At 42.4% G+C, this 288,358-nt stretch overlaps 1 protein-coding gene across 2 annotated transcripts; it reads left to right on the top strand.

The window, feature by feature from the left end:
- Positions 1–45,445: 45,445 nt before the first annotated feature.
- On the top strand, positions 45,446–267,340 carry NKD1 (NKD inhibitor of WNT signaling pathway 1). Of its 2 annotated transcripts, XM_030204346.1 has the most exons (10): positions 45,448–45,802; positions 45,927–45,959; positions 46,146–46,282; positions 181,859–181,916; positions 232,274–232,380; positions 248,219–248,314; positions 257,086–257,233; positions 261,163–261,247; positions 264,677–264,807; positions 266,316–267,340. In XM_030204346.1, exons 1-10 carry the CDS (start codon positions 45,778–45,780, stop codon positions 266,882–266,884), a joined length of 1,389 nt encoding a protein of 462 aa, XP_030060206.1. In that variant the 5' UTR covers positions 45,448–45,777; the 3' UTR covers positions 266,885–267,340. The 2 variants fall into 2 exon arrangements, with proteins under 2 accessions (XP_030060207.1, XP_030060206.1); XM_030204347.1 differs by lacking the exon at positions 248,219–248,314 and having other exon boundaries at positions 45,446–45,802.
- The last annotated feature ends 21,018 nt before the right edge of the window (positions 267,341–288,358 follow it).

The following is a 288,358-nucleotide window of genomic DNA, read 5'->3' as shown; positions in this document are numbered from 1 at the left end:
TTAAAAATAGCCAGAACATTGATCTAATCCACAATACACTTCATCCAAAGTTGCCACCACTAGTACCTCAGTGCTGTGGGCCTTGCGAAAGCTGTTCTGAAATAGATCCAAAACCTCAGCATGAAGCAAATAATCATCCAACTGAAAGTACATAGATCTCTTAATGATCTTTGCCAGGACAAGCAAGGCATATATAGACAGGTAATTACAAAACATTTTAGGACTCAAATTAGGATATGTTTTTACTACTACTACTTAACATTTCTAAAGCGCTACTAGGGTTACGCAGCGCTGTACAATTTTACTTATGTAAACCGTTCTGTTTTGCAACTGCAATAAGATACGGTATATAAATTGAAATAAATAAATAAAAATACTTCAAAATTGGATGAACCATCACCTTCTTCAGATCATCAGGAAAGTCAACACTCACCAAGGAGTCATTTACAATAGATGTTAAGGGCTTCTTTTACAAAGCCGCGCTAGTAATTCCCGCATGGCAAATGAGAGGAAGCCCATAGGAACTGAATGGGCTTCCTCTCATTTACTGTGCAGGAACTGTTAGCATGACTTTGTAAAAAAAAGCCCTAAAGTAGATATAACCAAATCATCCATTTCGCCTCGTATGCATGGGGAATATTGATCACATGAACAAATAGTGGGTCTACACAAGTTAATACCAGAACTCACCTCAGTCTCAGTAACATCTGTAAATTCAGCCCACTTTTCTGACCCAATTACAGTAGACTCATCTTCAGGAGAACCAGCAAGAAACACATTCATTATTTGCAAAGATTAGATTAAAAAAGATTTAGATTAAAAAAAAAAAGAACAAAAATCTTCAGGGGTAAAGGAGACACTTAAATCCAATGACTTCTTCCCTTGTGTCAGTGAACGCACTACAGCCTAAAACTCCCCAGACCTATTTAATGACTCAAGTACCCTCTGATGATAATGTGACCCCCCCCCCCTGGCAGTGGCAACTGCCACTTTGTACTCCTGTATTTTCAAAAGATATATGTCACAAGTCTGAAAATCCCTAGTCCTTCTCCTTTCCTTCTCTTTTCGGTGGAGCTCATGGCACAACTGCTTGAATCCCAACATGAGCTATGGCAAAGCTGTGCCCTGATACCACGGTTCACAGATGAGCTATCAAATGTAAAGCTTCTCCCAAGATAGTGTTCTAGTGTTTTACAAAAGAATCCATCTCCAGGGAGGAAAAATCGCCCAACAAAGGGGACCAGTTAGCCAATAACACTGCTTAATCTGCTTAATCCACCCATGATCTAAGCAGCCTACTTGTCTTGGATCCCCCCCCCCCCCCCCCATGACAATCCACCCACCTCCTTCTGTGGCAAATTAAATGATAACAAAAAAATGATCAGACCAAGCCATTGGAAAGCCATATATATATATATATATATATATATATATATATATATATATATATATATATATATATATATATATATCAATCAACAAATGGGCTGTTTTACTACCTGGGACAATCCCAGCATGGAAAAAGCATGAAACAAGACATGGGAATGCTTGTTTATTAAAGTTTTGATATCCTACCATTTCAGTATACAAGTCATAGTGGCTAAAAATAAATTCTAATACATAAAAACATAAAAATTTAAAGGAACACCAAAAAAAGGCAGGAAAGACAAAAATCATTCTTACCAAAGATCAATCATACCAATATATAGCAGTTAAGGGCTTCAGGTAACTCATGCAAACTGTCGGAGACAAGCAGATCATCCTAAAATGAAAGAGCCTTAGTAGAAGACCCAAGAGCCTGTTAAAAAAATGTGATTTCAACAATGTCGTAAAATTTTGGAAATGATAACTCTGACCTTATATGGGAGGGAAGGCCATTCCAGAGAGAAGGAGAAAGGCAATAGAAGACTGAAGAGCGAGTAGATTTATAGTGAACAATAGAATCCGTGGGAAGATTGAAGTCTCCCATAACTACTAGAGAAGATAGATGTACAGGCAAACATTCAAAAATAAAGAGCCGTCATAATGAAACATATTAGGAGGACAGTAAAGTATGCACAGAGTTATTGTAGCATTCCCCCAAAACAAAATATTAGCTGTTAGGAGAGTTTCCTCAAAAATCATACTCAATTTGAGAACTTCCCAGTGAAATAAAACAACCCCTCCTCCCTGCCTAAAATCCCTACAGACCCAATCCCACATATATCCTGCAGGACAGAACTGTTTAACCAAATCAACATTTAGCCAAGATTCGGTGACTCCTAGAACATCAAAGTCATGCTGAAGAATGAAGTCATTAAGCAATGCATGCTTATTACAAACAGAACACAGTTCAACAAGCCTAAATGATTAAAGAAAAAAGTTCAAAGGGCCCTATTCACACACTGATTGCAGTGTGAATCACCAAGGAAGCACAAATACATAAGTGGGGCAGGGCTGAGTTCCCCTCAGTCCAGAAGAGGTTCTATGAGAAGATTTCCAGAGAGGAGAGACCTTCATTGGTAAGAATTTGCTGGGAAATTGTTTTTAAATTCAGGGGAAGGTAGACTTAGAATTAAAAAGGTAACCTCAGGGACAGTTATTCTGCTCACTTGCTAAAGGAGTTTAAGAAAAACATTTTCTTAGCATATAAAGTCTCTGTTACAGTTTCATAGGCTATTCTGGAAACATGGGCTTCACCTTAATTAGGGTGGAACTAGACTGCTGGCATCAACATTTAAAACGGAGATAAAGCAGCTTTTCAACTAGAAACTGGGGGAAGGCTGACAGTTGCTCAAAAGTGCATGGTTCGGAACAAGGTATCTTTAAAAGATATCACAAAAACAGGGAAGATAGGGCATCCCAATAGCAAGATTGCAATAGAGACTATAGTAGACTAGCAAGCTTATTTTCAAAAGAGAAGAACGCCCATCTTTCGACACAAATTGGAAGATGGGCGTCCTTCTCACAGGGTCGTCCAAATCGGTATAATCAAAAGCCAATTTTGGACGTCCCCAACTGCTTTATGTCGCAGGGACGGACAAAGTTCACGGGGGCGTGTCGGAGGCATAGCGAAGGTGAGACTTGAGCGTGCCTAACACATGGACTTCCTCGACTCATAATGGAAAAAAAAGGGCGTCCCTGACGAGCACTTGGATGACTTTACCTGGTACTGTTTTTCTTACGACAAAGGCACAAAAAGGTGCCCAAACTGCCAGATGACCACCGGAGAGAATTGGGGATGACCTCCATTACTCCCCCAGTGGTCACTAACCCCCTCCCACCCTCAAAACAAATCTTTAAAAATATTTTGTGCCAGCCTCAAATGTCATACTTAGGTCCATCATAGCAGTATGCAGGTCCCTGGAGCAGTTTTAGTGGGTGCAGTGCACTTCATGCAGGCGAACCTAGGCCCATTCCCCCCTACCTATTACAATTGTGGTGGTAAATGTGAGCCCTCCAAAACCCATCACAAACCCACTGTATCCACATCTAGGTGCCCCCCTTCACCCGTAAGGGCTATAGTAGTGGTGTACAGTTGTGGGTAGTGGGTTTTGGGGGGGTCAGCACACAAGGTAAGGGAGCTATGTACCTGGGAGCAATTTATGAAGACCACTGCAGTGCCCCCTAGGGTGCCTGGCTGGTGTCCTGGCATGTCAGGGGGGCCAGTGCACTATGAATGCTGGCCTCTCCCACGACCAAAGGGCTTACATTTGGTCATTTCTGAGATGGGCGTCCTTGGTTTCCATTATCGCCGAAAATCAGAAATGACCAAGTCTAGGGATGACCATCTCTAAGGATGACCTAAATTTCAAGATTTGGGCATCCCCAACCGTATTATCAAATCAAAAGATGGACGTCCATCATTTCGATAATATGGGTTTCCCTGCCCCTCCATGGGGACATTTTGCAAGGACGTCCTCAGCAAAACTTGGGCGTCCCTTTCGATTATGCCCCTCTAGGTGACTTTAAACTAGCAGATAGATTTTCAGTATTAGAAGTTATCACTGTCTGCTGCTGAGCAAGTTGTAAATAGGAACAACAAACATTGTTTGAAATGTCTGTATGCAAATGCCAGAAGCCTAAGAAATAAGATAGAAGAATTAGAATATATTGCACTAAATGAAAAGATAGATATAATAGACATCTCTAAGACCTGGTGGAAGGAAGGTAACTAATTGGACACTGTCATACCAGGGTACAAATTATATCACGGTAATGAGGTGGATCGAATTGGTGGAGGGATAGTAATATATGTTAAGAAAGGGCCTTGAATCAAATAGACTAATAATTCTGCAGGACACAAAACACATCTTGAAATCCCTATGAATAGAATTTCCATGTATAAAGGGGAAAATTATATTGATTGGACTGTACTACCGTTCACCTGGCCAGGATGAACAGACAGATGCAGAAATGTTATCAAAAATTAGCAGTGCATTTTGTCTAGCAAAAAAGGTGCCGGTACTCAAATGCCAGGCCACCCTTCAGGGGTGGAGTGATCATTGAGAGACCCACCCTATAATTGCCAGGACCTCTGCAACCAGTCATAGAATCTATGACAGGGCAGAATTTGTATGTAGAACCTGAGCTCTTTCATTAAAATATGAGAACCATGGGTCAAGTTTAGCAGACAGTGGAAAAGGTGCCGGTACTCAGTACCCCCAAGTACCCCCTCAAAAAAAGCCCTGGAAATTAGGGAGGCTAACAAACTGGGGAATACAATAATAATGGGTGATTTCAATTACCCCAGTCTTGGCTGGGTAAATGTAACATTTCTTGATAAAATCAAGGACTGCTTTATGGAGCAGCTGGTCCAGGAACCAACAAGAGGGGGAACAATTCTAGACCTAGTCCTTAGCGGAGCGCAAGACCCAGGTGCTGGACCACTTGATAAACAGAGGCAGCGGAATGCCTTTTTGTTTGGGGGTGCAAAGCTCCGCCCCCCAGCCCGGCTTATGCTCTACCCTCAGCTCCACTCATGATCCGACCCCAGCTCCAGCATCTCCCCTTACCTAATATCCCATAGTTACTCCCCTCCCACAGCATCCGGCATCCTTCCCTACCTTTGAACCCCTCACCATAGTATAAAAATATGTAGGCAAATATTAAGCAGAACTCCGAAAAAGCCACAGTGCAACTCCAGAGAAAGAGAAAAAGTGATGCATGTCTCCTTCTCTCCCCTTTCTTTCCATCCAGCGTCTGCCACTTCTCTCCCCCCTTCCATCTGACATCTGTACCTGCTCTCCCCCTCATTCAGTGTCTGTCCCTCCTCTCCTCAGTACATCCAGCATCTGCCCCTCCCCCTCCATCCAGTGTCTGTCCTTTTTTCAGCTCCACCCCCCACAACAACTAGCATCTAACCCCTCTCCCCCCCTCAATGGACACCCCCCACTACCACTGCCACACCAGGCTCTTCCCACTTCTATCCAATACCCCCCTGCCGTAGCCACCACCACTGCTGCTGCTGCTGTTGTTTCAGAAGTGGTGGCAAAATAAAGCAAAAGATTGTGGGGCTGCATTGTTCCTGCTTGCGACTGACCGGCTGTGCCCCGGAACTGGAAATTATGTCATAGGAAGGTGGGACTGGCAGCCGTGAGCAGGAACAGTGCGGCCCGTGATCTCTTTGTCTGTTTTTGCCGCCACTCAGGGAAGACAAGGTCATAGTAGAGAGGTTAAATGAATTCTTTGCTTCGGGGTAGAAGTTGTAGCAGTGCTGTGTACTGTATACTGCCTGATAAGTATGTTTGGAACCATCTGTGTACTATTTCTGTGATATCTATGCTATGGAGGCGTTAGAATAGAAGTGTGTGGTCTATGAGATCGAAAGCGGCTGTAAGGTCTAAAGATAGGAGAAGGACGCTTTTATAGTGGTCTAGATGGTGGCAAATGAAAGTGATGATGCAAAGCAGACCGTTTTCAGTGCTGTAGTGTTGGCAAAAGTCTGTTTGGTGCAGGTGTGGAACATTTGTTTTGGTGATGAATTCTGTTAGCTGCAAATGGACAACACTTTTGGCTATTTTAGCTATGAATGGCAGATTTGTTATCGGTCTGTAATCTGTGACATCAGACAGAGGCATAGAGGGTTTTCTGAGTTTAGTGTGTACAGCAGCAGCTTTCCATAATGGAGGGATTGTTCCGGTTGTGAGACCAATGTGTATCATTGTGTGGATGAAGGGAAGAAATGTTGTCAGGAATTTCTTGATGAATATGGATGGGAGTGGATCATGCGAAGCTGTGGTAATGTGAAGAGCTTTTACTGTCCCATCTAAGTCTGTGAGAGATGGAAGACGAAAATTAACAAAAGTGCTACGTGGAAGGTCAATGATGGGGTCTTGCTGGCTTGGATAATTGGCAGTTGATGTTGTAGAATTATGTAGTTTCAATCTTGTTGTGGAAATAGTCTGCTAAGGGCTGAGGGGCGGGAGGTGGGTGTGTTGCAGTAGGGGGGTTGGAATAAGTAGTGAGGGATTTCAAGGTGCTGTACAGTATGGCAGTATTTAGGGCCTTAGGGGTCTTTTACTAAAGCTTAACTCGAGTTATCTGCAGCAGGGCCCATAGGAATAAAATGGGACCTGCTGTAGATAACTCGAGCTAAACTTTAGTAAAGGACCCCCTTAGTGATTTTTTCAGTGTAGTACTTCTTCTTAGCTATGAGTAAAGCATTTTTATAGGAGTGGGCTGTGTGTTTATAAACCACTAATGTATGAGAAGATGGGTGGTGATGCCATTTGCACTCTGCCTGTCAAAGTTGTCTTTTATGTAGATAGAGAACCAGGGTATACCAAGGATTTGTTTGGTGCCATGTGATGGGAATAGTACGAGTCCCTAATAGGGCAATGGAGTTGTATGCTGTATTCAACAATGTGTTCCATTGGGTAGTTTGCAGGCATATTTTCAAAGCACTTAGACTTACAAAGTTGCATAATAACCAATGGAACTTTGTAAGTCCAAGTGCTTTGAAAATTAGCCCCTTGGTCTTCTAGCAACAGTTAAGAAAAAGAGTCCAGGTACAATGAGGACTGTTAGAGAAGAGCAATAGTGGTGGCTTGTTTAAGGTTGTGAGAAGTGATAGTTTTGTCAGGAGATTTGAGGTGAATTTGGGAAAAATGATAGTGAAAAAGGATGAGTGAGTGGTCTGTCCATGGTAGTGTATAAAGAGCCATGATCTGGAAGGTAAAAGAGATCTCGGGCATGAATAGAATAAGGTCAAGAATATGGGAGAGGATATATACTGAATAAGATTAAGATCAGAAAGAAGAACATTAAGATCCTGCGTTTAAGTTGAGGCAGGGTCGTCAAAGTGAATATTAAAATCCCCGAGTATGAGAGGGTGTGGAGAAACTAGGCAGTGGTCACTTAAGAGGAGCTGAACTTGTTGAAAGGAAGTTTGCCGAAAGTGGTGCAAGGCAGTAGAATAGTAAAACGTCTAAGGGTGGAGATATTTCTAAATGGAAATATAGGTGTTCAACAGACGCTATTGTTGCATCAGAAAAATTAGATAGTTTCAATTTCTGAGAGTAAATTAGAGCTATTCCCCCGCCTTGGCAGCTGGCCCGGATGTAGTAACTATAGTGATAGCTGGGTGGAGTTGCTTGATTGAGGTAAGACATGTCTGTGTCCTGAAGCCAGGTCTCAGTCAAAAAGAGGGTATCCAAGTTGTGCTGAATAAAAAGATCACAGATAAGAAAATGCTTTCTGCCGAGAGAGCAACAATTAATGAGTGCAAAGGATAAAGGAGGTACGGTCGCCTTGCAATGCACAAAATGGGCTGGGTAAAGACGTGAGAAATCTTTCCAAACTTCAGGAGCTATGGTAGTTTTGGATTGAGGTCGGTGACCCCAGTACACTGGAATTGGCTGATGGAAGCACATGGTGGGTGTGAGAAGTAAGAGAAAGATAGCTGAGAAACGAATAAAAGAAAGTGACACTCTTGGAAGCAGCAGAGTTTGGTGCGCACTCAGGGTGTGCACAAAGGAGCATACAAAGGAGCACATCATGCTCCTTGTGCGCACTCCTTCAGCGCATGCACGTGGCATGCACCTACGTACTACTGGGCTTGGTAATGAGGGCTGTTACCAGATAGGTCACATCCAGTGAGGGTGGGTCTTCAGTGCAGAGAGGGTGCTGTGTTCATGGCAGCTTAGGCAGCAAAAAGGGGCCAGTAGTCCCGGAGCAATCCTGTAAAACACAAGGGCAGGGTACAAAAATTGGATAGATACAGAGCAGATTAAGAAAAAGCAAGTTGTGTGCCACTACTGTGCTCGGTAATAAGGGCTGCAACCAGTTAGGTCACTTCTGGTGGAGGCGGGTCTTCAGCGTGAAGAGGCTTAGGCAGCAAAAAGGGGCCTATAGTCCTGGAGCAATCCTGGAAAGCACAAGGGCAGGGAACAACAATCAGGTTCTTGCCAGGTATTTTTGACCAGGATTAGCCACTGTTGGAAACAGAATACTGGGCTTGATGGACCTTCGGTCTGTCCCAGTATGGCAAAGCTTATGTTCTTATGTAACTGTAGTAGGTGAAAGGCAAATCCCACACCCTTCTCCTGTAACAGAACCATAGTTAATGTTCTATTGCTCTTGGGCCAAGGATTACCTCCAAGAGATGAAAGGGGACAATAGTGGCCATAGCCAGTGATCACCGAAAAACGAAAAACAAAAGAAAAAAAATCAAAGTTCCAGCCACCCAAAGGAACACCCTTTGTTGGTTTGCTCCCTGTGGCATACGGTGCCTCCAGTATGAGGCCTTCACCTTCAGGGGTGGCCCAAGGCAATCTGTTGCCTGAGGCAAGGATGAGAAGATACCCTCGAGCCCCCCCATCCAACATCTTTCCTTTAACTCTCTCCCAACCCCAACTCTTCCCCAGGTCTGGCATCTCCCCCTTCCTCAACCCCCTTCCCCTTCTTTTTGTGCTTTCTAAAAGTCAATGGTGTCAGTGATTCCCATATGCTGCCTTGCCGCCAGCACTGTTGCCGCCAGCACTGGCTTCTTCTTTCTACTGTGGCCCGCCTCTTTGACATAACATCCTGTTTCCTGAGAGGCAGGCAGCAGTACAGAGAAGAAGCCAATGCCAGCAGCAGAGCAACATATGGGAATTGCCGCTGCTGCCAACAACTTGTAGAAAACAAAATAAGAAGGTGCACTCAGGGAAGGGATTTGAGAAAAGAAGGGGGGAGAAGCCAGACCACGGCCGATGTGGGGAGAGGAACGGAGCGAGATGCTGCTACATGAAGAGTGCTGCCTGAGGTCCCCACTTCAGTTGGCTTAATGGTAGGGTTGCTGCTCATCACTATGCACTGCAGATGATATTGCTGGTGGGCAGGGCTAGCGCTGTCCTTGAGGAGGCACTATACACTGAGAAAAACAGAAAGCAGACACTGAGAGTCCAAATAGGTTCTTTGTTAGTACAGACCCGACGTGGCCACATTTTTCCAATAAGGCTGCATCATGGGTAGTGACATAAAACAGCTAACAAAGTAAAAGATATATCACAAAATAATAAAACGGCATTTACATATAAAACCAATTTAAGATATACAAGAAACATATTTTAAAAAAGCACATCAATATAAATCTTTAATTCATAAATTCTTACAAACCACATATAAATCAAACGCAAAAACAAAGAAGGCTAAAACATTGGGCTCATTGAGCAAATAATAAAAATTAATGACAAACATACCTAACCAGGGACAATGAAAGGCTTAGCCTGGATAGCACAACTGATCATCCAAGATGACCTAGAGGAATAATGTAAAAGCATACTGGTAAAAGTGAAAGGCATCTAGCTTAGGCAGAAAGAAAATGCTTTTAATCTTATCTGTGACAAAGCTGAAGTGGTAAATTAAAACCATTCACTCAGTGCAAGAGCATTGCTGGAGTAAATACTGAAATTAAGACTCCAACCATTAAAACACCAAAAGGTGTAAAAGAACCGAACTCTATATAAGACCAATTGCACAAAAAAATTATTTTAAAATAGTAAAAGGGGTAGAGCTTACTTCAGCGGTGATTCCTTCACAGAAGTGGAGCAGCAACTTCAATCCACTGTGGAAAGGAGATCCAAGAACACTCAAACATAAATATACAATAATATTCGTGCATAACTTTGCTGTCAAAGTTCTAATAAATATTGTCACCACATAATGGGGTCTTTTACTAAGGCGCATTAATTAATTTAGTGCGTGCTAAATGATAAGACGCCCATAGGAATATAACGGGCATCTTAGCATTTAGTGCATGCTAATTGTTAGGGTGCACTAAATCTGGTAGAGTGCCTTAGTAAAATGACCCTAATATCATGTACCTGTGTTATTTTAGTTTTGGGGTATCCTATGAACTGGGGTTTTTAAATTGTGCAATCATAAGATCTTCGAGACCTTGTTATGAGTTGGCTCCATGGATGAGGTACAAATTCCTAATTCCCCAGTGTATTATAACTCTCAAATCTCTTTGCTTTTCTGGGACTTGGCTGATGTTGCCTTCAGCATTTTATCCCTTTACCATCTGAGGTTATTCTTATAGGAGCTAGCATTTTTTTGTGTGTGTTTATGGGGGGGGGGGGGGGGGGGGGGGGGGGGGGATGCTCAGATCCAGAAGGGAGTGATTTCCTAAAACAGTGAAAGACTTTTATTAGTAAAAGGAAAGCCTTAGGCCAGAATCAGTGAGTAACACATGGATGGCTCCTCTATTGTCACCAGCACAGTCAGAAGATCCTGTACATGATCAAAGGTACACTCATTCTCAACAGTTTCCCTCTCTTTGCCATGTGAAACATCTAGGGAACATACTTAGAAAACATTTTCAGACTTTATTAATGTCATGCAAATATACCTTCCTCCGGATAGATGCACAGGGATAGAAGTTTGGAAATGTTGAAATAAGAATCTAAAATTCAGTCTAATACATAAAGGATTGACATGCTGGTTTGATTAAAGTATTTCTTCCATTGGGATAGAACATGTTAATATTAGCTGATCACATTATTAGCTCAATGTGCATCACAAGGTTAGAGTCATGGATTTGATATACTGCCTTTCTGTGGTACAACCAAAGCAGTTTAACATATATTATTGCAGGTAAAATACAGCATATGTTATATATTATAGTATATTTTATTATACATTATGTTATATATTATATGCATATATTATATGCAGGTAAAATATAACATTAAAATACCATATAATATATGCTTACGAAAGAAAGAGACACAATAACACAAAATACTGTTTAATGTCTGTAGGATGGAGAACACATAATAGATGCCATGTCAATGCATTGTCATTTTTCCATTGTGATGCCTGTGTACATTTGTTTATTTTTGAAAATAAGCAGACCTTTCATGCGTATAGTGCAAAATGCATAGAAGACTTTGGGGCTCATTTTTAAAAGAGAAAAATATATAAAGAGTAGCATAAAGCAGCATTTGGATGTTTTTCTCACAAAAACGTCCAAATCAGTATTTTCAAAACCCATTTTCCAGACGTCTTTCTATGCTGTTCGCCTGCAGTGTGTCCAAATCTCAAGGGGGAGTGTCAGAGGCATGTTAAGGGCACAATTTGGGTGTTCCTAAGACCTGGACATTTTTCAGTCATGGAACAAAACAAAAACGTCCAGGACTAAAACTGAGGGGGTCTTTTACAAAGCTGCACTAGCATTTTTAGTATTCGTTAAGTTTTAGCGTACACTAAATGCTAGAGACACCCATACATTCTTATGGGTGTCTCTAGCACGCCTTTGTAAAAGGATCCCTAAGACATTTTGAACTAGACCTGTTTTTAGAACAAATATGCCACAAAAAGTGCCCTATATAACCAGATAACCACTGGAGGAATAAGGGAATTACCCCCCCTTCTCCCCCAGTGATCATTGGCCCCTTCCCACCTCCCAGACTGCCTCAGATGTTATAGCTAGTCCTAACAGAGCAGCAATCAGATCCCTGGAGTAGCCTAGTGGTTGGTGCAGTGCACTGTGGAGAAGAAGACCCTAACTGTTATACTTGTGGTAGAAAGTGCTACCCCCCCCCCCAAATCCCCCCCAAGAACCTACTGTACTCACATATAAGTGACACCTGCAGTCATAAGGGCTATTATAGTGCTGTATAGTTGGGTACAGTGGGTTTTGGAGGGCTCACTATACAATATAAGGGAGCAATAATGATGTGTACCTGGTACCTTTTATGTGGAGTCCACTGCAGTGCCCATAGGGTGCCCCACTGCTTTTCTTGGATGTTTGTGTGGCCAGTCTACTAAGAATGCTGGCTCCTCCTACATCCCAATGGCTTGATTTTGTGCGTTTTTCACTTGGACTTTTTTTTTTTAATGGACCAAAAAGATAAACTCACAGAGCACAAAAACATCTAGCAAATAGCCATTTAAAAAAAATAGACATCCCCTCCGAAGGGACACCACCTTGCAAGTGGTGGAGGGGCTTCCGTGTTTCAATGACTCAGAGGGCTATGCTGTAGGGTTACCCATATCAGACAGGCCTCTGAGGAGAAACCAGACAAAGAGTGTCCCAACCTGGAGGATCCAAGATGGCATTGAGGGAGGACGTACGCTAGTTGAGTTCCCGTTTTACACCAGAATGCCTGAAGAAGAAGGTGCGCTCCCCAGAGAATGGGGAAGAGAAAAGGCAAAGCCGTGGTGTTGTCCTCCTCGAACACGGCTGGGGTTCCCACCACTTCTCAGTCTATTTTGGAGAGATTCGGGGTCATAACGTTGGGGATATCTGTTCTTGCTTCGGGGAACAGCAAGGCTTTATTGCTGAATCTCAGTGGAGGGAGTGACTTTGAGTCCCCCTGTTGGCACGACCCCTCCAAGACCCGGAAATAGTAATGCTTCACTATGGAGGTCAATAATGGAAACGCCCGAAGTGGGTTAGGATTTTCATGTGACCCGAGGAGGTCCTGGCGCAGCATCGACTCCGGATAATAAACCAACTGGGGGATTGGAGAGTGAGCTCTTCCCCCCAAAGATATCTGGAGCGGTTTCTGTGGAGAAATTGGACTTGGTGAAGCCAATAATGTCATAAAGGACATACTATAGGAACTGCAGCAGAATGTGAATAACTGTCTTCTTCAGATGTTTAAAATTTTTCACTATGTGAGTTAAAGAATTTATATTAATACTTATCTAACAAAGTGGAAGTCCAAGATATAAAAAGAGACTTTGATTACGGAAATGGCTTCTCTATGAAAATTAGATAATTTAGTAATGAAGAATACTTATTTTTCTTGTATAAACTGGAATTTCTGGAGAACCAATTAAGGGAAAATAACTTGAGAATGATAAATTTACCTATAATATCCTATATATTTTTTTTTGTTCAATCATTTTTATTAATTTGGATATAACAATAAAAAAGGAAATTAAGTACCATTGACTTAATAACAGTTTAACAAGTTAGAACATGTACACTGACTTATAGAAAAATTATGGACAGTGTTTACATCATCTCTAGAATCCCTGATGCTGTTACATTACAGGTAATTATAACTATAGGAGTAAACATATTATTAAATGTTAGAGGTGAAGAAAAGAAATTATTCTTCACACATAGCCAAATTACTTCGTATATTGATTCAAGTTGCTTTAAAACTGATATATCAAAACTGGAAGGACTTTACGAAGTTATCTTATGATATGTGGTGGAATACAGTATGTCTATACGCTAAATATGAAAAAGCTGCTGCTGAGAAATGCGGTTCCCTTGTAGCATTTAATAAAACCTGGTCTCCCATACTCAATTACTCATCCAATCAACATTAATTATTATAATTCAAGCATCTATAAATGGGTACTAATTATAAATAATATCCTATATATTAGCTACTGAATTCTTGAAGAAATATTTCTCTGATACTTTGCTAATACCTTCTGATAGCTACCATTTGGTGACTAAAATTATATTTCCTTTAAAATCTTCTTTCAGAGAAAAGAGATGTGTTTAACTGACATTTTGGAAAATTCAGAAGTTATAGATAGAGTTTTATTATTAGTGACTTTCGTCTTTGATTAGATAGGAACAACGTTTTGAAATTGTATTTCCGATATATGGTTGATAGTTTTTTGGGTTCAAAGATGAATATATTTCCTGACACATCAAGGGAATCACAGACTGGGAGGTGTGAAGTCTTGGCTTTTCAGCCAGGAATCATTGCCCCAGGTGGGACCTTCCTAGCACGATTCCCTTGTAAGTGTTTTATTTTCCTTATTACTTATTTGTTTGAACCTAAGAAATTATAGAGTTTGTGGAAACAGATGAAGAATCATCTGCAGCAACTTCCTTCAGTTACCACTGTACCGGCTGCAATAACCGATTAACCTTCCTCCCTCAGAAAATGTGAAGTGTAAGATTAACCATTTTGAGTTTTTCTTATTTTCTTTAAGATTGTTTTCCTGATCTTGGATCTTCCAATTGTGGACAATTATGTAAATATATATTGTTGAGAGAAAATGTTTTCCTTTTTATATTAATTTCTGTATTTCCTTACATTTATGTGATAAATGTGAATGTAATTAAGTAAAATGATAAATAAAATTAAAAAAAAAAATAGACATTTTTCTGTTTCGAAAATGTTTGTATTCCGCACTTGAATTAACTAGAGAAAGTTTTAGTGGAAATATGTGTCTATTATCTGTGAGCAGTAGCTTCTGGGAAATTTATCTAACGATAAACATACTATGTGGTAAATATGACACTGAAAATACTGCCAAAGGTCTTCTAGCTAAAGTCCTGTTACAGAGAAGTAAATCATGGACTTGGTTGTATATTGTAAAACTTTATAAATTTTAAACAAAACAATAATTATTAATAATAATTATTAAAGAGCCTGTCCTCTGGAAACTTTTCCAACCTTTGTTTCAAATCCAGCTGTAATCCCCTGGAGAAGTAGGAAGGGGATTGCTAAGAACTGGGAGGCCCATGCCATTAGGACTGGGGGAATGGTTATTGGCTGGTAGGGGTGGTTAACCTCACCAGGGGGAGGAATGTTTGATAAAAGCTACTACTAATGTGTGTGTGTGTGTGTGTGGGGGGGGGGGGGGTATAGGAATATTATGACTGACAAGAGGATGTCATTGGGGGGAGGAGTATTGGGTGAAATAAAAAGGGATGCCAGTTTGAGGACATGGTTTTTGGTTGTCCTCACCCCCACCAAGACCCATGAGTATAGTGGGTATCCTGTTGGGCATTACAACCAGGGGCTGAGGCTAGAGGGGAGTCTCTGCTATAAGGAGAGCTCTGGGAGAGGGAAAGGAAAGGAAAGGAACCTTCCCGGGAACAGAACAGGGCAGGACCTGTTTGGAGTCAGAAGTGGGAGGGTGAACCCGCACCTCTGAGCGAAGTAAGGACAGACAGGGAGGTCTGGCCCAGAACTTCGGATGGAGTGGGATATAAATTTGTTAAATAAAATAAATAATAGTAATAAGTGGTCTGGCGACCGAGGAAATGCTTGAGAGTGTGCAGAAAAGTTGCAACCCCGGATTGTTCTGCTGAATGAGATGGGTAAGATGGGTAGTAAAGGACTGGCTGAACTGTTGTAACTAGTTAAATAATGAGGATTCCTTAGGACATCAAATCTGGGAATATATTTCCCCAAGGGAAGGGGTGGTCTGGGCCCCCAGGCACTGAGGTGGTCTGAGCCCCCTGCTCGGCCACTGCCTGACACTCTCCCACTGCTGTGCTGCTGCTCCCCCTACTGCTGCAGCCGACACCCCTACTTCCCCGGTCCTACTTGAAGAGCCCTAGTGGTCTAGTGGTCTCTATGGGGGGGGGGGGGGAGGAGCATGTTTTTTCCTGCCCGCTGTGTTGTAACTATTCCCCTGCCTGCTGGCACCACCATGCTTTTAAAATGGCAGCCGAGACTTCCCGTAGTAGTTTTGCGGGTCTCAACAGTCTCGCAAGACTTCTGCAGGGAGTCTCGGCCACCATTTTTAAGGTATGGCAATGCCAGGCAGGGGGAATAGCGGCAGCACAACGGGCCCCCCGCATAGGCCACTACATCACCAGTGGCATGCTTTTAAAGGTAGGACTGGGGAGGGCTGTAGTGTACGGCGGGCATCCGGGCAGAGCCTCTGGGCTCCCTAGAGCCTCTGGGCCCTCAGGCACTGCCCGGTTGCCCGAATGGTCAGTCCGCCCCTGCCCAAAGGACATATCATTTGCTGCTACTAGACTTGTTTGGCTGTTGCAAATTGTTAGTAAAGTTTATTAAAGTTTAAACCTTAACCAGAGAATGTGTTTTGTGGACAATGATGCAGAGATGAAAATGGTGACTTATTTTAAAAAAACACGTCCTACCGGGATGTAGCCCAGCCCCGGCTTGTACCCAGCTCATCTGAAGTACAAAACTGTTTTGTGTACCCTAGTCTCGGATACCCAACGCAGGGAGCTTAGCCGGCATCCCTGACCGAAAAGCAAGCCAGGGTTACACAGCTATACTATTACCCTTGACTACATCTTCAGGCAACAAATTTCACAGCTTAATTGCACATTGACTGATAAAATGCTTTCTTTCATTTTTTTTTTAAAGCTGCTACCAGTGAGTACCATGCAGTGCCCCCAACTGTTCCCTATTAACTTGTTCCATCCATATCCCTTTTCAAGGCTGAACCCTCAGCTGTTCCCAGGGCCGGTCTTAGCAATTGCGGGGCCCTGTGCAGACCAGTTCAGTGGCCCCTTGTCCCACCTAGCTCTGCCCCACCTAGTCCCACCCCTTGTAGACAAGATGTGTTTTAAAACATTTTTATTTCAAATAAAAACAGATCAAGCAAAACTAGTACAGAAAAAAATAATTCAAATATGCACAATGCTATCATAGGAAACCTTTGTGTTTAAAAAGCAAAACCATGCTGACCTGAACACGTATACCTTGGAGGAAAGGAGAAACAGGGGTGACATGATACAGATGTTCAAATATTTGAACGGTATTAATCCACAAATGAATCTTTTTCGGAGACAGGAAGGCGGTAGAACTAGAGGACATGAATTGAGGTTGAAGGGGGGGCAGATTCAGGACTAATGTCAGGAAGCATTTTTTTCATGGAGAGGGTGGTGGATATGTGGAATGCCCTCCCGCGGGATGTGGTGGAGATGAAAACAGTAATGGAATTCAAACATGAGTGGGATAAACACAAAGGAATCCGGTTTAAAAGGAATGGTTCCATGGAATATTAGCGGAGATTGGGTGGCAACGCTGGTAATTGGGGAAACAAAACGGGAGCTGGGCAGACTTCTACGGTCTATGCCCTGATCATGACTGAATAGATAGGGATGGGCTGGAGTGTAAATTTTAAGGGGCTTCGACATTAGCTTCAGAACTTAGTACAAGAACAGTACTAGGCAGACTTGTATGGTCTGTGCCCTGAGAAAGGCAAGGACAAATCAAACTCAGGTATACATACATATAAAGTAACACATACCATGTAAAATGAGATAGGATGGACCATACAGGTCTTTATCTTCCATCATTTACTATGTTACTATGTATGTGCATGTAAGGACTAGACAAATGAATGAAAAGAAATCCTCTTAATATGTAATACTTGGTAGCAATAATGAAACAGTGATTGAATATTCACATAGCAAGCAGCCTGAGCCAACAGATTTACTTTCCAGTGAACATAATTAACTTTGTATGAACTTGGCTGCTAATAGTGTGCTGAACTGGATAATGTTGCACATTTAGACTGACTCTGGACAGTTCTGCACAAAGGAAACCCTTTCCTCATTAATCAATACCTTCTCTGTGAAATAGTAGTAATAAAAAAGGCAAGTTCATTTTTATAATATATCACTGCATTCCACAAAGCAAAAGGAGCAAGTTCCCATATGCCACCTTTTTTTTTCTTTTGATGTAGGCACAGGAAAAAAAAGGTTTTAAAGGCTCTCAGGTTTCAACCTATTTTATGTTTAATGTGGAATAAAATACCATAAAAAATCTTTCTATATAAAAGGCAACACCAACGTTCTATGAAGCCTCCAGACGGAAGTGTGAAGGGGGAGAGATATCCGGTTTCCCCATGAGTGTCTGCCCCGCCCTCTCTGTAACACAAACAGTCAGTGAAGGAAAACAGCAGAGCAGGAAATCAAATCCCTGGCTCTGTAACAGTGAAGGACTCAGAGGGGGGAGGGGAGAGAGGCCAGAGGGCAGGGACACACACACTCCCACATGCACACAGAAGAAAACCTTGCTAGCCCCCCCCCCCTTTCATTTGCATCAGAAACAGGGCTTTTTTACTGAAGGACTCAGAGGGGGGAGGGGAGAGAGGGCAGAGGGCAGGGACACACACACTCCCACATGCACACAGAAGAAAACATTGCTAGCCCCCGTTTCATTTGCATCAGAAACGGGGCTTTTTTACTAGTAAGTAAATAAATAGAAAATCTGAATGTTGAGCACCTGATTTTCATAACATGATGTCTGTTTAGTGGGCCTTTACCAGGAGAAAAAAAAATCTGTGCATGAATATAACAGTACTAGGGTGTCCCTTTAGCCAGCCCATCCAAATGCCACACTGATTACGATTTACTCTACTTACTATACTTCCTCTGTGTACAATCCGTATACACAAACTGGCATATTTGACAATCTAAGTGAGATTAAATAGAAATTCCACCAACAATAAAGAAAGACAATGTGGATGAAGCAGCTTGTTTGAGTGCACAGGGATCTGGCTGCATGAGGAAGGGGAAACAGATATTAACTTGTTGTTTTTTTTTTTTTTACTGTATCCTCCCCTCCCCTCCTACCTACCCACATACATATTCCAGACCACCTCCCCGGTCCCCCCAGCAGCAGGGTGCACTCCCAGAAAGATCTCCAGATTTTCCTGTCCGCCCGTTACCGCTGACCCTCTTGCTGCCGCATCTTCTTTAAAATGGCTGCCGAGACTTCCAATGGCGGCCTCGCAAGACTTCAGCAGAAGTCTCGCGAGGCAGCCGCTGGGAGTTTCTGCAGCCATTTTTAAAAAGCGATGTGGCAGCAAGAGGATCACCGGTAGCAGGCAGGAAAGACTGGGGATCTTTTCTGCCCCGAATAATCCACTACACCACCAGGGTGGCTTCAGGTATGTGCAAGGAGGGCACGCTGCAGCTCAGGGGAGGAGAGGCAAAGCAGTCAGATCGCCATGCATAAAGGAGATGGCAATAGCAGGGAGCGGGAGGGAGATACCAAAGCCACTGTGGGGCCCCTGGAAGCATGAGGCCCTGTGCGACCGCCCCTGTCGCCCCTGCCTAAGACCGGCCCTGGCTGTTCCCCCTTTCTTTATAAAGCAGTTGTTCTATCCCTTTCATTTATTGTGGGGTCCTTTTATACTAAGCCACCTAATGTGGGAGTGGGCTGGGACTGGGCATGACAGGGGTAGGAGAAGGTGTGACTGGTTGTGACAACTAGCGATAGGTCATTACTATGTGCTAGCTGTCTTGACTGCCAATAGAACAGCCGAACTTACCACCACCTCAAGAGAAGTTGATATGTGCAGCTGCGCTACTGGCAGTCTGGTAGCATTGCTATGAGTGCTGGTTAGGCAGACATCGTCCAATCCTCCTGACAATCCTGACCCTACAACAAGAATCCGAAACCCCCCCAACACCATTGTGACTCCCCCCCTATTTATTTATTTATTTTATTTATTTATTTTATTGCATTTGTATACCACATTTTCCCACCTATTTGACTGACCCAACCCACTAACAAGAACCCGAAGCCCTGTTGACATCATCCTGTCCCCCAACAAGAACCCTAAGCCCCTGATACCATACCAACTTCCTCTCCCACAACAAGAATCTGACCTCTCCTGACCAGGGCTGTGGATTCAGAACACCAATCCTTTGCCTCTGCCTCCAATTCCTGTATATTTCTACTGTTTGACTCCGACTGACTGGTTATTGTTCATTCAAGATGTTTGATGCACTCTTATATTGCAATTAAAATAAACAACAGAAAGAAAGAAAAGAAACTTGAGCAGCAAAGGGTCTACATTGCCCAGACAGGGCCTTACCCAAACCATTTACTGCCAATGATATTAACTCCAATGAGAACATTTTCGGCTTCTCCAAATGAAATTCTGCCAAACCCAAAGTCACATATTAGTTGATCTTGTTGGCAAATCAGTACTCAACTGCAGGCAAGGTACTCCCTCAGTGTATGAGAACAGGACATTGATTACTGCTGACTCACTGCCCCCCAACAGATTATCTGGTATCCACAGCTCCAGTTGGCACACAAAGGTTTGCATCATCATCATCTGATGCTAATTGCTGCTTCACCCCTGCACATACCGCCTAAGCAGGTTCCAGAGGCTACCTCTAGTTTTTGAGGTTCAAGTTGACATCCACAGCCTGGGAAGGCGACAGTTCTACTTCCGTCAGCAGGACATTCAACAACTCGGTTCCCTCTGTCTCACTTCAAACAATTCTGATACTCCAGAACTTAATTTCTTATAGAGGGATTCCCATTTATGGAAGTGACTATAGTGCCTTATCTGTTGTGAAAGATCCATCCCTCCTCCAGGGGTTCTCAGGATCTCGCCGCCTCCTTTGCGACTTTGGCTATGTGCCAAGCTTCATGCCCAGCCCCATAGCCCACTGTAATCCACAGGGTACGCCCTGGGGTGATCAATAAATCCAAAAGCAAATCAGTAAGTTTTTATTTTCTTGGTGCTCACAGTCCAGCAGTTCAAAAAAAGACAGGAACCAAAAACACAACCCCACGGTTTCCCTTTTCCAGGGAATCAGCACAGCAGGGAAAAAAAGAAAGATAAACCCCACTGCTTTCAGAACTCAGTTTATTCCTCCTTAAGCAGTCCTACAGTCCAGCGCTTCCCCCACTCTCTGGAGAGCGGCTGCAGGCGGCAGCAAACAAAACACAAAAACCACTGCTACATGTCTTCTCCACGTGCAGTGGCAAACAGATAAAAAAAAACAGCTTCCTTTCACTCTGAGTGGTTCACACAGGAGAAAACAATAATCCCTCCCAAAACAGCACACTTTTCACTCTGAGTAGTTCAGCAGCACACAGTTCAACATAGCCTAAACTCTATGGGGAGATACAAGGGTCCCACCCTTTCTGGGTCACACTTTCACTATCACTGACTCTTCTCCTGCATGACCTTTTTTCTTTCCCCTTTCAGTCCAGCTGCCATACCAAGAAGTCACCTGCTTTCTCAGCTTTTTTCCCAGTGACTGAGCCCATGCTGCTATTTATTTGTTACATTTGTATCCCACATTTTCCCACCTATTTGTAGGCTATGTCCATCGGCTCCTCCAGGCTCTCCCCTCTCTCTCTCTCTCTCTCTCTCTCCAGCCTCTTGCCACTCCATGGGTTCCTCGTCCCACCCTTTCCTCAGCTGTTCCTCCTCCTCCTGATTAACCTCCGGGGACACCTCCCTTGCCTTGTCAGAGTTCTCCCATGGAGGCTGCTGGGGAGGATAGTTTCTGTACCAGGGTTTTCCCCGGGCTGATTGATATTGTAGTCTTTCTCCGTCCTCCATTTTCCAGTGGGCAAGAACCCTTTTCTCCCTCAGCGGAAGTAGCAAAGGCAAGGCTCTGTTCTGCCACCCTTTTCTCTTGACCCCCCTCTTTCACTTCCATTTTATCCACCCCCTCATTCTCCTCTTCACACTGTACATACATAAAAAAGTCCCTCAGACTCAACCCCAATGTTGTTGCAGTTCCTGGGAGGAGCAAGCAACTCATCATTCTGTACAAGCATGAATAAGGAAGGGACATGCAGTGTGGTTCAAAGTATAGGTCAAAGTACTTAAGTAAAAGTAAAAATAAATGTATATTTTAATACTTAAAAGTGCAGTGAAGAACACATTAAAAAATGTATTTAAGTGAAAGTAAAAAGGTTATTGCCTAATATAATACTTTTTGAGTAAAAGTAAAAGTACCGCAACTACAATGAATGCAGCTATTGTTAATGTTTTTCTCCCATCAACTTTATTGCACTTACAAGTCAATCCACTTTGGTTTTAGAAAAAAACAAAATTTAAAAAATGACTGTCACTCATAAGAGTACACTTATGAGTCATTAATCCAGCACAGCTAACAAGGTGTTCAACAACTGCACTAGCAGGAAGTGGATTATTCAGTCTGATAAGATGTTCTTTCAAATCAGGTCAGGCTGCAATATTACTGATGAAGGGAATCTCTGTCTGAAACACTTGACTTCCTTATTTATTTACTTATTTATTTTATTTGTTACATTTGTATCCCACCTTTTCCCACTTATTAGTAGGCTCAAAGTGGCTTACATAGTTCCGGAGAGGTGGTTACAGACTCCGATGTGAACAAATAGGTAGGTGTAGGTGAATCACCCCAACCTAGCAAAGAATGCTTCATCATCATCATTAAGAGATCAGTCCAAACAACAGAGTAAGATGCTCCGAAATAAAACTTTATTTGGACCCTACATGGTCCGTGTTTCGGCTTTTAGAAAAGTCTTCATCAGGGGTCAAATTTGAACTTGTTGGTGTGAGATAGTATACCTCCCTGGTTTAAGAGACATCAGTTCATGTGCTCCACTGTCAATCTGCATACAATTGTGCAATCACAGATTGACCCCTGATGAAGGCTTTTCTAAATGCCGAAACATAGACCATGTAGGGTCCAAATAAAGTTTGATTTTGGAGCATCTTACCCTGGTGTTTGGACTGATCTCTTGAAGTTGGTTTCTTTTCCACTTTTTTTTGTGTTGTTGTTTTTTTGTGGAAATTGTGAACCCCATTTGTTTTTGCGGTCATCATCATCATTGTCATTATCTGCTGTCTAATTGATCACTTGCATTTTCATCTTCATTATCATTTTCATGCTGTCTAATTATAGAGAAGGCTTTCTCAAAGTTGTAATCATTGTCTGTTGTCATTCATTCTTAGAACATTTTACCTGATAGCAAAATCTGAATTTCTTCGAGAACTGATGCAAGAATGTCAAATGAGTGGGAACCCTTCAATCTTCTTAAGGTCCAACAAGGAGACTTCTTCTCTAAAGACTCTATCAATCCAGTGGACAGTCACCACAATGTAATATTTTTCATAGGATGACCAGCAGCCTGCTGTGGTAGAATATATATGTCTGTTCACCAAGAACTGCAACCAGCTTCATCTTCATCGCCGCTTCAAAGTGACCCAACTCATCACTATTTAGGCTATTTGGCTGGAGAATAGTAACCATAAGTACATAAGTACATAAGCACTGCCACGCTGGGAAAACACCAAAGGTCCATCAAGCCCAGCACTCTGTCTCTGACAGCGGCCAATCCAGGCCCCAAGAACCTGGCAAAAACCCAAAATTTAATAACGATCAATGGACTTTTCCTTCAGAAATCTGTCCAGACCCCCTTTAAACTCAGCAAGGCCAGCTGCCGTCACTACCTTCTCCGGCAATGAGTCTAACCACACGCTGAGTAAAGAAAAACTTTCTCCAATTTGTTTTAAACCTACCACATTCTAATTTCATCTTGTGTCCCCTAGTTCTATTATTGTTAGAAAGCATAAACAAATGCTTCACATCTGTCCGCTCTACCCCACTCATTATTTTGTAGACCTCTATCATATCACCCCTCAGCCGCCTTTTCTCCAGGCTAAAGAGTCCTAGCCGTCTTAACCTCTCCTCATAAGGTAGTCGTCCCATCCCTTTTATCATTTTCATCGCCCTTCTCTGCACCTTCTCCAATTCCTTTATATCTTTTATGAGATGAGGCGACCAGAACTGAACACAATACTCCAGGTGCGGTCGCACCATGGAGCGATATAATGGCATTATAACATCCTCATGCTTGTTTTCCATCCCTTTTCTAATAATACTCAACATTCTGTTCGCCTTCTTAGCCGCCACAGCACATTGAGCGGAAGATTTTCAACGTTCTATCCACGATGACTCCCATATCCCTCTCTTGGTCCGTAACTCCTAAAGCGGAACCTTGCATGACATAGCCGTAATTCGGGTTCCTCCTTCCCACATGCATCACTTTGCACTTGTCAATGTTGAACTTCATCTGCCATTTGGACGCCCAATCCCCCAGTCTCACGAGGTCCTCTTGTAATCTTTTACACTCCTCCCGTGACGAGATGACCCTGGATAACTTTATGTCATCTGCGAATTTAATTACCTCACTAGTTACTCCCATCTCAAGGTCATTTATACATATGTTAAAAAGCAGCGGTCCCAGCACAGACCCCTGAGGGACCCCACTAACTACCCTTCTCCATCGAGAATACTGACCATTCAACCCTACTCTCTGCTTCCTGTCTTTTAACCAGCTCTTAATCCATAATAGTACACTGCCTCCGATCCCATGACTCTTCAGTTTCAATGTGCATAGACAACTCCACTGTTCTCATAGGCTATGTTCACTGAACAGCAGAATTTGAGATGAGTTGATCCTCCATTTGTGTGATGAGGTTTGCAGTAGTAGATTTTGCTGTTTCATTTGGTTTACTGAGGAATCATCACTTTCATCTTGCTTCCACTTGTACTTTTTACTTTTAACTGCAAGAATCCAATGTAACTGAGTAAAAGTAGTAAAAAAATTGATAAAATTATTACTTTGGTAAAAGTAAAAGTAACAAATGTTTCCTGTACTTCTTTTACTTAAGTATAATAATTTGTTACATTTACTTGGTTACTATTCAATATTAGGGATAGATGCAGTGCTTTTTTTGTGCCGGTACGCACCAGTACGGTGTACCGGCATCTTTTTTCCCCCGGCGAGTCCTGCACCCTTCCTCTCACTCCCCTACTTACTACTACGTCAGACTCGGCAGCACGAATGGTGCTGGTGGCGTCAGAGCTTCCCTCTGCGAGTCCTGCCTACATTGTTTCAACATCCTGTTTCTGCATAGGCAGGACTCGCAGAGGGAAGTTCCGACACTGCCAGCCTCTCTCAATCGCTGCACCGTTCGTGCTGCTGAGTTCGATGCTGGCAGGCAGTGGAGAAGGAGGACGGGCTGGGAGGAGGATGGGCTGGGGGAAGAAGAATCACTGGACATGGGAGAGGGGAGGGCAGGGGAGAGAGGAGAATCACTGGACATCATGGGAGGGGAGGGCAGGGGAGAGAGGAGAATCACTGGACATCATGGGAGGGGAGGGCAGGGAAGAGAGAATTGCTGGACATCGATGGGAGGGGAGGGCAGGGATGAGAGAATTGCTGGACATGGGTGGGAGGGAAGGGGAGAGAGGAGAATTGCTGGACATAGATGGGAGGGGAAGACAGGGGACAGAGGAGAATCACTGAACATGGGAGGGGAGGGCAGGGGAGAGAGGAGCCATGCTGGACATGGATGGAGGGGAGGGAAAAGAGGAAGGAGATGCACATGGATGGGAGGGCAGAAAAGAGAGGAGAAATGCTGGAAATGGATGGAGAGGAGAGCAGGAGATAGAGGAGAATTGCTGCATGTATGGATGGAGGGGTTGGCGGGGAGAGAGGAGAAATGCTGGACTTGGATGGAGTAGAGGGGAGAGAGAATTATTGCTTTATATGGATACAGGGGAGGGAAGAGAGGAGAAATGCTGGACATGGATGGAGGGGAGGAGAGAGGAGAAGTGCTGGCTGGATGGAGGGGAGGAAAGAAAAAAGAAGAAGATGCACATGGATGGAGATGAGGGAAAGGAAAGAGAGGAGAAAAACTGCACATGCATGGAGAAAATAGGCAAAAGCTGGATCCACGTTATATCTCCTCCAGTCAATTCCATAGAGGAGGACCCAGATTTTACTTATGGATGTATGGCAAGAAATGGAGAAGAAAGGAGGAAAGTAAAGAAATAAATGGAAAGGAAGCCCTGGAAACGGAGTTAAGGGAACAGATAGAGAGCAGCAGAATCAGAGACTGGGACCAATATGGATAGAAAAACAAAGTCACCAGACAACAAAGGTAGAAAAAAAATCATTTTATTTTCATTTTAGTGTTTGGAATATGTCCAATTTGAGAATTTACATCTCCTGTCTTATTTTGCACTGGGTATACTGGAGCTGTAACAGCTTATAGAAATTATTTGTAATGAAAAAAAAACTCATGTTATTTTTTTCTCCTATACTAGTATAATATTTTCAATGATGTCTGTTTATATGCGCCATGGCTGGTATAAGGGGTGTGGCTAATGTGGGTGTGGCTATCATAGGGGTGGAGCCATATATGGTGACCCCACCCATAATGAGTACCAGCACCTTTTTTTCTGCAAAAAAAGCACTGGATAGGTATATTTATTAAAGAGTGGCATTTTAGAAAGGACATCCAAATCAGAATTTAGACGTCCAAGGCAGGACATCTGAACTTCCACAAGTATCTTAGAACAGGATCAGCCAAACTAGAACCTGGTCTAATATATGGTGAAATGGGTGTTCTAGTGCCAGTGATGTGTTGCATGAACATCCATTTTTTGAAAAATAGATGTCTAAAATATCAACAGGGCAACACAGGAACATAAATATCTCTGTGGTCGCATATGAACATCTATGCAGTTAAATGGCAACATAGATACTTATGTGCTGGAACATAAACAGTTAGGTCAGTCATTTTTGAAACATAGGGGCCCTTTTATTAAGCCGTGGTAGGGCTACCGTACAGGTAGCACATGCACTACCACTGGGGTAGTGTGGGCGCTCAGTGGTAATTCCGAAGTTTGCGAGCTCTATTTCCCACAATAGAAAATATTTGTCTATTTTCTACCACTGGGGGCATTCCAAGTGGTAATCGGCAGCACGGCCACATTGCTGCTTGATTACCACATAAGTAGCGCGTGAGCCCTTACTGCCAAGTAAATAGCTGGCGTTAAGGGCTCAGGGAGTAAATAGCCATGTGCTACTTTTCATATTGGCACACGGCCATCTACTGCCCCATTAAGAAAGGTCTTTTTCCCAGCCATGGTAAAAAGTGGCCCAGTGCACACCAATTTCATGCATCCACTTTTTATCACAGCTTAGTAAAAGGGCCCCCTAGACATCTATTTTTCCTGAAGCTGTCACAGATCCCAGTATCCCTTGCTAGTTTCACTTTTGGGGAGGGGGGTACACCAACCACTGGGGGATGAAGGAGGAGACCTCACCTAATCCCTTTAGTAGAGTTCTGCTTAATAGGAGCACCTTTCTGAAATCTGGACATCCCGGGTAGCTGGTCTAATTCTCGATGTCCATCTTTTTGGAAATAAACATTCTGAAATGGGGAATAAAAAATCCAAGTTTTGGGACCACCCTATTCATGCCCCAAAACACACGCAGACCACACTCCCTTGACATTCGGATGTTCTTCAGTTTTAGACGTCCATGACCCAGCTTTGTAAAATCGGAACTTGCATGATAGATATCTAAGTGCAGGTTTATGGACGTCTAAAATGCGAATGGCGCTTCTCTCACCTAAGTCAAGTATGGCCTATTTTTCCAGGCAAGTGATTTCCAAGCTTTCCTTTTAAAAGTACTAGAAAAAAAATTCTTGACTTACCAACAACCCCAAATGCCTCTTCTTTGAAAGCCATCAATGCTTTGCAGTCTGTTGAGGGGCTATTTTTGGTCAATCTAAGCATTTGGCAGGGCTTACAGTCTCCTCTTTACTATACTTTCTGGTTCTGAATGCAGTTTAACTATTATTTTTCTACTGCAGTGAGCATTCTTTTTGTTCAACTGTGGCAGACACTCAACAGAAAAGCCTAGGAGCATTGTTTTTTTGGACGCAAACATACACAAGTTATTAGAAACACAAGATCAAAGGAACTGTCCCACTGTCAGTCTTTCAATGCTCTCATTGTGTGTGTGTGCTGAAGGCTGCAGGGGAGCTATAACTGAGACAAAGGTGCTTGTCACTGAGGAGAAGCCACAAAATGCGATGTGAGAAAAGATACTAACTAGTATAAAACGCCTTATTGTTTTTAAAATAAATGCAAATAAACATTCTACCTTATTTCAAAACCTCACAGCTTGTCAAGAATCTGATGCCAAAAGGAAAAGCTGATTACTAAAGCTACCAGAATACTTTTTTTGTTTGTTTTTTCTTTGCCGATTTGAACCTTTGTCAATTTGAATCTTAAAACTGATTTTTCTCTACTCAGCACATTACAGGATTAGTTTAAATCAGCTACAAAGAAGTCAGAACTCAAGGAAACAGAAGCCCAAAGCAACTGAATAAGAATGTTTTCATGTCAAGGAAATGTGAGGCATGAGCTTGCCAGACAAACCTGTTGAACTCGATGGATCGATATATATTATCTTAGGGGGTCCTTTTCTTAAGCTGCAGGACATGCTAGCACATGCTTACCACAGCTTAAAATGGCTTACCGCAGGACACGCTCAGATGTCCTGTGGTAATTTCCTGATTTGTGTACCCAATCCATGCACTAAAAATGTAGTTTTATTTTATCATGGAGGGAGTTGTCTGGCATGGAGAGTGGGTGCCTCTGCGCTAATTAGCACAGCTACATTACTGCGCGCTAACTGTTTAGCTCAGGATTAGCGTATGAGCCCTTACACCTACAAAATTCTTTTTGTTCAACTAAGGCAGACACTCAACAGAAAAGCCTAGGAGCATTGTTTTTTTGGACGCAAACATACACAAGTTATTAGAAACACAAGATCAAAGGAACTGTCCATTTGGTGTTGGTAACATAACATAACATAACATAATGTAACATAACAGAACTTTATAAGTAAAACGATAAAATTAGGGGCCCTTGTACTAAGCCGTGTAGGTGCCTACACACCCCCAATGCACGCCAAATTGGAGTTACCGCCCAGTTACCCCATGGCCCTTGCGGTAATTTCAATTTTGGTGCAAGTTCGCTACGTGCATCTGAAAAATATTTTTTATTTTCTGGTGCACGGCAGCTACGAGCGTCGAGTGGCATTTGTCGCACATAGACCATTGCTGCCCGGTTACCATGTGAGACCTTACTGCTAGGTCAATGGCTTGCAGTAAGGTCTCAGACCCAAAATGGACGTGGCAATTTTCATTTTGCCATACATCCATTTTCGGCAAAAAAAAGCAATTTTTGTAGGTGCACTTAAAAATAATTCTGCACATGACAAAAACACACGTCAACATTACCGTGAGCAATTTTCCAGTGCACCTTAGTAAAAGGACATCTTAAATTGTACTCTTGCAAAGACCGGTAACCAGTGACTCTTAATAAAGAATTGAGATACTCTGTCAGATTTTTTTCAAAGACTAAATCAAACAAAGTGCCATATTTGGAATAGTCTGCAAACACTTCATTAATTGCTTAGAAACACCCAGATAAACAATATTGCAATAATCTAACATACTCAGTAACAAAGTCTGCACTAATAAATGATAATGATCCTGTTCAAAGTATTTACGTACCCACCTAAGGTTACGCATTGTAAAAAAGAAAGCTTACATCCTAATATTTTTAATGCAACATTAGCACATGTTCTTAGCACGAGGGAAAAAACGTGTGCAAGGGTGTGCTAAGGCCACTTTATACCACAGCTTAGTCAAAGGACTCTTTAGAGCCTTGGGATGATGGAGCAGGGTGAACTCTGTATTGCAGTGCTTCTCAATCCAGTCCTCTGGACACACTCAGCCAGTCAGGTTTTCAGGATACCCACAATGAATATAAATGAAATAAATTTGCAAGCCTTGCCACCTTGGTCTGCATATCTATCTCATACATAATCATTGTTATTGTTGATGTCCTGACAATCCGACTGGCTGGTTGTGCCCAGAGGACTGGGTTGAGAAGCACTGCTCTGTTGGTCTACCATTACAGGATGATTGAATTTTTGTTGCTTTCACTTTTCTAAGTGTTTTAAAGGAATACTAATTTGAATGCATTTGGCATAAATTAATTTCAAGATCAATATTGATGTCTCTGTGCCTGTAGGATGGAGGTTGAGTGGGAAAATGGGAGCTGGGATGCAGTGACGTTCCTGGGGGGGGGGGCTGGCACCTGGGGCGGATCGCCGATGCACCCCGCCCCCCGGGTGCAGCGTGCCCCCCCCCGGCGAAAGGACACCCCCGCGAAGGAACCCCCCGCCGGGTGCACGCCGCTGGGGGGGGGGGTGCCACGCGCACCTGCCCTCCGTTGTTCCATGCTTCTTCTCTGCCCTGGAACAGGAAGTAGCCTGTTCCGGGGCAGAGAAGAAGCATGGACCAACGGAGGACAGGCGCACGTGGCACCCCCTCAGCGGCGTGCACCTGGGGCGGACCGCCCCCACCGCCACCCCCCCTAGGAACGCCACTGCTGGGATGCAATGTGCTTACATGAGTTGAACTAGGAGGAAGCAGATGGGCAATTTTCTAGTAACTAGATTGTAGCAGTCAGTATCATAATATTATTCAGTCCAGTAGTGTAGCAACAGGTGGGCCTGGGTGGGCCAGGGCCACCCAACAGTAGCACACGTTTAGCGGTAGTTGGTGGGGAGACTTCCCCCTGAAAATAACGAAAACGCTACTCTCCACAATACCGGCACCTGTGCATGCTCAGTTTTCAGCGCATGCCTGCTGTAGACTGCCAAGGTGTAAAGAAGCGTTTTCCCACCAACTGAGATATTATTTTGGTGGTGGTTGGGTGGGGGGAGAACACTTGGTGCCCACCCACTTCTTGACTAGGCTCACCCAAAATCTGTTGTCTGGCTAAACCCCTGATACTGTCCTTTTGCTCTCCTCTTACCTTCTCTTTAATATCCTCTCATTCTCCTGTCTGGATTACTACAATCTCTCTTCTTTAGCAGAAAGAATTATTAAACATTCCCTCCAACTTTAACAGAATTCCGTATGTTATTCTCGTTCATCTAACGTTATCCATGGTTTTTCCTCTTCAGTGCACCCTCCCATTGGTTACCCATCTGCTATCGCTCTGAATACAAGCTATTAACCTTTAACCTCTGAGCACAGAAATATTACATGGCTCTGCCGCCGCTTATTTAACCTCTATTATGATTCCATAGATCTTCCTGGTACTCTCTGCTCAGCTCTCACTCTTCACTTGCTCCATCCACCATTGCCCTAAGCAAAATCCCAGCTCTGTATCTTTCCAAATTGTGCTCAGTTGCTATGGAATGAGCTCTTTTCATTACACGCTCAATTTTTCCCAATATTGAAATCTATGCAGTCCTTTTACTAAGCTGCAGTAAGCACTAACGCGAGCTTTCCACAGGGTAAAAAGCACTACCGCAGGGAATTACATGAGCAATGAGTGGAGTGGAACAGGTGGATGTGAAGCGTCTGTTCACGCTTTCCAAAAATACTAGGACTAGGGGGCATGCAATGAAACTTCAGTGTAGTAAATTTAAAACAAATCAGAGAAAATGTTTCTTCACCCAACGTATAATTAAACTCTGGAATTCGTTGCCGGAGAAAGTGGTGAAGGCGGTTAGCTTAGCAGAGTTTAAAAAAGGGGTTGGACGGTTTCCTAAAGGACAAGTCATAAACTGCTACTAAATGGACTTGGGAAAAATCCACAATTCCAGGAATAACATGTATACAATGTTTGTACGTTTGGGAAGCTTGCCAGGTGCCCTTGGCCTGGATTGACCGCTGTCGTGGACAGGATGCTGGGCTCGATGGACCCTTGGTCTTTTCCCAGTATGGCATTACTTATGTACTTATGAATATGGTCAGCATCAAAATGAACACAGAGGACAAGATCCTGAGGGGATCTTTCACCAAAGCTTAGCTTGAGTTATCTGCAGCAGAGCCCATAGGATAACTCAAGCTAAGCTTTAGTAAAAGACCCCCCTGAATTAGTAAGGCCAAGGGAGATTTAAAAAAAAAAAGTGCCAAAACTGACCCTTGTGGAACACCAAATGAAAGTGGATAGCTTGTGGAGACTTGGATGCTCATTTTCAAAGCAGATGGACATCTTAAAATGCTTTTAAAAAAGGTCCATCTGCTAAAAATGTTCAAATCCTGATTTTGGAAAGTCAGAATTTGGATGTTTCACACTGCAGTTCATCCAAATAGCAAGGGGGGGGGGGTGTTGTGGAAGAGACTAGGGAGGACCCAAAAGTAGGATGTCCAACAGGGATTTTTGAATGGGAAGAAACCTCCATGTCTCAAAAGAAAGACATTTTTATCGAGACCTGGTTCAGTCATGTCCAAGTTACAAAAAGGCAGTGGCGTAGCCACAGGTGGACTTGGGTGGGCCAGGGCACACCCATTTATGGCTCAGGCCCACCCAACAGTAGCACATGTTTAGTGGTAACTGGTGGGAATCCCAAGCTCCGCCAGCTGAAGATTTCCCCTGATGGTAACAAAAACGCTACTCTCCACGACACCGGCACCTGCTCAGTTTTCAGTGCATGCCTGCTGCCAAGGTGGAAAGAAGCGTTTTCCCACCAGCTGAGATCATTTTTTTTTGGGGGGGGGGGGGGGGGGGGGGAGAGAGAACACTTGGTGCCCATCCAATTCTTGCCTAGGCCCACCCAAAATCTGTTGTCTGGCTACGCCCCTGCAAAAAGGTGCTCTGATTGAGCAGTTTACCACTGAAGGGATTAAGGCATGACCCCTCATTTATCCCCCAGTGGTTGCTGTCCCCTTTCCTCTCCCCTAAAAGTGAAACTGAAAAGGAAAACCAGACTCTATGTGAGCTGCAGGTATTATGGCCATTCTGAAGAAAGCAGTAAGCAAGTCAGAGGAGTAGCCTAGTGGTTAGTACAGTGGACTGTGAACCAGGGACCAAGGTTCAAATGCCATCTCGACTCTTTTTTAAATTATAATTCTGACTTTCCAGAAACAGAAAAAATACCTACTGTACCTAAATATATAGGACACCTGCAAGTCTGAAGGCTATTGTACATTCAGGTACAATAGGCATTTTTCAGATCCTTGAGGGATCACATGTACAAAAACAAAAAAGTCCATTGCACTAACCACTATGCTACTCCTCTGCTTTGCAGTGATGTCTGTGTGGCCCTATTTTTGAAAATGATGCCAGACAGAAATTCACACAGTGGCGTTCCTAGGGTGGCTGACACCCGGGGCGGTTCGCCGATGCGCACCCCCCCGGGTACAGCGACCCCCCCCAGTGAAAGGACACCCCCCCTGGGTGCAGCGTGATCCCCCCTGGCAAAAGGACCCCTCCCCGGGTGCGTTTTTACCTGCTGGGGGGGGGGTGCCGCGCGCCTGTTGGCTTCGTTCGTTCCATGCTCCCTCTGCCCCGGAACAGGAAGTAACCTGTTCTGGGGCAGAGGGAGCACAGAACGAGTGAAGCCGGCAGGCGCGCGGCACCCCCTCCCCAGCGGCGTGCACCCGGGGCGGACCGCCCCCCCCCCCCCCCCCTTGGTATGCCACTGCATTCATATCCATATTTTTTTATTGTTCAAAAGTTGGATGTTTCACTTTGGAAAACGGCTACTCATTTTGGACATTTTCAGTGCAAAAATGTCCATCTCACAGCCATATTCGAACAGGAAATGATGTTTTTCCTGTTTGATTATGGCTGTGAGATGACTGGTTTTTTTGGACGTTATGAGAAGGACGGGTTTTTTGGACATAGAAGATTTTTTTGTTTTAATGCCCCTTTTGGTCATTCATAACAACTTTACATGAACAATTTGAGAAATAGGAAGGAAATCAATTAAGCATAATGCCTGACAGTCCTGTCCTCTCTAATCTTGCAAGGAGGAGCAAATGATCTATAACATCAAATGCAGCCCTTAGATCTAATTGAACAATCAGAACATCTTTACAGCTCTCTTTGTGCACTAGAATTTCATCAAGCATCTTAGGAGCCCTTTTACTAAGCCATGGAAGTATCTACGCACGCTCAATGCGCGCCAAAATGGAGTTACCGCCTGGCTACCTTGTGGGTCTTGCTGTAATTTCATTTTTGGTGTGCATCCGACATGAACAGCTGAAAAATAATTTTTTATTTTCAGACGGACGTATCGGAGGCGTGCCAAGTGGCAGTTGAAGCGCGTAGGTCATTACTGCCCGGTTACCGCATGAGACTTTACCGCTAGGTCAATGGCTGGTGGTAAGGTCTCAGACCCAAAATGGACGTGCAGCAATTTTCATTTTGCTACACATCCATTTTCGGCAAAAATTTTAAAAAGGCAGTTTTGCAGGCACGCTAAAAAATGATTCTGCGCATGCCCAAAACACGCGCCTACACTACCACAGGCCATTTTTCAGCATACCTTAGTAAAAGGATCCCTTAACTAGTAGCGTCTTTGTGCTATGACCAGTCCAAAAACCAGACTGTCTTATATGAAATATATTTGAAGCTTTGTATTTTGAAAACATTTTAATTTTATTTGTTACATTTGTATCCCACATTTTCCCACCTATTTGCAGGCTCAATGTGGCTTACATAATACCGTAGAGGCGTTCGCCATCTCCGGCAGAGAAAACATGTACAAAGAGTGGTCGAAGAAGGTTCACATGTTATAGACACACTGGGATTCGTAGAGAAGAAGAGTTATGCAATGTCTGTTTCAGGCTTTGGTTTCGTTGTGTTGCAAGGTTTAGGCATCTAAGTTGGGTCGACAGGATATGCCTTTTTGAATAGGTTCGTTTTTAGTGATTTCTTGAAGTTTAGGTGGCCGTACGTACGTTGCTTTCATGGCTTTTGGTAGTGCGTTCCACAGTTGTGTGCTGATGTAGGAGAAGCTGGATGCATATGTTAATTTGTACTTGAGTCCTTTGCAGCTTGGGTAGTGGAGGTTAAGGTATGTTCGTGCTGATCTGATTGTGTTTCTTGATCGTAGGTCTATGAGGTCTGTCATGTAGCCCGGGGGTTCACCTTAGATGATTTTGTGGACCATGGTACAGATTTTGAAAGCAATACGTTCTTTGATTGGTAGGCAGTGTAATTTTTCTCAGAGGGGTTTTCCCATATATTAGCCTGGCTGCTGTGTTTTGGGTGTTTTGAAGTTTCTTTGAGTTGTTCTTTGCATCCCGCATAAAGTCCATTGCAGTAGTCTACATGGCTTAGTACCATTGTTTGTATCAAATTGCGGAATATTTCCCTCGGGAAGAATGGTTTCACGCGTTTCAGTTTCCACATTGAGTGGAACATTTTCTTTGTTATAGAGTTAACTTGGCCCTCGAGTGTGAGGTTGCGGTCAATAGTAACACCAAGGATTTTCAGGCTGCCTGAGATAACCAACAAGTTCTTCTTTAGAAAATTATTTAAACCAATATTTTCAAATGTTCATGGAAAATAACAGAAAAAAAAATATATATATATATATATTTTTTTTTTAATTAATTAATTTATTTTTTTGTTATTTTCCATGAACATTTGAAAATATTGTTTTAATAATTTTCTAAAGAAGAACTTGTTGGTTATTTTTACTGGTAATAAAGAAGTGTTAGAATCTAGCCCAGATTCAATGCGTCAGTATTTAGGGCTTTTACATTTTTTTTTTTTTTTACTTTGTAGGTCTCACACTAATTTTTCCATGAGCACATGGGACTTGCAAAAAATTACTGTACACCGCCAGTGAATTCCTTCAAAAAGGTGGTAAATAAATAATGGAGGAATACTTACCACCTTTTATGCTCCCATGTTAACTGAGTATTAGCCAAGTATCAAACATATAAACGGCGAGTGACCGTACTCACTGCAAATGCGCAGTAGAGACTTCCCTCTCTGTCCCGCCCCCGCGTCAATACGTGATGACGGGGGGGGGGGCGGGACAGAGAGGGAAACTGCGCCGCCGACGTTGCTACCGCTCCCCCCCCCACTCGGAGTCGCCGCCGCCACCCCTCCACCCGGCCCGGGCCCTCTCTTCCCTTCTGAACTTACAGATCCATTCGCCGAACGCAGCAACGCACATCAGCTGAGCTGCAGTGAGCCCTTCCTTCTTTGCCTGTGGCCCCGCCCTCCTGTGACATAACGTCAGCGAGGGCGGGACACACACTTCCGGTCCCAGAGTCTCACGCTGGAGAAGGCGTCCTTCAGGTTGGGGCGGCGGTTCGAGTTCTGGGGGAGACAAGGTGACATTGAGTCCCAAGCCCCGAGGGTCTCCTTCCAACGAGGCAGCAGGACTATTCCCGGATTTTGGGGTAGATGTGATTGTGGCGTATCTCTCCATCGTCTGTTGCCCTCCGTGGGGTCTAGGCATCGAGGTCTCGCCTCTGACTGATCCCTTCCACTTGGTATGGGGCATTTTTGGAAAAAGAGGTAACGTTTTGGGAAACAATTTTCAGGAGCTCACAAGCCACAAACTAACGTGCCACCATCTTATCACGTGACCAGGATGGAGGTAAATTTAAAAAGACTTAAACCACGCAGGGTGGCAGGAAGAAAAAGGGGGATGTTGGGAGGAGAAGAGGGCAGAGATGCTAGACGGGGTGGGGCGGGGCACCAGAGACCCTAGGACCGGCCCTGCCTGTAAGGTACTAGTAGCCAGTGCAGTTTTTACCGAAAGGGTGTGATGTGGTCATGGAGCTTGCAGCCCCTCTATCAGTTATGGTACGGCATTCTGAATTAGTTGTAACTGGTGCAAACTCTTTTTGGTTTGACCAATGTATAGGGCATTACAGCAGGCAGTCAAGTCATGGTTTTATCATGGTATAGATCACTGTGGTCAGACTTCATCTTTTCAATATATGGAAAGAGATTTTATAGTTGCCAGAGGGGATAGAAACAGCTTTTAAAAGTTGTTTGAATTTGCAGGATCAAAGTAAGTGATTAGCCTAGCAGTAGCCCAAGTTTCCTGATTTAGGAGAACCTCGTAATAGTCACCTCAAAGCAAGAGTCAAATGTGCAATTTTTGCATGAAATTAGATAAATATATATTTCAGTACATTGCTGTAAGATCTTCTTGAATACCAAACTGTTGCTTTGATATGTTACTACATTACTGTTGAAAATTTAAAATTTGATATGTTATTCATGATTTATAAAAAACACATTAAACTTTACTTCTCAGTTTCTCTGTTTCACATCAAGTGCACATACAACACTTTTGCTTTCAGGTGACAAAATAGTATTTTGGTCAGGTACCTGTGTTAAGAACCGGGTTTATTGAGAGATTTTGTTGTTGTTGTTGGTGGTGGTGGTGGTGGTTTGTTTTTAGCTTGTATTTGTTATTGGGTTGGTTTTTTTTTGCCCATTCCTGAGTTGCTTTTAGACAGGCAGTCAATTTACTTAAAGCTGTGGTAAATCTGGTTCTGTTTTATTATATTAGGTTGTTTCTGTTCCACCTTTAGCCATATAGGGCTATATTCTATATATGGCACCTGAAAAATCCATGCAGAATAAATTTCTGCCTAAGCATATTCTATAAGTGTTGCCTAGATTTAGGTGTGTTATATAGCAGGGCCACCAAGAGACTGGGCTGGACCCGGGGCAAGGCTGCCCCTGGGGCCCCGCCGAGGTCGCCGCCGCTCCCCCCGCCCCCCATCCGCCACTGGGTGTGGCCACCTGCATTGAAATCACAGCGCCTCTCACCTCCGTGTGAAAGCGCTGCAGGCAGCAGCAGATCGCCTCCCTTCAGGCCTCTTTTCCTCCTTGTGGAAGTTATGTCAGATGAGAGCGGGACACAGGGAGGGAAGGAGGCCCGAAGGGAGGTGATCTGCTGCCTACAGTGCTTTCACACGGAGGTGAGAGGCGCTGTGATTTCAATGCAGGGGGCCTGGTGGCAGACGGTCGACGATGGAGGGTGGGTGGGACTGCGGTGCCGGGCCCCCCTTGGAGGCCAGGGGAATTTTGTCCCCCCTGCCCCCCCCTCTCGGCAGCCCTGGTGTTTAGAATATGCTTAGTTGATATCCCAGTGCCTAGAACTACGCACATCCATTTACACCAAGGAAAATGTGGCATAAATACCAGTGCATAGATTTAGGCGCATAGGGGCATATTCTATAACAGTGCACATAAATTTTGGAACATCCATGAAATGCCCATTTTCCCACCCATAACAATGCCCCTTTTTGACTTGGTGCATTAGAATTTAGGCGCTGTGCGTTATAGAATATGTTTAGCAAGTTATGCACGTAAATTCTAATTATTGCCAATTAGTGTTCATTATTGCTTATTAAGTGCTGTTAAAAATGCTAATTGGAAATTACATGTGTTGTTATAGAATACACTTGGATTTCATCGCAGAATGCTAGGCGCAATATACAGAATCCTGCAGATAGTGCAAAGCGTATTGCACTGATAAGAGATTTCTAATCGGAAAGAATTGACAAAAATCAATCATACAATACTACAGTAGAAATTAAAAAAAAATTTAAACCTAGCAGATCAGATTATTGATTTAAGAACAAGTAAGTTTTCAGTGGTTCAGTGGTTATGAGGAGTTGCCCATCAACAGCATAGAAATTTATGTCCATCAACTGGGGCAGCTCAGCTAAAGGCTTGAAGTCGAAATTAAATAAAACAGGGGACAGTATGGAGTCTTGTGGTACCCCCACAGTCCAAGGTGATTATGTACTGTGGCTGAACAGAACTGATTGTTAACTGTCTGACAAGTAGGATTTGAAACACATAAATACTGTGCCAAATTATGCATGCCTTTGCCCTAAATGAAAAGCACACCAATACTGGGTTACACTAGTATCCTATAATGGAATCTGGGTGCCCAGATGGTATTACAGAATAAGCACATCCTATGTTGCATTGGTGTACCTAAAAAGGGGTTTCCACTAATAAAATTGCCACCAGAGAGATTATTGTAATTTTCTATACCTAGGATTGCCAAAGAAATCTATTGCAAAATTACAGTTAATACAAAATTCAGCTGCTAAACAGATCCTCGGGGCAAGTGGTGAGATGGGGCTACACCATTGTTGATGGGTTACATTGAACAAAATTTAAACTTGTTAGAATTTTTGGAAAGATCGGTAGAATCAGAAAGAGCAACGCTACTTGTAACTTTCGCTCTGGAAATGGACAGGAATATAATATTACGTACTTATTTCCGCCATATTAATGTTTTATTCTTAGGTGCAAAAGTCCAGATTTTCCCTGATTTAGCCAAGGAAACTCAAATTAGGAGGAAAGAATTAATGGTTTTCAAGTCAAGAGTTCTTTCATTGGGAGGAACTTTTGTTGTTAAATTTCCTTGCAGATGTTTTATTGCCTTAAATGCTATAAATTATCTTTTCTTTTGCCCTAAGAAGTTACAGGATTTTATAGTCGCTAAGGAGAGTGCGAGAAAACCCCTGGGGATTGTACCCCCTTCGCTAGAAGTGCTGTCTAGGCTAGCATGAACCAATGTTCCTTCCGAATCTAGATATATATTATTTACTATCTCTATAGAGGTATTAAAGGTATTTTTCTTTATTTCCTAATTCTTGGACCCCGCAATTGTGGACAAATTAATAAGATTTGATTTTCTTGTAAGTGGATTTATTGCTTTATAATAATTGTGTGATTTCTGAACATTTTGATGTTTTTCATCTTGATGTAAATTGTATTGAAATTTATAAATAAACATTTAAAAAAAAGATAAGGTTACATTGGCTTTCAATTTATTGGAAGTCTGTATTGAAGTTGCATAATACAGTGCATAAGATACAGCGATTTTGCTCACCTGTAACTGATGTTTTCCATAGTCTACAGAATCAATAAGGTAAACAAGTGAGGTGAAGTCATCTGACAATTCCAGGACAAAACTGCTCTCCCAGAGCTCAGAACTGCAGTGTAATTTTCTGAGCATGCGTGGACCTTCCCGCACATAGTGATCTCCTCGGGTCCTCAGTTAGTTCCAAAGCTCAAAACAGTGAAACAGTCATAAGGAGGTGTGAGGGATTCTGTGCCTTACCAATCCTGCTATCTGTGGAAAACACTCTTTCCAGGTGATCAACATCACTTTTTCTGTTCAGTGGCATACCAAGGGGGGGCGGTGGGGGCGGTCCGCCCCGGGAGCACGCCGTTGGGGGGTGCCGCGGCGTGCGCTTGTTGCCCTGTCTCCGAGTTCACAATTCGCATGTGTTCACTGCTCCCTCTGAGTCTGCCCCGGAACTGTTCCTGTTCCGGGGCAGACTCAGAGGGAGCAGCACTGATTGATAGAAAGTGGAAGCCCTATGTCCTCATTCAGATGGAAAGGGATGACCATTTTAGATAAAAACCTAGAATATGTCCAAAGAACATCATTATGATGATGAAATTGCCTGTATCAGCCATTCCTAACCCAGTCCTTGGGGCACACCTAGTCCCATTGGGTTTTCAGTGTATCCACAATGAATATTCATGAGTTAAATTGGTATATAATTGAGGCAGTGCATTCAAATCTATCTCATGCACATTCATTGTGGATATCCTGAAACCCGAAAGGGACTAGGTATGCCCGAGGACTGGGTTGTGAATGGTTGGCCTATGTGGTTCACCTTTTACCAGTGCTTGAAGTTTACTAACCCTCTAGCCAAAGTGATTGCTGTTAGGAAGAGCACGCTCCAAGTGAGGAAGTTCAGAGACACTGTTTGGAGAAGTGAAAGACTAGCTTTAGGTCCAAAGGCACCAGGGGTTTCTGCAATGGAGGCTTTACAAGAAGTAGGTCATTTATGATGTGAACAACTAGGTGTGCCTTCAGTGTACTGAGATGCACTTTAGAAAAGGAGGACTGAAGGCCAAGACAATATAGGTAGTAAAGGTACTGTAGAATTGCCATAGAAGGTCATGGCCATGAGTAGAGCGATAGACTGAAAATCTTTTCTACTTGAATGAAAGGCTAGAGAAAAACTTCTGAGCAGCTATCAAGATGTCCTGGATGTATTAGGGAATGCCAAAAGTACAGAAGAAGCGAGAGACTGCTGAATTTCCAGGCTGGGCTAGACACTATGAAAGAGATGACCCTCCTGATGAGTGATCAGTGTTGGGAATTAGAGCAGCCTGTAAAGATGTAGAATTATAAGATTCAGAAGGAGAGGGAGTCAGTTCTGTTTAGGCTAATAGGGCAACCAGAGAATCACTGTGCAACAACTTTGCTGGAAATGGTGCAGCGCTCTAGGTATAAATGGAATAGGAGAGTAAGCATAAATGAATAACAAAAACCACTGAATTGTCAATTCATCTGGTGCAAGACATTGGGGGGGGGGGGGAGGGGAGGGAGTAGAATAGTACATAGGGAAGCTTTGCCTTCTCTTCATACGTTCTGTACCTCTCAGGATTATATAGACCTCAATCATGTCTCCCCACAGCCTTTCCAAGCTGAAGAACCCTAACCTCTTTAGTCGTTCCTTATATGAGTGGAGTTCCTTCCCCTTTATCATTTTGGTTGCTCTTCTTTTAACTTTTTTCTAATTCCACTATTTATTTTTTGAGATACGGTGACTAGAACTGAACACAATACTCAAGGTGAAGTCGCACCATGGAGCAATACAGAGGGATTATAGTATTCTTGGTCTTATCTACCATCCCTTTCATAATAATTCATAGCATCCTGTTTGCTTTTTTGGCTGCACACTGGGCAGAAGGTATCAGTGTATTGTCTACAATAACACCTAAATTGTTTTCTTGAGTGCTGACCCCCGAGGTGGATCCAATAAACTATGGTTCCATTTTTTTTTATTGGGGATATTTTAGTGGTGTTTATTGGTTAAACCTAAAAACAGAAGCTATAAATATAACACAGAAAGATTTATTTTAAGTCCAGTTTTCCTTAACTATGGATGCTTACCTGAATGAATTTAGAATAATACATTCACATTTAATTGGACTTTCCCATGCGCTAAGCCCAGATTTACCACAGTAAGGATTTTTCCCATTTGTTTGTTGCAGGTCCCATACTAATTTTTCCATTAGCATGCACGATCTGCAAAAAAATAATGTAGGAACACTTACCATCTCCTATTTAGGAGGTGCTATGCACTCCCACATTGAGTCCACATTATTCAGTTAGCATGCTTCCACAGCCATTCCCTGTCCATCGCATGCCCCTCCTGAAAAAATTGTTTAAAAATTAAAGGGCATGTGATTAGCACACTTGACAGACAAATTCCTGCTTTAATGCATTTCACAATGTCTTTTTTTTCCCCATATTAAATGCATATTGGCGCTTACCATGGATTAGTGAAAACCCCCTTAGTCTTTGCAGCTAAGAATAACTTTGTTTAACAAAACTATGTCTCAATAAAGATCTCACTTAGAGAAGGATGAGAGAGCATAAGTGTGGTTGAGTTTATAATGTGTCCATCCATATGTACAACGTTATGGGTGTGGAGGACAGGAGAGTAAGGAAGCGCAATATATAGAAAAGACAATACCCCAGTACCAGTCCCTATAAGAGCTACAACAGGTATTAGAAAGAACCACCCAGGAAAAAGTCATATCCTTCAGAAACGAGAAAAGATTAAGGAGCCTGTATATGAATGCCCAAATTTATTTATTTCATTTATTTATTTGCAAAAGCTTGATATACCGAACGCGGTCCAACATGGCTACTGTGTGGTTTACAATACTAAAAACAAGGTCATGGGGGAGAGAGACAAGATGAAAGGAGAGACAGAGTGCAAGTTAACCAAAGGCTTCAGAGAATAGGTGAGTTTTGAGCAAAGACTTAAATCTTTGGATGTTTCCAGGTGGAGATGATAGGGGAGTACATTCCAGAGAGATGGGCCTAAGATGCTAAAGGAAGATTCACGAGAAATGGACAAACGAAAAGCTGGGAGGAAGGGTACTACCAAGAGATTAGCAGTGGAAGAACAAAGAGAGCATGTTGGGGTGTAGGGGAGCAGGACCAAATGAAGGTAAGCAGGGGCGGAAGGGAGATATGATTTGAAAACAAGGCAGAGGATTTTAAACTTTATCCAAGCTGAAACAGGGAGCCAGTGTTCAAGGCAGAGAAGGGGAAGAACATGATCAAAACGATGGGAAGAATGAATGCGTTTGACTGCAGTTGACTGAATGATCGGAAAGCATTTAATGGAATATAGAGGAAAATCGACATACAGACTGTTACAGTAGTCAAGGTGAGAGATAACAACAGAGAGGAGGATAATACGAATGAAAGAATGATCAAGGTAGGGACGAAGAGTGCAAATATGGTGGAATGCAAAGAATGCAGAGCAGATAGATAACAGAATTGATTTGGGGGTTAAAGGTTAGTTTGGAGTAAAAAATGACACCGCAAATTTTGACTGTATCAGAGAAAGGAAGGGGATGGTTATTAATGGAGGGTGTTGGAGGGAGCGATGTGCCTGGATTAGGAAAGACTATTGCCTCACTTTTGGAGGTGTTGAGAAAAGCCAGGAGGAGACAAGAAGAAGACAGTTGCTATGACTGGAGAGAGAGGCAGAAGGATCAGTAACCCTACAGAGAATCTCGTCTGTCTAGCCGAGAATTGAAGGCTGCAGTCACTCTAGAACAGGGGTAGGCAACCACGGTTCTCGAGGGCCATAACCCAGTTGGGTTTTCAAGATTTCCACAATGAATATGCATGAGATATTCCACAAAGAGTATCTCCATGCACATTTTTTGTGGAAATCTTGAAAACCCAATTTGAGGACTGTGTTTGCCCACCCCTGCTCTAGAACCTGGTATGTGTGCATTTTAGTTCCAGCCAATAGGGATCACCATTGTTCAATGTCTGGTCCCAGTGCACTCTACAACAGGAACTTTAAATGCTACTTCTGCCAGCCAATCAGGGAACAAAAGCTGAGTTTGGGAGTCAGATTTCCTGGTTTTTTTGCACAAATGTGTACACACTGCCTTTCAGCTATCAGGCTGGTCCATCATTTACTGGGTTTAAGTTTGTTTTTCCCTTTCTTTAAAAGTCTGGTTTTTGCCCTTTGTGTTTCTGATTTTATAGAACATTTTGCTTGCTTGCTCTGTCAAACTCAAAACGTATGCTTGTGATTAAAACCAGTGTTGGCTAAGGCTATTGAGCTTTCAACCAGATGTGTATTCTGCTAGTTTGCTCATAAGAAAAGTCCCTTAGGCTTATTAAAAAACAAAACAAAAAAACCCTGGGTCCTTTTGCATGTTAAAATCTCTGGAGGAAAATGCAAGGGAAAAAAAGAAAGTAGATAGCCAGGGACTATCACCTTACTTGTCTCTGTTGCTCTTAGTTTTTCTTTTCTCCATAGGCATATGATTTCCTCCATTTTTTGTTTACTTTCTACATCTGTGCTATATAAAAACTAAATACAAGGATTTCTAAGTATGTCCTGATGACCCCCCAGTTAGTTCGGTTTCAGGATATCCACAATAAATATGTACAGGGGCAGCCTGTGAGGGATACAGAAGAATTCAAGGGCCACCTTCATTGTGAGATTTCATTTACATAAATCAATAGGGGCTGAAAATCTGGGTCCAGTGCAAAAACCAGTCACTCATTGGTAGGGCCATGTATATAGCCATAAGATAAATTTACATATACTGAATCATCAGGGCAGGCTTTAGGAAGCCCTCAACTGAAGGGTGGATTTTGAGAGAATTCTTCCTTTTTGAGTCTACCCTCCAGTTATTTAATATAGAATTTTAATTTCTGACCTAGATTGGCAGTATTAGCACATTTCTGAGGATGATCATCAGAACATCAGCCCTCATATACCTACTTAAATCTGCAATTGAATGCAGCTTAGAAAGAGGAACTTCCACAAAAACTTCCAACATCACACTTGCCAGGTATGAAACAGCAATCATTCCTTTTCCGGGCTGCCTGGATTATTTATAAACTGTCTTTTGAAGATACCGTCATGCCACTGAAATGTATTTTTAAGAGGAAGGTCATGGAAAATAAAATATAGGTTTTCTTAACTCAGGCAGGGACAAGCTACTTTCTAAAGCTGGGAAAAGTAGTAACTGTGCATGTACAGGGTTCAGATTGTTCTGGAATAATAGGTAATTCCAGAGGTTCACAATGAAAATTTTTTTTGAAAGGTGAATAGAAATAAAATAATGTGACTAGACAGCTCCATGGTATAAAGAAGAAACAGTCCTGATACACCCCATCGCACTTCTTCCTTTTTTTTTTTTTTTTTTAGTTCAAAGCGTTTTTATTCATTGTTTTTTAAAGTAACAAAACCTATATACAAAATCATGTTTCATCAGAGAAATTACATTACGCCTCAAATGGATAGACGCATCGCTGCACTTCTAGCTATTTTCCTGACAAGCGCAGGAGCCACAACAACTTGGTAGATGCCAGGGGTAAAACCAGAGCTGGCTCAATTTTGTCCTCAAGCCATCTGGCTACCTTATCGCAAGACCCCAAAGTGTTAAGTAAAAAAAAAAAAACCCCAAAGAAGTATGTTATTTATATTTGAAAATTCAATAAAAATGGTTTGAACTAGAAGAAGAAGTATTTATTTCTGCTTTTAAAAGTTAAACCTCCTGCTTCCTCCCCTCCCCCTCTCTACAAAAAAAATGCCTAACCAAACTGTGTTTTGACAGCCATCCTGCTGTGGGTAAATTCTTGCTTTGGTAGTTTGTAGGATCTCTGTCCCTGCATGGGAGTTTTTGAAGGGTGCCCCTAGCTTGCTTTCTTTAGCTTTGGAATGCATCCTCCTCCTCCTCCGTAGCTCTGGGCTCTTCTGCCTGCGTCTGGCTCGAGCTAAAACACTGAGCTGCTCCTTTTTTTTTTTTTAGGAGACTCCAAAAGGATCTTTGTTCTCTTTCATGTGCCGCCTCAGTCCAATAGAAAACCAAGCAGAGACTGTCTGCAAGTGGTCTAATCTCAATGAGGTGTCAATCATGTTCCCTGGTGGGTGAAGTACGGTCTTTTGTAACCGCCTCTAGCTTTGGGAAAAGAGGAGAGGAAAATACTTGCTCAGAGGCTCCTAAGGCTGCTGCAGAAGACGCCGAGGGTTTCTGTACGTGTGCATGTGTTTTTAAAAAGATTCGGTTTGGGGGAAAAGCAAAAGCACATGGATTTGTAAAAACTGGATTACATACGGAATCGCCAGCAGTGGTAGTCCAATGATTCTTAAGCAAACCAATGCAGAGAAATGGGGAAACTTCATTCGAAACATGGTTAGTGCTTTCTCGTTTTCACTCGCTAGCTCCATCGTAGCCTCTCACACTTGATTTTGGTATCTAATGATCCTTCTTGTTCTTATTTTTTCATACACTTTCCCCCACGGATCTGACCCGACAGCTGCCGTGTGTAAAGCCAGAGAAAGCCCCGAAGGTAGGAAAAGCTCCACTTTTTCTATTTTATCACCAGAAACTTTCTTTCCCTTCCCCAAACTTTCTCCCCCCCCCCCCCCGTGCACTGCTGGTGTTTTATTGTGTTGAATGATTTCACTTATTGGTGGGACTGTTTAAAGCGATCTGTCACCGGTAGGCTGAAGTGCAGCGTTTGTGCTTTTTGCAGGCGACAGCTTCGCAGTGAGCGCTTGCCTGGCTCGGAAGGGGATCGAAGACTGGATCGCCAAGCAGAAGTACTCCGGCTCCTCTCCGGGACTCCAGCAGAGCTGTCAGCACGGGGCCGCCTGCAGGCTCAGCCACAGGGTATTACCACCTTGCGTTTCATTTCTTTTAAAGCGATCGGTGCATGTTATTATAAGCTTGGTAGTCGGTGTGAACTGGGGAGTGGGGTTGAGTGATTTGGAGTCTCTGGGTCAAGTGTCTAGGTCCTCATTTTTTTTTGTTTCTCTATGAAGTTGCAGCCCGCATTAGGAGGCACTTAACTGCCCATCTACAGTCTCTATTAGGTTGATGAGAATGAAAATTAAAAAAAAAAAAAGGAAGTGTAGTTAAAAAAAAAAAAAAAAAAACCCTGCCGGCTAGCAATGGAGGGTTCTTGTAGTTTGCTCACTTGGAAGCTTCCAAAGTTGGCTAGTGACAGTTTTGTACAGAGGCAGAGAGGAGTGATGAGAACTGGCGTTAGAAGTTAGTTATATGAAGTTTTCTGGTAAGGTGGTCTCGTGCCATAATTGTTTTCTGGTGTGCTGATGTGGGATTGTGATGTGAGGAGGGAAAGGAGAGAGAATTGATTCTGTACTACAAAATGGATTGTCTTTGGGAGTCTGTTTGAAGTGTCTCAGGTACCAGGGAAAACTGCGTTTCACCTTCCTCCTTCATGCTTTGTGACTGTCCTTAATGGGACAATTTAGACAAAGAAGGGCAAAACGTAAGTATTTAAAAGTGCATCTGCTCTCTAAGTTGAACCAAAGGATTTCTGTTTTGATTTTTAAATTTCAAAACAAACCTTTTTGTACTTTGTTATGCCTTGAGTATTACACGGTGTGGATTCATTTTTGTAGTGGGGGGGGGGGGGGGTGGGGGGGGGGGGAAGAGAGGAAATGCAGAATCTTCAGATCCCAATGAACTTAAATTCTGGGTGAGTAACAACAGCTAGCAGGAAAATATAATTCTGTGTTCGAGGTTGTTTGAAGTTTTACCACAGGAAAAACACACCATAAAACAAAGGAGCATTTTTCTCTAAGGGGTTTTCTCTTGCTTTGATGGTAATTTTCTAACCGCCCATATTGATAAAAAGCCGTTGTAGGATTTTCAAAGTAAAAGTATGCCTGCACTTCCATTTGAATTATCCCTGGAGAGGTATCCACCCACACATCTGCTGCTTTGTGGAGATACATTTTGAGGGTAATTTTAAAAACCACTTAACCAATTGAGAGGTGTTTTACATGCTCAAGTAGGTGCTTATAAAATTGTTCAATAGGCAATAGTATATATACACAAAGGTGGATATTCATGGGCAGATGATCAGAAGCAAATGCGGGCGCTAAAGGCTATTAGTGCCATACTAGCTCCTGTGTTTGCTACTACCCCATGATCAGAGCCCCTGAGCGCGGACTCTGAATGCAACTAGCATGCAAGTGCATGTTAAACAGGGCTCTTAGCCCAATTAGCGTGTAAATGCATGCTAAACATATTCCTCCCCAATGATCAGTGAGCAGCACGCCAAACATTGGCTTGCTATCTGCGGCAAACCCTACGCCAGCTCGTAGCTGGCATTAGGGTTTACAGACCCCATTGGGGAGGAATGGTGAGCCCTGCCCAGCATGCATTTGCATTCTAGCAAGCCCTCCATTCTCCCCCAATACAAACCTTCCCGCAGAAGCAGAAACCTGACCCCCTGCCAGCGATAGTCCCCCTAACCCCCCTTCCATCCCCCCCCCCCAAGTCTTATATGGTGTGAAGCCTCACCCAGCGCATCCCAGGATGCACTGGACAGGGCTCTGCCATTTTCAAGGTGGCTCTGCTGAAAGAGGGAATGTACCTCCCTTCTCCAACAAAAGTATGGAGGGGCAGGAAAGAGGGCCACTAGACCACCAGGCTTTGGGGGGGGGGGGGGGGGGAGTTGATTTGCAGCCCACCAGGGCTTTTTTTGTTGAGGGGGTTAGGGGGCTGGAGGTCTGCTAGACCTCCAGCCCCTGTGTCTCTGGCTGGGGGTGTGGTGGGGGCACAGTGCCATTTATATTTATATTTTGCTCACACCTTTTTAAGTAATAGCTCAAGGTGAGTTACATTCAGGTACTTTGGATATGTCTCTGTCCCTGGAGGGCTCACGATCTAAGTTTGTACCTGAGGCAATGGAGAGTTAAGTGACTTGCCCAAGGTCACAAGGAGCAGGGAGCAGCAGTGGGATATGAACTGGCCACCTCTGGATTGCAAGACTGGTGCTCTAACCACTAGGCCTCTCCTCCACCTCCGTGCTGTTTGGGGTCTGGTGGTCCCGCAGACCTCCAGTCCCTGTGTTTGACAGGTCTGGGCTTTTGACAGCCCAGACCTGTCAAACAAGGGCGGGAAGATTTTGCTTGAGCGCATGCTCAGGCACAATCGTCCCGCACTTTACCCTATGATCAGAAATAATAGTTCACATAAATTTGCATGCTGTTATCGCTGATCATAGGGGCAGTAAAGCCCCACACTGGTCCAGCACTATTTTTAGAGTGCTGTTTGGAACAGCGTGGGACTTTTGATCATCTGGGCATCAGAAATGTTTTATATGATGTCTGCTCCTAGGTGTAGAGAATTGGTTGAATGAGTGGCATTGGCTCTAAGGCACATACTTACAGATGCATATGTGCCAGTTCTTATACCTTGTTATTCTGTGCAGGAACCTTCAGGGCAGCTATTAGAAAAACATATTGGCACAGAGCAACATATACACCTATATGGAACTCCACTACAAATGACAAAGAGATTGGACTCAAGATGTCCAGGTCAAGATATGTCAAGTTCCACTACTATTTTAGAACAGGGTCTGCCTAGAAAGAGTCTGTTCAATGTTTGCCAGCCGGGTGGCAGGAAGGAATAGCAGGGCGGGGGCAGGGGAGTACTGCACAGTATTATAAAATTTTCTAGTAAGTTAGGTGGGCACTGGGTAAAATCAGCCAGGTGGTGCACCCATTCAAAAGGTCCTGAGGAGAACGCTGCTGTTCTAAAATACATTGAGGAATGGGAGCATCCATTTTATAATCATACATATCATCTAGAATATCAGTGGGGTCAACACGGCCACATGTTGGTATTTCCAAAGCTGTCACGGAGCTTGATATTCTTTGCCAGCATTGCTTTGGGGGAGGGGGGGAGCAAAAAAACACTGGGAAATTAAGGGACTCCAATAGTCCACTGCATAAAACAAGCAAGTTTCTAAAACCTATATGTCCCCAGGAGCAGGTGTAAATCCTGATGTTCCTGTTGGTGGATATAAAGTATTCCCCTTCTGAAATGAGGAATAAATGTGTATCTTTTTGCCACACCCAAAATGTGCCCAGACCACGCCCCCATGTGAGGATGTTATAATGCCGTTATATCGCTCCATGGTGCGACCGCACCTTAGGTATTGTGTTTAATTCTGGTTGCCGCATCTCAAGAAAGATATAGTAGAATTGGAAAAGGTGCAGCTAAGGGTGATTAAAATGATAGCGGGGATGGGACAACTTCCCTATGAAGAAAGACTAAGGAGGCTAGGTCTTTTCAGCTTGGAGAAGAGACGGCTGAGGGGAGACATGATAGAGGTATATAAAATAATGAGTGGAATGGAACAGGTGGATGTGAAGCGTCTGTTCACGCTTTCCAAAAATACTAGGACTAGGGGGCATGCGATGAAACTACAGTGTAGTAAATTTAAAACAAATTGGAGAAAAGTTTTCTTCACCCAACGCGTAATTAAACTCTGGAATTCGTTGCCGGAGAACATGGTGAAGGCAGTTAGCTTGGCAGAGTTTAAAAAAGGGTTAGACAGTTTCCTAAAGGACAAATCCATAAACCGCTACTAAATGGACTTGGGAAAAATCCACAATTCCAGGAATAACATATATAGAATGTTTGTACATTTGGGAAGCTTGCCAGGTGCCCTTGGCCTGGATTGGCCGCTGTCGTGGACAGGATGCTGGGCTCGATGGACCCTTGGTCTTTTCTCAGTGTGGCATTACTTATGTACTTATCCTATATAATAAAACTCACCCTCAGCGTTCTGAGGACACTGACGTCAATGCAGCCAAGCCACTGACGTCACTTCCGTCATGAAGGGTTCGTGGTGGTGAAGCCACCGAAAGCACCAAGTCTCTGGGCCCCGCCCTCACGTCAAACGTGATGACGTCGAGGGCGGAGCAATGGCGTCACGCATCGAGGGTGGAGCAGTGGCATCAGTGGCTTCAGAACCAAGAAGCTCATGAAGGTGCGTTCACGAGGTCCGGAGCAATGGTGTCAGTGGGTTCAGAACGACGAACGGGTGGGTAGGGAGGGAGGGGGGGTGTTGGGGAGGAAAACCTTGCTAGCGCCCGTTTCATTTGCTCCAGAAATAGGCCTTTTTTACTAGTGTTTACATAGCTAAATGCTGGTTTATTCATGTCTAAAACACAAATAGCACTTCTAAAATAACCACCATAGGTTGAGCAACTTTATAAAAGCCCATTTCTGGAGGTAATGCACTGTGTTACCTGCAGATATGGATTTAAGGATAACCTTCCCTGTGCCCATAAGAAATAGTGAATAGAGCCCATCAAATCTTAAAGGCATTCTGGTTCATTTTATCCATTATTGGGCAAATAGAACAAGTTATTGAAAAGGTGATTATCTGTTTCTAGTACTGGGGAAGCTTTTGAGTGCCAATCTATTCAATAATCTGCACCTCTGTAGCTCCCTCTGACCCATCCCACTCTCCTCTGATGCAAGGGAGGGTCAGAGGGAGCCTCTGGAGCAGGCAGCATATAGACATTTGTTGCACTGCGGCTGCTGTCTAAGCAACTTTGAAGGTACAGGGGAGTGGGAGGGGGTGGGGTGGGTAGTACAGATAACACATTAATTGCAACATATACTGCGATTAATATGGAGCCCTAATAATTTCATGAGTTCAGACCCCTGGTGGTATTGCAGCCGATATTGAAGTTTTCGAGGAGTAAAATCCAGTGTAGTTGGACTGTCTATTGCAAATATTCATTAAAGTGCAAATTCAGTTCTTTTGATAAAGGGAAAGAGACTTTGCACTCCTTTGATGGCTTGATGAGACAGACTTGGGTGCACTCTTGCACCGCTTAAGACGTGAACGTAGTTAATATAACCTCTCACCATACAGTGTTGAAAGTTAACAGATGTTCTGCTACTTTAGGGCACGTGCATTATATCATTCTTTAAATACTTTGAAGTAGTCCTGTTATGTAAGGGAAAAAAAACCCTTTTTAATTGGCAACATTTTAAGGCTGTATATTGTATGTGCTTCAGAAACGTATCCCTTTGTATAAATTATAAGTATTCATGAATTCAAAGGGAAAAATAACAAGAAGAACAAAAAAAAAAGGAGAGGCGCCAGGGCCCCCAAATGAGAGACTTTTTCATTTTTAGTGTCTCAAAAATAAGTGAATGTAACGAACAATTTTACTGAACAGTGAACAAAAATGAAAATACAAATTAAAAAATATGGTGATTGTATACAACCTAACATGGCAATGTTTTGGTTACACCTCCATCAGGGTGAAGTAACAAATTAAAAAAATATATATATCAAGCAGATTCCTCTATTGTTTTTTTTGGCTAAAAAGTAACATTAAGGGGCTCTTTTACTAAAGCTTACTGTGCTCTAAATGCTAAGAAGCCCATAGGTATAAAAGGGGCTTCTTAGCATTTAGGATCCCTCGTACAAAGGCGCTTTTTAGCTCGTTCTAAAAATAAGTGTGTGCTAAATGCTAGAGAAGCCCATATGTTCCTATGGGTGTCTCTAGCGTTTAGTGCGCATTAATCGTTAGCACGTGCTAAAAATGCTAGCGTGCCTTTCTTTTTTTTTTTTTGAAAATATTTTATTAAAGGAAATGTTCCATCACATGCCATATTTGGTTATCAATTTTGTTACTCATTCCTTGTGTGAATCGACAGTAGAGCGGTGATCTTGTAGTTGTTGGAAAGGTACGAGTCAGTTGGCGTGCCTTTCTAAAAGACCCCCTTAGAATGCACTAAACTTTAGTAAAAGGTGCCTAAGAGTTTGTAACAGCCCTGTCGAGTTTTACGCTCACTTATTTTCTTTATGGTATGCTGCCTACTCTGTCTCTTCCTGTGAGTAAAAGCAGTCTACAGTTCCATTTTAAGAAGTAAGCTAATTCTTTGGACAGCTACTGCAGAATTCTGTGAAAGAAATATAATGTGGTGTTCCTAGCATCCTTTGGATATGTTTTTTGTCTTCTAAAACCTGCACTGAACTACTTTTGACAGATAGTGGAGACATCAACAGTTTACCACTTTCTGTTCCGATTCCCCACTCAGAAATGACTGTTTAAAAATTTTAATCCATTTATTTTCCGTAGAACTGGTAAATACCATCTAATGTGTTTTACAATCAAATGCTCATAATAATAAACTCAAGGAGAACTAAGCACAACCAAAATCAATAATTATGGAACCATCCTACAATCTCATGGTTATTTAATAATAACACCACCCCTCCCCCAATTTGTATGGCATGGACACAGTCCATCCACAGCGTTATTAGACCTTATGGTCTAGTAATGAGAGACAGCTTTATTAGCCCTTATGGTCTAGTAATCAGCCAGTCTATGAACAGAAGTTACAAATTGCAAAAAAAATCATTGCAATTTTCTTAGGTGTCTCTCACCTTTAATCCTCCTACTCTTGAGAAGTTAGGCTCATTATGTCCCTTGGCTCTGCAGTGTTTGCTCCAGTGTTACTTCCTACTCTTCTAGATTAATGGGAGAGAAACAGGGGAGGAGCTGGAGCATCCCTTGGAGGGGGTAGTGTGAGAATGTGTGGATTAGCTTGCGGTGGGGAATAGTTAGAAAATTCATATGGATGTTCCCCATCCCAGCAATTTTAGGCTGATCATGACATTCCCAAGTCATTCTACAGCTGGAATACCTCAACTCTTGGCTTAGCAAAATGATGTCCATCTCAGTTGTAGCAGTGCTCTTGATGATCCATCGGCCAATCCACCACATTTCCCATTGTGACAACACTCATAAGGTTCCCTGGGTGTACCAATAGACACATCATGGGGTAAAAGCCTTTAGTAAGTTTGGCTTCATGTTTGGATAGTTCTTTTCTATTGGCTCGGTATCACTACCTGCAGTTTTCTCCATAACTAATGCACTTACTAGAGTTTTGACATTTTTAGTGGAGTCTGGCTGAGTTTCTTAGACTCAACAAGAAGTTTGAATGCTACTATTGTTGTCAATCTCTTTTCTTGATGTATTCTGGATTTTCATTAAGGTTGAGAATATGCCCTGAATGAGAAATCTTGCTCTACATATAAAGCGTGATTTATGTGAAGAAAGACTCTTACAACATAGTGCATTCAGACATGTGCATTGCTTGTAGGTGATTGGGGGGGGGGGGGGGGGCGTTCTAAAACACACAAGTGCATTGTAAAATGCATGAGTACATGCACAATTTTACACCTTCAGAGCATTTGTAAATTTGTACTACAGAATTTGTACACTACTGGTGGAATTTGTGCATTACTGATGGTCATTGTATGAATCTATTTTATGAAGGAACATTGGTGCCCTTTTTGGGCTTTCCACATAGATGCCCTGTTAAAAACAATTAGCTGTCATAGGAAAGGCGCAAGGAGCTTGTAAAGTGAGATGTGCAAAGGAGCATTACTGTTGTTCAGCTTTGTCTTCTGAAGAAAATGACAATTCCTAATCATTATAGCAGTATACCAAACACACAAACTATCTTTGTGGTGCTTTTTGCTAAATATAGTAAGTAAAGAATGTAAAAAGTGGTTAGTAAATTACTGATAAATCACAATAATTGGGTCATAACTAAAATAGTGGGGGCAATGCAATAACATGGCAGAAAGTACCCAGTGCTGTATATTCTGGGGGAATGCCGACAGTCGTTCGGAACAAAGATATCACCAAAACAGGGTGGTTAGGGTGGTGGACTTTGGTCCTGGGGAACTGAGGAACTGAGTTTGATTCCCACTTCAGGCACAGGCAGCTCCTTGTGACTCTGGGCAAGTCACTTAACCCTCCATTGCCCCATGTAAGCCGCATTGAGCCTGCCATGAGTGGGAAAGCGCGGGGTACAAATGTAACAAAAAAAAAAAGATAGGGTATCCCGATAGCTAGGTTGCAAAAGAGACCATAGTAAATCAGGTGTCCTTAAATAAAAATCAGACAAAAGATTGCAAATTAACATTGTCAACTACTGAGCAAGATGTAAATAGGAACAACAAACATAGTTTGAAATGTCTGTGTGTGAATGCCAGATGCCTAAGAAATAAGATGGGAGAGTTAGAATATATTGTACTAAATGAAAAATTAGATATAATAGGCATCTCTGAGACCTGGTGGAAGGAGGATAACCAGTGGGACACTGGCATACCAGGGTACAAATTATATCAAAGTGATAGGGTGGATCGAATTGGTGGAGGGGTAGTTTGTACGTTAAGGAGGTCCTTGAATCAAATAGATTGAAAATTCTGCAGGAATCAAAATATATCTTGGAATCCCTGTGGATTGAAATTCCATGTGTAAAGGGGAAAAGGATAGTGGTGGGAGTGTACTACCATCCACCTGGCCAGGATGAACAGACAGATGTAGAAATGTTATCAGAAATTAGGGAGGCTAACAAACTGGGCAAAACAATAATAATGGGTGATTTCAATTACCCCGATATTGACTGGATAAATGTAGCATCAGGGCATGCCAGGGAGGTAAAATTCATTGACGAAATCAAGGATTGCGTTATGGAGTAACTGGTACAGGAGCCAACATGAGAAGGAAAAATTCTAGACCTAGTCCTTAGTGGAGCGTATGATTTGGCGCAGGAGGTAATGGTGCTGGGACTGCTTGATAACAGTGATCATTATATGATCAGGTTTGATACCGGCTTTGACGTAAGTACACACAGGAAATCCAATACGTTTAACTTTCAAAAAGGAGACTATGATAAAATGAGAAGAATGGTGGAAACAAAAACTTAAGAGGAGCAGCTGCGAAGGTCAAAAATTTACATAAGGCGTGGATGATTGAAAAAATACCATCCTGGAATCCCAGGCCAAATATATTCCATGTATTAAAAAAGGAGGGAGGAAGACCAAACGACAGCCGTAATGGTTAAGAAGAGAGGTGAAGGAAGGTATTAGAGCTAAAAGAAAATCCTCTAGAAAATGGAAGAAGGAACTGACTGAAAATAATACGAAACATCATAAAGAATGGCAAGTCAAATGGAAAGCGCTGATAAGGAAGGCAAAGAGGGACATTGAAAAAAAGATTGCGTTGCGTTGGAGGCAAAACCACATAGTAAAAATTTTTTTTAGGTATATTAAAAGCAAGAAGCCGACAAAAGAATCACCAAGGGAGAAAAGGGGCACTTAGGGAATACAAAGCCATAGCGGAGAGATTAAATGAATTCTTTGCTTCGGTCTTCACTGAGGAAGATTTGGGAGAGATTCCAGTGCCAGAAATGGTATTCAAAGCTGACTAGTCGGAGAAACTGAATGAAATTCGTGTAAACCTGGTGGATATAATTGCGCAATTTGACAAATTAAAGAGTAGCAAATCTCCTGGACCGGTTAGTACATAAGAACATAAGAGTAGCCATACTGGGTCAGACCAGTGGTCCATCTAGCTCAGTATCCTCAGGACACATGAGGTAGATTTGTATACAATGGAAGAAGTGCATGCATATTTATCTCATGCATATTCATTGTGAGTATCCTGAAAACCTGATTGCCATGTGTGTCCCTGGTTTAGAACTAGGAGAAAATCAGTGGTTATAAAAATAGCATAACATAATGGAGCAGCGCACTGGTTCTCAAGGACTGTGGAACTGTTGTCTTTATTTCTGATGTAGACTTTCAATGAAAAGAGAAATTTTCAAACCATCACTCTCTATTTGATGCCTGTCTACATTTTCTTGACATTGATGTGGTGTTGAAGGGTCTGCTGTACAATAGGGGTGTTTGTTGCTATGGCCCAAACTGACAGGAGAAAATGAGCACTCATTTTCCAACATTGCTCCTGAAACGAAGGGGGAAAAACTGAAACAAAATGAAAATTCTCACAATGGATACGGGAAATTAAACAAAATGAAATGATTTGGTCTGCAAACCCCTGATCTATAGCAGCCAGGTTACCATCTAAAAGCTGTATGTAGAAACTGAATGGAGTACCACTTTCCTGGCAATCCTAAAGGTTTTTTTTTTTTTTGCTGTTTTTTTCAAAGCTGAGTATGCAGCTGAAGCAGTGCAGCAAGGTATTACCAGTGAAAGACCTTTTCTTGGTTTATCATCAGTAAATTTGATCTACTGAGAAAGGTGAAGAGGCAGAGAGGGCTGGAGCAGGAGCTCATAGAATCAGTGACTCTCTCTCTCTCTTGGGTCAGCAGGTCATTAATGCCTCCTAACAACTCTAGAATAAAAGAACATCCTTTCACCAGACAACAGATATGAACCTATTAAGCAAGACTGATCCTCCTCACAGCAAAATCCATTTTCACTGGGAGGAGCAGGCGATATTTGTGGTAGAGGCACTTTGGAGACTTGGTTGAGTTGTAACTAGCATCTGGACCAGGTGGTTCATCTTATAAGTTTAAAAGTAATGCTTATAAAGGTCATATCTGATGAACAATCAAATGTACAAACTGAAAATGAGAGCTGATTTCCAATTTGGTTTTACAGTACTACTTAAAATATGAAGGTTTACAGTCTCGTATGCTAGATTGAAACAGCTTGTGCTTTGACCTTGATGTATGGTAGAAATGATCTGAAAGCATGTTAATTGATAATGCCATGAAATAATTGCCACTTGCTGCTTCTAAGATCTCTCCTTCCAGTTGAACGTAAGAATTGCCATACTGGGAAAGACTGAAGGCCCATCAAGCCCAGTATTCTGTTTCCAACAGCGGTCAATCCAGGTCACAAGTACCTGGCAAAATCCCAGAAGAGTACAACAGATTTTATTCTGCTTATTCTAGAAATAAGCAGTAGATTTTTTTCCAAGTCCATCTTAATGGCTTATGGACTTTTCTTTTAGGAAATTATCCAAACCTTTTTTAAACCCTGGTAAGCAAACTGCTTTTACCACATTTTCTGGCAGTGAATTCCAGAGTTTAATTACACAATAACTGAAGAGATATTTCTCTGGGTTATATTAAATTTACTACTTAGTAGCTTCTTATTGTGCCTCCTACTCCTAGTATTTTTGGAAAGAGTAAAGAAGCGATTCAATCTACCCACTCCACTCCACTCCACTCCGTATTTGATATACAGTGGGGGAAATAAGTATTTGATCCCTTGCTGATTTTGTAAGTTTGCCCACTGACAAAGACATGAGCAGCCCATAATTGAAGGGTAGGTTATTGGTAACAGTGAGAGATAGCACATCACAAATTAAATCCGGAAAATCACATTGTGGAAAGTATATGAATTTATTTGCATTCTGCAGAGGGAAATAAGTATTTAATCCCTCTGGCAAACAAGACCTAATACTTGGTGGCAAAACCCTTGTTGGCAAGCATAGCGGTCAGACGTCTTCTGTAGTTGATGATGAGGTTTGCACACATGTCAGGAGGAATTTTGGTCCACTCCTCTTTGCAGATCATCTCTAAATCATTAAGAGTTCTGGGCTGTCGCTTGGCAACTCGCAGCTTCAGCTCCCTCCATAAGTTTTCAATGGGATTAAGGTCTGGTGACTGGCTAGGCCACTCCATGACCCTAATGTGCTTCTTCCTGAGCCACTCCTTTGTTGCCTTGGCTGTATGTTTTGGGTCATTGTCGTGCTGGAAGACCCAGCCACGACCCATTTTTAAGGCCCTGGCGGAGGGAAGGAGGTTGTCACTCAGAATTGTACGGTACATGGCCCCATCCATTCTCCCATTGATGCGGTGAAGTAGTCCTGTGCCCTTAGCAGAGAAACACCCCCAAAACATAACATTTCCACCTCCATGCTTGACAGTGGGGACGGTGTTCTTTGGGTCATAGGCAGCATTTCTCTTCCTCCAAACACGGCGAGTTGAGTTCATGCCAAAGAGCTCAATTTTTGTCTCATCTGACCACAGCACCTTCTCCCAATCACTCTCGCGGCATCATCCAGGTGTTCACTGGCAAACTTCAGACGGGCCGTCACATGTGCCTTCCGGAGCAGGGGGACCTTGCGGGCACTGCAGGATTGCAATCCGTTATGTCGTAATGTGTTACCAATGGTTTTCGTGGTGACAGTGGTCCCAGCTGCCTTGAGATCATTGACAAGTTCCCCCCTTGTAGTTGTAGGCTGATTTCTAACCTTCCTCATGATCAAGGATACCCCACGAGGTGAGATTTTGCGTGGAGCCCCAGATCTTTGTCGATTGACAGTCATTTTGTACTTCTTCCATTTTCTTACTATGGCACCAACAGTTGTCTCCTTCTCGCCCAGCGTCTTACTGATGGTTTTGTAGCCCATTCCAGCCTTGTGCAGGTGTATGATCTTGTCCCTGACATCCTTAGACAGCTCCTTGCTCTTGGCCATTTTGTAGAGGTTAGAGTCTGACTGATTCACTGAGTCTGTGGACAGGTGTCTTTCATACAGGTCACCATTGCCGACAGCTGTCTGTCATGCAGGTAACGAGTTGATTTGGAGCATCTACCTGGTCTGTAGGGGCCAGATCTCTTACTGGTTGGTGGGGGATCAAATACTTATTTCCCTCTGCAGAATGCAAATAAATTCATATACTTTCCACAATGTGATTTTCCGGATTTAATTTGTGATGTGCTATCTCTCACTGTTACCAATAACCTACCCTTCAATTATGGGCTGCTCATGTCTTTGTCAGTGGGCAAACTTACAAAATCAGCAAGGGATCAAATACTTATTTCCCCCACTGTACTTCTATCATATCTCCCCTCAACTGTCTCTTCTCCAAGCTGAAGAGCCCTAGTCACTTTAGCCTTTCCTCATAGGGAAGTTTGTTCCACCCTCATTATCATTTTCGTCGCCCTTCTCTGTACTTTTTCTAATTCTGCTATATGTTTTTTGAGATGCAGTCACCAGAATTGCACACAGTATTCAAGGTGCGGTCACACCATGGTGTGATACAGAGACGTTATAACACTCTCACTTTTGTTTTCCATTCCTTTACTAATAATTCCTAACATTCTATTGGCTTTCTTAGCTGCCACTACACACTGAGAAGAGGGTTTCAAAGTATCATCAACAATGACACCTAGATCCTGTTCCTGGTTGGTAACTCCTAATGTGGAACCTTGCGTCATAACTATAGTTCGGGTTCTTCTTTCCCACATGCATCACTTTGCACTTTCTCACATTAAAATCATCTGCCATTTGGATGCCCAGTCTCCCAGTCTTGTAATGTCCTCTTGCAATTTTTCACAATCCTGTTGTGATTTAACAACTTTGAATAACTTTGTGTCATCAACAAATTTAATTGCCTTGTTAGTTATTCCCATCTTTAGATCATATATAAATATGTTAAAAGCAGTTGTCCCAGCACAGACTATTGAGGAGCACCACTATCTAACTTTTTCCATTGAGAATGCTGACCATTTAACTCTACGTTTTGTTTTCTATCTTTTAACCAGTTTTTAATTCACAGTAGGACATTGCCTCATATCTCATGACTTTGCTTTGACCCCTTCTAGCTGTGCTATCCAGTTTTAATCTACTGTCAATCAGCGCTCACTGGACATTGAATTGGAATCTCATTGGCTGATCCAAAAACTAAATCCTGGTCTACTTCCTTGGAATGATCTAACTCGATAATATTCTCTCTCTCTCTCTCTATTGTTTTTGTTTTGAATGCGATACCTAGTGGCAATCCCATCTTTTTTTTTTTTTTTTTTAAATATTTGGCTTGTGCCTTTCCAGTGGTAGTTCAAGGGAAGTTACATTCAGGTACAGTAGATATTTCCCTGTCCTCAGACGGCTCACAATCTAAATTTGTACCTGAGGCAGTGGTGGGTTAGGTAGCTTGCCCTAGGTCACAATGAGTGCCAGTGGGATTCGCACCCAGGTCTCTCCGATTCACAGCCTTCTGCTCTAACCACTCCTTATTCTCATTTTGTGCAAAACATTTTTTAGACAACTGCATATTTAAATCAGCTAGTTGGATTTGATCTTTAGCATGTGGGCATTGAAAGAAGCCTGCCAGAGCCCTGCAACTTGAAGAGTAGAGGGGGGAGGAAAAGCATGAATGGGATTAGGACAAGCCTTTTCATTTTATGGATTTGGATTTTGGATTGATTTGCTCACAGCTTTTCCAGTAGTAGCTCATGTTGAGTTACATTCAGGTACACTGGGTATGTCACTGTCTCTGGAGGACTCACAATCTAATAATATCAGGCTAGTCCCCACTACTGGCTGGCACAGTTGTTCAGATGATGCTTTTTCATAAAATTATGGGTCCTGTTTACTAACAGGCTCATTTTCGAAAGAGAAGGACGTCCATCATTCGACATAAAACGGAAGATGGACGTCCTCACAGAGACGTCCAAATCGGTATAATCGAAGCCCGATTTTGGACGTCTCCATCTGCAGTCCGTCACAAGGACGTCCAAATTTCAAGGTGCTGTGTCAGAGTTGTAGCGAAGGCGGGACTTGGGCGTGCCTAACACTTGGATGTCTTTGACAAATAATCAAAAAAAGCAAGGATGTCCCTGACGAACACTTGGACATTTTCACCCGGAAGTGTTTTTTTTACGAATAAGACACAAAAAGGTGCCCGAAATGAACAGATGACCACCGGAGGGAATCGGGGATGACCTCCCGTTACTACTGCCCCACTGGTCACTAACCCCCCTCCCACCATCAAAAAACATTTTTAAAAATATTTCGTGCCAGCCTCTATGCCAGCCTCAGATGTCATACTCAGGTCCATGACAGCGTATGAAGGTCCCAGGAGCAGTTTTAGTGGGTACTGCAGTGCACTTCAGACAGGCGGACCCAGGCCCATACCCCCCTACCTGTTATATTTGTGGAGGAAACAGTGAGCTCTCCAAAACCCACCACAAACCCACTGTACCCATATATAGGTGCCCCCCTTCACCCGTAAGGGCTATGGTAGTGGTGTACAGTTGTGGGTAGTGGGTTTTGGGGGGCTCAGCACACAAGGTAAGGGAGCTATGTTCCTGGGAGCAATTTATGAAGTCCACTGCAGTGCCTCCTAGGGTGCCCGGTTGGTGTCCTGGCATGTCAGGGGGACCAGTGCACTACAAATGCTGTGTTCTTCCACGTCCAAATGGCTTGCATTTTGACATTTTTGACATGGACGTCTTTAGTTTCGAAAATCACTGAAAGTCAGAAACGTCCAGGTGCAAGGACGTCCAAATTTAAGGATTTGGATGTCTCTGATGGTATTTTCGAAACAAAAGATGGACGTCCATCTTTTTTTTTTTTTTTTTTTTTAATATGGGTTTACCCGCCCCTGGATTTCAACGTTTTGCAAAGACGTCCAAATCGCAACTTGGACGTTTCTTTCTAAAATGCCCCTCTAAGCCACACTGTAGACACGCTAGCGTTTTTAGTGCTCGCTGACGATAGAGACAGCCATATATACCTAAGGGTGTCTCTAGCATTAGTGTGCGCTAATTTTTAGGGCATGCCAAAAAAGCTAGCATACCTTAGTAAACAGGATCCTATATTTGGAGCCATTTACATAAAACATTGATTTAAAAGCAAACTTGTTTTTTTTTTAACCTTAGCATTCAAAGGGGGTGAAGGAGATCAAATATTGGTATAAACAATGCAAGATAATTCAATTTCTGGCGTATTTTGTATGTCTGGTCAGCTGCAATTTGTAAAAGCTTTTAATGCAAACAGTAACAATTCAAAGTGCCTCTAAAAATGTTAGTGCCATAATGATGGGATTAGTGAGTTGGCCAATACTGTAGCAGAAAGCTGCATTCCAAGGGAGTTGGCCCTGAATGATAGCAGTTGGTAAATTTAAAACCCACAGTGCAGTTAGCATATGGAACGTGTTAAGACATTCTTGCATGGTTTCAAAGCTGTGCTCTGGAGGATTTCATTGAAATACAAGGAAAGAGCATAAATTAAAATTATTCTGTTGTGAAATAAAAAAACAAAGTTGGCGTACTTCAGATATCTGAAGGAAGCATATGGGAGGAGATCTGTGTTTCATCTTCATAACAAGATATCATGTGATCCGTACTTAATTTGATGCAACATACTACTATTTTGATCAGGTCCTGCTTCTATTACAAATAGCCAGCTACAATTACTTATTTGATCATTTTTTGGCAGACAGAAAAAAAGATTCAAAGAAAGCAGAAGTGTTGAAATTTGGGCGAGTTGACTTGTAGCATGTTGGAGAAAACATGATAGGGAACCTTAGTTTTGAGTGAAGTGGAAAGGTTATGTCTTATGAACTTTCCAAGCAGAATATCTTAGCTAGTATTTATAGTAGAAGATTAAATCTCTTTAGAGGGAATGGAAGTAACATGAAATCAACACTTTCTTCCTTTTTTGTATGGGGATGAAACATGAGCCTTGCTGATGTGCGGCCCTGAATATGCCGTAGTGGCTTCCTTTCTAGTGAAATGACTTTTTCCTGGTAAAACGTGCAGATTTATGCTAAAGCTGTTCTTGCAACAGGATGAGCTGCTCTTTTTTCCCCCTCCCCCCACCTTGAAATAATTTTTTTTAAGTGTATGGAGAGTCTCCAGGCACTGATGCTACTTAACAAAGATCTCTCTGTAATTTCTTTGCAAAAGCTAGCATTAAATTTTTCAAAGCTACAGTAGGACGATAGATATTGTTGAACACTGACCTTCCAATTAGAACGGGGCTTGGTGGCCTTTTTGCATTTATTTATTTATTTAAAGCTGTAGCAGAAATAAAATACATAGAGTACACAGGAGTTTGTTTTGTGTGCTTAGGAAAAAGAAACATTTTAAGGGATTTAAAATAGTGTGCATTGTCTGGTACTTGACTGTAGATTTTGTGATATGTATCATTTGCTAAATAAATGTTGGAATGCAAAAAAAAAATTAAGAGAAGATATTTTTTGGTTCACTGTTAATTAAACCACCCCATAAATGAGAAATATGTATTTGAAGACCTTTTTTAACAATTTAATTTGATAATTTTAAGATTTTTAATAACACAGTTCAAAGTTAGTGAGGAGGGGATAGAGATCAGACGGACCCACAGACATGATTTTCTAAGGACGGTTTCCGTGTAGAAAAATTAAAATGAAACTGTCAACAAGCTGCTAATGAAAACTAGTGGAAGTGCGATTTTTAATGTTTTTGTCTATCTTGAAATGTCGGGTACCAGGAAAGCACTAACATGTACATGCATTGGTATCAATATGGAGAACAGAAAACAGCTTTATCAAAATGTCATGGGATCTATAAGGAAGATGGTTTCCTGCCTCTTTGGCTGTATTGTAGATGGCTCATGGCATGTTGGCCAGTATGATCTCTAAGGGGTCTTTTTACTAAGGTGCGCTGAAAATGGCCCGCAGTAGTGTAGGCGCGGGTTTTGGGCGCGCACAGAATCATTTTCAGCGCACCTGTAAAAAAGGACTTTTAAAAAAAATTTTGCCGAAAATGGATGTGCGGCAAAATGAAAATTGCTGCACGTCCATTTTGGGGCTGAGACTTTACCGCCAGCCATTGACCTAGCGGTAAAGTCTTACGCGGTAACTGGGCGGTAATGACCTATGCACGCCAAATGCTACTTGACGCTCGTCCGATACGCGCAGCAGAAAATAAAAATGACCCCAGAAAATGGCCAAGAAATATATAGCAAACCTCTCCTTTTTCCTTCCCCACCCCTGCCCCTACTCACCCAAAACAATGAAGCAGCAGCCAGAACAAGAGGTGGTCATAGCTGCAGGGGTCGAGCAGGGACTGTGTGAGCTGGTTTTTGTTCATAACATGTGTCCGCCTGGTTTCAGGTTTAACAGAAATCCCACTTAAGAGGAGAGCCCAGGGCCTGGGAGCATAGGCGCAGGCTCTGTGGGTGCTGTGGGTGCTTGAGCACCCCCAACATTGGGAACATTAATTGTATGTGTCCAGGAAGAGGTTTTTCCATTGGGCTTAGCACCCCCAATAATTCTGAAAAGTTGGCTCCTATGCCTGGGAGTATGCAAGGGCACACAGACCCCAGTCTGACTGCAGGATGGAGTAAAAGTCTGGGGAAATGGATTTGTTTATTGTGGCCACATTTTCTGATTTTTGTAAACACCTTCTCCAAATTTGAAATTATGACCCACATTTTTAACTAAGGAATAACAGCTTGCTGGTACTGTGCTAAGGATGCACATTGGTTAGTGCATGTGAAGTCAATTAACATGCGTTAAAAAGTTCTAATGTGTATTCATTTCTCTCTCCCCCCCCCCCCCCCCCCAGCAGTAATAGGTTTTAAGCTACGTTAGGACTTAAGTCGTGTTATTTGCCTCTTAATGTGATATATAGGGCCCTAATGGAATTGGACTTGTCTTACCATGGCATTATTTAGGCCATTGCAGGCTACATTATAGTAATGAGATGCAAAACATGCAAATGCATGCAAAGCGGCTCATTACTGTGTAGAATCCAAAATGTGAAGGGTGGTTACTGCAAGTCACATTATAGGCAGAAATGCATTGTAAAATAACTCCAGCCAATGTTCTCAGGCTGGAGCCTGCAGGACCTATAACCATTCCCTCCTCCCCAGTCCTCCCGGTCACATCCTCCACCCCCCCGAAAGAGCCTACCATTAGGTTAATTGGTGGTCCAGAGGTCATCGGGCAGGAGTGATTCCCAGTCGCTCCTGCTCTGGCCAGTGCCATTTCCAAAATGGTGCTACTATCTCTAGGGGGCCATGTTTCTGGAAGGGCATGAGACTACCACTAGGGTTGCCATTTTGGAGATGGCACTGGCTAGAGCGGAAGCAGCTGGGATTGCTTTTGCCTGAAGACCTCTGTCAACATCTTTAATACTTTGTTGCTGGTATTCACCTTGTGTGCTCAGCCCCCCAAAATCCCCACAAAACCCACTACCCACAACTGTACACCACTACCATAGCCCTTACGGGTGAAGGGGAGCACCTAGATGTGGGTACAGTGGGTTTCTGGTGGGTTTTGGAGGGCTCGCTGTCTCTTCCACAAATGTAACAGGTAGGGAGGGTATGGGCCTGGGTCCGCCTGTCTGAAGTGCACTGCAGTACCCACTAAAACTGCTCCTGGGACCTGCATGCGCTGTCATGGACCTGAGTATGACATCTGAGGCTGGCACAACATATTTTTAAAGATGTTTTTTGACGGTGGGAGGGGGTTAGTGACCACTGGGAGAGTAACAGGAGGTCATCCCCGATTCTCTCCGGTGGTCATCTGGTCATTTCGGGCAGATAAAGACCTGAACAGTCCATCCAGTCTGCCCAACAAGATAAACTCATTTTACATCGTATGTGATACTTTATATATATACCCGAGTGATACATATTTTATATTTCTATGGCTTATTTATGTGGTTTATGCTTTCCTTTACTTTCTTCACAGTTATGTATAGTTTAATATACACAAGATATTTATGACTGCACTATTTTTTGTCACTATTCACTATCATTTTGTATTAATATTGAGTGAATTTTTTCACTTCACTGGGACTATACATTGGATCTACTCATTTCTTTCATTACTGTTATCATTTTTATTTATATTCCTATTTTTAGTCCTAATATATCATTATATTACTATTTTCTATGCTGTTTTTTAATTATGCTAGTATATCATTATATTTATTCTGCTGTGTTTTTATTTGTAAAATGTTTTATGTTTTTAGACCCCTGAGGAAGGCATTTAGATGAAACACAGCCCCGTGTAGGGTGTTTTCGGTCAGCTTACTTTGGCAAATAAACCTTTGGATGCTCACTTCTTGTTTGACAACTTGGACAGCCATTTTAACAAGGACTTCACAACAAGTCTGGCATGTTTAGGCTCCCAAGTCAATGCAGTTGTTGTTAAATATTCTCTGAGATAGGACATTTGTGAGAACATGAAAAAAAATTATGATTACCAGCTTTTTATGCTTTACCCAAACTGTGCACAAATAAGAGAAAGTGGCATTGAGATATTTCCTGTTTTGGATTCAGTTATAAAACTGATTAAGGACAAGCATGATACAGATTCTTACAACAATACGGTAAAAGAGTCCAGACACTGGTCTACGCTGCAGATATTATACCAAATTGATGCACAATCCAGAATTTAAAAAAAACAAACTGATGTTACTGAATGCAAGGACTATCTGAAAAGTTTCAAACCAAGAGCAATCCATTTCTCGATTTATTTTCTAATATATAAACTTTATTTCATGGTAATTTAATTTCCCTACTAACACTATAAGCTGACCAGTACTTGTGTATGAAAACAATCACAGGTTTCTCTCTCATAGAATCTAACTTCTGCACGTCACAGGTTTGATTAATACACTACCTTTATTACAACCAACAGAGCCTGGGAATTCTTTAGAATCACCCAAATAGCATTCAAGCCAGAACATATATAATTTAAATAATGAAAAGCCATATTTTACCTCCAAGCAAAATAGCCTCCACCCACATGGACCTCAGCTAATAAAAACTGAAACTAAAAGCCATAGTGCTTTTACAATGGCTGACTTTGCACCACATTTGAAGTGACAGCTGATGTCATGTCTCCACAGAGAGGCTAATTCCGAAGGAGCTTATCATCCCAAATTTACAGACTTAGGACTCATTTTACTAAGCAGTGGTAAGCCCAATGCGGGCTTACCGCTCGCTATACAGGAAGTACCACTGGGTTACCCCAGCAGCTCGGCGGTACTTTCCACCACTAGCACGTCGTCATTTCCAGCACTACAAATATTTACTTATTTTTGTAGCACCAGAGTGTACCTGGCAGTAATCGGGCAGTGCCGCACGCTGCCCAGTTACCACCAAGTTAACGTGGGAGCCTTACTGCCACCTCAATGGGTAGCGGTAAGGGTTCCCCATCGAATGACTGTGTACTTGCCACCCGGCCATTTCCTGTAGGAAAGCGAGACTTCGCTTTTTTCCAGTTGCAGTAAAAGGGGGCCTCAGCGCGTGTGTACAACACGCACCGACACCAACGCCGGCCCCCTTTTGCTGCAGCTTGATAAAAGGGGCCCCCAAATTCCTGCAAAACTTTTGTATCAAAAGCATTTATTTGGAGCACTCTATTTACCATATAAACTACTATGCAAGATCATAGCTGCGTTACTTGCAATCACACAAAAGAAAAATAAATGAACAGAGTCAGGGCAGGAGTGATTCCCAGTCTCATCAGATTGCCACTAGCGGTCATGGTAGTCATTTTGACAGCGGAGCCAGCGTGACTTAACTACACCCCTACTCTACTAGAAACTTTAGGATAAGCTCAAGGGAGTCACCTACAGGTGGGCAGGGAGGAAAAGAAACTGTTTGGAGAGGAAGGGAAGGGAGACAAACAGGAAAAAGCATGCATTTTTGGCTTCCACCAAAAACATAGTTTCGGCTGAAACTGAAACCAGGCAGAAAAAGGATTATGGGCCAGTTTCAGCACCATAACTGAAACAGAAACTCAGTCAGCCTCTATGCCAACTATCACTGATCATTGCACTTATGCAGGCAAGTCACGTGTAACTGCTGTCACCCAGTTATAGAACTGCCCTGATAAAGTGCTCTTATAGCAACTCCTGAACTTCCTTTAGATACATGATCAAATTTACAAACATAAACAATGAAGCATTTTACAGTGAAACAGTTTGTGGCATTTACTTCAGCATGAAAACAAATCATTCATCATAAAAACCAGACAGGGTACAGTTTCCATAGGAGGGAAAAAAAGATCAAAGCTAGAATTTATTTTTCTTTCAGGGGGTTCTTATGAAGGCTCTACGACTCCACCTGGTCTCTCACCCACAGCCACAGCTCGTAAACACTGCATGGTTGTAGAAACTATCACACATTTGAGTAGGATCACATGGTGTTATTTTATCCACTTCTCATGTACATAGTTGAAAACCGACCATAAAAAAAAAAAAGACCAGGCAACTGTCCAGTATAAATTTCACCAAATTCCATCAAAGCCTTTCCTCTAGGATTACTCGACTGATTTCCTCAATGCTCTTTAGAATTGCTTCCAGAATATTTTGGGTTATTGCATTAACTCTCCTTCTAAGAGATATTTGTTTATTCAGAAATTTCATTTTTAGAAACAGTCCTGAAAACATACAGAAGTTGTTGCAAAGAAATGACTTCGAACCTCCATAACTCATGCATGTATTATTTATAGAAAATATTAGCTAGTTTAGGCTCCACATACATACTGTATGGATCTCAGAACGGTTTCACAGTATATCTTTATACTGTTATAAACAAAGTAAATCCAGAGGTGATGCATAAATCGAGTCTACAAGGACATTACTGGTGACACAACCTATCTTCTCCCTTGAGTGAGTTCATTACACTGTCCTGCCTCTCCATTCAAGGTGACCTCTAAATGCAGTATAGACAATTATATAGACATTATACACTATGGGCCAGATTTACTAAATGGTGTCCAAAAAGTTAGTTGCAGTTTAGATCCACACTAAGCGCCAATTCTATAAAGGTCGTTTAGCACTAAACAAGCTTTATAGAATAGAGTTTAGCATGGATTCCCACACCCAACTTTGGGCACGAGGACTTACGCCTGCTGAAATCTGGTATAAATCCTCGCACCCAGTTGGGCGCACACATCCAAGTACTCTATAACATCACGCCTAATTTCTAGGAATGCCTCTGCCCCGCCCATGCCCCTTCTATGGCCACACCCCCTTTTGGGTTGCACACTATGAAATTTAGGCACACACTTTATAGAATAGGGCATAGGGCAGATGTGCGCATAACTCCTAATTACTGCCAATAAGCTCCAATAACTGATTGTTAACATCTAATTGACTAATTAGTTTATGTGTGCATCTAAGATCTGTGCCCAAATTTAGGTGCCCAACTTTTGGTGACCTATGTAGAATCTGGGGGTAGATGCTTACATATACACAAGCATAGCTATCTTTAATCAGGGTAAAAAGTGGTCATTTGTTTCCACAGATTCCACTATTATTCACTGGAACACACAAGGTAAAAAGAAAGTGCCACGATTTTCTCCATAATTTATAGTGTGGAATCAATGAAACATTAAAACAACTCTGGGAGCTACCAAATTATGCCAGCATGACTTAGGCACGATAGAGGCCTATAAGTTACTCTGCTTAAGATCAAATATAGCACTTGTTCATGTTTTTGTGTGGGAAAAACTTGTAAAACAAATAGGAAGAAATATGTTTTCATTCAAAGAATAGTTAGTTAATCTCTGGAACTAGTTTATTAAAATTTGCTGTACTGCTGAAACTGGAAAAACAGACCAAAGTGGGTGGTTTACAATCTAAAACATAGCAAGAAAGGAACTCCATAAAATGACAGGAAAGTAATACAGACACTACCAAAAGAAAGTAAAGGAAAAAGAGGAGAGAAGAGATAAAAGAAAAGCACTGAAGACCCATCTCTTCAAGACAGCCTACCCTAACGATCCAACCTAACCAAAACTTGCCCATATGATTCTTATTGACAATAGTTATTTTCTGACCATGTTCCCCATTATCCTTTTTGCTACCCCACATCCATTCCTTTCCATCTTTCTACGCCTACCTCCCAACGCTCATTTCCTTCTGAACCTAATTCCTTCTATGTTTAACTTACTTTCCGTTAACCCCATTAGTTTTGCGTTTACCACAAACTGCATATTCTTCTTACGACTTTGTAATTATTTATATTGTTGCTATGTAAGCCGCATTGAGCCTGCCATGTGTGGGAAAGCGCGGGGTACAAATGTAACAAATAAAAGAATAGAAAGGATCCAATGAGACGAGTCCTAAAAGGTCAGTCAGAAATACCATTTGCTTCTTTAAATAACTAGGATTTAAGATCAGCTTTAAAACTTTTAATAGATAGGTTTGCACGGAGAGAAAGTGGTAAGTTGTTCCAAAGGAATGGGGCCAGGAAATAAAAAGCTGTACATCGGGTGGTTTCATAGTGGGCAGCTTTAGAGTTTGGCACTACAAGCAGTTGATCATTAAGGGATTTTAGAACTCTATTAGGATAGTATGGAACTGTAAGTTTAGACAAATAGTTGGGAATCCTTATACGGAAGGCTTAGAAAGTGAGTAGTGCAACTTTATAAATAATCCTTTGTTCCACAGGTAACCGGTGATGATTTTTATGTAGGTGTGTTACATGATCTGAAAGACAGGACAACAAAGGTTTTACAGTAATAGAGGGTTGTGGCAAAGTAGCACTGAACCAGTAGGCAGTAGTTTTTTTCTTTATTAAGGATTAAATTATGTTCTTTTAACCGTCTACTTTGTCAAGACTGTAGGAGGGATAAGTTGGAGGCAAACGGATTAGTTAGGTAAGCAAGGAGTATGTCGTCTGCATAAAAGTATGCTGATATACCAAAAGATTGGATAAGTGTTGCCAATGGGCTTAGGAATAGGTTAAGAGCAGAGGGGGGGATGACTGAACCCTGGGGAACCCCACATGACAATTGATATTGGTTTGAAATGGAATCTTGGATGACAACCTAAATGAATGACAGGAAAGAAATGAGGTAAACCATGAGAGAACTGTACTAGTGAGTCCAAGACCTGAGAGGTGTGAAAGAAATAAAGCATGGTCCACAAGGTCAAATGCACTATATTATGTGAATCAAGGTGTAAGTGTACTTCACTGAGAAGGGCTTTGGTGAGGTCTAAAACCAGATTGCCTGGGATGCAAGGCAAAGACTTTTTCACAGAACTGAGTAAGTGGAGAAAAAACAGTTTTTTCCAAGATTTTTGATGCATAACACAAAGATTGGATATTGGGCAATAATGTTCAGGTAGTGAGGGATCAAGGTTAAGTTTTTTTTAAACTGGTAGTACCAAGGCTAATTTCTAGGAGTCTGGAAAGATACCACTTTCGAGACTGTGATTAACAATAGTAAGAAGATTTGGAAGTAAATCCAAGTTAGGTAACTTGTACCAGGATGAAGGCAATGGATCATTGCAACTAAATGAGAGTTTCAGGTTGGATATAGTTTTGGATAAGGAAACTAGAGTTTGTCGTTAGAAGCAAGACCAAGTAGATGCTCCTGCAAAGTTAGCGTAGGGAGCTATATTCGGGATAACAGGGCTAGAGGGAGAAATTGAAATTATATTTTGGGGGCCAGGAGGAATAACTTTTCTTAAATCTTGGACTTTACACTGAAAAAAATTGGAGAGGATCGCTGCAGAGGGCATGTTACCCTAGGAAATATGCTGTTGTGTAGGTAAATTGCAAAAAATGGAATACAGATCTTTGCTATGGTCAGTAGATTGTTTTAGTCTCCTAACAAAACAAGACTGTTTGGCTTTTTAAAAAATCGATAATTACGGTATATTCCCAGTGCAATTGTCTACACACTTGTGTGTTGAAGACCGTGTTCTCTTCCAGATTCTTTCAGGTCTGCGACGTTGCCTTTTTAGTAATTGGAGGTCAGCATGATACCAAGGTTTCTATTGGGAAAACCGAGAACATACATAATATTTTGGAGCTATGAGGTCAATTGCCTTAGATAGGGTAGAATGCTAGAGATCAGTCTGTTCATTTATTGATTTTAATGAAAAAAGGCATGGAGATAGGGATTCAGTGTCAACTGCAGAAAGATTTTGAACCCAGAAACCTTGGGATGGAGAAGGGGAATGAGGTTTAATAGCTAATATTATAGCAAAGGTAATAAGACACAATATATAGCTGTACAAGGTGGTATCCAGGGCAAAGAAAACAGCTTATTATTAGCTAGCAGCCATTAAGACCTTCTATAATGGTGTAGATTTAAAGTGTTCAATTGCATCCCTCATATTTAATATGTTTCTAGTGCCACTCCAGGTTTTAACCACCCTGGCCAAGAGTTTACCTGCTTTGCTACTATGTTTATGCAACTTGCATTTAAAGTAAATTAACATTTTAACTGTGAGCTATTGAAGCAATGCATTTAAAGCTGTGAGCACAGACTGCCAGGTTTCAAAAACAGCCAGGGTGGAGAAGGGTGCATATGCTTGTCTCACTTTTCGCAGGGATTTCGCCAACTGTACAAGTTCTTGGGATATTTGCCTATTTCGGGCACTAACATAGGCGAATATGTTGCCCCAAAGAACAGCTTTTGCAGTGGCCCAGAAGAAGATGTGATCACTTTCTTGCTGCTGCTGATTATTATGTGCAAACTGATCCCATTTACTCAGAATAAATTTCTGAAAGTCCTGTTGCAGGAATAAATAAGAGGAGAACCTCCAACTTCAACAGGATCTATTATAGCTGAGTGGACACTCGGAAAATAAAAATTGCTAAGTAGGATATATATTCTACAGCAAGAGTCAGGTGCCCTCGAGGTATGGGTATAGTCCTACTCCTCCAGGTGTAGGATACCAAAAAATATATAAAATATATAAGTAGTTAAGAAAAATGAACTGTCAGATACTCCACCATTGCTCCATCCTCCAATGATTACAATCTACATAAAATCCCCTAAGGACTTAAAACATACATAAAGGTGAACCACTATTTTTTATACCTATAATCAAACATAATGAAAAGAGCCCTGCTTTAGCTAAAGAATAGTAAATTGTTTGAACCAAATGGTATATACCCCAGAGTTCTGAAAGAACTCAGAATGAAATTGCAGATCTATTATTTAGTAATCTGTAACGTATCATTAAAAGTCTATGAAACCTGAACATTGAAGGCTGGCCAACATAATGCCAGTTTTCAAAATGAGTTCCGGGGTGATCTGGAAAACTGCAGACTAGTGAGCTTGATATCAGTGCCAGGAAAAATTACAGAAATTATTATAAAGAACAAAATTGTTGAATACATATACAGATATGATTTAATGGGGCAGCGTCAATATGGATTTAGCCAAGGGAAATCTTGCCTTACAAATCTGTTACATTTTATGGAATATGGGCTAGATTCTAGACAGCACGCCTGAAAAATCAGCGCCGGAAAAAATATGCTTAGGCGCATTCTATAAAGCATACCTAAATTTAGAAATGGTTTATAGAATACGCCTAGCACCCGCCTAAATTAGGCACAGACTGGGTGTATTCTATAACAATGCACATACCCCCATTTACTAAGTCATGCTAGCGGCTGCCATATGCTAATGCCAGCACAGCCCATTCACTTTGAATGGGCTGTGTCGGCACTGCTGCACAGCTTAGTAAACAGGGGGAATAGTTTTTAGAAATGACACTGACCCGTCCATTCCACACCCATGGCCATGCCCCTTTTTCACCTATGTGCCTTAGAATTTACATGCATTATTTTACAGAATATGCTTAGACTGTTGTATGTGTGAATTCTAATTAATGCCAGTCAGTAATTGCTTGTTAATTGGCAATCAGCGCTGATTGGCTTGTTAATTAGGCTGCATATGGAAATCCAGAATACTAACGGATTTGTGTACGCAGCTTAAGTCACACTATATAGAATCTGGGGTATATGACTAAATATATGGATAAAGGTGAGGCAGTTGATGTGGAGGCTCATTTTCAAAGCATATACCCCCTCCCTGCTATTCAAAACCAGCCAGGAATGGCTCCTGGCCTGTTAAATAGTGTTAGCATGTAACCATGGATATTCAGCAGAAGATAACCATTATCTCCTATCCCGGTTAGTGGCTAGCCGCTAACTGACTATATGGCGTGACATATCCAGTTAGGCACGGATATTCAATTCCAAACTGGCTATGTTGAACGGTTAAAACAGGTCACATAAATAGCAGGCTTATCTTTAACCACTAAAAAGTTAACCAGTTAGGGCTGAATATCGCCAGTTCGGCGTTGAATATACAGGTTTACTGCTGGCGGCAGACAGTAAAAGCGCTGCCTGCTGAATATTAGGCCCACAGACTTACAAAGTTGCACAGGTTACATTGCGGCTCATTTTCAAAGCACTTAGACTTACAAAGTTCCATAGTAACTTATGGAACATTATAAGTTTAAGCGCTTTGAAAATACACCTCTACGTAACTTTGTAAGTCTATGTCCTTTGAAAATGAGCACCACAGTGTACCTCGATTAAAAAAAAAAAAATCTTTTGATAAAGTCTCTATGAAAGACTCCTGAGGAAATTAAAAAGCAACGTTCTGCTGTGGATTGGAAACTAGTTAAAAGACAGAAAACAGAGAGTAAGGTTAAATGGTCAGTTCTTTCAATGAAGAAGGTGGAGTACCATGGGGATCAGTACTGGGACCAGTATGTTATAACATATTTATTAATAATTTGGATATAGGAACAATGAATAAAGTGATCAAATTTTCAGATGATACAAAATTATTCAAAAATTGTTAACTCACATGCAGATTGTGTGGAATTGCAAGAGCACTTTGGGAGGCTACAGACTTGAGCTCCAAACGGCAGATGAAATTTAATGTGGACAAGGGCAAAGTGACGCACGTAAGGAAGAATAACCCAAATTATAGTTACATGATGCTAGGTTCCACATTAGGAGTCACCACCCGGGAAAAGTATCTAGATTTCATCATGGATATATGTTGAAAGCTTCTGCTTAGTGTGTGGCAGCAGCCAAAAAAGCAATATTAAAAATTATTAGGAAAGGAATAGAGAATAAAATAAAGAACATAATGCCTCTGTATGCCCCCATGATGCAATCACACTTTGAGTATTGCGTGCAATTCTGGCTGCCACACCTCAGAAAAGATACAGTGGAATTAGAAGAGGTACAAAGAAGGGCATGACTCTCATATGAGGAAAGGTTAAAGTAGTTAGGGCCCTTCAGCTTTGAGAAAATACTGCTGAAGGGAAATAACAATAGGGATCTATAAAATTGAGTGGAGCAGAACAGGTAAACATAAATCAATTGTTTCATCTTTCAAAATAAGTACAGAGTCTAGGAGAAACACCATCAAGTTACTAAGTAATACATTTAAACCAAATCAGAGAAAACATGTTTAAAATATTTTTTACACTCATTGCAAGAGGATGTAGTACAATCATTCAGCATAGCTAGGTTTAAAAAGTCTTGGATAAATTCCTGGCAGAAAATTATTTAAATCATTATTAAGGAAGACCTTGGGAAAGCTACTACTTAGGCATGCAGATAGCACAGAATTTTGCTATTTTTTGGGATCCTACCATGTACTTGTGACCTGGATTGGCCACTGTTGGAAACAGAATTACTTGTCTAGATGGACCTTCAGTCTGACTCAGTAGGGCAACACTTATGTTCTTAGGTAGCTAATTCCTAAAGTCTAAAATATTCAAGGGGGGGGTCACAATTTGGGCAAAGCAGCATATTCCAGACCAAAATATGCAACTGGTCTCTTTCTAAGTTTGTTGTAATTGTATATAAGAAAGGACACTCAGCAACAATTATTTTGAAGAACCTAGCATCCTACCAGACTCATAAGGGGTACATATACTGGCCAAACAGAGGTTTGTTTGAATGTATCACCTCTATAACAGAGTATCTGAATTTGACCCTGTTCTGCACTGATGGCCAGTACAAAGGGTACCAAAAAGAAAAAAGCAACACTGGGCCTTCAAGATTGGGACAACAGGAGTACTTTATTTAACCAAAAACCCGACACGGGCCGTGTTTCGGCGCCAAAAAGGCGCCTGCCTCAGGGGTCAAATTTGTAAATATAGCAATTGTTCGGAATTGAGGTTGTCAGTGCCTTTAAAAAAAGCCTGAGTAACTTGCATTGATTTCGCTATAGCGCGAAGAAAGTGGGCTCCGACGAGGGAACCTTCTCCTGCTTAGTACAAAGGGTACAGCATGGGAGTAATATGATCAAAGATTTCTTTCCAATCAATAGTCTGGCTGCCTTATTTTGAATCATTTGTAAATGGTGTCATTGCAATAATCTAATCTGTTTGCAATATAAGCATGAGCTATTGTTACAAAATTAAAATCAAGAAAAAACTAGTGGAACCCAGCCCGTTTCCTCAACAATGAAACGGGTCCTAGAAAGGCTCTCTTGTAAGCGATTTTTGTCTCTCCCCTGCCTTCCCCTCCATGTCCAGCGATTCTTCCCTTCCCTCCATGTCCCTCCTCTTCCCTGCCCTCTCATCCATATCCCGCGATTCTCTTCTCTCCTGTTCTCTCCTCCCATCCCATCCATGTCCATCAATTCTGCTCTGCTCTCGATGTGCCGCGATTCTCTCTTTCTTTGTACCTCGTTTTCTGGCTGGCCTGGCTGGCTTCCCTTCCGTTGGTAACATCCTTACATCAGGTCGCCTCCAGCGTTCCCTTCCCTCTCACTGTTCCGCCCTCTGACGTCATTATGTTTTGACGCGAGGGCGGAGCAGTGAGGGGGAATGGAACGCTGGAGGCTGGGTGACGTCATGAGATGTTACGAACCCAGGCAGCCAGACAGCGATGGAACATTGGAGGTGCAAACTATTATATAGGATGATTTAACATCCCTAAGCAGCAGATATAAACTGGAGAAACACACTCGAATAATTTTAAATATGTTATTCAAAACCCATCTTACAATCTAGATATATTTTCAATCATGTCTCACAAACACAGATCTGGAAAAATCCATACCCTATATCCCAGAAAGAGAACCACATGGTTCCAAAAATCAGTCTGAGAACAGACTCAAGGTCTTGAGGAAAAATAAACTGGACCAGTAATGCAACTCTGTTCACTTCTTCATCCTTTGATCTTCCTAAACAATCAGTTAAGTCCAAACAGTCCTCTGAAACATTCACAGATGTTCCCCAGGGACCCTCAGGCCTGTGACCCACAGATGTCTTCTTAGCAAAAGGTGGCATAATCTTAGCTAGCACCTTCAAGATGTTTCACATCAGACTAAGAAATACAATGTCTATTCATAAGAATAAGTTTGTATACATGTGATCCAAGAACTGGGTTTATTTCCACAGTTTGGCTAGCCTAGAAACCAGAGCTGTTTGCAATTCAAAGACAGGGGTTTGGCACAATCCTTCACAACAGAAGTGCCTAGTTCCATAAACCCACCCACACCAGAAATTTAAAAATGCCCCTTTATCAGATAACTTTCAGAAAAGAAGGTCTATATGACAGCAGAGACAATTTGTAAAGCATCTCTACACTTATTCCTTCTATGTACCTGGGAGCAATTTATGGAGTCCACTGCAGTGCCCTATTGCTGTCCTGGCATGTCAAGGGGACCAGTGCACTACAAATGCTGGCTCCTCCCATGCCCAAAGGGCTTGCATTAGGACGTTTTTGACATGAACGTCTTTGGTTTTGAAAATTGCCGAAAGTCAGAAATGTGCATGTCTAGGGACGTCCAAATTTAAGGATTTGGACGCCTCTGACGGTATTTTTGAAACGAAAGATGGACATCCATCTTGTTTTGAAAATACGGGTTTCCCTGCCCCTTGATTTCGCCGTTTTGCAAAGATGTCCAAATCGCAACTTGGACGTCCCTTTCAAAAATGCCCCTCTGTGTATGTTACATACCGTAGTTGTTTAGATCAATCAGCTCCACAGAGTGTGTAAATGGAAAAACCATTACAATTCTGGAGCTATATACGGTGGAATAAAACCATAAATATATGACACCTTATAAATATATGATTACCAGAAATATTCAAAAATTTCGGTTGTATGTGCAGAAGGTGATGAGCAAGTGAACAATGAATGAATAAAAACCATTTTGAAAATGTGTATAACCTAAAATAGCCATCAGAAAACACAAAGCACTGGGTCCTGGATCTAAAGTACTGGTAAGTTATGTTTGCCAGTACTTTAGACCCAGGACAAAAAATTGAAAGACTAATATCAGTAGGAGTCAGTTGCACATTAGAAAAACAGAGGAGTAGGAGTCAAAGGTTTGGTGTACTGACTCTACAGCCTTGCACAGTTGCCATCTAAAGATACCCAAATATCTTTATGCAGATTTTCAGCCAATGCAGTATCATAATTTGGGCCGCTGAATATGAGTTTGTAAACTCAAATTGATAAGTCATCTGTATAAGTTAGAACTTCTATTTATGCGGTCCACGTATATAGATAAAGGTTTTCATTATCGTTGCTGTTCACATAATTTTTGGCCCCACTACCAAGATATCCATAACTTCTCATTTAACTTATGAAGCCAAAATGTATCCATATATTGACTTACATGCACAAAATATATCTGTTCACTGGCAGAAAAAATTTTAAATAAGGTACTGATGTTGGCAGCTGATGGTGATGCATTAAAGAAGGAAGTTCAGAAACAGTATCCATCTGGTGTCACATTAGATATATATAATTTGAAGTTAGGATCGTATAATTCTGCAACCTTAAGAGTAAAAAGGGAATTTTTTAATAGGACTATAGAGTCATCTCCTTCACAATCAAGGGAACTCTGCTACTGTGAAGAAATTGGCAACTCCCAAATCAGATAGAGGGTTATTGGATGTATTGATTTCCAGTCAAGTCTTTGCTGATGCTTTTATGGGTAAAGTGGCCACTATAATGAAGTCCTTTGATGTTGATGTTATAGGGAGTCTATGTGACCCTGTTTCGAATAACGAAGTGCGTTGAAGTGAATTTTCCAGTGTGAATAGTGAGCATCTAAAAACTATAGTACATAAGGTGAGAATGGGTTCTGTTTTTGATCTTTGTAATGCTTCTGTTGCTAAAGCTTTAGATACTGTGACAACTGAATTTATGACTTACCTAGTTACTAAATCTTTAACAGAAGGTATGTTACCTGTATCCTTAAAAATTGCATCAGTGAAGCCATTGTTAAAGAACGTTAAACTGGATGTTAAGGCTGTGAATTGTAGGCCTATCTCATTTCTTCCTTTTTTAGCTAAAGTGATTGAAACAGTTGTGTTATTCCAATATGTGGATTTCTTTTTAATGAACAGATTCTTGATCAATATCAATTTGGCTTCAGATGTGAGCATGACACTGAGCCTTTGTTGCTCTCTATATCAGATGTTTTACGAGCAGGCTTGGTAAACGGACTTCTTTTATTTTAGTCTCTTTAGATTAGTCATATGCTATTGTTATAATGCCTGCGTTCCATTGTGATCGCTGGTGTTATTGGAGAATGGTTTGCTTCTTTTTTGAGTAAGTGGAGTTTTTGTGTAGTTCAAGGGTCAGATATATCTGAGACTTTTGAGTTAACAACTGGAGTGCCTCAAGGGTCTGTCCTTTCAGAAATTTTGTTCAATATTTTTCATCTTCCATTATGCTCTTTGTTGAAGGGCTTGGGTTTATTTTTTATAGGATCTATGCAGATGATATACAATTCTTTTTTAAAACTGAGAACTCTGTGACACAGCATTCAGTATCTCTGTCTTTTTTTAAAGACCATTAAGCTATGGTTGAGTGCAAATTTTCTTAGTCTACAAATGTCTAAGACTCAAGTGGTTCTGATGTCTAGTTTTCCAGTGGACAATTATCTGAGGTCTTTTATGATAGGTGGAGTAGAAATTGCTTAGTAAAACAATACAATCTTTGGGTGTAATTCTAGATCGAGCATTGAGTAGGTGATCCCAAGTTGCCAAGGTGATTACTACAGTGTTTTTTTTTAAACTGAAGCTTTTTAGACGGCCAAAAGATTCTTTCTCAAGAAAATTGCTGAATGGTTGTCCAAAAGATTCTTTCTCAAGAAAATTTCTGAATGGTTGTCCAAAGTACAGTGATGCCGCTCTTCAATTATTGTAATGCCCTGTATTTAGAATTACCAAAAAATGTTTTATGCTTTTTGCAGGTTGTTCAGAATGCTGCTGCTCACGTTCTGTTAGGGTTGAGGAGATTTGAGCATATCCCTCCTGCTTTGGTTTCTTTGCCCTGGATATCTGTGAATTTTAGGATTCAGTACAAGATTTTATTGTTAGTTTTTAAAGGGATGATTAATAAGATTTCAACAGTTATTGCTTCTAGCACTTACATCAACCTGCCAGAATGTTGAGATCTACCTCCAGTAATATTTTGGATGTTCCTTCTTTTAAATTTATTTAGACGAGTATAGAAATTCAATTTTCTATATTGCTGGGCTGAAGCTTTGGAACTCCCTGCCCTCTTAAGATAAGGGCTTTGAGAAGTATGCCTGAATGTAAGAAAGCTTTAAAAACTGTGCTGTTCCAGAGAGCATTTTCTTATTAGGATGTGAGTTACGGACTGGAACTGTTGCTTCTGATTATTTTTTGTTTTAATAAGAGTTTGTCTTGTATTTGTGGTTTATGTTGAAAATTATGATTTTATTTTGTCATCCACTCAGAATTGTAGATGATGTGGGCTAAAAATTCTATAAACAAACAAATAAAATAAATGTGTTTGGATATTGACCTTGGTTGTGCTTTTAGATTTATAGTTCTAAAATTCTTCTAGGGTTGATCAAACAAAGCTATATTCATCAGTCATTACCTTATTCCCATGGAAGTAGTTCCAGTGGAAAAGAATTTCACCAAGCCCGGCTTATTGCAGTAGTGTAGTTGATAATACAGTAAAGCTTTAGGAATCCATATCCAAGGGGTTCATGTTGATGCCAGTGGGTGTCTCCAGTGATCTCTGAAGAGCTGGAGCTTGCACTGAATCCAGATGCCAGTGAGCCTTTTAAAGCAGTGACCCTTAGTCCATCACCATTGGAATCTCTCCAGTATCCCCAGCTCTGGCGAACACGGAGAGCAGAATGTGCGGCTTGGGAACTGAAGCAGGGACCTTCTGCACTGTGCTGGCCTGGGTGCATAGGATATGTTCGAATTTCCCAGAAAAAGAGGAAACATTTTTAAAAATGTGACTGCTGTATCTGTTTACTTGTGCTGATTTTGCCTGAAAATATAAATTTTGTAGTTATTACATAATTTCCATGCCTGTAGAGTTCCAAAACAATTTTAGGGGAATTGTCCAGGTTAAATTCAGATATACCCCCTGGGGAAGCACTGTGTGATGCTCCACCTCCTCCCATCACACTCGCAGAAAAATGTACTGATCATGGGACCAGGATATTGTGTCAGAGGGAAGGCTCAGGGTTGGTGCGAGCAGCCGGTATGAGTCGTCGGCCCAGTACTGAATAATTTAAAAGGTACCCGGGGTGGGGTGTTGGGGGGGGGGGGTGTGGTTGAGGAAATGAAGTTGTGAGATGCCGGATTGCCTGGGGGGGCAGGGAGACTCAAGCCCACCCCAAATTGGGTGTCTAGCAACACCCTGGCGCATTCTGCCAAGTCCACCTCTGCGGATGGTGCTCTTCACTCCTCAAGAACTGAGACAGATTTATAGACTTCAGAACCACCAGTTGAGTGCTGGGGCTTGCATAAATCTCTGCAAAATTGTGGGCAGCCCTGCTTCTTGCTAGTTCTTTAAAATAAATATTTCTTAAGTGGTACAATTCGCTTCAAAGATGACTGAGTTGTCTCCTATCCAAGAGGAAAAATCAGAGTTGGAAATGCGAGAGATTTTCCTATTCTATTTGTTGTAGATTTTACTTCAGAAACTAGGCAGCAGAGAAGCAGAGCAGGCACACTAATTATCTGAAAACACTGGTGCTCTAAGTAGTTTATCGTTTGGAGATAGTGGTTGCAGACATTGCTACATACTTCAGAGACAAGAGTGATTCATCAGTTTCTGTCACTGATAGGCCTTTCACCTTCTGGGATCACCAAATCCTTGAGTGAACCTCACAAATACTTTTCATTTCCTCACAAACTGTTCTTTTAAACCTGTTCTAAATAAATACAGTATAGTTAATACTTTGAAAAGCTGTTGGTTCCATGTTGAATATTTTTAATGGCCTAGTGGAAACAATACATTTTTTTTCCTCTTAGCCAGAAAATAAAAAAGCAGTTTGATTTTTTTGGTGATCAGTATGAAATTCTGAAGAAAGATTATTCTTAGGGAGTCTAAAGAGTTTGTGCTGAAGTTGAAACAGGCGCCAATCTGTTGGCGCACCGCAGGTGATCTCCCAGTGAATGTTGTTTGAAGCGCCTGTCCCATAGTTTCACAAATGTACTCTGACCAGAGGATGTTTTTCTAACTTCAAAGAGCTTTTTCAGTCTGGCTTGGTGCCTCGGAGACGGAGCGCACAATTCCTTTCGGCTCATGATGTGCTCTAACCATGTGTAATTCTTGGTATGCGATATTTTCTTAAAGCTGCATTGACCTGTGTTCAAATGAAACGTGCTGTTAAGCTTGTAAACATAAACTCATCACACAGGCAGTTTTCAGCTAGCGCTGGGGTGCATTCAATTAGAAAAATATACTGAGATCAAAGGGTTGAAAAATCCCACATTTCTTTAAAATGAAAAAAAAAAGTAGAATCAAGTGACCCTCTATTTGTATTATTTGTATTTTATTTCTTTTTTTGGAATTTCAGCGTTGGGAAGAGTGTTCATAATCACTTTGCTGATAAGCAGCTGAATGCTAGTCTTTCTCAGTAACGCAACCATTGTACAGCAAACTACTCCTCACATTTCAGCAGAAACTAAAGCTTCTACTGCTTCAAAGCTGGTTAAGATGCTTTCCAATGCTGACTTCTGTGCAGGTAGCAGGTAGTTTAGCTTACTTTGTGAAGGCAGAAAAATGTCTGTGAGATTTGCTGATGGTGTCCACATGTGTGTTCTAGTCTTATCCACACTAAGGGGGTCTTTTAGTAAGTCGCGGTAGAGTTTTTAACTCACGGTAGAAATCAGCTGGTGGTAAACGCCGAGACACCCATTATATTCCTATGGGCGTCTCAGCATTTCCTGCCAGTTGATTTCTACCGCGAGCTAAAAATGCCACCGCAGCTTAGTATAAAGACCCTTAAATTTTCAGAGCATGAGGACCTTGGTGGGTTTCATTTTTCAATTTTTTTTCCAGATCCGAACAGGCCATGGGTGCATGCATGTATGTGTCCTGGAAAGCAAGCTCCTTTTTCGGCCTCTTTTACTAAACCACGCTAGCGATTCCCAGCGTGGTAATACCGACAAAGCCCAAAGGAACGGGCTTCATTGGCCTTGCTGCGCGGGAATCGCTAGGGTGCTTTGGTAAAAGAAGTCCAAAATTTATTTCTTGTTAGGACTTATTGTTCTCACTGCCACACTATTATGGAATAACTATGTCTTATTGATGTTTTTTAATTATGGCGTTATTGTGTTTTTAAGGGTTAATGTTCGTTAATGCAGCATCACCTTTTAGTAAATCTGGCCCTATGATTGTAAACTGTGCTTGGCGATTCAATGTTGAACTGGGTGGGTTGGTTAGAAATATGATACATACATGAAAGCATGTTGCAAATATCATGGTATGGGTTAATGTTTTAACTAGGGATGTACATCAGACAACATAACATCTGGTATATATTATAAACTCCTACAGCAAGGGACAAGAATATAAGGGCACTGTTTACTAAGGTGTATTAGTGTGCACTCAGTGCAGTTTAGTAAACAGGGCCCTAAAATTTTAATGGTTGGGAGCAGCAAATTTGAGGGATGTGGAAAACATTTTTGGTTTGTTTTCAGAATTTTTGTTTTGGGGGGGTGACTGATTTTTGTTCAGAAATTAATAGTCCCCCTGATATTCAGTGCTGTTTAACCAGCCAGAATGGCTGCTGACCGGTTAATAGTGCTTAACCGGCTATCTGCTGATTATTCAGAGAGGGATAACCGGCTATCACTCGCTGAATATCCCCAGTTAGCGGCTTGCAGATAGCCTGTTATTTTGCCCGATACAACCAGCTATCCACCTATTTTTAAAGCTGGTTTAGCAGTCTTATTTGGCCGTGTGAAAACATGTGAAGACAATTGGCTAGGTCTAAATATCAACTTAGCTGGTTATCTTTAAACTGGCTAAAAATAAACTGGCTATTCAATGCCGATAGTAAACAAGCTTTAATGTGTATAAATCAACTATATACACATAAATCTGAAGGATTTATGTGCTTAAAGTTTATTTAATGCACACACTTTCAGGCTCATTTTTGAAAGAGATGGACGTCCAAAAAGTGACCTAAATCGGCACTTGGACGTCCTTCACACAGAGACGTCCAAATCGGTATAATCGAAACCCGATTTTGGACGTCTTTGTCAGAAGTCCGTCGCAAGGCCGTCCAAATCTCAAGGGGGCGTATCTGAGGTGGGACTTGGGCGTTCCTAAGACTTGGACGTCTTTGAGCAATAATGGAAAAAAGCAAAGACGTCCATGGGTGAACGTTTTCAACCAGACCTCTTTTTATTACCAATAAGGCATCTGTTACATTTGTGGAGGAAACATTGAGCCTCCAAAACCCACCAGAAACCCTCTGTACCCACATATAGGTGCCCCCCTTCCCTCCTTAGGGGCTATGGTAGTGGTGTACAGTTGGGGAGTAGTGGGTTTTGGAGAACTCAGCACACAAGGTAAGGGAGCTTTGTACCTGGGAGCATTTTATGAAGTCCGCTGCAGTGCCCCCTAGGGTGCCCGATTGCTGTCCTGGCATGTCAGGGAGACCAGTGTACTACAAATGCTGGCTCCTCCACGTCTAAATGGCTTGACTTTGGACATTTTAGACTTGGACGTCTTTGCATTTGAAAATTTTGAAATGAAGATATTAAAGTTTTCTGAGTGGAATAAAGAGTTAATATGCGAGAAAGGTAAACGTGCTCACCATAAACATGAATTTTATATACTAGGAGTATGGTTTTATAGATAATACGGTGGGGTAGTGGTAGCCAGTGCTGCTTTCAGAAGAGGTGTAAATTGTCTTGCCCCTGCGATCAGTTTTATGGCAGTACCATCTAAATGCAAAGCTCCCAAGCTTGCCCTGGGGACCCACAGCATTTTCGAGGAATACACATGAAGTAAATTTTACTTATACTGGGTTCCAAGTGTAAGAAATTTTTTTTCTCATACATACGAGGTTGTGAATATCCAGAAACCCTTACTGTCTGTAGGGGTCTGCAGGACAATGTTTTGCAAGCCCCGCCTTTTGCTTTATCGGCTTCAATACCCAATCTTTGTTTTTAGGCTGAGATCCAAGAGCGGGCCTAAGCTGTGAGGTGATTGTTCTTTCTTGGCATTCTGGTGGCTTGAACAGTGCCTGGGGCTTAATACCCTGCCACTCAACCTTTTTGGGCTTTTCAAATAAGTGCCCTGTTATAAAATTACCCCTTAATCATCTCCCCTACAAGCTATAAGGAATAAAATATATGTAATATTTTCTAGGGATGAACTACTTTGCCTTCTATACTATAGTACAGTTTTCTGGGGATTTATCTTGTTTTCTTTACTAAGGGCCCTGTTTACTAAGTCGCGCTGTAGGTGCGCAAACATTTTAGCACGCACTAATGATAGAGACACCCATAGGAATATAATGGATGTCTCTATCGTTAGCGCTCTAAAAAGTTAACGTGCCTACAGTGCGGCTTGGTAAACAGGGCCTTAAAGTTTTAAGCTATCCTTTGGAACATTTTTGCAGTCCTAGGGTTGTAATTGGCTCTTGTATAGCGATGGCTCAAATCACATCATAACGTTGTCATTTTGATCATCCTAACACACTGGATGCCCCCAAAATACCTCTATTTTTATGCTTATTTTGAGCTAGATATGTTGGAATAGTTTTTAATATATTTGGGCCTCTGGCTGGAGACTCGCAGCTGAGCCTCAGAGACATGACAACAAATGGCAAAAAAAAAAAAAAAAGAAGCCTGTCCCTGATGGAGCCCAGCAAAAGGTGTGTCTTATCAGTGACCACCCTGACATACCCTTACAGGTTCAACAGTTTTTCATGGACTTGTCCTGCATCTGCTGCCATCCCAGCTCCTTGCACTGTTTCAGTGCAAGTTTATTTTCACCTGCTCCACAATTTGGTTGCTTCTTTCCTGCTCAATGTTTAGTTCCATCCACACCCGATTCCTGCTCCATGTTTGGTTCCTGCTTAATTGTTTGGTTCTTGTTCCATGCTTGACTGGTGTTCTATGCCTGGTTCCTGAGCCTGCCTACTTTCTGATCTGCTTTACTCATTCCTTGGGTCTAGCCTGTTCATCTAGATTTGCCCAGGGCAGGCCCTTGCATATGTCTACCTTGAGTATATGCTTAGTTTAGGTAATTTTCCAAAAGCATTTTTCACGTTTGTGTAGAAACAGGCTATTATAACATTGCTTCCGCTATATCGTAAACTTGTGTCTACTGACTGAGCAGAAGCATTCCTGTGGGAAAGGTTGGGAATGGATTAACATTTATTATGCACATACTTATAAAATATGGGTTCAATATTCAAAAACAACCGAGCACCTAATTTTAGGTTCCTAAGTTAGGCTCCTAAATTTGTGCCCTACTTTCAATCAAATTTAAGAGCCTAGGGGCTCATTTTCAAAGCACTTAGACTTACAAAGTTCCATAGGTTTCTATAGTAACTTAGTAAGTCTAAGTGCTTTGAAACTATGCCTCTAAGGGTCCATTGTACTAAACTGCGACAGAATTTTCAGTTTCCACGGTTTAACGCAAGACTTTACTGCATGGTTAGCTGCAAATTTAATTTGGCATTTGCAGTTACATTCCCAGTATTTTCTATTGGAGCTTGTGTGTTAACATTCACCTTAATGCATGGTACCTGCTCCTGGTTACGCTGAAACACTTAACACCTCCTATTTAGGAGGTGGTAAGTGGTTCAGCGTTAATTCCACATTAGTTAGTTAGGGCTAGATTCTATATATGGCACCTGAAAAATCTGCACTGAAAAAAAAATAATTTATAGAATAATCCTAAATTAACACGCAGATGATAGAATATGTTGAGCAACCGCCTGCGTCAGGGATCAAGTGTGCCTTAATAGGAAATGAATGCTGAATGTGATATCCAAATTTTTCCTCATGAAATAGGAAGGTATACCGTCTATGATATGAAGTGGTACCTCGATGCATAGGATTCCTAAAGTAGCTCAGTCCCTTGAGGAAAATTTTGGCTGCCACATTCAGCATTCATTCCATATTAAGGCACACGACCCCTGACACAGTCGCTGTGTGTTGAAACACAGCCCGTGTCGGGTCTATATTGGAATATTGATTTTTTTGAATAAAAGAACTGTGTCCCGTTTCTGAAGACTCTTGGTGCTTTTTATTGTACTTTGGAAGAATAATCCAAATCATAGTTACCTGATGCTAAGGTTCACCTTGGGAGTCAGCACCCAAGAAAAAGGTCTAGGTGTCATTGCAGACAATACGCTGAAATCTTCTGCTCAGTGTGCGGTGACAGCCAAAAATTCAAACAGGATGCTAGGAATTATTAGGAAAGGGATGAAAAATAAGACCAAGAATATTATGCCTCTATCGCTCCATGGAGTGACCTCACCTTGAGTATTGCTTTCAATTCTGGTTGCCATATCTAAAAAAAGATATAGTGTAATTAGAAAACGTTCAAAGAAAAGTGACCAAAATGATAAAGGGGATGGAACTCCTCCCATATGAGGAAAGGCTAAAGAGGTTAGGGCTCTAATAAACTCCCTAATAACCTTGAAGACTTATTTATTTAACTTGGAAAAGAGATAGCTGAGGTGGGATATGATTGAGGTCTACAAAATCCTAAGTGTGTAGAACAGGTGAAAGTGAATCGATTTTTTTCATTCTTTCAGAAAGTACAAAGACAGGGGACCCTCAATGAAATTACATGGAAATACTTTTAAAATAAATAGGAGGAAATATTTTTTTCACGCAAAGAATAGTTAAAGCTCTGGAACTCGTTGCCGGAGGATGTGGTAATAGTGGTTAGCGTATCTGGGTTTAAAAAAGGTTTGGACAAGTTCCTGGAGGAAAAGTCCATAGTCTGTTATTGAGAAGGACATGGGGAAAGCTACTGCTTACCCTGGGATTGGTAGCATGGGATGTTGCTACTAATTGGGTTTCTGCCAGGTACCTGTGACCTAGATTGACCACTGCTGGAAGTAGGATTCTGGGCTAGATGGACCATTGGTCTGACCCTGTTTGGCTATTCTTATGTGTTATTGCTTAAGGTGGTTTAGTAAAAGGGCTCCAAACTAAATCCTTTGAATATCCTGCCCTATATGCATAAATTAAGATGGAAAATTTTTACATGTCATAGAACAGATACAAATATATATACACCTGAATTCCCGGGGTAATTTTTAAAGTGGCAGTACATGCATACTTTTATGCAGAGTTTATAAAATTACCTACTGTTATCCCTGGTTTTATATGTAGAATCTTAACCCTTAATAATTTCTAGAACTCCCATTAGGGCAAACATATTTAAACACTTTTTAGAAATCCACAACATAGAAAGCCATCTCAAGGATGGGGACCGGTCCTTGAAATTTTATTAGATAGAACAAGTGCCCTCAGATACTTTGCATCCCCAGTTTCAAAATATCTGTTTGATTTAAGGACTTAGGGGCCAATGCCAGTGATTAAAAAGTGGTTAGTGCCAGATTTGCACAGAATGCTCAAAGGGCTCGAGTGCGAGTGGTAACGTGTGTACTAAATATTGCCACAAATTGTATAGAAATGCATTTAAATGGATGCTAACGAGGTCCATTAGTATTCTGTCCCAATGTACAGCGAAAGTACTGTAATGCACAGAAGGAAATGATGGCCCATAACGCCAAAAATTTACTGCCAGCTCAGGGGCAGCATAGAAAGTTTTCAGGAGAAGATTTCTTGTCAGTTTTTCACATTGCACTGCAGTTTTTTGTTTTCTGTTGCAAGCGGAAGGAAACTTGTGCAAGTTTGAGTGCTGCTAATGATATATCCAAGCATGTGCGTGAGCCTGAGGAAAACCGAAAGTGAAACTAAATGTTGGCGCTTGGTTTTTCTTCACTTAAATATAAGCATTTCAAAAAATAAAGAGCAAACAGTTTTTGAAAGGTCCGTATTTAAAAGTGCAGAAGTGGGGTGGGTGGGTAGGGTCAGGTGTGTGGTAACGCTTACCCTAATGCAAGGCCTGGAGTCATATGAGTCTAGACACAGGCCGTCAGTGTCATGTCTTTAAAGTTAAGGATTACATGGGTGAGTGGTAGTGGTATGATAACGAACTTTGGGTCGTATGTTCCCTTTGTTTTCTGCTTAACGGCGCTTTTGGTTATTGTTCTCTTATTCTTCTTTTAGGGGACCTTTTACTAAGGTGCGCTGAAAAAATGGCTTGCGGTAGTGTAGACGTGTGTTTTGGGCACGCGCAAAATTATTTATCGGCGCACCTACAAAAAATGCCCTTTTAAAATTTTTGGCCGAAAATGGTCGTGCAGCAAAATGAAAATTGCCCGCGTCCATTTTGGGTCTGAGACCTTACCGCCAGCCATCGACCTAGCCGTAAAGTCTCATGCGGTAACCGGGCGGTATTGACCTACGCGCATCAAATGCCATGTGGTGCGCATCCAATACACGTGTCCGAAAATAAAAATTATTTTTTCGGATGCGTGTATCGGATGTGCGCAAAAAATGAAATTACCACAAGAGCCACGCGGTAGTCAAGTAATAACTCCATTTTGGCATGCATTGGGCATGCGTAGGTGCTTATGGGGCTTAATAAAAGGGCCTCTTACTGCGTTGTATCTAATTATTTCTTACATAATTTTATTGTTTAGGCCGAATACCAAACCATTTAAACTTAAAAGTGCAGAAGAACAGCACCAATGTATGCTTTCACTTCCAGTTTTATCTGGGATGCACACAAAAGCCACTCTTACCGCAAACCCTTTGTGTGCACGTGCCAGACACAGTCCTCCTCTTGCTTTCGGTTTGTTACCACAAATTAACCGCACATATTATTTGCATATCATTTCCTTTGAACATCGCTTAGCTGTTTTACTGCATTGTTGTTGCGCTATGGGGTTTTGCACTGAGGACTTTAGCCCCCAGATTTGAGCACTGCTCTCTTAGTGAGAGAAGCTCCTTTGAAAATGGCATTTTTAATTTGTACAGCTGTCATACAATAATACAGTTGCACATAGCGCTTACAGTGATATTGAAAGCTAGGTGTTTAGTTTTTCAAGATTTCAGATGGCTTGCACATGTGTATCGGTATGCCAGCAGATTCTCTTTCTTTACACTGCGCTGTGGTACGAGATGCAGTGAACATATCGCAAACAGAACTGTTTTCATGGCTTTCAAATGGATTCCACAGGTGGTGGACTTATGGTATGTATTGAGGTCTCTTTCCAGTTACATATACACATTGGACACATTTATTATTACAAATCACATCTTCAAGAAAAACAAAACAAAACAGCCATCCAGACAATTTATTGAAGGCTTTTGAAGATATTATAGGAAAGATTTACAAGTTAGGAAATCTTTCCAGCTTGACAATTAGGACAGCAGATAATTAGTTACTCTCTGTCTTTGTGCTGGCTCTTGTAGCTGTGGTGAGCCAAAAGTACTAGCTGTCTTTTTTAACAAATAATTCACTGTGAGGTTTTTGGACTTGTAAGGACTTTTATTCTGGGGAGGTCCTGAGGACTATCGTCTTCCTGCAGTGTTTGGAAAAGTTGGTCATGAAATAGTGCAGCTTGATGCACTACGGAGAGAGTAAAAGTCTAACTGAACAGCAGTATATTTTAGTTAAAGAATGATTTTCTGAAAATATTTCCTGGCCTGTTAATTCAGGGCCAGATGTACAAAGGACCCTGTTAAATACGGCAGCTGTACAAGAAGTTAACAAGTCGCAAAGAGCAACCGATGCACAAAGGAGATAGCATGCAAATGAGATGCACTGATCCCCTTTCTGCATCGGTTGCTGTTTGCAACTTGAAGCTGTCAAATGCATTTTACACTAGATCACCATTGAGTTTTTTTAGTTGCATGGGGTGGAGGTGCTTGCGAGGGGGTCCACCGGAGTTTAGCGGACCCCCTCTCGAGCCCTCCCATGCAACTTAAAAAAACTCTGTGTTGGTCTAGTGACCCCACCTCCCCTTCCACAAAATCTCTGGTGGATAAGTGGACCCCCTCCCGATACCCCAGGTTCAGAAGAGCCCCTGGTGGTTTAGTGGATCCCTTTTCAAACCCCTATCACTCAAAACAAGTTCATGGTGGTATAGTAACCCCCCTCCCCTCCTATCCATATACCTCAACAGTTGGAGGCAGGAAGGCAGGGGGCAACACCTCTTCCCTCCTGCCTCTGTGCCCGCCTTCTCAGAATGGTGGTACCTAGCTCCTGCACAGTGCATCCTGGGTTTCACTAGGAGGGGCATTTCACCATATAAGGAGTTTTTTTCTTTATATGGTGCTTAGTTCCTCCCAATGCATCCCAGAATGCACCGGGCAGGGGCTGGGCACTGCTATTATAAGAAGGTGGGCAAAGAGGGAGGAGGTGTTGCCCCTGCCTTTCTGTCTCCAACTGTTGAGGTATTTGGATCATGGACTTGATTTGAGGGGGGGGGGGGGCTCGAGAAGGGGTCCACTGGACTACCAGGGATTTTTTGCTTGAGGGCAGGGATTAGGATGTGGAGTCCACTGGACTACCAGGGAAGTTTTTAAAGGTCTTAGTGGGGGTCGGTTGGTTTGGGTGTCTGTGAGTGCCTACGATGGAGAGCAGCCTGGCTTGCACTTTGCAGTGCAAGCAGACTGTTCCCCATAAACACAGGTCCAGGCCTGCCGTAGGCGCTCAGGTCTGTGCATTGCTCTGAATGCTCATTTTAATACTAAGCTTGTTGCAATGCATTTGCATAGTGTAGTCGGTAGCTGCTATGGGGAATGGTAAAAGGGACGCAGAACCCCTTTGTGCATTACATGCTAAATAACATTTGATTTAGACAGGCTACATATATAAAGCAAACGTTCCAAGCACGGAAAGCTTTGTGCATCAGGTCCTCAGTGCACTCCTTCAGAGCAGTGTATCTGTTGCTTAAAACAGCTGTACTAGAGAGAATGTTTATAGGATAAGCCAGATGGCAGCTGCATAAACCAACACTATTAAGAGCCTTCTCTTCATTTAGAATTTTATTTCAATCCAAAGGGGATATGTGCACTGTTCAGTTTTTTTTTAAGCGTTTTCTACTTAGCATTCCTTGCTATTATTGTGGGGAAACTGCTGCACCTATTCTGATAAATGGAAAGGAAAAACACATGGATCGCTGAAGAGTGAACTCAGTGTGCAGATATAATTCTATAGTAAGCGTCATTCCCTCAAAATGTGTACAGCCATAAGCTCATATCATTGGACAAGAGAAAATTGGACCAAAAGATGAAGCAATCAAAGACATAGGGAAGTTAATATTTTGAAGAATCTAGTTGGTATTGTTGTTGTTTATGTTGACTTGCCGTGTAACCAAAATACTTCTAGGCTCAAAAAGGGGCACTCATTTGTCTAAATTATGTAATAACCTACGTGTACTCTTGATGCATTTAATTTGCAAAGTGAAACCGAAATGGTGTTTGTGGAATCAAGTTTGAGCTAGTAAGACACAAGTAAAATGTTTGGTCCATAGGGAGGTTTATCGATGCCTTTTTGTTAAATAAACTTTGTAGAACTTGCCTGGTTCGAGCAGCAGTAAAATTTAGTTTGGCAACCAGTGTTCTTTGAACTTGGAGATGGTTAGCTGCCATATTTGCCAAGTACTTTAGCTGGCTTTTAGTGGGAACCTTTTGTTTCAGCGCAAGTGTGAATCAGTAACTTTGAAGTTTGATGGTGTGGATTGAACTTGGAAAGTAAATTGATCATACCATTCGGGAGAGGAATCCTAAACACTAGGTCTGAGGATGCATAGAAACATTAGCTTGCTCTTCTGCAGCAGTGCTTTGGGGCATAAAAGCTAGCAGCCCCTGCCCTCCAGGCCACCCAGATCCATGATCCTCCATCTCCCTCCCCCAATATGACCTGCCTCCCTTTCCCCAACAATTTAAAAATAAATCCCTGGTATCCAGTGCCCCCCCCCTCCACACAAAGAAACAGGAGTGATGCCAACTCACTCTTGCCTTAGCGTCTCCGTCTTGGAAAATGGCGGCACTTGATCTCGTGCAGTGCATCCTAGGATGCACCGAGTGGGGTCAGCCTACCAAATAAGAGAATTCTATCCTTATTTGGTAGTCTGGACCCATGCCCTGCCCACATACACACCCGCTTTGCAATTACACACTAAAGCACTTAAGTGCTAACTTAATAAAATAGCGCCTAAATACAGTTAGGTGCCTGACTGTTGTTTACCCTCGTAAGCACCTATTTGGTACACTATATAGCTCATTTTCAAAAGTGATCGCTGGCCATTTTCTGACATAAATCGGGAGATGGCCGGCGATCTCGGAAAAGTGGCCAAATCGGTATAATCGAAAGCCGCTTTTTTGGCAACATTGCCGCTTTCCTGTCGCATCGCCGGCCAAAGTTCAAAGGGGCGTGTCGGCGGTGAAGCGAAGGCGGGGCATGGGTGTGGCTACCAGATGGCCGGCTGTAATACATGGGATTGAGGGTCAGCTGGGGATGGAATGAGTGGAATGTTTTGGCTGTAATTATGTGTTGATATTCTCTGTTATGGGAAACAGGCTAGTTGTTTAAGGGATGCCAGCACCTTTGGGAAAGGCACCTTCAACCTGTGCAGGTCTGGGGGAGTTATTCTCTGTTATGGGAAATAGGCTGGTTGTTTAAGGGATGCCAGCTTGTGCAAGTCTGGGAAAGGCACCTTTGTTTCACACTATAAAAGAGGGGGGAGCACGGATATTTTTTAGAAGCTTGCCTGAACGTAGGGACGCCTTGTTCAGTGAAGGGTATTTCCCTGCAATCTCTGAGGAAGAGCTAGTGCTTCCCTGGTGGTCTTCCCAGATGCTGACTGAATTGCGGGTGCTGTAAGTATCTTGGTGTATGTGTTCACATATGTATCACCAATAAAAGCGATATACCGCATATTGTGTCTGGTGGCTTTTGTGTTGTCATAAGCACAGCGCCCCCTAGTGTTACACCGGCTTTCGGTGATAATGGAAAAAAAAACGGCGATAAGCAGTATATCGCCGGGTTTACTTGGTCCTTTTATGTTCACGGCCAAGCCTCAAAAACGTGTCCCAAATGACCAGATGACCACTGGAGGGAATAGGGGATGACCTCCCCATACTCCCCCAGTGGTCACCAACCTACTAAACCATACTAAACAAATAAAACTAAAAACCTTTTTTGCCAGCCTGTATGCCAGTCTCAAATGCCGTACCCACCTCCATGACAGCAGAATGTGTTGTATCCTCCGACAGCCTTTCCCTGGTTGCGATTTGGCTCTCGGGTGAGTGTGACACCTTTTCTGTTAGGTACCCTGCAGAGTCACATCAGCAATGCATTGTGGTGGGTGTAGGGTACTGGGCTCTACTCCCATGGTGCTTTCCCCCCCTGCTAACTGGGTTCAGAGTGTGCCCTGTTTTGTTTCCGGTAGTCCATGAGGTAGTGGCTATTTTTGTAAGCCAGTTTTAGATCCATTTCATGTGTCACCCACGTTAGAGAACGTTATTACCTTGAATGTGGCATTGTACACCATTCTGCCAGCTCTGACCTACTGCTAATCTCAGTACCAGGGAGACTCGTTGCCAGTGGGGCACAGCCTCTGATCTGCAGTTAACTGTGAGTAAACATGCTTATTCAAATAAAGGACTTTTTCAAAGAGATTAGTCTTCAGGTGTCAACTGGTTTTCCAAGGTTATACAACAGCAACAAGTCCTAGAGGCCTGCGTGTATGCAGGTCCCTGGAGCACTTTTAGTGGGTACCGCCGTGCACTCAAGGCAGGCGGACCCAGGCCCATCCCCCCCTACCTGTAACACTTGTGCTGGTAATGGAAGCCCTCCAAAACCCACTGTACCCACATGTAGTTGTCCCCTTCACCCCTAAGAGCTTTGGTAGTGTTGTACATTTGTGGGTAGTGGGTTTTGGGGGGGGGGTTGGGGGGCTCAGCACCCAAAGTAAGGGAGCTATGCATGTGGGAGGTTTTTCTGAAGTCCACCGCACTGACCCCTAGGGTGCCCAGCTGGTGTCCTGGCATGTCAGGGGGACCAGTGCGCTACAAATGCTGGCTCTTCCCATGACCAAATGCCTTGGATTTCGCCGGGTTGGAGATGGCCGGCATTTTTTTCCATTATCGCTGAAAAACAAACCCGGCCATCTCAAACCTGCCGAACTCCAAGGCATTTGGCCGGGCTAAACCGTATTATTGAAAAAAAATATGTCCGGCCATCTTTTTCGATAATACGGTTCTGGCCAGCTGTAGCGCCGCCGCCAACATAGATCACCGGCGATCTATTTGGCCGGCGACGTTCGATTATGCCCCTCCACATAGAATTAGGGGGAAAGAACACACAAAAATTAGCAATACAATAAGGGGGGAAAAGATAGATAAAAGCAGCCAATATGATTCAAAAATAAAACTACAAAATTATTTGTAGAGCATTGGAAGCTTTATCTTTTCTCAACTGAAATTCTTTCACTGTTTGGGGTGACTCCTTATGTATTTCTCCTCAAGTGTATAGCTCAAGGAGTCTTAATAGTACTGGAAAAAACAGGATTCTTTGGCAGTACTACTGTACTTTATATTGGCTCAGCATGAAAATGATTCAGAGGGGATGTTGTGATGAAGCGTAGAGGTCACACTACCTGCAGAGAATCCATGCACTTCCTCTTTAACGAGCGCTTGATCTTGAATACACAAATACAGGCAATATGCATTCATTATTTCTATATCCACTTACCTGTATGAACATTTGAGAGTTCTAGGGATTTAGATTCAGAATGGGAGTGAGCAAAGATATCTCAGCTGGGATTAGAATAAGCATGCCAGTGCCCTTCTGCCTCCCCCAAGATGACGTCTCTTTGAGTGACTGGTAAAATTGCTATTTCTATTGACCAAGCTATTTCTACAGACCAGTGCTTCCCAGACCTGTCCCCACAGATAGAATATCTACAATGAGAGAAATTTGCATGCATCAGAGATGACTATATGCAAATTTATTTCATGGATATTCATTATGGATATTCTGAAAAACTGACTGGCTGGGGGGGGGGGGGGGGGGGGTCACCAGGACAGGGTTGGGAAGCCCTTCTAAAGTCACTTAGTAATCATTTATTTTTCCTGATATCTAAGCTACTCTTGGAATGCTTAACGTAGTCATTTTGTAAAGTAATATATGCTCTGGAAGATCTTGGCAGGCTGTATAAGCCTGAGGGTCAGAGGAAAATACCTTGCAATACTAAAACATCTGGCAGAGTGGAATCTATCAAAATGCAGATATATACCGTGGAATTCAGCCTTCTTGCTAGGCATGATGTCACTTTTTTCCCCTTATCTGTCTCACTCAAACTGGTTGCTGCTTTGTGATTATCCATGAGCTGTTTACTATTAGAGAGGAAGGATGGAGAACAGGACAGCTGCATTCTGCCTAAGAATTTCATTTTTATCCTAAGGGATGAAAAATTCCACATCTGTGGATCTCTTTATTCTTCAGCTGTAGCAAGGTGAGCTGAGAAAGTGGTGCTTTGCAAGTGTATTGTTGGTTTCATTTGTGAACAGATGTGCAAGATGTTCCTGTGAAAGGCAATAGGTTGCAGAAGTTGACCAGAGAAAATATCATTGTGCGGGAAAACACAACAGTTAATTCAGGTTTGTATGTTTTGTCCACAACTTTTGCCTTCAATAGCAGATGGGATAAATAGCTCTTGGCCACCTAGTGGCTCTGGGTTTGTACACGCCTCTCCATCTTTTGCTCTCATTTCCCTCCTTTACCCCGGAGTGGGAAATTTGATTCTGTTCTGTACATGCTAGGATGCTAAATTTCCACAATAACTCCACATATAGCACACAGGTCATGGCATCTTTGTTTTCCAAGGCTTTTCTTAATGCTTGAAAACCTTTCACATTGAAGAAGTGATTATCATCTTGTCTTTGCTGGTGTTTCTAGCCTGTAGGTTGCTTAGATTTTGCCAGATCTTTGTTTGCCAAGTGGAAATATGTTCTCATTGCTTTCTTCTTCTTGTACTGACTGCAAAAAATTAAGTGTTTGGATGAAAAGGATCGTTTGTTGCTTAAAAATATAACAAAGTGAAAGTTCATCCAATATGTGATTGTTTATGCATTAACTTCAAAATCCAGTCCAAGTTTAACAAATGAGGTTAGGCATCCTTTTTTTTTTTTTTCCAACCGTAAATTTTCCTTCAACTCTTTTTTTTTTTTTTTTTTATTATTTTTTTTGAGGGGGGGAGGGGGGGATCTAGTTAAAGCAGAACTGAACTCTACTGAGCTATGGTACCATGAGCCTTCAGTTGTGGCTATCCGAAGATTTGTTCGCCCTATTTTTATATGTGCTTCCCTACTCAGCCCAGCCATCTCAGCAATGGCTCTTTCAAAACCCTGCATAAATGGACTGTAAATCCTGATCACTAGTTATTGCTGGAGAATCTTTCCCTCCACCCCTGCCCTCCTCATTCCACACTACCCTGTGAAATCTGCTTCTCCAGCGTCCCTAGCTCTGGTCATCCAAGGGAATGCTTCATAATCGAAGTCGAGTCCTCTGTATAGCAATACACAGCGCTGAGGTTTATATCTCAAAGAAGAGGCGTGAAACTGCAGTTTTGCAGGGGTACAGACTGACCAGGTTTTCAGGCTAATGAATATTCATGAAAGATATATTTGCATATACTGCTTCCATTGTATGCGGATATCTCTCATTAGGGATATTCTAAAAACTGGACTGATGTGCAGTTCTCCAGCATTGCAGTTTGTACCCCAGGGGTGTGCTAGTAAATGGGCTCTCTCTGGGCATAGCTAGCCCTGTAAGTTGGAGGGGAGGGGGGCCAGGGGTGGACTGTGGGGGGCAACGTATGCCTCTCTCTCCTCCCCCCTCATGCAGGCACGCTAGGCATACCTTTGCTGGCAGGGATGCCTATCCCCCACCAGCCAATAAATGGACTGCCACCACACCCTGCTGCTTGTTTCCGGCTCTGAACAGCATGCTGGGACTTCTCTTGCATGCACGAGAAGTCCCAGCCTGCTGCTCAGAGCTGGAAACAAGCAGCAGCAGCCTATTTACTTGGCTGGTGGGGCTCAGTATCCCCACCAACAAAGTAAAAGAGAATTGAGGAGGGGGCCCAAGCCCACATTTTGGGAGCCAGTTGTTAAAGTAGACATGGGGGGGCGCCTACTTTAACAACCAGTTCCCCAAATTCTTAAAAACTTAACAAACGGCTCTCGCGAGCCCATGAGAACCCGCTTCAGCACACCACAGGAAACCCCTGTCCTATGGACTTTATTAGGAAACAGTTTACAAAGTTGATTGGGTTTTTGCAGTGGTTGGGAACTTTTGGCGCTAGGTAGCTTAATGATGTGGTTGAGTGAAAGGGAGGAGGGAGGCCCCAAACTTTGTTTTAGATCTAGTGTCTGGTGCCTTTTTATTTTTATTTATTTATTACATTCTTTTCCAACTTTGAAAGGTAATGTAGTGCACTTAAGAACTAAGGGTTGGAAAATTGTCATTCAGCATGCTAGATCTAAAGCCATTTCCTCTCATTTAACTACATCCCTCTCCTCCCCCCTCCCCACGCACTCCCAGTGAAATTTGAGATAAATAAGTGGTACCATCCAAAGAGACTAGGCCTCTTTTAGCATCATCCGTGGTACTTCATATCATTGTGTCTGCCAAAGTTTGCCAAATTTGCATTGGTGTTTTTAGTTCCCTTAAATCTTCCTATCCATTTAGAAACTTTTCTGCTTCATAGGGGTTGTTTCTTTCTTTAAAGGATGTGTGGATTTTGTATTTCACTTGTAATGCTGCCTGCATTGTCACAAGCTTAGCATCAACATGAATCATTTTTACCTCCGTTATTTCATTGTTTTAATGGCAAGGCTCCAAAGCTGTAAAGTTATTTCTTTGTTTATAGTTTTGTGTGCAATAAAAAGCTGAGGCTTAATAAAATTCCAAGTGCTTTCCCAAGGTTGGTGAAGTACAATAGGTCTTCATATTTGTAACCTTGCATGAATGATGTTTAGGATCATTTTACTTTGAACTGTAAGTAAAATTGGGCTTCAGTAGAGTTGACTTTCATTGCTAAACTGGCGCCTACATAGGTTTTTTTTCCATTCCAAAACGTTTCCTTACTAACCTGCCATTCTGTATAAGTAAATGCAAAAATGTTGTTGGTTTTTCCTTATCCATATGGTTTTCCTTTTTTGAAGCAGCTGTGAACCCTTGAACTGAGCTGAGGAGTTCCATAGATCTGCTAAGAGAGTTTAAAGTAGTTATGTTCAATGTTTTTGAAGCATCTCTGACACTTTTCTTGGCTGTTTTAATCATATTTTTTTTTCTGTTCTTTCTTATATTTTCAGACTCTTTTTACCTCCAATTTTTTAAAACCCTGTCCTTTGAGTCCATTCTTCATGTGTTGTTGCTACGTTACATGTGTAGGTGTTTCCTTAATTTGATTGTTTCTTTCTAAAAGCTATAAAAGTGCTTTAACTCCAAACACTGTTCCACCCATATATTGATGCAATGGATGTTACCATCAGTGTTCTCCCCAGGACTTTCTTTTTCTCTTTTCATTTATTCCATAGCATGCACTAACGGGCAACAGCATCACAGAACTTTCATTCTGAGTCACAAATAATTAACAATCAACGATATCCAGGACTTAGTCATTCTATTACCTCGGCCCTTAAATCCAATATTCCAACTGTAACCATGATATTTCTTTTGAATGGGTGCACCCCTGGATGATTTTACTGCCCACCCGGCTAAAACAGAAAATTTTGTAATACTGTGCAGTACTCCCCTGCCCCCACCCGGCTGGCAAAAACTTCTAGGAAAAACACTGATCATTAGTAGGATATTGGAGAACTGTTTTGGTTGGAAACAGCTTTGTCTTTTCAAATCTTTATTATCAATAGAAATCAAACAAAATAAAACATGGAAAAGAAAATAAATTCTGCCTTGAATCCAGATTTGAGCAGGAACTTGTTAGCTGGCAAAGGGAGACAATCTTTCTGAAAGGAGCACTCTTGAGAACTCTGGGAGCTGGTGACAACCATCTGATTGCATTTGAATTTTAGACCTGATTACTCCCCCTTTCCAAATCAAGCTCAAGGCAAGTTACGTACCGGTACGGCAGTATTTCCCTGCCCCAGAGGACTTGCAGTTGAAGTTTTGTTCTTGAGTTAATAGAGGATAAAATGGTTTGCTCAAGGTCACCAAGACCATCAGTAGGCAAATTGGGATTTGAACCCTGATTTCCTTGATTTTCATCATGTTGCTATGACTGCTGTCTACAGTGATGTGCTCATTAAATAGAATGCTTTTATGGGATGAGACTAAACCTTTAACCATGCTTAATGTATGATGGAGGCAAAAGTGGTAGAATTGGTGGGATTGGCCCAGTGGTGTGAACTGTTAAGAGTTGGAGTGGACACTGCTGGAGATCGTTCATTATGCCAGGGGTAAAATATGTTTATGATGCAGAGATAGTCAGATGCCTCAGCTGCTGTTTTGTTGAATCTAAGGGTGAAAGCACTGGGTTTGGTGAAAAGCCTGAACTGTCAGCCATCAAACAATGGAACAATCTTTCTCAAAGTAAAGCAATCTCCTGGGAATCACCCAGCCTCTGGTGTGGACATCAAGCTGCTTCATTTTTTATTGAGCTTTACTGTTCCCCCCTCCCCCCCCCCACCACACACACACACACACACACACACACACACACACACACACTGGAAGTCTTAATTGTTACAGCCTCTTGGATAAAGCAGAAATGTGTATGATTGTGCTATGTGTGGAATTAGCTTATGGAAATCATGGCTCTGCATGCATATGTGTGACGCCTGCATGAGGTTTATGATAATTATGTACACAGCGCTTTTGGCTTAGATTAGAACAGTGGTAGTGGGTAAACAGGATGAGTTTTCAAGAACTTAAATATCTGTTCCAGAGCAAGATAAAAATTGTGAGTCAAAAGAAGGGAATTTAGTAAGGACAGTGGCAGCAGGGAGGAAACAGGGACTCATCCTGAGGGTCTGAGCCTTTGTGGGTAAACGAGAGGTAAGAAAGTGAATTGGGAAAAGGGAGAGAAAAAAGTCTGCAGAATAATTCAAGGAGAAGAAGTGGGGAAGGGCTGGAAGAAGGAAAAATGTTGGGGAAAGGATTAGTAAGGATTTTGTGAAGGTCATATTAAAAAGGAAGCTGTTAGGATGGCATGGAAGATTGTGGTAAGAAGCAAGGTAAATAGATTAGTTGTGGGCTGGATAGAAGCAAGAGAAATTAGCAAGAATAAAGCATTCAGGAAATATAGGGGAAGAAGGAGAGAGCGCAATATGGAATGATCAAATAAGAAGTGAATGTGTAAAGACAAAATGGAGAAGAGAAATGCTCAGACAGAACTAGAAAGGAAGACATTTAAAATATAAGCATGGAGGATCCCTGTAGACTATTTCCATTGAAGTAAGATATCATTAACACACACACAAAAAGAGCATAAGGGAGGGGAGGGGGTAACCTGTACAGAGCAGCAGGTACCACCTAAACAACAAGGGGGGAGGGTAGCCTGCATGAAGTGGCATGTTCAACCCTGGCTACCTTTCTGGGCAGACTGGAAGGACCGTGTTCGACTTTATCTGCCATCATTTACTATGTTACTATGATATCTTCTATTCAGTCTTAATGGCAAGAAGATGGAAACCAAGCAGTTGGTGCTTTAGGTCAGAATAGCCGTGAAATAATCTTTTCTACTTCAAAGAAGAGAGGAGGAAGGGGATATCCTGCATGGAACAGCGATTATAATCCTAACCTCACTGGGCAGCCATTTGAGTTTTCATCTGCCATTATCTACTATGTTACCATTTAGATTTAAAAAAAAAAGAAAGAGAGAAAATCTGTTTGATGATCAGAAAACTCAAAAGTAGATTTTTTTTATTTGCTTCAGTTCTGCTTTAGTTCTTTGTTTTGGGGAGTTTTGAGTGTTTGGTTGTATTTTTTTTTTCCCATTCAACTTTCAATGGAAGAAAGCAAAGGGGATCAGGTCCAACTGGAAGACTGCTAATGAATATCATTTTCCCTCCTCCTCCTTTCATATGTTTAATACTTAGTAACAGAACATATTGGGGTCCTTTTACTAAGGCACGCTAATGGATTTAGGGCTCGCTAAATGATGACACCCATAGGAATACAATGGGCATCTTAGCATTTAGCATACACTAAATCCGTTAGCGCACCTTGGTAAAAGGACCCCAGATTCAAAGTAGAGAGAGTGTCATTTTTAAGAATGGGTGACCAGACTTTCCCCCTCAAGAGTTTTATTACCTTATAATCCTCCATCTTTCAGTGGAGCAAATATACATAAATTACTGTATTGCATCATAATTTCAAGGGTTATGGCTAATAAAACTGTGTGAAAAAGTTGCCATACCTTCTTGTGTACATTATTCCATTTCATTTTCAAAAAGTGCAATATTTCATGTCTACATAGGGAAGAATGTGAGTATGTGGGCGTTCAGTTTATTCAGAGTGAGCTAGGACAACCATCACCACCCTTTCCAATGAAAACACTAACTGGTCAGAAGAAAAATGCTGCCATAATGTAATTTCTGAAATTAGATACACGTTATTTTAAATCTTATTTAAATGTAATACTTTTGTAGTCCACTAATCCAAAACTTTTTGTCCAAAGTGGGTGAAAAATATAAACATAATTGTAACACATAGAAAACACAAAATTGAGAAAATAAGCATGGAGGGAGGAATTCTGTATAGGCCATTCAAAGTTGGACACGTAATTTTGGGCATGGATCACAGACACGTAGGTAAAGTAATTGGCTAAATTGATGATCATAATTATCCTTAACAAGTGCTAATTGGCATTTCTCTTCAACATAGCATACAAAAACAATCCTTGATGAATCATACTACTCAGTACATCACCCAAACGCTCTAAAACACTTCGACACGACCTTACCCATTACCTTCTAATTAATTCCTCTCTTACTTCCAATTTATTACCGACTGTATATAATACTATGTAATGATCATACCAAATTAACACCCTGTAAGCCACATTGAGCCTGCAAAAAGGTGGGATAATATGGGGTACAAATGCAATAAATAAATAAATAAATAAATAAAATTAATTACTGGTTGTGCGCTTATCTGCTTTGCATCCCTATTCTATAACCTGTGCGCATAATTCATCTCGAGCTCAACTCCAAAGGGGCATAGCCAAGGAAGGGGCATAAGTGGGTCATGTGCGTTCCCAGGATTTAGGCGTGGCATTATAGAATAGTTGTTTTTCTGCGTCTAATTGATAGTAGTTAGGCGCAAGCATTTCGATCAGTAAAAATGGTGTAAGCTAGTATTCTATAAAGACAGTTCTGCATGGAGCTGCCTTTATAGAATCCTTGCTTAGTGTGCATCATCCTGGCATCTAACTTTGGGCGACCTGTACAGAATTCCTCCTGGAATGCCTAATCTAATGAAAGCAAATACATAACATAGTAACATAGTAGATGACGGCAGAAAAAGACCTGCACGGTCCATCCAGTCTGCCCAACAAGATAAACTCATATGTTGAAGCTTAACCTTTTACAATACATCAATGAATCCTCTTAACAAGCAGATATCTACTTGTAAAGAGTTCTATAAATAGGGGCCAGCAACAGAAGAAGTTTGATTGTACTTAGCTGTTCAGTGAGTCTGGTATCCTGCGAATATTATTTATTTATTTATTGCACTTGTATCCCACATTTTCCCACCTATTTGCAGGCTCAATGTCGCTTACAAAGTCTTGTTATGGCATCGCTATTCCAGGGTAAAAGATACAATTGGTGTAACAAAAACATCAAGGATGACAGGAAAGATCTATGCAAACAGTTATAGAAGTATGACTTTCAGAGTAAGGGTGGAGCGGTGAAGTGTTATCATTAAGCTATGGGTTCTCGTGGTAGGCCTTGTTGAAGAGAGAGATTTTTAGAGATTTGCGGAAATTGGTTATTTCTTTGATTGTTTTCACATTAGTTGGTAGTGCATTCCACAGCTGCGTGCTAATGTAGAAAAAGCTGGTGTCGTGTGTTAGTTTGTATTTTAGTCCTTTACAGCTGGGGAAGTGCAAATTAAGAAATATGCGAGCTGATCTTTTAGCATTTCTGGGAGGTAAGTCCACGAGGTTTAGCATGTAAGTCGGGGCATCTCCGTGAATGATTTTATGAACAATCGTGCAGATCTTGAACGCGATGCGTTCTTTAAGTGGGAGCCAGTGAAGTTTCTCTTTTAGGGGTTTTGTACTTTCATATTTTGTTTTTCCAAATATGAGTCTGGCTGCGGTACTCTGGGCTGTTTGAAGTTTCTTGATAATCTGTTCTTTGCAGCCAGCATAGAGTGCGTTGCAATAGTCCAAGTGACTTAGCACCATTGACTGTACCAGGTTACGAAAGATGGATCTCGGGAAGAAGGGTTTTGTTGTATTTGCAGAAAATAAGGCTCAACAAGGGACCACAAGCGATTGCATATAAGAAGGAGCATCACTGTGCCAAACATGGAAAAACAGTGTTGACTATGTTAAACTTGACACCCCAAGGACGTGCAGTCAGTGCAGTTGTAGTGACTTCAAATTGGTACGTACTAATAGTTTTCCAAGTTTATTTAAAATTTGATATACCACCCATATAGCAATCTGGGCTGTTAACAATAAAACAGTAATCGGGAATGTATTTCATAAAAGGGGCAGAAAGGAAAAGCAGACACACATGGTAAAAATAAAAAAAAAATTATTCAACACAGATATATAAAATCAGCATCTAACTTTCATCTAACTGCCCAACATGGCATGTTTCGCCCTCTCAAGGGCTGCATCAGGGGCTTAACTTAAAACCAGTAGAACCAGTCCAATGATTTCTCTGTCTGGTTTCAGAATAAGCTTCATCAGGAGACAAACCGGTAACCTATCTTGCTTAGAGAGATATATCGAAAGTTACATGGAATTAAAACTGCATGGTGTTATGTGTCAACGGCCTACCTGGATTCTCTTTCTGTGGTTTGTTAATTGAAAGGAATGAAATCAAAATGGTGCTTGACTTTTAAAGAGACGCCTACAGGATCTACCATTCAAAATCGTATAACCAAGAGTCAGCATTAAAGGGACTATTTGACTCATAGGGCCAGTTATATAGATGCCCAACCTGTTTATCTAAAGTACTCATAGAAAAACTTTCCATTTGATTTTGTTATTTAAACCATTAGGAATGGCTTCCCTTAATCTATAAATCCATCTTTGTTCTGACTGGATCAATGTCCGGTTTCTGTCTCCCCCCTCTGGGGGATCGTGTAACCTGGTCTATGACTATACATTGATAATCTTCAAATTTGTGTTGAATCACCATACTGTGTGCTACTATTGGTGCTTTTAATTTATTGTGTATAATGTTGTGTTTATTCTCACTGAGGCGTTGTATTAGTGCCGGAGTGGTTTTGCCCACGTACATTTTCTTGCGCTTACAAATCAAAAAATGTTTGTTATCTATGGGATTAGTAAAGATATCTGTAGTTAGCATTGAAGGACAGTATACGCAGGACCCACATCTTTTATGCCCTGTAGTTTCAACCTGCTGCATAGAAGAACATTGGTTATGGAACATTTCTCTAAAGTTTTTCCCTTGAGTGTAGGCAATTCTTAAATGGTGATCTTGAAAGACGGGTTGCACTTGTATAATTCTCCAGTGATGTTTGATGATAGGAATAGCTTGTGATATCCCTTGGGTGCATTTCATCACACGGGTTTGAATTTGGGGGTCCTCTAATCTGGTTTTTGTATGATGGAGAAGAGTGTCTCGATGATTGTATTTCGCTTGGGCATAAGCTGGTTTCAATGTATTTTCAGGACACACCATGGAGCGATACAAAGGCATTATAGTATTTTTGGTCTTATTCACTATCACTTTCCTAATATTCCTAGCATCCTGTTTGCTTTTTTGGCCGCCGCCGCCACCACACACTGAGCAGAAGATTTCAGCGTATTATCTACAACATGACCCAGATATTTTTCTTCAGTGCTGACCCCCAAGGTGGACCCTTGCATCAGGTAACTATGGCTCTGCTGTTCAACCCCTACTGACAACGCTATTGCTGGTCACTTGAGCAACTGTCATTTTAGCCTGTGACAAGTGTGCGTCACTTGAGCAACCATGTCATTTAAGCGTACATCATTTGAGCATGGCATGCATGGCATCCTCTGCTCTTGCCCTGGTTGAATCCAGGTGGAGTGACAGCTCTGACCTCTAGTGAACGGAGGATCAGGGTGCGGTTTCTGGTAGTGCCCTAGGGGTTGGTGGGGAGGCTTGGCTTCAAGGGGGGTGGGGTCTTGAGTCAGGGTGAAATTGGCGGGGGGAGCCTGATAAGCAGAGGTCGGGGGCTTGTTATGTCAGGGCTATGGCCACAGTAAGTGCAGCCATGCTATCAGTAGTTGTGGCAGCTAGCGTGTAGCGCTATCCTGTGTGCTAGTTGCCAGTGTCGGCCACACCCTATCACGATCCATGTCCTGCCTGGATCCTACCCCCACCCATGGTAAACAGCTCAGGATTTTTACCACGCTGGCTGGTTTTAATGTGCTGTAGCATTTAGTGCAGGTCTGTGTGAACGGATACCACACTCTAACACCCATGCTAACTACTTAGCGTGTGTCAGTAAACGTTCGCTTTAGTGAGAAGTAGTACTCGGTGTTGAAGAATACTTCTCCCCGAGAGATGTGCATATCTAGCAAACAGAATCTTTTATTAAGGTTTGCTTTTGTGAGACATAGCACCATATTTTTCTGTATAGGAAGATTGCATAGTTCCTCTCTCACTCTCATGGACTCCTGGTGCAGTCGTTAGTGACGAAACAGGCCCGTGTTGAATCTATATGCACTGTACCATCCAAGATTTATGCGATTTATCATCATAAAGGTTGTCTCTATGCTGGATCACCCTTGTTTGTTCAATTTGGTCATTCCCACTCTGTTTTGATTTTTTTGAAGATAGCTTGTACTATCGAGTACACTTAAACAATACATTTTTTTTTTTAAACAAACATCAAAATCTGGAAACACAATGGAAATGTTTTGCCTCCTCTGAATTGTTGTGTGAACATTGTCACCTTGTCTATTTTCCTAGTTTTTGAGTCATGCATATGCGGGATCTAAGTATCCCTTGTCAAAAGGTGTGATTTAGGAATATTAAAAACATTAAATGGTTCCTTGTGTTTAATGTGGTAGGGGCTGTATGTCTTCTGCTAGCAGCATTTATAAAACTTATTATTATCTTTTTAGCTAATAAATAGGAGACGTTGCAATCTTTACATTTATATATAGCAGCAATTAAGCTTTTAAATTTATAAAACACCAATTAGAGTAATCTGGCATTCTAGAATAAAGTCGTTTCTCTAAAAGCATTCACAAACTATGAATGCTGTTGTCCAGATGTCAAGAAAAATATTTTCCACTGACTTTTAATAAAGACTTTAATTATGAAGGATTGTATCTTTAATTTTCTTCTCCTAAACTGCTTGTGGCAGGAAGCCCAGACACATTCTTGAAGCCTTTGACAACAGTGCACATTAGCGCTAGCCTGTAGAGCTAGTAGTATTTGATGTTGTCTGAGTTAATTAACTTGTATATCTATGGGCATATGTTTTGAAAAGGAAGAAGTAGGATGGCTAATAGTGTTATATACTGTAGCTTGACGCTTGAGGACTTTTGCCAAAGAGAGGGGTAGGGCTAAGCATTTTCCTAGCGTCTTTCCTCATTTTGAATAGCTGTACAATATTTTTGTACTGTTTTTTTTTTTTCCATTTTAAATTGTTTTATTTTCTTTGTCGAGGTTCCTAGAGTGAAAGCATAGACTTTAAACAAACCTCTTGATGCTTTGTGGAATGCAAAGTTTAAACAGAACATCCAAGTTTTGACTTCCTCTCTGCAAAATTTATAGAAAACAAAAACTTTTTATTTCCTCTCTCTCTCTTTTTGTGTGTGTGCATTTTGTGATCACGTTCCACTTTTTATAAAGTCAATGTTCAGATTTATTGCCTCGTTGCTTTTCATAGCCTGATTTAATACAACTTCCCTGTATCTAGACTACAATAGCAAATTCTGAAACAAGTATACCTTGAGAGAGCTGTAATGTTTCTTTGTGACACTGGTTAGCAGTTTTCTTGCCAAGAAGTATTTAGTAAGATTTATTAGGCAGTCCACTGTCCTCCTCATGTAACCAGGAGTTTGACCTTAAGTAAAACAAGCATTAAAAAAGCTCTACACACATAAGTAGGGGCAATGTGGTGATCCTCCAGGCTACATAATGAATTATACATACTCTTTCACTGATTGGGTTCTAGTTTTATTTAATAGGTGAATGATATGGGTTGGTTTTGTAATGCAGAAAGAAGCTTAAAGGACAATCTGATAGGTGCATCAATAAAAGCGCAAATAGTACTTGTGTGGTGATTGGCACCAGTAATTGGCAGTTAAGCACATAATCTCTAGGCACTCTTATATAACCTGTGCACTTAATCCCTTATCCTCGATTATATAAACAGAGACTAAAGTTGTGCATGCAAATCAGCTCATGTAACCGATTGCGCACACATCTTTTATTGCTTAACAAGCCAGTCAGTGCCAGTAATTATAATGACCCACACATAAATCCGTAGAAGAATTGACGCTACCTAGCTGGCTAGGCACCCGATTGGCGGCTGGCAAAACACCCGGGCAAGGCTAGACTGAAGACAGGGCTGGAGCTTGGAGATAGAACAGAGTTGGAGGACAGGGCTGGAGCAAGGCAGGAAGCAGGGCAGAAACAAGGCTGGAACACAGAGCAGGAGTGGGGCTAGTACAAGACACAGGCAGGAACAGGAGACAAACCAGGACAAGGCTGCAACACACACTACACAAATCAAGGAGGCACTGGCAGGAGAGTCAGGAACTTCCTTAATGCTATCAGCCAAGCAGTGATGACATCAGCCCGTGCCCTCTTTCAGGAGCTATAAAGTAAGTGCTGGGGTTCTAGGAATTAAACAGATCCTTCTTGGCATGGAATGCTGCTGGAGACCACGGGGAACAGGTGAGGGACGCGATAGCCCTAAGTTCTGTTCTATGAAGTTTGAATACCCTTTATAGAATATCGCTCAGTGTGTAAAATTTTCAGTGCTGATTTTAGGTGCCACTTATAGAATTAACCCCTTAGCGTGCAACTCAATGGGGAGTGTTAAGGTGGGTGGAGCATGGGCCATGGCATGGGTGTTTCACCTAACAACGCATACAAACTTATGTGGCATATGGTTTATTAAAATTTTGCTAGACTGCCTCATTTGCCAAGACAAGTTGAGGCAGTTACTAAGATAATGGAGGAAAAGGGAGAAAAGGAAGGACAATTTAATAGGAGACAGCTCCAGGCACTCAAAGAGGAAAGCAAAAAAGGGGCACAAGCATATAAAATAAAAAACTTTGAGTCCAATTGCAGGATCCAAGGCCTAAGATAATCAGATGAAAGCTTTATCTTAAAAAAAAAGGTTTTCAAAATTGGCTTTGAAAACCTTCAATGAGGATTTGGTATGCAAAGAAAGGGGTTAATTGTTCCAAAGGAAGGGGGCCTGAAAAAGAAAGCATTGTTTGTGGTCCATTAGCTAGGGAGGGGCCTGGAAGTATGGGGGAATTTCCAGGCCCCTGGGTAGAAACACATTATGCTAGTATTGTACAAAGCAGGGGATCTTATCCCAGTCCTCGGACACACCATTCAGTCTGGTTTTAGGGTACCCACCATGAATATGCATGAGATAATTTGTATGCATTGCCTCCATTGTATGCAGATGTATCTTATACATACTCAATGTGGGTATCCTGAAAACCTGACTGGCTAGGGTGTAGTGAGGACTATAAAGAAATCTGTGCACCAAGGTTCCTTTGTAGACTAGGCTCTTAACAAGCGCCCTGTTACAGAAATGTCCTCTGTGGGGGCAATTCTATAACTGGGTGGCTATAGATAGATGTCTATAGATGCCTACTTTACTTTGTAGAATACTAGTGTAACAGGGAAAATATGCATCTAGAATTTAGTCACAAGCATTTAGCTCAGCCTTAGGGCTGCTGTGAGTTCACATGGCTGCCATTGATGCACCCATTAAAAGCAATTCTATAAGCTGGCACCTAAATTTAGACACCAGCAGTCTGCCTAGCACTTATATGTATGGTTGGTGCCAATCATTGGCAGTTACATGTGGAAATGCCAGGCACTATTCTATAAACAGTGCCCTGGATTATGTATATGGCAACTTAATTGTTTAACAAGCCAATCAGCTCTGATATTGGCCACTAATAAGCAATTATAGGCACTAATTGGAACTAATTAAAATGTATGTGTGCAATTTCTAAGTGTATTCTGTAAAGTGGTGCACATAAATTCCAATGTGCACATCTGAAGAGGGGGTGTGGCCATGGGATGGGCATGGGTGGGTCATGGGCATTCGTAAAAATTACGTGCACTGTTTATAGAATATGCCTGATCTGCTCCTAAGTTAGGCTCGGGCATTTACACCAGGTTTTAGTTGGCGTAAATGGTCGCGCTTAAATTATAGTTGTGGGAACGGGCTCTACATATATTCTATAAACTGTGCCTAACTTTAGTGAGCTTTATAGAGTAATGCTGAGCACTTGGTTTTGAAGAGAAGCATTGGTTTGTAGCCTTGGCGGAGGATTGTTATCATAAGAACTAGGGTAGAAACGTGGGTGATAAAATAAAGAGAAAATCTGTGTATGTCTGTGATAAAGGTCTCATGGCAAAAAGTAACTCCTCCTTAAAGTTTACAGTTCTTTTTTCTCATCCACCTTGAAATCTATGAGTACTTCATGTCATATTGATTCCATACAGAAAAAGAGGTATTGGCCTCCATTTTGAATATTCACCTTTAGTGTTTCTTACCGCTAAGATTTCAAGATGAAAAATAACTTAGGTGCCTTTTACAAAGATGTGGTAGAAAGTGGCCTTAGCATGCCCATATTTGTGTCTATCCTCCACGCTAAGGCCATCTGATTTTTCTATTCTTTGTATTGATGACCATGTGTTAATGTTGCTGTTAGTGTGCAGCCATTTTTAAAAGTTGCTACTTGAGCGCTTACCATCACCCATTTTGTAGGCAGTAAGAGATCATGCTGTATTCCTACGCTAACCAGTTAGTGTGTGGTAATGTAGCTGCACTAATTGGTTAGTGCAAAAACACCTTTCTGCCCCTTAAAAAAAAAAGTTAAATATTTTTAGAACATTGTTAGCGTGTACATCTTTCAGAGTTACTGCAGAATGCCTGGGTAGGTCCCATGGTATTCCATTTTAAGCTGTGTTAGGCGAGTGTTAGTGCCTAATGATGTTTCATAAAAGGGCCCTTAAGCCTTATAAGTTTTGTTAGCTAGGGGTGTGTAATTATTTGAAATGACATGGTAAATGCCAGCGACATTTCTCTCAAGTCATTTCATGAAAATTTATTTGTGTTGTCGGTAATGTGCTCTGTTTGAGCAATAGGGCACGCTACTGATGCTGCTGCCTTAAAACAGAAAAAAAAAGAAAAGCCATAAATAAAACAAAAAAAAACCATTCTGTAAAACGCAGCACAATGAACATTTTAGCTATGTTGGAGTACACCGTGTAATTTGAACTCGGTGTGTTGTTTTCTGTAGGTTTTAGACGTTTCTGATAAGGGACATGAGGTGACTTAACAACATGAAAGCGCACGGAGTGAGGTCTTAAAATTCACATATTGGTTGTTTGCATCTGGTCCATTATGTTTTGTTTTAAAGTTGCGTCACTCTTCAAGGATCATCAGTATAAAGAGAATGTTTTCCTCTGATGTCCTAGGGGGTGGTCAGTTGTACAATAGGGGGCATTGTTATATGTTTTGAATATTTAGATCCCCATGTACAGTAACAAGCACAGCCTTACCAGGAAGAGCATAAGAGTTCTGCTCTCGCTGATGAGAAAAGACACCACAAGAATTTTACAGTAATGTACTGTATCTCCTGCTCCATTGTGTGCGTATTCCAGTTTAAAATCAGATTGATGGATAACCTTAAGCAAAGGCACATTGTTTATACAGTACCTCTTACTGGATGAGAAAGTACAGATCATTTGCATGGAATTCGGCTGCAAGCTAAGCCAGAATTAACTGACCTCTGACTGTTGTAACTGCTATGGATTGAGAGTCCTAATGATATTCAAGCCATTGTTGCAAATTGGTATAATGATAAGCACTTGTGATCACTTTGTATTTTTATGTGTGATACAGTGTCTGTCTGAGAAGTGGGTCTTGTTTCTTGTGTAAGTGTTTTCGTAGGCTGAATAAAGAAATTGAGTAACTTCAGGATAACATATAAGGTCCTTAACCCCAGATTCTATATAGTGTGACTAAAGTTGTGCATGCAAATACAGTTGTAATTAGTTAACACACCAGTCAGGTGCTGATAATTGCCACTTCAGCGATTAGTGTCACTAATGCCCTAAATTCTAAGTCGCATAGTTGAAAATGGGGTGTGGCCCTGGGCATGTCATGGGCATTTCCTAATGTCCTGTGCACATTGTTAGAATATACCTGATCCGCATGTAATTTAGGTGTCTGCATTTACACTAAGTTTTACTTGGCGTAACTAGCACCGACTAAATTTAGTCGTGTGGATGGACGTTGGTCGTGTTCTATAAAACTGCGCAGAACTTTAGGCATATTATATAAAATTTAGGCTTAACTTTACAGAATATGCCTAGGCGTTTTTTTGCATGCGGAATTTTCAGGGCGCCATATATAGAATCTAGCTCTAAATGTCTAACATAGGCACTCGGGAGTTTCTTCCCCCCTCCCCCCAAACTTCCAGTAGTGCAGAATGCCTATGAGGATCATATAATCTCGTACATAGGTCTCTTTTGTTTCTGCTCTGAGCCAAAGAAGTACGAGCAAGTGGCTCAATGGTGCTGCTGTGGGACTTGGGCTCAGTCTTTGTTGTTATATGAGCAACTTAAGTATAGCAATAATGACCAGAACCAGACTACACTTGGCGTACAAGCACTGCTACTTCTGATAGAATTTGCTGCTAGAGGCCTTCTCAACAGATCTATTTGATTCAGGATACATTTTATGTTCACAGACACTTGAGATGAGCAGGAACAACACCTCATAGACATTCCCAAACAAGTGAAAGCTAAAGCTGCAGGAGTTGCCCCTCCAGTATTAGAGATCACTATGGAGTACACCCTGCAAAACTTACATGGGCCAGGGAGTCTGATGACAAAAGTACTTCCCCAGGCCCATCTTGGCCATGTCAGCATAACCAGGGGACATACAGAAGAAAATATGTGGGGTGTGGTGCTTGCTGAGATTAGATCCGCAAAGCAGAAATAGTAGAGTCAGTGGTTACTAGACTGGAGGAACATTTCCATTCGTGTTGACACTGTTGAAAGAAAACTACTGTGAAGAGGGTATACAGAAAATGTAATGCCAGAAGCAGAATGCAAAGCCAGATAGAAGAGCTTCAAGATAAACTAGAAGATCAAGAGAACAGAAGTAGATGAGCAAACTTGAAGATCATTGGAGTACGTAGGGGAGGGGTTTGATCCACTTACTTCCAGTATGTTCTTAAACTGTTAGTGTCCTGTTTTTCCTGAATCAACTGCCAATTCTCCTTTTGAAATAAATAAGGCACACCGGAACTGATCCGAATCTCTCTCCCAGGGCACCGTGGTGAAGCTGCTTAGATATCAAGAGACAGATAAGGTGTGTTGAGGAAGATGGTACAAATTAAATCATGCAACTATGAGGTGTGGACATAAGAATCTTCCCTGATCTAAGTAATGAAACTCCGGAGATGGAAGGAACATGTGCCATACAGAAAAGAATTACAAGGTTAAGGGTCTGAAAGTACGAATATGTTTCCTGCTAAGCTGGTGCTGTGAATGGCTGGCATAAATTTTGTCTGCACCAAAGGAAGATAAAGCCTTTAATCAGAAAGCTTTCACAAAAGAAAACATTGTAAAGTTCTACCAGACTGCCCCTCTAGTGGGTGATATAAAACAGTTTTAAGACATTGGACTGTTACAGAGCTCCCGCAGCCAAGAGGAGCCCACACTGTCTCTGATGACTCCATTTTCACAGAACTACTTCCTCCTTTAGGCAGAACACCCCATGGTTGGTCAAAGCAGCTCTGCTTCAGAATCTGGTGAGGAGGCAGAACAAGGAGGCCAGGAAGAGCTTGTGGGTCGGGGTCCTTAGACTGAAATAAGAGATCAAAGGGACAAACAGAAGAGGCGAAAAGTTTGCATTCAGTTCTGGACAAATGGGGATTGGTTGACATTTGGAGTGGCCATGATCCAGGTTACAAAGACTATACATTTTACTCTGGCTTCTCTAAATCCCTGCGGACGTTTCCGTCATAATTATATTTCCCTAGTAGATTCCGTATGGAAACAATTGGATGGTTGGCGTAATTTGATGCTGACTTGGTGGGGCAGAGTTGCGGTGGTGAAGATGATGATCCTATGCAGATTTCTTTTTCTTGTTATCCAATTACCTATTAAGATATCTCAGAACTATTTTAAAACAATGCATAAGATCTTAAAAGAATTTATATGGCAAGGGAAAAGACAAAAAATCTCCCTGCAACGACTTAGGCTCTCTTGTGAACAAGGAGGTGGTGAGAGGAAGGTAGGATTCCAAAATTTAAAAAGCTGAAGTTATTAATGCTATTATAAAGCTGAAGTTCTTAATGCTATAAAGGATCATCATGAGCAAATGAAAGAAAAAAAAAACATTGGGTCCATTTAGAACTGGCACTGCTGGCCCCTTTCTCCATTTTTTTAATGTTTAAAAATGAAGCTAGAAGACTGGAAGGGTCAATGGGACAACATAAGGCATCAACCTTTTTTAGACACCCTATATAAAGTTTGGGGCAATATAAGGGCCCAGTATGGGCTCTCTGGCACTCTTTTTCCAGGCAGTGCACTAAGAGATCATGATCCCGTCTCCATGCAATATATGAAACCACTGGTGAAGAGATTGAGAGAGTAGGTCTTCCATAGGTGCACATTTAAATATAGAAGGGGTGGCTTTATCCTACTACTTGTTACAAGATCTTACAGATCACAAGATTCCCCTCTTTCAGGGGTCCTTTTACTAAGTTGCGCTGAAAAAATGGCCTGCAGTAGTGTAGACACGTGTCTTGGGCGCGCGCAGAATCATTTTTCAACGCACCTGCAAAAAATGTGTTTTTTTTAAATTTTGGTCGAAAATGGACGTACGGCAAAATAAAAATTTGCCGTGCATCCATTTTGGATCTGAGACCTTACCACCAGCCATTGACCTAGCGGTGAAGTCTCACATGGTAACCGGCGGTAATGACCTACGCGCGCCAAATGCCACATGGCGTGCGTAGCTAAGGTGCACCAGAAAATAAAAAATATTTTGGGGGCGCGCATAGTGGCTGTGTGCCAAAAATGAAATTACCGCAAGGGCCACACGGTAGCCTGTGGTAACTCCATTTTGGCACGCATTGGGCGCACGTAGACGCTTACGCGGCATAGTAAAAGAGCCCCTCAATATTTTCAAATAATAGATTTCCTACATCAACCTGATGCTAAAGTGAACTTATTTAGAAAATCCACACAACTAGAACAGACTCTATTCGAAGTACCATTGGATAAAAAGTTTATAAAATGATCCCTTTACTGCACAGAAAAATACTTTACCACGCAGAAAGCACAATTGCAAATAGCGCAGATGCACTTCCTCCTATTTAGGGTGTGTAAATGACCACCAGGTAACTGCAATGTGCAGTCCATGCCCATTCTCTGTCTATTATGCATTTCCCCCCGGATTCTGTATAGCGCGCCTAGAGATCTGCGCCAGAATCCAAGCATAGCCTGTATCAACATGCGTAACTTAAGTGGCTTAACAAGCCAATTAGCATTGATAACAGCAGTCAACAAGCAATAATGAGCACTAATTGGCAATAATTTAAATCCTGTAATGCAGTGCACCTAGCTTCTAACATGCGCAGCCAAAAAGGGACATGGTTATGGGCAGGGAAATGAGTATTTCGTGAGCATTCCAAAATTTACGCACGTATTTATAGAATATGGCCCAGTGCGCCTAAATCTACGTGCCAGGATTTATGCCATGTTTTCACTGGTATAAATGGATGTGCACAGTTTTAGGCGCTGGGATATCATCTAAGCGAATTCTATATACTGCGCCTAAATCTAAGCGCCACTTATAGAATACGCTTAGAAGAAAATGTTTTCAGCAGGGATTTTTTTTAGGTGCCATATATGGAATCCCTCCCCCTTTATTCCTCATAATAGGCAATGCAGTGAACGTGTGAATTAGCGCCGGTCCCTTTGTGGTGCATATTTTTGAAACTCTGCCAATTCAGATATTCCTGATACAGAGTCGTCATTTTAACGTATGTATAACATTAGTAGTCTCTGTTGGTTTTTTTTTGTTTGTTTTCCCGTCTGTTTTTATATGTTTAGCCTTTCCACATTAGGAACATGTGGAAACAGCACCTGTGGTTTCAGCACTTTGCCAGTACTCATCTGTTTCCACATTGTGTTCTTATGTAAATAGCATGTACTGGGTCAGATTGCGGTGTGTTCTTCACCAACCCTGGTTTTCCTTTCGCCAAGCATAAACCACTCCGACCCCCAAATGGCTTGGCATGTGAATGCAGAGGACTCAGCATGCCTTCATTTCAGAGCTTTTCAGCTTTTCTGCAATTTACTGTAGCCAGCAGCCCTTCAGTTCTCCTTACATTGTATTTGCCTCTGCGATACCTCTGCCTGAACTTCTGTTTTTGGATTTTTAAGATTGAGTAAGTTAATGTTAAGTAAAAGGTCTTGAAGTCTTCCTGCTGTAATTGTTTACACTTTTTTAAAAAATATTGGCTTAAATATTTGTAGATTGCCTTGTTGTTCGGCATTTGAAGAAGAGAGGCTGGAAGCAGAAGGAAGGAATATCCTGCCAGCCATGGGACAGGGAAGCTTTGTGTGATTATTGAGAAGTTGAAGGCCTTTCTTGGGACTTTGAATAGAGCATTTCAAAGCATTGCCTTGTGCCCTGACAATGACAATGTTATGCAACCAGAATCTTCAGCTTTTACGTCATGTGAAAGATTTTGACAAAGTGCTTTTCTGATGGGGAAACTCTGCATCTAAACAAAACTGTTTAAACTGATCCTGGTCTCCGGCCATTTCCTTCAAACTTGTCTGTGGGGTTAATATCCCCATGTTTATAGACTGTTGGAGCCACTAATCTAAATAGTTACAGAGGGATCTGTGTTTATAGTGACATTAGCTAGTGTCCCAAAGAAACAAATATTAAAATTCTTAATGAAATAGCAAAAGTGCAGACAAGTCAGATTGGATTCCCCTCAAAGCACCAAACCTTCCTTTTTGCTGCTTCCTTTCCATCTTACTTCACACAGTTCGACCACACTAAAGCTCTGTTTAATAGATTGTACTTTCCAGCTTGGTAGAGCTTCTCCACATTCCATTCTTTGATGGTGATTTCTCCTGTTTCCTTTCTTCCTATCATTTTCAACTTTGTGACTTTTTCACTCTGGGGACTCATTAGAACACTTGTCACTACAGCCCTTAGTCCCCAAGGCTGTAGCATGGTCCTTGTAGACCTGGCTGACAACGGAGCCAGTATGTCTTTCCTTGATCTCCCCCGTCATTATCTTGTTTTCGTGTTTTTGTAGCAGTTGAGTGACCTCCTGCCAGCCTCCTCACTTTATCCAAGCTTGGGACCAGCAACTAACCTCACTCAAGGAGTTTGGCTAGCAAGTGGATTTCTCAATATTCTAGAAGCTTAAAATCTTAACATGGTGTGAAGCTGTAGCAAACCAGCTACTTTGTAAACTATAGCCAAACAGAAGTATTTTATGCATACTTAACCATTTCTTTATTCTCTTGCTAAGTACGCTTTGTCTTCCCGTTTAATTACATTACCCTCATTCTGCATGTATTGGGTTTGTAGTGTTAGAAAGACAAATGTAGACATAAGCACCAACCCAGCAGCAAGAAATGCTGCAACTGTAAAGTGCAATACATACATAGTGTGAAGGATTAGCCTAATGGTTAGAAAAAGGCAAGGTTCAAATCTCACTGCAGCTCCTTGAGACCTTGGGCAAGTCGCTCAACCCTCCATTACCCCGGGTGCAGACATAGATTGTGAGTCCTCCAGGAACAGGAAGTACCTAGTGCACCTGAATGTACCTCACTGGAAAGATGCAAGCCGAGTCCAAATATATTAAAAAAAAAACAAAAAACTGTTCTAGTTAGTTTATGTTTATTAAAGATTTTCTATGCCACTCTTTCTGATGAGCAGGTCAGAGCGATTTACAATGTTAAAAATGTAAAGAATAGTAAGGAACACCAACTTCCAATGGGATAGAACCAATCTTATAAATGTAAAGAAAAGGAAATCAGTGAAAGTAATTACTATAGAGACAATCACAGAACTCAGAATCACATCTAGTCCCTGGCTACTGGATTCCAGATGCCTGTTGAAAAGTAATGTTTTTAGTCCACTCTTGAATTTAGTAAAGGATTGTTCAGTATGCAAATGTAAGGTTAAATTGTTCCATAATTTAGGAACTAGGAAAAAAGAATTCAGGATGCCTAATTGACTCAAAGGTTGCATGACAAGGAGGAGGGTGGACGAAATGATGGTCAATAACAAATTGTAAGGTTCACCCAGGATCATAGGAAATAGTTACTGCTGAAAGATAGGAAGGTAGACCTGTATAAAGTGCCTTGTAAGTCAGAGAAAGAATCTTAAATTGAATCCTAAATGATACAGGAAGCCAATGGATCTCAATGAGTGAATACTGTTGTAATACAGTCATATCTTCATGCAGAACAGAGAAATTGAGCTTGCTATATTATTTATTTATACTTGTATCCCACAATTATCCAAAAATGAGTTTCGGTTCAATGTGGCTTACATTTAACAGTTGCTAGAGATTACATTGATTCAATTACATTTACAAGATACTGAGCAAATGTTTATAGATACTCAAAAAAAAATTAATGGTGCATGGTTTTAAAAGTCAGGGTTGCTCAGGTTGACAAGCCTCTCCATTGGTGTAGGCTTCTGAAATACAGTTCTGCACTTTCAAGGAGAAAATAAAAATTGAATAAAGTATTTCTCTGTAGCTGAGTGTCTTTTCCCATGCAGCATGACACACCAGAGTATTTTCTGAATTCCTACATTTACTACTACTAAACAGAGCTATAATTAGTGTGAGGTAAGCAGGGCAGCAGCCCAGGTTGCAAAGCTACTTGGGGAGGGGGGGGGGAGGGACTTGAGGTCACAGTTGGAGGATGTGATTGTGTCCCATCTGCTTAAGGCTTATTAAAGTCCTGTTCTTAAGCATTTATTTTATGCTGTCCATAAACACAGAAGAGAAAGCTCCTGGACAGTAGCGCTTGCAATCTAGTTGAGGATAATGAGGAACAAACATGGCTCGTGTAGTGCAGTCAGAGTTTTAGGCCAGCATTTCTCGCTCTCTCTCTTTTTAGGGTCAGAATCTCTGACGCTATCTTGAAAGCTGCCTGATGATGAGAAAGAGTTCCTTTGCTGTCACAAAATCCTGATGTATAATAAAAACAAAAGTTAATTTCCCAGTACATTTCTTTTTCTTTTCACGTACAATATTTAGTTTCATACATTTGGGTCAGGGGAGCAGCTTATCAATCAGGTTGAAGTCAGAGTAACTTCATAAATCAAGTGTCTCCAGTAAGGTCCAGGAGCAGTGGTGAAGCCTGTGCTGCCAAAGCACTTTATTTAAAAGAATGTGTTCCCATTCGTTGCATATGGGAAATGTTCATTGTACAGGGGTCCATGTTGCATCTATTGGTAAAACCAGTTTGACCCTGCCAGGGCTGGCCTTGAACTGGGGTGTTCTGGGGTTAGACAGTTGCAGTGGAGTAGCTATGGATAGGCCTGGGTGGGCACAGGCCCACCCATTCTTAATTCAGGCCCACCTTGAATGGCCCACCAAAAAAAGTTCAGTGGCAACTACCTGCAGTCCTCTCCTCCAAAACCCCTAGATCCGGCATTCCCCTCCTGTGACCCAGCAGCTCCCCCTCTCTCTCTGAGGTACCTCATCATCTTTGCCGGTGCCACCATCAGCTCTGCAGGCTTCCTTCACTGATGTCACTTCCTATTTCTTGGACATGGCAGAGGGAAGTCTGTGAGGCCAGCGCAGGCAACAGTAGTGCTTCGCTCCTAGGCTGGCAAAGATACTGAGGTAGCTTGGGAGAGGGGGCTCATCCTGGATCCGGGGTTGGAGAAGAGGGAGAGAGATGCAGGACTAAAGGGGGAGGAAGTTTTGGAAAGGCCCACCCATCCTAAATCTGGGCTCACCCAAGATGATAGGTGTGGTTACGCCACTGGACAGTCGTCCTCAAAAGGGGAATTTCAGGGCTCTTTTTGTTCTCAGCAGCTCAGTGACTGTTAAGAATCACTGAACTTACCCGGCATCTGCAGGTCTGCCTAGCCCTGTGCTGTTGCAGCAGAAGGTATATTTTAGGTACCCAAAAGACTGCTTAGGCCCAAGCTACCACACTTTAGAATCTCTTTCTGGTATTTGACTGTAAGCTTATCTGCTTGTTCCTGCATGAGAATGCTTGGACTTGCTAATTGTTTGTTTAGCCCTGTTATCTCCAGACAAGCTCTTGGGCCAGAGCTGAGCTAAGGCAATTCAGAACTGTCCTGGCTCCATGCCCTGAGGGAGTCTTTATTACTGTATGTTTACAATCCCTGTGGTGAATGAACCCTTATGCCTGTTATATGTGAATTCTGAGCTTCAATAAATTCTGGCTTCAATCTGAAAGTAACTATGATTTAAACTAAATCCTGCTTGGAGCCTGGCAAACACTGACAAACCAATCACAATACAGTTGTAGGGTATCAGTCTTCTATTTGGGGGTGGTAGTTTCAGGTGTGTCTGTCACATAACAGCGCTGTGTAGTCTAGTAGCACTATAGAAATGATAAGTGATAGTAGTAGTAGGTACATAACACGTTTTCTGTTCCGGGAAAAATTAAAAAGCCCTGGAACTGTGTGCAGCAAAATTAGGACAAGTTTTAACATTTTTTAAATTCTTGTCATTTGTCCTTTAACTTTCCTCTCACAAGTCTTCCACTTTCAGGTTACAAAGGCGATTCTGAAAATGCTGGGTTATGTGCATTCATTAGCACATGTTTGGCTCATTAGTGAGGCTTAAAAAATAAACTAGCTTGCGCCAAATCAATTTAACGTGCATTAACTTACGAATAAATGCACAGAGGGTATATTTTTTAAATCCATTTTGCACCCATATCATGTTCAATGGGTCGGCTGCTGATATTCAGTGGCATTTAACCAGGCAGTACTGCTGGATATTGGCACTAACTGGCCATTTTGAAATTGAGCAGGAAAGGGTTGCTCTGAAGGCAGAGTCAGGAAGAAGCTGGCAGCTATGCGGGTGCTGGCATTATTCAGTGTCAGCACCCGCATAGCTAAGCAACCAAATAAGACCACACAAAAAGTTGTCCTAACTTTTGGTGCTTAACTATGTGGGTGCTGGCATTGAATGTCGTCTGGCACCCATATAACTTGAAGGTTGCCGATTGGGTGACCCACCTAATTCATTCCAATCCCCCTTCCCACCCACCCCCCCCCCCCCCCTCCAAACAGCAGGAAAGCCCCAACTAGAACTCCCTATCAGCCTCCCCGGGCCTACCCTTAGCAGTCATATAGGGGCATTTTTGGAAGACCATTTTATAATGTCCATCTCACAGCACATTTCGAACAGGAAAGACATCTAGATTACCTGTTCGAAAATATGAGAGAGAGATGTCCTTACGCTAGAGACGTCCATCCTCAACAATCATTTTACAAACTGAAACATTTAAATTAGAAATTTTGGGGGGGGGGGGGGGATTGAGAGGAACAGGGCACAGGGATGTCTGTCTGGCAGCACTCTTATTAAAATGGCCACACAGACAGACATCCTTGCAGAACAGAGGAGTAGCCTAGTGGTTATTGCTGTAGACTGTAAACCAAGGGACACAGGTTGAAATCCCACTGTAACACTCTGTGGATTTTTTTTTTTTTTTTTATGTGATCCCTCCAGGAACAGATCTAGATTGAAAATGTCCTTCTTTTTAGACATGGATGTTTCTTCCCTTTTGAAAATCAGTTGGATGTCCTACTTTTGGGCCCGCCCTAGTTCCACCCAAACATGCCCACAACACATCCCCTTGCTATTTGGAAGAACTGCAGTGAGAAATGTCCAAATTCTGACTTTCCAAAATTGGGACGTGGACATTTTTTAAGGCATGTCGAGGTGTACATCTGCTTTGAAATGAGCACTATCGGGGTACCATGTGCAGGAGCTGCCATGAACACTGTTCCCTCTAAGCTGAGTGGGAGTCCTCCAGCTGCATTGCTGCCAGAGTGGGAGTGCTCCTTCAATATTGTGTTTTCAAATACTAGGCACAGGCAGGTTCCATGGACTCCTGCAGAGCTTTCCAAAAATACTAGGACTAGGGGGCATGCGATGAAGCTACAAAGTAGTAAATTTAAAACGAAAAGGAGAACATTTTTCTTCACTCAACGTGTAATTAAACTCTGGAATTTGTTGCCAGAGAATGTGGTAAAGGCAGTTAGCTTAGCAGAGCTTAAAAAAGGTTTGGACGGCTTCCTAAAGGAAAAGTCCATAGACCGTTATTAAATTGGACTTTGGGAAAATCCATTATTTCTGGGATAAGCAGTATAAAATATTTTGTACTTTTTTGGTATCTTGCCAGGTATTTGTGACCTGGATTGGCCACTGTTGGAAACAGGATGCTGGGCTTGATGGACCTTTGGTCTATCTTAGTATGGCAATACTTATGTACCTGTTCCTCACTATTGAAAATGTGATAGTGAAACAGCGCCCCCCACTGTCAGGACTGTAGGTGGAGAACTCCAGCTTAGAGGGAACATTGGCCTCGACCTCTAGCAGTAGCCCTCTTTTACTTTGGGACCCCTTGGGATTCTATGGATACTAAAAGTAGACCCAGGGAAGTACTCAGGGAGTGGTGGGGTCCCTGTTTGGGGGTCAGGAGGGGGGATGATTGATCCTCATGCAGGTCCCAGTCAGTATTCAGCTGAGACCTGCATAAGTATGTTATGCAAGTCCTGGCTGAATAGCGACCTGGATCCTATAATTTCTGACAGGAATTTCTTGGCTTGTGAGACCTGGATATTCAATGCTGGTGCCCAGATACAGCTCGGTATTGAATATTGGGGCCTAATTCTGCCTGCAGTGTTCAGCGCTGCCAGCTGAATATTGATTGGTTAGTCTGTTCAGAAATATTGCTGATGGTTGTCAAGAAGTACATTTACTACTACTACTATTTAGGCATTTCTATAGCACTACAAGGCGTACGCAGCACTGCACAAACATAGAAGAAAGACAGTCCCTGCTCAAAGAGCTTACAATCTAATACATTTACCTGTATATAAGCAGTGCGTGCAGTGGGTTGACGAGACCACACGAATCTTTTTAAACAGTCTTTCTCAAGACTACCACGTCATAGTTTGAAGAATCATCCTCATCACCATCGAGACATAATCTGTGCAAGAGACTGCTTGTGACATCTTCAAGGCGTTTTAAACATCACTCTTCTGCAGTACCTTGCACAGCAGACTCCTGATGCAGGCCTGACGGCCCGAAACACAACGTTGTGTCGAGTCTTCAAACCTCCAATAAATCTTTGTTCTGAAGAACATCTTCCAGTTTCTGGTATCCTTGGTCGCTCTCCCACTTTTTTGTGTACGATAGTAGTAGTTCTGCAGGATTGGAGAAGTATACTTATGATCCTTCTGTACAAAAGTGGTAATAGAGAAGTGGTTGGAAAGTACAGGCCTGTTAACTTTACCTGATTACAGATGTGCCTCTTCCTGGGTCCATTTGAAGAAACACATCTGTCATCAGCGTTGGTGAAGTTTGTAGTTTTACCCCAGCTGGTTTCATTGCCTCTGACGCAGCCTGTACTTCTGGCAAAACATAGCCGTGTCAGGCACTTGTTTGTAAGTCCTGGGAGCTTTGGACAACCAATAAAAGACTGCTTTTCTTCACGAGAGCCAGAAGGATACAGGCTGCATAGAAAGAGGCATACCCAACAGGAAAAAACAGGAAGTAATGCTTTGTATAGATTATTGGTGAGGTCTCACTTCAAGTAGCGTGTTTCAGTTCTGGAGGCTGTTATCTCAAAAGGAGATAAGCAATCAAAATAGGGTGAGTTTACACAAGACAAATGAGATTTGAGGACCTGAATTTGAATACCCTAGAGGAGAGGAGAGCCAGGGCAGAATAGGTGCTCACATTTACACACGTTACAAGTTAAGTATATTGACATATACTTGAATGTGCACAAGCTTATATTTGAAAAGGGGGTGGGGCATATACAGGGATGGAGTATGGGCAGGACTTAGGCAGGGCTCCCACTTATAAACATGACTTACAGTATTCTGTAAGTTATGCACGTCTGTGCGGCATTTAGGTGCCCACACTTATGCCAGCTCTATAACTGTTGTAAATGTGGGCCCCTAGATGTTAGGCATGCTGATACCGGGTTAAGCTAGTATTCTATAACAGAGCCCTAGGTTCTGATATAGAAGGTATGCCTAAATGGAGGCACCCACTTATAGAACTGCTCCCATAATGTACAAATTAGCACGTGCTGTTAAACAGGGGCGGACTGAGAGTGGTCTGGGCCCCTGGGCAATGAGGACTATTAGACCCCCCCAGCCCTGCTGCTGCCCCCAGTACTGCTGCCTTCCTCTCCCTCTCCCCGTGCCACTGACCTTGAATCGGCAATCTGCCGCTGACACTGGAACTTCCTTCTGCCGTGGTCTGTGCTTGTAGAAGAAGGAAGTGACATCAGAAGGGGTGGGATGCGGCAGAGGAAAGTTCCGGCATCAGCAGCGAAGGGGGGTTTTGGGGACAGGAGTGCAGGGGGGGGGGGAGAAGAAGGGGGCGTCCACCTCTGTATTCCAGAGGAGAGAGAAATACGTTGCACATTGGATGCATGGGAGGGAAGCACTGCCCCCCCCCCCCCCACAGCACTGGGCCCTCAGGCACTGCCTAGTTGCCCGTATGGTCAGTCTCAAGGCCATAGTAACACTTACTGTGGTGGCTTGACGCTGCATATAATTCATATGTTAAATGCAGAGTGTGGAAAGGAATTGTGCCTGGCAGATAAGACTAAATTCTAGAAATGACACCCAAATTTGGACGCTTAAAAATGAGCGCTAAGTGCTGTTTTATAAATGGCACTCAAAGTTGTTGCCATTTATAGAATAGTGCTTAGCGCCGGGATCTGTGCCCAGTTTTAGGCGTGAGGATTTCTACCAACTGAAATCTGGTATAAATCCTTGTGCCTAAATTAGGCGCAGAGCTACGTTATTCTGTAACACTGCGTGCAGATTCTAGGAACACCTCTGACCTGCTTGTGCCCCTCCCATGACCACATCCCCTTTTTGGATCCGTGCATAAAAATCTGCACATGCATCTTTACACAATACCAACTACAAAGATGCATGCATAAATTCAAATTGGTCTCAATGAGTGCCAATAATTGATTGTTACTGCCCAACTATTGGTGCTAATTGGCTTGTTCAATTAAATTGCGTGTGCAAATTGGGCACACACCCAAATGTGCACATGCAATTTTGAGTGCCATATGTAGAATTAGGGGGATAATTCAAAGTAACTTAACCACATATTAGGTGTTACCACAGCAAATAATACAGATACACTTAGCACCACCTCATTGGGTGGCATTAACTGTACCCACATTATCCGCAATGCACTTAACATTTGGTAAATGTTTTCTCCTCTGCATTACCTGCATGGGCAGATGCTGGCCACACCCCCATCAGTTATGAAAACAGGCTTTGCGTTTACCATACATTAGTTTTTGCAAGTATTGCATGGTATATGCACGTTTTTACTGCACTTTGGTAAAAGGGCCCTAGATTTTTAAACACCTGAAATATATTAAAGTGTACAATAAACAAAAGTTTTTCCAGTGGAAAAGAAGCCGTAGGATTAAGGGCACTCATACAAAGTTTCAGAAGGGATAAACTCAAGGGACAACACTTGGAAACATTTTTTTATGGAAAGAGTTGTGGATATCTGAAAAGCCTTCCCAGAGCAAATGATGGAGACACAAATGATAAAAGAATTGGAAAGATATAGAGTAAACACAGCCTGCGGAAATGAAGCACTGGAATAATCTGTGGTACCTTTTCTTCATGGGTGCAACCTGCATAGATTGGCTGAAACAGAAGGTATAGGATAACCTGCATTGACCCACAGCAGCAACCCTATACTGAAGGTAGGGGATAACCACATGGAGAAGCAGCTGAAGTTTTAAACACCCTGCTGGCAGACTGGGTAGGCCATTTTTTGTCTTTTCTTTGCTGTCATTGACTGTTACTGTGTGTTCTGAGAGCAACTAAGCCCAAAAAAAAAGTAGTCTTGGTGATTTTAAGGTGGGTAATTATCTAACTGCCTCCATTGGTGCAGTCTGTTGGTACTTGTTACAAACAGATTTTGACTTAAACAGCATTCTGCACAGTTCCACGTCTTCCTGATTAAACACTAGTTTACTTAATCTCTCCCTGCTAATTTTGGTACATAGATCGTAGAAGCCTGCCCAACACATTTCCCAACTGCTGCTGCCATTAAAGCCCACTCCAGCCTCGATCCTGCTGTGTTGTTGCCATTTATGGGACCCAGACTGAGGAAGTTTGCCCAGCATTGGTTTTATGTCCCAATCTCTGGAGCTGCAGTCAAAGCTCACTCCAGCTATGAGGTCTCTTAAATTTATTTTAATTGGATTCCCATCCTTTTTTCTTTATAGGGATCCTCTGTGTTTATTCCACACATTCTTGAATTCCATCCCATTTTTATCTTCACACCCTCCCCCAGGAGGGCATTCCAGGCATCCACCACCCTTTCATAAGTATTTCCTGATGTTGCTCTGAATTCTACCACCTACAATCCCAAACATTAGTTAGCATATTAATATATTGTAAGAATTTAACCATCTGTATCATACCCCCCCCCCCCCCCCCCCACAATCCCTCCTTTCCTCTAAGGTATACATATTCAGGTCTTCAAGTTTCTTAAACCCTTTTGGCAAAAGCCCCATATCATTTTTCTCGCAAACCTCCTCAAGTCTTTTGATGTCCTTAGCAAGATGCAACCTCCAAAACTGAACACAATACTCCAATGGGTGCCTCACCAACAACTTGTACAGGGGTATCGCCACCTCGTTTCTCCTTTCTGTGCAGCCTAGCATCCTTCTGGCCATGGCCACTGCATTTTCACATTGTTTTGTTGCCTTAGATCCTTCAACACTACGTTCAAATTCAAATTTATTTGATATACTTCCCTTTAGTCAAGCTTTCAAGGCAGTTTACATAGTAAATAAAAAAAATGTAGTTGTGTAGTAAATGGCAAAATTCATAGTAATAGCAGGAATAAGAAGTAATGTAAATATTACAATTCAATAGATAAAAAGAAGCAGGAAGAATAGGAGCTGTGTTTTGCTGGTCCAAAGCACCAGCAGCTGCTCAATATGTAACAGCTAAGGGAGGAGGAAACCCTTTGTGTCAAAAGCTTTTTGAAAGAGATACGTTTTGAGAGAGATTTTGAATTGTTGATGGGAGGATTATCATACAGAGATAGGATGGAAGAGTGCTTCCGTAAGGTAGGACCAGTAATATTAAACATAGTTTCTGTAAGTATCCAAGAAAACGTGGCGAAAGGAGGAAATCACCAAGAAGTTCTTTTGTAAAGAACAAAGGCTTTGGGTACTGGAGTAAGGCATTAGATAACGGGAAAGAAAATGTGTTGGTCAAAATGATGGATTTTATGTATTAATGTTAGGATCTTATGAATGATATGGAATTCAATTGGCAACCAGTGGTCTGCCTTCAACAATGGGGTAAAATAGTCAAATTTACTTTCTCCAGTGATGATAGTATCAACCCAAAGTCCCTCTCCTAGTCTGCACTTATCAGGCTAGTGTTCAAAGTGAAATTATGTTTGTATTTAATCGAATCTTGGATCATGCAGCATCGGATCAAGCTCAGTAAGGATAAGACACAGTTTCTATGGCTGGGTCCTTTGGACCACCCATTTTGGTTTAAAATTGTAACTATGGGGTCTGATTGTCCAGACTATTAGGAGTAGTACTTGACAGTACACTAAGGGCCCTGTTTACTAAGCTGCGGTGTGTGTGCACTAGCGATTTTAGCGTGCACTAACATTAGAGACTTCCATATATTCTTATGGGTGTCTCTAGTGTTGGCATATGCGAATTTTTAGCGCGTGCTGAAAACCTGCACCTTAGTAAACAGTTCTTTTAGTATGAAGCAGCAAACTAACTTAGTGGTTAAGAAACCTTTTTATCAGCTTAAAAAACTTTGTTGTATTAAAAATTGTTTTTAGACTTATTGTTCAGACATTAGTCTTGTCTATTTTTGATTATTGCAACTTAATGTATATTGGCTGTACTAAATCTTTAAGAGACCTGCAGGAAGTCCAGAATATGGCCATTTTTTCTTTGAATAAATTTGAACCTCTGTCTTCCTGTTTTTGGAATTACACTGGCTTCCGATGGAGGCCTGAATTTATTTTAAGTTGGAAACTACAGTTTTTAGGATGCTGCAAGGTGAGGTTCCGTTTTATTTAACTGCTTTGATGAATTAATTCTTAGGGTGAAATCGGATTAGTTGCAAGGTCAATGTTTGTTGTCCTTTCTGGCAGTCAGGAAGGTCAGATATACTAAATTTTTGTCATCCTCACTTTCTTATCAGGCTCCAACATTCTGGAACTCATTGCTGTTGGAGCTTCGGATAAGAACTGATTTTATTATTTTTCTGAGGTTGCTTAAGACATTTTTGTTTAGAAAATATGTAGTAGGATCTATTAATTGAGTTATTGTGCTAGTTATTTTATGTTAAGTGGTCGGTTTATTGAATTATATTTCTGAACGTTGTGTTCACTTCCTTACTCTGTAACCTGCAGTGAACTGTATTGGTATTTGTAGGCTGTAAGTTCTGTATAAAATAAATACTTTCACATTGGGTTCCAACAAAAAAAAGGAAAACCAAACAACCCCACAAGAAATCAGGTAAGCCAAAATGAGGAGTGGGAATGACCAGTGTGATAGTCCAGGTAGGTTAAAAGCACAAGTCTTTAATAAGCGTATATGTAGTCATTTGCTTAAAAACATTGCATCAGTTCAATAAAAGTTGACTTTGTATCGACGGCATTCATTTTTATTGATATGCAGATTTTTTACTTTTTGGGTCTCATCTGTATTTGTCTGGGATGTCCTACATACGTCTCAGGATATGTAGACATTGTACTTATTTTTATTGTTATTGATACATACTGATTTTTATCCATATGTAGATTCCCCCTCTCTCTTTGCGTCCCATCTATACTTCTCTGTGATGTCATACACACTTTTCAGAATATGTTTTCTCACTCATTGCTGAAGTTCTTGTAGTTACATCTATTCTGTTTTTCAGAGCATGCTTTATTGTTCTTTTAATCTAATCTAATCTAGTCTAGCATTTATTAACTGCTAATTCCTCTATGGGTCCAAAGCAGTGTACAAATACACATCATAATACATTCAAAATACAAGTTACCAAGATGATCTTTCTGTATTCAAACAAAAAATAACATCAAAAGGTACTTTACCTTGTTCTCTCTTTTTAATATTTTTTATGTAGTACATGGTTTTATATTATTCAGATTGGGGTCCTTTTACCAAGCTGTGGGAAAAAGGGCCCTGCGATAGTGATAGGGGCCATTTTTCCCGCATGCTAGGGCCCTTTTTTACCGCAGTGGGTAAAAAAGCCCCAGCACACATGGCCGTTCCGGAGGTTTTCTTTTTCCCCTGGAAAATGCATGTGCTTGGGGCTGGACTACCACCGGCGACCATGTTTGGCCGGTGATAGCCCCAGAAGAGCGAGTGGTAAGCTCACGTTGGGCTTACTGCTGCTCTGTAAAAGGGCCCCTTTGTACATTATTTATTATGTATTTGATTATTTATGTTCAGAAGGACTCCTGATGAAGGCATAGGCCAAAACATGGACTGTGTTGAGTCTGTCTTCAAGCAAATGTCAGCTTTTATTGTGCTGATGTAATGATTTTAAGGAAGTGACTACTTATACTCTTATTAAAGACTTTTTTTTTGTTACATTTGTACCCCGCGCTTTCCCACTCATGGCAGGCTCAATGCGGCTTACATATACAGGTACTTATTTGTACCTGGGGCAATGGAGGATTAAGTGACTTGCCCAGAGGAGCTGCCTGTGCCTGAAGTGGGAATCGAACTCAGTTCCCCAGGACCAGCGTCCACCACCCTAACCACTAGGCCACTCCTCCACTTGTGCTTTTAACCTACCTGGACTATCACGCTGCTCATTACCACTCCTCACGTTGGCATACTTTCAGATTGAAAATTACCAAAGTATTAAGTGGTGGAATTCCTTTCTGAAATACATTAGATCCCAGCATGATTACTTAAGTGTTTGCAAGTTTTTGAAATCTTTACTTTAAAAAAAAAATTCTTTTCAGTTCACAAAATTGTTATTTATCCAGTCGTATAAAACAGTATCTGTCAACAAGACAGAAAATAATGAATACAGAAATGTATATAACAGCAAACAGTGGTCCGGGGAGTGGTATTACAAGCAATGAAAATGTTCACAGCAAATGAAAGATTATACTCAAATAAAACAATGAAAATGATATAATGCCAGTGATAACACAATGGTGTGAAAATAAAATAGGGTAACTGGGCACTGAAAAACACCAGACAAATTCTTCTTCTACATTTCTTCAGCAACAATGGTGTCTGATTCAAATCTATTCACTCAACAGGTTTTTCTTATTAGGCTACGAAGATATGGAACTCAATACCTAGAGACGTCAGACAGATAACTGAATACCTAAGATTCCACAAAATGTTAAAAGCCCACTTAACTAAGATTTTCCTACTAGATAAAGGGTAACTACAGACCTTATGCATAAAACCAGATAGTGAATAGGACACATATATTCCCGATGTAAATTTACCCTCAAGAGAACAAGACTCCTACCAATAAGACAGTTTTACCTATGTAAATGTCCCACAGCAAACTTCTTATTGCCCCTTGCAAATCTGTTAACATCAATTCTGCTGCTAGCCTATCATTCCTTCACAAGCCTGTTACTGTTCAATAGTTTCACTATAAACTTGTTATTGTTTAATATATTCATGCTATCATTCCACTGTAAGCCACATAGAACCAAAGTTCGTTTGGATAATGTGGAATATAAGCATCAATAACTGAAAATGAAGTTGTACTATTGACTGTATATAGTTAATGCTGAGAAGTTGTCCCATATGTTTCTGCATCATCCAAGCTCAAGTAAACCCTCTGGTACAGAACTGCAACTTCTAGCCCGTACTGACTATTGGATGAAAGGAGAGTACTGAGTAAGTGGATTACTGTGCCAACCGGCTTCCTAGCTCCTGCTGGTCCCAACCCTGACCTCTGTAACATCTGTAAAATTTACTTCAAGTAACCTGCCCTGTTACTCGCCAAGCAAAGGTTAGATTGTTTTGTGAAGAGTACATGCTGCCTTTTGTGACATCGTAACCAGTGGGCCAAGGTAATATGTGACTAGCTTACTGACCATGAGTGCTTCTCTTGGCTCAAGAAAACAGGAGGAGGAAGGGCTTGAAAGATTAAAATAATAAGCTACATAAGTCACTTTTGTAATTGAAAGGATGAGTATGACTTCTTTTGATACATAAACTGCATTTTTGTTTTCAGCTGGTGGTTCCCATACTCTTCTATCTAGAAATTGTTCTAGTAATGGAGATAGGTATTGGGGAGCTGGAAAGGAATATTTTAAAACTTTTATTGTTATTGTAGATGGTTCACTTTGTTTTTGTGAAGCTGTGGAAGTATAACTGTTTGTGTGGGACCAACTTTCATCATGGTATCCTCAAGTTTTGGCTTTAGAGGGATAGGGCATTCTCTGACTCATTGGCTTTGCTTTGACTATTCAGACATCACAGATTCCTTTATATCCTTTTCATTTTCTTTTTTATGCTAATTATTAATGGAAAGGCTTAACTTGACCTTCCTTCCTGGGAGAGGCTGGTTGTTTCTACAGGTTTGGCAGAACAGAACAAGGGGTTGTCTTTAGTGTCTGAAATGAGTACTTAAAGCACAATTTCAGTGCAACTAATCAAGAAAATTGGCTAGCCTGAGCTGCTCAGCAGCAGGTGTCTAACTGTATCTTACAAAGCTTGGGATGGGATACACGAACCACATGAAAGGACAGCATTTACAGTACATACACCTTACTAGATTAAAGAGAGGAGCAGTAAAGATACGGGCAGTGAATTTTAGTGACTTGCTCGAGGTCACTGTCAATGCTGGGTTTAAACTAAACCTTCAGGTAGCAAGGAAAGTCCATCTTTGAGATACAGTATCATGTGATGGAAGGTAAAATAGCTGGTCATTAGGACACACTGCAAATGTAAATGTGAGGGGATGGAAAGAAATGCATAAGGAGCCATTTTCATACTACCCACAGAACTGCAGGTAATTTTTACCCAAATTTTGCACTGATTTTCAAAACAAAAGCACACATATACTTTTTCCTTTGGCAATTTTCAAAGGAGACACTTTTATCCCCTTTTCTGTGGACGCTTTTCAGACCAAAATAATGCATGTACTGAAAATACAAAGGTAGGCATGTTTCAATTTTTTCCCCAGAAACCCTTTTATTTAGCGTGGGTAAAAGTACACATGATAACACCTGGGCTTTTTTACCTGCCAACAGGGAGATTAATTTTCAAATGCCCCATTTCCTTGGGGGAAAAAAGTCTTTTGCTCATGCAGGAACAACAATCTTATGATGAATGGAACAGACATGTAAAAACTTTGCCAGAAGTTAGAAGAATTCAAGGAATAAGATTATGAGCTAAACAACTGACACCCAGATGCTCAAAACTCCGGCGCTGTTCCGAGTTACTGAATATGGAGCCAAAGTAATATCTTCCTGAAACTCTAAACAGTGGTGGGAAGGAAGATCAAAGAAAAAGCTACAAAAGTTGCATCATGTCTTTACTTTCAGGATTCTGTCAGGTACTAAGCCAGTTACTTCCTCCCTGAAGTAAAAAGGAAGGAGGTGTTGAAATAATGAGAGGAAATGGGCCATCAATAAAGATGTTGAAAGCTTGAATATGAGACCCAAGGAAGGGAGGTGGGTAGTGCTGATGTTTTGTGGTAGGCCATTGTGCTAAAGACAGTAGAATGCCTGTAACAATGTCGTAATCAACAAAATATTAGGAACCTCCTGCAGGGAAGATTTGATTTCATTCTGTGTCTTGGGTTCTAATGGAGCAAATGGACAGGTGTAATGTGGGTTCAGAAGCAGTGCATAATGCCCATTTTCAAATTAAAGTAAAATTTATTTTATTTATGTATATGCACATGTGTTCCACTTCCCTGCATATAAATAACCACCTGTTCAAAATTGCATTAAAATGGAAGCATTAAATTACAACCATATATGAGCATATAAATAAATCAAATAACAAAACAACCTGGGAAAATGAAATGATATGTAGGCTAAAAATATGCCAGAGGATTGAACCCAGAGTATTGTTCTACTCCTTGTAGTGCTAGAACTATGCTTTAAGAAAATTTATGGTTGTCATTCTTTTCATTTCCAGCTTTTGTTACACAGGCTTTGATAGTTGCCATCCAATAGAAATCGTCTTAACATGAACTAGAAATAGCAAATGGGAAAACAATCCCAGGATGGTTAATCTGATATAAGTAACTTTAATCCTTCAAACCTTTTTTTTTTCCTGCAGGATAAACAAAAAATGCAGTTTTGCTTCATTGGTTGCCTATGTAAATAGATGAAAAAGGTTGATTGCAACTTTGTATTTATTATAAAATACTTAATATGATGTTCGTTTTGTTTTTTTGGGGGTTTTTTTTTAAAGGAGGATCATATGATATGTAGTCACAATCTTGGCCATGAGGTTAAACAATTCAAGTTCCTATGCAGATTTTTTGTTCTGACAAAATTCATTGAAAAAGCATGTCCCTCCTCCCCCCCCCCCCCCCCCCCACCACACACCCTTCCAGGAACCAAAACACTTGATCTATTTAAGAAAACATTACTGTGTTGTGTGATTACTTAGAATGAAAAAACAAAACAAAAAAACGACTGGCTGGTAGATCATTGGCATATTGAAGATAGGGGTGTTATGGGGGGGAGGGAAGATGACTGGACTTGAAAGCCTCTCTTTGAATAGTTGTTTGAAGCAGGAGGAGCCCCTGCCCCTGTGATCTTCAGCTGCCTTTCTGCTATCCTTGTCCTCCGGCCTTTGATGTTTTTGCAGACCTGTGGTTAATTAGCTCAGTCCATTGAATGCAGAATGCACAAATTCATGGGTCACCACACTTGGGAAGTTTAGATCTGCTTAAAAATAGTCATTGGCACCCAGTCTGCCCTTTGAAGACAGCAGAGGTTTCTGTATGAACTGACAAAACAGATTTATTTATTTTTATTTAAAATCAGTTTTATATCGCTTTAGTGGGCAGTTACTGTTCAAAGTGGGGAACAATACAGGCAAGCAAAGTTGGTACAAAACATTAACATAAAAACAAAGAATTCAAGACCACCAAACAAATTACATCTAAAGCTTTCCTTGTTTTGGGTTTGGCACAGCAAAACTTACTGTAGATTGCCATCTTTTTGCATTTCTGTCACAAAACAAGACAATATAGAATACTTCAGTTGTATAGTATAACCTGTTTCAAAATAAATGTTAGAGAAATTAAAGACTCTGCATGGATAACTTTATTCAAAAATAGGTTCTCTAGCAAGCAAGGAGAAACAGCGGCCAACAAATTGGAATACCTTGTGACAACATCACAGAGAGAGAGAGCAGAAAGGAATAGGCAAAGAAGCCAGGATAGTTATAGCAGCACACAGGGTCCCAGGGACAAAGAGAAAAACATGCATCTGTGGAAAAGGAAAGGACATCCTTGGAGCTCCAGCTAGGCTGGTCTCACATAAGTTATAAAAGGAGTAAAGTGGCCCCCATTTATCACACTCTTGGCAGGAATCCTGCTCAGCCAGATTATAGTAGACCTTATAGTGTCTCCTAGAAAAATAATCCATCTTCTCATCAGGGTGGACAATACTGCTCATCAGCTGTACTGTTGTAGCCTATTTCAACAAAAGCTGTAGCAGCCTAGCTTGTCAAAATGCTCTCCTGTGTATGGGCTCCCAAAGAGATACTAGCAGATCAGGGGACAAATTTCATGCCTCATCTGTTCTGTGAGCTGTCTCAGATGTTAGGGATCCAGCCTCACTCTGGACTTCCATTTATCATTAATAGACCGATGGATTAATTTAGAAATTCAATCAACTTTTGCAGTTGTTACACAGATATTTCAAAAGTTAAGAGAAAGTTAAGAGAAGCAGACATATCATATGAATCTCTTGAAATCTTGAAATGATAGGAAGCGCATGCTAATTAATCTGAAGGCCAACACAATGGGGCTTGCCTTACTGTCCTCCAGAACTAGGGCAGAAACCCCACTGGATATGGGGGAGAAGCTCAAGAAAACCTAAAAGCTATAGGTTCCCAAGCTTGTCCAAAGATTCCCAGATGTCTTCACTCTATGATCAAGTTGAACCTAATTAATAGGATGCCACATAAAGACAATGTTGGAATTGAAAGTTCAGCAATCGAATGATCAAAAGCTTGAGGGAGGCCATCAGATTTTAGTCAACATTCCTGAAGAGTATGGTCAAATTCACTAATATCCATCTTCGAGTAAGCTAGGTTTATGTGTTTACTCCATTGATGTTTGAAAAGCCAATGCCATCAAATGTGCTGCATTAATTTTGAATTGTTTGGGGCAACCCAGTGTATCCATGCCTAGGACCTTAAAGTATATAGGTCTTGCTATAAAAGACTGTCTTCATTACAGCCTTGGGGTTGTATCAGTTTAAGGTTTGTCTTTTGGCTTTCATGGAGATACGGCTGACATTAGATAAATGAATGAAAGACATAAAATATATTTACTTAGCCTTGAGACCTTGCATGGCTGCATATTTGGACAATGTGCTTATCCATAGCACTGGTTGGCTGTCTCACTTGGAGAACCTGATAGACCTACCTTCCTTAGGGGTCCTTTTACAAAGGCATGCTGAAAAATGGCTTGTGGTAGTGTAGGCACGGGTTTTGGGCACGTGATGATTCATTTTGTAGCGCACCTGTGAAAAAGGCCTTTTTAAAATTTTTGCCGAAAATGGACGTGCGGCAAAATGAAAATTGATGCGCATCCATTTTGGGTCTGAGACCTTACCACCAGCCATTGACCTAGCGGTAAAGACTCATGCAGTAACTGGGCGGTAATGACCTTTGTGCGCCAAATGCCACTTGGCGCGCGTCTGTTACGTGGGTCTGAAAAAAATATATTGTCAGACATGCGTATCGGACACACACCAAAAATGAAATTACCGCAAAAGCCACGTGGTAGGCGTTAACTCCATTTTGGTACACGTTGGGCGCTCGTAGACACACAGCTTAGTAAAAGGACCCCCTAGTGAAGACAGCACAACTATCAGCAATCCTCTAAATGTGAATTAGCAGGCACAGAGTTCAAACATCTCGATTGTACAGTAGACAGTGGCAAAAGAAATCAATTATAATAAAGGTGAAACAATAATAAGCTGGTCCAGAGGTTTTCAACCCAGTCCTCAGGGCACACCCAGCTAGTCAGGGTTTTCAGGATATCCCCATTGAATTTAATGAGGATACCTGAGCATCTACTTTCCTGAAAGAACATTTATCTATAGTAGAAAAGGAGTCTTTAATGCCCTCTTCAAGCTCTTTGAGCTGAACTTTCACCCCTATGTCCTATGAGATGGGAGGATTGACTATCACCAGATGTGGAAGAGTGTGAGGAGATGTGCATACTTAACAGAGAGAACAAATGGAACAAGAAGGCTATCCAGGTTAGGTACAATGACAAGAAAGGCCTTGGAGACAAGAGTCAAACAGAAGAATAAAGCTGCAGCAAGAAAAAAAAAACCCATCTTAGGTAGAGTAGAGGACAGCCCTATAGAGGAATTCAGAGGAGGTAGAGGGTTGGAATTTCACCCAGGTTGGTGTCACTCAGTCTTGGGTAGAATAGGGGTGGAGAGAAGTGTAAGTAGTTGACTAAGCAGAAGCTACTGAGGAATGTAATGTCTGGAATGAATCCAGAGTGAAAACCCTACAATATGATCTGGGAGAAACAACACGTTCAGGAGGGAGCAGTGCATGGTGGTTAGAGTAATGTGCTAAGAGGAAAGTTGGGATTTAAATTCTTCCTCTCTCACTGGAAATTCCTTTATGACCTTGAACAAGTTACTATGCCATTGCCACAGGTTTTACTAAGATGGCAAGCCCTCTCTGGGTTAGGGGTTTACCTGAGTTGCCTTAAGTACCAGTTTGAAAAAAATAAGTGAATCCAAATCCAAGATGAATGACTGGCCATAAAGGACATTCATGAAGGCTATCAAACCTTACCTTTCGCATATGATTTAAATTATTATTACAGTAAGATTTTTGAGGGGGGGGGGCTAGAAGGCAACATATTTTGTTGTTCTTCCTCTGGTATAATAACACAGCTAGTATGAAGGTTTGTCAATAACTGGAGACCTGGATAGAGTCTACACTCAGTCTCCTGGTGCCTTGCTTCTGATACTGTCGGGACCTTGGACTCACGTTACCGGTGGCGTATTTGCTTGGGTCGGCCGAGCCCCAGTCTTTCCACTAGCTGTGTTGTTCACCACCATGGTGTCTGTCTTATTTGGCACCTCTGCTGTCCCCTTATCTGTTGACAGTGAAGTCTGATCTCTCCATTGCTTGCACTGTTCATCACCATTGCTGATATTCCTTTCAGTTGGTGGGGCCTGGTCTCCCTACTGGTAGCACTATTGAATGCCACCAGGTCATGGGTTACTGGGGCTTGAGTCCCCGACAGTCATGTCCTTTGATGCTGGGCAGCAGATAACACATACAGTAGCACTGCACTCTATGAAGATACTTTTATAAGAAGGTGCCCATTTTTAGAGCCTATTCTATTAAAAATAGACACCTACATTTCTTTGTAGAATGTTAGCATAACCAGTCCAATTTATGTTTTTACACCATCATTCAGCTGGATTATTGTCATTTACATATGTAACTTGGGTCTCATGGCCCACTAGCTCAGTTCAGTTCCACTCAGTCCTACCACAAGCTAAATTTTACCAGCTGTATCAGGGGACCACACACAGCACATTCACAGTTCCAGTTCACCTTCAGTCAAACTTGGGAGTGGGTCAGCAGTCCAGAATAGAGATCTGGGTATTGGGAGCTTGTGACATTCTATGTTATCACCTTGTTCAGTCCAGAGAGCAAGCGTCCCCGCGCTCACCTCCAAGAACCACATAGCACTCAGTTTAAAAATGCAACTCACCTTTTACTGTAACTCCTGTGACAGGCAATCAATAACATATCCTTCAGAAGTCAGCCAATTTGTAATAGCTTCAACTCCAAACCACTTTCCAATTATTCAGTTATCCCTTCAAGAGGAATCCCTGCACCTTTCTCCCTTTGTGATATATTTACAGCAGTATCTTCTGTCTCTTCTTGCTTACATTTGTATACCGCCTCCTTTTATTATTCATCCTGTTGGGCCAGTGTTAATCCAAGTCTGCGCTTGTTACTCCGGATATCAATCCCACTCTTTCAGGCACAGACCCTTTAGGCTGTCCTTCTTCCAGTGATGCACCTCACAAGGCTGCACCCTGGCCTTGAACAGGCTTCCCCTGCTCTGACTCCAGCTTACAGGCTGGATTCCCCCCCCTCCCCCCCCCGTATCCACCTGAAGTGCCAAATTCCCTTCCAGCTGCCACTTACAGGGACAGCAAGGACTCTTTTTTTTCTCAACCTGAGTTTAAACTGCATTCCAGTTTCCCCCTCTGCTCCCAAGGGTCCTGGTGGGAGGGGGGGGGGGGGGTACAGGCAACCAAAGACCTGGTACTCCCCTCAGTAGTCCTTTTTATCAACTATCACTCCTCCCATAATGTCACTCAAACCCAAAGAACATATTTTCTCTGCATCTTATTCCAATACCACTCCCCTCAGGCTGGTCTTCGTCTCACCCAGGGACCTCCCAGCTCTCCCCCCAGTGACTCCAGAGAGCTGACACCAAACACTAGTAATCCCCATATAATGGAGGTTTACACACACACATATGTGTTTACCAGTGCCATAGCCATGGGGGACCTGGGCACCTCATAATTTGGGTTGAGACTGAGACAATATTCACTACCTGCCCTGCTTCCCCCTCCCTTGTGCGCATTCTCAGTTTTAATTAAATTGAGCTTGCACAAGCTTCTCGCATTCTCAGTTTCACTAAAACTGAACATGCATGCCGGGGCGGGATAGCAGGGCAGGCAGCGCAGCACTGAATATCGTCTCAGGAAGGTTTCGGCTGGTGGAGCTTGGGGACCCCCAGCAACCCAGTTTTGTGAGGTTGTGGTGGGGCCAGAAAGTGGCAGGGAGCTCAGCCCCCCCCCCCCCCCCCCCCCAAATCAAGGTCTGGCTATTCCTCTGATGGTCACATACAATGGCTAGAAAATATTATTTGCTATACCTTTAATAATTGCATCAAAGCAGTTTGCAATAAAAATATAAAATTCTAAAGAGAAAAGGAGCAACTGCCAGGAAATAGAACTCCTTTGTCAACAAGGTCATCTGCACAGTCTAAGAATTAGAATTGAAAGCCAGTTCAAATAAGCTTTGAGGGCTTTCTTAAATTTGCTATGGTTCGGTTCAGTATGCAGAGGATATGGAAGGGAGTTCCAGAGACAGGGAACGAGATAAAAGAAGGCAGATGGGTGAGTAGAATCAAGCCAAGCATGAGAAAGTTGTTTTGTTTTTTAAATATATAAGAGGATAAAGTGGGCTTGAAGAAACACCAGCAAACAGATGTGAATCCTTCCATCATTCAGAATAAAGTGAAATAGTGTATAACATCATATAGGAATATATAGGTGTCTCTAGCGTTTAGCACGTGCTCAAAATGCTAGGGCGCCTTAGTAAACAGGGCCCTTAAGATTGCTTAAATGTTGAGCAATCTGAAATTTTATTTTTCTTCTGGTTTGCCCAACATACCACACAGATCACATGGCCCCCTCCCACCGTGAGGTTTGGCTACGCCCCAGCATCATACTAAAGCTTAACGTGCTAAATGCGTCATGTCCTCTTTTATATCTGTGGGCCACATGGCACTTAGCGCACAGTAATGTCCCTTAGTGCGGGCTAAGTTTTTGTAAAGGAGCCCCTATGTGAATGGTGCTGGGACAGAACATGAACAGAGCTAAGACAGTCCCAGACCTTAAATCCATATCCAGATGACGTGTGTGGCTAACTCGGGACAGATAAAATGCTAAGTTATTCAGATAAGTTATTTGGGTAGCGGACTGAATGTTGTCACTATGGGGGTAATTGTGTAGAGGTCACCTAAAGACAGGTACCTAAAGTGTGTGCCCTAAGCAGCAGCAATTACACACATACCTTTAAGAACATAGGAATAGCCATACTGGGTCAGACCAATGGTCCATCCAGCCTAGAATCCTGCTTCCAAAAGTGGCCAATTGAGGTCACAAGTACCTTTCAGAAACCCAATTAATCTGAGAAAAATCAAGGGAAAAGAATATCACTCCTAAATGAAGTTAGAAGCAGTGGCGTAGGAAGGGGGGGATGCGGTCCGCCCCAGGTGCACGCCGCTGGGGGGTGTCGGCTCCGCGCTGGTGCACTGCCCTCTCTGCCCTGGAACAGGTTACTTCCTGTTCCGGGACAGAGAGAGAGCAGTGAATCAGCGCGGAGCCGACACACCCCAGCAACGTGCAGTCGGGGTGGATCGGCCCTCCCGCCCGTCCCTCGCCGCAGGTATGCGCTCCGGGGGGGGGGAGGTCCAGCGGGAGTAGGGTGTGCCGTGCTGCACCCGGGGGGGGGGGGGGGGTGCGCAGCGGCGACTCGCCCCGGGTGTCAGCTCCCCTCGCTACGGCTCTGGTTAGAAGGATAAAGAGGAGTATCCAAAGCAAGCTTATCTTCAGCGCTGTGCCTGTCCGGTGTCAGTTAAGTACTGGAATTGCTGATTTTTTGATTAAAAAAAAATTTACAAGATCTATCTCAGCATAGGAGTCAGATGATTAGTATGTATAAAGTGCTGTAGATCTGGAATAACTTTGTGTTATAGGAGATAGCATAGCCGACTCAATTGCTCTGTGATGCCTCCAAGTTGTATTTATTCTAGGAAGTTTTGTTGGGTAGCTTTGTTTGCACAGTTCTATATGCTTTTGACCACTTTTGCTTGGTTTGCACACTCCTCTTTATCTTTCTAAGAAAGCCAATTAGTAGCAGTGTTCCATGCTACCAATTCCAAGGCAAGCAGTGGCTTCCCCCAGGTCCATCTCATAAATACATAAGTATTGCCATACTGGGACAGACCAAAGGTCCATCAAGCCCAGTATCCTGTTTCCAACAGTGGCCAATCTAGGTCACAACTACCTGGCAAGATCCCAAAAAAGTACAAAACATTTTATGCTGCTTATTCCAGAATTAAGCAGTGGATTTTCCCCAAGTCCATTTTAATAATGGTCTATGAACTTTTCCTTTAAGAAGCTGGCCAAACCTTTTTTAAACCCCGCTAAGCTAACGGCCTTTACCATATTCTCTGGCAGTGAATTCCAGAGTTTAATTACACGTCGAGCGAAGACAAATTTTCTCTGATTACGCTGACTGCTTTTACTACATCCTCCAGCAACGAGTTCCAAACTATTCTTTGAGTGAAAAAAATATTTCCTCCTATTTGTTTTAAAAGTATTTCCATGTAATTTCATTGAGGGTCCGCTAGTCTTTGTACTTATTGAATAAGTGAAAATCGGAAAATCGATTCACCTCTACGTCGATCATATCCCCTCTCACTCTTTAGTTGCGAATACGTATGCTAGCTCCATGGCAAGCATAAATGTTTACACTTAAATGTGGCATTTACGTGCGTAGCTGACAGTATTCCTAAAGCCTAGCACATAAGTGTGTGGCATGCCCCTGCCTTCCATATCCATGTCCCCCTTGCAGTTACATGCTAAAGAATTTAGGCGCTAACTTTTGTATAATAGTGCCAAAGTGCTGTTATTTGTGTAACTGAAAATTTGCCAGTTTTTAACTCCAATAATTGCTGATCATTGGTTGTTAGTGTCAATTTGTACCAAATTAGGCAATTAACTTGCGCTTGTAACTAGCATTTTTCTATAAATTGTGTGCACAATTTTGCACACTGAGGGGTCCTTTTACAAAGCTATGGCAGAAATTAGTCTGCTCTTATACAGGTCTTTCCCACATGCTAAGGCCATTTCTACAGCAGCTGAAAAAGGGCTTATTTTCTCATTTGTAGACAAAAAGGAAGTGGAACTGTGGAGCTGAGAGAGGGGCAGGTGGGACAAGGGCAGGACCAACAGGAGAGCAGGGGCTGGATTAAGGGGGCTGTTCCCTGTTCTGTTCCCTGGAGATGAGGAGTTAAAGCACAAAACCTCTGTTGCTCTGCAGTTTGATACAAAGTGGTGGAATTGCATTCCGGGCCTTTCCCCCAGAAAAGAAATTAAGTACTGGATATACCTATAATATGGGCCCCATGTTATAGCTTTGCTTTAAAGAAAAAATCGAGTATAGCCTAAAGGCCGTGCACTAGTATTTCTATTAGTGCATGGCTATTAACTAAAATTAACACATCGGCCCTTACCACCACCTATTTTGTTAGCGGTAAGGGCTCATGTGCTAATCCATTAGCACATGGCAGTGGTGATGCGCTGATTAGTGCAGAAACGCCCACTCTCCGCCCCCAGAAATGCCTCTTCGGCCAAATAAAAACATGTTTTATAGCACGTGAGTAAGACGCTCACATTTGAAACTTATTGCGGGATTCCCAGTGGTAAGCCCTTTTAAGCTGCGGTAAGCACACATTAGTTCTTACCGCAGCTTCTTTGAATATCATTTTTAGAGGATGGTGAAAGTAAGACACTTGGGTTCAGGTCTACCTCTTCTTTTGTAGCGTGGAGGGGCATTTTCAATATGACATCTAAGTTTGACTTTGGACGTTTTGCACAAAACATCCAAAATCCAAATAAGAAAGAAGGTCATTTTCGAAAAAGAAAAACATAACTTTTTTTTCAAAAATACTATTTCGAACAAGGTTTTGAACGTTTTTATTTTTTGGTCCATTTTCAAAAAAAAAAAAAATCTCACATAAGTCAAAACATAGAGATTCATACCATTGGGATGTAGGAAGAGCCAGCATCTTTTAGTAGACTGGCTCCCTAGACATCCCAGGAGAGCAATGGGCACCCTAGAGGACACGTCTGTGCATTTCATAAAAATTCTCCCAGGTGCCCATCTCACCTTTCCTTCCTTATCTTGTCCCCTGAGCCCTCCAAAATTTACCCAAAGCACACTGTCCCCCACTGTCCCCCACTATAAAAGCCCTTATGGATGAAGGGGGCACCTCTATGTGGATACAGTAGTGTTTAGGTGACTTGAGGAAGTGTCACAGTTTCCACCACAAGTGTGATAGGTAGAGGGAGATAGGGACCTGAGGCCACCTACTCCATAGTGCACTGCACTGACCACTACACTACTCTAGTGGTCTGCATGCTGCTGTAATACTACTACTACTACTACTATTTAGCATTTCTATAGCGCTACAAAGCATACGCAGCGCTTTAACATCTGAGGCTCTCATAGAGGCTGGTAAGTCATATTTTTATTCACATTTTTGGGGAGTGGGAGGGGGGTCGGTGGCCACTGAGAGAGGTATTGAGGGGTCACCCCTGATTCCCTCCAGGGGTCATCTGGTCATTTAAGGTACCTTTTTCTGCCTTATTCATTCTGAAAACAGTTCTAGACCAAAACATCTTAGTTTTAATCCTGGTCGTTTGTTCCATTATAGCTGTAAAACATCCAAGTGTTAGGCGATTTCGGTCTGAACAAATACATGGTATGAATGAATACAAAGTGATATTGTAGTAGAACGAAGTAGATTTAAGGTGGTTACATGTCTAGTTGTTCAAGTCTTGATTGGTGAGAGTAAGGGGGAAAGAAGTGCAATATAAATTTTCTTGAGTACTTTTTATTTGATAATGTAGTTGAATTTTGCTTCTGTAACAAATGCTATACTAGTTTATTTTTTTAAAGCGAAGCATTAACATGGGGCTCTTATAAGTATATCGAGTGTTATTAGGAAGGGTATGGAGTCCAGGTGTGCGGATGTTATAATGCCGTTGTATCGCTCCATGGTGCGACCGCACCTGGAATATTGTGTTCAGTACTGGTCTCCGTATCTCAAAAAAGATATAGTAGAATTGGAAAAGGTACAGCGAAGGGCGACGAAAATGATAGTGGGGATGGGACGACTTTCCTATGAAGAGAGGCTGAGAAGGCTAGGGCTTTTCAGCTTGGAGAAGAGACGGCTGAGGGGAGATATGATAGAAGTGTATAAAATAATGAGTGGAATGGATCGGGTGGATGTGAAGCGACTGTTCACGCTATCCAAAATACTAGGACTAGAGGGCATGAGTTGAAGCTACAGTGTGGTAAATTTAAAACGAATCGGAGAAAATTTTTCTTCACCCAACGTGTAATTAGACTCTGGAATTCATTGCCGGAGAACGTGGTACGGGCGGTTAGCTTGACGGAGTTTAAAAAGGGGTTAGATAGATTCCTAAAGGACAAGTCCATAGACCGCTATTAAATGGACTGGAAAAATTCCTCATTTTTAAGTATAACTTGTCTGGAATGTTTTTACGTTTGGGGAGCGTGCCAGGTGCCCTTGACCTGGATTGGCCACTGTCGGTGACAGGATGCTGGGCTAGATGGACCTTTGGTCTTTCCCAGTATGGCACTACTTATGTACTTATGTACTTATGTACTTAATTTCAGGGGGAAAGGCCTGGAATGCAGTTCCACCGCTTCATATCAAACTGCAGAGCAGCAGAGGTTTTGTGCAGAACAGGGAACAGCCCCCTTAATCCAGCCCTTGCTCTCCTGTTGGTTCTGCCCATGTCCCACCTGCCCCGTCTCTGAGCTCCACAGTTCCACTTCCTTTTTGTCTACAATAGAACATACAGATACACTGTTGAGCAGCAACGCTTGACCTGATCATTGGGACTCACCTAGCCAGTCTGTTTTTCAGGATATCCATCATGAATTTGTTTGAGAGATATTTGTATATTCACGATGATTATCCTGAAAACCAAACTGACCTAGGAAACGGGTACTCATGTTACTGGACTGTGAAGTACAGTCATTTTAGATTTTAAATTGATTTAGATGAAACGTTTTCCCGCATAGTTCCCTGAGATGGCAGAAAAAAATGCAACCATAACTGTCTATCTCACTCATTGTATCTGGGAAACTGGAGCTGCAGAGCATAAAACAGTCGAGAACATCAGAAGAGGCGCCTTGAGAATGGACACTAGACAATAACATTTCTAGCATTTCTCCAGACTGTACTTAAGAGTGGTCAGGTACTGTGCCTAGTTAAATATTTGCTTAGATATACTTTTTTTTTCCAGTGCATTGCAGACATTCCTGATGAAAACTGTTAACTGTTGCATTTTACAGGCGTTTAGTTGGTGCCTGCCACTTTATTCATTCTGAGTGTAACTGGTTTAGTCCCCACTTGGAAATACTTTAGAGAAACTCGAGTGCGATCCTACAAAGAGGGTCCTTGTTTACACAGAAATAGTTCAGCTTTCATGTTTCTAGCTGAGAGGCCTGCTCTTTTCCCCCATTCGGAACTTGTTTCCTGTATGCTATGCAGAAACTGTGATCTTGCCACAGAGTGGAACTCTTTAGCTTGTCTTCATTTTCTCTTTTTCTTTAGTTTTTTTTTTTTCCTTTTTACGTATTCTCCTGGAAAGCAACGGTATACCTCAAACACCTGCCAGATTTGCATGGCAGTCTTAGTTGACCCGTAGACCCAGTTCACAGTTGACATATGAACTACGGAGAAGCGATCCTAGCATTTTGATAGTAAGCCAGAGTCTGATACAGAAATAGGCAGTGGGATGGGATCCAATAATTTTTGGCCCTGGATCAATGAAAGCTGTCATGGGGCCAGTAGATCGTCGGTATGTGGACTTAGTTCTATAGATCATTTTCAGGCTGCTGTCACCCCAGCTCCACGACCAGAACATTATTATCAATGTGTCATCAAGTCTGCCAGGAAACTTTATTACTTTTCCCCGCTTTGATTTATATTTATTCTCTTCTGAAATTTCATACAGAGTCCTTTTGAATAATAAATTGCAGAATTGTTTCTTTTATGTTAAAATAGGCTTAACTGTTTTTTCCTCACCATTCTAGGGCAAGTTCCCCCTTCCCCATTTTTGCTTGATACAGTATTTCCATGACTAAGTATCGTAAATATGAAAACATTTTCCCTTACCTTTACTCCCCCTCATCCCTCCCAGAACCACCTTTGGCCTACAGAACTATTTTTCCAGCTGATCTAGTTTTCCTATCTGTATCTAAATCCAGCCCATGAAAGAAATTTTCCTATTTTTTTAAATACATTACAGTGGCAAATGCAGTAAGGGCTGGTGCAGTTTCCTGGCCTCACCAGCCACAGAAGACAGTGGTAGTGTGACTTGTTAATAACCTCATTAATCTCCAGTGGGGCCATCCCTCTATTACCAGCTTCTCAGTAATTTGAAATGACCTATGTGGCCCTTCACTTAGATGTAGGGGCATCTGGGTAATTTCCAAAGCCACTTCCACAAGAAAAAGAGTGTTTTATCAGGGGAAAAACGCTTTTAGAAAATTTTGTTGCCCTCTATTTAGGTACAAGCATACACATATTTCCATGTCACAATTATTTAATTCATTGCAAAGGGTGAGGAGCATTCAAAGTGAATGTAGGTGTATACTGTGGAAACCCTGCAAAGTCTGTAGAGTGTTAAATATGTGTGTATGTGCTTTTAATTAAAGCACACAGTTCCTACTGTACCTTAATTTAAGATTGATTTGAAGGCTCCACCGATTTCATGGCTTAAAATCCTTTCAGACAGCAACGCGTTCTATTAAGATATTGGATAACTGCCTTCCTGAGTGGTTCACGGTTACCTATAAGCAGTCTAAAATGCCACAACCAGAGTGGAGCTTTGCAATGTTGTGGTTAGAAATAAGGGTCAACAGGTAAGTCATAGGTGATTCTTTTTTATTGGATTAGCTCGATATATCTGGACTAGGTTTTGAGATCTGTATGGGGCAGCAGGGAGCTTTAGATCAGTTGTCACCATTTTGAATTTTGATGTTGGCAGGGGAGTACTGATTGAATTTGGCTCCTGCCTGATAGAGCTGAGGCTGCACGGAGGAGAGAATGAAGAAGTTGGAGGCCTGGGGGACTTTTTTGGAGGGGAAGGCAGTTAGAGGTGCAACTTGTGTTTGGAGTTAGAGCTATGATGATATTTTCTATGGGGATATAATGGGTTATTCCAAGGTTGGAGCTTTAACTAGGAGCTGAGGAACGTATGCATGTTAGCACCATGACCACAGAAATTAAATTGTGGTATTCACTAGAGTTTAGTGAATGCCATGGTAATTAACACATGCAAAACCAATTTTAACGTGGTTTAATAAATAGACCTATGTATTTATTAGAATTTCAGACACAAACAGGTCATGTTTCTATGTTTCCAATTCTCATATAAGCTGGGGCCTAGAAGTACGTGCTACTTAGGTGTGTCAGGTGCCATTGATTGTCAATTAGGTGTCTTTGTGCACTAGTGCCTAAGTGCCATAGTGCATACCTGTGGGGGGGGGGGGGGGGGGAGAGGGGAACTGCATGTGGGCAGGCCATGGGCATGTGTTCCATTACATGCATAGTTTATAGAACACTGTAAATTATGTGCATCACTTGATTCACTTTGGCATGCCAGTTTACACCTGTCATTGCTGTGGCACAAGAGGGCATGCCTAAATATGGGCACACCAATGCCAACATATGCTAGTATTTTATAATGGAATCTTGGTGCCAAGATCTATTATAGAATTGGTGTTAATTGCCTGGCATTGGAGTGTCTAAACTGAGGCACCGATTTATAGAATTGCCTCAAAAATGTTACTGTTCAGAAAAGGAAATCTTGAACCCAGGGGTGGGCTGACAGTGATCTGGGCCCTTGGGCAATAAGGGTCATAGGCCCCTAATCACCTATCAAAAGTGATTAAATTAGATGGAAACTAGGGAAGAGTGGTCCCCCAGGGACTGCCCTATTGTTCTAATGGTCAGTCCGCCCCTACTTGAAGCCAAGCGAGAGTTTCCTTTTGAGCCCAGTACATTTATAAGAGCTTTCCCATATTAAACATCCTCCCTCCCCCAAAGGGATCCAATCAAAACTCCCTTAATATCTGCTGGGGGTCTTCCTGGTGGCTAGGGAGTAGGTTGGAACAATTCCTAGTCACTTTTACCCTAGTGGTAGCCAGGTTTAAAGGGGGTAGAAATGGAATGGGACTTGATATATTGCCTTTCTGTGTTTTTTGCAACTGCATTCAAAGTAGTTTACATACAGGGGCATTTTCGAAAGAGAAGGACGCCCATCTTTCGACAGAAATCGGAAGATGGGTGTCCTCTCAGGGTCGTCCAAATTGGCATAATCAAAAGCCGATTTTGGGCGTCCTCAACTGCAGTCCGGTTCACCGGGGCGTGTCGGAGGCAGGACTCAGACGTGCTTAAGAGATGGGCGTCCTCGGCCAATAATGGAAAAAAGAAGGGTGTCCCTGATGAGCTTTTGGTCGACTTTACTTGATCCATTTTTTTTCACTACCAAGCCTCAAAAAGGTGCCCAAACTGACCAGATGACCACAGGAGGGAATCGGGGATGACCACCAGATGGAATCGGGGATGACCTCCCCTTACTCCCCTAGTGGTCACCAACCCCCTCCCACCCTAAAAAACTGAACATTTTTTTTTCCAGCCTCAAATGTCGTACCCATCTCCATGACAGCAGTATGCAGGTCCCTGGAGCAGTTTTAGTGGGTGCAGTGCACTTCAGGCAGGTGGACCCAGGCCTATCCCCCCCCCCCCCCACCTGTTAAACTTGTGCTGGTAAATGTGAGCCCTTCAAAACCCACCCGAAACCCACTGTACCCACATGTAGGTGCCCCCTTCACCCCTTAGGGCTATGGTAGTGGTGTACAGTTGTGGGGAGTGGGTTTTGGGGGGGGGGTTGGGGGCTCAGCACCGAAGGTAAGGGAGCTTTATACCTGTGAGCAATTTGTGAAGTCCACTGCAGTGCCCCCTAGGGTGCCCGGTTGGTGTCCTGGCATGTGTCCAGTGCACTACGAATGCTGGCTCCTCCCACGACCAAATGCCTTGGATTTGATCGTTTTTGAGATAGGCGTCCTCGGTTTCCATTATGGCCGAAAACTGGGGACAACCATCTCTAAGGTCGACCATCTCTACACTTAGGTCGACCATCTCTCTAAGGTCGACCTAAATGTTGAGATTTGGGTGTCCCTGACCGTATTATCAAAATGAAAGATGGACGCCTATCTTGTTTCGATAATAGCGGTTTCCCCACCCCTTTCCTGGGACGTCGTTAGAGATGGGCGCCCTTAGAGATGGTCATCCCTGTTCGATTATGCCCCTCATAGTATATACAGGTACTTATTTGTACCTGGGGCAATGGAGGGTTAAGTGACTTGCCCAGAGTCACAAGGAGCTACAGTGGGACTCAAACTCAGTTCTCCAGGATCAAAGGCCGCTGCACTAACCTCTAGGTTCCACCCAAAGTCCTTAGTTGTAGTCTCATGGTACTACCACTAGGGGTCAAGCTGCCAAATAAGATACATTTTGCTTGTTCTATGCTACTGATGGTGATGCTGACTTTTGAATCAAGATTCAACTCCATGGCAGTCACTGCAAAGAAATCATAAAGAGGGACTTCTTCATGGAAGTTGGGAAAGGTTCGAGATGTCTTAACTGAAATGGAAATGATTGAATATAAGATACAGAGAGAGACTGCAATCTGTTGCATCCAGCATTCTTTGCTACCTTTGAACTTTTCAGAAAAATGCATTTTATAGGTATTGTTCCTAGAACCCTTAGAACTAAATGTTGCCTCCAATGTAATTGTGTTTTCCTAATGTTTTAATTTGTTTATCATTTTCCTTCAGTCTTTTTACATTATATTTGGTTCACTGTATTTCATTGCTGCAGCTTTTAACTGTGGTGAACTGTCAGCACCTTGACTTGCTCACAGGAAGTACTCATTTACGGAGTACTGTGGCATCTCTCTGGTTCATTAATGCAGTTGAATTTTCCAGAACCGGAGTAGTAGCAGTAGAATAATAGTGAGTCAGCTGGGATATATTTCAAGAGCATCCCCTTCCTGTCCTGTGATCAAAGGCCAAAAAATCATTTTTTTTGAAGCGTGATATTCTGTTTTTGTCAGTGGCTCTGGCCCCCCAAGCAAAAACAAAATCAAAGCAAAAGGTAAATAGAAGGGAAGCTCTGCTTTTCAGGGAATGGGCAGACAACTGTTTATGAAATCTGCTGCGCCCTTAGTGGGGTTCTTTGAGGTAATACAGTGCAAACAGTGCGTCTTTGATCAGTCAAGTGGCCCTTGTGCTAGGGTTCCAAGCCAAGCCCTTTCAATTTCATCATCTGCACTTTGTCACTGCTCCTGTGCTGATTAGAAACACAGATGCCAACGTCTAAAAAAAAACAGGAAAACAAGGTAGAATATGTAGAGGGCTGGGAAGGAACGAAAGGGGTAGGTGGGTGTCCAAACACAGAACAGGGAAAATATATAAACTGCAGCAGTATGCACTTTGTACGGTGAACTAATGAGGAGGATCAGAAATTCACTGGCCCATCCACTGTTTGGGATCAACCTTTTCCTGTGTTCAGCTGTCAAAATGTTTCATAAGGGATTCTTCCTTGGTGTTTCAGTATATGTGCCCTTGTGTATTCTCTTAGGTTGCTTTCTTCCTGTGAAATGTATAGTGTGCACCAGCTCCTTGAAAGAATGATCATAAACGGTACTGTTGGGGAAGCAGGGTGTGGAAGGGTATAACTCCAAATTTGGATCAGTAAAAATAGCCCAGTATTTTACAGAGGGAGAGGGTAGCATCATGCTAGCGCAAAGAGTAGTAGACGGCTAAATCCACCCATTGTGATTTTTATAGTGACAATATTTGTCTGGAACGTATTGGATTGAAATAGAGTCCAGGATACGTAGAGGAAGATTCCAGTTAGTGTCAGATAAATCTGAAATTTCGGTAGTAATAAAATGTTACGAATACAGATGTGGAAGCATTCTCATACCTTCTGGAAGGCAAAATAATAACATATCCCAGATTTGACTTCATAGCATTACTTTTTGGGCACTAATTTTTGGAAGTCTATTTATTTTGGAAGAAGAAAATCAACCAAATGGAGGTTCTCTGTCTCTATTTTATCTGGTGATTGTTTACTACTACTACTACTACTATTTAGCATTTCTATAGCGCTACAAGGCATACGCAGCGCTGCACAAACATAGAAGAAAGACAGTCCCTGCTCAAAGAGCTTACAATCTAATAGACAAAAAATAAATAAAGTAAGCAAATCAAATCAATTAATGTGAACGGGAAGGAAGAGAGGAAGGTAGGTGGAGGCGAGTGGTTACAAGTGGTTATGAGTCAAAAGCAATGTTAAAGAGGTGGGCTTTCAGTCTAGATTTAAAGGTGGCCAAGGATGGGGCAAGACGTAGGGGCTCAGGAAGTTTATTCCAGGCGTAGGGTGCAGCGAGACAGAAGGCGCGAAGTCTGGAGTTGGCAGTAGTGGAGAAGGGAACAGATAAGAAGGATTTATCCATGGAGCGGAGTGCACGGGCAGGGGTTCTTGTGCTTCCAGCTTGTATAGTACCATCTTAACCTCAAGAAAGCACTTAGGCCGACATATGCTAATTATTCAGCAATTTGTTTTGGAGAGTGACGTACAGGTTTGATATATGTGATCTGTATTTTGTAATTTCTGTGACAGATCTGATGAGAACACTGTTTTATTCCTTTTTATTTCTGTTGAATTTATGTCTTTTTGACAAATCCTTTATTGTTTTTTTTTTAATTATTGTATCGTAAGTTGAGTTTCTTTTTTTTTAATTTTTTAATCCACAGTGCCTGCCTCACGAAGAATACCCGCTTAGCTATCTACAGCAGGGTTATCAATAGAAATAAAATAAAACATAGAAAAGAAAATAAGATGATACCTTTTTTATTGGACTAACTTAATATATTTTTTGATTAGCTTTCGAAGGTAACCAGCAGGGTTAAAACTAGCTGCACACAATTTGCCCTCTGATAGTTCCTGCAAGAATACATATTTCCAAAGAGCTGAAAGTCCCAGCAATTCAATCAGTAGAAAATATGTTTTGCTGAACAACTTTGCTAGTGCTGTGGCTTCCCTCCTGGGCAGGAAAGCAATCCAGTTACCATAAATCCTTAAGAGGGGAGTCATTTGGGTATAAATGAAAACAAAAGCTGGTTTATGCAGACCCACTTTAGTCACAGGATCTGGCTTCATTTTTGAAAAAGGGAGTTGGAGCTCCGGCCTGCCTGCTGGTTTAAATGGGATGCCAGGGCCCTTTCATCTTTTGCCTGGTCTTATCACGCTTATGGAGGAATGCAATCTGTTTTAAAATTTTTGTCTGCAACTAAATTGTAGCAAGCCCAGGTCATTAGGTTATCTTCCTTTGAACCAGCTTTCTTTGGCTTGCTATAACGTAAATTGTAAGTGAATCTGTTGTGTGGGTTCAATGGCACCGAGCCCTGTGTTTGGTCACGACGTTTGAGGTCATCACAGGATAATTTTCTGGCAATTCCTGCGCTTAAACTCATTTGGCTAGGTTAAAGAACAAAGCTTTTTTGGCTGTGGCTGAACACATTACCCAAGGACCTGTTAGACTTTAAGAAATGTGTAAGACCTGTTTATTCAGTGGCTTGATACTGTAATATTTTAATTCACGTGGAGGTGACTTTTCAAAGCACAAGAAGTTTATTTGTTTGTTGTTTTATGTATTTATGGCATTTATATCCCACATTACCCCAAGTAACCTGTGGAGCTTTGTAAGTCTATGTGCTTTGAAAATGAGCTCCTGTATCTGGTTTATCACGATTAATAATTTTATTGTATTTTAGATTTGGTCTACATTTTATAAACTAAGGGCCAGATTCTATATAAGGCGCCTAAAATATCTGCATGGTAAACATTTCCGCCTAAGCGTTTTGTATAAGCAGCGCCTAGATTTAGTCGTGGTTTTATAGAATATGCTTAGTTGAAACTCCAGAGCCTAAAAGTACGTGCCTCCATTTACACCAACGAAAACGTGGCATAAATCCTGGCACGCACATTTACAGGCACTGGGCCATATTCTATAACTACGCACGTAAACTTTGAAACACCAATTTCTCCACCCATAGCCATGCCCGTTTTGAACTGCATGCATTAGAATTTAGGCGCAGTTCATTACAGAATATGCATAGTAAGTTGTGCAGGTAAATTCTAATTTACCAATTAGTGTTTATTATTGCTTGTTAAGTGCTGTTATCAATGCTGATTAGCCTGTTAAGCCAATTAAGTTATACACGTTGTTATAGAATACACCTGGATTTTGGCAGGGATCTCTAAGCATGCTATATAGAATCTTGTACATAAATAGCTCTTGTAAAATTAGATTAAACCAGCTGGTAAAGCCAGTGCATACTTGTACAGTAGGTATGCTCCGGAGAGGAGGTAGTGCAGAGCGTGGGTGGAGTTGCCTTCAGTCTAGTTATGATTTCTGCATGATTATTGTTAGTATTTTATAAAGACTCTTGGAGGGGTATTTTCAAAAGAACGTCTGAATCAGAATTGGGACAATGCTGCTCATAGTGTCCAAAAAAAATCATCCATCTCACAGTCATTTTTCAACAGGAAAAACGTCAGGTGTAAATCCTGGAGCGTAGATTAGGTGCAGGTCCTCCAAATTTCATAATACTGAATGCATCTCTAGTGAATATCACTGACCCTCCCTCACACCGCATGCCCCTCTCATAGCCACGTGGCCTCTTTAGTTGCGTGCTATAGGGTTTATGTGCGCATTTTTATAGAATAGCACTTTGCAAGATGTGCGCCTAAATCAAAATGTTTGCCAATTAACGCCAATAATTGATTGCTAGCACCCAGTTATTAGCACTAATTGTCTTGTCAACTAATTAAATTGGGCATGCATCCAAATTTGCATGTGCGGTTTTGAGTGCCAAATATAGAAACTGGCCTAAACATCTATCGTGGTGCAGGCTCACCCATCCCGCAGTTATTTCAGCAGTTTCATAAAAAATATAACTGCCATACTTGGTCAGACCAAAAATTCATCAAACCTATTATCTTTTTTCCATTAGTGGACAATCCAGGTCACACATGGCAGGATCTCAAAAAGGAGCAAGATTCCAATCTACTTACCCCCGAGGGATAAGCAGTGGCTTTCCCAAGTCTACTTTAATAAGAGGTTTCCTCCAGTAACCTGTCTAAACCTTCTTTAAAAATTACATTAACTATATTTTACCACTTTCTTTAGCAACACATTCCAGAGCTCATACATTGAGTGAAAAGCATTGTCTCCAATTTGTTTGAATGTACGACTTATAGTAGTAACTTGATGGTATGTTTCCTAGTCTTTGTGCTTTTTGAAAGAGTAAGCAACGAATCTGCATTTACCTTTCCACTTCACTTATGATTTTGTAGGCCTCCTGTCATATCTTTTTTCAGCCTTTTCCTCTCCAAGCTGAACAGCTCTAATCTCTTTAGCCTTTCTTCATAGGGGAATTGTTCCATTATTACTACTACTACTTATCATTTCTGTAGCATTGCTAAACATTCCATCTCATTTATCATTTTGGTCTCCCTTCTCTGTACCTTTTTTGTTTTTGTTATATCACTTTTTTTGAGACCAGAATTGCACATTAAGTTTTATCTGCCATCTAGACGCCCAGTTTTGTTGTCTTGCAAAGTCCTCCTGCAAATGTTTTACAGTTACACAACTTGGGGGCTATTTTACTATGTCGCATAGGCGCATCCACGCATCCTATGCATGTCGGTTTTGAACTACCACCCGGCTATCGCGTGGCCCGGGCAGTAATTTCATTTTTTAATGTGCATTTGCTATGAGTGCTGGAAATTTTCCGGCGTGCGGCGCTAACCAGGTGGTAATCGGCATTGTATGCGTGCTGATGATTACTAGTCGGTTAACATGTGAGACCTTATCGCTAGGTCAATGGGTGGCAGTAAGGTCTTAGGCCCAAAATGGATTCGTATCAATTTTCATTTAGCTGCACGTCCATTTTTGACCCCCCCCCCACAAAGGCCTTTTTTGCAGGTGCGCTGAAAAATGGACCTGCGCGTGTCCCATACGTATGTCTACACCAGCGTAGGCCATGTTTTGACGCACCTTAGTAAAAGGACCCCCTGGTATTTAAAGTGGTCTAAAATAATCAAAATAGCACAAATGAAATTAATAATAAAAACAAATCATGATAGTATATGTGGCCGTCTTTGAGAAAAGGTGAGTAAAGTAGTGGATCCAAAATGTTGGGAATGGCTGTTTTTTTTTTTTTAATGTCATAGGTTGAAGTTCTGTAACTTTTTTTTTTCCCCCCATAAAGGGATGGGATTTACATGGTTGTGTTACAAATTGTTTGCTCTAGCAAATTCATTAAAACCTCATTTTGTGTTTCTGGTGACTTAGTCGATTTTTTTCCAGAGATGGTCACATATTTGACTGGGGTACATCATATGAGTAGAGTAACAGTTAACAATTTTACTTTGGATGATTGCTTAGTGATGAAATTTAGAGCTAATTTTTGAGATGTAGTTTTTATTGGCTGTGTAGAATTCTGGGAAGGTCATTCACTTGGGTCTGAAACTGGTATAGCAAGAAGGTATCAGTAGAACTTATTGGGCATATTTATTGTTTCAACATGCAGTTTGGACTTGCTAGCTGCTCTTTAGCTGTGTGCATTTCCTGGTAGGAGAAACCTGCCCCACAACATACCAGTTTCTTTATGGTTCTAAAAAAACTTGCTTCTAAATAAAACATTGCCTTACATCAACAGTTCCAGTAGACATTCTGTTTTGAGGGGGCAGGCACTGTTCTAAAGTGGCTTGTGTCCAGCTGTTTCACATTGTCGTCTTCTTTCCTCCCACCCTACTGCAGAAATTAACAGATTTGTTGGGAGCCAGAAACTGAGATACAACTGAAGCCTTTAAGACTTTAAGGGCTGAAAAAAGTTGAAGAGATGTTCACTGATTATATATCTAGTAGATAAAAATAAAAAGAAATTTGAGGAATGTTAATTGCTGATAGACTGTCTTTTGACGTCGGAAAGGAGTTGTGAGCTATGGATTGAAGGCCTCTCATTTACAAGTCTATTGGCTATTTATTTTTCCACGTTGACTTTATCTTTATTTATCTTTTAAATAATGTTTTTTATTTTCTAGTATCTCACAATACTCTGCCAATCAACTGCAGCTAGTTTGGAATGGGCTTTGCCAACATGTCATACATTTTGCCCAGTGAACATACTTCAATATGATAGTAAATAATAGCTAAATTACTAATGTGTGCTTCCAAATTAGCATGCACTATAACACTGTTGGGGTAGGTTGAAGAAAGAGTGCCCAAATGTAGGAGCCAGGATGATGTGTGCTATTTGTGAATTTTTTAATGGCAGTTCAGCATGGAATTGCCGTTATAGAATACTAGAGTAGGGCCACAATTTTGTGCCTAACTTTAGGCGTGATCACTTACGTCATGGCAAAGGCTGGTGTAAATGCTTGTACCTAACTACTACTAGTATTCTATAACCTGCACACCTAACTCCTAGGCATGACTATGACCCATCCATGCCCCTCCCATATCCGCCCCTCCCCCAGAAATTGCTCGTGATGGAATTGGCTTGTACAACTTCTAGAATAGCAATTAAGGGCAGTTACGTATGGAAATGCTAATTGATGCCAATTAGTGCCAAGTTAATCTGATAATTGGCTGGTGACTCCAATTAACAGCCAATTATTAAGCTGCACATACAGGTTGGTGTGCTTCATGGTTTGGGTTGAGAAGCACTGCTTGAGACTTCCACTGTTGATCTATGCCCAGTAGTGGCAGGTGTCAGCATTCGTTGTCTAGGTATGGTCTCAGGTCCAGTTCACAGAGGCAGTGGGTTCGTAGAGGCAGTGGGTTCCCAAAGAATACACAATCCACAAGGGTTTGGATATATATATATAGAAAGTATATTGTATTTACATATATAGGCTCACAGCACTTAGTACAAGTAAATATTACAATGCTGTATCTGTGTGTGTGGATTTAGATGGGAATCAATGAGAGAAAGGTAAGAATTGGGGGGTGCAGAGAAAGAGAGAAGCCTTGAGGTAGGGCTGAAGGTGTGTATGTGCAGAGAAAGAGAAAGAGCCTAAGAAAGCAGAGCCATGTGCTCTGAGTAGAGCTGAAGGAGAAAGGGGGGACCAGTGCCAGGGGCTCTGGTGGCTGAAGATGTGTGTGTGTAGAGAAAGAAAGAAAGAAGAGCTGCCCACCCAGAGAGCCATGTGCTCTGCTCTCTCTATATATCTAACAGGAACAGAGAGGGATCAAACAACTTCCTTTCTTCCCAGCCTTTGTTTGTCAGCTCTTTCTTTTACAAACTCCAATTTACTTTCCTGATGCAAGGACGTTGACCATTTTCACAGGTTCTACTCTTTGAAGTCCCCAGCTTTGGAGCCTATCTGCTTGGCTTTCTTTGTTCTTAGAGAGCCCTGCTCCCAGATAGGACATAGGTATGCTAATCAGGGGTAATTTGAGAAACAAAAGGGCTACCAGGCAGCTGGGCAGCATTTGGTCCATTTGCCATCCTCAGAGCTTCCTGAGGGAGAGGGGAGTTATCAGGAGTTGGTTTCATCAATCCTGACATCCAGCAATCCTGACAGCAGTCAGCATGAGTCCTTTGAGTCAGTGAACATTCACAGGCCCCCATCCCCTCATAAGTAGCCTTCATGTTAAGACTGGAATTGCATGCAGAATATTGGGATCTGTGGGTGCACACTGCTGCCTTCCTGCTTTAGATGAATGGGTAGTGGAGGAAGTGGAGTGGAGATCTAACTTTTCATCATCTTGAATCACTGAATCACCTGAATTTTCAGTTATTAAAATGGGGTCATAGTGGTTAAAAGTTTGAGAAGCACTGATAAAAAAAAATTTGTCAGTCTTATCTGTTCAGCTTTCCAACATTACCATAGACCAGGAAACAATACTGTAACTTTTAAACAACAAACTTGGTACCATCCCTACAGTCCTGCAATTTTTTGAACTCCATTGATTAAACAAACACAAGATGTAAGAGTAAGGTTGTAATTGGTCTGTTCTGTAGACAGCAACAAATACAACTATTTAATGCCTACCAAAAATATGGAAAAAGCCATTAATTGAGAAAGGAAGACAAGTTGCAAAACACACTACTTCCAAACTTGATTGCACTATGCAGAATGTTGTAAGGCAAACCGTGCACATTTCCCCCCCTATGCCCATCAGAAAAACTCTGAGGCTGGCATTGTTCAAATGCTGAAACAGCAGCAGTGTTGGAACCGTGCTGACCTTCCCTTTTTTATTTCTAAGGACATGAGCATTGCATGTCAGTGTACACATTAAGGCCCTCTTATGTATGCTAGAAGTAGCATGGTATGCAGTAAAGCCTTGTTCTGTGTGTTAAAGACATTAAGATTAATGGGGTCGATATTCAGACCGTGGGAGTTAGCTTGCAATATAACTGGCTAACCGCTAACTGCGAATTTTCAGCAGGTCATGGCCGGACATGTCCCGCTGAGAATTCACAGATAGCCGGTTAAGCACTATTTAACCGTCCAGATGTCATTCCTGACCAGTTAAATGGTTTTGCATATCGGGGGGGGGGGGGGGGGTGCATGTGTCCGACACACTTTCATTGGAGAAATGCCATCCATGGTTTAATGTCTTTGGGGCTTGGAATGCAATATTAACCCAAAATGTAAAAAAAAAAAAAAATTCTGGTCCTTGTCACCTAAAACATGTAGAGCAATCCTCACTTGTGACTTTAAGTTTCTTCTCCTGATATTTTTGTTTTTAAATATAGTATGACTTGACCATTGTTAGGCTTTTTTTTTTTTTTGGGGGGGGGGGTGTAGCTATTAAGGAACAGGAGGGTGTAGGGATGGGGGGGGAAGGGTTTAAGTATTTTGGGAGGCTATAAGAGTTTGTTACTCTATGTGGGGAAGTTGGAATAGGTTGGGGAGGGGGGAAAGTAAGGGTTTCTTTTGCTTTTGTTAAAAATGAAATCTAATGATGTACAGGATCACTACTTGTTAACTAGACATATGCATCTTTAATGGGTTTTGCTGTTTTCTGTTTCATTCAATAAAAATATTTAAACATAAAATTCATATGTCCATACATGTGACTGAAGGAACCTCATTGTGTCCTTTTGTGTCTCCAGTTTATGACAGTTTTTTGGCGCTTTTATTTATTTATTTATTTTGTTGTGGAAGCCATCTCCCCTCCCTTTTGTGGCTTTACTGAAATGGTCTGTCTGTATTTTGTTGGTTCCTTTTTGTAGTGTATCCGCTGCTTATTAAAAATTATATTTTAAACCGGTTTGATATCCAAAATTGAAAGGTGGTTTACCAAATTTCAATAAATAAAATCAATAAGGGTTTGGCATATGAAAAGTTATTCTTCAAACATAGAGTTTAGATTTTTTTTTAAAATTTTGGATACTTTATTTATAACATCAGAACAGAACGCACCAATGCAGAATAGAAGAATACATAAAACAGCTTTTTTTTAAAGTGTGTCCTGCTTTGTCTCTTCTATAATTATGAGGGTTACTTTACAAAGGTGTGCTTTATGTGTAAAACTTAATTTTATAAAATTGTGCAGCTGTATACACATGTAAAAAGTTCATGCACTCAAGAATTGTGGAGACCATGTATGTAGGCTTTCCAGAGGGCATAGCTTGGGTGTAAACATTAACATTATCATTGCATGATTGATTAAATGGTAAGAAGCATGGGCTGTGGAAGTGCCTGTGTTTGTTGCCCAGTCACAGTATCTATTTGGAGCTGCAAGTGACCTGACAGTCATATCTAGACCATCTTGTGTTTCAGCTGGACAGTGACTTGGTTTTTGGGAGTGGTGAGCTCATCAAAAGGGCTCATACTGGTCTTGGAGTCCAGTGTCATCAACCTTTATGCCCTAACCCCTGAATTCTATATATGGTGCTCAAAATTGCACATGGAAAATTGAGCATGTGCCCGATTTGCACATGCAATTAATTGAATAATGAGCCAATTAGTGCTGATAATTGGGTGCTAATAATTATCAAAGCCAGTTGACAACAATTAGAATTTACGTGTGCATATTGCTAGGTGTATTCTACAAAGATGCGCATGTAAATTCTAGTGTGCGCATCTGAAAGGGGGACGTAGCCATGGAAGGGGCATAGGCGGGTCATGGAATTTGTGTGCACTGTTACAGAATGTGCCTGATCCATGCCTAATTTAGGTGCAGGAATTTACACCACTTTTCAGTTGGTGTAAATTCTTGCACCTAACTTTTAGGCGTGGATCTCGGCGCTATTCTATAAATGGCGCTCAACTTGGAGTGCTGTTTACAGAATAGCGCTTACCTTGGATTCTATATAGCATGTCTAGAGTTCCACATGTAAATCTAGGCCTATTCTATAACTATGCTCATAGATTAATTGTTTTAACAAGCTGTTAAGCATTGTTAACAGCTCTTAACAAGCAAAAATGAGCACTAATTGGCAAAAATAAGAATTTACGCTCGTACATTGCTAAGAGCATTCTGTAATGTACTACGCCTGAATTCTAACATGCACGGGCAAAAAGGGGTGTGCTTACGGGCATGGAAATGCGTGTTTCATGGGCATTCTGAATTCTATGTGCGTTGTTATAAAATATGAGCCAGTGCGCAGGAATTTACATCAGCTTTTCGTTGGTATAAATGGATGTGCAAAGATTTAGTCCCGTAAACTATGCCTAAGAATATTCTAAATACTGCATGTAGATTTATGCATGATATTTAGAATACGTTTAGGCGTTAATTTTAGGCGCTACATATAGAATTCGGCCCTTAGTGCTTACATTTTTTGGCACCAGTTTTTTGCCGCCATATATAGAATTTGTCCTTGTCTTAAGGTGTGTTATACGTCCTTATGATAAAAGATCGAACGTGCCGCTGATGCAAGCAGTTTGTTGCCGGAACATGTTGGGCTCTTTCGAACACATGATAGGACCATACAGAAACTTTTTTTCTTTTTTTTTACCGAAGGCTGCTTTTAATAAACTTCAATTGACTTTTCAGTCACTGGCTGTTTCTTTTGGCTGTTTTTTTGCCTAATTTGGGCACCTAAATTTACGCTTGATCCTGAGATGCATTAGCATCTTAATTGGCTATCTAACCATTAATGAGCAATAATTGGACACTAGCAACCAGTTATTGATGTTAATTGGCATGAATTTGGATTTATTCTGTAATGCATGACACCCAAATCCCATTGCATGCAGCTCAAAAAGAGGTGAGACCATAGGAGGGGCATGGGCATGTCTGGGGTGTTCCAAAATTTGCGCATCTTGTTACAGCTTACTGGGTCTCCACGCACCAATTGGAAGCCAGAAATTACCCCAGGTTTCAGCAAGCATAAGTCTGCCACCCAAAGCTGAGGCACGAGAATCGCGTTAAGCATGATTCTATAAAGAATGCACACCCTTTATAGAATTAGAGCTGATTACTTCTAGTGTCTATTTTTAAGTTCCATCTATAGAATCGCCCCAAGTGTGCAGCAGGGGCATATCTGCGTGGGGCCACGGGGGCCTGGGCCCCTGTAGATTTGGCCCTGGACCCCCCTACTGACGACCCTCTCCACCCCCCTCCCACCGCCAACCCGCCGTCGCCTATCTTTGCTGGCGGGGGACCCCAACCCCCGTCAGCCGAGGTCCTCTCTTCCGTTGCAGCAAAGCTTCCTGTTCTGAGTCTGACGTCCTGCACATATAACATGCAGGACGTCAGACTCAGAATTTGAAACTGAAGGAAGCTTTACTGCAACGGAAGAGAGGACCTCGGCTGGCGGGGGTTGGGGTCACCTGCCAGCTTTGCAATGGAAGGACCTCGGCTGGTGGGGGTTGGGGTCCCCCGCCAGCTTTGCAACGGATGGACCTCGGCTGGTGGGGGTTGGGGTCCCCCGCCAGCAAAGGTAGGCGGCGGCGGGAGGGGGGTGGAGAGGGTCGTCAGCGGGGGGGGGGGGGGGGTTCAGCAATGGCAGGGGGACTTGGAGGCGCCAGGTGGGGGGCTAAAATGTGCCCCCTCACTCTGGCTCTGGCCCCCCTCTCCCGCCGAAGTCCAGATACGCCTCTGGTGTGCACTTAACGTTATTGAATAGTAGTGGCAGTTGGTGCATAAGTGCTGGGTTCTGTTCTAGAACATTCACACCAAAGTCACTTAGGGGCCCTATTACTAAAGCATAGAGGGGTCCTTTTACTAAGCTGCAGTTTAAAAGGCCCTGTCTTAGTGGCAGGGGCCATTTTTGCTGCGCGCTATGGCCCTTTTACCACAGTTGGTAAAAAAGGCTGAAAATAGCCATGGCCACGCAGTAAGATTGCGCTTACCGTGTGGCCATGTGAGGGAAAGCACTTACGCCACCCATTGAGGTAGCGGTAAGGGCTCCCACACTAACCCGGTGGTAACTGCCACGCAAAAAAATCAAGCCCTGTGTTCCCCAGCATGGGAAATGGTGAACACTGGGGCTGAAACTATCACCGGCGCCCGTGTTGGGCCGGTGGTAGCACCGCTGCTTTGTAAAAGGGCCCCAGAATGCGCTAAGTGTTGGGCATCCTATTTTTTTATACCTATGAGCCATGTGGCACTGGCAGACGCTAATATCCTCGAAGGATAGATGGTCTTCAGTGTTTTTGGGAGGGGTGAGAGCTTTTTGGAAGGGGGAACACTCGTAGGAGAGGGGAGGGTATCTGTAGGAAGAGGGTTCTTACAAGGAAGAAGGGGCTATCTGCCTTTCCCAAAATCTGTTGCTCCAGTGTCCGTTGCTGTGAGGACGTACTGTAATCCTGTATTTGTACTCAGAAATCATGCCCGTGCAAATTGGCAGGTGTATATATGCACAGTTGCTTTTCCTGGAATAATTTTCAAAGTGAGGGTGTGTGCATACTTTTACTTACAAATTCTGCAAAGTTTGCAGTGTTAAATTCCATGCATTCTGTTCACCAGTGCAATGAATTATAAAACTACCCTGAATCTGTACAGTAGTGATCTTTAGTGGCAGAGTTCCTCTGTATTTGAAATTTGATCTTTGTACACAGGTCTCCTATTACAGCAGCTGCAAAGCAACAGTAACCAGGAGAAAGGAGTGAAAAGATTAGGCCGATCAGGAGGAAGTTCTCAGTTTCCGAACAGTTCTAATTGTAATAGTTATAACTGTTCTGTGTATTAAGGCACAGGAAACAAGTACCAGGAAAGGGGAGAGGGAAGGGGTTTGGGATTAAGTTCATACCTTTTTCAGTTGTAGCTCAAGGTGAGTTACTTTCAGGCACAGTTGATATTTTCCTGTCCCTGGAGAGTTTACAATCTTTCTTTACTTTACATTAGCCTCCTTATTTTCTAACTGCTGTTACTCTACCTTATCTATGTGTTCCTTCTTTGCTGACACCCTTTGCTGTCTATTAAAATATTTTATTGTGTACTGTGTTGATATTGTAATGTGGGTTACTGCAATCAAGCACCTTTGGTTTCTGTGAACCAATATGAGAGAATGCAAGCACAGTTTTCTAAGATAAGTGGAGAGGTGTGGTAGCCGTGTTAGTCCACTCTTAAGGTTATCAATAGAAATCAAACATAGAAAAGAAAATAAGATGATACCTTTTTATTGGACATAATAAAACATAGAAAAGAAAATAAGATGATACCTTTTTATTGGACATAACTTAATACATTTCTTGATTAGCTTTCGAAGGTTGCCCTTCTTCGTCAGATCGGAAATAAGCAAATGTGGTAGCAGATAGTATATATAAGTGAAGCATCCAAGCATTACTTTGACAGTCTGACAGGGTGGGAGGGTGGGGTGGGTAGGAGGTATGCATGGCGACATCAAAGCATTTCATTGATATTCTAACAGGATGGGTGTGGGTAGGTGAGAGGAGGGTGATCAACAGAGAAAGTGGAAGCCGGTAGAACGAGAGGGCATGAAATGAGATTGAAGGGGGCAGACTCAAGAAGAATGTCAGGAAGTATTTTTTCACGGAGAGGGTGGTGGATGCTTGGAATGCCCTCCCGGGGGAGGTGGTGGAGATGAAAACGGTAACGGAATTCAAACATGTGTGGGATAAACATAAAGGAATCCTGTGCAGAAGAAAGGGATCCTCAGGAGCTTAGCCTAGAATGGGTGGCAGAGCTGGTGGTTGGGAAGCGGGGATAGTGCTGGGCAGACTTATACGGTCTGTGCCAGAGCCGGTGGTGGGTGGCAGGGATAGTGCTGGGCAGACTTATACGGTCTGTGCCAGAGCTGGTGGTTGGGAGGCGGGGTTGATGGTTGGGAGGCGGGGATAGTGCTGGGCAGACTTATACGGTCTGTGCCAGAGCCGGTGGTGGGTGGCAGGGATAGTGCTGGGCAGACTTATAAGGTTTGTGCCAGAGCTGGTGGTTGGGAGGCGGGGTTGGTGGTTGGGAGGCGGGGATAGGGCTGGCCAGACTTATACGGTCTGTGCACTGAAGAGGACAGTACAAATAAAAAAAAGTAGCACATATGAATTTATCTTCTTGGGCAGACTGGATGGACCGTGCAGGTCTTTTTCTGCCGTCATCTACTATGTTACTATATTTAAGCTATTTATGCAACTGAAGATATGAAGTTTTTTAAAATATATAAATTGAATAAAACTGGCCTGATGACTATAAGAGCAATGGCGTAGCCAGACCCAGCATTTTGGATGGACCCAGAGCTAACTTAGATGGACCCTTCCATGGCACGCCCCCACCCCCTGAGATATTAAAAAAAATTATAGAGGTTTTCAGCTACCCCACATCAACATCTCTCCTCCTCCGTGGCATCCCGGCATCTGCCTGCACGTCACTGAACCCCATCCCTCCCTGGTGTACCTTACGAGACCTGGCCAATGGAAGCCTGCAAGTCTGGTGCAGGCAACAATAATTGAAGCACTGGAGGAACCAGGGACACCTGTAAGGTACACCAGGGAGGGACAGAGTTCAGCGACGGGCAGGCAGATGCTGGGATGCCGTGGAGGAGGAGAGATGTTGATGTAGGGTGCCGCCGCTGGATGGGCCTGAGCCAAGAATGGGTGGGCCTGTGCCCACCCGTAGATACACCGCTGGATAAGAGGCATGAAAAAAGAGAGTCGGGATACAACCAAGAGTTGGACTCCTTTCACCTTCTGATGGTCTTTTAAAAATATTACTGTTATAGTGATTCTGAGAGGACTTTTTGAGTAGATATTGGAATATAACATACTATGCTATACCTTGTATTGTTATTTGAATATTTTTACTGTTACTGTCTATTGCCTATGTTTGACTTATTCGTGCTGTACACCGCCTTGAGTTAATTTCTTCAAAATAAGCAGTAAATAAATCCAAATAAGTAAATAAACCTGTTTGTATCCAACACAATTCCTTGTCCAAGATTGTTAGGATTACAGTATATAGATAAAAATCAAACAAAAAAAAAAGAACACAAGGTGATACCTTGAACTAACTTAATATATTTTTGACTGGCTTTCACAGGTTAACACCTGCTTCCTCAGGCCGGGACAGTATCCGCAGCTACGTTAGAATTACAGTACAACTTTATTCATGATGGTCAATCAGAATTAGAGATGTGTTATGCTGAATTAGTGCACATGTGTGCATATAGTAGGTTTGAAAATATCTTTTTCTAAGAATAAAAGTTTGTGCTTTATGAAAGTGAAGATCCGGGATAGGGCATCTATCCTGACGTGCTCGCTTTGACATAGGTCGGTGTACACATGCTCAATTGCTGTTTATTACCACATAAAAAATGGTAAAGGTGTGCATGGGAACGTTTTCTGTTCAGTAGGTGGTCCCTGTACGTGAGAAAATGGAGTTTCCCTTTCTCCTACAAAGGCATCATGCTGTGAGGGGGAGTTCTCTGTGTGTAGAATACATATTATTCTTGAATCATCTGAGCCAACAAATGACTTAGATTTTCGGTGGGGGGGGTGGGGGGGTCCCTGGAGTCTTTTCGTATCCAGCTTTTTCTTCCTGAAGCTCTTTCGTGCTGTAGTGTGTGCCTTTTATCCATTTGTTTGCTCTCTCTGGATTCTACGCCGCTTGCTTTCCGGGCTGCGAGAATTTTTAGAAGATGTTCGCTTTGAGAGTTATGTGGGCATTAAAAGTTCCCTTTGATACTTTGTGGCATCAACATCTGTTAGCTTTTAGAGAACAGAGAGCCAGACAAAGGATTGATGGGGGGAGGAGGAGGAAAGGAAAAAAAAAGATATTAAATCCTGGAGTACAGAGTCTCAGTCTCAGAATGAACCAAAAAAAAAAAAGTCTGCTTTGGTTTTTCACTTTGATGTGGTAGCACAGCCCTGCCTGGCATTCCTTTTAAGGAAATGTGCATGACAGACTGACTGGTCCTTGTGTTCCAGTGCGCTCTGCTTTCGTGCTGATTTAGAACAGAATTCTCTTTCTTTAGCAGAAACAGTTACATTGTACCCTGCACTGTTATGATTGTTGCTACAGCAACATTTACAGGCAGCTTTCCCTAACCCCCCCCCCCCCCCTTTTTTTTTTCAATCTTGGTGGTTGTCAGATCTGAGAAATTAATTCTGATTCTTAAGAGACTAGAGGCAGTGGGAGGAGGAGAGCGGGAGATTGGTTAACTATTCTTATTTAGCGCCTCATATTTGTTTTTGAAGGGGACTTGCTCAGCCACTCTAGTGTAATCTGTGGATGTGCAGTATATAGAAGCAGGCACAGTTGATAGATGATAAAGAAACTTTATTATAAAATCAAAGTTAAACTGCCCGACATGGCTGTGTTTCATCACCAAGATGGGGTTGCTTCAGGGGCACACGTTTACCTTGCAGAGTTAGTCATTCTTCTCACCCAAGGCATTATAGGTCCTCCAGACACAGGGAGGTCTTATAACCTTATGCACTGCCTGCTAACTGATTAGCATACGATTAACGCTTGAGTCTGCAGAGTCATATCTGGAGGTCTTCAGATCCCTGTCTCTGGTGTCCCACAAATTTCTTTCTTTCCTTCCTTCACTTCTCCCCTGTGGAACTGTCCTTTTTACAAAGCTCTGACTTTTTCACTTTGTCATAAATACCGGACCGGGTGACGTGGATCAGCGTCTACCCACTCACGAGAATATGAAGCCTGCTATCCTCGGATAATACCTGCCACAGGTAAGTATCTTCGCTTTTCCAGCACAACAACCTTTAAAAAACAAGGAGCTGCAGAAGAAATCGAACCCGGCTCCCCAGCTTGTAATTTCCAGGTATGCCTGTCTGCTCTTATTGGTATACTGCACCCAGGCGCAAAATAAAATATGTGTGGTGTATAAGAAATTGCATGTAATGTAATATCCCCCAACTACCCTGAAGCCCTGATGTATTAATGCAGTTTCCCCAGTGCTACCCTTTACCCATCTGCTCAGTCTAAAGCAGAAAGGAGCCCACCCGTCAGACTGCCATGAAAACTCCCATGCACAGACTTGCCTCGTGTTGTCCTGGTAGTAGGTTTTGCAATAGCAACTCTTAATGCCAGACTGGAGGGAACTAGATCTATGTTCTCCTGCCTGCTTGGAGCTTTTATGGTGATCTCATGGGTATGAAGAGGATTTAGGGGGTGGGGGGTGGGGTCTGTTTTATTGGATATGAGGTAGGAGGGAAAGTGCGAAGCAACTTTCATTAAGACATCAAGTGGGCAGAAAGGGGAGGGGTCAAGTCACTGTCAAGTGGGACTTTATTATATGGATATCAAGGGGGAAAGTTTCAGCAACATGGCCGCCATAAAAAGATATGCAGATAAGATATCTTTATATGTATTTTCAGGCAGCCTGAATCTATAAGTTGGACTGCTGAATATGCAGTCCTAAATTTAAATGGGTGAATTATCGATAAAAGCTTAGGACTGGTGTTTATGTAATCCACTTATACAGATGTTATCCAGTTAACAGCTGACTATTACTGCTATCTGCATAATTTAGGCCTCAGAAACACCCCTGACCCCTCCTCAACTTACAAAGATGAAGCAGCCATATATGAATTTGTACAATCAAAACTTGAGTGCAAGAAATGTTTAAACAGACCTGATGTTGGCTGCACAACTGCTGTTAAATATTGATCAGCAAGAAGCTGCATTGTTGATTGCTGGTTTTCTGAGTTAGCCAGATAAATTTCGGCACCTAAATCTCACAGCTTAAGTCTAGGCTAGATTATGCCATCCTTCATTTAGGCTAGTTTTCAGATGGAAACCTTGACTTGAAATGGACTTACTGTGGCAGCTCAGAATCTGAGCAGCTAATGCCCATTGATCATTGGGGAGGAATATGTTTATGTAAGCGCATTGTTTCATGTGCTCGGGGGCGCTGATCATGGGGTGGTAGCAAACGCAGGCAGTAGTATGGCGCTAATAGCTTCTAGCACTCACGTTTGCTTCTGATCATCGGCCCATAAGTGAGGTATTCAGCTAAGGGCTGAAAATCAGCCCTCAAGATTGAAGACTTGAAAACCAGAGCTCAGTGGTGGCGTCTGGTACTGCAAAGGAAAGGAAATTGGACAGATAGTCAAAAATGAAGCCACATGGTTTGAGTCTCCAACCATAGTACCTAGTTATCACTGATCACCAAGACAGTACTGCAAGTGCCTGATTGTGAAAGACCTCTGCTTGTCAATTATGGGGCGGAATGAGTACACAATATCTGATTCAGCAGCCAGATCTCCTGTCTCACTGCTTTTTTATCTTGACAACAGATCAGTTTTAAATGTGGAGCACAGTGCCAGAACCTTTGTATTGCAGTCAATACCCTGTTGTATTTGATGTAACCTTTTGGTCCATGGAAGAGCCACCCATGTTGCCTCAAATTCATTGGAAGGTTCTTCTGTCTTTTCTTGTGCTTGAAAAATAAGTTCAGAAGGAACCTGGAACAGTGACTTTCACCCCATCTCTAAATGCAGAGAACATGCACAACAAATAGCCATCATTTTGCATGCTTGTTAAAAGAAAAGATGTTCCTCCTTTGTCTACTCAAAGGTTAATTTCTTAAAGATCTGCTGGGGGTGTGTCTGCTAAAATATGAGACCTCATCTCTGCCACTAAAATGGAGGTTGAATTAGAAATGTTGTGACTTCAAACGGCATTTGGACTTCAGTACCATTGAAAATACATTTTTGGCTATCTTTCCCAGCTTGCTGGTACCTCTGTAATTTGATATGTTAGTTCTTATTAGTGGTGTATCAAGGGGGGCTGCCACCCAGGGCGGTTCACCGTTGCACCCCCCCCCCAACCCAGTGCCTACCCTCCTCAACTCCGTCCAACCAGCTCCCGCACCCTACCTTTAAAGAAATCTCAGAAGCCGAGGCGCAGCGCCTCACGCCTGCATGTAAAAGAAGTGTGGATCGTCTCATTGGGCCTTCCCTCACTCTGTCTGTCCCGCCCTTGCAGAAATAGGAAGTTGCGTCAGCGGAGGGCGGGACAGACAGAGTGAGGGAAGTCCCGATGAGACAATCCACACTTCTTTTACATGCAGGCGCGAGGCGCTGCACCTCGCCTTGCCACGGCTTCTGAGATTTCTTTAAAGGTAGGGTGCGGGAGCTGGTTGGACTGAGCTGAGGGTAGGCACTAGGTCTGGGGGTGTTGATGCACCGAGGGGGGGTGTCATTGTGCTGCACCCGGGGGGGAGCTGGCAGGGAGCACCCCCCCTGAACTGACACCCGGGGCGGACCGCCCCCCCCCCCCCCCTTGCTATGCCACTGCTTGTCAGGTCTTCCTTCATGGTGTTCTATTGCAAACTAGGAATGGGCAGCCAGAAACTTTTTGTTTTCTGTATAATTTCCAGGAATGTTCATTTCATTTTCTTTGCCCATTTTTTCGTAATGGGAACAAAGTCATTGAATGCGCATTATCCCCTGGATTATCTATACGGCACCCAGATTTGTGCACCCAAGATGCGTACACAAATTAAATGAATAATGAGCTCTGAACATCAATAAATCGCTGCTAACAACCAAATATTGAGGTTCATGAACACCCGTTAGAATTTGCACGCACATCTGGCTGTGTGCTATTCTATAAGGCAGAGTGCCTAACTCTCAAAAGGAAGGGGCATGAGTGCATCAGGGATGTTTCAAAAAGTTGTCACCCAAACTGGGCGCCAGCATGTATAAGTCTGGCACCGAACGTTTGGCATAGCTCTTCATAGAATTGCACTTAGCATCAAACTTTTCCAAACACCCATTTTTGAGTATGATTTATAGAATTTTCCCCAAGTGTAAAGAGGGCAGACCGCGCACTATGTATACTGAGTGGTTCGTGTATGTGCACTCTCTCGTGAAAAAAATGCACACCATTATCAGCAAACGATAAAACCGTTTTTGTGGGGTCTTTTGGTTCATTTTTCATTTGTTAATATCCTATGACATTTTCCATATAGTTGCAAACAAATGCCCTTCCCTATTACAGGCTACAAATGTATTTAAAAACATAACTTTGCATCTATCTATCTATCTATCTATCTATCTATCTATCTATCTATCTATCTATCTATCTATCTATCTATCTATCTATCTATCTATCTATCTATCTATCTATCTATCTATCTATCTATCTATCTATCTATCTATGTCTCCTGCTGTTCAGGAGTTTTTATTGCTGTTCTTGTTGCTTCTAGGTGGTTTTTTAGCCTGATTTCCGAACAGCAGTCTTATGTAGTCACTATGTCTGTGCTTATGTTCCCCTAGTAGCATATTTGTGTGGTGTCCAGTCCACATCAAATTTTCTGACCATCTCAGGGGGGAGACATGAGGACCCTGACAAGGATATTTTTTTTTGGATCCTCATATATTGACAGGCGCTCATGTTCATGTTTCTGGAAAGTAGGTTCCTTTAGGTCTGGGTAGAATTTGTTTTAAACTGCACTGTCTCTCTCCCCCTCCTCCATTCATGTTGTGTATTTTTGTAAGTTGATAATGTCTCACCATCAGCAGGCCTGACATGACTCATTGGCTGTCTGTGTGTAAATGAAAGATCAGTAAATCATAATAAGAGGGTTCAGCAAGCCCTGAAAGTGAGGGTGAAAGGCTTGACCCCAGGAAGCACTTATAATTCTGTACTGCGGGTATCAGTTTTCCACAAGCTAATGATGCTGAAGAATGTGACAAACCCTTGACTGGTTTACAGAATAAGAGATGGCTAGGGTGGGGAGGAAGGGGTAACAAATTTATTCTTAACCCTACTGATTATTTCAAAACAGTGAATGGAACTGCAAAACAGTCTTAGTCTGATGATCCCGCCTCCTTCCTCAATGCACTCGGGATTGAAATTGTAAATTGAAACTTTTTATTAAATTTGCAGTTTAAACATTTGATGACCTGGTATATGTACAATTAGTTTAATCATGCCTTTCTGCAGGCAATGCCTGCACCCAGGGCATATTGCAATAGAGTTTGAGATGCACATACACCAATAAATAAATAAATATGCACTATATCAGTATAAAAATTACTTCTACTATCTGGACCTCCTCCACTCTCACTAGAGTACTGGAACCGATTGTCTTAAGAAAACTGTAACAGTAGCATGAAATTATGTGCCTTCCTAAACACATACAGTAATAATTAGATATCAGAATGGGAGCTGTATGATTTATATTTGATATCTCAAATGACCATCCCTAACCCCTCCCTTATGGTAAATCCAAAGAAGAAGACTAAAACTCGAACAAACTACCAGTAACCTAGCCAAAACGATAAATATCTCCCAGTTGCTCTCTAAGGTGCGACCCCCTTTACAGTGTCCCATTGGCAGCATCTCTCTACCAGTGGTGAAGCTTATCTTATAGTTCATGCAGATGTTGCTTGGGGTGGGGGGGGGGGGAGCTCAGATCCCACACCTGGTTAGCAAAGTAGCCAACATGGCTTTAGGGCATCAGTGTTACGAGGGGGAACCAGACAGAGAAATATCTCAGCCATCTTGCAGTTATATCAGACGCAACGGAAGCAGTAGCTATATCAAGTCCAACTATATATTTTTTTAAAACCCTGTACATCCTATTTTCTACCTTTTCCTTTACCAAGAAATAGTTAAACAATTAGTGCAGTCTCTGTTGTGATTTCCACCTTTAAGGAACAAATTATCAGAGTATGCAAAAGGAGAACTGTAGATCACAAGGAAGCCCTAGTGAAAATCGAGCTAAAAAATTAGCTATTGGCGAAACATTGTTGACTTAAAAAGTATTAAAATGGCTAAACATGACAGCATAGAGTAAGTTTGAAGGAGTTAGATGGCGAAACATGAAAAACGTGTTAGTGCTTGTCTCCTATTTGAGAAATAAAGATTTGGCAGCTGTTTGAGCAATGCTTCCTTGGAGCTTTCAGCAAAACGATAAGTGAAAAGATAAATATATACAAATACAAGTATAATTTGAGGATATAAAATTCAAAGTTTTTTTTCTAAAAAGAATATTAAAAAATAAAGCGAAGGACCAATGATGATGCATTGTAACAGTTACCCTTCAGAATGTAAGGATTGCGTTACTTCAGATCGTCCAATACCTTCAGATTTATAGGTAGAGTTTTACATTTAATTAATTGTTTTCTAAAAGCCATTCACTGACAAATGTAAACCTAGATGCTTGTTTTAGCCATGTTAGCAGTGTACAAGCAAATGCACTGTGAAATGAAAAAGCACATAAGAGTATAAAGTTGTTTTAAGTCTAGTACATCGTTTCTCATAAGAAGATGAGCCAAAACTGTCCCTCAGTTTGGTATAGTAGAAAATCCAATACAAAAAATTGCCAGTACTACAACACTTAAATCATACCTCAATGTATGGGAGAAAGCATTTTAAAAGTTGTGGTTTATTTCATGTTTGTTTCCCACATATGGACATCTACTTATAGGTTGTTGTTTTTTTTTGGGGGGGGGGTTAGTTATTGACCGATATCACAGTATATGACATTAGCGAGATAGTTTAGCACATATGAATATATGTAACAGTAATACAGACCATACATTTTAATATTTTTACCCTGCTCACATCACCTCCTACTCCCAGAACTGAAACATAATATAGAAAGGAGACAAGCAGTAGCATGTCAATCCCGGTTCGCAGAGGACTTCAGCACTAATACCACTTCCTGAGATGCCTTCCATATAATCTTATTTTTTTTTTCAATGTATCTTTACTCTGCGAGTCAGTTTTTCCATATTTATCTTTATTCTCCATCTCCTTTTTCTAATCCAGGAGGGACTTAATTTTCTGTTGTGTAACTGTTCTGGATTGGAAAGTTGTGAAGTAGGATTCTACTACCAAACCACAGCTCCATCCAGTTGCCTCCTCTTTATCCTTGCTTATGTATCATCTGATGTTTTCATTGTGGGACACTTTTACTAAGCCATGGTAGGGCTATCGTGAGCCAAATCAACCCTACCACTGGGGTAGAGCAGGTGCCTGGTGTATGGCTGTGTTTGGACCTATGCTGTTCTTAGAACTAGAAAAAGTCAGATTAAGGCCCAGATGCACTAAACTTTAATGACCCTTTAACAACCCTTTAACGAAGAATTTTTGAACCGTGGAATGCATTAAAGGCCATTTTCCGACCACGGTAGCAGAAAACAAAAACGGAATGCCGATGAGCAAATTGTGTAGAAACCCCATTGAAACAAGATGCATCAAAGTTTTCCAACTACCCTAATGTAGGAAAACTGCCGGAAAGCTAACGACAGGTCTGTACCTGTCATTAGGGCTATCCAACTAAAAACTTTAATGTAAAAAAACCAAAAAAAAAGCGAGGGGGCGAAAACGCGCGTCTTTTATTGACGCCCAAGGTCGCTGCTGCTCCCCGCTCCCCCTGCATCACTATAAAAGTGAAAAAAAAAAGGTTCGGGAGGGGGCAAAGGCGCTCATCAGGAGCGTCCTTTATGGATGGCCTTGCCCCCCCCGCCCGTGGTCGCCGCTGCTGCTCCCCGCTTCCTCCCCCAGCATTAAATAAAAACACAAAACAAAACTCAAAGCTTTAGGAGCCCTGGCCCCCTCCCTTCCTGTCTCTAAACTCTTTCTCCACACAGCTCCGCCTCCCTCCACCCCCGTGCCCCGCCCCCCTGAGATCGTCGCCGTTGCTCCCCCCCTCCACCTGGCCCTCCCCCCCTCCACCTGGCCCTCCCATTACCGGCCCATGCAGCGCCTCTCACCTCTGTATGAAAGCGCTGCATGGGCAAGAAGACCATCAGATCGCTGCAGTCTTCAGGACGTCTCTCTCCTTCGTCTTCCCTGACCTGGGCCCACCCCCGTCTGACGTAGGTTTCTTACATCAGACGGGGGCGAGCCAGGTCAGAGAAGGAGAGAGACGTCCTGAAGACTGCAGCGATCTGATGGTCTTCTTGCCCGTGCAGCGCCTTCATACAGAGGTGAGAGGCACTGCACGGGCCCGGTAATGCGGGGGGGGGGGGGGGCCGGTGGAGGGGGCGCAGCGGCGGCGACGACCTCGGTAGGGACGGGGCACAGGGGCAGAGGGAGGCGGAGCTGTGTGGAGAAAGAGTTTAGAGACAGGAAGGGAGGGGGGCCAGGGCTCCTAAAGCTTTGAGTTTTGTTTTGTGTTTTTATTTAATGCTGGGGGAGGAAGCGGGGAGCAGCAGCGGCGACCACGGGCGGGGGGAGGGCAAGGCCGTCCATACAGGATGCTCCTGACGAATGCCTTTGCCCCCTCCCGATCCACGTGTTTGTTTGTTTTTTTGTTTTTTTGTTTTTTTGACGTTTGTGGCATGCGCAGAGCAGCCAAGAAGACAGGAGGAGCCTCCACGGAAAGTCAAAGCAAAACAGCAAAAGTAGAGGCTGACAAATGCGCAAACCAATAGGGAGATAATATCAAAAACCAGTTTATTCAGAATATTCATATCAGTGTCAAGGACCCGACACGGTCCGTGTTTCGGTGCCAAAGCGCCTGCCTCAGGGGTCACAATCAACTTTCTCTGAGAAGAAGCTGATAGGCTTGAATAATTCTTTTATGTATGCAAGTTAATCCACAGAGAGACCAAAAAATCTTGTCGCATGGTGTTTGCTGATCGGTTGGCTGTTCTTTTGTCAGGTCCTTGACATTGATATGAATATTCTGAATAAACTGGTTTTTGATATTATCTCCCTATTGGTTTGCGCATTTGTCAGCCTCTACTTTTGCTGTTTTGTTTGCGCAGAGCAGCCAGCATAACGCTTGGCTGCTCTGCGCAAGCTTTAGGGGCCGATTACCGACGGGGATTCCACCAGATTGATGCATTGTACTTTACAATACCGCACTGAACATGTGCGACTTGTTTTTTTGCTGCATTGTTCGTTTTTTAAAATTCGGTAACAGCCTTTACGTTTTTGCTTTTTTTTATGTTTGGTTGATGCATCTGGGCCTAAGTTAGAAAGAAAGGAATCTTTATTACTCACTGCAACAGAACAAGAAATAGTATTTTCTCTTGGCATTAGTAGTTTTATAGAACAGAGCCTAACAACAGTAGCTTTGGTATTTGTAAAAGAATCAGTCTGAACTTAGAGAAAAAGAAGGAAGGAAAGGTTATTTCTCACTGACATACAAAGGTCACAGAGCTGAGAGAAAGAAGAGAAAGAATGTGTGAAAGATTCTTAGCTGCAAAGAATTAGTACTTACAGTGTGTGTGTGTGGGGGGGGGGGGGAGTACACCCCCTTGGAAAATAGGCTCTGGTAAGGATATGAAACTCTCCTGCCAGCCGGACTATTTCAGAGTCTCTTTGTCTGCTTAGTACCTTTATAGAACTGTAGTTCCCACCCACCTCTCTCTTGTCCTGCACCAATCAGAAGTCCCGCAGTTCACCTAAGAATTGTGATAGGTGTATTGGGGTCCTTGCCATACCTCTGCTCAGTATATTATATTTGTAACAATCCTTGCCACACCTCTGCTCATTTGTAACAAGACAGTTGGTTAGGATGTCATGACAGCGGGGGGTCTTGTCAGTTTGTTTGTAACAAGACAGTTGGTTGGGATGTCATGGCAATGGTCTTGTCAGTTTGTGGTCAGCCAGAAATTCCTGTCTTGCAACTATCAGTGGAAACTCACAGAAACACACAGAAATAAGCAGACCCAAAAGAAAAGATCAGAAAATTCCAGGACACTGGTGGTAGTTCCGAAGTTGGCGTGCACAGTTTCCTGTGGTAGAAAATAATTTTCTAATGTGGAGGTCATTTCTGGCGGTAATCGGCAGCACGGCCACATTGCCGCGTGCTGCTTGATTACTGCACGAGTAGTGCATGAGCCCTTACTGCCAAGTAAATAGAAGCAGTAAGGGCTCAGTCAGTAAATAGCCGTGCGCTACTTTTAATATTAGTGCACGGCCATTTAATGTCCCATTTTAAAAAAAAAGGCCTTTTTACACACTGCAGTACAAACTGACCTAGAGTGTGCCGCTTTCAGGCGCCCATGTTAGCGCAGGACACTTTTTAACGCAGCTTAGTAAAAGGGCCCCTATATTTGTATTTCCCTGCTCTGGTGCATTAATGCAGTTCTCTTTTCGTCCTAATTTGAATTTAGTTTTGATTCATATCTCTGCATTAGAATCCGGGAAGAGGTGGGATCTGTTGGTTTGTAATCCTGAAAAATTCTGGACTGCTTTCCTTATCTGTATATGAACAACAGCATGAGAAGATAATTACTTTACTATCTGGCAGCCACTTCTGAACTGTTCAGCTAAGTGTTTTGGTGTTTATAGTCATTTATACTTTGTGTGGAATGTGTAATTCTAAGCAGTGCAGAAAAATACAAATAAACATAAGTTGACAGCATGTATAAAACTCCAAGTTAAAACATACATGGATCAATCACAAAATTTATACAAAATGAGTTCATACATACATGCATGCGCGCGCACACACACACATCAAAGCCATGCCAACATATCGCTCATTGATCAGTCAAACAAATTGAGATTGAGTGAAAACTGTATATCCTCTCTTGTTGGACAGTAAAAAGCCTGAATAAATGCCTAAATCTCAACAAGCTGTTCTTCAATCAAAGTTAATCTATCAGAATATTCCAAATTAATGGCTCAGCGATTGAAAAGGCTTGCTTACTTAGCATACCCAAACTGGCAGTTGGAATGTCTAATAACCCTTTATTTTCAGATCACTTTTTTCTGTGATTGTTAAATAGCGGTCCAAGTACGTTTCATGATCAGGTGCATCATTGCAAGGCCTTAAACACCAAGGTTAAAGGCACATTGTTGCCTAACTGGCAGCTAACAGTGTTGGGAAGGAATCGAGCGCACATGTTTATGGCGCCTGATACCTGAAATCAAATGTGCAATTACATTTTGCACAACCTAAAGGGCCTTTGTGGATAAAATGGAAAATCCATGGTATAAAAAAGTACAGTAATTCATCATTAAAATTCCAACTTTATGGGAAGAATCAAGATGGCTGCTAAGCAGTAAAAGAGCATTAACCTTTGAAGGAGTCCCTGGTTCATCTTCTTGAAGATTGTTGTTTTTCTTCTCTCTGGGACTGTACCCAAACTCAAGAAGATTCTGATGGTTTCTTCCTCTGAAGATTTCATAGAGAAAATGGATGATTTAGTAGCAGTAGCTTCAGCAGCCAGGGGACCCAAAAATGTGTGTGTGTTTCCACCTCTGAAGCTATGGTGATTGTGAGAAATGCCAGGGTATATGGGGAAGAGAGTTCTCAGTGTTACCTTCCAACCAAAACCTTGCAAGCTGTGGAAATGGAGAGAGTGTGTGAGTCAAATGAGCTGGAGGAGAGAGGTCAGAATTGGAGCAAGAGGGGGTCACTGCTCTGCAAAAAGGAGTTCATGCAGGAGGACATTTGGAAGATGGTATGAAGCCATCTACAAATACTAAATTTGAGACTGGAAGCTTTAAAAAACCTTAAACACAGATTTAGTCATTGAAACATCAAGTTGGAATCCTCGAAGTCAAAACTGAATCTCAGATTTTGGTTAGTAAGACTGTCTGACAATGTTAAACAACTTCAAGAGAAAACTAATGAATAGCAGGAACAAGGTAGCTAAATAACAGGCCTAAACTAGGTGTTTAGTGCCAGCACAGTCACTACATTATACATATTCAGTAAGCATAGCATGGTCACTGGATTAAGTTAAATGCTTAACCTGTATATTTAGCACCACTATCCATAAAGATAATGGCACTGAATATACGTAACATAGTAGTTGACGGCAGATAAAGACCTGTATGGTCCATCCAGTCTGCTCAACAAGATAAATCCATAGCATAAGGAATGATGTGATACTACATTTGATCTTGATTGGCTTTGCCATTTTCAGGGCATGAACCATAGCAGTCTGCCCGGCTCTGTCCTTGTTCTCCAATTTCTGAAGTTGTCATCGAAGCCCCACTCCAGCCTATCAATACCTGTCCAGCCACGATCAGGGCACAGACAGTAGAAGTCTTCCTGGCACTGGCCTTGTTCTTCAGCTACTGAAGCTGAATCTGTCCAGCCCCAATCAGGGCACAGACCACAGAAGTCTGCTCACCACTGGCTTTGCTTCCCAATTACTGGTTTTGCCATCTAATCACCACTACTAAGCTTCTTTGGATCCTTGCCTTCTAAACAAAGGAAGCCTTGTTACAAAAAAGGTCAGGCATCCTATGAGTACTTAGCAGCTTGCTTTGACTGCTATTTGCATCCATTGATGTGACCCTCAGCTAAGACCACAGGTGATGCAGGTGAAACCTGTAGGTGATGATGATGATACAGAATTAGCCTTTCTCTCATTCATTTTGTTTGTGCTCATATTTGCATGGTTTCCAAGTCAAATGACAGCTGTCTCCATCTGCCCCTCTCCAAGGTCATGACCTTCTAACTCAATGAAGTCCAGCTTGCAAATTTTAAGGCTATACTTGAGGATGTCATTGAATCTAAAATGTGTCTTGTCTACCTGCCTGAGTAACCAGTCTTGTTGTTCTACTGTTATTATATGTTTATGAAGTGCTGCAAACTGAACACAGCACTGTACAGATACACATAAGATACTCTGTGGAGCTTACAAGCTAGTGGACATATCGAGATTGAAGTTCTAATGATAGAAGTACCTTTACCCTCTAAGAGCTAAAAGGCAAGTAATCATAGAAGGAATGTAGTTTGATGGAGGAAGGGAAGTAGATAGGACCATTTGCTTCTGCTAGTTCAGGAGAGCTGTATGCAAACACAGCTGCAATAGAAAAAGTGTAATCAAGATGTGTGGCTGTCAGCATTCTTTGTTCCCTTCTTGTTAACAAGATGGACAAGATGCAGTGGAATCTGTAGCAGATAACTAAACTTACTGGGACTGGACTTGCTGTAATTAACTGAGGCATCATTTAATGTATTATTTATTTATTTATTGCATTTGTATCCCACATTTTCCCACCTCTTTGCGGGTTCAGTGTGGCTTACAATAAGATATGAATAATGGAAATACATTTGTTACAACTTGGTTATAGGTTACATTGTGCAAGTTTTGTGAGACCATCAAAGTATCATTAAGAATATGACAATGGGAGATCAACATTGAAACGTTGGAAAGAGACAATGGGAAGCTTAGAGGGCAGTGTTAAGACACAGAGATATATGGTGTACATATTCCTGTGAGCAGATGTATGAGTGATGTGGAATTACGGGGATGAAGGTTAGAAGTGGATGTATGGAGCATTGATGATCAGTGAGTGTGGACTCTATGTGTTTTGGCTCTTGCCATAAATTGTTTCAAACAGATGAGTCTTCAGTAATTTGCGGAAGGAGGCTTGTTCATGAGTCATTCTTAGGTTGCGCGGCAGTGTATTCCAAAGTTGTGTGCTCGTGTGAGAAAAGGTTGACGCGTGTAGCGTCTTGTATTTCACGCCCTTGCAATATAAGTTAGACTTCTGTTTTTAGATTTTAATTGATAAATACCAATAAAACACCTAAAGCAAAAAAAGGTAATAAATACCAAAATACATCACTGTGCCTAGACCTCTCTCATCCCTTCCTTTATTTGCCCTAAACTCCTCCACCTGATTTTTGGGCCTTTTCTACACTGCGTCATAAGCTTTACATGAGCCTTTCTTCTCCTCTTCCCACTGACTCTACTGAAGAGCTTTTCCAACAGTGAGCATTGGAGCTGGTGGTAAGGAGATATAATTAGCAAGGATGGGGAGTTGAGAATGGTAATGACAGGGGTGGGAAGAAAGCTGAGGGTTACGTTGGGGGGGGGGGGGGGAGAGTGTTAAATGGGGCATGTATGTGCTGATGGTGAGGAATGTAAGCTTTCAGGACATGTAGTCATTTATTTGTATTTTTGCTCACACCTTTTTCAGTAGTAGCTCAAGGTGAGTTACATTCAGGTACACTGGGTATTTTCTCTGTCCCTGGAGGGTTCACAATCTAAGGTGTCTGTTTATGAAACAGCGCTAGCAGCTGTCTATGCGCTTTTGCCGACATGGCTCATTCAAAGTGATATTTGGAAGTCCTGACCCTTGAACTGACTTGGGTTTGTAGAGAATGTTGGGTTTTAAATAATTTCCGTGCAGTGAAATTGGGAACATTATATGTTTTTGTTGTTGTTTTTTTTTTTTATTATTTGTACCCCGCGCTTTCCCACTCATGGCAGGCTCAATGCTGCTTAGGTACTTATTTGTACCTGGGGCAATGGAGGGTTAAGTGACATGCCCAGAGTCACAAGGAGCTGCCTGTGCCTGAAGTGGGAATTGAACTCAGTTCCTCAGTTCCCCAGGACCAAAGTCTACCACCACCATTTATATGTATTTTAGTGAGGTATATAGATGAGATCTAACGACAATTAGTATGACAGTGAATATCCATGAGATCTGTTTGCATGCACTGCCTCCATTGTATGCAAATAGATCTCATGCATATTCATTGGGGAAATCCTGAAAACCCAACTGAGTAGTAGCCCAGTCGAGAACTGAGGTTGCCCCCGCCCCCCCCCCCCTCTTGGGTAGAGGGTTGAGTATCATTGCTATTCTGATAGCGGGCGCTCTACCTGGATAGTTGGTGCTGCTTGCTATTTGGATAGTGGTGTTGGATATTAGTGAATAATTTGAACACCTTAGCTGGTATTTAAAACAAGCACCAATCATGGAGTTTAAATACTGACCTGCCTAATTAATTATAAATACTTGAATTGTTGTAAAGATGTTTTGCATTTTTTATTTTTACTACAGGATCCATCTGATGGTGTTTGCAGAGCAACAATAGGCGATGAGCATTTTCATCTCGAAGGTATTGTGGCAATAGTTTCTTTCAGTTCTGTTATTAATATGTGTGTCTAGAGATGCTTGTCACCATGGGGGTAATTCTATATCCAGGCACCTATTCTAGAAAGGAAAATGGACGCTTACTTTCTCTTATAGAATGCTAGAGTAACTGGATATCTACTAGAGCCTATTTTCTCTTATAGAATACTAGATTAACTGGGTATATACTAGAGCCTATTTTCTTTTATAGAATACTAGAGTAACTGGGCACTGGGCTTGATGGACCTTTTGTCTCTCTAAGTATGGAAATGCTTATGTTTTTATGTTCTAATACTAGAGTAACTGGGTACCATATATACTAGAGCCTATTCTATAAGAGTACTAATCTATAAGAGTTACTAGAGTAACTGGGTATATACTAGAGCTGATGTAAGTGCTCATGCTTAAATGCCAGAGGTATATGCATACCCTTGGATTTTATATATAGCACCCAAATGTGGGTGCGCTGCCCAAGATGTGCGCAGATATTAATTGGTTAACAAGCTCTTAACCATCAATAATTGGGTGCCAACAACCAATTATTGATGTTAATTGGCACTTATTACAATTAGCACACAGCCAGATGCAAGTACAGTTCTATAAGAGAGGGCACTTAATTCTCATAGCATGTAACCCAAAGGGGGGGGGGGGGGGCATGGCATGTCAGGCACATTCCAAAAAGTTATGTGCATAGTTACAGCAAACTGGGTAATCTCGCATAACTTGGGCACCAGCATTTACAACATTAGTGCATGACAAGGTGATGAATATCCTCACTATAACACCAGGACAATCCAAAAACCAACTGTATGAGAAATCTATACTTAACAAATTAACAAATTGCACTGCAATTATATATTTAAACCCACTTGATATTCAAACCCAGGTCAAAGGAAAAAAAAAAGACCTCAATAGTGGTATAAGCCCTGTACAACCATCTTACATCATTCCCATCATTAGTCTAAAAAAACACCCTACCTATACCTCATTTATTCAAAGCAACACTTTTATAATATGCAACACAATTTTTATGTACTTTTTCAAATTTTCTAAAATTAAACAAACCTCTTAAGGGGCAGAGACAAAAGCTGGGAACTTATCTTTTAAAGCTATAAGGAGCTGCCCGTTTCACATATTCAGCTTCGTCAGGAGCAAGTTCCCAAGCCTGATCAGAGCTGTACTAAACTGTTCTGCTCACTTAACATGTGCACTCATTCAGCCAGATTATTTTGCCCAGATCATTAGTACATGGCTATTGATACAAAAAAAAATAGGAAAAGCCATTTTTATGGCTGCAGTAAAAATGGCCTTAGCATGTGAGAAAAACCTGTGTAAGGGTGCACTAAGGCCACTTTTTACCACAGCTTAGTAAATGAGCCCTGTAGTAGGGTACAAAAGAGGTTTGAATAAGTTGCTGGAGGAAAAGTCCTTAAAAATTATTAGCCAGGGAGACTTGAGAAAGCCGTCACATATCTCTGGAACTGAGCTAGGAGAAATGAGTCTACTTTTTTGGAAACTGAACATGAGTAGCCATACTGGGTCAGACAGTGGTCCATACTGGGCCAGACCAGTGGTCCATCTAGCCCAGTATTCTGCTTCCAAACAGTGGCCAAGACAGGTCACAAGTACCTGGCAGAAACCCAAACTGTGGCAACATTCCATGCTACAAATCCCAGGCTACGTAATTGCTTCCCCATGTCTGTCTCAATAGCAGACTATGGACTTTTCCTTTTTTTAAACCCAGATACGCTAACTGCTGTTACCACGTCCTTGGGCAAAGGATGTGGTAACAGCGGTTAGCGTATCTGGGTACTTGTTGAGTACTTGTGTCCTATACTAGTCACTGTCCAGGACAAGATACTGGGCTCTGTGGGCCTTGGTCTGACTCAACATGGCTTTTCTTGTGATATTATGTTTATGATTTTGTATAATGGGGAATCACAGATCATACTTTTTGTTGTTTACCGTTATACAGTGGCCGCAAATAATAATGAGATCTAAATAGTGTCATTTACTTTCTGTACTTGTGTTTTTGTGCTCAAAACTTTAAACTGATTCTTTGGTTTGCTCTCAGTTGTGGCTGAGCACTCTGCATTTATCATAAAAGTTCCATTGTTAACTATCATTTTCTGTATTTCTTGCCAAAAGAATGGTGTTGATCTATCTAGGCTCATGTACATGATATTTGACAGTTCATTTATGCTCAACATTAAGACAGGATGAAAGAGGCATTCAACAGCTCCTTCACCCTCTAACCATTACCTTAGTCAAAATTGCACACCTCTTGTGCATTTTCCCCCGGATTCTATATATGGCACCTAACGTTGTGCATGCCAATCAGGTTGTATTCTGGATTTGCACACATAGCTAGATTAGCTTAACAAGCCAGTCAGTGCTAATTGGTACTTTACAAGCAATTATTGACACTAATTGGCATTAATTAGAATTTACTCGCAGAACTGTCTAAGCATATTCTGTAACATGATGCATGTAAATTCTAAGTCGCATAGTTGAAAAGGGGGCATGGAATGGGCAGGTCGTGGGCGTTTTTAAAATCTATGCACATTGGTTTGGAATACACCTGGTCTGTGCCTAATTTAGATGGCATTTATACCAAGTTTTACTTGGCGTAACTACTCACGACTAAATTTAGTCACATGGATGGGCACTTGGCATACTTTATAAACTGCACAGAAATTTAGGCTTATTGTATAAAGTATGCCTAAATTTAGGTGTACTTTATAGAATATGCCTAGGTATATTTTGTTTCGGTGCCCATTTTTTAGCCTTGATATGTAGAATCTATTCCTTTGTGTATTTTTGAGTTTATTAAACTTTTTTTTTAATCATATTCCCTATTTTTTTTACTGCCCTCTAGAGTATAGACATATCCAGGTCTTTAAATCACACCTCATGGATTGTGGTGCCAGTGCCCCACCATTTTGGTAGATGCCTTTCAGACTGGGGGGGGGGGGGGAGGGGAATTCAATAACTGGCCCAAAGTAAGTTTTCAGAATATTGTGTTCTGTAAAGGGCACTCTGTTAGCTTAGCGAGCATTTGCACCTGCCAAAGGCTGGTGTAAATACTGAAGCCTAATGAATGGCAGTTAGGTGCGCAAATGCAAGTATTCTGTAACACTGCATCTAAGTTCTGGGAATGTCCCCTTTGGAGTTATGCACCATGGGGGTCTTTTACTAAGGTGCGCTAGTGTTTTTAGCACATGCTAAAAATAGGCGCACTCTAAATGCTAGAGACGCCCATGGGAATACATGGTCATCTCTAGCGTTTAGCGTTCACTACAAATGCTAGCGCGCCTTAGTAAAAGACCCCCTATGAAATTTAGGGGATGGAAAGGGAAAATGGATGGAATTTGATATTCCACATTTCTGTGGTTACAATCTTAGGCGTTTACATATTTTATACAGCTACTTATTTTGTATCTGGGACAGTGGAGGGTTAAAATAATTTGACTAGAGTCACAAGGAGCTACAGTGGGAATCAAACCCAGTTCTCAGACCACTGCACTGACCATTAGGCTACTCCTCCAGTCAAGGTGTGCATGTTATAGACAGTGGCGTACCAAGGGGGGGGGGCGGTGGGGGCGATCCGCTCTGGGTGCACGCTGCTGGGGGGGTGCCGCGGCGTGCGCCTGCTCAGAGTTCCCTGACTTTGCGCGTTCGCTGCAGCTCCCTCTGCCCTGAAACAGGTTACTTCCTGTTCCGAGTCAGAGGGAGCTGCAGCGAACGCGCGAAGTCAGGGAACTCTGAGCAGGCGCGTGCTGCGGCACCCCCCCCCCAGCGGTGTGCACCCGGGGGGGGGTCTGCACTGCATCAGGGGGGGGGGGGTGCTGCACCGGGGGGGCGGGGTGCCGCCCCGGGTGTCCGCCCCCCTAGGAACGCCATTGGTTATAGAATAGGGCATAGGGCAGATCTGCACGTAACTGCTAATTGCAGCTAATTAACTGCTTGTTAAAATGCCAATAATTATCTCCTAATTAACTTACACATGAATCTGCGATCTGTGCCCAAACTTGTGCACCCAACTTAGGGTTGACCCATGCAGTATATGGTCACTCTATCTCATTTTGGAAATGTGGCTTCCAAAACTGGACAAAGTATTTCACATGTGGTGCTACCAAATATTCGTATAGTGGTAGTAACATTATTTGCCTTTCTCTAGGCCCTCTAGCATTGGCCCTCTAGCATTTCACTGGCCTTGCTCAGTACTAGTTGTCAAATATTTCCCATGTTTCTTACGGTATCTCAAGATCACTTTTGCTGTTCTTCTTCCAAGTCTTCATATTGGACTGCTGGTGTACAGTAGCAGACTTCGCATGCTGCAGACTTCTGTTCTGCACATCAGTGAGCAGGGTGACTCCATAATGAGATTGAGATCTGTCTGAGCAGTCACTGTGATTGTGCAGAGAGTTTGATAGATGAGACTTTACTGGAGTTTGAAAAGGGCCATAGCCCTGAGTATGGTGTATAACTGCAGCCACTCATCCTCAGACTAAGTAGGAACACCAGAGGACGGTTGTTTAAACGCTGGGTCTAAAAAAGCAGTGATTATCTCTAATCCTAGAACAGAGAAGACTAGAGAGGATCTTCAGAACTGCAGAGCAGGTCACACAGAAAGAAGCAGATGTCCATGACAGGTTCCTTCACCAAAACAATCCTTTATTAAGAAATTACACCCAACATAGTCCACATTTTGCCCTAAAAAGGCTGCTTCAAGGGTACAATCATGTTAACAATTCCAGAGTCTGTGTTTCCAACTTCTAAGGGGCAGTATAAGCTAATACCAGAGATACAAAGGTGCCTGAGAAGAACAAGATGGATCACATTCCAGGGATGCTTGCCAGATACAATATTTGGCTTACTATTCATTCTACTCTAAGGACGATTATAAGGAAGGAATGGACTGCAGCTCAGAAAAACTGCAATTGTATTACTCCAAAGTCTCTATCTAAGTTGATTAGACTATCAGAAGAAGTGATGAACCAATGGGGTTTGATCCCAAAAGTGAATAGCACAATATCAAGTTTATCAAATCAGATAACTATTTTGACAGAGAAAATATATCCATGAAGATTAGCATCAACATGGAGATGGCTCTAAAACTGATTTAATAGCTTAAAGAGGATATATTACAAGTTGTAGTATGTCATCCATATATAAGTAACGAATAAAAGGGCACTCAGGGAGGACAAGACCACAACAGAAAAACTGAATGAATTATTTGCTTTAAACTTTATTAAAGAAGACATTGTGGAGCTAACCAGACTGGTAACATTTTTTGAAAGTGATGGTTTAGATGAATTGCAGCAAACCACTGTAAAACTGGAAGATGTAATAGAGGAAATTGAAAAAAATAACAAATCACCAGGACCTTGTGATAATTACCTCAAAGTTCTGAAAGAGCAGAAATGTAAATTTGCAGACCTGGTTCTTGAAGACTGAAATGTGACTAGTGAACACAATCTTTAAAAGGGCTCCAGAGCTCATCTTGGAAACTATCATCTTGGAGCCCTTTTACTAAGCCACGTGAGGATCTACATGTGCCCAACACGTGCCAAAATGGAGTTACTGCACAGCTACTGCGTCGCTCTTGCAGTAATTTCATTTTTGATGCGTGTCCAATACACACGGCCAAAAAAAATCATTTTTATTTTCTGCCGTGCATATCGGACACGTGCCAAGTGGTATTTGGCACGTGTAGGTCATTACCACCCAGTTACTGCGTGAGACTTTACCACTAGGTCAATGGCTGGCGGTAAGGTCTCAGACCCAAAATGGACACTTGGCAGTTTTGATTTTGCTGCACGTCCGTTTTCGGCTTAATTTGCCACAAGTCTTTTGGCTTTATTTCCTTGTATTTTGTTGTTGATAATTTCAGGCCTTTATTGATTTATTGGTAACTACTGAGATTCACCCCATTTTGTGGACTTGTTTTTTGTTGGGGAATAGCTCTACCAGTTTGCCCAGAACCAACAGAGGCTCATTAGGGGGTCGTTTTACTAAGGTGCACTGAAAAATGATTCTGCGCACATCCAAAACCTGCGCCTACACTACCGCAGGCCATTTTTCAACACACCTTAGTAAAATGACCCCCTAATGAGCCTGTTGTTGGTTCTGGGCAAAATGGTAGAGCTATTCCCCAACAAAAAACAAGTCCACAAAATGGGGTGACTCTCAGCAGTTACTAATAAATCAATAAAGGCCTGAAATTATCAACAACAAAATACAAGGAAATAAATTCAAAAGAGCTATTTTCTTAGCTCTCGTTTTATAGGACTAGAGTCTTAATACTAGTCAAGAAGATCTAAAATATTCAAAAGGTTAATCTCTTAGCAGCTTAAAGGGCTGACAGCTGGGAAGGTGCAAAGGACACATACAGTGGTGGAAATAAGTATTTGATCCCTTGCTGATTTTGTAAGTTTGCCCACTGACAAAGACATGAGCAGCCCATAATTGAAGGGTAGGTTATTGGTAACAGTGAGAGATAGCACATCACAAATTAAATCCGGAAAATCACATTGTGGAAAGTATATGAATTTATTTGCATTCTGCAGAGGGAAATAAGTATTTGATCCCCCACCAACCAGTAAGAGATCTGGCCCCTACAGACCAGGTAGATGCTCCAAATCAACTCGTTACCTGCATGACAGACAGCTGTCGGCAATGGTCACCTGTATGAAAGACACCTGTCCACAGACTCAGTGAATCAGTCAGACTCTAACCTCTACAAAATGGCCAAGAGCAAGGAGCTGTCTAAGGATGTCAGGGACAAGATCATACACCTGCACAAGGCTGGAATGGGCTACAAAACCATCAGTAAGACGCTGGGCGAGAAGGAGACAACTGTTGGTGCCATAGTAAGAAAATGGAAGAAGTACAAAATGACTGTCAATCGACAAAGATCTGGGGCTCCACGCAAAATCTCACCTCGTGGGGTATCCTTGATCATGAGGAAGGTTAGAAATCAGCCTACAACTACAAGGGGGGAACTTGTCAATGATCTCAAGGCAGCTGGGACCGCTGTCACCACGAAAACCATTGGTAACACATTACGACATAACGGATTGCAATCCTGCAGTGCCCGCAAGGTCCCCCTGCTCCGGAAGGCACATGTGACGGCCCGTCTGAAGTTTGCCAGTGAACACCTGGATGATGCCGAGAGTGATTGGGAGAAGGTGCTGTGGTCAGATGAGACAAAAATTGAACTCTTTGGCATGAACTCAACTCGCCGTGTTTGGAGGAAGAGAAATGCTGCCTATGACCCAAAGAACACCGTCCCCACTGTCAAGCATGGAGGTGGAAATGTTATGTTTTGGGGGTGTTTCTCTGCTAAGGGCACAGGACTACTTCACCGCATCAATGGGAGAATGGATGGGGCCATGTACCGTACAGTTCTGAGTGACAACCTCCTTCCCTCCGCCAGGGCCTTAAAAATGGGTCGTGGCTGGGTCTTCCAGCACGACAATGACCCAAAACATACAGCCAAGGCAACAAAGGAGTGGCTCAGGAAGAAGCACATTAGGGTCATGGAGTGGCCTAGCCAGTCACCAGACCTTAATCCCATTGAAAACTTATGGAGGGAGCTGAAGCTGCGAGTTGCCAAGCGACAGCCCAGAACTCTTAATGATTTAGAGATGATCTGCAAAGAGGAGTGGACCAAAATTCCTCCTGACATGTGTGCAAACCTCATCATCAACTACGGAAGACGTCTGACCGCTGTGCTTGCCAACAAGGGTTTTGCCACCAAGTATTAGGTCTTGTTTGCCAGAGGGATTAAATACTTATTTCCCTCTGCAGAATGCAAATAAATTCATATACTTTCCACAATGTGATTTTCCGGATTTAATTTGTGATGTGCTATCTCTCACTGTTACCAATAACCTACCCTTCAATTATGGGCTGCTCATGTCTTTGTCAGTGGGCAAACTTACAAAATCAGCAAGGGATCAAATACTTATTTCCACCACTGTACTTTTGAGCATTAATTTTAAAACAATACATTTGAAAGGAAGCTTTGAAAAAGAATACCCCCCCCCCACCACCACACCTTAGTTGCAAAATGCTGGTTCAGTGCAAGCGAATTTGCTGCCAGTTCTTCTGAGTCTCTCAATACATCTGGGTATTTCCAAATGTTTTGATTGCAAAATAGCTTATGGTGATTCGTAAAATATAAATTCAGCAACTGATTCAGAGACCGATGCCGATGTCACTACTAGAGTTAAAGTCTTTGGCATTTGTGAAAAAGAGAGCCATATAGAATGAATGACTGCCATATATTGGTGTCACATATTACTGTCTCCAGAGCAGTTCTGTCACAAGGCATATGAAACTGCCAAGCAATCAAAATATTATAATGAACTTACTTATGGCAGTTCACATTTCAAAGAGGTAATTTGCAATGCTCTAATAGCGGATTAAAAAACAAACCTGTTAAAAAAAAACCCAAACAGAATAACATCGCAATGGTAAAATGAAAACCTTCCGCTATTTAAACTATGACTTACTGTCTAATTATGTTGAAATGATTTTAATGAACAAGCCAATAAATATACAGTCAACCTTCAAACACTCAAGCTGTTCAGTTTTTCACATTGTCTTCTCTGTTCTATATTTTCTCTCCTCCCCCCATCCCATCCCCACAGCATTAAAGGCTTATACATATATTGAACAAAACAAGAGAGAGAGAGAGACCATCAGATAGGAATATAATTGGTGCCTGTATCGATAGCGCACGCTCATTTTTAGCAAGCGCTAAAAGGTTTGCGCACCTATAGCGCGGGTTAGTAAACAGGCCCCAAAGTAAACTACATAGCCTCAAATTCTGCACTGTACCACACCAGACACCTGCTCCCCAAAGAAAAGCATCCTTGTTCCCTACCTGTCCCAGCATAACCTCCTATTCCTTTACTTCCCCCAGCAGTACTAGCAATAGACCCAGACTCCCCCCTTATCCAAGAGCTCCATGAGGCCATCGAAAAAACTGACTTGTGGCCCTATTTTTGCTCCATGCATGAGACCCAGAGTTAACAAATGAGAGAAATTTAAAATACACAGAATTTGTACAGTAATCAGGAAACGTCTGCTGGACATATGCACACACAAGTTCTGCAGTAATGGGTACCCAGTTTGCACATATCCAAAGAAGATGAAAGTGCCTGCTCACGTCTATGCGTGTTATTCTGTATGTAAATATTAGCCGTGCAAAACTTTCTTGCACATAAAAGTTTTGTGAGTCTACCCTGCAAGATAACTTCGTCACTGAATCCCTTTGTGTATTGTGCACTCAGTAATATATGCATGCACCTCTAGGTAGGTAACCCTGTTCTTCTGGTCACAGTAGCTTTCTGCATGGTCCTCTGCTCTGATGGCTTAAACATGGAATCTGAAGAACTTGATATTCCATGAGGACATTGGAGTGCCATCAACTGCTTTGCTCACCCAATTTTGCAAGGAAAGAAGAGGACAAAAATGTGGAACTTTTGCTATCTTTTAATGTGGCAGGATTAGATAAGAATGTTTGTCAAGCCATATGGATCTCAGCTAATTATAGGGACTTTAGGAGAAGGATCAAAACATTTTTATTTTATAAATATGTGATTCATTCAGAATAAGGATAGACTAGGTGTTTTTTTTTTTTTTAATTAGGGCTAATCATGTTCACCTATCTTGCTTCTGGTTCTGTGTATGAGATTGTTTTATTATGTAATTGTTAGACATGTTATTGTTATTTATGTAGTTCCCAGATATGTTCTGTCTTCTTTGTTGTTGTATCCCGCTTAGAACTGAATAGGCACAAGCAGATGATAAATTCTGTTTTTCTTATTATTAGTTGAACAGATCTCCAGAAATTGAAGAATATGCCACACGCTTATTTTCGAAAGAAAAGGATGCCTATTTTTCGACACAAATCGCAAGATGGGCGTCCTCACAGGGTCACCCAAATCAGCATAATCAAAAGCCGATTTTGGGCATCCCCAACTGCTTTCCGTTGCGGGGACGACCAAAGTTCACAGGGGCGTAGCGAAGGCGGGAACTTGGGTGTGCCTAACACATGGGCGTCTTCGACCCATAATCGAAAAAAGAAGGACATCCCTGATGAGCACTTGGACGACTTTACCTGGTCCTTTTTTGTTATGACCAAGCCACGAAAAGGTGTCCGAACCGACCAGATGACCACTGGAGGGAATCGGAGATGACCTCCCCTTACTCCCCCAGTGGTCACTAACCCCCTCCCACCCTCAAAAAAATTATTTAAAAATATTTTTTGCCAGCCTCAGGTCCATTGCAGCAGTATGCAGGTCCCTGGAGCAGTTTTAGTGGGTGCAGTGCACTTCAGACAGGCGGACCCAGGCCCACCCCCACACACCTGTTACACTTGTGGTGGTAAATGTGAGCCCTCCAAAACCCACCAGAAACCCACTGTACCCACATCTAGGTGCTCCCCTTCACCCATAAGGGCTATGGTAGTGGTGTACAGTTGTGGGTAGTGGGTTTTGGGGGGCTCAGCACACACGGTAAGGGAGCTATGTACCTGGGAGCTTTTTCTGAAGTCCACTGCAGTGCCCCCTATGGTGCCCGGTTGGTGTCCTGGCATGTGAGGGGGACCAGTGCACTACGAATGCTGGCTCCTCCCACGACCAAAGGGCTTGTATTTGGTCGTTTCTGAGATGGGCGCCCTTAGTTTCCATTATTGCCGAAAATCAGAAACGACCAAGTCTAAGGACGACCATCTCTAAGGTCGACCTAAATTTCCAGATTTGGGCGTCCCCGACCATATTATCGAAACGAAAGATGGACGTCCATTTTGTTCCTGCGAGGACGTCCTCAGAAAAACTAGGGCGTCCCCTTCGATTATACCCCTCCACGTCATTCAACTTTCCCCGGGGTCTGAGATAGCACAAGACCCAGTAGTACTTAACATTAATAATATATATCCTTGTGATAATTTATTTTACCTTAAGTTCTTTTAATTTAATTTTTCAGAAGACCTCAGTCATCAGAGTTATGGGGCACTACATTAGTTTTAGCCGCCACTCCTCCAGTCCTCATTGGTCTGCTTGATTTTGTATTTTGTTCATTTTTTAATTTTTGTTAGTTTCCTATTTCTTTTATTTGAGGCATTCTCCATATATTTAATTGGCACTCTTAATTTTTCTTAAAGTTTGTTGCTAGAAAAGCATTTAACTTCAACTTCAATGAGTGTGATCTTTAGGGGATCTGTCATCCGACACGATTTCGTGTTTCGCAATTCAGGCTGTCTCAAGGATATCTGCCCTGTAGAAAAAAACTTCAATCAATAACCATGTACTTCAAAAAAAGCGTGATAGAGTTCTCAGCCACCAACCGTCTCGGTATCACGTCCTGTTCTCACCGATGCAAGATGGCGGCGGCATTTTTTGGCAACAGTTTTATTTACAACTTATTGAATCTTCCACCAATCACAGACCACTTTAAATTAGCGTCAGCCATTTGATCTCGACGTTAAGTCCCAGTGCACAGTGTAACTATGTGCATGGAACTGAAGTAGGGGCCAGGGCGGCTGCTGTATTATATAGCAAAGATGCATGAGACTGTTTCTTGCTTCTACTGCTTCCTCCAAACCCTCCCTGCCTCCTCCGATATAACTTCCTCTTTGGAGGAGGTGGGGGCCGGTCTGGGGGAAGCACCTGCAGCATGCATACAGCGGAGGGAGGGAAAAAGTGCTACAGCTCGAGAAGTGGCTTAGAGCGGAGAGAGAGACACACCTATCCACAGGGAATGTAGTAACGGCTCTGATGCTGCTAGTGCCCCTAGGCAAATGAGGCCTGTGTGGCCACCCCTGTCGCCCCTGTCTAAGTTCAGCCCTAAGCGGAGGTCCCCTGTAGCTATGCCACTGGTCTATAGCTTACTGAACTGTGGTAAAAAGTGGCCTTCGCACTAAGAGCTAAATTCTATATATGGCACCTGAAAAAATCAGCACCAATAAACCAGGCAACTAGCACTATTCTATAAACTTCGCCTAAAGTTAGGTGCACTTTATAGAATATGCACATATGCCGTTCTTGCGCCTAATTTAGGCCACCTAAACCCAGACCTAAATACCTGCACCTAACTTAGGTGCAAATCGGGTGTAGTCCATAACAATGCGCATAGTTTTATGGAACGCCCAAACCCGCCCATGGCCACGCCCCTTTTCAACTGTGCACACTAGAATTTACATGCCCCACGTTATAAAATATGCCTATAAGGTTAGTGCATGTAAATTCTAATTAAAGCCAATTAGTGCCACTAATTGGTTGTCAAGTATCAATTATTGGTGCTGATTGGTTTGTTAATCAATTAAGTTGTGGTTAAATTAGTGCACATAACTCAAGACGCCATATATAGAATTTGGGGGTAAGGTCATTTTTTCGCCAGAGTAAAATGGCTGATTTTTCAATTTTGCCTTTTAATGGCCATGTGCTAATTTTCCCATTAGCTTATGAGCCCCTATTGCCACCCATTATATAGATGGTAAGGGCTCTCATGCTAATCACATGCTAATTGGTTAGCATGCAGCAATTTAGCTGCACTAACCAATTAGCACAGAACACACCCACTGTCCACCCCCAGACCCGTCTCCAGGTGGGTAGCGTGCTCACCTGCAAATATAACCACAGGACACCCTATGGTAAGCCCTTTTTTGCTGCAGTACGCACATGTTAGCGCTTACCGTAGCTTCATAAAAGGACCCCATAGTGGTAGCCGTAATCTGCATTCATTCAAAGGAGGAAAAGCAATTCTTCTTTCAATGTACTACTACTATTACTATTTAGCATTTCTATAGCGCTACAAGGCGTACGCAGCGCTGCACAAACATAGAAGAAAGACAGTCCCTGTTCAAAGAGCTTACAATCTAATAGACAAAAAATAAATAAAGTAAGCAAATCAAATCAATTAATGTGAACGGGAAGGAAGAGAGGAGGGTAGGTGGAGGCGAGTGGTTACAAGTGGTTACGAGTCAAAAGCAATGTTAAAGAGGTGGGCTTTCAGTCTAGATTTAAAGGTGGCCAAGGTTGGGGCAAGACGTAGGGGCTCAGGACGTTTATTCCAGGCGTAGGGTGCACCGAGACAGAAGGCGCGAAGTCTGGAGTTGGCAGTAGTGGAGAAGGGAACAGATAAGAAGGATTTATCCATGGAGCGGAGTGCACGGGAAGGGGTGTAGGGAAGGACGAGTGTGGAGAGTTACTGGGGAGCAGCAGAGTGAGTACATTTATAGGTTAGTAGAAGAAGTTTGAACAGGATGCGAAAACAGATAGGGAGCCAGTGAAGGGTCTTGAGGAGAGGGGTAGTATGAGTAAAGCAACCCTGGCGGAAGATGAGACGGGCAGCAGAGTTTTGAACCGACTGGAGAGGTGACTAAGTGGGAGGCCAGCAAGAAGCAGATTGCAGTAGTCTAAACGAGAGGTGACAAGGGTGTGGATGAGGGTTTTGGTAGAGTGCTCGGAAAGAAAGGGGCGGATTTTACGGATGTTGTAAAGAAAGAAACGACAGGTCTTGGCAATCTGCTGGATATGAGCAGAGAAGGAGAGAGAAGAGTCAAAGATGACCCCAAGGGTACCCCCACATGAATACAGGGGTATGACTTAATATGCCTCTTTAGTGGATTTTCTCTTAAAAATAGAACCACATGTCCATTAAAGATAGTTGTTTTATTTTAGATTGTCAGTTTTGTTTCCTTTAAAAAATAACATATTAAAAAAAAATTTTAAGGTAATAAAGTTAATAATCTTTCTTACACAAAATCTGCCAAGCAGAGGAGATAAAATACTCTCAACAAATCAAGAAAGAAGTCGGGTTTAACTTCTATGTTTATGTAAAGTTTGATTAAATCCTTTAGTCTTTACTGACTTAACTGGTAAACAACAAAAGGCTTGAGGCTGTGGGATTAAGATTGTATTCAGTAAGAGGGCTGATGCATTAGTGGTTTCTTTTGAACTGTAGAAAGACCAAAGTAAACCTCAGAAGCATTACACCATGAGAGCGAATTGTTGACTCAGCCTTGCTTCAGGAGCAGAAGCTAGAACTCAATAAGAGCCACTTTTGTTTACTTCAGCCTTGTACAGGGAAGGAGCAGTTTGACTGGTATTGTTTCTCCCACTTTCCACCTGCTTCTGATTTTACTGCAGTTTATGTCACTGGAATTGGTGACAGCCAATTGTAAGTTGGTCTTTATAATATACCCCAGTGTTTCGTGACTCTCTTCTGGACAGTTTCGTGATATCTCCGTGGATATCATTGGAACAGGTTTGCATACATTGTCTATATGGCGTGCGGATCTGTCTCATGCATATTCATTGTGACAAGGGCTGGGAAACACTGGTGTAGCCAGTCATGACTTTTTCTGCGCTTCTGAGAAGACAGGGCGGTAGCCTTCAAGGAACAACTGCTACAGCCCCAAATAAAGGCAAGTGGGGTAACCTGCCTGGAGCAGCCATTAAAACCCTAAATGAAAGCAAATTGGGGTAACCTGTGTAAGTAGGTATAATAAAGCCAAGGTTGCCAGTGAAGAGTTGCCCTTTCCTCTCTGTTAATATAACTTTTATATGCAATTGTGTTATTTTTGTGTTGGGATTTTTTATTTTTCTCTCACATTCCAATCATTGTAACATGAGTGGAGTGTATAATGTGTTTTACTCTTGTGTGCCTTCATTGGTGATCTTCATCACAATAATTGCTGTTTCCACGAATGCAAGAAGCTGTGCCTATTCCAATTTTTGGGTGTGTTGATATAGACATGAATCTATGTATAAATATATATGTTTATATAGATTTAGCATCTCTGCCTTTCTTGCTCGTTAATAGCTGAGAGGAAGGATGACAAGGAAATCAAGCAGAAACACAAAACTAACTTGTTTCATTTATTAGGCTGAAGAAAGTCTTGTGGAAAGAGTAATGCATAGGTTTTTTTTTTTTAAGTGTATGTGCAAACCTGGTAATGCAATTTAAGGTTGATTTTGAAAGCATGTTCTATGTTGAGCCTGTGCCAACTTTGCCTGGATACCTTGTTAGCCGTGTGTCAAGACATTGCCACACCCATGCCAGCTGTTCGTTGAGATGCGTGTCTGAAATAAGGCACTTAAGGCTCCCCACTCCCACCCTAGAATACAAAGTGTTTTGTGGTAAGGTGCTTTTGCGGACTTCTGCAGCTGTTAAACATGATGTTTTACCTTCATAGGGCAGAACAAGACCCCTTTGTTACCTAGAAACATTACGGATTTTCTGAAATCTGCTCTTCATAAAAATCTCAGCCTGGAGAATGGAAATTCTGACTTCCTTCATACACTAAGGAGACTTTTATAGTTTTAACTAGCCCCAGGGTTATATTTTTAAAAGTTAAATTTCATCACCTGTTTTAGGTTTGCTTGGAGGTGATGTGAGTGAGCCATGATTTTTATAAAGCCAAAAAAACAGTTTTACTTTCTCCTTTCTCCTCAACAGATGTTTCATCTCCATTATTTCTAAAAACCTCAAACTTCAAGTCACTTTCCTGCAAAGGGAAAGAGACAAAACAGAATTGTGTGTGGAGAGTTTTCATGCCACCGCCACTGCTAGAATGTCAGTTCTATTAAATAATATATTTAATAAATGTTCTCCCCTCAGGGTTACTGGAAGAATATGAGGAGACATTTGCATTCTCTGACCAGGCTTTCAGCTGCTCTGCTTAGATAGACACACTTGACTGCAGACTCTGAAATCTAATTTCTTCTGCAGATGAGATCTAGTGAATCTAGTTTTCAAGGTGAATAGTTTTGAGCCAGCAACAATGGACTTTTAGGTGAAATAGACGTTTCCAGGGCTAAATTATTTCTGTGTTTTAATGGTATTAGTATTTTTAACGATGTATATGATAGTATATGTATTGATGTACCTATGTAGTTATTATATTTGAGTCAGAATCGCAAATCAGAATAAATAAAGATGACAATTCCCCAAAGAATTCTTAGTGTGAGGGCAATTCGTTTTCTTTTCTTTTGTAATTGTCTTCCATACAGACTGGTTGGCAGTCTAGTCTTCCAGTTATACTCCTGCAGAAACATTTAGGTACTTATGAATTAGGCATTGTATTAATCTTTCCAAGAGCTGGAAGTTCTGTATTAAGCAAATGAACCAAAAGGGATTGTTGGCTCTGCAGTATGATGACCCCAAGAAGTTGGGGTGCAGTAGGAGAATGAGGTATCTGACTTTGCTCTGCAGGAAGTATCACTTATCCTAAGAAGTATACCATGATCCGTCTAATTTGTCTGCCACAATCTATGTTCATTGGATATAGCATTGTTACATGGGTGTCTGGTCTGTACTGCAGGCAAGAAAAAGATTGATTCTAATGTGTTGCTTTGGTACTTTAGCTGTGTAGACCTTTCCTGTGGTCTTGGAACTTAAAGAAGGTTCCAAAAAAAGCTGGGTGCTCAGTGACATTTGCTTGATGTATAATACCATAGTACTTTTTGTTCTGTATAAGGAAATGGTCCCCCTCTGGCAGTTTCACTATCTTGACAGTGTCATACTGGTGATTGTTAAGAGGCTTTAAAAATATTAAGTATACACAATTCGGCACACATTCACCTACAAATCAATACACATAAAGTCAATCTTTGTGCCAGTGGCGTAGCCAAGGGTGGGCCCGGGTGGGCCCAGGCCCACCCACTTTGGGCTCAGGCCCATCCAGTAGCAACACACCTATGCTGTGGCTGGCAGGGATTCCCAAGCCCCACCAGCTGAAAACTCCCAATAACTGTCCCTGCCACATACCTTGTAAATAGCAGATCTTTGCTTGCAGCAAGCAGCAGCTAATACATACTGCTCGATCTGGCCCTACAGCCTTCCCTCTGACGTGTTCCCAGCTATGCAGAAAACAGGAAGTTGCATCAGTGGGAAGGCTGGGTGGCCAACACGAGCAGTGCGTATTAGTTGCTGCTCGCTGCCAGTGGAAAATATTATTTAACAGGTATGCAGGAGAGGGGGGATGTTTGAGAGACCATATGGCATGCAGGTGAAAATCCCCTGTGGGATGGAGCAGGGTTCTTCTGCCCACCTATCTTGGGCCCAGGCCCACCCAAAATTATGTGTCTGGCTACGCCCCTGCTTTGTGCATGATATTATTCCACCTCGGAGGGGATGGAAGAGGACTGGAGGCCCTCTCAGGCTCCAAGTTTCCCGTGGACTTGGATTTTGAAGAGCTTCCCTCTCAGGGATTGAGGAAGAGCTGTCCCATGTGATCTGGCACTTTCACCAAGGAGCTGTCTCGTCTCATTGACAATGTCATTGCCTCTTGCCATGGACCTGCTTTTAAAGGGGTCAGCTGCTGGAGGGCCTCGCTGGACACCCAAACCATTTTCAGCTCCATAAAGCCCTCATCCATATGATGGTGGGGGGAGTGGGACCCCAGATGGGCCAGGACTCTGGATCTCCTTTATACTAAGTATTGGACGTTCCCCAAGGTGGATGTCCTGGTCATGGTAGTCACGAAAGCAACCACTGTACCAATCCAGGGAGACATGGTCCTTAAAGAGCTCCATGAGAAGAAGGTGGAGCAACAGCTCCACCTGGCATTTTTGGTGGGTATGTCCAGTATTTAGGCTGCTATTTGTGGAGGTTATATGACTATGGCCATGCTGTGTTGGTTGCAGTAGTTCCCGGAGTCCCTTGAGGTTGCTCGCCTGGAGTCGGGGTAGCCTTTCTGTGCATGTTTTCTATGATCTGGTCTGTTTGGCTTCCCACTCATTGGCAGCTTCAGTGGTGGGGCGATGGTAGTTGTGAATCTGCCACTGGGTCACTGATGCAGCCTCTAAGAATCTTCTGAATCAGCTGCCATTTAGGTGGTGCTTGCTCTTTGGTGACACCTTGGAGAAGTTGGTGAAGGATATGGGGAGGCGTGACCTCTCTGCTCAGCCATCCTCTGCTTTCAGGGGGCAATCCAAGGGAGCGGGCCACTTTAGGTCTGGTTGGTGCTCTCCAGTCCAGACAAGGGGGTCAGGGTAGGTCCTTCAAGCAGGCTTCCTTTTGTGGACCCAAAAGAGCTGGGCCCTCAGGTGGGACTGCAACTGCCATTCCTGATATATGAGGGTGTGTCGGATCCCTCATTGTTTCCGGTGAGAGGCTGGCTGTCTCCCATGATGAATGGATTCGCATCACCTCAGATCAGTGGGTTCTGGGGCTAATCGAGAGAGGGTACTCCCTGGAATTTGCCTGTCTGGTTCCCAGCACCTACATGGCCTCAAGAGGTGAATGCTTGTCTGTTCAGTCATTGCATCAGTATGGCCGAGGGAGTTCTTGACGTCCCTGGACCTCACAGAAACCTACCCCACATTCCTATCACAGCTCATCACAAGAGATATCTGTGCTTCTGTTTTTTGGGGCAGAATCTTCCTGCTGCTGAGTGTATTTTAGGATGGTGGACCTTGATCACCCCACTGCTTCATCCCTCCTCCTGCATATATATGCATGTAGATGGACAGAGAAGACAGATGGACAAACCCTTACCATTAAGTGCCTTCGCTATAGTGAAACACACCTAAAAAGGAAATTTTCAAAAGACTTTCAAACTTTTATCCTGTTTTTTTAAGTCTTTTCGTACGGGTTTACTACAATATATTTCTGAAAAATTGGCTACTCAGGAACGTTCAAGATCTTTATGATCTTTATAGTGTTGTTGTTGCAGCTTCCGTCTTTAAAGACAATCAAATTGTCATTGACTAGGAACCGGGCCTTTAGTTATGTGGGCCCATCCTTATGGAATTCTCTGTCTGATGTGGTTTTATTTATTTATTTGTTGCATTTGTATCCCACCTTATCCCACCTCTTTGCAGGCTCAAAGTGGCTTACAATACATCATGAATAGTGGAAGAATGTTAGTTAATAAACATTTAGTATTGCAGGGTTTTGGTCAGCATGATGATAATAAGACAGAATCATAGTGTACAAGCAAATATTAAGAGACAGTTTAAGTGGCTACTTTAGTTTTCAAAAAGCCTTGAAAACTAGAATGTTTCAAAATACCTTTGTTGATTTTTAATTGCAACCTCTTCTGAGGTTTTATCTTGAATATTGATGGGTGGGATTTAATTTCAGTTGTCTTATCTGCTTATTGTATTATGTTTTTTTAAAACTCTGTTGTTTTAAACCGCTTTAAAACTTGTATGTCAGATGGGATATCAAATTATTAAATCAAATGTATTAATGTAAATGACTACCTACCCTGATAAAAGGCCTAGTTAAACATTGCACATCCTGCATCTTGTCTGCGAGTAAAAGTACATTCATCAGGTCTACTCAAATGTTTTTGAGTGGCGGTCCAGAAACTTCAGCTGTCTGAAATTTGGGGTCCACAAACTACCACAGAACTGAGTTTTCTTAAGTTTTAAGTTTATTTTATTTTAAATCATTTATTACATACATATTAGTGTAACAATATAGGAAAGAATATCAGGTCTGTATCAATAGAAAGAGGAGAAGTGAAAAAACAATAATCACTAATAAAGAAATTCAGTAACATTTCCTATAACAAAAAGTACCCAAAACTCTTGACCTTTACCCTCCCCGATGACAAATCTTTAAGTACATAAATATTGCCATACTTGGACAGATCAAAAGTCCATCAAGCCCAGCATACTGTTTCCAACAGTGGCCAATCCAGGCTACCTGGCAAGGTTCCATAACAGTACTATACATTTTATACTGCTTATCCTAGAAATAAGAAGTGGATTTCCCCCAAGTCCATTTTAATAATGGCTTATGGACCTTTCTTTAAAGAAGCTATCCAAATCTTTTTTAAACTCCACTAGGCTAACTGCTTTTACTACATTCTCTGGCAACGAATTCCGGAGTTTAATTACACGTTGAGTGAAGAAATATTTTCTCCAATTCATTTTAAATGTATTACTTTGTAGCTTCATTGCGTGCCCCCTAGTCCTAGAATTTTTGGAAAGAGTAAACAAGCGATTCACGTCTACCCGGTCCACTCCACTCATTATTTTATAGACTGCTATCATATCTCCCCTGTGCCATCTTTTCTCCAAGCTGAAGAGCCTTAGTCGCTTTAGCCTTTCCTCATGGGGAAGTTGTCCCATCTCCTTTATCATTTTTGTTGCCCTTTTCTGTACCTTTTCTAATTCCATTTTATCTTTTTTGAGATGCAGTGACCAGAATTGCACACAATATTCGAGGTTCAGTTGCACCATGGAGCAATACAAAGGCATTATAACGTCCTCATTTTTGTTTTTTGAATAGCAAGTTTTAAGCTTTTTTTTTTTTTTTTTTTTCAAAAATTGTGTGTCCATATCATGTATCATTTTTTTTTTAAATACTTAGGGCCCTGTTGACTAAGGTACACTAGCGTTTTTAGCATGCGCTAAAAATTAACACACGCTAAGTTCTAGAGACCTTCATATATTCCTATGGGCATCTCTAACGTTTAGCTTGTGCTAAAAATGTTAGCGTGGCTTAATAAACAGGGCCCTTATCATGTAACTTCAACATGCCCCCATTTTACAAAGCCGCGTGGTAATGCCAACACAGCCCGTTCACTTTAAATGGGCTGTGTCGGCATTACCGCACCGGCAGCCACTATTGCGGCTTTGTAAAAAGGGAGGGGTAGTCATAATCATAATACAAACATATCAAACATAATCTTTAGTGCAAAGCCGCATTGAGCCTGCCATGAGTGGGAAAGCGCGGGGTACAAATGTAACAAAAAAAAAAAAAAAGAAGAAGAAAATTTTTCACAAAATTCTAAAATCTAAATATCTGTAAAAGAAGCAATTTGAAGCAACATTTTTTGGGGATGTGCCATTTCAATGGAAAAGACTGGATATCAGTTTGGTCCAGAAATACCTGCATCCATAAATAGTTCAAAGATCTTTATAGCACAAGCACTACTTTTGTAAAAGTTTACAGTCACCTTGTTCTGCCCCCCTCCCCCATGTCACACAGTCGCCTAGCTCTGTCCCTTTCATCTCCATCACTCTCTCATGTTCCTTTGCACCTTCTCATCTTTCACTTTCTCTCCTCCACTCCCCCTAAAATTACCTTGACAAATAATCAGCAGCACAGTGATTCAAGCAGGTGGCTTCTGGCTAGATCTGGGGCCTTCCCTCAGTTGTGTCCTGCTTTCATGGAAACAGGAAGTTGTATCAGAGGAGGCAAGATGCAGCTAAGGAAAGGCTCCAGATCTAACCAGGAGCCACCTGCTTGAATTGCTGCATATGGGGCAAAAGGAGAAGGTGACATGCCACTGTAGCCAGTAAAAATTGGATTTCCTGGAGCTTTGCGTGGCCCACATGGGACAGCTCAGCAATCCGGATTGCAGACTGCGGCCTTCCATTTGAGTAGCCCTGACGTACCTTGTACTTTTTTTGTCACATATTTGCTGTGTACATCTGTATACTGTTTCTGCATATCCGAGGTTGTTCAGTTTTTTATTTGGTTCACCATACACAGATGTTTCAACACTTTAAGAAATTTCAACATTTGTAAACCACAGGGACTCCTGAGGCAGGCCTCTGCGGCCGAAACACGATTCGTGTCGAGTTCAGTACTTATTGTGGAATAAACGTCTGATGTCAACTCTTAGAGTCCATTGGTTGGTTTTCATCATCTTTTGTGTCTCCTTCACTGTTTTGCCTGCTTGTTGTGACCTGCGTGACGGGTTTGGTTTCTTCTGTTCTTGTCTATTCGTAACTTGTAACAAAGCATGTATATTTTTTCGTGCATTTTTGTGGAAGAGTTCCCAGGGTGAGGTTAAGCTGGGAGAGGCAGCAACAAGTGTAGTTTTATGTTTTCCAAGCCTTCATGTTATTTTTCATTGAAAAAGTATTTGAACAAAAAGCAAGTGCAAATATTTTGTAGTACATTTTACGGTGGAAACTTTCCTTTTGGGTTAAACATGTTGTTGTTACATTTGTACCCCGCACTTTCCCACTCATGGCAGTCTCAATGCGGCTTACATGGGGCAATGGAGGGTTAAGTGACTTGCCCAGAGTCACAAGGAACTGCCTGTGCCTGAAGTGGGAATTGAACTCAGTTCCTCAGGACCAAAGTCCACCACCCTAACCACTAGGCCACTCCTCCACTCATGGTAGTCTTAAACCATGGCCTGAGAGATAGAATGGGTATGGGGGGCTCTGAGTGTTGGATATAAGCATGGGAACATATATGCTCCTCTACTCAGAATGATTGAAACCCAAAGAAGCACAATAGAGACCTTCTTGAATAAGAAGCAATCTCTTAAAAGCCGTATAACTGACAGCTACAGTATATCATTAGCCATGGATATAGCATACTGGTTGAGTCGATCCTTCTCTGCCATCACCTACCATGTTATATATTCAGGCTATATAAGAGGCAGATGATGAAAACTCTGGCGCTGTTCTGAATAGCACCGTAAAAATGTTGCCAAAACAGCGTAGAAGAACAGCGCCCTGATGCTCAAATATAATGAGATGCAAATATAGGCGTGCTCATAGCATTGAGCATTAAGGAGTTCAGCAGGAGGATGTGCTTAACGCATGCGCAGAAGAGTTTTGCGTTAAGCTCGGCTCCTGTTCGAATGCGTCTGGTAAAACCCGAATGTGAAGAAAAACATTGGCATCTGTTTTCTGCAGCTTAAATACAAGTGTTTTTAATTTTTTTTAAAGCTGGGATGCTTACATTTAGATGCAAGAAACAGACATCAATGTGTGTTTTCACTTCGGGCATTTTAAATTTTTTTTAGCATGGACACTTTAAATATAGATGCAGGAATCAGATGCCAATGCGTGCGTTCGCTTGAGTGTGCTGTTTCTCATGATCAACGTTTAAGGCTTGCACGGAGTTCCTTCTGCTTCCAAAAACAGTCAAAACTGGCAGATTTTGCAGAAAGAACCACGAGAGAAGCATGAGAATCATGGGAAATCCTCTTCCAGCACCCTAATGGCTTCTCTGAACTGGCAGCGGTAAAACAGTTTTGTTTCGGGTGCTCTTCTCTGAGCATTGAGGAGGAATACAAAATGACATCAAGCTGGACTACATTTGCATGCTATCTGCGCTAAGACCTGGTGTGCTTGTTGTTTGCCGCGCTAGACCCCTCTGATAATTTTGCGGGCGCTAGTACGGGTCTACTGACATTTAGCGCCCGCGTTTGCCTTTGATATTCGGTCAGTGCCACATACTGTAAATAACATTCACAGGCATTATTATGTCTCCCAGAAGTCATATTATTAACTAGAACAGGTTAGCTGCCTTGGTGGGCCAGAGGGTGGTAAGCCACTTTTCAAATTATATTTTGTGATACTGTTCATCACAATGAACGTTTGCCAGCTGGCACTGCTTGAATTCAACAACCTGGCTGTGGGCTGCAGCACTCCAGGTGGAAATAATGTCATTAGAAAGGTGTAAATGGGTCATATGAAAGTGACAGTTTTCACTGAAGCTGTGCTTTCTGTGATTAAATGATAAAATTTGAGGATAGCAGATTGCATCCTTATAAATGTGGCTTTTGATATGCTCAGTGATCAAACACAAGCTTGGCTTGCTCTTTGCTTGAACTGTCCTAGCCAAAGCACAGAAAGATTTATTTATCCCACCCCCTTTTTAAAACTTGGGGGTGGGGGAAAAGAGAGGGGAGATAGTCTTTGATCTCTGAGGAGCAGTAACAAAAAAAAAAACAAGCTGTTCTGTTCAGGCTTTTGGCTAACACAACAAACAGTGTTTAAAATTTAACTTTGCTTAATTAATTAGTAATTCTGTTTAATGCTGTCTGATCTGCATCCAAAAGGTATTTTGAAGCTTGAGAACCGAACATCAAAGTGTGCTGAGTGAAGATGGTGAAGTGAGGCATTTAATCTGGCACTTGCTACCCATGGAAGACAGCCAGTTGGGGAAGTAATTGGAAAGAGAAGTCGTAACCTAGTCAGTCAGTCGCCTGAATAGAGAAAACTGCGTGAAATGCTCCATTTGGTGAAGAAATCCTATATAGATGTGAGATTCTTTTTTTTTCCCCTACAAAAGCAGCTGGTTTAAAGTAAAGCATATATCTGCTTTACTGAGACTGAGATGCAGGGGCTTCAGTTCTTGGGGGGCTGCAGGCAGTATAGTAGAGCACAGAATACATGATTAAAGATGACTTTAAGATTAGAATAAGATTTACTTTAAGGTGACAGTGAGCTTTGACTTGCTGATACAGATTATCCATACATATACAAGAGGAAATTGGTCCTGTGAATGCACAAACATGAATGTTTAGGGCCTGATTAAAAAAAACAAAAAAAGCTTAGCTCTTAAGTTTAGTCTCCTAAATTTTGTCCTATTTTCATCCAACTTTAAGAACCTAACCCCCCCCCCCCCCTCCCTTTTGTGCCTGCTGGTGCGGTAATGCTGTCACAGCCCATTCAAAGTGAATGAGCTGTCAGCATTGCGGTGCAGCTTTGCAAAAGGAGGAGGGGGGGTACGTTTGTTTGTTTGGTTTTTTTTTTTAGTTGAAAATTCATCTTAATTTACAAGCTTAAAATTCTCCTGGCAATATTCAAAATGACTAAAGTGGGCAAGAGAGGTTCCTGCCTGCTTATATCACTTGGCTGTGGCTAACCACTGATTTTCAGCGGCTCTTAACCAGTTAGCGCTGCTGAATATTTGTGGTTAGCGCTTGCACTGAAGCCGGCTAACTTATGGGCATTTCAGGGGGGGGGGGGCGGAGTTGGCACTTATGTGCTTAAGTGCCGATAACTGTTTAAATTGGGCCGCATAAATATCAGTCCTATTATTAAGCAGTTCAGCGAGCCTGCCATGAGTGGGAAAGTGCGGGGTACAAATGTAACTAAAATAAAAATAAATAAATTCAGCAAAGCTGAATATTGCAAATAATGACATAAGCTTTAGTGGCCAACCTAAAATTGGATATTCAATGCCGGTGCCTGGACATGGCCCAGCATTGAATATCTGGGAATACATCTGGCAGTGGACATAAAAATACTGAATATTGGCCAGTATGCTTATAAATTTAGACCCGCTATTCATTTGCCTAAATTTATGATCCCAATTTGAGCCAACTGCTGAAAATCAGTGCTAAACCTCTAACTTTTTAGGAGCTTTTTCCCCACCCTAAATCCGCCCCTGTTGCCACCTACTTGTTATGCTTTAAATTTAGGAGTTTATTGAAATGTTGTGTATTAGGGAGCCCTTTTACTAAAGGGTGTTGAGCCCTAACGTGCTTAGTGCATAGGAAAGCATTGCAGTAATTTGCCATTTCCCATGTGTCAAGTGTTCATTCTTTATTCTTCAAAAATATTTGTTCACAGAGTGTATGCCGTGGGCGGGGAATAGGCGTGGAAGCATTATTCAGGTAGCATGTTAGCCCTTGCTTCCTGAATAACACAGACTTAGGGGCCCTTTTACAAAGGCGTGTTAGACGCTGCATGTGTGCAGTGTGTGGCAAAACAAGACCGCTGCCAGGCTACCACCCAATCACAAGGAGCTGCAATGGGAATCGAACCCAGTTCCCTAGCACTAACCACTAGGCTACTCCTCCACTCCACTCCACTCAACCCCTGGTAACGGAGGGAGACACAGGGGGAACTCGGGGTTGGCCGACAGCTCGGTGGGAATTCTTCCTCCATCGGACACAAGGGCTCACATCTCCACTTGGCGTGCCTGACAATGTGTTATTTATTGACTTACCTTAATTTACCTATTATTCTTCGCATCTTACTTGTAACAATATACTGAGCTTCTTAGTCTGTTAATGATAATTGACATTACGATATATTGTAAGCCACATTGAGCCTGCAAATGGGTGGGAAAATGTGGGATACAAATACGGCAAAATAAATAAATAAATTTATCTGTGGCTTCATAGATAGTCTGTTATCTAGTGTGATGCCTAAGAGTTTAATGGATTGATTCAATGTAAAACTTTTCCCCATGTATAATCAGACCTGATGCAGTTTCCTGATTTTGTTTTGTTTTCTTATCTGGTGGCTCTGCTGCTGAAAATTGACTTCGGGATTTTTATGGGTCCCTGTAGTTTCCTTCTCTTCCCTTGGGCTTTGGCTCATTTGGAACCGGGGTTGGGATTTGCCGCCCTGAGTCTTCATTCACAGCTAGCTGGGGATTTTTCACCTGTTTTATATGCCTTCTTAGCTCACTTAGACCAGACAGTGCAGTGACAGTGCTTAGGTGTGAGCCAAGCATGATTAGAACTCCTTCTGGATTCCTGCAATCATGGGCACCAAATCTGGTAAATCGATGTCCCTCCTGGACAATGAGTGACTCCCTCCTCTTCCCCCAAAACTACAAACGCTACCTCCACAGCATCCATAGCCCTGGGAAACCAGAGAAGCAGAATATCTGAATTGGGAATAGAGTCCTGATCCTCCATATGGAAGTACAGAGCACTGGGCCATCCCCATTCCAGCAGATAAAAGGTTGAGTGCCAGGAAAGTAGATATAGTGGTGAAAGAGAAAAACAACAGAACACCATTGATTTATAGAGGTGTCAGTCCCAAGTGACTACGCAGTGAATTGTGTAGAGAGAGGAAAGATCTTAAAGTATCAAGAAATGTAGTCCAAGACCAAGAAAATGTGGCAGAAGGATAGGGAAATATTTCTCATTGTTTTGGTTGCCACAGGCATCATCATTAAAAAGAATTTCCAAGCACACCTTGATAAATTGCATATACAAGTAACATCATCTGAACTCCAGAAGGAAGGTCTGTTTGGCACAATTCAAGTATTTCGGTGAGCATTAGTAGTAAATTTGAGAGACTGAGATCATACGCCACATGCTCAGGCTTATGAGTGAGCTTCATTCCTGTCATAATACATGCGAAACTAACCCATTTGGAGAAATTGAACTCCCCTCCCCCAAGAACAGAGCTTTGGGCCAGCACTGGAATTTTGTTAAGGCCTTTGATTTATCAGCTATTCATGTACTAGTATATTCCTTCATACATGCCATCTTTATTAGATTAAAAGACTGCCCAAAATATAAGATGGCCCTCTTATACTCAGGCCAATACAGAAAAAAATAAGAGTTGCCCGGTTTCAGGAGGGAGACCCTTAGGGCAGTCCTGGTTTTGAACTTGATCTCCAAAGCAGTATGGTATTTGTAATATCTAATTCTCCCCATTGAGATATTTACTACAAGCCCCATAATGCGTCAGGAAAGGGTTGTCAGAAAACCAGGACTGGCCCAAAATCTCCCTCCTAGAATTGGTAGTTCTGGGAAACTAATGTGCTGCTGCTGTTTCTTACTCTGCAGGTCTCTAGTGGATAAGACAAGATAGTTTTGAAGGAAATACAGTATGTATATTTGGACCAATAGATTGATATCCAAAAATTATATCCATTAAGTAGTAAATGCCTAAAGTATTTCAGTTTTGTTATTTTAATTCCCATAAAGTTTGGATCTGGTCTCTTACTTTTTGTAACCCGCCTTGAACTGACAAGGTATATGGCGGACTATAAGACATATAACATAACATAACTGTCTAATTGAATGTATTCTCATTTTTAGTAGAGAACTACATAAGAACATTAGAAAAGCCATGCCTGGTCAGATCAATGTGGCATTGAGCCCAGTATCCTGTCTATGAGAGTGGCCATTGGAGGGGGGGGGGGGAGAGCGGTCCTCTTAATTCTCTGTTGCAATTCTTGATGTCCAGTTGGCTAACTATTGCTATTGAACATGCTCTTCAGAAGCTTGTTCAACCTTTTTATTTATTTATTTATTTTTAATTCTGTTCTTTTAGACGACCACATTGTCTGGTCACTAATTCCACAGTATTCTTGTACATTTACTGAAAAACTACTTCTTAAATATGTTGTAGATCTACAGCCAGTTAGGATCAGTGGACCCTTGATGAATCTAGTACTACATAAAAGAGTAAATAATTGTTCCCTTTTTACAAATTCCACAGCACTCATGATTATATAAACTTCTACTATATCCCCTTTTAGTCTTCTCATGTAGACATATCCTGTTTAGTCTTTCTTCGTGGGTACGCTATTAAATCCTCATCCTCATCTTTGTTCCATTCTGTGTACCTTTTCTAGTTCTAGTTTGAGATGTGAGAACCAGAACTCAAGGTGAGGTTTCATCGGGGACTGATAGGCATCATTATTGTATTCCCAATTTGTTTCTGGCTACTGCTGCACACTGATTTAATAACAGTGTATTATCTATAGTGACACTAAAGAAAGGTTACCAAATGCCTCTGATTTTTGGGGACTACCCATGAATTTGGAAGCTTACTCCAAAAGTCTTTTCTAACTGCCAGATCCCTACCTATTAGAAATGATGTGGTCAATAGATGCTGCAGGGGGTGGGAACTCTTGGCCTCTCCCATTCTCCCAGGAACAATGTAGCCAATTCATGCCAAAGAGGATGAGGATCTTCTCCACAGAAAGTATGTAGCTGTCTATTCTATGTCACCATGGGAGAAGACCTCCTCCCTCCCACCGACCCACCCACCCACTTCTAGAGGAGTTGACGTTCAGTGGCTCCTGCAGGAGGCCATCAGAGAATCCCTGTCTTTACAGCAGTGACTGAGACAAATTGCCTCAGAAGCTGTGAAGAAGCCTTTGACTTACGGCAGCTTTTTTGCCTCCCATGGCTGATTGGTTCTGGTAACCAAAATGAGCCAATCACCTGCTGGAGATGGGAAAGCAGTAATTGGAACTTTCATCCCAGTTCCTACTATTGTAACAGAGGTGAGAACAATGGTCACAGACAAGTTAGGAAAAGGAAGAGGTGTTCAGGTCAGAGAGCCGAGGAAGGGGACCGGGGTGAGAGAGCAAGAAAAGAGCAGAAGAATGGAGAGGAGGTGAGAAGCAGTGGCGTAGCAAGGAGGGCTGCCACCCGGGGCGGTTCGCCGTTGCACCTCCCCCGGGTGCAGCACGAAGACACCCCCCTCAGCGCATCAACACCCCCCCCCCCCGCCGACCCAGTGCCTACCCTCCTCAGCTCCCTCCAACCAGCTGAGCACCCTACCTTTAAAGAAATTTCGGAAGCCGTAGAGAGGCGAGGCGCAGCGCCTCGCGCCTGCAAGTAAAAGAAGTGTGTATTGTCATCAGGCCTTCCCTCACGCAGTCTGTCCCGCCCTTGCGGAAATAGGAAGTTGCGTCAGCGGAGGGTGGGACAGACAGCGTGAGGGAAGGCCCAATGACGATCCACGCTTCTTTTACTTGCAGGCGCGAGGCGCTGCGCCTCGCCTCTCCACTGCTTCCGAAATTTCTTTAAAGGTAGGGTGCTCGGCTGGTTGGAGGGAGCTGAGGAGGGTAGGCTCTGGGTCAGGGGGGGATGTCATCGTGCTGCACCCGGGGGGGGAGCTGGTAGGGAGCAGCACCCCCCCCCCCAATGAGTTGACACCCGGGGCAGACTGCCCCCCCCCCTTGCTACGCCACTGGTGAGAAGGTTAGAACTAGGAGGAGAAAGCAAGGGGAGAGGAGATCAGTGATAGAGGAAGAGAAGGGGAAATGAGAAAGGGTTAGAGAAAGGAAAAGCAAGAGGAAGATACAGGTATAAGAAGGTGAGATTGAGAGCAAGGGGAAGGGAAAGAGTTGATAGCAAGGGTTGAGAGAGCAAGGGGAAGGGTAAGTAGGGGATAAGACAATAAAGGGGAAGAGCTATAAGAGCCGGGACTGAGAGAGGTTTAAGCAAGGAAAGTAGGGAGAGTGGTGTAAGACAAAGTAGAGTGATGACAGATTAAGGGGTGGGGTAGGAAGAGAGAGAGAGAAAGGAGTGAAATGGGGTGAAGCAGCAAAGAGGAAGGAGTGAAAAAGGGAAAGTGAAACAAAGGAAGAGGGTGAGGAAAATTGGAACAGGAGAGAGAGTAAGGGAAACGGGAGGGGTGACAGAAGTAAAAGAAGTGGAGGTGGGTAAGAAATCTATCTGGTACAGGTCCCCATATTTCTTTACTACACCAGACCTCGCTCCAGCCTAAATATGGCTCCAGTGCCACTGCTGTCTCCACCCTACCCTATGCTTGTTTCCCATAGAAAGAAAAGAAAATGGACATCAAAGAGAGAGAGAGAGGGAGATGAGTCAGGAAGAGAAATGTGGAACAGAGAATTTAAGAGAGAGAGAGAGAGAAGCAGAGCTGAAAAAAAGCCAGAGACACCAAAGGTTAAGAAACCTTTTCTTTTTCTATTTTCTGAAAAAGAATGTTGATGAACTAATCAAGTACAAAGAATCTTGGGATCCAGTTCAAAGCAATATGGCAGAGAGGATTTATTTTTTGGAAATGCTGAATTTGATTTGTTGATATGGCTTTTTCTACCATCTGTTTCCCTGCTTTGCAGGATATATCCTAGATAATTAAGATTGTGTAGCACTATTATTTTGGCAAGAAAAGGCAAAGTAAGTTTCATGGTGTTAGATAGTTTCATAATTTGATTAAAAAAAAAAACCTTTTCCTAGAGAAGTCTTTTCTGCATTTACATTATACTGCTTAATCTCCTTTTCCCCCTCTCATCAGTTACAGAGGTGGGTGTCTCAAACTTGCTTAGCACAAGTCTGGTAAACATACTTGTAAAGTCCAATTCCTGAATGATAACTCTAAAATGGAACCCTGCTTTGTGTACATCTAAAGGTAATATTATAAAGGATTTTTCACATATAAACCTTGTGTGACAGCATGGCTATTGGCTGGCTGCAGGACCTGACATATATGTGGCAGACTTGCACACAAGTTGCAGGTAAAAGTCAAAAGTACTTTATGTACACAAAACAGGCTGTAGCCAGCTCTGTTACCTTGCAGGTTTAGTCCTTTTGAGTAGAGTCTCTCTCTCTCTCTCTCTCTCTCTCTCTCTCTCTCTCTCTCTCTCTCTCAATACTCTTCATGGGGCTGGTTCTTAGCCAGGCCAAAACACTCTGGCAACTAATGTCACTTTAGGTTCCTTCTGGACACACATCAAATTCTTTTACTTTAGGAATACACTGCAAGGTTCTCTCCTACCTCTGCAGTCTTCTGTCCATGTATCTAACTCTTGGAGGCAAACTTGACTGTTTACAGGAAACACTTATCTCTGGCTAATTCTCTTTCCTGGCATTCCCCTCAGGTATTGTAGCCTCAGTTGCCACTCCCTTAGAGACCTCTTTACTGGGGGGGGGGGGGGGGGGGGCTCCCTGATCTGTTCTACCTCAGGACATTTAACCACCTCTCTGCCTGAGCGCTGCCTCTCTTTCTCAGCAGGTATAACTTCACCTACCCTAAAGTAGTTCAGTCTCAGTGAGGGAGTGATCCTATGGAAACCCAGCCTCCTATCACCCACTCCCTCACACCCTGTTTTATGCACTAAAAGGCCTCCTATAAAACTGTCCCAAGGGTTAGACATATACAAGTGTACATGATGACAAGAAGGCGTGGACTTGTACACATCTTTTGTGTAGGCATCTTTGGGATGTAGTGTGAGTAGAGTGCAGTAGAGTCATGAGGCATGTAGGTTATAAAATATACACCATGACCTACACACATACTTCAGCAATGTGCATTTATACCAGTTCATGAGCAGGTGTAAGGGTGCCACAGCCGGAGAACTCCTTAGTAGGGAGAACACCAGGGGGAACCCTTGGTCCAAGCTGTGTTCAATCTTTTGTAATAACACCTTTCCCTTAGAGGTGAGCCCTTCAGTACTCAGAAACTGCCAGGACTTAAGGAATGAGTCCAAAGGTGTTGATATGGAGAAGCATTGGTTACCAGTTGCCAGATAATAGGAGGCTGGATAAGTAAAAGGACAAATGCCAGGAATGTGGTCTCCAATCCATGCAGCAGCTGGGCCTGATCCTGCTTAGCTTCTGAGATAAGATGGGCTCTGGGTGGAATAGCTATAGGCTAAGGCACATCAGTAACAGAAGACAAAAAGAAGTGGCAGTACTTAGGGGCCATTTTACTAAGCCTCATAGGTGCATACGCGCGTCCTACATGCGTCAATTTGGAGTTACCACCCGGCTACCGCATGGCCTGGACAGTAGTTTCTTTTTATATGTGCATCTCCTGTGTGCATGGCGGAAACCAGGTGTAATCGTCATTCTATGTGCATAGACGATTACCGCGTGAGACCTTACCACTAAGTCAATGGGTGCCAGTAAGGTCTCAGACCCAAAATGGACGCTCGCCAATTTTTATTTTGCCTTTTTTACAGATGCGCTGAAAAATGAAGCTGTGCGTGCCCAAAACACGCGCTTACACTAGCGCAGCCCATTTTTCAGTGCACCTTAGTAAAAGGACCCTTTAGAAATAGACCTATTAAGGGGCAAACAGAATGACAGTTTGGGGATTTAAATAGTTTCATGGAGACAATCAGAATAAATCTCATTATCAGGAAGTGACTTGCATTGGCTTAAAAGGGCAGGTTGGACATAGTCCCCTTCTTAAGTAAGGAGAGCAACTTGGGGGGGGGGTAAGTACGTGATAGTATCCTTCCCTCTATGGTGTACCACAGGACCCTTTGAACCAGGTTTGGAATGCTACTGGTCATGAAATTGATGCAGAAGGTAGTTCACAATGATATCAGAGACAGACCCACATGACCCTTCCTCAGGATCTAACTCAGGGCCACAGACTTTCCAGGGAACAAAATATTGTACCTTCTCTATAAGTACCAGGAAGCACTGACCACTAGGATACTCCAAGGACCTGTTTGCTGCTCTAATAGGACTGGCCATAACATCTGAAGCTGTCATATAGGCTGGTTTGTACTGTTTCTCTCACATCTTTGGGGGGGGGAGGGAGTCAGTGACCACTGGGGGCATAAGGGGGGGTCATGCCTTAATCCCTCCAGTGGTCACCTCGTCATTTAGAGCAATTTGTTTGTGACTTGAGCATGATTGAACCAGGTCTAGACCAAAACATCTAACTTTTAGCCCTGGACGTTTTTACTTTGTTCCATTATGGCAGTAAAACTTTCAAGTTTTAAGATCACCCAAATCCTGCTCCCAACACGCCCCCTTGTGATTTGGATGCACTGCAGAGGAAAACATCTGAAATTTGAGTTTTGATAATTGTGTTATGGACGTTTTTTAGATGAAACCTAGAAATGCTACTTTATGCTATTTTTCAGTTTATTTATTGCCATTATACCACTGTTATCCCAGACTGGAGCAGAGGTATATACACATAATAAAACCACATCAATCACAAACATACACATAACAAAAATCAGACTCATCACAGCACTGTGTCCCCATTATACTAAAAACGTTTTCTCTTTTGAAAATGAGCCCCAATGTTTGCTGGTATCCTATGTAGGTAGAAGATATGTTCCACAGGGTGTAGCTAATGTGGTGATTAGGGAAGTTTTGGCAAAGGTACAAAGTGAACTATTTTACTAAATCTATCCACCTTGACAGGTTATGCCACCCTACCAGCAGAAGGAGGCAGTGAGGCTGAATGTTCCAGTGACATCACTGGTAAAAGGAGTGGTACAGCCTTGAAGTTGTCAGTATTTCTCTGCTTCAGCAAATATGCAGATTGGACTGGTGCAATAGGATTCTTCAGGAGGCCCAACTCCCTGGGACACAGTCTACAGCCTGTGGCCCACTGTTTGTCTCTTGGCTAGGTATCAACTATCAGGGATTGGTTTATGGACCCTTGCCCTAATTGAGCTTGAAGGGGTTTTGTGCCCTCACAGACCTGAGCCTTAGCCCATGGGCTTGGCACAGCTAACCCAAGACAGCTCCTGTGTGGGGCCTCTGGTAGCAGAAGTGAGAGATTTTGTACCCCCTCCCCCATCTGTGGGCCTTTGCACCACAAAAATCTAAATCCATCAGTGCTCTACTATTAGGTTTTCAATTTAATATTCAAATTATTTTTAGAACTGAGTAAGGGACCGTGTGCTATTTTCCTACAATTCGACCTCTCTAGTGCATTCAGTCTGGTGGGTTGGCAGATTTTGACCAGCATATGTCATCAATTTGGAATCCAAATCTTGGATTATCTTGGCTGCAAGATATTCTAATTAATAGATGTTATATGGTTAAGAAAGGCGGTGTCTTGTCTGATAAATGGAAGGCATTAAGCGGTGTCCTTCACGGATCTCCGGGTATGTCACTAGATAATTCTAAATGTATGCATTTAATTTATGTGGATGGTATTACCATTTTCATACCATGAGGATAGAAACTCTAACTCGTATACAGCTGTATATATCATTAATAGATTCTTGGATTTAAACCTGAAACTAAATAAAGAGAAAACAAAAGTTTCTTTGGATAGGTTCCAGTGAAGAAAAGAAATATCTGCCTTATTTTTCAAGTGATGGAAATAGGTTTTCATTAGATCTACAGTCAAAAATACTAGGGGTTAAATTGGATAGCCTATTAACAATGCAACAACATGCAGCAACAATTTTGAATAAAATCTATATTGTCATTAGAAAGCTCAGAGCCATCAAAAAATATTTTTCTGCTGAAACATTTAGAGTGTTTGCTCAGTTGCTTGTATTAACCAGATTTTTCTATTGCAATTTGGTCTTAATTGGATGCTATAAAAAAAATAATTATAGTGATTGCTATCTAAAATTACATTGGCTGCCAATTAAGAAGCATATCCAATTCAAGGTGTGTATAATGGTACACAAAATTTTATCTGGTGATGCTCCTTATATGATGGATTTAGTTGCCTTGTTACACAGATCCAATATACGTAATCAATTTTTCCTGCAATTTCCAACTGCTACTATCCTAAAATCAGTTGAACACTTTTCCTTATCACTTTGTTACCAAATGGCTTCAATATGGAATTTGTTGCCTTGGTTTTTGCGTTGCTGTCAACATTATGCATCATTTAAGAAAAATTTGAAAACTTTGTTATTTTTACAGAGGAAGCTTCACGGTTTTTTGGATCTGGAATATAAGGGTTTTGGGGAGGTTGTTTTGTTTTGTTATTGTTATTCCCTGATTTTTTTGGATCTGGTCTGTTTGTTATTTGTAATCCTCCTCAAACTGAACAGGTGTTTGGCGAACTATAAGACATATCTCAATAAGAACAAGAATTCTCATATATCAAACTGTTTTTATTCTAACTATAATTCACTTTAGCATTGAAGGAAAAAAAAAAGACTTCAGAAGCTCCATGGCTTATTGGCTCTAAATGCAGCTGGAACTTAGTCCTGATGCTGAGCTGCCTCACCATTAGTCAGAAAAACCTCCATGCTATTTAAATATTTTCAAACTTGAAAATCTTTAAACTCTATAAATATCAAGGAATGCAACTTAACTGTCCACTGCTGACTGCTCAATTGAGCACGACTGTTTCACGACCTGCGTCTTTGGGAACTGGGCAGTTTCCTCCTTTTTATTTCATTGCTGAACCCTGAACATAGAAAAGTTTTAGTTAACTTCACAGTTTGTAGTTAATATGGTTCCCCCAAAAAACAATCACATCCTTGGAATATCCAAAAGGAAAAATTCTTTACCTTTTTAAGCTTCATATTGATTCGACCAAAGCACTCCTAAAAACTAAACAAAATGGTGCCCACTATTTGTAAAAGATGCTGTCATTCACAACCGCCAATCAAAACTGTGGTAGAATCTTATTAGATACTGCTTGTAATCTGAAAAAAAAAATTAAAGGAAAACTTTCCATTCTACTCCTATATATTTCATCCCTTAGGACCCTGTTTACTAAGGTGTGTTAGTGTTTTTAGTGTGCCTACACTTAGCACACGCACTAACCATATAGGCGCCTATAGGGATATTGTAGGCACGTACATGGTTAACACGCATACATTGTTAATGCACGTTAAAAACGTTATCATGCCTATAATGCTGCTTAGTAAACAGGACCCTTAGGAACTAAACATAGCGGGAGAAAACCATCAGGTCTCTGTGATTTCTCTTGTTTAGTTGGAGGATAGTAGGTAATAGTTCAATTTGAATATGTAAATTCTTTAGTAGCCCATGGAAATTGACCCCCTGCAGGCACACTGGGAAACTGAATTTCTTTGTTTTAGAAATCTGAAGGAAAAGTTTAGTTGAGACAGTTGCCTGGAAGATGGCAATTTGTAGTACAGTCAGAATCCAGACTGTACTACACTGCCTTATAACTTTAGGCCTTTCTAAGAATTTACTTCCACTATTGTATTTTATTTTTATTACTTATTTAGTTAGTTAGTTAGTTAGTTAGTTAGTTGTGTTGTTTAAATTTAGATTTTTATTTTGTTTTCATTACACAGAACTGAGAACGGTTCTTAAAAAATCAAACCCAACAATAGGAATAACAGCCCATACATCACATAGTTAAATCTATCAAATACTTGACCCCTGTGATCCAGTACTTTTTAAAAGGGTTACAATACTCTACCCTGTCCCTAGTCCTTAGTGAACCACATGATCTGGTGCAGGAGGTAATAGTTCTGGGGCCACTTGATAACAGTGATCATAATAAGATCAGATTTGATATCCGCAGAAAATCCAATACGTTAGCATTTAACTTTCAAAAAAGGAGACTATGATAAAATGAGAAGAATGATGAAAAAATAACTTAGAGAAGCAGCTACGAAGGTCAAAAATTTACAACAAGTGTGGACGCTGTTCAAAAATACAGTCCTGGAAGCCCAGGCAAAATATATTCCATGTATTAAAAAAAGAGGAAGGAAGACCAAACGACAGCTGGAACGGTTAAAAAGTGAGGTGACAGAAGCTATTAGAGCTAAAAGAAATCCTTCAGAAAATGGAGGAAGGATCTGACTGAAAATAATAAGAAACAGCATAAGGAATGGCAAGTCAAATGCAAAGCGCTGATAAGGAAGACAAGGAGAGACTTTGAAAAAAAGATTGCGTGGGAGGCAAAAACACATAGTAAAAACATTTTTAGGTATATTAGAAGTAAGAAGCCACCAACAGAATCAGTTGGACCGCTAGATAACCGAGGGGTAAAAGGGGCACTAAGGGAAGACAAAGTCATAGTGGAGAGATTAAATTAATTCTTCCCTATCATCAAGCCGATCAATCCATAGACTGGTGGGTTATATCCATCTACCAGCAGGTGGAGATAGAGAGCAATCTTTTGCCTCCCTATATGTGGTCATGTGCTGCCGGAAATTCCCCAGTATGTTCTCTATCTCAGCAGGTGTGTGGTCACACAGCAGCAGCTCTGGCTAGGTCTCCAAGCCTAATTGTTTAGATTTTGTTGAGTACCTGGGGTTGAGGGCTCCTCGTGAGCAAGTGCAAACCTGGTGGTGCCAGGTCCCTCCTTTTCTCCCCCCTCCCGCTGGCTCCGCTAAAAAAAAAAAAAAATTTTTTTTAAACGTTCAAAAAGGACGTCCATTTGCAGCTGCTCACTGGAACAAGTCGTCGCTGCTCGGAACAAGAAGCAGGTAATTTTTACCTTTTACTAGCGGGCAGGGGGGTTCCCCGAACGGTCTCCATGTGGCTATGGCCTCGGATGTCAAGGGCACGAAAAGACGATCCCCGGAACGTACTCGCGCGCCTAGCGGGGAAGCGGGGGGATCGAAGGTAGAGCCGCCCTTTTGGGGCGCCCTTTCGGAACCAGGAGAGTTCACCGGTTTTTCCTCCGGCGCGGCGGCCTTTCCCGCCTTAGGCACCCATCCCCCGCTGGCTACCCTCCCGGTCGTGACCGGCCACGCGGCTCGGTCGGCTTCTTCTTGGGCCGCCCTCGAGATGGGAGACGTTAACAGCTTGGTCGCCCTTGAATCAGGCGACAGTAAGAAGTCGGCGAAATTAAAACGCTCTTCTTCCCGCGCGGCTCCTTCTCGGAGTTTCGCGCCAGATGCCATTTTGGACGCACAACATGCCTCTCCCCCGCTACTGGGAGCGCAGATGGAGGGCGCCTCTAGGGCCGCGGCACAGGCTGCTGAAATGCACAGACTGGGGGGTTTCTCCCCTGAGTTCATTTTGCTGCTGCATCAGGCCTTTCTTATGCAGAACACTGCCCCTGCCCACATCTCTGATCGGGGCGACGAGGCCTCTATGCTTAAGTGCCCTCGGGTGGATCTTCCACCCTCGGGGGACTCGGTCTCCTCTGATGTGGATGACGGCAGCGTGTCTGAGTTCTCCCAGAGATCCTTAGCGGAATTGATGGAAGAGACTGATCCTCGCTCGGATGGAGCGGACGACCCCTCTGCAGCGCAGCTTTTTCGCTCAGAGGATTTGCCCAACCTGCTTGTGCAGGCCATGAGCATTTTCAAGATTGCCTCTCCGGAGGAAGGCTCTCTCTCAGCCTCTACTGGATCCGCCATTATGCTGGGAACGAAGTGCCCGCCTAGAACCTTCCACGTTCATGAAGCCATGCAGACCTTAATTTCAGCGCAATGGGATGCCCCTGAGGCGAGCCTGAAAGTAGCCAGGGCTATGTCCCGTCTGTACCCCTTTCCTGAGGAGGAACGGGAAGCCTTTGTCTGGCCCACGGTAGATTCCTTAATCGCTGCCAGTGGAAGGTGGCACTGCCATGAAGGACGCCCAAGACAGGAAAATGGAGGCGGCCTTAAAGTCGTCCTTTGAGGCGGCCGCTCTGAATTTGCAAGCCTCGGTTTGCGGCTCCTACGTGGCTAGGGCGTGCCTGACTGTTTTGCAGTGGGCTTCCCCCTTGGACCCTTCCTGGAGGGCGGAATGGCCGACCCTGGAGTCGGGTCTGGCCTACTTGGCAGACTTGCTGTATGATGTTTTGAGAGCCTCGGCCAAGGGCATGGCTCAGACAGTCTCTGTGCGGCAGTGGCTCTGGCTGAAGCACTGGTCTGCTGACCATGCTTCTAAATCTCGCCTAGCCAAGTTGCCTTTTAAAGGCAAGCTGCTCTTTGGGGACGAGCTGGACAAGATCGTGACGGAGCTCGGCACATCCAAGGGCAAGAGGTTGTCGGAGGTCAGGACTCGGGCCGGCAGTGCCCGTCCTGGTTCTTCTAAGGGCCGATTCCAGGAAGCCCGTTGGTATCGCCCGGGCAAGTCGGCCTCCTCTGCCTCCGCTTCCTTCAAACGGAACTTCTCCCCCAAGCAGCATTCCTTTGGTAGGGACTGCTGTCCCGGAGGCTCATCCTCCGGCCCGCCCCCAGGGTCGCGTACCCAATGACGGGGAGCTGGTCCATGGCCCAGCGCAGATAGGAGGAAGGTTGTCCTCGTTTCTGGGCGAGTGGACCAGGGTAACTTCAGACGCTTGGGTTCTGGAAGTCATCAGAGACGGACGGCTACAAGCTAGAGTTCTGCCGACCCCTATGAGAAGGGTTTGTAAACTCTCCCTGCAAGTCTCAGGTCAAAGCAGCTGCCGTGCAGCAGACTTTGAGCAACCTGATCCGCCTGGGCGCGGTGGTCCCAGTGCCAGTAGATCAGCTTGGCAAGGGGCGCTACTCCATTTACTTTGTGGTGCCAAAGAAAGAAGGATCTGCTCGGCCTATTCTCGACCTCAAGGGAGTCAATCAGGCCTTGAAAGTTCGGCACTTCCGGATGGAGACCCTCCGCTCCTTAATAGCTGCGGTGAAAAAGGGATAATTCCTGGCCTCCCTGGACATCAAGGAAGCTTACCTACATATTCCCATCTGGCCGCCTCATCAGCGTTTTCTGTGCTTTGCAGTGCTGGGCCGACACTTCCAGTTCAGAGCCTTCCCGTTCGGGCTGGCTACGGCTCCGCGGACCTTCTCCAAAGTAATGGTGGTCATCGCGGCCTTCCTCCGCAAGGAGGGAGTGTAAGTCCATCCCTATCTGGATGACTGGCTGATCCGAGCCCCTTCCTATGCGGAGTGCGGGAGAGCTACAGACAGGGTCATTGCTCTTCTGAGCTCCCTGGGATGGATCATCAACTAGGAGAAAAGCCAGCTGCGCCCGACTGAGTCCCTGGAGTATCTGGGGGTTCGATTCGATGCCCAAGTGGGCAGAGTGTTCCTGCCGGAAACCGGAGCGTCAAGCTTCAGACTAGCCTCCTCTACTCTTTGAGCTTGGGACTATGTGCAGCTGTTGGGCTCCATGACGGCCACGATGAAGGTAATGCCCTGGGCCAGGGCTCATATGAGACCACTACAGCACTCTCTTCTGCGGCGGTGGACTCCAGTCTCGGAGGATTACACCGTACGCCTTCCTTTGGATCCAGCGGTGTGAAAGGCGCTGAGCTGGTGGCTGAGGCCAGGCAAGCTGTCCGCAGGAATGCCTCTTACGACCCCGGAGTGGGTTGTCGTCACGACGGACGCCTGCTTGACGGGCTGGGGAGCCCACTGCCTGGGAAGGACAGCGCAGGGGTTCTGGTCTCCTGCAGAGACGAAATGGTCCATCAACCTCCTGGAGCTCCGAGCCATTTGGTTGGCGCTTCTAGAGTTTCTCCCGGTACCGGTGCTGAGGCCTGTACGGGTCCTGTCGGACAATGCCACGGCTGTGGCCTATATCAATCGCCAGGGAGGTACCAGGAGCGCCCCTCTAGCCAAGGAGGCCATGAAGCTATGCCTGTGGGCGGAAGCGAATCTGGAACAGCTGTCGGCGGCCCACATTGCGAGAGTCATGAATGTCAAGGCGGATTTTCTCAGTCGCCATACCTTGGATCCCGGAGAATGGCAACTGTCTGCTCGGGCGTTCTTGGACATCACGAAACGCTGGGGCCGGCCGAGCCTGGATCTGATGGCGTCCTCGGCCAATTGCCAAGTGCCGCGTTTTTTCAGCAGAGGACGGGACCCTCGATCTCTGGGAGTCGATGCTCTTCTCCAGCAGTGGCCGGCACAGGAGCTTCTCTACGTGTTCCCGCCCTGGCCCATGATGGGCAGGGTGCTAGGCCGGGTGACAAAGCATCCGGGCCGGGTGACCCTGGTGGGTCCGGATTGGCCCAGTCGTTCCTGGTATGTGGACTTAGTCAGACTCTCGGTGGACGGCCCTCTGCGGCTGCCAGCGGAGCGGGGCCTCTTACATCAGGGTCCCATGGTGATGGAGGATCCCTCCCTCTTTGGTCTTACGGCCTGGCTCTTGAGCGGAAGCGGCTGAGGAAGAAGGGCTTCTCAGACAAGGTCATCGCCACTATGCTGAGAGCGAGGAAGCGCTCTACTTCCACCACTTACGCCAGGGTTTGGCGTACTTTTGCGTCGTAGTGCGAGGTAGGCTCTGTATCGCCCTTCACTGCTCCAATATCTTCAGTGTTGGCATTCCTGCAAGAGGGGCTGGAGAAAGGCCTGTCGCTCAGTTCGCTGAAAATCCAGGTGGCAGCTCTAGCTTGCTTCAGGGGTCGTCTGAAGGGGGCTTCCCTGGCTTCACAGCCGGATGTGGTATGCTTTCTCAAAGGAGTTAATCACCTGCGCCCCCCCCCCCCCTCTGCACTCGATAGTGCCTACGTGGAATCTCAATCTGGTGCTACGGACCTTGCAGAAGCCGCCCTTCGAGCCCTTGCCAAGGGCATCGCTGAAGGACCTGACGTTGAAAGTAGTCTTCCTGGTGGCTATCACATCAGCCAGAAGAGTTTCCGAGCTCCAGGCGCTCTCGTGTAGAGAACCGTTCCTGCGATTCACTGAGGCAGGAGTATCGATTCGCCCAGTGCCTTCCTTCCTGCCCAAGATTGTTTCTCGATTCCATGTGAATCAGCAGCTTTACCTACCCTCCTTTCGTAGGGAGGATTACCCAGAGGAGTACCCTGCGCTCAAATACCTGGATGTTAGACGGGTCATCATCAGATACTTGGAAGTGACCAATGATTTCCGGAAGTCGGATCATCTGTTCGTGCTGTTCGCAGGCCCTCGTAAGGGTCTGCAGGCATCTAAGCCTACGGTGGCACGTTGGGTCAAGGCGACGATCGCATCAGCTTATGTGGCGGCAGGGAAGATTCCGCCTATTCAGCTGAAGGCACACTCTACTACAGCACAAGCAGCCTCGATGGCGGAGTCCAGATCTGTCTCCTTGGGAGAGATTTGCAGAGCGGCTACTTGGTCGTCGGCTCATACCTTCTCACGACATTACCGCTTGGATGTGGCTGCTCAGGTCGAGGCCCAGTTTGGGGCTTCAGTTTTGCGTTCAGGGATTTCCATGTCCTGCCCTGGGTGAGTACTGCTTCAGTACATCCCACTAGTCTATGGATTGATCGGCTTGATGATAGGGAAGGTAAAATTATGTATCATACCTGATAATTTTCTTTCCCTTAATCATAGCCGATCAATCCATAGCCCCTCCCAGATATCTGTATTGTTTGTGTTCTGGTTATATTTCAGGTTCAAGTTCAGTCTTCATTTCCTGTTCACGAGGACTTTGTGTTCAAGTTGAAGTCTCTTCGAGTTGAGACAATTTTGTATTACAGTGAGCTGCTGCTTCCTCTCCCCCCGTTTCGGCGGTGGCTGGATTGATAACTAAATTATGCCGGTGCTCCCTCCCGCTTCGTGCGGCTGTAGGGTAGCTTTGTATCCCTTCCGCTTCGGCAGTGTTAGGGTAAGCCAGCTCCTCCTGCGGTTGCGATAGCAGGATAAGCCAGTTCCCCCCGCGTCGGCGGGTGTGGTTTCCCGCCCACCGCCCCGGCGGTGGTGCGCTGGAATATTTCCCCTCCCCCGCTTTGGTGGTGGTGAGCTGGGCAGAGGGTCCCTTTGTGGGTGTAATTCTCTAAGTGCTGAGTCCTGTGGATGGAGCTTTGATATCGACATACTGGGGAATTTCCGGTAGCACATGACCACATATAGGGAGGCAAAAGATTGCTCTCTATCTCCACCTGCTGGTAGATGGACACAACCCACTAGTCTATGGATTGATCGGCTATGATTAAGGGAAAGAAAATTATCAGGTATGATACATAATTTTACCTTTGCTTTGGTCTTCACTGAGGAAGATTTGGGAAAGATGCCGGTGCTGGAAATAGTATTAAAAACTGACAAGTCAGAGAAACTGAAGGAAATCTCTATAAACGTGGAAGATGTAATGGTGCAAATTGACAAATTGAAGAGCAGCAAATCACCTGGAGCAGATGATATTCATCCCAGAGTACTGATAGAATTGAAAAATGAACTGGGCTTTTAGCTCCTGCCCCCATCTCCCACCAGGGATGGGAGGTATACCCCGGGGGAGAGGAGCTGTTTTTAAGGCTGGGTGGGGGGAAGAAATAAAAGATATGCAGGTCCCAGACGATATTCATTGCTGAGACTCGCATAGCTACTTTGGCCAAGTTAGGAAAGCTAGGACTGAATATTGCTGCCATCCATAAGATCATAAGAATAGCCATACTGGGTCAGACCAATGGTCCATCTAGCCAAATATCCTGTTTCCAACAGTGGCCAATCTGCATAACCACCAGCTCCTCCTCAATACCACCCCTTGTACCACTCTTGAATGACCTTTTATTTGTGGCTAGTCAGAGCAGATATTCATCAGCACTGCCCAGTTAAGTGCCACTGAATATTGGCAGTTGGACAGCCCCAAACAATTTAAGAAGGCCGGAGCCTCTATAGCCTGCTTAAATCGCTTTGAAAATTGGCTAGAGTGGTTATACCGAGAAACGATTTTATAGTAACTTGTGTATTTGAAATTTGGCCCATCATGCTTAGTGCTGAAGGCTGCTACTGCTAGCTGTAACTTTTCCCAAAGGCCTTAGCCCTTTTCTAGCAAACTTCTAAAGGGCAATTCATTTCTCCTAGCAGGGGAGAGCATAGCCTAATGTTATTTGAAAGGGTGTATCTAATTCATGTCTTAGCTTTCCGCCAGAGAAAACTCAACATACATTTTTGGCATTGACCCAAAATAAACCTGTTTCCCTATGTGCATGCTCACATAGAACTGTTAAAGGGCATAATGATGGACTGCCATGTTCTACTTGGTGCCTAACTTTGCTTATGTGGGAACATTTAGGCAATGTGATATAGATCCTAAATGAAATATATTTTGCTTGGAATATCTAAAAAGGAGGGTAACGATGATCATATTTGTATTGTATTCCTTTTCTTCTTCAAAGTGAATATGGAATGTGAAAGTCATATACTGATGATGACTTTCAGTTGAACTTGCATGCAAGGGAAATGCTTTGATGGACTCTAAGGTTAATAAAGTACTCTGACATAGTAACTTAGCTAGTTTGATTGAAAGAAGGTATCGGTGCCTTTGAGTGACCATCCGTACACACACATTTTTTTATTTCAACTGTAGATCTTTACTAGTGAAGAATGAATGTTCAAGTCTCAAAGGGGATATGACTTATAAAGCTTTCATTTTTATAAAAAGCTTTAGATGCATTGGTTTAGTCAGTGCTTTGATTCCACTGTCTGAGCTGATAAAAATATTTTCTTGGCCTTTGAGTTTCCTTCTGCTCCTTTAGCTTTCCTGCTCAGTTGGAATTCTCATCTACTGGCCTAAAGCAAAATGAGCTCCCATTATAACTCTTTTCTCAGCTATTCAGAAACAGAGAAAATGACGGCAGATAAAGACCATACTATCTACTACCCCTTCCTCTCCCAACCAGTGCAGTGACAGTCCTGCCAGGAGCAAAGAGTGCAACTCCCTGTGGAACCCAGCATGTGTATTCCCTAAGTCTGCCATTAGGTGTCACTATGGTTCAGGGACTAGGGAGTCCCTCTTCCCTAGGGCTGTAAATGCTTAAGCATTCCTTTTCCTCCCATGGAGCAAAAAGCCAAGGGGTCCTTTTTCAAAGTCGTGCTGAACAATGGCTTTTGGTAGTGTAGGCGTGGGTTTTGGGTGCGTGCCGATCCATTTTTAAGTGCACCTGTAAAAAAGAGCTCTTTTTTTTTTCCCGAAAATGGGCGTGCGGCAAAACCAAAATTGCCACGCATCCATTTTGGATCTGAGACCTTACCGCCGGCCATTGACCTAACGGTAAAGAATTTGGGCGGTAATGACCTACATGCGTCAAATGCCACTTAGTGCGCGTCTGTTACACGTGCCCAAAAATAAAAAAATATTTTTCAGATACGCGTATTGGACACAAGCCAAAAATGAAATTACCACAAGAACCACACGGTAGTCGGTAACTCCATTTTGGTGCACATGGAGGGGCATAATCGACCAGAAACGCCTATCTCCATGGGCGTTAATCTCCGAGAACGGGTCCGTGAAGGGGCGGAGTGAACCGTATTTTTAAAAAAAAATAGACGCCCATGCTTTATTCGCCAAGGTGTGAGCTGGGCGTTTTTGCTTTTCACCGATAATGGAAAATGAAATCGCCCAGCTCAAAAACGAATAAATGCAAGGCATTTGTTCGTGGGAGGGGCCAGGATTCATAGTGCACTGGTCCCCCTCACATGCCAGGACACCAACCGGGCACCCTAGGGGCACTTTTACAAAAACAAAAAAAAAGGTAAAAGAGCTCCCAGGTGCATAGCACCCTTCCCTTGGGTGTTGAGCCCCCCAAATCCCCCTCAAAACCCACTGCCCACAAGTCTACACCAGTACTATAGCCCTAAGCGGTGAAGGGGGGGCACCTACATGTGGGTACAGGGGGTTTGGGGGGGTTGGACGACTAGTAGCATTAAGCAGCACAATTGTAACAGGTAGGGGGGGGGATGGGCCTGGGTCCACCTGCCTGACGTCCACTGCACCCCCTAACAACTGTTCCAGGGACCTGCATACTGCTGCTTGGGAGGAGGGTATGACATTTGAGGGTGAAAGTAAAAAGTTGTGAAACATCATTTGTTGTGGTGGGAGGGGGTTAGTGACCACTGGGGGAGTCAGGGGAGGTCATCCCCGACTCCCTCTGGGGGTCATCTGGTCATTTAGGGCACTTTTTGGGGCCTTATTCGTCAAAAAACAGGGTCCAGGAAAAGTGCCCTAAATTCTAGCTACAAACGCATCCATTATCGGCGAAGGGCGCCCATCTCTGTTCGGGTGATAACCACGCCCCAGTTCCGCCTTCACCACGCCTCCGACACTCCCCCGTCAACTTTGTCCGCATCCGCGACGGAGTGCAGTTGAAAGCGTCCAAAGTTCGGCTTTCGATTATGCCGCTTTATTTGTTTTTGTGAGAAGAACGCCCATCTCCCGATTTAGGTCGGAACTTGGGCGTTATTCTCGTTCGATTATAAGCTGGATAGACGCTTACATGCCTTAGTAAAAGGGCCCCCAAGTTTGAGAATCAAATTGTAGTCTCAAATCCTGAGTAGATAGTATATTTGAATATAACAGGCACCACCAAAATGCTCAGTACTGAGTATTCAAAGATATTTACTAAAACATTCTGAAAGTTAAAACTATGATTTGAAATTCATCTGCATGCTTAGAAGGAGTCATAATCCTAAGTGTTAACTAGCCATTAACTATGTAGCCAGATTTGGGTTTTGCTGGCTGATATTTGTGTTTTCAGTTCTCTCTCTGTTATATTGAAATATCTTTGGGGCTCATTTTTGAAACAGAAAAATGTCCAAAAAACAGTACAAAGTGGCAGATCAATGTTCTTTTTTCACAAAAACATCCAAATTGCTACTTTTGAAACTAATTTTTAAGATATTTTTCTATGTGGTTCACCTAAATTTCAAAGGGGCATGTTGGAGGCATGTTTTGGGGTGGGACTAGGGAAGCATACAATTTAGATGTATTTCTGCGATAATGGAACATTGTAAAAATGTCTAGGGCAAAAAATAGGACATTTTTGGCTGGACCTGTTTTAATAATAACTAAGAGGCCCTTTTACTAAGCTGCGGTAAAAAGTGGCCTGCAGTAGTGTATGGGGTGTGCGCCCGGTCAGTTTTTACTGCATCTACAAAAAATGGCTTTTTTTTAATGGGACCGGAAAAGGGCCTGCGGTAAAAATGAAACCAGCGCATTCTCAAAACCGGCCTGAGCCCTTAATGCCACCCATTGATTGAGCGGTAAAGGCTCATACGCTACATGTGTAGTGACCAGTCAGCATGCACCAAATGCCAATTACCACCGGAACTGGCGCATGTAGAAGAAATAAATAATTCATCCACTCGTTATGGGTGCACGCCAAATCTGAAATTACCACAGAGAGGGCGCACTGGCCTGGCGGTTGTCTCATTTGGGTGCACACTACACACGCGTAGAGCCTACCATGGGTTAGTAAAAGGACCCATAAGTGCCAAAAAGGTGCCCAAGCTGACCAGATGACCACTGGAGGGATAAAGGCATGACACCCCCCTCCCCGTAATCCCTCAGTGGTCACTCAGAGTCCCCCTTGTAGTGACTTACAATCCAGAACTGGAAAAACTGAGAAAAATCATAAAAGACCTATGGCCACTACTCCAGGAGGATTAATTGCCGAAAGAGATATTTCCTGACCCATCAATGTTGGCATTCCAACAATTACTCAATCTGAAAAAAAAAAACTGTGAAAAGCAAGCTCCCAACAGTAGCTCAAAAAGAAGAGAATGGGACAAGTCCGTACAACATATCAGGTAAAAACACTTAACATAAGGGGATCCTACTCATGGTCTTCCTCAGATATGAAGGATGCTATGTTGGAGAGACAGGCCAGGTGTAAAAGACAAGTATCAAACCACACAGACATAAGATCAAATGCAACAAAAGCAACCCAAGGTGACATCTCTGTGTGGGAGCACTTTTCAAGACCAGAGCACTGCATCAATGATCTTATGCTCAGAATACTTAGAGGAAATTTTTAAAGCAATCCAGAATTGTAAGACGTTTGAAGTTAAAATAATGTTACTTTGCAACTAATGAGAAAGAACTTAACTAAAATGTGGGTTTCCTAACACATTATAAACCACAAAATTGTACCATTTTATTACATTCTGATCACCCATCTATTTCTCCCTCTGTTTTTCTTCCCTACCTCTATCTTTCCTCGTCAGACTGTCATTTGAATACTATTGTTTCACTTGTATATTTTGATATTGTCATGTTTTCTTCATACTGTCCTGATCCAAGGAAGGTGGTTATGGCCTCCAAAAGCTAGTTAAAAATGTAGTCCAGTAAACAGATTTCATCTTATTTTGCATTTTCATAACCTTTAAAGTGGACTTAATATGGTTACTACACTACTTTTATCTAGTGTTAAAGTAACCTTGTGCTAGAACATGGTAAGACTTGGAGTAAGGCATCCCTGTACAACGTTCTCCCCAGGATCTTTTGAATGGGTGAGCCACCTTGTTCATTTTACAAACAACCCAGCTAAGTTAACAGAAAATTTTATAATACTTTGCAGTATTCCTCTGCCCTCACCTGGTACTCCTTCATGCCACCTGACTGGCAAAAATTGGGGGTGGGGGGGGTGGGGGGGGAGAACACTTCTGTACTAGAACATGTTAAGGATTGGAGTAAGGAGCCCCAGTTCTAGAACATGGCAAGGACTGGAGTAAAGAACCCCTGTATTAGATTGTGGGAAGGACTGAAGTAGAGAAGTTTGTATTAAAGTAGCACTATAAGGACTAATATCTAGCACAGTCATTCCCAACCTGGTCCTCCGGGTACACCTAATCCCATCGGGTTTTCTGGATATCCTCAATGAATACTCATGAGTTAGATTTGCCTGCATTTGAGGCAGTGTATGCAAATGTCTCATGCATATTTATTGTGGATATCCTGAAAACCCGATGAGCCTAGGTGTGCCCTGAGGGCTAGGTTGCAAATGGCTAATGTAGCAGCATCCATGGACAAAAGTATCTTGTACCTGATTGAGAAACAAACAACTAGTATCTCTAGAATCTCAAACTTACTGGTCTTTTGTGGGCTAAATACATGTAAATGGGGGTAAAGTAGCACTGGAAATATCAAGAATGTCTTTAAGATATGTTTTAAACATATTAGAGCCTGAAATTTTAGAAACATAAGGGAGATAGGCAGAGATTTCAAGAATTGGGACTGGTCTAAATTTTTTCTAGCTTATCAGACATTAGAACTTTACATTTCACTTAAATTGTAAAGGGCACATTTTTCACAGAATCTTCATAAGTACATTAGTATTGCCATACTGGGACAGACCGAAGGTCCATCAAGCTCTACATCCTGTTTCCAACAGTTACCAATCCAGGTCACAAGTACCTGGCAAGCTCCCAAAACAGTACAATACATTAAGCAGTGGATTTTCTCCCAAGTCCATTTTAATAATGGCTTATGGATTTTTCTTTTAGGAAGCTAGCCAAACCTTTTTTAAGCCCTGCTAAGCTTACTGCTTTTACTACATTCTCTGGCAATGAATTCCAGAGTTTAATTACACATTAAGTGAAGAAATATTTTCTCCTATTCGTTTTAAATTTACTACTTTGTAGCTTCATTGCATGCCCCCTAGTCCTAGTATTTTTGGAAAGAGTAAACAATCGAATCATGTCTACCCGTTCCATTCCACTCATTATTTTATAGACCTCATTATAAGTAGAATAGCTCATCTCTAGTATTGTTTTTCCTATGTAAACCTGAATAGGGTGTTTTTCCTTATTATACGTTTATTCTCATGTCTCTCCCCTTTATTGGGGACTTGAATAGATACCAACTATGTTTTTCCTTTGGTGAACTAATGTTTTTGGAGTGTTACTTCTGTCGGAATTTTGGTTTTCTCTTGAAGTATTTGCTTGTTTTTGTAAGTTGAAATGTCAACAAAGAAAAATACATATCTGGCTTCACAGGGTATTGTTTCATCCATTATGACTGCCATAGATCTATAGCCATGTATGAAGGGGAGGGTGGAATAAAGGAGTTAGGAGACCGAACTTTGGACCACCTGTTTGGAGGGGGGGGGGCGGCGGCTAGAGAATAAGACATTAAAATCATTGGTATTTTGTTGGGGGTAGAGCTGAGGGTGGAGCTTGGGCTTCTCCAAACAAAAGGGCATATATCATATCATATATGTACTTACTGGGTTGAGCTATGTGGGAGGGCAAAGGGATATTAATGAAGGAAAGTCAATATAGTTGTAAATGAAAGCATATGCACCCTAATTCTATAAAAGTCGCCAAAACTTGTGTGCACAATTTAATTGAATAATGAACCAATTAGTGCTAATTTGATTTTTAACAAGCAATTATTGGTGCTAATTGGAATCAATTAAGATGTACACACGTATATTTAGCACGTGATCTGAGCCTAAATTTTACATGGGTCCCAAAAAAGGGGGTGCGAAAATGGGAGAGTCATGGGTGGTTCGGGGTGGATCGTGGGCGTGGTTTTAGGTTACACTTGCAATTATAGAATAAGGGGGTTCCGCACGTAAATTTAGGGGGGCATTTGTACCATATTTTCATTGGTGTAAGTTGACACACCTAAATTTACATGCAACCCTCGGGACTTAAGCACTATTCTGTAAGCCATGCCTAACTTTAGGCATGGCTTATAGAATAGTGCTTAAGTGGGGTTATTTAGTGCTGATTTTTTAGGTGTGATTTATAGAATTCACGCCATGATGATATAGCCACAGTCGAGACAAGTTCCAGTTGACCCAGAAGCCTAAAGGAGCAGGTGGAAATTGAGAAAAATATAAAACATCATGTTTCTTATATACTCATAAAAATATCTTTTTTTCCTAGTTGCTTTGCCTCCAGAGAAGACTGATGGACTTTTTTGTGGATTTGAGAAGAAAGCAGAGAAAGAAAGTGACTTGCATACAGACTCTAAGAAACAGCTAAAGTTTGAAGTAAGTTGTTTAGACTTTAAGATTAGGTGTATTTCCTGTATTCTTTATCCTTCCCTTTATTGAGGACTGGTGTATAGGTAGTACATGATTCTTTGTTTATTTCCTTTTGGTTTTTGTTTATTTTTCCTGGATACTACTTATCTTTTCAACTTCAAGTATTATTTTGAATGGAATCCTATATAATAAAAAGCACCTCCAACATTCTGAAGCTGACTCTGTGGCACTGTGGCAGTGTAGGGGTTCATAAGTCTGTAGTTCAGTGTTTCATTGGCTCTCACTGTCCCCGCCCTCACGTCGAGGAAACGGAATGCTGCATAGTTGCCAAGCAAACAAACGTGACGTCACAGGAACTAAGAACCAATCAGACAGAACGGAACTTGGAGGAGGGAAGTGGAGTGGATTGAATGTCTAACAAACAATCATATACAGGGAAGTACGAACATCAGTGGAGGCAAGTGCACAGTACGGAAGGGAAGACAAACATTTAATCACTTTGTCACTCACACACATACACACACACACAGACATCACACACACACACGCACTCAATCACTCTGTGTATCTCTCTCGTACACTGTCTGTAAAACACACTGTCACTCTCAGTCTCTCACATGGGCAACTGTATGTTGCATTCTCACAAGTAAGGAGCTCTTCTGATGTGATTGTTAAACTGATTGAAGGGCCTGAACAAGGAAAACTTTTTACCACATTGTAACACAGTTTACACAAAAAATATTGTATATAAAGAAATCTTACATATGTAAACAACAATTATATTCAGAATACAACCGTGGAAACATTAATGGCCGGAACTCATTACATTGCTAGCGCCCGTTTCATTGCGTTAAGAAACAGGCCTTTTTTACTAGTATTATATAAAATCTAACGAGAATGGATACCACAGTCACTTTTCATATCACCTAATTTCAATTCTTTAAGGGCCATGTGTATGTTTTTCCTGTAGACACAAAATGTCATTTAATTTACATTATACAATCAAAACCAGGGGAAAATATATGCTCAAACCCTAAAGAAAACAATCTGATACTGCAGTTGCATTACAATCCTCGTGTAACTGGATGGGAGAAAAAGACCTCAGAAACCTTTCCAGAGATTAATAATGAAATATCTCAGCAGATTAGGCTTAATATTTCTTTCATTGGTCATTAAAAAAACTCCCAGAGCCATTTTTATATAATCTTTCAAGTACTCAAATTCCTACACACTTTTTTTGATTAAAGTCACAAAAGAATACAAAGGAATATGCACAGCTGACAATACAGGAAAAGTGATCAACTTTTTGATGAGAGCCCATCCCCACACACCCACCGAAACTGAAAGCTACCACCATATCTTCCTACATACATTCTTAATAGCTACAATTTAAATCATGATTCCAATTCCAAACTTTTCTTATGATATAATCTGTGCTGGGTACAAAAACTGTCAACATAGAGGTAGGAAAACTTAGATTCTATAGGGTCACTGTTTCATCAGACAACATTCAGGCTTCTTCAGGAGTGTGAGCCCAGCTCCTTAATTTTTTTAACACCTTCATTTAAACCAATATGTTTACACAGAAAAACATAGTTGTTCACAATGATTTTCAGCAAGACCGTGCTTGACAAGTGGAGCTTCCATCTGATGGCAAACCAAAACACGCCAATGTTCAATCATCTGCTATTTACCATGCTGCCTATTTTCCCTCTATAAAGCTTGTTGCATAGGCAACATATCACATTATTTATTTATTGGGATTTATTAACCCGCTTTTATGAAAAGATGCATCCAAGGTGTTGTACAGCAGGTACACTATGCCATATGTTTAGACACACAAGAGAAACTGAACTTCATCCGCAGATGCTTCCAAACTGGAAAAGGTGGAGTAAATAAGAACATAGGAATTGCCATACTCGATTAGACCAAAGGTCCTTCTAGCCCATGTAACAGTGGCCAAGTCAGGTCACAAGTAGTACCTGGCAGAATCCCTAAAACTAGTAAGTTTCCATGCTACTTAGCCTCAGGGTTAAGCAGTGGCTTTTCCTGGGTCTACCGTACTAATAATTGATGGACTTTAACTCCAAGAATTTGTCCAAACCATTTTTAATCCCAGCTACATTAACTGCTTTGACAGCGAGTTCCAGAACAAAACTATGCATTGAGTAAAAAAAAAATATTTTCTTCTGTTTGTTTTAAATGCATAAATATGCAGCTTCATGGCATGTCCCCATGTCATTATACTTTTTGAAAGAGTAAACAGTTGATTTGCATTTACCAGTTCCAATCAAGTCAGGATTTTATAGACCTCTATCATATCTCCCCTCAGCCATCTCTTCTCCAAACTGAAGAGCCCTAACCTCTTTAGCCCTTCCTCATATGAAAGTTACTCCATCTTAGTACCTTTTCTATATCCACTGTCTTTTCTTTTTGGGATGTGGCACCCAAAATTGCACACAATACTCGAGCTGCAAGGTGCTGTCCTTTCCTAATAATTCCTAGCATTCTGTTTACTGTTTTAGCTGGCGCCACACACTGAGCAGAAGATTTCAACATGTTGTCTGTGACAGTGGCGTTCCTGGCCTGGATGGCACCCGGGGCGGAGCGCCGATGCCCCCCCCCCCCGCGCTAGATGACACCTCCCCCCCTCCCCGGCGAAATGACACCCCCCCCAGGGTGCACGCCGCTGGGGGGGGGTGCTGTGGCGCGTGCCTGCTCCTCCGAGTTCGCTAAACTTCGTTCATTTACTGCAGCTCCCTGTGCCCCAGAACAGAAAGTAACCTGTTCCGGGGCAGAGGGAGCTGCAGCGAACGAGCGAAGTTTAGCGAACTCAGAGGAGCAGGTGCATGCTGCGGCACCCCCCAGCGGCGTGCACCCGGGGCGGACCACCCCCCCCCCCCCCCCCCCCCCCGGTACACCACTGGTCTGTGATGACACTTAGATCTTTTTCCTTGGTGATGATTCCTTATATGGAAACTAGAATCAAGTAGCTTTAACTTGGGTTATTCTTCACTTTGCCTTTGTCCAAATTAAATTTCATCTGTCATAGGGATGCCCAGTTTTCCAGCCTCATAAAGTCCTCCTGTGAGTTCTCATAGCCTACAAGTAATTTTACAACTCTGAATAATTGCATAAATTGAATAAAAGCACTGATCCCAGTAAAGATCATTGAAGGGGCAGTGGAACACATTTTTGTTTGCTGGGGGGGGGGGGGGGTGCTCCATCCCAACCCCAACCCTATTCCTTTGCTCCTCCATCCAACCCTCTGCTCTTCTATTTGTACCTTTCCTTGTTTATGTCCTTGTTTTTCCCAACCCCCACTATCTGTCCTTCCTTTTCCCCTTACTAACCCATGCTTTTTATTATGTCTCCATCCCTCTTCTCTCAGACCCAACATAAGATCCTTTCTTCAGCTCCCTATCCTGAGTCCCTGCATTATCTCTGAGCCTCTTTCTCCTTATCCCAACATCAGACCCATCTCCAAGACCTAGCATCAGCCCCCTTCTGCCACCCCCACCATCTGCCAATGTAAGTCCCCCTTTTGCCATCACCAGCCCCCATCCCATTTTTGCAGGACTCAGCCCTTTACATCAGACTCATCTCCAAACACCAGCCCCCTTCTCCCACCAGTCTCCTTTTCAGTCCCCAGCCACTGCATCTGTCTCCAAGCCCCAGCTATCTTTCCTACCTGCCCTTTGTCAGTTCCCATCTCTGCAAGTGAGAGAATGCGGCAACTGGCAAGAAAATTGTTGGTGGGGTAAACCCCTTCCTCCCCCTTCCAACGCCTATGGATCCCTGTAGCACCCTATTCTTCATCCTTCTTTGTTGACAGAATTGTTCATTTAACACTACTCTCTGTTTTCTATCTCACTCCTCATTTACAGGAACATCCTTTGGTCCTTAGTTAAAACCTATGGACTTTTTTTCCTATCTAGATCCTGGACAGCTAGTAATAAAATGTTGCAAACATTTTCAGTACTTCTCTGTCCATCGTCTGTAGGAGCAAGTTCTTAACTAGACTATTACCCTAAGATCATTTTGGATGAGATAACCCTTATCAGAGACATCAAGTTGAGGGCAAAGAACACGATTGTTCTGCCCCTATTGCATGGGGTAGCTTATGCTGTCTGTGAGTGATAGAGTACATGTCTGTATATTTATTGAACTGTGTATTTGGCCGGGTCCCTGTATTTCTGCAGTCCTCTGTGATTAGCCTTTATGAACACCTGTTTTCTGCTTTGGAGCTTTGTTGGTGCTGCCTGCCTCAGAGCATGATGGGAGGAGCAAAATTTTCCCTTCCCTCCAATAGCTCTCTTGAGGGAAATAGAGAGAGGTCATAGATCCAGCGTGTTAAGAAACCTGAATCTTTCCATGCTGAGGCACTAAACTACTGCTGCTTGTTTTTTCCTCTCAGGATAATAATTCATAGTGATTTTTTTGTATCTGTGTGGCTGTGTGGATGCTGCTGTGGTCACTGTTAGTGCTGTGTTTCAGTATTTCAAGGTACCAGGTTCTGACGATTTTCTCCTCTCTGGTAGAGAGGATAATCACAGACATATAGTGGCATGCCTCCATAATTATACACATAAAGAACAATTTCTGTGGCAAGCAAAGGAAAAGGAAGCTATATTTTGGGATCAACATAAAGTTGACATTTTCCAAGACGTCTCTGCTATCATCTTTCAGTACTGAAAGGAATTCAGAGAGGTATTAAGTACTAAGGCAATTCACTCTAAGTGGTTTTCCCTTTTGGAATATTAATCACCGTCAGCAGCAGCCATCAGAAGATAACTCAGGAAACATGGACTGTTCTGCAGAAAGAAGGCTATTTTACAACCAGACCGGAGAATAAACTCTTTGGGTTTATGCAGAGACAGCTAAGTACAGGGGCAGAAGGTGGAAAGCACAGCAAGATGTTGGGGGCTGCAAGATGTGGAAGAGAAGAGCGACAGCTGGGAGTACTTGCGAAGAGCAGCACCAAAAGACTAGAAGGCAGTTTTCTGATTGGACAGAAGGGAATATTGCTCTGGAATGATATGCTGCTATGTCTAAATGGGGGCATAATATATGTATGCAGTGTTAAGAAGGGGATGGGGAAGAACAGGGGTTGTGAGGGAAAGTGAATGAAAATAAAGAGGGAGGAGATGGTGAATGCAAATATGGGGAATAAATGTAAGAGAAAAGGGACAATGCTGTGTCACTGTAGTTGCAGGAGGTTCTGAGGTGAGGAGAGAGAGGGATATCAAAGATGGGGAGGGGAGTGGGAAGGGAAGAAAGAGGAGGAGAGGAGAAGGGAAGGGAGTGGAGGAGAATCAGAAAATACTTCATGAATATGATTCATGATGTTGCATACTAAAGGGTACATGGGAGCATAAGTCATGATGAATGTACAAAGCTTAAATACTACCCTCAAGAGGCATATCTTTATGAAAAAGTTAAGACTCAGAGCTAGGGAGTGTTTTATGCAGGAAACACATTTGCTTAATTTGCATGAAAGGGTCCTGAAAATAGAGAGTATCCTGTCATTTCTTTGGCTTCCTACAGAATTGAAAGTCTAAAAGGAGGGGTGGGGATAATGGGAAGGATAAGTACATAAGTAATGCCACACTGGGAAAAGACCAAGGGTCCATCGAGCCCAGCATCCTGTCCACGACAGCGGCCAATCCAGGCCAAGGGCACCTGGCAAGCTTCCCAAACGTACAAACATTCTCATGTTATTCCCGGAATTGTGGATTTTTCCCAAGTCCATTTAGTAGCGGTTTATGGACTTGTCCTTTAGGAAACCGTCTACCCCCCTTTTAACCTCTGCCAAGCTAACTGCCTTCACCACGTTCTACGGCAACGAATTCCAGAGTTTAATTACGCGTTGGGTGAAGAAAGATTTTCTCCGATTTATTCTAAATTTACTACACTGTAGTTTCATCGCATGCCCCCAGTCCTAGTATTTTTGGAAAGCGTGAACAGATGCTTCACATCCACCTGTTCCACACCACTCATTATTTTATATACCTCTATCATGTCTCCCCTCAGCCGTCTCTTCTCCAAGCTGAAAAGCCCTAGCCTCCTTAGTCTTTCTTCATAGGGAAGTCGTCCCATCCCCACTATCATTTTAGTCGTCCTTCGCTGCACCTTTTCCAATTCCATTATATCTTTCTTGAGATGCAGCGACCAGAATTGAACACAATACTCAAGGTGCAGTCGCACCATGGAGCGATATAACGGCATTATAACATCCTCACACCTATTTTCCATACCTTTCCTAATAATACCCAACATTCTATTCGCTTTCCGAGCCACAGCAACACACTGAGCAGAACGTTTCAGTGTATTATCGACGACGACGACACCCAGATCCCTTTCTTGATCCGTAACTCCTAACGTGGAACCTTGCATGACGTAGCTATAATTCTGGTTCTTTTTTTTCCCACATGCATCACCTTGCACTTGCTCACATTAAAAGTTAAACGTCATCTGCCATTTAGCCGCCCAGTCTCCCAGTCTCGTAAGGTCCTTCCTGCACCCAGAAATATAGAGATGAGGGGGTAGGTAGATGATTTGGTTGGGGCTCCTTAATGGTTAATGCTAATGTTTATGCTACCAAAAACCAGCAGGGGGAATTCTTGGCTCAACTCTTTTCAAGAATACTAGAGTGTTAAAGATTGGGGCATGTGACACCCACCTTATCGCCTACCATGGGCTTCCAGTCACCTATAGAAGTAAACTTAAGATCCTGTTTTTGAACCATTGAGCTCTTTATACTGGTGACTTGAGATATTTAGCAGACATGCTCATTCCCTACACATTTTCCTATTTCCCTTCCTGTTGTCTGTCTTTTATCATTTTAATACCGTGTATAGCACTTCGTGATGTTTTAACAAAAGGTGGTTAATAAAATCAAATAAATGTAAACATCCACGGCAGTGCCCTTTAATTGATGATGTATGCTCTCAAACAAAGAAATTTTTCGTTTAAGGCTGTATGAAAAATTCAGTAGGTACTCAATGCACGCCGTGCACCAATTGAGTTGATCCAATATCTGTGGATTCATAGGCTTTGTTCTACTGTATCTGAATTTAAATTACAAGCTAGCAAGATGGCTATGCAGTTCAAAGACAGAAAAGCTACTCTTCATAGGTCATTAAGGAAGCTTACATCCATGCCTGGTGGGCTGAGACTCCTATTACTTCTAAAAAAAAAAAAAGCTCTGAGACATGGACTGTATACGTGATTCTTTTTGATTGTAATATTTATATGATAGGACAGAGCATTCTTTGCCATTGGCATGTACTGAATTTGCATGATGTGTTTCAAGATCAACATTTGTGTACCTTTAAACAAGGTAAGACTATCAAACATCTCATAATTTTACATCTACCTCAGGGAAGTTAGTCACAGATCATTCATGTATAGAACTAGAAATATGTTAACAAATTTACCCCCCCCCCCCCCCCCCCCCCCCCCCCGTTTACAAAACCGCACTAGCAGCTGCCGCGCGGCATTGTCGACACAGCCCATTCAAACTGAATGGGCTGTTTCAGCAGTACCACACTGCTAGCCGCTAGCGCGGCTTTGTAAACAAGAGCCTTAATAAGAATATTAACTGAAAAAAACATACTGTCAATGAAACCCTTCAAGAAGGAAAAAACGTGCACTCAAAAGAAACATAGGTCAAACCAAAAATTTGTCATGACGACATTATTGTGCACAGAAAAGGCTTCTTTCAAAGGTAACTTGTACTAGTAAGCAGTTTTAACAGAAACAAAATATCAAAAATCAACCATCAAAATTCTTGTATTGAATTACATCCAGTAGACTCTGATATGATCAAGGCTCCAGTATGCTATGAAGATTTGAAAAGAGAAGTCTGTTGGCTGTAATTTAAGATAAGTTGAAATTTGACAGTTGTTTTTGATTTTTTTTTTTTTTTTTGTTAAGTCACTTACTAGTACAAATGACCTTTCTACAAGGTTTTTTTCTGTGCACGATGAAGTAATTATTACCAATGCAATACAGTATAAAATAAATATAAACCATTACAAAGTAACTCTAGAATTATCAGAAATAAAATGCAAACCCTGACAAGTTTTATTAATTTGGTGCTTCAGTCATATCTGGTGCTGACTAATGTGGGTCCACAGGACAGAAGACATAGCCTTACTTGTTGGCTGGAAGTTTGGGGAGAAGAGAGCTGATTGGCTATTTAGTGCACAATCATGGTTCAAAGAAGTGGCGGGATTTGTTTGTCTTTTAGGGCTTCTTTTACTAAGCTACGATAAACAGTAGCTCGTGCTTACCACAGCTTAAAAGTGCTTACAGTGGGATGCACTGAAGCGTCCTGCAGTAAGTTCCAAATGTGTGCACGCAAAGGCACATGGTAAAAAATATTTTCTAATTTTTCTGGGAAAGGGGCGTGTCTGGGGGGCAGAGAGTGGGCGTTCCTTTACTAATCAACTAGCGCAGCTAAATTACCGTGTGCTAACTGACTAGCACAGGATCTGCGCAAGCACACTTACCACCTGAAATATAGATGGCAGTAAAGGCTCACATGCTAATTTTTGTTAATGGTCATGCGCTAAAGGCAACATTAGCATGAGGCCATGATAATGGCAAATTGGCCATTTTCCAGCTATGGTAAAAATGGCCTTAGCAGCACACAAAAAAATCCTGCATAAGGGCATGCTAAGGCCACTTTTTAGCATAGCTTAGTAAAAGGACCCCCTTAGTTTTGAGGGCAGTTTGCCCACCTGCCCTGCCCTTGTAGTGTGTTATAATTGTGAAAAGAGGTTGGATTTGTCTCCGTAAATGAGGAGAATGTGAGCCCTTTCAGATGTCCAGCAGAAAAAGAATGGGTTTTGGAATGCTGAACATGGAGACTTGTTACTGTCATTCAGTTAACCAAGGGGCTTGGATCTGAACTACCTGGCATCACTGCAGGAGTTTAGGATGGCCTAGATCCTGGTATAATTATTTATCCCACTTTTAATAAGCCGCGCGGCAATGCTGACACAGCCCATTCATGTGAATGGGCTATATTGGCATTGCCGCGTGGCTAAACAGGGGGGAAAATGTGTTGCAGGGACATAGCCAGACTTTGGCGGGAGGGTGGTCCAGAGCCCGAGGTGAGGGGGCACATTTTAGCCCCCCCCCCCGCGCCGGCGCCCCTCCCCCTCCCCTTTCAACATCCCTTCCTGCCACCGCTGTCAGGTACCTTTGCTGGCGGGGGTCCCCAGCCCCCGCCAGCCGAAGTCCTCTTCAGCGCCGGTCTCAGGCACGGCCGCATTGCTGATCTGGAAGGATTCTGTTTCTGTGAGTCTGACGTCCTGCACGCTACAGGACTCATAGGAACAGAATCCTTCCAGATCAGCAACGCGGCTGCGCTGGAGACCGGCGCTGAAGAGGACTTCGGCTGGCGGGGATTGGGGACTCCCGCCAGCAAAGGTACTTGACGGCGGCGGCAGGGGAGGGTTGGCGGTGGCGGGAGAGGGGTAGAAAGGGTCGGCAGCATGGGGGAGGGGGGGCCAGGACGAAATCTGCGCCCCATGTAGCTGTGCCCCTGATGTCTTGGGATCCTGTTCCCAAGGAAGTCACAACATAAACCCACAGTGTTGTATAGTTGTTACCTTGCTTTTTTTTAAAACATGTACCAATCATTGTTCCAGCGTCAGGGGACTTTAATTTGCTTTGGATAATATCAGTGAATGTTATCAGGTGTTTTATACTACTACTAATACTACTAATTATTTTTATAGTGCTACTAGATATCCGCAGCGCTGTACACATTATATTCAAGTACCTTTTCTGTCCCTAGAGGGCTCATAATCTAAATGGAGGAGGGTTAAGTGACTTGCCCAGGGTCACATGGCTCTGCAGAGGGAATTGAACCCAGGATCAAAACCCGCTTCACTAACCATTATAGCTGTGACTAAACATGGGCCATGCATATCCATTCATCCACAACCAAATAAGTGGAAAAGTATTACAATTATGATGCATCAAGGCTGCAGCTTTATAACAAAATTATATATGACAATAATGTAATAATGTAACAATCAAACTAGCTCTTTTCCAGCCCAATAATATATCAATTAAACTCAACTAGACAGCACGGTCCTAGTCTGACTCTAAACCCCCCTGTTTATTAAGCCATGCCTAAAAAATCAGCGCTGAAATCAGTACCGACTAAGCGTATTCTATAATCTGTGCCTAGATTTAGGCGCTGATTATAGAATACGCTTAGTTGATATTTCAGTACCTAAATCTACGTGCATTCATTTATACCAACAAAAACATGGCATAAATCCCAGCATATAGACTTAGGCGCACTGGGCCATATTCTGTAACTAGGCGTATAAATTTTGGAACATTCAGAAAACACCCATTTCCCCACCCATAACCATGCCCTGTTTAGCCTGCACGTATTAGAAGTTCAGCGCACATCATTACAGAATACACTTAGCGACTTGTGCACCTAAATTCTAATCAGTGTCAATTAGTGCTCATTATTGCTTGTTAAGTGCTGTTATCAGCACTAGTTTGTTAAGCTTGTTAAGTTACGCACATTGTTATAGAATCTGGGGGTAAATGCCCACCCCTACCATTTACATGTCTAGATGCTTCTATACAGAGGGGCCCTTTCACTAAGCTGCGTAGGTGCCTACGCGTGCCCAACGCGTTCCAAATAGGAGTTACCACGTGGACCTTGCGGTAATTTCAATTTTGTCACATGTCCACTATGCGCGTCTGAAAAATATTTTTATTTTTTTGGCATGCAGCTACTATGCGCGTAGACCATTACCGCCCAGTTACCGCATGAGACCTTACCGCTAGGTCAATGGCTTGCGGTAAGGTCTCAGACCCAAAATGGACGCGTGTCAATATACCTTTTGCCGCACGTCCGTTTTTGGCAAAATAGAAATAAAACGCATTTTTGTAGGTGTGCTAAAAAATAATTCTGCGTGTGGCCAAAACACGCGTCTACACCACCGCAGGTCATTTTTCAGCGCACCTTAGTAAAAGGACCCCTAAGAGTTGTGGTGGTCTGAAATGGGGTCACTATAAGTATAATTGGCAGTGGTTGAAAGTAGAGGCTGCCGAGTAATGCTGCTGGGTTTTTTTTCCTCCATGTGAAAAATTGGCGCGCCTGCTACATGTGCCAGAAAATATATATGTACTGACTGGTGTTCTTATACATATTTTACAACGGAGCCTTCTTTATAATACTTGGGAAATGTGAATGTCCCAGCGAGGATGTCTCATTTCCCATGTGGAGCTCACATCTTCCAAATGAAAAAAATATATGTATGTAGTGTAGGCTTGAGTTAACCTTCTTTTTTAGTTGTGGGACATTTTTTTTAACCATAATCTGATGGATTAATAATCTTTGTGATCAAGTGGTACGTCTATCTTTGACTGTTTATTCATATGACAGAATTGCCAGACCCATGTGATCTGTTGCTGTATAAAGATTTTACAAATACGAGAATAATGTAATTCGTTCTTCCTTGTTCGCTTGTGGTATATGGGCAAGGCATTGGCACGACACCCGAGGGAGCTTACAGTTTATCATTTTACACTTTAGCAGGCGTGTGCATAAATGGAAGTCCTTGGCTTCTACAACTGTGAGGCTATCACATTAGTGAGCACTGAATGTACCAGCTAATACAGGATTTAAAAAGTATTACCTTTTCTGAGAAATGTTGACTATGCAGAATGGTTCCTCCCTTTACTCCCTACTGTGGGATTGTATGTATGAATGTACAGTACTGGATTGTTTCCCTACTTAACCTCAAATACTTAGGATAACCTCTTTGAATAACCTTAGACAGTGTTTTCCAACCTGTGTGCCCTGAGATCTGATCAGTTTCATCTAAGAAAAAGTCACCACAGACAGATAGGAGTCAGTGACCTATTGTGGATTAAAAACTGGTTAAAAGATAGAAAACAGAGAATACGGTTAAATGGTCAGTATTCTCAATGGAGAAAGGTAGATTATCAGGTTCCTCAAGGGTCTGTGCTAGAACCGCTGATTTTTGAAATATTTATAAATGATATAGAGATGGGAGCAACTCATGAGGTATTAAATTTGCTAACTACACAAAGTTATTTGTGAAGTTATTCAAAGTTGTTAAATCACAAGAGGATTATGAAAAATTACAAGAGGACCTTATGAGACTGGGAGACTGGGCATCTATGTTTCAACATTTTTTATTGAAGACATTACGTAAACATTCTTACAGTCATTGATAGCACGTCAACCAAACTGAAATTGTGCAATAACAATCCATTATAAGTGTCTCCAAAAATTACTGGTTTTCTCCCCGCCTCCCAACTCCTAATACCTCCCTATCCCTCCCTCCCTCCTCAATTCCCATCCCATCCCCCCCTCATGAGACTGGGCATCTAATTGGCAGATGACATTTAATGTGAGCAGGTGCAAAGTGATTCATGTGGGAAAGAGGAACCCAAATTATAGCTACATAATGCAAGGTTCTACATTAGGAGTCGCCAACCAGGAAAGGGATCTAGGTGTCGTTGAAACCCTCTGCTCAGTTTGCGGTGGCGGCTAAGAAAGCAAATAGAATGTTAGATATTATTAAGAAAGGAATGGAAAACAAAAATGAGGATGTTATAATGCCCTTGTATCGCTCCACGGTGCGACCACACCTCGAATATTGTGTTCAGTTCTGGTCACTACGTCTCAAAAAGAGATATGGTGGAATTAGAAAAGGTACAGAGAAGGGCGGCGAAAATGATAAAGGAGATGGGATGACTTCCTTGTAAGGAAAGGATAAAGTGGCTAGGGCTTTTCAGCTTGGAGAAAAAATGACTGAGGGTAGATGTGAGAGGTCTATAAAATAATGAGTAGAGTGGAATGGGTAGACTTGTTTACTCTTTCTAAAAATACAGACTAGAGGGCATGAAATGAAGCTACAAAGTAGTAACTTTAAAACAAATTGGAGAAACGTTTCTTCTTTCAATATGTAATTAATCTCTGGAACTCATTGCCAGAGAATGTAGTAAAAGCAGTTAACTTAGTGGGGTTTAAAAAAAGGTTTGGCCAGCTTCCTAGAGGAAAAATCCATAGACCATGATTAAAATGGACTCACGGAAAATCCACTGCTTATTTCTAGGATAAGCAGCATAAAATGTATTGTACTTTTTTTGGAATCTTGCCAGGTGCTTGTGACCTGTATTGTCCAGAAACAGGATGCTGGGCTTAATGGACCTTCAGTCTGTCCCAGTATGGCAATACTTATGTACTTATGTACTTATTGTCACTTCTAGACCAGTGTTTAGGCTTTGCTCTTAAAGTGCAATTCTATAACTAGACACCTGCAATTAAGGATCCTTTTGTGCACTTTTGTACACCAAAATTAGCAATTACACACATTAGCGCCCTAAGTGCTACTCTTTAATAGCATGCAAATGTAAGGGGAGACATACACATGGGTAGAGCATAGGTGGGATATGGACGTCTTCCAGGAACATGCACAACTTACAGAATAGTAGGTGTGCTCCTGCCGCATGCTTTTATTTATTTATTTTTACAAAATTATTCCGCCAGTCTACCATCCTAGGCGTACTCAGGGACCCTTTTACAAAGCGGCGGTGGGGCTATGGCGCGTGTAGCACATGCCAAATCGACACTACCAACCGGTTAGCGCACCCACCTGGCGGTAATGCTGAAGTTGGCGTTTGCTGTTTCCCGCGTTAGAAAATATTTTTCTATTTTCTATCATGGAGGGCGATAATCAGCAGCGTGGCCATATCGGCGTGTTCTGCATGAGTACCATGCATGTGGTGCGTGAGCCCTTACCGCTAGGTTAATGGGTGGTGGTGAGGGCTCAGTCAGTAAATAGCCTTGCACTACTTTTCATTCTAGCGCACAGCCACTTACTGCCTCCATTGAAAAAAGACTCTTTTCCCAGCCGCGGTAAAAAAAAAACGGCCCAGCGCGTGCCAAAAACACGCATCCTCGCTACTGCAGGCCACTTTTTACCATGGCTTAGTAAAAGGACTACCAGCTCAATGTGTAACTGCAGGTGTCAATGTAAGGCATGGTGATGCCAGGTTACGTTAGTACTCTATCATAGTATCTGGATGCCCTGCTGCAATTATTCACTCTCCGCATGGCATCGAGGACCCGAACAGGAAGTGCCTCCGACACCAGTAGTGGTTCCTAAGTGTGCAGGAACTCCTTTCTGAGTATAGTCATACATGCTTTTACCTTTCTTAATACAGCATGAGCCTCAGAATGTGAGAAATAGCAGGCAGCATGAGGGGCTTTGTACAGCACACGTTTCACACAGCAGTTCACTTCCTCAAATCCCTACAGCTTTTGGTAAAGCTTCCAGTGCTTTTACTTGGGCAGTATGCACCCTCTCCCATGTCTACATTGCCTGCTCCATGGAGGCGGGTGTGATGCACAACAGTTTTAGAAACTTTAGGTGTGTCTTGCGCTTGGAAAGTTTGGGAAACACTGTCCTAAGATCTGCTGACACATGGACAAGTAGCAACACTTTATGTTGAACTGAGGGTTTGGAAAGTTTGGGAAACACTGTCCTAAGATCTCCTGACACATGGACAAGTAGCGACACTTCTTGTTGAACTGAGTAGCTACAGATATCGCAGCTGGAAAAGAAAGTGATGCTAATCTATATTTACTTGATGGACACATTGAGCTTTGATGGCTCCTGAATGTGCTGAAGAGGAGAATTGCGTTGTTGCGCCATGTGAAGAGAAGCATTAAAGAAGAGGTTTCATGGGGATGTGCTGGCATTCTTGCCAGCTGTAGTGTAGAGTACCATGAAGATTGCTTTAATGTGCCACAGCTAGTTTTTCCCCCATGAAAACTCCCTGGCAGCAGTGCCTTGATGTTGGGAAGTTAGCGGACACCTGTCAACTTGGTTGGTGCCAGTTAAGCTGGAAGGCTTCCACTAACATGAAGAGATTTGTTCCCAAGTAGTTCTTGGCATGCCATTAAAGGTTAGCTCTCTGGTACCGGGATCTTTTGCTAATGCAGGGAAGACGGCCGTATTATTAACTAAGCACCACACATCCGTACATAAAAAATTTGAATTAGGAAGTGTGTGATGGGGAGCTATTACTGTGTGGCAAGAACCCAAGTGTTGATATTTTCGCCTTGTTCTTTAAATCAAAGGTTTCTAGCCATGTAGTGCTTGGGGCTTTGAAAATGATAAATTATTTCTGGTTTTTTTTTTTTAATGAATAAGAGTCAGAAACGCAACTGTGTCAAGACTGGAAGCCTAAATATGAGGTGGTTACATGTGCCTTTTGAAAGCTTCTGAGAATGTTTTTGTAATCTGAAACTACGTTTCCACAGCAGTGTGTTGGTAGTTTTAGCAGCATTTTGGATGGGCTTGTTACAACTGGGAGAAGGCTGCCTTTGAAATCAGCAGGGGAGTGGGGGTACCGTTAATTTCTGTAGGAAACTGGTTCCAGTCAGCAGACCAAGCAGGTATTTTAAGCTCTGTCATATCAAAGTTATTTGGAACTGTTTTACAGTGAGTTTTATTTTAATTATATTGTACTTTCAACATTAGTTTGTTGTGGCTGGAAAGCCTGGCATACACGTATCTTGATAAAGAAATTGACTTAGGTCAGGCTGAGTGAGACATGCTAATTTAAATTTTTATACCTGCATTTTTTGGGCCCAGTAGGCTGTGTCTCTTGGTCACATGCAAATTTGGCAGTAGTTTGGAGAATGTAGCTGGCCAGAGCATTGGGGTAGCCTAGATTCTTAGAGTAAAACTTAATGATCACACAAGTGCAAAGAAGCTTCTTCATTAGAGTAACCCATTGCTCTTTGCATGTTTCTTAGGAACTGGAATGTGATGTGTCTGTAGAGGAAGATAACAGGCAAGAGTGGACCTTTACACTATATGACTTTGATAACAATGGAAGAGTCACTCGCGAGGTAAGCAAAGTATAGTTTTCCTTAAGCAATATCTTCAAAATGAGCTTGTCTGCTTAAGGTGAAGTTACAGTAGACATTTAACATTACTGGGATTTTTCTTTTCATGCATTTTTGGAACTAGTATATTTTAAATATGAAGCTGTTTCAGATTTTTGTCTTGGAGTGTAAAATAAGAGTGAACTCTCAAACATTTATGTCTTTTTGTTTACAATGTTATTTATGGGAATTTTCATTTTGTTTGGTGGTTTTCCTTGTATTTTTTTTGTTTGTTTTGTTGTAGAAGCAATGTCATTAATAGCATACACTATTAACACAAAAAAAAGCCTGCCGTTTTGAGGTTTTTCTCTGTCATTTCTGCCAAAAAAATGACATAGAGAGGGGCAGTTTCGATATGACGTCTAAATTCAACTTTGAACGTTTTGCTGAAAACGTCCTAAACTCAAGTAGTGAAAATGACCATTTTCAAACCAGAAAAAAACATCTACCTTTTTTCTTTGAAAATTACCATTTCCTAGTTGTTGTTGTGCTTAGTATGTCTATCTTTTTTGAACCATTTCCCCACCCCACCCCCCTCCCCCCCCAAAAAAAAATCCAACTGAAAAACTCACAAAATCAGCTATTGGGATGTAGATGGAGCCAGCTTTCCTAGTAGACTGGCCACACAGGCATGGCATGACAATGGACTTCACATAAAAGATCCTAGGTACACATCTCACCATTACCCCCTTATATTGTATGGTGAGCCCTGCAAAACCCGTGAAAAACCTACTGTACCCAACTATACACCATTACAATAGCCCTTATGGCTGCAGGTGTCACCTATATGTGGGTACAGTAGGTTTTTTATTGTGGGGTGGGGCTGACACTTTCCATCACAACTGTAATAGAGTGGATTATGGGCCTAGGACACCTTGGGGCTCATTTTCAAAGCACTTAGCCTCCCAAAGTTCCATAGAAACCTATGGAACTTAGCCTCCCAAAGTGCTTTGAAAATATGCCTCCTTGTCTAAAGTGCAGTGCACTGACCACTAGGTTATTCCAGGAACCTGCTTGCTGCTGGGACTGGAATAGAACTGGTCATAACATCTGCAGCTGTCATAGAGGTTGGTGTGTACTGTTTCATTTACAATTTTGCGTGGTGGGGGGGAGTCAGTGACCACTGGAGGGGTAAGAGGGTGTCATTCCTTTATTCCTGCAGTGATCATCTGGTCATTTAGAGCACTTTTTTGTGGCTTATTCATTAATAAAACAGGTCTAGGCCAAAACATCCAACTTATAGCCTAGGATGTTTTTGTTTTATTCCATTATGGCAGAAAAATGTCCAATGTTAGGTACGCCCAGATCCTGCTCTTAACACACCCTTGATATGCCCCCTTGTGATTTGAACACACTTCTGATGGACGTTATAGACAAATGTCTAAAAATTGGTTGTCCTGATCACCTTTCCTCTGCCCTAAAGAAAGTGATATCTCTAACATCTCCTCTCTGTCCTTCCACTTCTCTAGATCCTTAAGTCTCATCTCATATGGTTTTTGGTGCAGATGAGCTCTGTTTTGGTAGCCGTTTTTTTTTTTTCTGCACTCTGTCTGTGGTCTGCAGAACTGGACATAGAATTTTAAATGAAGTCTTACCAATGACCCGCGCAAAGACATTTTCTCCTAGTGTCTGCTGGTTGTGCCTCTTTCTGTAGAACCTTCCATGCCTCTGACTCCCATTGTTACACTAATGAGATCATGAAACACAATCACCCTGAAGAGCCTCTTTTGGTCAGTGCACATCAGTTTCTAATTCTTTATTGAATGTTTCTTCTTTGGATTTCTACACTCTATTCTCTTTTGGGGTGTAATCTATTGCTAACTGTGGTATTCTTCACTCCTGAATCTTGAAGGGTGCTGGAATGAAATGATCATGAAACAAGCAAGGTGATGAAGTCATTCCATTTTAAGGAATCCATATGGCAGAAAACTTTCAAATACTAATGTTATCCATTATGGTGAGGATATTAGAAAGATCCTACTGCAGATTATTTTTCTGAGTATTAAAATGGTGTGGCATCTGTGCTGTCAACGTCTGGATGTTCACACAATGCCTGTGCTCTTTCATTGATGTCTTAAAACACCAGTTAGTTTGCCCTACATAAAATAATCCACAGGGACAACAAATAATGTGATAGAACATGTAGTATGAGAGTAGTGTGAAATCATTTTACCAGTAGAAGGGTTCACAAAATCCTGTAACTCTTCTGTAATTGAACAAATTGAGTGTGGCCATTAAAATAAAATTATCACGTGTACACATACCGCCACCCATTTTTTAAGTGGAATGGGCTCATGCACGCTTCCTACACTAACTACTTAATACACACTAATGTGACTGCACTAAGGGGAGATTCTATACATGGCGTCTAAAAAATCGGAAAAACCACAAAGCAGATCAGTACAAAATAAACATAGATTTATTGAATGAAAACTAAAATATTCAGATCAGCCCGACACAGGCCGTGTTTCGCCCAGCAGGGCTGCTTCAGGGGCTACACAGTTTTCTGGATGGCTGCTTTTTTGCCACTGCCTCAGTTTTCATATCCATAAACGTATCTACTTTATTATTATTATTATTATTATTACATTTGTACCCCGTGCTTTCCCACATAATGCAGGCTCAATGCGGCTTATATAGTAATTTGAAATACAAAGTTAATAGAATTTTAATAAAACAGTAGTAAAACAATGTAAAGTTGGGCTTAGTAGTGTATGATAAGTTGAGCTAGATAATATATGACTAGGTTAAAAGAGGGTAGACAGGATAGGATAATCTTGACAATAAAAGAAAACTGTGTAGCCCCTGAAGAAGCCCTGCTGGGCGAAACATGGCCTGTGTCTGGCTGATCTGAATATTTTGGTTTTCATTCAATAAATCTATGTTTATTTTGCTCTGATCTGCTTTGTTGTTTTTTCATCTTGGAGCTTGCAGATCGTCTGCCCTGTTGTCTAACAAATCGGTGCAGAAATCAGTGCTGACTAAGCATATTCTATAAGCAGCGCCTAGATTTAGGCATGGCATATAGAATACGCTTAGTTGATATCCCAATGCATAAAACTACACACCTCCATTTACAAATATTTTTTCACTCAATGAATAGTTAAGCTCTGGAACTCTTTGCCAGAGGATGTTGTAACAGCGGTTAGCATATCTGGGTTTTTGAAAGGTTTAGACAATTTCCTGGAGGAAAAGTCCATAGTCTGCCATTGAGACAGACATGGGGGAAGCCACTGCTTGCCTTGGGATTGGTAGCATGGAATGTTCCTACAATTTGGGTTTCTGCCAAGTACTTGTGACCTGACTTGACCACTGTTGGACACAGGATAGTGGGCTAGATGGACCGTTGGTCTGACCTAGTGTGCCTACTCTTATATTCTTATCAGCTGTCCTGCTAAGCTCAATTATTTGAAGACCATCTCAGTTCCAAACATTGATTGGAAAGGGGAGACCTCCCATATCAAATTTAAATAGTTCATTATAGTGTTGAGCTTTGATCACAAATCATTTATTGTGGCACTTGAATGATGACTGGCATGAAGCAATGGATTAGTGATCCTTAATCAGTCCTCAAGTTCTGTCTCATTACTTAGTAATGCTTTGCTGCCATCACATCTTGGCAGTACTGGCCACAAAAGCGAAAAGCAGCCATATGATCCTGCTCGTCTCCACTTTCTTTTAATCCTGGTGGTATCTTTCGGAGATGGCCCATTTGCACTTTGAGGTTTAGAATTAGGCTGTTGCTTTCTGCTCTTAACTCTTGCCTCTTTTCCTTAGCTGCATTTATTAATTCCATCATTCAACAGAAAAATTACTCCAAGCCAAAATTTTCAGGTCATTTAGCACTTCTCAAAACTAAATGTGAGTTGCAGCTGTTTGGCCTAGAAATCCACCCAGTACTGAGACAGCTATGCCAGCCGGCATTCCTACATCTAGCAAATACCTGAATGGTAGCCACTGTATCATATTTTGTTGATAAGATTTGCTTTAATTATGCTTAATTCTTACTTTACATTCTTTTGTTTGTGGATCAACCCTTAAGGCCAAATGATCAATTTGGGGATAATTTGAAAAAGCATTTTCTATGGAAAGCATATTTTATATGTAAGAATGGGCTGTTTATAAAACTGAATGCTTGCCAAATGATCATGCTTATTTTTACATGGACTGTGAGTAGGCACTGTTGGAGGTGTTCTCACAGATATTTGTTTTGCAAATTTTCACGATTTACATTGATAACCATAGCAAGCAGCAGAGTTGCCCATGGACAATGATAAACCACAGGGAAACCGCTGATATGTGACAATGTAGAGTTTATTGAATAACCCAATATGGACACCTACATCAGGGGTCAGGGTATAGTGGTCTCAAATTGATTATGACAAGGGTAGGTAAAAGGGATGCCTGAACATTGGCGAGTAATTCAGAATTCTGAGCACAATCTCTTCCTTAAGAAAAAAGTAATATGCAGCAAACTCCATGCCAATTTTCAAAGTAAACATCTGTGGGTACCTCTCAAGCAGTACCTACTCTTTTTTGTGGAGTTCTTTGTGGGGGGTTAAGAACATAAGAATAGTCATACTGGGTCAGACCAGTGGTCCATCTAGCTCAGTATCCTGCTTTCAGCTGTGGCCAATCCAGGTCCCAATACCTGGCAGAAACCCAATTAGCAGCAACATTCCATGCTACCAATCCCAGGGCAAGCAGTGGCTTCCTCCATGTACATCTCAGCAACAGACTATGGATTTTTCCTCCAGGAACTTGTCCAAACCTTTTTTAAAGCCAGATACGCTAACCGCTGTTACCACATCCTCTATCAACGAGTTCTAGAACTTAACTATTCTTTAAGTGAAAAAATATTTCTTCCTGTTTGTTTTAGAAGTGTTTCCATGCAATTTCATTGAGTGTCCCCTGGGCTTTGTACTTTTTGAATGAGTGAAAAATTGATTCACCTCCACCTGCTCCACACCACTTCAGCCGTCTCGTTTCCAAGCTGAAGAGCCCTAACTTCTTTACAGCGTCTTTTACTAAGGCATGCTCACGTTTTTAGCATGCACTAAAATTGGCACTCTAAACATTAGAGATACCCATAGGAATGCATTGGCATCTCTAACGTTTAGCACGCCTACAATTTTAGTGTGCGCCAAAAACGTGAGTCCCCTCCCTCCCTTCGAGTTCCAGGGTCGTCCCCTCCCTCCCTCCCTCAGAGTTCCCTCCCTCCCTTCGAGTTCCAGGGTCCCCCTTCCCTCCCTCCCTCCTCCTTTCTCCCTCCCAGTTCCAGGGTCATCATCCCTCCCTTCCTCCCTCCCTCCCTTCCAGTTCCAGGCCTCCTCCCTACGAAGTTTGAAAGTCATCTTGACTTACCTCGTTGGGGTTACGGTGGCAGCCAGCAGCAGTAAAAGGCGTGCAGGCTCGGCCCTTTTCTCTCTCTCAGCTGTGGTTGGTTGGTGATGCCTATTATTGGAAGGACCAGACTTTCAAAAACGTGATACAGCATTTCCAATTACAGCTCCTTGAATTTGGAATAGTGTACCAACAGCAGCGAAATTGATGAAAGACAGTAAAAAGTTTGAGTCTGATGGAGATCTACTTATTTTTTGTTTTTAAAGAAAACCTATTAGGGGTCCTTTTACAAACTCGCAGTTAAAAGTGGCCTGTGGTAGTGTGGGTACGTTTTTTGGGTACTCGCTGGACCACTTTTTACCGTGGCTGGGAAAAAGGCCATTTTTAATGGACTAGGAAATAGGCATGAGCAAAAATTAAAACTAGTGTGTGCCTATTTATGGTCTGAGCCATTACCGCCAGCCATTGACTTAGTGGTAAGGGCTCACGCGCTACCCGTGCAGTAACCATGCAGCGCGTACCAGTGTGGCTGCACTGCCAATTACCTCTGGGAACACCCCCGTGGTAGAAAATAAAATATTTTCTACTGCGGGGTTCGGCGTGCGCCAAACTCAGAATTTCCACCGGGCACATGCACTACCCCAGTGGTAGTGCAGATTTGGCATGTGGTACTCTCATGTTAGCCCTCCCGCAGCTTTGTAAAAGGGCTCCTTGTTTGGTTATATGGAGGAGGTGCTGGGTTTTTAAATGAATTTTATTTTATTTGGCAGATTGATTTATGGTTGATGTGCTGTGTACTTTCATTTGTTAATCAAAATTTCTTTCAGTATAATATCTCAGAGCAGAGATTTTCAACCTTTTTCATCTCATGGCAGACTTACACGATGCTAAAATTGTCAAGGCACCCCCCCCCCCCCCACACCTTCTTCCTCCTCCCCCCCCCCCCACAACTCCACACATAGTCTAGCGTTTATAATTCAGCATTTACCTTCTCTTCTCCCCACCCACACAAATAGTCCAGCATTTACCATTTCTTTCCACCCACCTTCACAAATAGTCCAGCATCTCTCCCTCCTATCTCTCTCCAGTCGGCAACCAGGCATCTCCCCTTGTCTCTCTTGCCCCCCCCCCCCCCCCCCCCCCCCATGTACCTTTTTAAAAGTTTTCTTGTCTCTAGTAGTTGGGGGCTGGAGCCTTCTCTCTGAGACTTCCTGCCTATGTAGAAGCAGGAAGTTACTTCAGAGAAAAGGCTCTGGGGTTGGCGCAAGCAGGCTGTATGAGTTGCTGCTCACTGCCGCCCACCACTAGAGTCAAGAAAACTTTGATCCTCAACTTCCACGGCACACCAATTGAAAAACACTGGCTCAGAGGATAATTTTCATAGTCATAAAATACCTCTTATAAGATTACCCCATGCATAAAAGTATGTACGATGACCACAGTGTGTCTACTTTTATGTGACCTTGGTGTGAATGTATTGTGGTACATATCTTGGGGCGTCTTGTGAGTGGAAAATGAACACAATTTCTGCAGGATTTGGTCTGATATTTTATAAAGATACATAGATACCTAGGCGCCTTCTTGCCGTCTAAGTCTAGGCAACTAAGGAGGGGCAGTTCTATAACAGGGCACCTAGAATTAGGCATCCAGAGGGCACGCAGTAGGACTGTATTCTATAAAAGAAAGTAGGCATGAACTTTCCTTTATGAAATATTGGCATAAGGGGTGGGTATTAACATGCCTAACACTTAGGCTTGAGCACTTACCAAGTTTCAAGTTTATTAAAGACATTCTATCCCGCCCAACAGAACAAGCCATCTGAGCAGCGTACAATCTAAAAAGAGGAGAGGACATACACTATGACACGGAAACAAAAAGGAACTGGAGTAGAACTACAATATTGACAGGAAAGAGGGGGAAGGGGGAAAAAACAGTATGGTGAAGTGAAACTGTCTATGAGGCAAGAGTTGTTTCATCACACTAGCTGGAGGAGCAGGGAGTTGGCTGCGGCAGGGAAAGTAGCACCCTAAGCCAGTGCCTCACCTGGCCCATGCCTTGAGACGGCCCTGGCAAGCACTACTGTGCTTTCTATAAAATGATGCAGCTTTTTGCAGAGATCTTTGAAGAGCTCACAGTTCATTTACTGAAGGGAAGTATGCCACATGCAAGGGGTGGTGATGAAACATCATTTCTCTCTAAGATGATTTCTCACTGGATTAGGTGCGCCCGGCAGTAATTCTGAGTTTGGTGCATGCTGAATCACGCGGTAGAAAATAATTTTCTACCGCAGGGGGCATTCCTGGCGGTAACCGCCAGCGCACCCACATTGACATGCGCTACATGGTTACCATGTGGGTAGTGCATGAGCCCTTACTGCTAGGTCAATGAGTGGTGGTAAAAGGGGGAGAGGGGGGCCCTGGCACACACTCTCATTCTCACACACACACTCTCACAGACACACTCGCACCCAGTCTCACTCTCTCTCTCACAGACACACTCGCACACAGTCTCACTCTCTCTCTGTCACGCACACACACTCGCACATTCTCTCTCTCTCTCACAGTCACTCTCACACACACTCTTTCAAACATACACACTCCAAGGAAAACCTTACTAGTGCCCGTTTCATTTGTGTCAGAAACGGGCCTTTTTTACTAGTTCTCCATAATTTGCGACTCTGGCATCCTACCAATATGAGCCCATTAGAGTTTAGCTCCACCTGCTGGCTCTGGCAAATTGATGCCCATGGAGGATCTCATATTAGACCTCTCCCTTACTTGGATCAAACACAGCTTCCTTTTTAGGTCAGTTTAAGCATTGGTTTGGTGGCTGGCATAGTAGCTCATAGAATCCATCTGGTAGTGGGGGGCTGTGGTCTGTGTCGTTGCATGTGATAGAGCCTGGTTCCCCAAGCTGTGTGGAAGAATGTCACAGAAGCACAATTATTGATGCAGCATCAGGCAGTTATTCCAGGGATAAATGTTTTATCACTACTCTACAATAATGAATTACAACACACCAAAAATAATAATAATATTAAGTGTTGTGAACATTTTTATTTGTTCTTAAAGAAACTTAGGGGTATGTTTACTAAGGTGCGTTAGTGTTTCTAGCGCGCCCTTAAATTTAAGGCATGTTAACGCTAATGTGGCTTTACATTTCTATGGGTGTGTTAGCGTTTAACTAGCACGTTAAAAACGCTAACGTGCCCATTTCGCACCTTAGTAAACAATAGGCGTTAGTTATTGAGACACACTAACTTTGTGGTCAGCTCTGTATAAAATCTCTTGTTTCTTCTTTATATTTCTCCCACACCCAAAAAGTTTTCCCCACAGCACATACATAAAATGTCACGAGTCATTGTTTTATCTTCTTTTCAACCACTTCTTTAGGATATCACCAGCCTTCTTCACACTATCTATGAGGTAGTGGATGCATCTGTAAATCATTCTCCCAGTTCCAGCAAAACACTGCGGGTGAAGCTTTCAGTGGCACCAGATACCAGTCAGAAGAAAAAGACAATTGTGCTGAACCATGCAGGTAAGATGCTAGTATTTAACTTGTGCTATTTAAAATGTGATTGACAATTCTCACGTTATTTCATTTTTTAAACTAATATAACCCCCCCCCCCCCCTCCAAATTAATGAAATACTCACTTTGAAAAACAAAATACAGTATAGTCTTGATTATCCGACCTTCGGTAATATGACCATCCAGCATATCTGACAGCCCCCCCCCCCCCCCAGTGACATCATCACATTTATTTCTATTAAAAAATCTGTGTTTTAGAACAATTTTTGAAAATTGGTAACTCGGTGCCTATGTTTATGCATTGTTTGAAGGTTTTCTGCAGCGTTTTCCATATTATTCTCCAGGGCAGGATCCGCAGATCCTGCCTCTCAAAATTCAGATAGAAAAGGAAAGGGATTTTATATACTGCATTTCAGTAGTTACAATCAAAGCAGTTTACCTATTATTTATAGGTACTTATTTTATACCTGGGGCAATGGAAGGTTAAGTGACTTGCTTAGATCCGCAAGGAGCTGCAGTGGGAATTGAACCCAGTTCCTCAGGTTCTGAGGCTGCTACACTAACCATCAGGCTAACTCTTCCACTCCAAGCTGGAGCTATATTTTCTTAGCTCCTACCCAGTGGTGTGCTGGAGCTGGCTCGCAAGAGCCGGTTGTTAAAATTTTTGGCATCTTGCGAGCCAGTTGTTCTGGGAGTGCGAGATGGCTTGCATCTCCTCTCCCCCCCCCCCCCCCCCCCGAGCTGCAGGGTCACAGACTCCCAGCACATACCTGAAGGCAGCGTCCCTGGTGGTCTAGTGGATTCTTCGTGGCAGGAAAAATCCCCAGTCTTTCCTGCCCGCTGCTGGTGCTGACCCTCCTGCAGCTGCTTCGATCTTTAAAAATGGCTGCCGAGACTTCCAGGGGCAGCCTCACGAGACTTTTGCTGAAGTCTTGCGAGACCGCCCTTGTAAGTCTCAGCAGCTATTTTAAAGAAGATGTGGCAGGAGGAGGAGGGTCAGCATGGGCAGCGGGCAGGAAACACTGGGGATCTTTCCTGCCCTGAAGAATCCACTAGACCACCAGGGACGCTGCCTTTAGGTATGTGCTGGGAGTGGGAACCTTCAGCTCGGGGGAGCGGGGAGGAGGTCTGTAATAGGTAGGTGGGTGGGGTGGGGAGCGAACTGTAAAAAAAAATAGTTAAATTTTTAAAAATGCCGCCAGCTTGTACATAGGGATGTACACAGAGGAAGTATAATAAGGGAATAACTTTTCATAGGTAGAGTAGTAATTTGTTATAATTCGTAATCAGTGTGTCATTTGGAGGGGCTGGTTATAGGGACATCTAACCCTGTTATTGGTGCAGAGATGTATTTTTCTTCTGGTAAAGGGTTTCTAAAACAGACATCATGTTATTGGAATCAGGTGCTCAACGTTCAGAGTTTCTATTTATTTACGTTTTTATGACATTTTATCCCACATTAAACATGAGATTATATTAGAACCTGGGAGCATTTAAATTTGTTTTTTTCCCCCCGGAGAGAGTAATGCATTGCTCCCCCAGGCTCTCTCCCCAGGTATAGCCAACTCTCCAATTTGGGGGAGGGGGAGTGCAGAGGTGAGAGCCTGTTGTTAAAAATTTACCAGCACACCACTGCTCCTACCTTTTTGCTCCTGTACACACATAAATATACCTATTTAATCATGGAAAAAGGCTGCTGTACACACTCAAGTTTCTTATACTTAAACTGCCAAAGTAATCCATTTAAGTGGCAACGATTTATTTTTTAAAAAACACTTTATGTGGTCAGAACCACTGTCAACTGCATAAATGCAGCGCTGCGTACGTCTAGTAGTGCTATAGAAATGATAAGTAGTAGTAGGGTCTCCCTGTTTATTTTTCTGGCCATAAAAATGGGCTTCATCATCTTGGTATATCTTCTAAAAAAAAAAATGAAACCTTTTTTTGGAAGTTCTCCTTGAGAGCTGTTTCATGCCACAAACTAATAGCATATGAAATCCATTGAAAATAAATATTTCTAAAAGCCTAATTGCATCACAGCTAAACGCTGTTTGTGCCTTCAAGAGTTGTGTGCCAGCTTCCTTTCCCTCTTATGTTCATGGGGCAGTGCCAGAGGGAAACTAGAGTCTAATGCGCAATGCTTCAAGCCAGGGCCAGAAAAGCAGTAGCCGACAGCTGCCAGAACCCTGTGGAGCATTTAGCTGTTCTGCAGCCTTACGTAAACATACATTTTGCAGCTGTCTTTGAGGTTAATTTTCAAAGCAATTTACCTGGTTAAATAGACCTGTCTGAAGTTTCTTTCCTCAGAACAACCAAACAGTACAAGCAGAATTCACACTATGCATACTTTCAGAGGGACTAGAAAGGGGTAGGTCAGGAGAGAAATGTTTGCAATCAGAATGGTATTTTCAAATCTGCATTCATAGTCTTTTCCCCTTCTTAAGACATAATCATAAGACATAAGCATTCCCATACTGGGACAGACCGAAGGTTCATCAAGCCCAGTATCCTGTATCCAACATTGGTCAATCCAGGTCACAAGTACCTGGCAAGATCACAAAACAGCACAATACATTTTATACTGCTTATCCTACAAACAAGCAGTGGATTTTCCCCAAGTTCATCTTAATAATGGCTTATGGACTTTTCTTTTAGGGAGTTAGCCAAACCTTTTTTAAATCGCGCTAAGCTAATTGTTTTTACCACATTCTTTGTTAACGAATTCCATAGTTTAATTACACGTTGAGTAAAGAAATATTTTCTCTGATTTGTTTTAAATTTACTACTTTGTAGCTTCATTGCAAGGACCCTAGTCCTAGTATTTTTGAAAAGAGTAAACAGACGCTTCACGTCTACCCTTTCCACTCCACTCATTATTTTATAGACCTCTACCATATTTCCCTCGGCCGTCTTTTCTTCAAGCTGAAGAGGCCTAGCCGCTTTAGCTTTAGCTTTTCCTCATAGGGAAGTCAACCCACCCCCTTTATCATTTTTGTTGCCCTTCTCTGCACCTTTTCTAATTCCACTATATCTTTTGTGAGATGTGGCGACCAGAAATGAACACAATATTTGAGGTGCAGTCGCACCATGGAGCGATACAAAGGCATTACAACGTCCTCATTTTTGTTTTCCATTCCTTTCCTAATAATACTTAACATTCTATTTGCTTTCTTAGCTGCCGCAGCACACTAGGCATAGGGTTTCAGTGTATCATCAATGATGACACCTAGATCCCTTTCCTGGTCAGTGACTCCTAACGTGGAACCTTGCATTACGTAGCTATAATTCAGGTTCCTCTTTCCCACATGCATCACTTTGCACTTGCTCACATTAAACATCATCTGCAATTTAGATGCCCAGTCTCCCAGTCTCATAAGGTCCTCTTGTGATTTAACAACTTTGAATAACTTTGTGTCATCTGCAAATTTAATTACCTCACTAGTTACTCTCATCTTTAGATCATTTATAAATATTTCAAAAAGCAGCGGTCCCAGCTGCATTGAGAAGCCCTGCTTTCTCTTACTGATTTATTGTTGCTGTCACACATTCTAGGGAGCAGCAGGAGCAAGTGGGGGGGGGGGGGGAGAGGGAGAAAGAAGAGAGATGCTGGACCAGGGGGTGGATTAGGTAGAAAGGAGATGCTGGTTCAGGAGTAAAATGAATCTGCTACTGCTGGGCAGCTTGGGAGCACTTTCTGACAACCCTTCCCTACCCCCACCCCAAACTTTTCTGCCTTAGCAACCACCTCACTTTGCCTAATGATAGAACTGCCTTCATACCATTTGTGTACCTGCAACTATTTTGTAAATAAAATGTGGCTATATTCTTAATTATTTTTATGTGAAATATTCTAACAGCACTGTATCCCAGATCTATAGGATGAGTATAACTAAATCTCCATAAGATAAGTAAAAGTCTTTCATTTTGTTATGGACAGATCTGCAGAGCTCAAGACACAGAACTGAGAGCAAAGTGAATGAAGAAATGCGATGTACTGAGAAGAAACAGCGCGCTTCTGTCAGGTGGGTTGGCTGACTTACGGGGTCGATTCTACAATTAGGTGCCTTAGTGGAAGCAGCCGTTATTGGGGGTAATTCTGTGATGTAGATCGAGGTTGTCCAACCTTGGTCTTCGGTGGCCGCAATCCATTCGGGTTTTCAGGATTTCCCCAATGAATGTACATGAGATCTTTTTTTTTTTTTTAAATTGGGATTTATTAATCGCCTTTATGAAGAGATTCATGCAAGGCGATGTACAGCAGGTATATGCATGTACTGCCTCCATTGTATGCAAATGGATCTCAATGCATATTGATTGGGGAAATCCTGAAAACCTGACCTGGTGAGGGCTGAGGGTTAGACACCCCTGATGCAGATGGTCACATTTACAGATTTGAAAATGTTTACAATACTAACACTTATACATGTATGTGCACTCATATGTGTATAAGTGCTAGCATGGTACCAGTGTTCCCTCTAAGCTATGCGGGACTCCTCCACTTACATTGCTGCCAGTAGAGGGTGCCGTTTCATTATCACATTTTCAATAGTGAGGGACAGTCAAGCTCTGCAGAACTTCAGGGAATCTGCCTGTCCCTAGTGATTGAAAACACAATATTGAAGCAGGGAGAGAGTGCTGCGATGTCAAACTCCATCCAACTGGAAGGATGCATTGCAGGAACAGCACGAGGATGAAGAAGTTAAAGACTTCGGCTGGGCTGGCGGGGGTTGGGGTCCCCCGCCAGCTGAAGTAATATTTTAAAAAACCGGCAGGAGCGGACCTCGGGGGTAGGTGACCGCGGTAGGTGGGGAAAGGGTTGGCGGTAGGCGGGGAAGGGTTAACAGCAGTAGGGGGGTCCAGGGCGAAATCTGCGGGGGCCCAGGCCCCTGTGGCCCCACGCAGATACGCCCCTGCTCAGACCACAGTTCCAGCTCCTGGCCCCTTCTCCCATCTGAGCCCCCCCAGACCCAGTCCCTTTATCCCATCTGAGCCTCCCCAGACCCAGTCCCCTTCTCCCATCTGAGCCCCCCTCCCCGACCCATTCTCCTTCTCCCATCTGAACCCCCCGTCCCTGACCCAGGCCCCACCTGTCTACCAGCTCTGTCGACAGACGACCCTCTTCTCCTGCCACCCGGCACCCAGCCTTTAAAAAAAAATCTGTGAAGCGGCGGCGCTGCGCCTCGCATCTGCTCTGCATGTAAAAGAAGCAAATCGCCTCGTCGCGTTGGCCTTTCCCTCACTGTGTCCTGCCCTCGCGGAAATAGGAAGTTACATCAGAGGGCGTTAGTGCATGCTAAGCTTTAGTATATGGGTCCCTATATAAATTTTTATAGGATCATCATACCCGGGACAAGCCCATAGTTTCAAAGTCTTTTTTTTTTTTTTTTTTTTTTTTGTAAAATCATCAGTCTATATTTCTGTTTGTAATTTGATAAAGCAATTTTGTGGAAACTTCTAAAGACTAAAAAAAAAATCATAATTTGACAATCCTACATAATAATTTGCACCTCCGTCTGGCTGCCTGGGTTCGTAACACAGTTCCGATTGGTCCGCCCTGGGGATGACGTCACAGGGCGGACCAATGGGAAGTGAGAGGGAAGGGAACCCAGCAGCAGCCACCGGAGGTGAGTAAACTAACGCCCCCCCCCGGTTCCATGACCCCCTACCTCCCTCCCTCCCTACTTCCACTCCCGTCCGTCCGAGTTCCACTGGCCCACTCCAGTCCGACGGCCCCACTCCCTTCCGATTTCCGCGCCCCCCCCTCCGATTTCCACCACCCAGCACCTCCCTCCCTCTGTCTCTGTGGCCTCCGAGTGCAAGAAGGACGTGTGCGGGTGCCCCAGCCCTTCATAAGTGGTAGCTGTTGTTTAAAACGTTTTACCTCCTGCTCCGCCGGCAACAGTGAAGTCCAGCACGCACGGACGCCGCTTCAGACTGCCTTTGCTTTCGCTTGTGTTTCAGCTGTTCCTCTGGTCCCGCCCTCATTTTCTATAAAAATTTAAATAGTGATTTGGAGGCGTGTAGATAGGTGCTTGGAAGTGATATTTTTAATTATTTGCCTTTTTCAAATAAGCTTAAAATGGATGCCTTTTTGGATTTCTCACATAAGCATCCTGTGACATGCCCTTCTCCCTTAAAACTGATTTTAAGAATTCAGTGTCCCCCACTCCCCACACCAATGATTTTTTTTTTTGCCTTTTTTTTTTTCTCATCAGATTCCAATGGTGTAAAAACAGAGCAGTTTCTTTCATGCACAGCTGCAATAACGGTTAGAACCTTCTGGAGATTAGATAAGGCAGGCATGTTTGAAATTTCTCTCTGAAGGAATGTATAATATTTTGGATTCCACTCTAGAATAATTCTTTCTCCTTTGAAATGCTGGTGTCATGTCGTTGACAAGTAGGATAGCAATTGGAACATGTCTGTGCTCTGTCATTCTTTCCATCTGCTCTTGGAAGCATAATAATAAAAAGTCTAATGTGTGTTATTTAGTTTGAACTGCAAGCCTTATTTCTCAGATGTATTTACAGAATATTTTTAGGAGAAATAAAAACACAAATATTCCGATTTGTTCTCGCTGTATATGAAACAAATTTAAGGGCCATTTTTTAAAAGTGTGATAAAGCTTTGCACTTACTGCAAGTTAAATGCAAAAAATAACATGCATCCAGGAAAGTAGGCGCCTATATTCCTTTATAAAATAGACTCCTAATAGTCACCCTCTAGGTGACCCTTTATGGAATTGTTCTCTATGTCTGCGTGGCCTGGGTGGTAATTTCATTTTTTACGTGCATCCAGTGCGCGTGCAGGAAAAGTTCTGGTGCACGGCGCTAACCGGGCAGTAATCGGCAGTGCAATTACCACCCGGTTAACGTGCGAGACCTTACCGCTAAGTCAATAGGTGGCGGTAAGGTCTCAGGCCCAAAATGGCCACGTGCCAATTTTTATTTTGCCGCACGTCCATCTTCGGCAAAAAAAAGGCCATTTTTGCAGGTACGCTGAAAAATGGACCTGCGCTCGTCCAATACATTCATCTACACCAGCGCAGGCCATTTTTCAGTGCACCTTAGTAAAAGAACCCCTTAGCCGGTTAAGTTTAAACTTGCCAAAAAATAATCTGGATATTCAATGCTGGTTACCGGAAATGGCCAGGCATTAAATATTCGGTCTCACTGCCAACAGCGGGAGTTAGCCAGGTTGCCTCCCGCAGTCTGAATGTCGGCTCCTTTAAGTCTACCTCGGTTGCACATATGAACATTTGCAGATATCAAAGGTTTGCAATCCCTAAATGGCTTGACATTGCACTGCATGGAAGAAGATCCAGTGGCTTCACCACAATTCCCTCTTTCAAGTAGGATCCAATTTTTTTAATATAATTTGTTGGGGGATCTTAGTTTGAAGTTGAAATGCTGTTGTACTTGTTGACATTTCCTTCCTTTGTAATCTTGTAGACATCAGCATGGTGATAGTCATCCTGAACAGAATGCATGTTATCGCCAGTGTGTCGATGAGAACATTGAAAGGAGAAACCACTATTTGGATCTTGCAGGAATAGAAAATTATACGTCAAAATTTGGACCAGGTAACATAATAATTTTTAGATACTGACCTTTATGCTTCAAAAGCTTTCACACTTCAAATAAGGTATAGAGGTATAACTCTAGCCACATTACTGGGCAAACTAGATGGATCAAGCTAGTCTTTATCTGCCATCATTCACTATGGTGCTCATTTTCAAAGCAGATGGACATTTAAGGCATATTAAGACACTCATCTGCTAAAAACATCCAAATCCTGATTTTGGAAAGTCAGAATATGGATGTTTCAAACTGCAGTTCGTCCAAATAGCAAGGGGCATGGTGTGGGTGTGTTTTGGGCAGGACTAGGGAGGGCCCAAAAGCAGGATATCCAACAGCGAGTTTCTATGGGAAGAAACATCCATGTCTGAAAAGGACATTTTATATCCAGTCCTGTTTCAGTCCAAGTTACAAAACGTTGCTCTAATTGAGCAGCTGACCACTGGAAGTATTAAGGCATGACTCCTCTGTAATCCCCCAGTGGTTGCTGCCCCCTTCCCTGTCTTCTGAAAATGAAGCTGTCAAAGAAAACCAGGCTTTATGTCAGTTGAAGGTATTATAGCCATTTTGAGCAAAGTATAAACAGGTCAGTGGAGCAGCCCATTGGTTAGTGTAGTGGACTGTGATCCAAGCAATCCAGATTCAATTTCCATTTCAACTCTTTTTTTTTTTTTTTTTTATAATTCTGAGCCCTTCAGAAACAGAAACATACCTACTGCAATGTGCTAATGGCAAAATTAGTGCATGACCATTAATATAAAAAATAGGAAATTTGGGGTTTCTTTTACCAAGCTGTGGACAAAAGGGCCCTGAACTAGAAGCAGGGGCAGTTCTTCCCACATGCCAGGGCCCTTTTTACTGCAGCGGGTATAAAGTCCCCAGACAAACATGGCCATGTGGTAAGCGAACTTTACCACCACCCACTGAGGTGGCAATAAGGACTCCCGCGGTAACCCGGCAGTAGGGCAGCATGTGGGGATGCCCGATTACTGCCGGGTTACTGCTGTGCAAGTCATTTCTAGGGGTTTAGTTTTTCCCCGGAAATGGCGCACACTCAGGATGGAACTACCACTGGTGGCCACGTTGGGCCAGCCGTAGTCCGATTTAGCATGTTGGGCTTACCGATGCTTTGTAAAAGACCCCCTTGGCGATGAATATGGCCTTAATGTGTGGGAAAGACCCGTGTAAGGGTGCGCTAAGGACTTTTTTACTGGTTTGTTAAAAGGGCCCTTAAATGTTGGTTTGAAGCAATGGAGAGTTCCATGTTAAAATGCGCTAAGTCTATTTTTTAGCACATTTTAAGGGCGTCTTCCTGTTACACTCTAAGAATATAATGAATTTCTCTAAAACTATTATGAGCTCCCAGTAAGAAAATCTGGAAACTGCAGGTTATTTTCTTTATGTATTTAGATTTCCGAGTTCTACTATCTGTTGTACTTCTAGTTATTTTTTAAATTATGGCTCTGAAAATTCTTCCAACCAGCTCCAATATTAATGTGTTATTGTTTCCTAGGATCTCCTCCAGCACCTCAAAAACATGATCCTCCAACCAGGGTTCCCAACCAGACTAGATCTCGCTCTCATGAGCCTGAGACCATTCATATCCATCATAGGAGGTCTCAAACAGTGGACCCAGGACATATTAATTTAATTGATGCTTTGCACACAAAGAACGTTGAAATGCAGCAAAGACTGCGCCACCAGGACTCCAGCAAGCACTTGGTTAGATCTCCCAGAGTTCAGAGCAAAAACGGGTCTGCCTCTATCCAGACTGGGAAAGTGGTAAGGAATAAACTTCATCAAGCTCCTTGTGTCCCTGTGGCTTCTCCTGCCACTGCTGTGGGCCAGAATCCTTCGTACCACCCCATGCAGCCGCATAAGAAACACAAGCAAAAATCAAAGGAGAATCAGCAGATGTGCAAAGCCTTTCAGTCTCCTCCCACAGCTGTGGAGAAGGAATTTGTTAGAGATCTGCCAAGCGTCATATTGTACGAAGGCCACGTTGGACATATGATACAGAGACATGAACACCACCATCATCACGAGCATCACCACCACTATCATCATTTCTACCAAACATAGAAATGAAGCAATGGCCAGCTGGTGAAGGCAATAAAGGTAGACTGACATATATGAAGGAATCTTTTTTTGTGATTTGGGACTAAGGCATTATTCATATTATTGTTACTCCACTAATATTCAGCTAGTGTATAATATGTTAGAGACCATATGAAAACATTGAAATGTATGCTATTTATGTTTTGTGAAGCAGATTAGCTTTAGCAACTTGTGGATTCAAGTAGCTTGTAAAACAGCAAAAAAACAAAAATAAAATGGTAGTTTTAGAATTGTGATTTAATGCAAGTCATCAAAGCACTTCCTTTGCAAGTACTTCCATTATTGTACTAATGAAGGTAGTCAAAGAGTGCTGCAGGCACTGAAGTCTGCCACATACAGGCTTCTTGCATGCATACCTTCTATCAGGGGAGCAATACTCTTTGGTTCGACTCCAAAAATACTCAGAACCCCCCCCCCCCCCCCCCCGAAAATACAAACAGCTGCTACCTCTAGTATTATTCAGTTTTAATTTCCTTTATTGATTGTAATGTGCTAAGGGGGGGAGGGCTAAATACTGTATCCATATAACCTCTTTGTGTAGTACTTTAGTGATCTATATGGTTATCAATTATAATAATGAAACATGAGCTGTATCTGTCAACAGAGCCAGGTTGTACAATATTTCGCCTAAGCTCATTAAGGAAAGCAAGTATGTTCTCCATCAGTTAATATTTTGTCTATTTAAGTGGTCGTTCTGTCCTTGGGAAACAGCTGGAAGGATCATAGGTAGAAAACACGGACCAGTGCCTAATTGTGTTTGTCAGCTCCTTGAAAGAATATGGAAAATATACTTTCTTTCAACGTTGGCAAATGCATCTAGCTGTATATCTAGATATAAATCTGTCTAGATATATAGATAGATTTGTTTTGATATATAGATATCTATATAGATATTGATATTTATAGAAATCTATATAGATATCATGTTAGATACTTCAACATCTATAAATATGATAACTGTAGATAAATAAATATTTAGCTATACACTCAGGTACATTTTTGTTTAAAAATCTGTGGTTTTAATATACTTAATGTTATAATTTTGTTTTCTAAAGCAGTGACTTTGAGTATTTAATAAGGACACATGCAGCATTTTCTGATTTTTATCCTTAGTGTAACGTCTCTCCAGCACTTTCTGCTTAGACTAGTCCCTTTCCAAAAGCAAATTAACAAAAACAGACTGAGATTCATGAACAGCACTTGTTCAGAATAATACTGACCTCTGCTACTGCCTTTTGTAGCAAAAAACGTCCATTCCATCCAGGGTAAGAGGGAAACCAAGGGCCCCTTTTACCAAGCTGCGGCAAAAGGGGGCCTGCTCTGGCGTCGGCTCATGTTTTTGTTGTGTGCTGATGCCCCCTTTTACCGTAGCTGGTAAAGGGGTAGTCTTTCTTTTCTGCAGGAAATGTCCATGTGGCAAGTAAAGCTCTTGCTGCGTAGCCATATCTGGGGGGGGGGGGGGGGGGGGGGAGCCTAATGGCTCCTGCACTAACCCAGCAGGATTACCACCATATACACTCTGGCGCAACAAACATAAATATATTTTTGTAGCACCAGATATGACGGCACACTGGGAATGGGAAGTACCGCTGGGCTGCTGCGGTAACCTGGCGGTACTGTTTAGCGAGTGGTATGCCCGTATTGGGCTTACTGCCACTTTGTAAAAGGGGCCCCAAGTGTTGTGAGGCCATTCCTTATTGGTTGTTGAGGAACTGAAGGTTGAGGGCATGTTGGGAAAGGTTTACAGGGAAGATTTGGTAAATGGAGTAGCTGCCTTCTGTGAAGCCCAGAGCAGTATGCAAATTTTCCAAACACTAAATTTATACAGATATGAAGGCAGAAAACTATAAGTAGCAAATAGCTTTTTGATTTTTATCACTTGTTTTGGTCAAATAAAACTTATTCATTTTCTCAAATATATGTACGAAAGGATTTTTTTTATTGTATTGCTGTGTTGTTCTTGGCCTTTGTTTATGTACATATTGTTTGAAAGGCGATAATGTTTCATGACCCTTTGTAGTGAGGATATGATGTACAGTATATATTTTCCCATCATTGCCTTAAATGGGGTATATTAATATATCTATCAAAAGAAGAGGAACCAGTGTATACCATAGAAAATCACCTAAAAATTGTTTCAAATTATGTAGGATCCACTGAGAAAAATAACAACCATAAAACATGGAGAAAAAAGATCTACACTACTCTGTTCTCATATCGGAGCAAATATTATACCATCACAAGTAGAAAAAAAGAATCAACACAAAAAGACTTTACTTAAAAGAACTCCCAAAACTCCAAAATAACCTATATATTTAAACTGTAGTTTCTCAGTAGGTTCTACTGTAAGATATTGCAGAGGAAGGTGGTGGACCTTGATGACAAATTGGGGTTAGAATTTTGCATCTGTTCCCCTCAGCAAGCCATTTTGTAAGCCACATCAGAGAGAGAGAGCAGTGGATGTTTCCCCTGATGCAGCAGATCACGAAACAGGGAATCTCTATCGGGAAGTGGATATAAAATTTGTTATGGATTTGTATGAAGATGTGCTTTGAAAGTGGATATCTTTAAGTTAAGGACAATTTTGTTGGATGGGAGTTGCAATAAATTATCTGTAAGGGAAACGTTTTGCTTCACTCTTCTGCAATGTCTTGCAGTAGAACCTACTGATAAACTACAATTTAAATAGTATATTAATGTATCCCATTTAGAGCTGTGGCAAAAACAAGAAAGGAGAAACAAAAACCTTCTGTTAAGTTCAGAAAGTAGGTGTTTTTAGGGAGACACTTGAATATACATGGTGTCCGGAAAAAACAGGACTCCCAACATTTTTCCAAATAACCCCAAAACAAATGTACTGTTATTTTAACAAATATTACTATTATTGACAGGTAGATGCTGTAAAAACCAGATGATCCCTGTTTCAAACTAACGTCTTTCAGTAAGTGACCGTTAAGATCTGTTTAGCAAAATGGCATTTAGCGAAGAAGATAAAGTTCTGATTAAATTTTTTATGACAAAATAAGGCATATGGCGCAAAATGTTTGCTAAGTTAGGTCATCTTTTACTAAGACACACTCACATTTTTAGTGCACGCTAAAATTGTGGGCGCAGTAAACGTTAGAGATGCCCATAGGAATGCACTGGCGTCTCTAACGTTTAGCGCTCCCACAATTTTAGCGCGTGCCAAAAACGTGAGCGCACCTCAGTAAAAGACCCTCGGAGTTTCCTAATAAAGGTTGGACTAATGTATTTTCAAAGGTCATAGTAAATGTTTAAACAATTGCAGGTATTTTGAAACTATGTAAGGGGTCCCGTTTTTTCTGGACACCGTGTTGATTACAGCATTTTTGTATAGAACATAAGCAGGGGCCAATGAACCTTTATACATTTCCTCCTTCTGACTGGATTGAAAAAAGGTTAGGAAAGCTGGTTGTAAGTAGACTTGCAGGGTTTGGGTAAAAGGACTAAATTATTAATTGTTGTAAGATTTGCCTTGTGTTTCTGAAACCAACAGTATTTGTATCTGGCATCTCCTGCTTTTCGATTCTAATAACTTTTTTTTTTTTTTTTTTTTAAGCTACTAACTTTGTGTTCTGTTAAATGTTAAGCAAAACATGTTTAAAATCTTTTAGTAGAACTTTTTATATGGTTGCTGTGTTCAATTTATTAAATTTCTAAAATGTCCAAATATATTTATATACAGAATATGCTGTACTGGGAATCAGAAAAGGTCACACACATTTTGGGGCCCTTTTACTAAGCTGAGGTAAAACAGGCCCTGTGCTAGCGGTGGGGGCATTTTTGCTGCATGCTGAAGCCCTTTTTACCACAGCAAGTAAAAAGACTGAAGGAAAAAAAAAAAAGACATGGCCATGCAGTAAGATTGCTCTTACCGCGTGGCCATGTGGGAGGAGCACTTACTGCCACCCATTGAGGGCTCCTGCACTAACCCAGCAGTAACTGGGTAGCACACAGCACTGCCCGATTACCGCTGGGTAACCCCCTGCAGAAATAGTTTTTGAATATTTCCCCTGGGGATAGAACTACCACTGGCATCCGCATTGGGCCGGCGGTAGCTCCAGATTGGCACGCAGTAAGCCCATGGTGGGTTATCGCCACTTATTAAAAGGGCCCCTTGGTTAGTTACCACTGACTTATTCTAATATGTGCCTATCTTGCTGCTTCGTTATTAATTTTTTTCAATGTGTATATAGTTAAGGATTGCTAAGAAGGGCACGCTGGTGCCTTTTGGAAGGAATAAGCTTATTTATATCATAGTGTTAATAGTTTGATGTATCCACATAGCTTAGGCTGTACCACGTACAAACACACAAACTTCCATTCACGCTCTTGTTTTTCACAGTTATCAGTTTGTGGCTGTTGTCTTGTTTGCTGAGCACTCAAGCAAACCTAGATCTCCTCAAAACTGATTTTAATTCCAAAGTTGCCAACCTCAAGAAAATGGGACCTGGGTGCAGCTGTAGCATTTCTCAATCAAGTGAGTAAGTGCACCCTGCTGGGTCTACTTGTATACCCTGGTGGTTGCCGTGTTACAATTGTTTTTTTATTGTCCTGGATAAACAGATAATTTTGAGATATTTGTGATAAGACTCCATAGTGTGGAAGAATTTAGCAACAAGATTTGCCACATATATCGCCCAATCATTTGTGGTGTCCTAACCTCTTGTACCCTTGCTTTTTTTTCCCCCTAGATGGCCAAAAACATAAAAATCCTTGAAAAAGAGGTGTTAGGCTAACAGTGTTAGTGGGATTTCTTAGTATACACGTGTCCGATGATTGCAACATAAATTACAGTGCATAGGAGATGTCACAGAAGCTACCTACTTGACCCATTTTATTTCCACAGCAAGTAAATAAATTGTTAAACCCAAGAACAATGGAATGGCAGGAGTTGGTTTGGGCACAATTTTTGTACCTTGAAGAATGTCATGATCATGGCTACAAGTTCTCATAGAGCCTAAAGGGCTCTATAATTTTGGAAGTTTTGGTAGTTATAGCAATGGGAAAAAAACTATTTTATCTGTCATTACCTTGTAAATAACAAAGAAATGATTCTGAAGAATGCTTTGTTTTGAGCAAAGCTTGAATAAAGAGGATGTAAAATGCTAGCATATTCTGTCAAAGAATATTACTGCACAAAATATCCAGCAGCAGCACTGGATGGGAATTTCAAATGAAAGTGAATGCAAATTGATCTTGAATAAGGTATCAGACTTCATGCAAAGTACATCTTTGATCTTGGTTTCATCAGGGTCCAAAAGAGAAAGTTATATGATTCTATGAGATTACATGAATATTAATAACATTCTAGAATAAATAATTTCCACCAACAATGTATACATACAGTATTTATATATACTGTTTCATGTTATGTGCGTATTGAATGAATAATTGCTCACATAGCACAGATTTATGTTTAAATTTTCTTACATGATATTTCAACAATGTTTGCTTTTCAGTATTTTGTATAGTAAATATAGATGGTTATGACTTTTTGCTTTATTTATTTAATAGCAAAACTGTGCCAAGAGAACCCCCTGTTAATTAAAGTTTTACTAGTTTGGAAAATCCATTTTTCTTGATTTCTGTTACTCAGCAGAGTGATATGCACATTTTTAAATTAAAATAGAGATTGTAAGGTACTTTATGATAATGGAAATGTACAGAAGTGTAGATTATTTCTGACTTATTGTTAATAAACAAAATGATTACTACTATTAGCAAGATGGAAGAATGAAGAAGCGCATATCAAAAAAATAACTGCAAAAGGATGCTGGTTGGATGAGAGGGTGTGGTCCCACCATTCTTGACAAGGAGGTTTGATAACAGGAGACGGCATGATGTCACAAGACTGAAGCCAGTCTCCACCTAAGGAGGGTTTAATTCTCCCCAATGCAGCCACAGCCATCTTGGTACACCCAAAACCATGAAATTGATAGGGCAACAAGCTCCACCTACTGGCTTCAAACCACATAATGGGCCAAATAGGCCATGCCATCTCCCATTATCAAACCTCCTTGATTCTTGATTGTTCTTTACCCATGTCCCCACCTTCCCTCAAATAATACCTGGTGATTCATGGACACCTGCTATTATCCATCACTTCTATGGCATTCTTGAATAATTTCAGCAAATAGACCTCAGCTACTAGTCCTACTCCATCAACCCTGCCATTTGAATCACGTGCTTATTCTGTACTATATACACAAATTTTCAGAGAGACCATAGCAAAAAAAAAAAAAAAAGACAAGGACATGGCATTACTAAAGGGTCATGAAACAGTACTAAAAAGAGGCTAATTTTGAAAGCAGTATTTTACATGCAGAAATGGCCTTTTCTAAATTTGCTGGTATGTATGCACCTAAACTTACACACATACATTCTGTATACTAAATGTATTAAGTTTATCTCACTTAAGTAGAAGTGTTCACAGAGCTTGCATCGGGCAGGGTTTATATGTATGTGTAAAGTTTATAAGATATGAATGTAGAATAATCCAACAAAGGGGGTAGTATAGATCCACAGATGAAGTAGCACAAAAAGCAGAACTGATCACAGATGACGGTCAACAAAATACTTTATTAAAGAAAGACCCATGATTGGCCAACCGGGGGGGGGGGGGGGGTGTTATTAGGTTTGTTTTCGAAATAGAGGGGGGCGCCCATCTTTCAACACAAATGGGAAGATGGGCGTCCTTCTCACAGGGTCACCCAAATTGGCATAATTGAAAGCCGATTTTGGACGTCCTCAACTGCTTTCCGTCGCAGGGATGACCAAAGTTCACGGGGGTGTGACAGAAGCATAGCGAAGGCAGGACTGGGGCATGCCTAACACATGGGCATCCTTGACCGATAATGGAAAAAAGAAGGGCACCCCTGATGAGCACTTGGGTGACTTGGTCCATTTTTTCTTACAACCAAGCCTTAAAAAGGTGCCCGAACTGACCAGATGACCACCGGAGGGAATCGGGGATGACCTCCCCTTACTCCCCCAGTGGTCACTAACCTCCTCCCACCCTAAAAAAAAACTTTAAAAATATTTTCCAGCCTCTTTGCCAGCCTCATATATCATACCCAGCTCCATGACAGCAGTATGCAGGTCCCTGGAGCAGTTTTAGTGGGTACTGCAGTGCACTTCAGGCAGGCAGACCCAGGCCCATTCCCCCATACCCGTTACACTTGTGATGGTAAATGTGAGCCCTCCAAAACCCACCACAAAGCCACTGTACCCACATGTAGGTGCCCCCCCCCCTTCATCCCTAAGGGCTATGGTAGTGCTGTACATTTGTGGGGAGTGGGTTTTGGGGGGGTTAGGGGGCTCAGCACCTGGGAGCTTTTTCTGAAGTCCTCTGCAGTGCCCCCTAGGGTGCCCGGTTGGTGTCCTAGCATGTGAGGGGGACCAGTGCACTACAAATGCTGGCTCCTCCCACTACCAAATAGCTTGGATTTAGTCGTTTCTGAGATGGGCGTCCTCGGTTTCCATTATCACCGATAACCGGGGACGACCATCTCTAAGGTCGACCTAAATGTTGAGATTTGGGCGTCCCCGACCGTATTATTGAAATGAAAGATGGCTGCCCATCTTGTTTCGATAATACGGGTTTCCCTGCCCCTTCGCAGGGATGTCCTGCGAGGACATCCTCAGGAAAACTTGGGCGCCCCATTCGATTATGCCCCTCTAAGGGATTTGTGGATCTTTGGTAAAGTATATAAAACTGGAATATGAGAACAACATACTTTAAAAAAAATGAAATTCTTTTTTTGTGTAATAAATTCTCCTTCCAAATCTATTTCCAGGATGACATCGATCTCACTTTTTATATAACTGGTAGGGTCTATAATTAATCTTCTATAAAATGTTTGGTCTTCCAATTGTCTATTTATTTCTCATGTGTATTCTTCAATATTCGTTATATTCATTGGGGAAATCCTGAAAATCCAACTAGGTTGCAGCCCTCGAGGACTGAGATTGCCCACCCCTGCACTAGGCAAAATGCTGGGTTAAGGCCGCCATGGAATGGAATGAATTTAAACTACCTGCTCCACTGCCTTCTACCTTTATGCTGTCCCCATCTGGTTTTCCTAATGGAAGTACCTGTGCTGAAAACTGTTCTTGAACTTTGTGATGCTTCTCATTTTGGTGCCACATGATTACATGCTCAAACCCCTAGATTCCAAATGCGGGGCCCTGTTTACTAAGGCGTGTTAGCATTTTTAACGCGCCTACAATTAGCTCATGCGTTAACCATGTAGGCGCCTATAGGGATATTGTAGGTGCATACACAGTTAACGCGCCTACATGGTTAACGTGCGTTAAAGATGCTAAGGCGTCTATAACACTGCTTAGTAAACAGGGCCCATGGAAAATAATCCAATTGGTGCTAAATGATGATATTGATTTTCGGTTATGAAATTTGGATCTGTTGGAGGTTGACATTCACGTCTCAAATAGCTTTAACCACGGTTTGACTAATGGGAGCCATTTAATCTGAAAGAAACTTTTACATATTATTGCTCATATTATTTTACATATTGCTGAAATTTTGTTCAGTGAACTCTGACATATTTTGGATCTCGTGTACCAACAAGAAGTAATTTTCCAAAAGTGTGCTTTTTGTGAAAAATTCGTGCAAATTGCGTAGAAACTCACAAAACTGCCAAATTTCATGTGTTTTGTGCTATTTTTCACACACAGTGCACTTCTAAGTCACTTCACAGTAATTTGAAGTCTGCTGTGCATGAAAATGTATTTAAAATTTGACAGTAATGAGATGTTGTGATGCAAAATTTTGCAAAGCAGCACATTAATGACAAATCACATGAATGAGTTAAGACTTCATGGGCCAATGTAAGGGAAAAAAATATATGCCTCTGGAAGTATACTTTTTCTTTGTATGCGCAGCTGTGAAAAAAATGGCCTTTCATGCTATTTAAAAGTCTCTAGTGATCTGATATGAAAGCTCCCTGGATTACTCTGGGGGCCCCTGAAACTCCCATCCAAGCACTGATGTGGGTCATAAATGATCAGAAAAAGTTTTCCCCTCAACCCTCTTCTTTGTCAAGTAATACTTCAAGAGTACCACTAGGCGGCATCATTCTCAAAGAGGCAGCAGCTGGGGTAGGAATGAGTGGGGAGCACTCCTGCCTTGATCGTTCTCTTTCACGCTGAGACCTTTTGAGTGATCAGGGGTGGGCTGGCCCTCAGATTTTTTTTTTTTTTTACTCAAGGGTTATGGTTTTCTAGGGATGGAGAATTTTAAGGCATTTATGCCTCACATTTGGGGCTGGGGTGGGGAGTGAGTTGCCATAGGGGTATCTTCATCATCATGTATGCCACTCATTGGAGCAGAGGATGGGGGTTGCAGGGACAACTGGTTCATCAGTCAGGGTTCTTTACATTGTACTGTAACTGCATGAAATGGGGCTTATTTGTAAGATTTTTCATGTTGCTACAATTGAGTGATGGCAACATGTGAAAAACTACTTGCAAAATTTAGTTATAGGAGGCAGATGAAGTGAATGAAGTACCACTTCAACCTGTTAACATACCATTGAAATCTTAGTTCTGGAGAGTCAAATATCATGAAGATAATTTTTTAGGTAACACACTAACGGCCCCTTTTACAAAGGCATGCTAGCGTTTTTAGTGCGCGCTAAATGTTACAGATGCCTATATATTCCTATGGTCTTCTCTAGCATTTAGCACGCACTAAAAACGCTAGCATGCCTTTGTAAAACACCCCCTAACTGTTCTATTTGAACAGAATATTCAGTTTGATCACAAGCACTCTGATACCAACTCACAGGATGGCATGAGGTGATTGTAGAGGGATGTGGGGCCACGTGCAGAGACTCATTGTGGGACTTCATTTGTATAAGTCAGTAGGTGTTGAAAAGCAAGGCCATGTGTGGATAACAGAGTTGCTCATGGGTAGATCTGTCTCCTGCCAATTCCCATTAACATCTGTTTTTCAAACCTGCCTTAAAGGCAATATTGATATTTTGTGTTCCTTGACTTCCAAAAAAAAATTCTATGGTAAAACATTATTGATTTCTAAGATCAATAATCCCTTCTGGTATGTACTACAACATGGAGGTTAATTCTATAACAAGGTCCTACTAAAGGTGCTGTTTATGGCACCTGTTTTAAACCAATTCCTATAAAGAAAAGTAGGCGCCTAGTGCAAGTGGCAGAAAATGTACTTACATTTAAGGTACGATCACTTTGCTGTGAAGCTAGTGAAACTGCCCATTGCCTAAATGTTATCCAGAGTGCACATAAATTATAGTTATATCACAGTTCTGCAACTCGTGCTTGATACACAGATATCTCTGAGGGGCCAATGCTCAAAACAAACACCAGGGCTACAAGGGGGGGGGGGGGCTAGTGCTGGGTTAGTGCACACATTATTGTGCGCCGGATGTTCTAATTAGTGCAGACCACGTTGAAATGCAGTCATGCGCAACAAAGAAAAACTTCTGAAGCATGTTCGGAGTGGGAAACTTTTCACCAGATCCAGGACAGTGTTAGAAAGGTTGATTGAGAGGAGAGGTGTCTAGCAGCACACCTTTTCTACATCCAACCTGACTACCCTGCTGCATTGCCCCCCCCCCCAAAAAAAAATACCCTGGTGGTCTAATGGACTCCCTTTCCTCTCCCCCCCCCCCACAAAATAACCTAGTGGTCTAATGGACCCCCCTTTCCTCAATACAAACAAAAATATGCCCTGGTAGACCAGTGACCCCCCTCCGTCCCTCCAGTCAAAAAATGCCCTGATGGTCCAGTGTCCTCTGCCTGCTTAGGCTAGGCCTGGCCTGGTCCCCCAATTACTTGGCTGGGTGATGAAATGGAAGCCAACCAGCCTGCCCACTCCTCCCTCCCAGAGCCCCATACCTTGTAGGAGACAGGCATGATTTGCACTTGCACCATGCGGGGCGAGGTACCACCATTTTGAAGCTAGATCCTGGAGAAGCAGGAGTGAGTGGCCTAGTGGTTAGGGTGGTGGACTTTGGTCCTGGGGAACTGAGTTCGATTCCCGGCACAGGCAGCTTCTTGTGACTCTGGGCAAGTCACTTAACCCTCCATTGCCTGCCGCATTGAGCCTGCCATAAGTGGGAAAGCGCGGGGTACAAATGTAACTAAAAAAATAAAAATAAATAATAATCATTCCTGCCTCCTGCAGGGTCTCGAGGTGGTTGGGTTTCTGCTAGACCACCAGGCCAAGTGACTGGAGGGAAGGGTTCAGGCTCAGGGCCGCCGAGAGGGGGGGCAAAATTCCCAGGGTCTGGCCTCCAAGGGGGGCCCGGCACCAGGGTCTGTCTGTATCCTCCTCCTGTCAGGACCCAGGCAATTGCGTTAACACAATAACCCAGTCCTGGCATACAGGAGCAGCAGAGAGACAGACCCCGGCACCAGGCCCCCCTTGGAGGCTGGGGACGAGCAGATGAACTGACACAGGAGGTGGTGGTGGTGGCAGCCTGAGCGAGGGGCGGCGGCAGCTGCTTCCCAAGTGGGGAGGAGCAGTGATTGTGTCCAAACTGGGAAGGAGGGGGACGGCCCTGCCCTCAGCCAGACTGTGTCTCTCAGTGGCCCTGGCCAGGCCAGGCCAGGGCTGGCTTGATCTGTCCTAGCCTAGCCCAGGGGTTTGTTTTTTAATTCTTTGGGGTAAGGAGGGTAGGAAGAGTTTTAATAATCCACTCATAGGAAGTGCACATTCTGGAGAATATTTTGCTATTGCAAGTTTAATACCTTTGCTTGCATGTGATTTTGTTTCTGCAGGATTTTTTATCAGATTAGTCCATGAAATTGTCCCCATCATAACCCTCCAAATTTGGTTTAAGTTTAAAGTATAGCTGTATTAAATAGCATATTTACTATTAGACCCATTACAATAAAAAATATTATTCAGTCGAATATGAATAACGAACATTGAGCTTTTGACATAACAAATAATAAAAGCAATGTGAAATCAGAGATCAAGTGTTAATTTCAGTATGATTTAGTACAGTAGAGCCCCAAATTATTCGTATTCGAATTAAATCACTACTCAGCCAAATACGAATAATGTATTTGTGGCACTATTTGGGGCCGAATCAAATACAAATATTCAGTACAGCCCTAGTTTAAAGTAGACTAGGACATTGAGCCCAACATACTTCCAATCTTTGAGGTAATGGAAATAAATCAAAACATAGACCCAGATGCACAAAATTTAACAAGACTGCAACGTGGATTTTACACTGGTTTTAGCCAGTTAAGCGAGCATGGAGTTCAGTGAGACATGCACAAAGGGATTCTGCAGGCTCTTTTCCTGGCATATTAGCAGCTTACGATAATTGTATGCAAAGATATTATAATGAGCTAGTTACTATTCAAATGTGCATTTCGAGTGGTGCACAGATAAGACTGCCTACCTTAAAGATGAAAATTTTATGGGTGGTCAGGAGCTGTCAGTATTGCTTTTTCCTTCACATTACCTCAGAAATAGCAGCTGCCTATTGGCTGAGGAGAGCTGTGGCATCTCTAGTGCCCACCCACCACCATGCTCACCAAGCAAACCTTTGTTCTCTCCTTCACCTGGCTTGCTTCCCCTCCCCTGTCAGCACCAAGGGTCATCGTGAAGGTCTGGCCGCAGGAAAGGGAGTGCTGCAGAGGAGACAGCTGGCAGTGATTAAAAAATGTTAGAAAACTAAAACTACACACTGCTTTCATACACGCAGCTTTTATGCAGGTATGAAAGACGTGTACAACATGCGCAGAGTGGCCACACTTAGCAATTGGCTGTCCCCCTCATGATGGGGTGACCAATTGCCTTCCCCTCTGCTGAGCTGCTCGCTGGTTTTGCAAGCAGCTCATTTGCATCCTGTTTGTTTTGAGCATCCTTTGCCATTTCCAAGTCAGTAATTTTTACCGAGTTGGAAATAGCAATCGGTGCTTTAACGGGACTTTGATGCATCTGCCTAATAGACAAGAAAATTATATGATACCTTTTTTATTATACTAACTTAATACACTTTTTGATTACCTTTCGAAGGTAGTCCTTCTTCAGATCGGATATAAGCAAATGTTGATAAATATCAATATACCTGTATAAGTGAAACACAAAAACATTTCAATTACAGTCTCACAGGAAGAGGGAAGGTTAGGTGAGAAACAGGGAGATATAGGTAGCTGATAAAGAGTGACAACGCAGTAGAATTTTGTGGTTTATAGTGGAATAGAAAGCCCAGATCTTTGTTATGGCGTATCTGGTGAGTGTCAGAATATTTCATCATTTTGACTTCAAAAGTTTTACATTCCTGGATTGTCTTAAAATTTCCTTGTAATATTCAAGATCATTGATGCAGTGTTCAGGTTTTGTAAAGTGCTGCTCCACAGAGGTGGCATACTGGTTGGCATTGGACTGTTTAATATTGTGTCCATGTAAACTGAGCCTTGTCTTTCTGGCTTGTTTCTCCAGTATAGCACCCTTCTTCACACTTTTTGCATTGAATGATATATACCATATTTGAGGATGAGCATATAAAGGATCCCCTTATGCTGAATGTTTTTCCCCAATGTGAGTGATTGTAGGATCCTGTGAGAAGTGTTGGCACTGTTTACAGCTAGGTATGTTGCAGGGGCATGTGCCATTCTCTTCTTTTTGAGCTTGTATTGGGAGTTTGCTTTCACTAATTTCTGTTTCAAATTAGATGGCTGTCAGAAGGTCAACATTAATGGGGCTGGGAATATCTCTTTCAGTAATTCATCCTCCTGGAGTAGTGGCTGTAGACCTTTTATGATTTTTTTCAATTTTTCTAGCTCTGTACTCTATGTCACTACAAGAGGAATTCTCTCTGTGGCTTTCTTCTCTTTCTACTTCAGTAGGTTTTCTTTAGGTATTTTAAGGGAAGAAGCAATATTCTTGGAGATTATTTTGGGGTTGTAGCCTTTTTGTGTGAAGGAATCAGTCAGGATTTTGAGTGTTTATCTCTGTCTTGTGGGTCAGAGCAGATACAGTGGTATTGTGTAGCTTGGCTATATATAATGGATTTTTTTTTGTATGTGAAGGATGGAAGCTGGAGTTGTGGAGGTAGCTGCATCTGTCCGTACGTTTCCTGTATATCGAAGTTTGTATATAGCTATTGCTGATGGAAACTGTGGTGTCTACAAACTTTGAGGTCAAATTCTCAATGGAGAAAGTGCTTATGTTATTATATTACGTTATATTATCATTATACTAGCCGTTGAGCCTGTGAAAACAGGCTAGTAAAGGAAAGGGGGGGTTGAAAGTCCCCCCCAGATAGGTTGCCGCCCCCGCCCCTCCCCCTGGGGTCTCCGCCACCCCTCCCTCCCTGGAGTCGCCGCCACCCCCCCCTCCCCCGGTGTCCCCTCCGCCAGCCCTCCACCCGGGCCGGGTACCTGGCTTCACTATTCAAACCGCCGGAACGCAGCACACAGCTCATCTGAGCTGCCGTCGGCCTTCCTTCTTCTCTGCGTGTGTTCCGCCCTCGTGTGATGTAACGTCAGCGAGGGCAGGACACAGGCAGGTAAGGAAGGCCAACGGCAGCTCAGATTAGCTGTGTGCTGCGTTCCGGCGGCAAGGTTGCCAAGTGGACGGTTTTCCGCGACCCGCTGTGGGAAAGTTTTGCCCGCTGCGGGTCACAGTTTTTTGGGCTGGTTTTTGTTTTTTTTCGGTGGTTTTTGTGCGGTTTTTCGGGCCGGTGGGGGTGGGGCTAGTGATGGTTTGGGCGAGGTTAGATGACGTTTTGGGCAGGGCTAGTAACATTTTGGGCTGGGTCGATGATGGAGGAGGCGGGGCTGATGACTGCGGGGGCGGGGTTGATGACGGCGGGGGTGGGGGTGTGAACTTTTTGGCCGGGTTTCGGGGCAGAGTACCTGGCAACACTGTCCGGCGGTTTGAATAGTGAAGCCAGGTACCCGGGCCGGGTGGAGGATGGGTGGTGGCGGCAGCGACTCCGGGTGGGTGGGGGGAGCGGTAGCGACAGCGGTTCCCTCACTCGCAGGTGCGCAGGTTCCTGCTCTGTTACACCCCCATCATCATGTATTGACGCAGGGGCGGGACAGAGAGGGTCTCTACTGCACATTTGCGAGTGAGTACGCCTCTTGCCATTTATATTGTTTGATATTGGCCTTCCTCAGACAAAAGCAACTGCTAGTAAGGAATCCACATATGTGAATATTTACCTGCTAGGAAATTAGGTTTTAAAACTTGGAGAAAAGGGAGATTGATAAATTTTGTGTTTAAAAGTAAGCTAAACAAAAGGCTAATTAAAAGCTCTCAGAGGGAGACAAAGGATACCTTAAGAGGTGTGGTAGAGGTCCTGCTTCCTGTCTGGCAGGCTGTGTGCTGCCTTGGAAGGGAAAGGTCACATGGAAGGAGAGCATCCACTTAAGTGTATCAGGAAATGATCATATAGCCAGGACCTGCCCTCCAGGCAATGCAATGTTGTCTCACATCAAGGATGTGTCCCCTGGGGTTTGTTCCCAGAAGGGAAGGGTTACAACATGCCATTCAGGTGGGCATATAAGTAAGCTGGGTGACTGGTGGATGTAAGATTACTTGGGGTCCTTTTACAAAGGCACAGAAGGGCTTACACCAAATCAGCATTATCACCTGGCTAGCGTGTGCACCTGGTGGTAATTCTGAGTTTGGCATTTGCCAAAACCCACAGTAGAAAATAATTTTCTATTTTCTATGATGGGGGTGTTCCCGGTGGTAATTGGCAGTTGGTACGCGTTGCACGGGAGAAGAACATTGGTTGGGGTATACAACCATCCACCTAGACAGGATCACAAGACAGACAGTTTATAGTTACAGTTTTATTAAATTTACTATACTGTTCTAACTGTCGAGCAGAGCAGTGTACAAATCAATTACAAACACATAAAATAAGAAAAAGAACTACAATTTTGATAGGATAGTAAAATCATTTATACAACTACATTTCCAAAAAAAAAGGGTAAACTAAGGGACAAGGAAACCTCAACAATGTGTGTGTATATATATATATATATATATATATATATATATATAAAGAGAGATAGAAAGTATGACAGCTCACAAATTTAGAAGCCGATTTTAGATAGGACATACCAATCCGAGTTGAGATGTCCAGATTAGGGTGGCTCAACTTCTGCTAGTACTTTAGACCAGGATCTGCAAATGTTAAAACACACACACACACACACACACACACACACACACACACACACCACACACCACACACACACACCACACACACACACCACACACACACATCACACACACACCACACACACACCACACACACACACACACCACACACACACACACACACACACACCACACACAAAAATTATAAATTGATTAAGGCTGTTAAGGAAGGAAATAGCCTCAGGGGCCCTTTTACTAAGCTGCATAGGTGCCTACTTGCACCCATGTGTCAATTTTGAGTTACCGCCTGGCTATCATGTGGCCCTTGCGGTAATTTCATTTTTGATGTGTGTCCACCATGTGCGCCGGAAAATAATTTTTATTTCCTGGCGCATGGCAGAAACTGGGTGGTAATCGTTATTCTACGCATGTAGACAATTACCGCACGGTTACTGCATGAGATCTTACCGCTAGGTCTCAGACCCAAAATGGACGCATGCCAATTTTTATTTGGCTGCACGTCCATTTTCGGCAAAAAATGTAAAAAGACCTTTTTTTACAGGCTTGCTGAAAAATGGAACTGCGCGTGCCCAAAACACGTGCCTACACTAGTGCAGCCCATTTTTCGGCGCACCTCAGTAAAAGGGCCTCTCGGAGAGCAAAACACAGCATATAACTAAAAACTTATTATTGTTCAGTTTTCATAATTGCAGGCTTTAAAACCTTCCTCCAGCTTTGCAAAACGTTAAAAATTCAAAAATCATAAATATAATTATTGGTATGTCCTCAATAGTGAGTACTTAATTTATGTAGAACTTTTATACAGAGGGTTCATCTCCGACAGTGGCCAGCATTTCGCAGTAGCACCACTGCTTCAGGGAGTCAGGACCTTTAAGAAGAGAGTAAATTCTTTGAGCATATTTTCTGGATCACTGGAGGTCCCAGAAACTATTTTGATGCAAGAGCCCCCATTAGCCACTAATGACATAGTAGCCCTGGGGGAGGGCAGGCTGCTGCTGATAGGTGGGTCGGGGAGGGGGCTCTTTCAGGTCAGGGGGAGGGATTGTGTGTTTGGGGGCAGGGCTAGTTTCATTTTTGGTTTGAGCTTCATATTCCATTACAGCCAGGCTCTAGCCTAGCCTGTAAGTATCTGTACATAAACTGCTCTGCATATAATCTGTACATAAACTGCTCTGCATACAAAGAATAAGAATCTAGCCTTCCTTAACTTTCTGACTGTATTTTATTCATAAATATTATATAGGCCAGTTTTCAATAAAGGTTAGTGATTTTTTTTCCAAGTACATTTAGAAGGAAATTCTATAACTTGGCACTTCCAAGAAGTGTGCCAAAATTTAGATGCAATCAGCTCAATGACAGGCATACGTAAGTGTGCCATGCAAAATTCATAATGTGGAGGCATATTTTCAAAGCACTTACAAAGTTACATGCTTTTGTAAGTGCTTTGAAAATGAGCCCTATAGTATTCTACAAGTTGGAGACACACCCATAGCTCATCCATGTTCTGCCTACATTTTCATGTTTGGATCTGTCGGGGCTGGCTGGATCACAGAACCAGAACCCAAGCCCCTACCCAAACCAAATACCCTCAGCTATATTTTTCTTGGGCACCAGCCTGGGCAACCACAAAAAGATAAGTACAACAAAACAATCTTATCACGTTAGCAACTGTTTTTTCTTACAAAATTAGCAGCAAAGCAGAAACTAGTTTCTTAGCAAGAATAAGCAGGGGGAAATTTGATACATAAGAAAAAGGGAAAAACAGCAAGTGCGACACCTACTAAGCCTCTGGCTCCCCAGAGACCCAGAACCAGGGCCACCGAGAGACTAGGCCGGGCCCGGGGCAAGGCCGCCCTGCTGCCGCCCCCCTTTGCTCTTCCTGCCACTGCAGTCCACGGTCTCACCTGCCTGCCTCCACGCCTCCGGGCCCCCTGCATTCAAGGTGGCAGTTGCAGATCGCCCCTCTTCTGGCCTTTCCTCCCTGTGTCCTGCCCTCGTCTGATGTAACTTCCGGTTTCTGCAAGGGCGGGACACAGGGAGGGAAGGCCCGAAGGGAGGCGATCTGTGACTGCCGCTTCGAATGAAGGGGGCCCGGAGCCGTGGAGGCAGGCAGGTGAAACCGGGAACTGCAGCGCTGGTGGCCTGACCCTGGCACTGGGCCCCCCTTGGAGGCTCGGGCCCAGGGAATTTTGTCCCCCTGCCCCCCTCGGCGGCCCTGCCCAGTACTGTCAGTGCCCAACCCGCCCTTAGTATCTGAGTCCTTATATAGTATCTTCTCTCAGCTCAGAGTACAAAAAAGCTGGTTCTGTAATAATATGTCATTATCTTATTAATCTATTTTTCCTTTATTTGGGTTCCTTGGTCTACTATATTCTATAATAACTTACTCCCAAGGATTATCGTATGTATTGACCAAGACCTCCAATGCTATCATTTACTTATCAAACTGACCTCAACACCTCCACCCCTGGTCTATCACCAACTGGTGAAACAGAACCTTTATATAAAGGATACCAGGGATTCTGTGGGGTTATTTCTTATCATAGGTCTAAATGCCCAAATATTATACTTTGTACCCAGCCAAAAAACTGCTCGGTTTGCATTGGCTGACTTGAATCAACACATACTAATACATCTTTCATCAACGTATCCTAACCACACTGCTTATAAACATAGTCCATATCCCAATACCCTCATTTTATGTTACATTATACCTATCCACATTTTCCCCTCAGTCCCATGTATAGTGCACTTAGCTGAGTTCTTTGTTCTTCTCCAGCCGGCTGGTAAACGTATTCCTATAGTTCCTGCCTTGTCTCCTGTTCATGAGTTCGTGAGGTCTGCGGTACTGCTTTCTCTGGTATGGGTGTATACGGATCGTTTCAGTTCCTTCCTTTCTCTTTACTTTGTATCTTAACTTAATTTTCCGACAAGCACGTCTTGTTTCGTGATATCCATCGCTGCTTCAGGAACTTTTTTACTCTGATACTCTAATTTCTTACTTTCAATTCTGCTGTTACGACGCACAAGATGGCCGTGGTTTTATCTTATTAATACAAGATTGAGAAGGCACATAAAAGATGCATTTCCTGGGTACTTATTAACACATCCTCAGTATCCTCAGAGGCTGTAGCATGGGAAACAAGTGCACCAAAGATTAGCATAAATAGCATGCTAATGTAATCAAAAGGTTGTTAATGAGGTAATTTCCTATTCCTTTCCAATGCTTAGAGAACATCGCGCAAAGTAAAGCCACCTTTACCTCTGAAAAAAATAACACCAGCTCAGAGCAGGCATTAGGATATTTGAAGAGAGGATTTCTCACTTCTTTCTTTAACATATGCCATTTGTTCTTTAATTTTGAAGTAGAAGGAAGCCTGTGCAAGCCCCTAAGCACCAGTAGTGAGAAACAAATGCGCATGAGTCTGAGCAAAACTGAAAATGAAAGCACACAGTGGTACCTGTTTCCTGTATTAAATATAAGCCTTCCAAGTTTTAAAAAAAATTGTTTTTAAAAGCTTATATTTAAAAGTGCAGAAAACAGAAGCCAATGTGTGCTTCATGTTCGGGTTTGCCTGGCGCATGGGCACAGGAGCTGGGCTTACTGCAAAATTCTTTTGCATATACGCCAAGCACATCCCCCCTCCATGCTTTCACTTTAACAATCCTCCTGCACTTGTTTGACAGACCTGGGCTGTCAAAAACCCAGACCTGTCAAACACAGGGACCACCAGACCCCAAACAACATGGCCCTGGTGGCCTACTACCCCCATCCTGAGCCAGCAACATTGGGGCTAGAGGTCCGGCGGACCTCCAGGCATCCCAAACCGCCCCCAACACAAGTTTGGGGGGAAATGGAGATCTGGTGGGTCTCCAGCCCCCCTAACCCCCTTAGCATCCCCTAGAGTAGAGCCCTGGTGGCCCAGTGGGCTGCGAATCAAACCCCTCCCCCCATCTGGTGGTCTAGTGGCCCTTTTCCCCATCCCCCTACCTTGGTCGGAAGAGGGAGGTCGAGTACCTCCTCTTCCATCAGCGGCACCTTGGAAATGGCGGTGCCCAGCCCTGCCCAGTGCATCCTAGGATGCGCTGGGCAGGGTTTCACAGCATATAAGGGATCCTGGTTCAGTTCCCATGCCAGCTCCTTGTGACTGTGGGCATGTCACTAGGGCCCAGTTTACTAAGCTACACTGGAGATGCCCATAGGAATATATGGGTGTCTCTAGCATTTAGGGTGCGCTAAAAACACTAGCACACCTTAGTAAACAGGGCCCTTAGCCCTCCATTGCCCCAGGTACAAAATAAGTACCTGTATATAATATATAAACTGTTTTGTTTGTAACCACAGAAAAGCGGTATATCAAGTCTCACCACCCACCCACATTTTCACACAATAGGGATAAGTTTTTTGTTTGTGGAAAAATAGTACACTCTATTAAATACAGACTTCAACTTTAGAAAATGCAGCAAGATACCATTCCAAGTCTACTGATATTTGCATGCAGCTGGTTACAGATCAGCCTTCTGCATCCAAAACCTCTGGCCTATAATTGCTCCATTGAAAGGGGCATCCTACATAGAGTGTGTATCAGAAAACAAGCCTACAATTCCAGCTACAAAGCATAATGAAGAAAGGGAGAGTTACATAACATCCAACTTAAAGTTATTAAAGGTGGCTACTGGATCTAGCTCTTCAAGGGCAATTCTTTTTTTTTTTTACTTTATTTATTGATTTTAAAGCAACATAATATTTAGAAAAACATATAACAGCATATAATATGGAACAGTGAAGAAAAAAACAAACAAAAAAAAACATACAGGTCAGTGAGCTGATAAAAATAAAACAGGACAGTATGCGCAACATACTTTAGAGAGCTAATTCCCTTCACAAGTCACATAGTTGTCTAGCAGCGACCATGCTCTATGGAAAGAGGAGATGCTACCAAATCTTATGGCAGCCAGTTCCTCATATCGCCTATAAGAACACAGCAGATTCCACCATTCCTGATATGAAACAAGCTGATTATTCTTCCAATGCAATGCAATCAGATGAAGAGCAAGAGAAGTCATTAAGTTAAACAGTTTGGCTTCAAGGGCAATTCTGAAGTGCGGCTGGGCGAACAGGATGAGGCATGCTGTCTTTTCTTGCAACTCAACGAAGAAACCAAAGCTCGTAACGGATATACAAGAACGCTTCCTCTCTACGATCCTCTTCCTCTACAAAACTCCCTAAAGTGTCTGTTACACCGGAACCTTGTTCT

This window comes from Microcaecilia unicolor, chromosome 5 (genome assembly GCF_901765095.1).
Source record: "Microcaecilia unicolor chromosome 5, aMicUni1.1, whole genome shotgun sequence".
NCBI classification, from domain to species: Eukaryota; Metazoa; Chordata; class Amphibia; order Gymnophiona; family Siphonopidae; genus Microcaecilia; species Microcaecilia unicolor.
This window is presented reverse-complemented; position numbering and strand designations above follow the sequence as displayed.

Bases quoted from the DNA above. Each gene is read 5' to 3' on its own strand.
- NKD1 (XM_030204346.1), top strand. From the start codon at position 45,778: ATGGGGAAACTTCATTCGAAACATG. The intron at 45,803-45,926 runs GTTAGTGCTTTC...CTGACCCGACAG, and splicing joins GAAACTTCATTCGAAACATG to CTGCCGTGTGTAAAGCCAGA. The intron at 45,960-46,145 runs GTAGGAAAAGCT...TGCTTTTTGCAG, and splicing joins AGCCAGAGAAAGCCCCGAAG to GCGACAGCTTCGCAGTGAGC.